The 285,311-nt window shown below is 32.2% G+C and overlaps 33 protein-coding genes, 5 long non-coding RNA genes, 2 other non-coding genes and 5 pseudogenes across 60 annotated transcripts; 20 read left to right on the top strand and 25 right to left on the bottom strand.

The window, feature by feature from the left end:
- Positions 1-6,528: 6,528 nt before the first annotated feature.
- LOC107931515 (acyl-CoA-binding domain-containing protein 6) lies at positions 6,529-11,425 on the top strand. 4 transcript variants are annotated; one of them, XM_016863424.2, is made up of 16 exons: positions 6,529-6,696; positions 6,971-7,051; positions 7,193-7,274; positions 7,355-7,495; positions 7,585-7,767; positions 7,981-8,047; positions 8,141-8,205; positions 8,281-8,420; positions 8,514-8,640; positions 8,725-8,839; positions 9,266-9,354; positions 9,512-9,595; positions 9,673-9,993; positions 10,453-10,968; positions 11,038-11,097; positions 11,184-11,425. In XM_016863424.2, the coding sequence occupies exons 5-16, from the start codon at positions 7,612-7,614 to the stop codon at positions 11,262-11,264; spliced, it is 1,821 nt and encodes a 606-aa protein (XP_016718913.2). In that variant the 5' UTR covers positions 6,529-6,696; positions 6,971-7,051; positions 7,193-7,274; positions 7,355-7,495; positions 7,585-7,611; the 3' UTR covers positions 11,265-11,425. The 4 variants fall into 4 exon arrangements, with proteins under 4 accessions (XP_016718913.2, XP_040957380.1, XP_016718914.2 ...); XM_041101446.1 differs by having other exon boundaries at positions 6,532-6,696; positions 8,144-8,205; XM_016863425.2 differs by having other exon boundaries at positions 6,682-6,819.
- Positions 11,426-12,004: 579 nt separating this feature from the next.
- On the bottom strand, positions 12,005-12,116 carry LOC121221559 (small nucleolar RNA snoR104). Its single transcript, XR_005918949.1, has one exon. It is a non-coding gene; the product is annotated as a small nucleolar RNA snoR104 (small nucleolar RNA).
- LOC121221056 (uncharacterized) lies at positions 12,063-13,174 on the bottom strand. The gene is made up of 2 exons (XR_005918345.1): positions 12,912-13,174; positions 12,063-12,349 (listed from the first exon to the last, which is right to left on the bottom strand). It is a non-coding gene; the product is annotated as an uncharacterized lncRNA (long non-coding RNA).
- A 4,730-nt stretch (positions 13,175-17,904) lies between these two features.
- On the top strand, positions 17,905-20,412 carry LOC107931381 (serine/threonine-protein kinase-like protein ACR4). 4 transcript variants are annotated; one of them, XM_016863259.2, is made up of 7 exons: positions 18,035-18,517; positions 18,660-18,816; positions 18,887-19,119; positions 19,203-19,329; positions 19,405-19,660; positions 19,738-19,873; positions 19,963-20,412. In XM_016863259.2, exons 2-7 carry the CDS (start codon positions 18,669-18,671, stop codon positions 20,212-20,214), a joined length of 1,152 nt encoding a protein of 383 aa, XP_016718748.1. In that variant the 5' UTR covers positions 18,035-18,517; positions 18,660-18,668; the 3' UTR covers positions 20,215-20,412. The 4 variants fall into 4 exon arrangements, with proteins under 4 accessions (XP_040957378.1, XP_040957379.1, XP_040957377.1 ...); XM_041101444.1 differs by lacking the exon at positions 18,035-18,517 and adding an exon at positions 17,905-17,923 and having other exon boundaries at positions 19,203-19,660; XM_041101445.1 differs by having other exon boundaries at positions 17,957-18,816.
- Positions 20,413-31,108: 10,696 nt separating this feature from the next.
- Positions 31,109-31,970, top strand: LOC107931416 (ethylene-responsive transcription factor ERF086). The gene has a single exon (XM_016863295.2). It carries the CDS (start codon positions 31,146-31,148, stop codon positions 31,968-31,970), a length of 825 nt encoding a protein of 274 aa, XP_016718784.2. The 5' UTR covers positions 31,109-31,145.
- Positions 31,971-34,062: 2,092 nt separating this feature from the next.
- Positions 34,063-35,806, bottom strand: LOC107931417 (uncharacterized). Its single transcript, XM_041101442.1, has one exon. The coding sequence runs from the start codon at positions 35,559-35,561 to the stop codon at positions 34,848-34,850; it is 714 nt and encodes a 237-aa protein (XP_040957376.1). The 5' UTR covers positions 35,562-35,806; the 3' UTR covers positions 34,063-34,847.
- Positions 35,807-36,467: 661 nt separating this feature from the next.
- LOC107931373 (sucrose nonfermenting 4-like protein) lies at positions 36,468-40,276 on the bottom strand. 5 transcript variants are annotated; one of them, XM_016863252.2, is made up of 14 exons: positions 39,633-40,236; positions 39,438-39,525; positions 39,184-39,354; positions 38,968-39,102; positions 38,818-38,877; positions 38,591-38,695; positions 38,345-38,479; positions 38,099-38,237; positions 38,008-38,017; positions 37,844-37,926; positions 37,681-37,744; positions 37,515-37,581; positions 36,869-36,983; positions 36,468-36,761 (listed from the first exon to the last, which is right to left on the bottom strand). In XM_016863252.2, exons 1-14 carry the CDS (start codon positions 39,761-39,763, stop codon positions 36,670-36,672), a joined length of 1,395 nt encoding a protein of 464 aa, XP_016718741.1. In that variant the 5' UTR covers positions 39,764-40,236; the 3' UTR covers positions 36,468-36,669. The 5 variants fall into 5 exon arrangements, with proteins under 5 accessions (XP_016718741.1, XP_016718740.1, XP_016718739.1 ...); XM_016863251.2 differs by having other exon boundaries at positions 37,844-38,017; positions 38,591-38,680; positions 39,633-40,276; XM_016863250.2 differs by having other exon boundaries at positions 37,844-38,017; positions 39,633-40,234.
- A 3,044-nt stretch (positions 40,277-43,320) lies between these two features.
- On the top strand, positions 43,321-44,844 carry LOC107931420 (protein SRG1-like; annotated as a pseudogene).
- Positions 44,845-49,476: 4,632 nt separating this feature from the next.
- LOC107931421 (nuclear transcription factor Y subunit B-4) lies at positions 49,477-50,277 on the bottom strand. Its single transcript, XM_041100269.1, has 2 exons — positions 50,234-50,277; positions 49,477-50,125 (listed from the first exon to the last, which is right to left on the bottom strand). Exons 1-2 carry the CDS (start codon positions 50,275-50,277, stop codon positions 49,648-49,650), a joined length of 522 nt encoding a protein of 173 aa, XP_040956203.1. The 3' UTR covers positions 49,477-49,647.
- A 17,196-nt stretch (positions 50,278-67,473) lies between these two features.
- Positions 67,474-68,654, top strand: LOC107931422 (protein SRC2). Its single transcript, XM_016863300.2, has one exon. The coding sequence runs from the start codon at positions 67,495-67,497 to the stop codon at positions 68,518-68,520; it is 1,026 nt and encodes a 341-aa protein (XP_016718789.2). The 5' UTR covers positions 67,474-67,494; the 3' UTR covers positions 68,521-68,654.
- A 652-nt stretch (positions 68,655-69,306) lies between these two features.
- On the top strand, positions 69,307-70,779 carry LOC107931436 (cytosolic sulfotransferase 17). Its single transcript, XM_016863311.2, has 2 exons — positions 69,307-69,852; positions 70,018-70,779. The coding sequence occupies exons 1-2, from the start codon at positions 69,684-69,686 to the stop codon at positions 70,215-70,217; spliced, it is 369 nt and encodes a 122-aa protein (XP_016718800.1). The 5' UTR covers positions 69,307-69,683; the 3' UTR covers positions 70,218-70,779.
- Positions 70,780-70,908: 129 nt separating this feature from the next.
- Positions 70,909-70,979, bottom strand: TRNAG-CCC (transfer RNA glycine (anticodon CCC)). Its single transcript has one exon. It is a non-coding gene; the product is annotated as a tRNA-Gly (tRNA).
- A 9,393-nt stretch (positions 70,980-80,372) lies between these two features.
- On the top strand, positions 80,373-80,972 carry LOC107931434 (flowering-promoting factor 1-like protein 3). Its single transcript, XM_016863308.2, has one exon. The coding sequence runs from the start codon at positions 80,413-80,415 to the stop codon at positions 80,830-80,832; it is 420 nt and encodes a 139-aa protein (XP_016718797.1). The 5' UTR covers positions 80,373-80,412; the 3' UTR covers positions 80,833-80,972.
- A 2,013-nt stretch (positions 80,973-82,985) lies between these two features.
- Positions 82,986-85,447, bottom strand: LOC107931392 (vesicle-associated membrane protein 724). The gene is made up of 5 exons (XM_016863271.2): positions 85,066-85,447; positions 83,940-84,081; positions 83,721-83,841; positions 83,425-83,487; positions 82,986-83,348 (listed from the first exon to the last, which is right to left on the bottom strand). Exons 1-5 carry the CDS (start codon positions 85,253-85,255, stop codon positions 83,199-83,201), a joined length of 666 nt encoding a protein of 221 aa, XP_016718760.1. The 5' UTR covers positions 85,256-85,447; the 3' UTR covers positions 82,986-83,198.
- A 1,622-nt stretch (positions 85,448-87,069) lies between these two features.
- On the top strand, positions 87,070-89,080 carry LOC107931398 (uncharacterized). 2 transcript variants are annotated; one of them, XM_016863276.2, is made up of 7 exons: positions 87,070-87,313; positions 87,450-87,488; positions 87,609-87,662; positions 87,768-87,821; positions 88,402-88,455; positions 88,638-88,709; positions 88,843-89,080. In XM_016863276.2, the coding sequence occupies exons 1-7, from the start codon at positions 87,260-87,262 to the stop codon at positions 88,957-88,959; spliced, it is 444 nt and encodes a 147-aa protein (XP_016718765.1). In that variant the 5' UTR covers positions 87,070-87,259; the 3' UTR covers positions 88,960-89,080. The 2 variants fall into 2 exon arrangements, with proteins under 2 accessions (XP_016718765.1, XP_016718766.1); XM_016863277.2 differs by having other exon boundaries at positions 87,116-87,313; positions 88,833-89,080.
- A 714-nt stretch (positions 89,081-89,794) lies between these two features.
- Positions 89,795-92,744, bottom strand: LOC107931492 (probable protein phosphatase 2C 40). 3 transcript variants are annotated; one of them, XM_016863395.2, is made up of 5 exons: positions 92,374-92,744; positions 92,120-92,169; positions 90,512-91,608; positions 90,174-90,438; positions 89,795-90,111 (listed from the first exon to the last, which is right to left on the bottom strand). In XM_016863395.2, exons 3-5 carry the CDS (start codon positions 91,598-91,600, stop codon positions 89,984-89,986), a joined length of 1,482 nt encoding a protein of 493 aa, XP_016718884.1. In that variant the 5' UTR covers positions 91,601-91,608; positions 92,120-92,169; positions 92,374-92,744; the 3' UTR covers positions 89,795-89,983. The 3 variants fall into 3 exon arrangements, with proteins under 3 accessions (XP_016718884.1, XP_016718883.1, XP_016718882.1); XM_016863394.2 differs by having other exon boundaries at positions 92,120-92,166; XM_016863393.2 differs by lacking the exon at positions 92,120-92,169 and having other exon boundaries at positions 92,374-92,741.
- A 640-nt stretch (positions 92,745-93,384) lies between these two features.
- Positions 93,385-96,324, bottom strand: LOC107931493 (alanine--tRNA ligase). 6 transcript variants are annotated; one of them, XM_041101437.1, is made up of 8 exons: positions 95,709-96,324; positions 95,451-95,597; positions 95,259-95,371; positions 94,565-94,771; positions 94,313-94,415; positions 94,154-94,228; positions 93,923-94,018; positions 93,385-93,721 (listed from the first exon to the last, which is right to left on the bottom strand). In XM_041101437.1, the coding sequence occupies exons 1-8, from the start codon at positions 95,793-95,795 to the stop codon at positions 93,656-93,658; spliced, it is 894 nt and encodes a 297-aa protein (XP_040957371.1). In that variant the 5' UTR covers positions 95,796-96,324; the 3' UTR covers positions 93,385-93,655. The 6 variants fall into 6 exon arrangements, with proteins under 6 accessions (XP_040957371.1, XP_040957372.1, XP_016718885.2 ...); XM_041101438.1 differs by having other exon boundaries at positions 93,385-93,715; XM_016863396.2 differs by having other exon boundaries at positions 94,565-94,657.
- On the bottom strand, positions 96,198-98,803 carry LOC107931424 (aldehyde oxidase GLOX-like; annotated as a pseudogene).
- Positions 98,804-101,627: 2,824 nt separating this feature from the next.
- On the top strand, positions 101,628-103,506 carry LOC107931429 (aldehyde oxidase GLOX). The gene has a single exon (XM_016863305.1). It carries the CDS (start codon positions 101,662-101,664, stop codon positions 103,306-103,308), a length of 1,647 nt encoding a protein of 548 aa, XP_016718794.1. The 5' UTR covers positions 101,628-101,661; the 3' UTR covers positions 103,309-103,506.
- A 1,826-nt stretch (positions 103,507-105,332) lies between these two features.
- LOC107931425 (aldehyde oxidase GLOX-like) lies at positions 105,333-106,985 on the top strand (annotated as a pseudogene).
- A 645-nt stretch (positions 106,986-107,630) lies between these two features.
- On the bottom strand, positions 107,631-109,214 carry LOC107931387 (uncharacterized). Its single transcript, XR_001693222.2, has 2 exons — positions 108,144-109,214; positions 107,631-107,898 (listed from the first exon to the last, which is right to left on the bottom strand). It is a non-coding gene; the product is annotated as an uncharacterized lncRNA (long non-coding RNA).
- Positions 109,215-112,038: 2,824 nt separating this feature from the next.
- LOC107931474 (probable histone-arginine methyltransferase 1.3) lies at positions 112,039-115,886 on the top strand. The gene is made up of 13 exons (XM_016863360.2): positions 112,039-112,388; positions 112,561-112,623; positions 112,890-112,992; positions 113,081-113,224; positions 113,329-113,432; positions 113,540-113,638; positions 113,737-113,806; positions 113,890-113,986; positions 114,220-114,274; positions 114,845-114,928; positions 115,157-115,234; positions 115,326-115,429; positions 115,512-115,886. Exons 1-13 carry the CDS (start codon positions 112,188-112,190, stop codon positions 115,693-115,695), a joined length of 1,386 nt encoding a protein of 461 aa, XP_016718849.2. The 5' UTR covers positions 112,039-112,187; the 3' UTR covers positions 115,696-115,886.
- Positions 115,887-116,214: 328 nt separating this feature from the next.
- Positions 116,215-120,104, bottom strand: LOC107931426 (translocase of chloroplast 159, chloroplastic). The gene has a single exon (XM_041101435.1). The coding sequence runs from the start codon at positions 119,859-119,861 to the stop codon at positions 116,394-116,396; it is 3,468 nt and encodes a 1,155-aa protein (XP_040957369.1). The 5' UTR covers positions 119,862-120,104; the 3' UTR covers positions 116,215-116,393.
- Positions 120,105-122,268: 2,164 nt separating this feature from the next.
- Positions 122,269-124,859, top strand: LOC107931513 (uncharacterized). The gene is made up of 4 exons (XM_016863422.2): positions 122,269-123,402; positions 123,664-123,919; positions 124,075-124,284; positions 124,371-124,859. The coding sequence occupies exons 1-4, from the start codon at positions 122,363-122,365 to the stop codon at positions 124,527-124,529; spliced, it is 1,665 nt and encodes a 554-aa protein (XP_016718911.1). The 5' UTR covers positions 122,269-122,362; the 3' UTR covers positions 124,530-124,859.
- Positions 124,860-124,925: 66 nt separating this feature from the next.
- On the bottom strand, positions 124,926-126,511 carry LOC107931389 (TOG array regulator of axonemal microtubules protein 1). The gene is made up of 5 exons (XM_016863269.2): positions 126,141-126,511; positions 125,955-126,061; positions 125,722-125,869; positions 125,447-125,641; positions 124,926-125,358 (listed from the first exon to the last, which is right to left on the bottom strand). Exons 1-5 carry the CDS (start codon positions 126,369-126,371, stop codon positions 125,122-125,124), a joined length of 918 nt encoding a protein of 305 aa, XP_016718758.2. The 5' UTR covers positions 126,372-126,511; the 3' UTR covers positions 124,926-125,121.
- Positions 126,512-127,527: 1,016 nt separating this feature from the next.
- On the bottom strand, positions 127,528-131,063 carry LOC107931379 (pentatricopeptide repeat-containing protein At3g06920). The gene is made up of 2 exons (XM_016863257.2): positions 130,855-131,063; positions 127,528-130,681 (listed from the first exon to the last, which is right to left on the bottom strand). The coding sequence occupies exons 1-2, from the start codon at positions 130,877-130,879 to the stop codon at positions 128,019-128,021; spliced, it is 2,688 nt and encodes an 895-aa protein (XP_016718746.1). The 5' UTR covers positions 130,880-131,063; the 3' UTR covers positions 127,528-128,018.
- A 595-nt stretch (positions 131,064-131,658) lies between these two features.
- On the bottom strand, positions 131,659-137,411 carry LOC107931479 (kinesin-like protein KIN-13A). The gene is made up of 14 exons (XM_016863369.2): positions 137,140-137,411; positions 136,961-137,049; positions 136,600-136,869; positions 136,103-136,324; positions 135,680-135,874; positions 135,449-135,550; positions 135,238-135,315; positions 135,017-135,098; positions 134,099-134,261; positions 133,514-133,843; positions 133,177-133,395; positions 132,478-133,069; positions 132,332-132,397; positions 131,659-132,199 (listed from the first exon to the last, which is right to left on the bottom strand). Exons 3-14 carry the CDS (start codon positions 136,801-136,803, stop codon positions 132,017-132,019), a joined length of 2,436 nt encoding a protein of 811 aa, XP_016718858.1. The 5' UTR covers positions 136,804-136,869; positions 136,961-137,049; positions 137,140-137,411; the 3' UTR covers positions 131,659-132,016.
- A 4,211-nt stretch (positions 137,412-141,622) lies between these two features.
- Positions 141,623-143,679, top strand: LOC107931438 (universal stress protein PHOS34). Its single transcript, XM_016863313.2, has 4 exons — positions 141,623-141,874; positions 143,073-143,167; positions 143,256-143,377; positions 143,458-143,679. Exons 1-4 carry the CDS (start codon positions 141,700-141,702, stop codon positions 143,543-143,545), a joined length of 480 nt encoding a protein of 159 aa, XP_016718802.1. The 5' UTR covers positions 141,623-141,699; the 3' UTR covers positions 143,546-143,679.
- A 746-nt stretch (positions 143,680-144,425) lies between these two features.
- On the bottom strand, positions 144,426-145,303 carry LOC107931385 (uncharacterized). Its single transcript, XM_016863266.2, has one exon. It carries the CDS (start codon positions 145,133-145,135, stop codon positions 144,773-144,775), a length of 363 nt encoding a protein of 120 aa, XP_016718755.1. The 5' UTR covers positions 145,136-145,303; the 3' UTR covers positions 144,426-144,772.
- A 5,439-nt stretch (positions 145,304-150,742) lies between these two features.
- LOC107931484 (putative E3 ubiquitin-protein ligase LIN-1) lies at positions 150,743-158,304 on the top strand. The gene is made up of 16 exons (XM_016863383.2): positions 150,743-151,571; positions 151,798-151,870; positions 151,943-152,268; positions 152,374-153,471; positions 153,545-153,683; positions 153,755-154,000; positions 154,072-154,366; positions 154,526-154,647; positions 154,882-155,001; positions 155,095-155,226; positions 155,337-155,459; positions 155,945-156,055; positions 156,147-156,293; positions 156,827-156,952; positions 157,526-157,642; positions 158,059-158,304. Exons 1-16 carry the CDS (start codon positions 150,892-150,894, stop codon positions 158,074-158,076), a joined length of 3,873 nt encoding a protein of 1,290 aa, XP_016718872.2. The 5' UTR covers positions 150,743-150,891; the 3' UTR covers positions 158,077-158,304.
- Positions 158,305-159,494: 1,190 nt separating this feature from the next.
- Positions 159,495-163,832, top strand: LOC107931376 (protein pleiotropic regulatory locus 1-like; annotated as a pseudogene).
- Positions 163,833-166,112: 2,280 nt separating this feature from the next.
- Positions 166,113-168,165, bottom strand: LOC107931396 (uncharacterized protein DDB_G0271670). Its single transcript, XM_016863275.2, has one exon. It carries the CDS (start codon positions 167,993-167,995, stop codon positions 166,958-166,960), a length of 1,038 nt encoding a protein of 345 aa, XP_016718764.2. The 5' UTR covers positions 167,996-168,165; the 3' UTR covers positions 166,113-166,957.
- Positions 168,166-171,448: 3,283 nt separating this feature from the next.
- Positions 171,449-173,228, top strand: LOC107931390 (uncharacterized). Its single transcript, XR_001693223.2, has 3 exons — positions 171,449-171,752; positions 171,894-172,882; positions 172,971-173,228. It is a non-coding gene; the product is annotated as an uncharacterized lncRNA (long non-coding RNA).
- Positions 173,229-175,673: 2,445 nt separating this feature from the next.
- On the bottom strand, positions 175,674-176,496 carry LOC107931430 (FCS-Like Zinc finger 15). Its single transcript, XM_016863306.2, has 2 exons — positions 176,193-176,496; positions 175,674-176,117 (listed from the first exon to the last, which is right to left on the bottom strand). The coding sequence occupies exons 1-2, from the start codon at positions 176,387-176,389 to the stop codon at positions 175,928-175,930; spliced, it is 387 nt and encodes a 128-aa protein (XP_016718795.1). The 5' UTR covers positions 176,390-176,496; the 3' UTR covers positions 175,674-175,927.
- Positions 176,497-181,948: 5,452 nt separating this feature from the next.
- Positions 181,949-184,707, top strand: LOC107931504 (lipoamide acyltransferase component of branched-chain alpha-keto acid dehydrogenase complex, mitochondrial). The gene is made up of 8 exons (XM_016863409.2): positions 181,949-182,220; positions 182,366-182,512; positions 182,642-182,767; positions 183,031-183,404; positions 183,498-183,745; positions 183,834-183,922; positions 184,004-184,231; positions 184,322-184,707. The coding sequence occupies exons 1-8, from the start codon at positions 182,056-182,058 to the stop codon at positions 184,433-184,435; spliced, it is 1,491 nt and encodes a 496-aa protein (XP_016718898.1). The 5' UTR covers positions 181,949-182,055; the 3' UTR covers positions 184,436-184,707.
- Positions 184,708-188,077: 3,370 nt separating this feature from the next.
- On the bottom strand, positions 188,078-189,076 carry LOC107931399 (uncharacterized; annotated as a pseudogene).
- Positions 189,077-191,545: 2,469 nt separating this feature from the next.
- LOC107931498 (RING-H2 finger protein ATL2) lies at positions 191,546-193,038 on the top strand. Its single transcript, XM_016863403.2, has one exon. The coding sequence runs from the start codon at positions 191,934-191,936 to the stop codon at positions 192,801-192,803; it is 870 nt and encodes a 289-aa protein (XP_016718892.1). The 5' UTR covers positions 191,546-191,933; the 3' UTR covers positions 192,804-193,038.
- A 9,422-nt stretch (positions 193,039-202,460) lies between these two features.
- Positions 202,461-202,910, bottom strand: LOC107931427 (uncharacterized). The gene has a single exon (XM_016863303.1). It carries the CDS (start codon positions 202,908-202,910, stop codon positions 202,461-202,463), a length of 450 nt encoding a protein of 149 aa, XP_016718792.1.
- Positions 202,911-205,401: 2,491 nt separating this feature from the next.
- LOC107931402 (pectinesterase) lies at positions 205,402-207,421 on the bottom strand. The gene is made up of 2 exons (XM_016863282.2): positions 206,291-207,421; positions 205,402-206,200 (listed from the first exon to the last, which is right to left on the bottom strand). Exons 1-2 carry the CDS (start codon positions 207,273-207,275, stop codon positions 205,500-205,502), a joined length of 1,686 nt encoding a protein of 561 aa, XP_016718771.2. The 5' UTR covers positions 207,276-207,421; the 3' UTR covers positions 205,402-205,499.
- Positions 207,422-212,421: 5,000 nt separating this feature from the next.
- Positions 212,422-240,398, bottom strand: LOC107926402 (pectinesterase). Of its 3 annotated transcripts, none has more exons than XM_041101433.1 (3): positions 239,268-240,398; positions 238,894-239,177; positions 212,422-212,850 (listed from the first exon to the last, which is right to left on the bottom strand). In XM_041101433.1, exons 1-3 carry the CDS (start codon positions 240,250-240,252, stop codon positions 212,434-212,436), a joined length of 1,686 nt encoding a protein of 561 aa, XP_040957367.1. In that variant the 5' UTR covers positions 240,253-240,398; the 3' UTR covers positions 212,422-212,433. The 3 variants fall into 3 exon arrangements, with proteins under 3 accessions (XP_040957367.1, XP_040957366.1, XP_016712739.2); XM_041101432.1 differs by having other exon boundaries at positions 212,422-212,864; positions 238,908-239,177; XM_016857250.2 differs by lacking the exon at positions 212,422-212,850 and having other exon boundaries at positions 238,372-239,177.
- LOC121221055 (uncharacterized) lies at positions 220,066-226,052 on the top strand. Its single transcript, XR_005918344.1, has 3 exons — positions 220,066-220,153; positions 220,597-220,669; positions 225,625-226,052. It is a non-coding gene; the product is annotated as an uncharacterized lncRNA (long non-coding RNA).
- Positions 230,474-232,500, bottom strand: LOC107926401 (pectinesterase). The gene is made up of 2 exons (XM_016857249.2): positions 231,363-232,500; positions 230,474-231,272 (listed from the first exon to the last, which is right to left on the bottom strand). Exons 1-2 carry the CDS (start codon positions 232,345-232,347, stop codon positions 230,572-230,574), a joined length of 1,686 nt encoding a protein of 561 aa, XP_016712738.2. The 5' UTR covers positions 232,348-232,500; the 3' UTR covers positions 230,474-230,571.
- Positions 240,399-248,293: 7,895 nt separating the features above from the next.
- Positions 248,294-250,347, bottom strand: LOC107926417 (pectinesterase). The gene is made up of 2 exons (XM_016857269.2): positions 249,206-250,347; positions 248,294-249,125 (listed from the first exon to the last, which is right to left on the bottom strand). The coding sequence occupies exons 1-2, from the start codon at positions 250,191-250,193 to the stop codon at positions 248,419-248,421; spliced, it is 1,695 nt and encodes a 564-aa protein (XP_016712758.2). The 5' UTR covers positions 250,194-250,347; the 3' UTR covers positions 248,294-248,418.
- Positions 250,348-258,216: 7,869 nt separating this feature from the next.
- On the top strand, positions 258,217-260,887 carry LOC121221054 (uncharacterized). Its single transcript, XR_005918343.1, has 3 exons — positions 258,217-258,358; positions 258,633-258,765; positions 260,727-260,887. It is a non-coding gene; the product is annotated as an uncharacterized lncRNA (long non-coding RNA).
- A 1,340-nt stretch (positions 260,888-262,227) lies between these two features.
- LOC107926457 (pectinesterase) lies at positions 262,228-263,991 on the bottom strand. The gene is made up of 2 exons (XM_041101431.1): positions 263,038-263,991; positions 262,228-262,957 (listed from the first exon to the last, which is right to left on the bottom strand). The coding sequence occupies exons 1-2, from the start codon at positions 263,144-263,146 to the stop codon at positions 262,251-262,253; spliced, it is 816 nt and encodes a 271-aa protein (XP_040957365.1). The 5' UTR covers positions 263,147-263,991; the 3' UTR covers positions 262,228-262,250.
- Between the last annotated feature and the right edge of the window lie 21,320 nt (positions 263,992-285,311).

Below are 285,311 nucleotides of genomic sequence, written 5' to 3'. Positions count from 1 at the left end.
TCCACTTTAATATCTATATATTTTTGTGTCTACTTTGGTATTTGAATTTGGATTCTATCAAGATTTGATGAACTAACACTTTAAAATTATGTCATGTCATTAAATTTTTACATTTACCAATTTTAATAACTCTAAACCCCAAAAAAATTACAAATACTAAAATAAACTTTTTTTTCTTTATAATAATTGGAGACTAGAGATGAAATTGCTTGGAATTGAATCCAAATTCTCCGCACTTATTACTAAAATAGACCTAATTGACAAATTTAGGAATAAAAGTTAATTTAACCCCTCTCTCTATCCATATAAGCCATTGCATGGTGGAAAATGATAGGGTATATGGCAAGCAATGAGAATTGATATGTGACTAACATTTTTCTCTTGTACGGTCCATGCTGTCATTTTTTTTTAGAAAGAAAATTCCCCATTGGTTTTTCATGTGACTGTGGGGTTGGGGAGGTGGGGAATGTCAACTTTGGATAGGATAGTGACACACACATACATATATAGATGCCGATGATATATATAGACACAGACATCTAGGAAAATTTGCATTAGAATTAAGTTATTTTCGTTATAAAATCCGAACAACAGCTCAATTGAATCATATAATTGCTTTTAAAGATGTGACATTTAAATTTTCTTTGATAAATGTTCATATCCGAGCATCTATGACTCGTTTTCTTATCTTGATAGTGAAAGTAGCATATAAATTTTGACTTGTTAAATTCTATGTTCTAAATTTATTCATTTGGAGATATGACCGAAAAAAGATTAAGATAAAACTCAGGCTTTAACATGAGTAAGTCTAACAGGTACATAATTTATTAGAAGCTAACAATTTTTAAAGGTTTTGTATTTTTGGAGGTTGGAAAATACTTTTGAGTCTTAAAATAACAAGTTTCAATTAAGTCCTCTTATAAATAGATAAATTAATATATAGCGAAAGAAATATTTTTAATTCAATCCTCTTATAACTAAAGAAAATATAAATTAATATATAGTAAAATTATATTTTAACTCCTAAAAATAAAAAAAAATATATTAATCCTTACAAAATGATAAAATTATAAATTAATACACAATAACTTATATTTTAATCTATAAAACCCTGGCTAAAAAAATTTGTAGATTCACCACAATACTAAAAATCACTTTAGAATATAATTAACAGTCCAATCATCTTATATTATGTAAATGCTATATATCTTTATTCCCAAAGCTTTATCAAATTGTTGGAGATGAAACGATGTCACTAGAGCCTACAAAGTGCAAAAGGACACATTAATTAGCTCTTTTGTCCTTTGTTCCAACTCAAACAATTTACTACACTAAACCACATTATTAATTTAAATTTAAATAAACTCAACTCTAAAATTATAAAAATATTAAAAAACTCAATAAGTTAAAAAGTACTTACTTCAATGTGACATTGAAAATACACCAAAAAATACTCAAAAATTCATTCCCACAAATATTTATAATTTACTCCCTCTTTTTTCTTTTTTCTTTTAATTTCGTCCCTATCTTTAACATTCTAAATAAGATGTTAAAAGAATAACTAATATAATTTTGAGAATCATATAACCAATCTTAAAAGGAAAATATTTTTGGAATAAATTTACAACGAATAAAGCACGTGAAGATTTTGCAACTCTAAAGGATATATTGATACTCCTACCTAATATTATATATTATATATTATTGTTTGTTTGTTTGGTAATAAATTGAAAGGCCTCAAACAAATTTGGTAGAATATTTTCTTTCTTTCTTTTTCCTACTTTTGGGGTTTTGGATGGAGAAGTATTCCTTATCTATAAAAAATAATTAGCATGATAAAAAAATTTATAAACAAATAATAAAAATTAAAATCAAATCATCATATGTATTATGCTAGTAAGAAAATGTAGTTGATAATACGATTACTAATTAAAATAATAATAAAATAAACATCATATACAATTTTATATATCTAATTGTTTGAGTTTTTGACTAAGTTCATCGTCATTTGAATTTGAATCTGTATCATTAAGATTATCAAAATCTCTTTCTTCCATATACTCTTCAACTTATGGATCATCTCAAATCCACGTACGAATGAATATGAATCTATGAAATATGTAACATGTTAGTATGATCGATCTAACATTGCCTTTTTATACTATACTAAGGTGATATAATTAATATGAGAAATATTTATTTAGAATAACAAAACAAATGCCTTCTCAACCACATTTTCGAAGTCTTGAATGTCTCAAATTAAAAGAGTTCATGAGTTGCCTCTGATGCTTGTGTTTAGCTCTATTCGCTTAAATGGTATCATTCCCCACAATAAGATGTAAGAAAACATTTTGTTTTTGTATAATTAACATCTACCATATAATATTTGGGTTCACAAATAAACTTGATTTAGAGAAATAATTATTTTAGGTTATATGTAAATTAAGTCAAAATAATATAAAATTTATAATATATAACCTGTATGAATAAGTTTTTATAAATTGTCTAATAACATTCCTAACATTTCTTATAAATAATATAAATTTTTTTGTCATAACTTTAGAAAGTTGTGTGTGTGTTTTACAAACGAGTTATGATAAAAAAACTATAACATTTTTTTTTACAAATAAGCATATTATTATTTTTAGTATATAGCATAGACACATAAATAGTTTATACCATGCTTATTGACCATAACTTTTTATAAATAAATATATTATAACACTTTTATAATGTGTAAATCACTATAAACTTTTTTACCATAAATTTTAAAAAATAAGATTTAAATAATATTTTTGTTGTTATAACGTTATAGAATACACATAAGTTATTTTTATAAGATGATTTTTTAAGATTTATAATATAATAAATCATTGGTCATAACCATCCCAAACATTCATATGTGTTCATGCTTATGATATAAAATTTTATAGCTTAAACTTGTATAAAAAATAAATATTTAAAATTAAATTTAGGTGTAATTCCCCATGTAATTCCTCCAATTCTCGCTTCCCTTTAAGTATTAAAAAAGATTAGAGTGCTCTAATTACACACAATTTAGTGAGATCCACTAATTATAATGGTTGCCTAAACACGTCACCATATTCTTTCTTTTGTCCCGTAAAGTTTGACATTATTTTGCCGTACTTGTCTTTTTAGCTATGTATGCACATTTATGAAAATATTCTCCATACATACACTTGCATAGCATACATACATACAACTTATTTGGTACCATATATGCTAAGTTACGTATGAGGGAGGGTATATATATAGGTAAAGTAAACAGAACGACCCTACAAAAAAAGCAAATGGCTCTTGGCTTTCCTATTGAGTCGATTACGAGATTGGATTCATAAATTTGAGATATATGTCGGATTTAAAAAATATTTAGGGTTTTAAATTAATTTTTTTGATATTTAAGAAAATAGGTCGATTTTAGAGAGAGAAATAAAAAACATATTCTACTGAATATGTTTTTAGTTGAAATGATTGAAAGTGCACTCTATAGGACGCGTTTTCAGTTCTCTCTCTAAAATCAACTTATTTCCCTAAATATCGAAAATATCAACCTAGAATCCTATTTTTTTTAAATTCGAGATATAAATATTAAATTTACCCTTCTCTCAATCTTCTAGGGTTTGCTATTTATTTATTTGGTTTTAAGTTATAGTATTAATCTATGACATGAAAATAACATGTCGTAACTCATAAAAGTGTCTACATATTTATTATAATAAATAATTATAATTGAGTTGGTATCATCTAGACTTGTTCATGGGTCAAATAGTCCACTCGATTCAATAAGTTAAGTCAGACTTGAATTGAGTTTGGACAAGTATTTTTATTTATTGGGTTGGCTTGTCTCATCCTGAATTCAATTTAAAAAATCAAAAATATTTTTTAAATTTAATTATAAAAATATGCAAAATATTAATATGAAAATTAATTTTAATATTTTATTAATTTTTAAACTGTAAAACGAGGTTTTTGGGTGGTTAAAAATGAACCTAGACTTAGAATTTTTTTCTAGAAACAGGTCGTGGCCTGACTTGACTCAACCCCAAACAAGTCTAGTGCCATCAATCAATTGAATCCAAATTTAATTAAAAAATTGTATTTTTTTAGAAAGTAAGTTAAATTATTATGAATTTTTTTCCCTTTTTATATTTTATAGATAAAGAAAGATTTGAACAAAAAACACCATTCATATTAAAACTTTAATTTTACCATTACAACCAAAGCATCAGTTGCATTTTATATGAAATTGTAACAAATATATTTGTTATTTTTATACCCTTCTACCAAGAAGAACACGTGGCAAGCCCAAAATATATCGTTGACGTTGTATTGACCCTTTAAGCACAACCATCCGATCCACTTCAAGTAGAACCCACCGCCATGTGTTTAACGGTGAACGCTATCTTAATGTAAACACACTTCTAAGACAATAAGGAGTCTATTTAAGCATAATTATCTCCTAATGATAGAATTTCATAATATGTGTTCATGATTATCCATTACATTTAACATGATTAAACGCTTATCTAGCCAATATCATACCGGTAGACAATAGGACTTTTCTTATAAATATTTTGGAAAACTATGGACAAGGGATTTACCCTTGAGCACCCTAAAGTTACTCTAAACATTTATCTTTTTCATCTACATATTCTCTTGTTTTTATTTTAATGAATCGAATTTTGTTACATCACCTTATTCTCCTCCCTTTATCAACAATTATATACATATATTTCACTCATGCTATGAATGTACTATAAATATAATATGGTATAAAACTGGTTTTGCATCATATCATCAGATTCTGTGTTAATAAATAATTTACAACATTTCCTTTTTCGAAAGCCACTAAATTTAACGGTAAACTATTACACATGATAAGAAAGAGTTTAATCAATAATTTTCTAAATTAAAAACTCAATTGAATCTAAAACAAATAGAGAATAGGTTGAAAATAACTTAATTTTTTTAAAATTATGAGTTTAAAATGGGTTTATTATTATTATTTCAGATGGGCTCAAAATTCACATGAGAAAAAGAAAAGCAAGAAGAGTGGGATTAGGGGATATAAAGGCTCAGGTACGACGCTTGGCCCAATAGGTCAAGTCTGAGTTGGATTGGACTTAAATAAGTATTTTCATATTGAATCGATTTTGACTTACTTTTAATTTAATTTAAATAATAAAAAATATTTTAAATTTAATTTTAAAATATTATTTGTATAAAAATATATTTAATATTTTATTAACTTGATCCAACTTAGCCTATCAATCAAATCCTAAATTCAGTTGAAAATTTATCAAAAAAAGTAATCTTTTAGAGGAAACAAAACATATTATTTATAATAAAATTTGAATTAACAATATAATGTATATCAAACTTTTAATTTTACCAAATTTTGTATGAAATTTTAATAAATATATTTATATATATTTTCATTCCCCATTATAAATCCAATATCGTATCATATATTAATAAATAATTTACAGCATGTTTTTCAGGATTTAAGTTTAATCAATTGAATAAGAAAAAGACACGTGTGGTGGGAGAAATTCGGATCCACTGTTACATGCAGCCGCAAGTTCCGAGACAAAGCCAGTCCTTGTAATGAATTCCACTTACGACACACAAAATTAGGGCTAATTGTAGAAACGTCCTCAAATTATAATCTATATTCCAAACTGGTCCCGAACCTCAAATTCTCTAATTAAGCACTCCAAGTATTAGAATTGTACCCATCAAATCTTTCTGTTACCCTAACTATTAACTTGAGCATTAAATATCAACTCAAATTTAACATAGAATATATTAAAAATACATAAATCAAATTATAAATAAGTGTGTATTTATTGCACAAACATCTTGAATCTAACATAACAAAAAACAAAATAAAGAAGGTATCAATGTGCATATTATTTTTGTTCTAATGCTGAAACATACCATAATCATTATGTTTTGATGTACCATTTTTTGATTAATTGATTTTTTAAATATTTTCACACATATTTTTATAATCTAATTTTTAGTTTTTTAATAATACTATATTATATATACATATAAATATATCATAATTGCATCTATACAAATAAACATGTGAATATATACAAATATATCACAGTTATATCTATATAAATATGTGTGTAAATATAAGCTTGTTTTTAGCAAATCTTATTCGAGCTGTCTATACAGTAATTGCACATGTGTTTTAATTACACCCGAAACACCTAAATTCATGATCAAGCATGACTGATATGGTACAAGCATTTTATCTATAAAAAATACATTTTAAAAATTTAAAGACTAATTTGAAAATTCAACAATAGTTTAAGGCTATCTAATGAAATTAAACCCATAAAATTATATGTGGCAAAGGAAGAAGGGGTCAACTTTTCCATGATATTTCTCACTCTTCTTCTGTCACTCTCAAGTGTCAAAAAACCAGTCTACTGTGCCATAGTTTACAAATTCACCACACTTTTCCATTCCATTTGAAGCTAAAAAAATCTATAACTCAATCCATTTAAATTTATCTATAGAAAATAAGCCATATACATGTTAATTAAAAAAAAACCCAAATGTTTAACAAATTATTTAGTTTAATCAGTATTAAAGATTCTCTTTGTTTATTTTCATAGTTTACAATCTCTTTCTCTTTCATCACACTACTTGCAGAAGGTACAGCTCATCTCCTCAAAAAACCCAGTTCCATAATTGAAAACCTTCAAAACTAATATTTTAAAATTTTTCTTTTTTTCCTCTGTTTTCTCAACTACCCCATCTCAAAGTTCATTGTTAAAGGTCAAACCTTTTGGTTTCAGTTGTCAATCCTTTGGTTTCAGTTTAAGCTTTAAATCCATGGCTCTGGCTATTAGGCTTTTTTGGGGTTTATTTTTCAGCTGTTTTATTTGATGATAATGTAGCTTCATTTGTTTCTGTGTGGACATTTTAGGGTTAAAGTGATCTCCTTTTAAAAAGGGTCTGCTCAAATGAAAATGTTTAGCTTTTCTCGTAGACGTATGAAGCTTAACAGGTCAGTTTCTTCTTCTTCTTCTTCTTCTTCTTCTTTACGTCAATGAAGAAAAATGTAAGAAATTGAGGGACTTGGTATATAAATATGCAAACTTTGCTTTATATTTCTATACCTTATGTGGTGCATTGATGTGTTTTTTAGAGTGAAAAAGGTATAACTTTCAGAATCTGTTCATGGAACTAGAAGCCCTATAAGACCATCCAAAAGAAACAACAATACAATTGTAAGGCATTTTTTTATTTGATACTTGGTTTTGTTTTTAATGGGAAATTTGTTAAATTAAACCCTTCAAACTTGTTTCAGGTGGAATCAGCTTTGCCTGCTGGTACTAGTCATTGTAATGATTTTGATCCTTCGACTGCCCCCGAGATTAATTCGTCGGGGAATTCCGAGAACTGGATGGTGTTATCGGTTGCTGGCTAAAAACCCGTGCCACGGTTTAATGTAATACATTGTTGCTTTTTTCGGTTTTTCTGATTGCTTTGTATGTTAGGTGTTATGATTGACAAGTCAAAAACTTGTTCTTTGTGTAGCACGCAGCCGCTGTAGTCGGGAATAGGATGATAGTGGTCGGGGGTGAATCCGGGAATGGATTGTTAGATGATGTGCAGGTTCTTAATTTCGATAATTTTTCTTGGACCTCAGCATCATCGAAGCTTTACTTGTCACCGAGCAGTTTTCCATTGAAGATTCCTTCGTGCAAAGGCCATTGTCTGGTACAATATTATTTGTGATGTAGTCCATTTTTTCCCGATATCGTGTATGTATATTGTGTACATTGGATTAGGCATGTCTAGGATGAGGTCAATAGCATTCTCATGCCAATGCCGTGTTTCCCAACTGGACTAAGTATTTTCCGTTTGATTTCGATGAATTTTTTTGTGTTACTTTATCTTATCATCAGGCTGGTTTCTTGTTTCGTTACGCAGGTTTCGTGGGGGAAAAAGGCCCTTCTTGTTGGAGGCCGAACCGACCCCGGGAACGACCGAGTTTCAGGTTCGAAATTATATTCTTTTTTGGTCTGCTATTATCGTTTTTTTTTGGGGGTACATGATGCAATATGTTTTCTGTTCATAATTTATGGTTTAGCAGTATGGGCATTTGATACAGAGACGGAATGTTGGTCGGTTATGGAAGCTAAAGGAGAAATTCCGGTACTTTTTGTTGACTCGTCAAATGCCAAATTATCTGTAAAGTAGCACTCTAATAAACATATTTGTTGCTTCCAGGTTGCACGAAGTGGTCACACTGTGGTCAAGACAAACTCAGTTTTAATCCTTTTTGGGGGTGAAACTGCTAAAAAGAAGAAACTTAATGACCTACATATGTTTGATTTGAAGTCCTTGACGTGGCTCACTCTTCAATGCACGTGCGTAGCAGCTCTAAGATTTTCCGATATTGTTTTCTAATTATAAACCCCTCCGAACTTGATGTCAGAGAAATATGGATCTTATCTATGCAGGGGAACAAGACCGTCTCCGAGATCCAATCATGTGGCAACTCTTTATGATGATAAAACTCTTTTCATATTTGGTGGAGCATCGAAGTCGAGGACACTGAATGACATGTACTCGCTTGACTTTGAAACGGTTTGTAAAAGCTTTTATAGCTTTCTTGCCATGTTTTATGGTCTGATTGTGATGCTTACTATTGTTGTTCTTCGTAATTTTTAGATGGTTTGGTCGAGAATAAAGGTACGTGGTTTTCATCTGTCACCGCGAGCTGGTTGCTGTGGAGTTCTGTGTGGAACAAAATGGTACATAGCTGGGGGCGGAAGTAGGAAAAAAAGTATGCCTCGTACAGGAAAGCATGGAATTATAAACTTCGATGAAAAAAAGCATCATACACGGATTTGGCGACCTATTTTTATAGTATATTTTGAAATGGTTTGAACTATTATTGTTTCGTATTAGGGGAGAGTAATCGGCCTGTTCAGTCAGTACAGTATAAAGAACCAAAAAGCTGGCTTTAACCAACCAACCCATACTTTAGCCGAACAGATGACTGAAGGCTATTAATTAAGCCGGTCGGAAACCGACTTTTATTCACCCTTATTTTGCATTAAAGCTAATTATTACCATCTTCCTGTTCCCTTTTTACATGCTGAGCATATGCCTCATACCGTGTACAAATCTAGCAATTCATTTTATTGTTTTACGTGTTGCTCTCTGCATTCATTTTAACTTCTCTTATTTGATTCTGAAATGTTTACAGGACATACAGAGACCTTCATCTACGATATTTTGAAGTCTGAGTGGTCCATGGCCATTGCATCACTTCCATCTTCGATCACCACTAACAAGGTCAACAACATGCTTAATTATACATGATGTAAATTATACATATAGCCGGAAAGTTTGCAAACTTGACCAGTAGAGACTATCATCCGGTTTTTCCGGTTGGTCATCGATTTAAGCTGTGTTGAATTTTTGTTTGAGCACAACGGGGTTGTTCTTGCAGGGGTTTAACCTAGTACTTATGCAGCACAAGGATAAGGATTTTCTTGTTGTGTTCGCTGGATGCCGGAAAGAGCCATCTAATCAGGTTGAAGTTTGAATTTGTATGCTCAGGATGATTAGATAGTGTTCAAATTGTAATCCCTTCATTGTTTTTTTACACAGGTTGAAGTGCTGATCATAGAGAAAAACGAATCATCCATGGGTCGGCAATATAATCCTGGTAAATGTGCCGGAAAACGTTCAGCTAGCCAACCTGTTATTAATGCTTTGTCGCACCATTCAGTTGATTCTGCTGTTAGACAAAATCTAGCCTCTGTAATTGACCATGGTTCTGGTAGAAGATCATTGTCGGATTTGTCACTTGCGGATCAAAATCCTCTTTCCGGAAATGTCTCATTACGAAAACAATTTCATAACAAGGAAGAATACAACACGAGTGTTAGAATAACAAAGAGTTCAGAGGACTTAAGTTCCATTCTGCAGGTAATTATAAAAGTTTCACTTAGTTAATTATTGCCTTCAATAGGTAAAAGTACCATGGAGGTTTCTGCACTATGAGTTAGATTGCATTTTGTCCTCTCTATCAAAAAATGGCCAAATTAGTCATTGTACATTAGATCTAAGAACAAATTGATCATTCTGTTAAAAATTTCGTTCATTTTTACTGTTAAAAACTAAACTTTGTATGTCAACATGTGGTATACGTGGCGCGCCACGTGTCATGGTCTTGTTATTCCACCAGTCACGTCAATTTTTAATAGTACAAATAGATGAAAGTTTTAACAAAAAGGATGAATCTGCTCTTTGATCCAAGGTATAGGAACTAATTTACCTATTTTTTTGTGTAGAGGAGACAATACAATCTGATTCCTAGTAGAGGGACCTCCATGATACTTTTACCGCTTTTAATATGATTAACATTTGCGGTTTTGTGGGTTTTAGGCAACAGAACAAAAAACAAATCAAACTGATACAGGAGTTGAGGTTAATGCTCCAGGGACCAAAATCCGTTCAGATGAATCATTCCTATATGAATGTGAAAATTCAAACCCTCGGGTCGAAGGGATCACAAGCATTCCTGTTGGTAACGATAATTTTGTATTTCCGGAAGTGGAAGGTAAAGCAGGAGCGCTATCAGCTCCTTCAAGCATATACTACGAGATGAGAATGGCTGCCCTAAGTAGAAGAAACGGAATTTTGGAAGTACAATTGGGAGCTGCAATGGCAAGCCGAGACACCATTGAGAGAAATTTAGCTTCGGCTTTGAAGAGCAAAGAGGAGATGGAGAAAAGACTAGCAGACACAGTGAAAGAGATGGATTTGCTAAAAGAAAAACTAGCTGGTATAGAACTTGCACAAGAAGAGGCCAACAACATATCTAACATAGTTCACTCGGATAATGTAAGACTCGAACATGACGTGGCTTTCCTTAAAGCAGTTCTAGATGATACTCAAAAGGTAATTATCAATTCTTCGTAAAAACTGAAAGTGTTTTCGAAGAGTACCTGATTTGAAACTTTGTTATAGGAGCTGCACTCGACTAGAGGAGTCCTTGCAGGGGAGAGGGCCAGAGCATTCCAACTACAGGTATGTATGGCTTGTGTTGCTTTGGAGATAACTGTATGTCGAATTCTAATGAATAGCTTTCTTCATTAACGACTCAATTGTTGTAGGTAGAAGTTTTCCACCTCAAGCAAAGACTGCAATCTATGGAGAACCGAGCACCAACTCCAAGGAAACCGTTCAATGTATAGTGTTAGACTGAAACCGAATAGTTACAGCCATCTCATATGCAAGATGTGTATATATGGTAGGAGGAACAGTTCGAATAAACAACTGCTTAGTGCTAGGATGCAGTCGGAAGAAATGCTTTTGTGATGAATTCCATTACTTCAATTTTATTTTTAAAAATCTATCTACGTTGTTTTTGTCTAAAGGTGATTTTGGTAAAAATATAAAGGACGTCTCAGTACTAGGTGTAAAATAGTATTTTGCTCCTAGTTTAAAAATGAATAAATTAATCTTTGTATATTATATCTAAAAGCAAATTAGCCCTTTATGTTATAATTTATTTCTATAATTAAAAATTGGCATGGTTGATAGAATAATTAAACAGTGATAAGTAATGTGTTATGTGATGTGTATCTTATGTTGATATACATGGACCAATTTTTTAACAAAATGATCAATTTATTCTTTAATTTAATGTATATGGATTAATTTGTCTATTTTTTGAGTAGAGGGAATAAAATGCAATTTAACTTTTAATATAAAGGTCTCTATGATACTTTTACCGATTATCCTTCTTGGATAAGATTTTCCTTGGCCACAGTGGGGCCGTGTTTACAAGCCAGGAAGTTGGCCGGTTTAATCCTCACCATATCCCATATTTCGTCCCTCACGTCCTCGATGCACATGCCATAGTCGCGGCCTCGGTGATGGATTCTTTTATAAATAAATCAGTAATCCGAGTCGTAAAACTATGGTTCATCATTCATGTCTCTGGAGATGTGAGACCTGCAGAAACTTGCTCTCAAGTACTACAAGCAGGAAACATTAGAATTTTCTATAGGAAGATTATTTAAACGTCATATCTTTTTGATGCTTCCCTTCTTAGCTTCCGTGTTTCGATATACGTTCGATAACTCGAGGAAGGAAAAAGAACTCAACTCTTAGCAACAGGTCGAAGCACATAATAAACAAAAACCAGGGACCATAATAATAAAAATAAAACATCAATTTGATGACTATATGAAAAAGGATGGTATCTCTTGAAGATGTATTCATCAATAATGCACCTTAAGTAGTTTCCATTAATCCCTGGAGACAGTTGCTTTTCCTGCAGGGAATACTATCACTAACAACATATCGGAAATACCACCATAACTGGTTACCATTGATATCATAACAACTCTATGATGGTAAAATAAAATTTATTATTACATCATCATTTCAACCAAAAATGCAAATGCAAACAAGTCTTGGAAGGTAAACTTAAATGGAAACTTTTAAAGAGTTCCATAATCATTTTGTAATTTTTTGAAATTTAATGACTTAATCTAAACTTTTTAATAACCTTGGGTGTAATTTAGATAAGCATGAACCAAGAATTTATAACTCAAATAAAGATCTAATGCATTCTTAATCTCTGCTAATCGAATTCATAATCTCAGCTTTAACCAAAAAGCTTCCACGTCCAAATGAAATTTTAAGCATCAATTAAACATGTTTCAGTAAGAAAGACCCACAATTTATCAAAATTAACAAAAAAAGTTTAAACACAATAAGCTTACATTTTCAGTGAAATAGAGAAACTTTGAATGCATTGATAAAAATTATAAAAAGGATAGAATTGTGGAAGTGTTATAAGGCAATGAAGATCAGAGGGGCGAGAAAAGTACTCATTAGAGCTTCGGATCCAAGTCCGGCACCGGTTCCAATGTACCGAGGAAGGTTCTGGGGCCCAAAGCATCGACGAAGCTGGCGGGATCTTCCGTTGAGTGGCGGCCTTATGGCCATCGCCGTCACTGGATCCACCGTACATGGCCGAGTTACACCGAGTCAACTCACACCGGTTCGATTTTCAATCTAATTGTCCAACTCCACGGTTTTTCTGATATCTGAAAAAACAAATTACTTTGAAAGCTAAAAAAAAAAAGGTAAACTACAAAAATAGTCACTTTTGTTTGACTTAGATTACATATTAGTCACTTATATTTGAAATGTTACGTTTTAGTCACTTACGTTATTGTTTTGTTACGAAATGGTCACTCCACTGTTAAGCTTTATTACCTCCCTAACAGTGATCCTACGTGGCAGTCCAAATGGGTTTTAAATGCCAAATTGGATTTCCTACGTGGTAGTCCAAATTAAATTTATTTAATTAAAAACCTATTTTTATCCTAGCAACTAGACATCTAAGTTGGCATTTAAAACCCATTTAGACTACCATGTAGGACTGTCGTTAAGGAGGTAACGGAGTTTAACGGTAGAGTGACCACTTCGTAACAAAATAATAACATAAGTGACTAAAACATAACATTTCAAATATAAGTGACTAATATGTAATTTAAGGCAAACAAAAGTGACCATTTTTGTAGTTTACCAAAAAAAAAAACAAAACGCTTCCCTCCTTTTTTTAGGGTTAATTTAACAAATATCCCCCAAACTATTGTCATATTTTAAATTATTTTATGTGAGCTCCTAAAATATCAGTATTATATCAAGCTGGTCTTACTCTAGCTTACCCGTAAATTTAAACATCAAATATCACTTTGTTTCTATATGAAGTATTTTTAAAACACGTGGATCAAATTGATAGTTTAGATCTGACATGTTAAAAAAAACAATTTCATTAATTTAAGAGAGTTGTTCAATGTTTTAAAAATCGAATCAATGGTCAAATTGATCAGACCACTGATTCTTGGCTCGATCATCAGTCCAACAACAATTAATTAATTAATTAAAAAGTTCATAAAAATTAATAACAAATTAAAAAAAAACTATAAACCAGTTTAATCGTTGTTTTTTGTCCCAAATTTTAGTTTTTTACTAGTTCCAAACGTTCACTTAGAGGTCGGTTCAATCCCTTGTCCAAATCAGTATATTGACCAGTTCTCGATCCAACCGAATGATCATATTAGGTTCCAAAACACTAGTGTTATTGTTTTTTTTCTTTGATAAGATTTTTTAATATGTCATATTCAAACAATTCATATAGCGTGCAGGCTTTAATGCTCCAAATTCATAATAAAATTGATAAAAAAAAATTCAATTATTATAATTGTTGGGATCGACCCGATTAAGCAATAAGTAAAAAAAAATAGCGGAATAAATTGAGAAATTGAACACACAAATTTAACGTGGAAAAATCCCTCCAAAGAGAATAAAAAAACTACGGGCAAATATAATTTTACTATAATGGCAAAAGAATGAAGAGTACAAAATATGGCGATAAAAATTAAACCCAAAAAATTCGAAAACAAAGAATCCTCAAAACGTAAACACAAAATTTTCTAAATGTGTTATGAGTTCTAATATCTAATGTGTGTATTTTCTAATGTTGTAAAAGAGCCTATTTATAGGCTAAAATTCATAGGTCAAACAATAATAAAATAATCTAGATTGAAACAAATAAACAGAGTTTAACTAAAAGATTATTTCTCAAATTTGACTGAAATATGAGTCGTACTCAACAAATCTCCACCTTGACTCATATTTCCACAATGTCATCTTTGCCAAAGCCCACCACGGGCCTATCTTGAACCATGCAGGGAATTAATTGAATCGAATTTGTGTTTAGAAACTAGAAGACTTCTAGCCTTCGACTTGTACACTGCCAAATTAAAACTAACCCGAATCTGATTTTCATGAACACAGTGCCTTAACTTTTCAAAACCTGCATCCAAAAGAGAATCTCTCTTCAACGAAACTGTCATACCTTCTTCTCTCCTATGACCAAGTTGCCTCCATTCCAAACAAGTTGACTTCGACTCCATAACGGACGAGGGACGTCCGATTTCACCGGTCACTGTAGAACTTTCCAGAATATAAAGACTGCTGGTTCTTTTACTTTTTAACAAAACGAGAGCTCCACGAGATACTTTAATGTCACTCGACTCGATGTTAATTCTGCATCCTTTCAAGTTTAAAATACTAAAGGAGATGAAATTCTTTCGTAAATCAAGTACGTACCTGACATCTGAGAGTGTCCTAATCGTCCCATCGTGTATCCTAATTTTAACAGTACCAATATCAATTACTTTACTAGATGAATCGTTTCTCATGCGCATAACTCTACCTTCAACCGAACTGTATGTGAAGAACCATTCTCTATTGGGACATATGTGGAAAGAACATCCCGAATCTAGGATCCACTTGAGCATGAGCTTGGAGTTATCGCTCGTTGACACTAACAAGAAATCATCACCGCTTTCATCGGTCAAATTAGCACCAGCTACATCTTCCTCGTTACTCTCAGCAGCTCTTTTATTTCACAATTTATAACAATCTACTTTGACGTGACCTAACTTTTTACAATAGTGACACATTTTGTCTCGTTTCTTTGATGCTACCAAAACAGAAGCTTGCCTATCTGCCTTACTATCCAAATCAAACTCATTGTCAAGTTTGTCTCTACTCAACAAATGACCCTTCACATCTTCGAACGAGAGTTTGTCTCTACCATAAATCAAGGTCTCCCTGAAAGACTTGTATGAAGGGGGTAAAAAGCACAATAACGGCATAGTCTGATCTTCATCGTTAATATGAACCTCAATGTTCTTTAAATCATTTAAAAGAGTAATAAATTGACTGATGTGATCTCTAATAAGCTCACATTTGTTCATGCGAAACGTAAATAGACGTTGTTTCAACACTAAACGGTTAGCTAAAGACTTAGTCGCATAAAGAGTTTCTAACCTTTTCCACAATGCGGATGAGGTCTTTTCCATCAATACCTCCTGCAATACCGTATTCGCGAGGTACGATTAGATTGCAGACAAGGCCTTTTCATCAAGCTCTTCCCATTCTATTTGATTTAGATTCTCAGGCTTTTTCTCGGTAACAACCTTTTTCAAGCCGGTTTGAACTAGAATTGTCATAATCCGAACTTGTCACAAATTGAAATTTGTCTCACCATCGAACTTCTCAATTTCAAACCTTGTTGCTACCATCTCTGAATAGGCTGATCTATGAAAATTAAATTAGCTCTGATACCACTTGTTGGGATCGACCCGATTAGGCAACAAGTAAAAAAAATAGCAAAATAAATTGAGAAATTGAACATACAAATTTAATGTGAAAAAGCCCCTCCAAAGAGAATAAAAATTCACGGGCAAAGATAATTTTAATATAATGGCAAAAGAACGAATAATACAAAAGATAAAGATAAAAACTAAACCCTAAAAACCCGAAAATAAAGAACCTTCAAAATGTAAATACAAAATTCTCTAAATGTATTATGAGTTTTAATCTCTAATGGGCGTATTTTCTAAGATTCTAAAAGAACTTATTTATAGGCTAAATTCATAAGTCAAATAATAATAATATAATCTAGATTGAAACAAATAAACATAATTTAACTAAAAAATTATTTTTCAAATTTGACGAAAATAGGAGTCATACTCAACAATAATATTAATATTTTAAAAATATTAAAATTAAAAAATTTAAACTATAATTTTAAATATTCAATTAAATATTTTTTTCGGTTGAATATTGACAATGGTATTATTGGTAAATCCTATTGAGATGAAATGATATGATGTACCATTTTTACATGAAACAAAACTGGATGGCAAAGATATTTTTCAAGCTGAGGTGGATTGAAAGCTCCATTTTCTTCTTCCATTTTTTTATTATTATGAATTCGATTCACTGTTTTTTTTTTAATTTTTTAAATATTTTTGTTATAAGTTTTGCTTATATCAAGTCTCTTTTTCACACAAGTTCTAAAATTATCTATAGTCCATCCCCAACTTATAAATAGGAAGATAAAACGTTTCAGCGTAATCGAACTCACATTCTCCTACATTAGTAATAATGCCCATGTTAATTGAGTTAAAACTCAATTGGTGATTTCACTGGTGATTTCACTGTTAAAAATTATGTGAAAATTTAATTAGTTATATTTAATTAATATTAAATTTATAATAAATTAAATGTTTAGCATTTTTTTTAAATTCACATATTTAATAATAAATAATAATGTTATCAATTTAGACTAATTTTGAAAAAAAGAATCAATTAAATTTATTAACAATATTATAAAAGAAAAATTTGCTAAATTAAAATAAAACTTAAATTAGGCATTTTGAAAATACTAATAACAAAATTCATATAATTGAGGTTGGGTCAATTGAATTAAAAGAAAAATGATTTAACTAATTAACTTGATAATTTAATTTATTAGTTTATTGATTATTTAACATTGATTAATTTAATTAGTTAAATTCATTGACCATTCCAGATAGACCTATAATGATAAACACATGACATCTCCCAACTAAAACACTTCTCCCTCTTTACTTACCTTGTTCGACTTTCACTCAACACTCTTTCGTCTCTGTTCATCTTAGGTCACCTAGCTTAGTGGCTCTCTGCCTTGTACTAAATGAGTTGAGCCATCCATCCTCACCGTCTATTTTGCCTTGTCTCAAAATACCATCAACAATGTGGATATATAATTAATGTGTCTTTCATAAATGTTAAAATTTCTTTCAGAATCATCCTTATATCTTCTGATACCCCAATGTTGAAGAAATTAAAAGGAAAAGAAAAGAGAATGTACTGGCATGGAAACTGAGGAACCTGTAATACTTGCAGTGGCAAACTGGCATTTGTCTTGTTTTTTTTCCCGCAGCTGTCAATGACCACATTTTTGCAGTATAGTCCCATCCCCACTCTATATTAGGTACCCCCTCTTCCCTTTCCACATCATAAAAAAGCAAAATGGAAACTTAAGAGCTAATTCAGGAAATAAAAAAGCACTTCATTTTTTGATTCCCTGATCATTACCTTTTCTTTTTCATCCCTTCAATAATTATGTCTTCACCAGTATCCCTCAAATTAAAAACCCATTTTTTACACGATACATGTTCATGTATGTATTCATGTCGTGTTCAGTCCGTATTATGTTTGTACACACCCCTCCCATGCGAGGCATTAATAATTTTTCTTTTAACTTCCTTGATGAGTTCCAAAGCTTTATTATCACCATTTCTTTTTCATGAAATGGAAGTTCTAGGCATAGACCAGATATTCTTGTTTCAGCTATTTGCAATTTATTTATACATATATATACCTATATATATAGGGTTTATTTCTATTTCCTTTGTCACTATGATGAGATGCTTAAAAACATCATTGGACAAATATTTGGATTATATTTCAGATTTTTTCAGTTTCTCCCTCAACCAGTTTGGCTTCTGAATGTTGTTTTGTTTATACTAAAAGTACACTATATAATATAGTCACAAGGACCACCTTCATGTCTGGTTCTTTACAGGTAATAAAAAAATGTTTTTAAAAACTAGTCCTTCAACTTCACAATTCTATGATTTGGATTTATTCGGCATCTTGTTGTACACATTTTGGTGAACTATGTATTAGTTAAATGCTTCCATTGATGGTTCAATGATCAAGTCCAGTGACAGAACATGGTGAAGGTTGCAACTATTGTTGGTGGAGCTGCAGGAACACTTGCTTTAATGGCTGTAATAATGGGATTCTTTTGGTTTTTCAAGTCATGTAAGAGTTTTTCGAATAGAGCTTCGGAGACCGGCTCGTCGGATCCTTCGGCATTAAGTAAGATTCTTTCACTGAAACAGAGAAGTTTTTATAGTACTTCATGGTTTACTAACTATGAATGTTGCAGCGGAGTGGAATCGAGGAGTTGGACCGAGTTCATCGGCCGGTCCGTCTTTATATGGACCACAAGGAGCAAGGGAGTTCATGTTGGAAGAGCTAGAGCAAGCTACCAAACAATTTGCTGAGAGTAGTCTCATTGGATACGGAAGTTTCGGCTTGGTTTATAAAGGTTTGCTTCGTGACGTTGTCGTTGCTATCAAAAGACATCCCGGTATTCCCCGACCAGAATTCGTTGCAGGGGTATTATAATTTTATAACATGTTCTGATCACTTTATATATAGTTCATGTGCATTATGTTTCTAATAGCTCGGAACTCGAACAGGTAATGTATTTGTCCGAGATTCAACACCGAAACTTGGTTACTCTTTTAGGCTATTGTCAAGAAGGTGGTTCCCAAATGTTGGTATATGAATATTTACCCAATGGTAGCATGTGCAATCACCTATATGGTAATGGTTCATTAAACAAAATAGATTCATTGCATGACACCATGGCATTAACTTTTCGTGTTTTTGTTTCGGCAGATACCGGACGAGAGGCTCCGACTCGTCTTGAGTTCAAGGAGAGGTTATCGATTGCTCTAGGGGCAGCTAGAGGTTTATGCCATTTACATGGCCTGAAACCCCCTTTGATACACAAGAATTTCAAAACGGGTAACGTGTTGGTCGACGAGGACTTCATAGCTAAAGTTGCAGATGCGGGGGTATCGATGTTACTCGAAAAGATAGAAGAAGCCAGTCCATCTTACACGTCTAGTGTAAATGTTTTCCAAGATCCAGAGTAATCCCGAACTCTTATCGATACTCATTTTCATTTTAAAAGAAACAACCTTAAACTGATGCTTGGGTTTTTGTCAGGGTGGAAGTATTAGGGAGTTTCACCGAAACTAGCGATGTGTATAGCTTCGGGGCGTTTCTTTTAGAGCTTATAACCGGACAGGATGAGGCAATGCATATCAATTACATGGGATCCAATGAGAGCTTAATTCAATGGGTAAGTACATGAACTATAAGATTACCATACCCGTATCAAACATACACCTGGCACGCTCGATGTAACATAGTTGAACTGTTCTTTTTAAGGTACAATCAAGGCTGAGTTGCAATGACTTTGTGGACCATAGACTAGTTGGAAGCTTCACCATGGCTGGTATTAAGGATATGATCAAGTTGGCATTGAAATGCATGAGTTTTCCCGGGGAAAGGCGGCCAGATATGAACACCGTTTCGATTGAACTCGAACGGATCCGTGAAAACGAGATGGAAATGACAACAGTAAAAGGTGAAGGTACTGCAAAAATCGCTCTAGGTAGTGAGCTATTTGCTTCAAAATAAGGATCCATCCCAATGTAGTTTTATTAAAGCTTGGGGCCAAAGCTTAGGATAAAAAATGAAGTGTTTATAAAGTAGGGGTAGTGAAGCTGCTATCATAAATTAATGGAAATGTGTATATTTATTTTATGGGATTTTATTGATAAATATTAATGTATCATACAGCTTATTAACAGCCATGCAGATTAGAAGATTTTCGGAGATTGGCATGTGTACTCTGTGTATAAAAAAGTATTATAGACATATTTATACTAAAAATCATATTGCATTTTATTTTTTCTATTCAAAAAATTGGTAAATTAATCCCTATACGTTAGATGAATGACCAAACCGGCTCTTCTGTTAAAAATTTCATCTATTTTTACTATTAAAACCTGGTCTTTGCACATCAACATGAGATATACTTGACATACTATGTGTCATTATTTGGTTATTTTATCAGTCATGTCAATTTTTAACAGTACAAATGAATGAAATTTTAACAAAAACGATCAATTTACTCTTTGATCTAATGTATAATGACTAATTTATCTATTTTTTAACTAAAATGAATAAAATGTAATTTAATTCCTAATACAATGTTTCTACTATGCTTTTACGCACTTTCATCACATCTACTAAGCCTCTGGGTCCTCTAAAATGAAAAATTACTCTTTAAACCTCTCTATAATTTATAAAACTATAAATTAATACATAGTAAAATTATAGTTTAACCCTTAAAAATATATATTTTTTAATTTAATCCTTTTTTTTTTTTGTAAAAGTTACTACAATGTACCTTTTAAATCTTGCAAACAGATGGCTGGCAAAAGGTATAGAAACTGTGTTCGGGAGAAACCATTTCCCTTCTCCAAAACCTTTTCCGACAGCGACCATCACATCAACCATCATCGATGGTGACGAGGGAGGACAACGATAATGACAAGCCCTTCCCAACCACCCACCCACACATATCATTTCATTCTTTAAGCAAATGAGGGACCGTTCAGATCCTTCAAATCCGTTTTCAGGCCATGATTTTGAAGTGACTCTACGCCTGAATCCATAGGGTGAAATCCTTGCAGCCTACATTACATTATTTATCAATTAATTCACTACATTCCTCTACGTCTGTTTGATTGAAGGAATTGATTTTCCGGAAAATTATTTCCAACTTTTCTAGCGTTTGATTGGCGAAAAACATTTTCCATTTGGAAAATGAACACCAAAACAAGGGAAAATGGGTTACATTTTAGGGAAAATATCTTATCCTTCCAATTTCCATAAGACATTTTCCGTGCTCTCTTCTCTATCGCCTCCTTCATTCCTTCCTTCGTTTCTGGTAGAAAATTGCTTCTGTTTATCGATTTTCCAGTAACTTGTTTTTTTAATTATTCAATACTTATTTTTTTAACACAATTACAAATAATTTATTTGATATTAATTTTTTTCAATTTATAACGATTAATTTTGTAGCTTAATAATTGAGTATTATTATAAATAAATCATTGCAATATATGTAAAAATAATTTAAAATATAAAAATTTATTAATATATATCAATATATGTAAAAACAATTTTTTCGAAAAATATTTCTAGGAAATCTGCCAAACAGCCGAAAATATTTTACACAGATTCAATCAAACAGTAGAAAATATTTTCCAGTAAATCATTTTACAGAAAAGTAAAACATTTTCCCGAAATCATTTTACGGAAAATATTTTACTGGCAATCAAACAGACCCTTAATGTTCAACTTGATCATCAAATCAAATGGTGTTATGTAACTCGATGAATATTTGATATGTATGCTCTAGTAAGAAAACATAAGTACTTAATTGGGAAAAGAAAAACCTTAAATACTAAATTGAACATTAAAATTAAACTCAAGTGAATAAAAAAACTCAAATATCAAATTATACATTAAATTCAAAGTTAGGTATTAAAAATGTATTAACCCTTAAATGAAAGGGGCAAAGATGTTTTTTTCTTTTTTCTGGGGGGTGGGGTTCTATTAAGTGAAAGAAAAAGGATAAATGAGCAGAATATTCTGTGTAATCACATGATTTCCTAAGCTAAATCATCGATCAATTACTGTTGATTCTGCATCTTAGACCATATACCAAGTAATCACATTATGGAAGGTCAAATTATGGTTTTCATGCTTTACTATGCTCAACTTTAAAATTCAGTCCCTATATTTTAATTTGGCATTAGTTTATCGAAATATCACGTTATTGATTTCAGTTTGTTATACCCTCCTCCCGGCACGACGCGTGGCACCATGAGAAGACACTGCATTTTAACATAAATATTTCGAGTGTATTTAGACACTGCAAATTAATTGCATGAATATGTAGTTACTAAGATAATAATCACAATCTCTTTGTAATTTGCAAGGACTTTTGGTTCTCTATACATGTTCGGCTTACATGGTGTAATTGCATCTATTTGGTATTTATTTCTTGGGTAAATTACACTGCAGGTCACTTTAAAATGGTGTCGTTCTTGTTTTACTCATTCTAAATTTTTTTGGTCAATTTAGTCACTCTAATTAAGATAATTGCTCAAATTAATTACTGTTGTTAAAAATTTCGTTAATCCACTAACGGAATCGTTGACATGACATTTTTTTATTTGCGATGTAGTTTACCCTTATTCCTTTATGAATAAAAAATAAATAAATAAAGTTTAAAGTCATTAGGACTAATTACCCTAATTGTTGAAATAAGTGAGACCTATTAATTACAATAGCCGTCAATGCATGCTGCTTGTACAATTACAAATAACTACAATCAAATCTAATTATCGAGTGACTTTTGAAGCACAATATTAAACTAAATTAATGAAATTATAAAAATGGATATAGAATTACACCAAATTAAAATACATGAACTAAATTTTAATTTTGATCATAATAGAAGGAGCAAAACAAGAATTTGAGCAAACAAACATAACAGCGAATGATATGTAGGCATAGCTAGTTTGGCCCACAATATAGCTTGTCCCCACTTTGTCCAACGAATCTTCCGCGACAATTCAGGGCTAAAAGGGTCCACAAAACATTTTACATGGGGCCCACAAAAATCCCTTTCTTTTTTCGTCACTTGTTAAGTTATAGTTAAATAAAAAAACCCAAGTAATTTAAAAAATATAAATTCGATATTAGAAGTTTAAATTTAAATTTCGAATAATTAAAACCCAAAGTAATTTAAATTTAAATTTAAATTTAACCCGAAATTTTTAAATACAATTTGATTTGACTTAAAACCAATTCTACTAAAAACCAACTCTTGGGGTTTTTTACTAGTTATCATTGGTCTGCTTCAAACTGTTATTTATAGCAAATTTGTTTTTATTTAAATTTAATTAAAAATTACATATTAGTTTGAAAATTCTATAATTATAAAGTAATACAATAGTAAAATTATATTTTAGTCCTCCAAAATGATAAAATTTCGGTTTACCCATTTCATTGAGAACAATAATGAAATATTCACTTGAAAAATAAGTATCACCATTTTCATTTTTTTAGGAGTATGAAGTGAAATTCAAAGTAAAGAAAAATGGGTGCTTTGCTTTAAAAAAACAGATTTAGTTGTTGATTAAGTCTTAGTTTGATTGATATAGGCATTGTTGCCAATACAGAAGGATTTGAGTTCAAGTGCGTTGAAAGGCATTATCTTTCTATTTATGAGTTAGTGAGGGATTTTGAGCAATTCTATGTATTCTGTCAAAAAGAACAAATATAATAAAAAATATATAATTAAATTGTAAAAAAAGCTTATTAAATAAAAAGCCCAAAATAAAATTATTCAACTTGGATGAAGTGGGCTTAACCCATTAATCAAATGTCCCAAATGGAAATAACCCATTAGTCAAATGGCCCAACTGAAAATAACAATATAAATATTTTTTTTCAAAAATATTATTTTTTTCCCCTAGAAGCTACTATCAAACTTATTAAAAACCTTCCAACCATGGATGTAAAAGATTCTAGTATTCATATAATTATCTCTATGGAATGACATTATATAATGTATCATTGGTTAGCTTTTTTAAACATGGAATTATGCATATTTCTTAAGAAATTTAAAAAACAATTTACATATGATAGTGTTGTAAATTATATATAGTGATATGAATACTTAAAAGATGTTTATCCTATTATGCTGTATATAATAAGAAGCAATTAGTCTTTTTTTTTCTTTTAGTTTTAATGTCAAAATATTAAATATTATTAAAAGGAAGATATAAAAAATAAAAAATAATAAAAATTTCCAAAATTGAACTTTTTTTTCCAGATTGAAAAATTACAAAACAAATCTAAAATTTTCGTTAATTTTTTTTAAAAAGTCCCATTTTTTAAATTTAAAAAATTCAAAAGTAAAAGAAAATAGAATTTACAATAGTATCGTAAAGAGTGATAAAAAGTAATTTTAAAATTGTTAAATATTTTTATATTTTTTATAATATTATATAATGTTTTAGAAAATTTTGGAATATTTAAATTTATTAATTTTTCAAAATTTTACAAATCCTATTTACTTTTTATGCATTCTCATCAGAATAAAAAGAACTCCACAAGATTTAAAATGCTATTATGTTTTTTTGTGTGTACTTTTATATTTTTGGAAAATTATATTCAATATCATTAAATTATTTCTTTTAATCACTTTAATTTAAAAATTATAAATTTATTTTTACTCATCAAACAACTTTAAAAAAATTAAGAATAAAAAATTAAACAAATATTTTGTTTGATGTCTACCACTAATCATAAAATTTGCTTGACCTAAGAAATTTGCAACTTGCACACGGGAGCAAATCTCGTGGTCTGTGGCCTAAATCGAGGACAAAGGACAGTGTCAGTATCAGCCGTCCAATCTCAATCAAACCGTTCTCCATGAATCTTTGACCAACCTCCACCTCTCCTTTTTCTTCCCCTAGATTCGCTTTCACTGTATCCTCATCATTCCCCAATCAATCCTCACCGTCCATCTAACCTCGTATCCATCACGTGCTGTTCCCTCCGTGATTTACTTCTCACCCAACCATTTTTCGACACGCGGCCATCCTCCCTTCCCGAAAGAAAACGTCATCCCGTTCATCATTCCGCTGTAAGGAACGGCCCTATTTACGCTCGAACACGTTATCTCACTTACCGGGATGACGTGGCAACAGTATCCACGTGTCAAATCATGCGAACCTACGCAGTGGTCAGATTCAGAGTTTTGATGGCTTACGAGGTTACGTGGCATGACATTATTGGTTCAAGTTAAAGGTTGGAGCGTGGAATCCGCTTTTCTCTTGCGTTATCAATTTCCAATTTTCAGTCCCTGTATTATGTTGAAATTTCAAATTTCATCCTTATAATATTATTACTAAATCCAATTTGATAATACCCTTAGTTGCTTCCATGAAAGTGATGGATTGAATTTTTTTGGATAAATTATAAAATAGTCACCTAATTATTAACATATTTCTATTTTGGTCATCTAAGTTTAATTTTTTTTATTTTAGTTACTAATGCTATCAAAATTTTGATATTTACTTACCAAAATATTAAATTTTGAAAAAATTTTAAACTTGAATAAAAAAATAAAAAAACACCAATAGTTAAATAACTATTTTTATAATTTATCTAATATTTTAGTCACATAATTAGGGTCACAAGGAAATTTAGTTAACCATATTAAAACAATAATAAATGTACATAGCTCGAATGTCTAAGACAAATTTCATGTCATCATTTAATGGTAATAAATAACTATGTCATCAATTAATTCAAATAGTTAATACCATTAATTATTACGAATTTTTAAAGACACTATTTCTCATTCATCGGCAAACTATTGTTTTTTGAAAAATGTTTTTTTAAATTAAAAAACCACAATTGAAACAAAATAGTTAACGAAGTGAATAGTTAAAATAAAAAAAAACAATGAGAATATTTATCAAATATTTTCATTTTGTTTCTCGAAAGAAAATAATATTCATTTTATAAAACCTAAGAGGGTGTCTTAGATTTCTTTAGGGACTAAAATAATAAAAGTAAAAATGATTGATTTAGTGGCAGGCCACGAGTGTATGTGTTGACTGCTTGACTAAGCCAAAAAGGGGCCCTAAAACAAAACCAAAATGGTATTCGAAAATAAATTAAAATCACACCAAAAATAGGAGAATTTGACGATAAAAACAAAACTCTGGGTATTATTTTTTATTTTTATATTTTGATAAAATTTTAATTTTGAAGTCAAAGTCCAAAGTTCTAAGAAAGACACTCATCTTTTTCCCCTAAATCCGGGTTACCTTTAATACTAAAAAAATAATTAAAAAATTGGGTTTTTTTGGAGATTGTGCATAATTCTCCATCTGATTTAAAAAACCAAGAAAAATTGTTCAAAAAATAAATAATAAATATTGATTTAAATAGAATAACACCCTTCAAAGAACAGGGAAATCAACATCAAAGAAAGTGTGAGGCCCCTACATACCTAAGAACAAATTGCGAAAAAAAATGAAAAAAAAAATTCTTTATGCAATAATTTTGGACTTAAAATAAAAGTTCAGTTAGGTATAAAATAGTTTTTTTATAAAATAATAATTCGAAGTTTTGGATTCAAGTTTTAAGTGAGGAATCGATTCATTAATAATTAAATAATAAAATAAAAAATTATAAATTAGTTCAACAATATTTTTTTATCTCAAGATATGGATTTTTGTTGGTTTACATGATTGTTTCTATACCTAATTTTATGTCACAAGTAAAACGGTCGGTTCAATTCATTAACTTGATCTAATTTTAATATTATTGGCCGAAAGCACATACCTTATTATTTAAGAATTTGATTTGATTTTAAATAATGATTTATTTTATATTTAATTTTATGTCATCAATCAATTCGATGATGCATCAATTTTTAATTTAATTGTTGAGTCGAGGTGAAATTGTATCATCACTTACTCGGAAAATTTGTCCTACTATTTAAGTACATGATCTGATTCAATATCAAATTTAATGGAAGCATGCTAACTGTCAAATCCTAACCCATTTCTCCTAGCATAGTCCAACTGAACAAGCACCTTTTCAGAAAAGAGGCTTGACTGAGCTGTCTTCTCTTTAAAATGGTAATCTTCCTTAAGTAACCATTAAAGCGAAGTAAAGCTTCATTTTTGTAGAGAAAATTAAATAAAAACAAAAGAAAGCATGCTTTTTCAATGTCCTTTTTTGCATGTGCCATGTTCATGGGAGAAGAAAAAAAAAAGCCTTTTCCTGGTCTAACCAGAATATGAGGAAAAAAAGAGACGTTTTCCTTAGACCAATATTTCAATGTTTTTATTTTATTTTATGTTTCTTTTAATTTGTTGAATTTTACGCGAATTGTCAAGTTAATGTCATTAAAATTTATGTTCCCATCAATTTCGCAATTTAATTAATTTTTGAATGTTAGGGTTAAAATTATTCTTTTAAAATACAAAAATTAAGACTAAAGTAATAAAAATAATAAATGTTAGGGACTAAATTAATCATTATGTTTATGTATAGAGTAAAAACATTACTATAACTTTAATTTTATGATCTCATGTTTCTTTTTTCTTTTAAAATTTGCAATTACAGTTAATATATATTTGAATCAAAATCAAACCTTATATGATATAAAATAAAAGTTGTTAAAATTCTAAAATTTTAACATTTATCAACAATACCAAAATCTCCTTAACATCATACTTATTTAAGATTTTTCTTTTTTCAAATCTTTAGTGGAGGAGTCAAAAGTCAAAGATTCTAATTCTCTATGTATATATGAACATTCTTAAGAGAAATGAAAAATGATTAATTTAAATATATTAGTATAACTTTGTGATTTGTCATTCTCTCATCCCTTATTTTAGTTCCATCATTTTAAAATTTTCTTTTAATTGATACATTATTCAATTAGGTTTAGGGTACAATAATAATTAATAGTGGCAAAGGAAAAAGGAGGGGGTGGGGATTTGACCCATTTGATTATGATTATATCTTTTTGGCCATTCCCAAAACATGTAAAACCCAATTTTTATTAGACTTTTTCCCCTGTTGGAACTGCTAAATGGCTTTTGGTTAGGCAAATTAATACACTTTTGCTTTTTTTATAATTTGATCTTTAAAAGCCTTAATTTGATTACCCTTTTGACTAAGTTATTTTGTGTTCTTGCTTCTTTGGAAAAAGATGAAAGACAAGTATGAAAAGTTTTCCTCAAGACCAGATTTTTGCTGAATTTTTAGTTGAAAAAGACAATGTAAAAAAAAAGGAAATTGTTTTCAACAAAGCTTGAAAAATTTTTGTCTGGAATTGATGACCCACCATCTTTATTTGTCCCATTCTCTCCAATTCTACGTGTTTGTGTTAGCATTAATGTGAACACCATTTTTGAGCCATGAGACCAAGGTCCACCTTTAAAATAAATAGACTAATATATTAGAAAATAAAATTTTAAATTATTTTTATAGTTAAATAGGTCTCTTCTTATTCTGTGATTTTTTTTCTCATAAAAGAATGATTAAGTGTATTATATATATAAGCACTTTCAAAAAAATATAAGATATTAATTTATGTAATATAATTTCAAATTATATAAGCTCTCCATTAAATTCACAAATATTTGTACATTAGTATTAAATTAAATCACTTTTATAAATAAATATGATAGGTTAAGGGCTTATTTAACTATAAAAATAACAAAAGACCTACTTAAACAAGGTATAATAATTCAAGAGTGAAAACCCAAAATTTTGAAAGATATATATATATATATATGATGACCTACAAGTGTTGGTATAATAATAGGACACATTATATTCTCTACTTTAAATAAGAAGATAATATTATTAAAAGAGTTAATCACAAACCCCGAAAAATATTTTTAATAAACCATAAAATAGATACACAGAAATACATTAATTCAAAAAATTAACAGGCTATATAAAATGACAAATAGAAAGAAATGAAAGGGTTTTTGACTTTTACGAGACATTGGTTTCCATGATACACACATATGGCAATTAAATTTTGGTGCGTAGTTATTAAGAGATGTGATTATCTTTTAACCACTCCCTTTGAAAATACATGAAAGCTGACAAATTGAAGAATACCATTTTTCTAATTAATTTCTCTAATGATTGATTAATTTTTTTTCTCGAAATGCGGATTCACATGTGTGTATCCAGCAACTTTATTTGTTTCTTTTTTCATATAATAATATAACCATTTATTTTCTACACATTATTAGTATTAATTTATAAATTCTTTAGTACAAGTGATTATGCGTAATATTATTGTTTATTTAGGGTACGTAAATTTTGAGTGTTGATGATATATCAAATATTCATCATTAGAATAATATTTGATGCATTATTAATGTATGAGTTTCATGCAACTATATCAATGAACAACACAATCCCTCATAAATAATTATGATTATTATATTTTTTTGAGTTTTGAATTAAAATTTAAGGTTTATTTGATATTTTAGGTTAGGGTTTATTTAATACAACCGTTAAACTTATGGATTTATTTGATCATGGGGCGATAATTTATTACTTTTTCTTAATTGAACTAACTAACCCTAGTAGCTTACATTTGAATGATATCATTCAGAACTATAAAATATTCATATATGGTAAAGTTTTCGTGTTTTCGGTGCTAGAAACAAGTTATATTAGATACGAATTTAATATTATTTCTAATGTTAGGGTTGGTGTTTTTATTATGTTAAAATTACGGATTTATTTTTTTATATTTATAATATTAATAATAATATGTTGGAATTTATAACAGTTTAAGTGAGAATATGTGTTTTTTTACTGTTCTTTCATCACTTTAACTGTAGTAACTAGCGGTATTATTAATTTGGATTAATAATAATAATATTATAATGACTAAAACCACATTATAAGGACATAATAAAAATAAAGATGATATTATATCAGATTAAAGTAAAAAACAAGTTGTAACATAGTGTAAGGACTAAGACCATTAATTTAAGAAGATTTTAGAACATTAAATTTAGCATAGGCTTATTCCACACACGTTCATGGGATAATCTTTAAAGAAAATTCCCACATTAATAAACATGTATCCTATCTATATTCACCAGTCTCTCTATCTATTATATATTTGGAAAATAGGTAGCTAAGAGTCCGTGATTCTATTTCGGAAACATGGCCAAGTCTTAGCCTTTAATTTTAATCTCTTTTTTCTTTTTCTTTTTTTTTTCTTTTTAAGATTTAAATTTGAAATAATATTTGATTTATCATCGGTGCATACTTCTCATGCACCATTAGTAAATAATATTATAAATACATATTAATAACTCTCGAATTTAAAATCTTGAGTTTAAGGGTTTAGTATCTAGGATTTTGGTTTTAGGATTTTTAACATTTATTTATAATTAACTATTATTTGATTATGTTTATGTAAAGTTATCGATATTTATTTACAAGTCACTCACTATTTCTTTTTGTTTTATTTAATGATGAAGTGTCATATTGTTTATCAATGATACATGAGACATTGTGCACAATGCATTAAATATTCACCTTTTAAATTTTAAGGTTTCAAGTTTCGGTTTCGAGGTTGAGGATTTTGGATGAGATTCACTTAAAATTATATTTATACTAATTCTTAGTGACTAAATTTTTGGAGGATGAATGATTCTTTCAATAGCTATGTACATATAAAAATATAGAAGTAGGTAGAAAGAGGTAAGCTGGTCTTCCATGGAATGACAACAAGAAGCAATGGCCCTCTTTTAGAAGACTTCCCCCCTATATACATATATTCACCACTTCCACCCAAAACACCATCATCTCCCCCCTTTTTTTTCTCTTATATAACTCAGCTGTGCCCTATATTACTCTCCTTATACCACCTTCATTGTCCTTTAATTCTCCAACAATCTATATATATAGTGATGTCCACATCAAAAACTTATGAAGCTATTGAAACCCAAGCTGGTTTTGCTTTGCTTCAAAGAAACACTACCCCTCCATCTCATGAAAGGAGGGGTAGAAGAAAACAAGCCGAGCCAGGTCGGTTCCTTGGCGTAAGACGACGTCCTTGGGGTCGATATGCAGCCGAAATCCGTGATCCGACGACGAAAGAAAGACATTGGCTTGGCACATTCGATACGGCACAAGAAGCAGCTCTTGCGTATGATAGAGCAGCACTTTCCATGAAAGGAACACAAGCAAGAACAAACTTCATATACTCTAACAACAACAACAACAATAACAATGGTGATAATAATTTCCTTTCTGTTTTGTCCCCTCAATTTGATGTTTCACATCATCATCAATTTCAAGTTCAACCAAACAATGTTCCCAACAGTGAGATTGGAGGCAGTACCACATACGGTTCGGTCGATGATGGTTACTTGGCTTGCATTGTCCCTCGTGACTGCTTGAAACCTCCTTCAAATCCAACCAGTTCATCATCCTTCATGAACCAAAACTTTAATACTTATACTTCCCCTCAAAATCAAGGTTTTGGTGAGCCAAATCAGGGTTTCATTTGGGGTGACAACATGCAGCAAGCATGGGATATGAACAATGATGAACTGTTGGCTATAATCAACAACGTACCGACTCCATTAATGGTTGAAGATGGGTGCATGGGGGGTTTTTACGGTACTAACTATGTCGACGACAATACAAGCAGCTATGAGAACAGCATGGTCATACCACAAACCACTTCAATGGCTACTTTCAGTACTGATGTTGTCGACTTCGGGTATTAACTGTTTTGAGTTTTGTTTTGAAGTTCTGCAACTCAATCATCTAAGAGAGTTTCGTTTTTTTTTTCGGTTGTTATTGTAAATTAAACTTTTTTTCCCCATCATTTGAGGTGGAGAATTAAGAGAGTTTCGAGGAAAATGTTTCACCTTTAACTTTTGCTAAATCAAATGGAAGTTCTATATTTTCTTGTTCTTAACGCAAAAAAAAAAAAATGCATGTATACACTTCCAAGATGGATTAATGGATAGCTGTTACCTTAACTATTACATTATGATTTTAATGGTTCAATAGAGCTGTCAGATTATGTTGCATTTTCCGGAATTTTCTAGAGTTTCAAATTGAATTATAAATTATGTAATATAGTTTTATTTTGTATTAATTTATAATTTCGTCAATTTTAAGGGATTAAATAAATTTTTCATTTTTAAAGATCAGAATATAATTTTATCGTATATTAATTTTTAATTTTATTATTTATAGAAGGGTTAAAAGATATATATTTTTTCCAATTTGTAATGGCCAAAGGCCACACACCCAACATTATGGGATCTTTGGGGGATGGTTTAGAACTTCAGATATTCTAAGTTAATTAAGTATAATATTTCTGAACATAGAACTATTATTATTTGAATATAAAGAAAAGCACATATTCAAATGTTCAACACCTTTTTCTGTGGAAAAAATATGTAGAAACATTTTAGGGGTTGAAATTTAAATTATTAAAATTTGAAAGGTCAAAGTGTAATTTTATTATTTTGAAGGAATTAAAGGAAAACTTTTCCTTTTTTGGAGAACCAAAGTATAATTTACCGTATATTAACTTCTAATATCAAGGGCTACAAAATAATTTTACCATGCATCATCTTTGCATGTTAGCGTTGACAAGAAAATCTGATAACAAAGCTGTGTACTAAAGAGGAATTATAAATACTATATCAGCTGTGTACCGGTGAGGAACCGACCTTTTTTCCCGCTTCGGGAAAGATTGGATCACAAACAAACAAAACCCGACTCCGAAAAAGATTTGGACGGGTTGACCATGGTTCTCGACTGTAGGTCCTTCAATGGTTATTCAAAAAGCAAGGTGAACATTTTACAGTCGACCATGTCATTTTATTCAAGACGAAAGAGATGCTTGATAACTCTAATATCTTAAGAGTTATTTGTTTCTTATTTTAGAAGGATTTTTAATTATTTTTATTAGTTAATTTTGTTAGATTTTAGGAATTTTATTCCATTGATGTTTATAGTGTTAAATTGGACTAATTTTTGGAGCTGCTGCGTGCTTGACCTGAATTGCAACCACGGTAACAAAGAGATGAAGCCCCTCCTATTTTTTAAGACTTGCACAAAAAGTAATGTTTTTGGTTCATGATATCTTTTAGCTCGAAGTGCACGTCTCACAACTGTCGCAGGGTTGTTGCTGGACACCAAAAGGGGTTCCGGACGTTAAAACATCGAAAGCAGCAAAAATAACAATAGTGAATCTATTGTACACCATGCACGGTTAAAGCATAAAAAAGATAAAGTTACGATTTTTCAGAGAAACAATGACTACAACAGCAAAAACAACGATTGCAGACAGTAAGGGCAGGAACAACTGCAGAAGCAGCTGCGGCAACATCACAGCGACTCTACCAAGTCGAATACTCACCTCTTGTAGACCAAATACCTTCTTGAGACACATATACGGAACAAAGTAGTTCACAGACCTTTTGAATTGCTAAAAACTGCCCCCAAAATGGACCACAACACCGAGCATGTAGGTTTTATAGCATCCTACCACCATACGGTACAGTTCTCATCAATGAAGCAAATAAATCGATTCAAATGACAGAAATTAATGGAATTTTGGTTTCAAAAGCCTGTATAGCAACAAAAAGAACACAAAAACAAAACCAACATATGTCATGTACTATTATTACCCCGCCCAACACCTAAATGTAGGCATAATCATAAGTTAGTACAGAACACGGCACCGAGCATGTAGTCTTTATAGCATCCTACCGCAATACGGTGCAGTTCTCATCAATGAAGCAAAGAAATCGATTCAAATGACAGAACAAAAAAATGTATAGCAACAAAAAGACCATAAAAACGAAACCAACATATGTCATGTACTATTATTACTCTATCCGACCCTTAAATGTCGGAACATTACCAGTTTTCTTGCATAATAAGCTATCTAGTAGTAACTTAACCAACCCTAAACACACTCCTAGCAAAGACAGGGCATGATCGTACATAATAGCACATCAAATCATTAGAGCAAGAGCCAACTTCAAGCATTCTTAACCGAAATTCAAGCACGAACTTAGCTTAAAGAATTGAGCTCGATCAAAGAAAACAAAAGTTAAAATTCAAGAACCCATGTGAATGGTCAAGGGTATTCACCGCCCCAGGTGTGGCCTAGATTCGAGTGCCCAATTCACAAAAAAAAAAAAAAAGTTAAAATTCAAACCCTTCGAACGCCAATATCCTATAAATGCTGCAGCTTGTAACCATCCATTCTCAAGTTTTTCGAAAGATCCAACTTTTCATGATATAGCTTCAACATCCGGGATGCTTCTTCTGGTTTATAACAGTTAACAAACTTCTCGATAAACAAATGTTCTGACGTCTCCAACAAGGCATGCAAGTTAATGTTCTTGATAACACCTTTAGACAACAAATCCCAAGCAAACAGAAACCTTGAAACAATCTTTTTCTCCATGCTCATTAGCAACAACCGGGGTCGTTTAGCAATAAAACTAGGCGAACACCCCATTTTATTCACTAGGAAATCCATAGTCACCATCAAATTATCCACGGACAACCTAATGAATGACGGATACCTCCGGAAAGGTTCAGAAATCTCTTCATCGGACCAAGTGAATTTCTTAAAAGCTTCGAATTTTCTCTATTGCTACCATAAGCATTCCTTTACAAGGATCAAACCCCATTTCTTTTGCTTCTTGCACCACGGATTTAAACTTAATTGGACTTACAGTCAATGTTGATGGCTTTGAACAAAGTGTTGAAGCGATATGACATTCATTAACTCCATTATCAACCAAAATATTGATATTAACCAACAAAACATCATTAGGATTGTAATTCAAAAGGCGTGGATGACGTTTCAAAGCACTGATAATCTTCTCATTGGATTTAAGCACATTACTAAGCAAATCAAATGATGGGATTAATTGATTTTCTAAGCTTGATGATAAAATAGTTGGGTTGCTAGATAAGATTTGAGCAAGGTCAGGGTTTGAAATACCTTTAGATCGGAAAAATTCGATTCTAGGCAAAAGGGTTTTTTCAACATCGGTGGTTAACACCATTGGGCGTCTCTTAACGAGGCGAGCTAATTGGGGTTTGGTAAAGCCATGGCGGTTGAAAAAGGCGATGACGGCGTTGGGTTTTTCTGGGGTTTCGAAATGAACGTATTTGGAGGCTGTTAAAGCTGATTCTGAGGATAACCCACATTTGTTTTTAAGGAATGAAACTGTGAATGATTGATGTTTGATGAACAGGATATGAATTTGAGGATTAGAGATTGTGATGATGATAAAAGTTTGTGGCTTTGGGGGGTGTAACAAGGTTCCTCCCATGGAAAATTGATTTGCAGAGAAAGTAAAACATGGGGAATTGTAATTTAAGTTGAAAAAGACAAGGGATTTACTTACCTGTTTGTTTTGAAGGAAAAAATAATGGATCTTTTTTCACTGGTATTTGAATGAATTTACTTGTCAGGTCTCTCAATATAATGGCGAGATCAGATGATTCAGATTAGTCCTCTCAATTATTAGATCAATTTGATCCTCACTTTTAGAAAGGAATCAAATAAGCTCAACATTTACCAATAAAAATATCATCTACTACATGGTTTTAAAAAATGAATAGATGTTCAAACTAATCCAATCACCCACCTCCACTTGATTAGGAGTCCGATTTCAATTAAATAAATTACTAAAAATAATTAAAAATTATAAAAACTGATAAAAATTTAATTTCGAATCAATGCACTGACCAATTTCTATTGGATCGACTGCAACCATGATTTACAATTTGCAAAGTTAATATTTTAAAAACTTTTTATAATATTATTTAAACACCAAACAAAAAAATTTCCCATCATTCTTTTATAGTAAATATTAATTATTTTACAATTCGACTTTCTTTAATTTTTTTAATAATACATGAATAAATCCATACATAATATGGCTGATTTGATTCACTTAACAATTACTTTATTGAACTTCTAAGTTCTAAGATATATATATAATTATTCATATAGACACTAGACAGCCACATATATGTTCTGGAGAAGGCAGGTATAGTTAATTTTTCTTCTTTCTTTTTTTTAATGTGTTGCCTCAAATTGAAAAGTTTGATTTCCATGTAATAAAAAGAATTTTTTGTATTAATTTTTCAATGGAGGGGTTTGCATAGTAAATAATCCATATTCACAACCTGTTAAGATCTTATAAAAAACATGGTGAAGAACATCATGGAACTGTTAATAACTTTGAAAGGCAAATTAAAAAAAAAAACCAATTAGAGGTGAAATAATGGCTGGCAATGGCATCTACAATCATGGAACAAATCTTTTAAATTACATGCCTCTTTTTTAGAGGGACCTAAAAATAAACACAGGCTAGAAAAAAAGAAGCAGCAAAGAGGCCAAAATCAATGGTTAAGATCACCCGGTGCCGATCCCTAACCGAGTAAGAACCTGAAAATGTCGGTGAGTGAGGTGATGCCTTCTACGCGGTTACTTCCGGCTTCCACGATAACAAGCCGTCTAACACCTGAAAAATCGGTTTTTTTTTTCAAGTTTATAGTAAATGATTTATCCCAAAATATCGAAATCTAATGGAGTTTTTGAAGTGAAAGAAAGAAAGAGAGAGCAAGTCACCAGGGTTTGCTAATTGTTCCATCACTTTAAGCAACGTATCGGTACGCAAACACATCTGACATCTTTGACTTCTTGTCCCGTAAGGAGGGTTCGAGTCCAGTCCCAATTGCAATGCCTGAAACAAGTAAAAATCGAGGGGCAAACAAAAAGATTAGGAAACAAGTTGATGCAAAGTACATTTAATCGGAGAAACATTTAATGTCGGTCGAGCTATCCATCATGTTCACAATTCGAAACCAAGATTCTTCAATGAGATTGTACTAATCATTCAACCTGTGGGCTTCGAAAACATTGAACAGGTATGAAAGGCAACATCACGTGTTGCTTGTGTCACGAACAGGGGTGAAGCCAAAAAATTGCTTTAAGGGGGCCAAAGACGAATCACAAAATTTTGGGAAAGGCCAAAAGTGCAAATTTACCATTATACAAATTTGTAATTTTTAAAATGTTGAACGGGCTACAAGGCAATTTTACATTTGGGGGGGGGACCCCACTGCCTGGCCCCACCTACACCCCTGGTCACGGGCCAGGACTCACCGTGACACTTGCAATGTACTAGTCATTACAAGCAATTACACTGCAGAACCTTGATCGAGACTACCGATAAAAATTACGGAAAAAGAATCTTAAAAGTTATAATGATTACCTGATGAACAGTCATTTCATTTAGATTATGCGTATAAGCTCTGCCTTTAGCCAAAGCCATAATATCGCTGAAACAAAGACAGCGAATTAACGAATAACTATCACCCTCGATAGAAGCTGACAATAAGTTTCGCATTCTCGGAAGATACTCAAGAATGTAACCTTACCTCCGACAATATACATCCACTAATGAGTCATTATCATCAACTATAGGTATTGAACTTACATGAGCTGTGAATACAAAGAGCAAAACCATATCATACTGATATACAACACACAAATATACGAATATCTCGAATATAAAACTGCTTAACAGAACAGGAAACGTACCTTCAACTAGCATATCTAATGCAGAACTAAGAGAGGCAGTAAGTCTCAGCATTGCAAACGGCCGACTGCTGGATTCTCCGATTCTTGGAACCCATGTACCAAGAGGGATTGCATATATCGGTAATTGCAATATAGGCAACGAGGAAGGACAATGTTTAACATACCTGCATATGCCTAGAAAACCGGACTCCATTTAGGAAGCCACGTATTTCGAACAAAATATAGTTAATTTCACGAAACTATCTAAGGGCTTACATTTTAGTATTCCGGCAAGAGAAGCGAGATGTAATAGCTGGGGAAACAAACCATCTTCCAAATGAATTATAGGAACTATAGCTACTCCACTTTGCAAAATTTTTAAAGCAACATCCTTCAAATTCTCGGATGGGCTAGCCTGCATAATCAACGAGAGGGGTCAATAACATCACTTGTGTATGCAAGTACAAAATGCACATGCACGTGCATGAAAGTAACGTGCAGATCACTATATTGAACACTAACATAGATAAGTTCTTTTGGAATCGGTCTCCCGTGCCCATCAACTTGTCCTTTCAAGTAAGCCTTTCCTTCTTTCCAGGCAGCGATACTGTGTGTTTCGAGCTCTTCCTCCGTCAAATTTGATCGATTATTTACAAGCTGCAAAACAAAAAACGAGCATGCATTTAAAGAAATACACTAAAAACAAGCTCCATCTATCAGAAAACTATCTCGGAACTGGAAAACTCAATTCTTCATTTATGAACATACCTCTCTCAGAATCAATATAAAATCTGAAGCAGTAATAACTCCAACAAACTTTCCTCTACGGAAATCCCAAAGAGGAGCCAAAGGGATGCCCTGAAAACAGCATGACTCAATAAACATAAGAATCCAAGATCCTTATTAGCAACTATGGTGACAGATTATGTGGCTAACGAGAAACGTATATGAAAATAACAAGATTGCCTAACATTCGAAGGCAGTAACATTGATACCTGCTCAGACAGAATATGAAATGCTTGTTGTACGGGCAAAGCAACATCCAAGGCAACAACCTGTTAAGACATGTCTGTCTAAATTAGCAAAATAGAACTGGTCAGAGTTGAATATATCAAGAAGAAAGACCGATAGGAATGCATCCAAACCTTGCCTGACTCAGGTAGTAACTCGTAAGCAGTATGCGCTTGTAAGTACACAGCAATGCGATGACGAGAGGCCGTTACATCCTCTTCCGAAATCCTAGGCATTGCTTGATTCAACGTAACGGCAGAAACCCGATGCTGCATTGCAAAAAACGTAGCAAAATCCGATTACAGACTACACTGAGCTAAACTAGGCCCCGAACTATAGCTAATTCTTACCATGAGACCATTATCCACTTCCATGTTATTCAATATTTCCGAACGAGGATGGACTAAAGGGACCTCAGCAGGTATAGGCATAGCGTCAAAAGTGTTAACTATACCATATTCGACAGTTTTGTGAGGTTGTCGTTCATCATGTCGCCATTCGCCATCGACGAAGAACTTGTACTGCATGTAAGAACCAACACAAGTGAGCAAATTTAACACAAAAAATCGACATGTTCAGGAAGTGCTTAAAAGACCATTCTAACCTCATGACAACCAAGCGGTACAGCATAAACAGCTTGAAACACGTTAGGGCAACCTTCAACCTGTGACATTGGCACCAGCTCCGTCCACCTTTAATTATATTCAAACAATTTAACCATTAATATAAATAGACTAATTATAAGCCTGAGCATCATAAATTTCATATATAATAAATAATTAATTAATTAAAGTGTTACCTATTGAAAGAACCAGATAAGAAAACACTTCTCCCGCCATGAGGCCATGTAAATTGAATTGGAAATAGTACCGCGCCGGCGGTGGTTACTCTGCCGGCATCTCTCGCCGGATTCATATCGGAAGCAAACATTTGGAAAAAACAACTTTTTCAACAGAATTAATTGTTCGAAAACACAAAAAAAAAACTTTTCTAACAAAAAAATATTTTTTTAACAATTTTCCCTTTTCCCTTTCAATCACTATTATGATTATACCATCAAACACTCGACTTTTTTTTACGTGATTGTACGGACGGGGAAAAAAGAAGAGAATTTGAAACTCACCAAACAATGGAGGCAAAAAGGGTATCTTCAAATTTAGGGGAAAATGGGAAAAATTGAAACCCTAAAAAGTAATTGGAAAAAAGGGGGAAAAGGAAACACCAAAATTTTTGTAAATAATTGAATGTGAAAGACAGAAATGTGAGTGAAGATCTGTTTTTTTTTTTTGCGCGATATAATCGAATCTGAATATTTGATTTTTTTATAATAATTTTATTTTCTTCTCTTTTTTTGGATTTCCTTTTTTTCTTTTCTCAATCTTTTCTAACTGTGGTGTTTTAACCGACAAAAACTTGCGGCTTGTTTGGTTCGGTGTTTTTCCCACTGTTTGTTTGGTTTGATTTGGGATTTGTGTGCTGCTAAACACGTGCGGTTTGTTTGGTGGGACTAATAAAAAATTGTTAACTTTATTATTATGATTATATATGTTTTTAATTTTATTTTTTTATTAATTGTTTATGTGGAATTAAGAGTGAGTAAAATCCGATTCGATTCGAAAAATTAGATAAAAAATTTAAATTTTGAATTAAATAGTTCGAGTTATTTGAGTTAATCAAGCTATTCGGATCAACTCGAATAAAAAAGTAAGTTTTTTGGTTTAATTCGAATATGAATTACACAATTCGAGTTATTCGAAAACCTGAATAAGAAAAAGCAAAACAACGTCGTTTTGATAAAAGTTTTTTTTTAAGTTAAAAGTCAAAACTATTAAGTTAAAAGACAAAATTACATTGTTTTTATAAATATTTACTTGTTAAATTAAAAGGTAAAACAATTATATTGTTTATGTAGTTAAATAATCTTGTACTTCGTCTACTAGTTAAATAATCGGTTCATATAAACGCAACATTGAGTATAAATAATATGATTCGTTAACTCGATTTGACTTAACTCGAAATTTTTTCACTCGATTCGATTCGATTCGAAAAAATTTTAAATTGAGTTCGGTTGCTAAAATATGATTTGTCAACTCAACTAACTCGAATTTTTTTTACTCGACTCGGTCGAATACTCACCCCTACGTGAACCTTATTTGTTTTATTTTGTGAAGTCTTATAAAAAAAAGATAATCTATATTCCATATATAGAACGCCCTAACATTTGTCCATTTTTTTATTATTATAAGATGCTTATAATGTGGTATGAGATTGGGTTTTTATATTTTTTATATTTTAACTTTTATTATTTTAGTTAAAATATTGATGTGAATTTATTTTAAAAATAATTTTTTAACAAATAAAATTAATACATTTCGATGTGATCAGTTAAAACGAATATTTTTAAGAAAAGATATGTCTTTAGCATTTTAATTCAAATAATTAAGAGTGTCAACTATTTAAACTAACTAATAATATTATTAAAACACAACAACTAAATTATATAAATCTTAAATCTTAAATTTAAAGATATTAGAGGGAGCATAATCACAATTTGACCTAAATTTTCAAGGTTTTTTTTTTTATGAAAATAGTTTGCACATATGATTAAAATAAAATATTTTAATTCCTTTTTATTTTCTTTAACTTTTGTAGGAAGAAAAAGAAGAAGAACCAATATAGGAAAATATGAAAAACATAATAAATAAATAAATAAATAATACCTAACACTCAAACTAGATTGGGCCTTAATTAATTGAGTCCAAAATTAATTCAGAATTTAACCCATGGGTCCAAAATCCAATCCAATTTTCAAATCCAACAAATACACCAATGGCCCAAATAAAATTAATCCTTAAATTGTTCCCAAAATTGAGTGAAGATACCATTCAAATTCCAGTCCGACTTAAAAGATAGTAGCTTATGTCAAATTTTACTACTAGTTTTGTAGTATGTTTTTGTTATGGATTTAGTGTTTGTTTTCTAATTTTATTATTTTTAGTTTTTTTTTTAATTTTGAAATTTTAGACTCAACTTAAATGATATCCGTTAAATTCATTAGCTAACATGATGTAGCATTTTTACGAGTATTATGTGAAAATAGTAAAGTAATATGATATATTACACATGAGATAATATATTTGTAACATAAAATTTTGAAAATATAATGAATTTAACGATTTCGATTGAGTTAAGACTGAAATTTAGAAAATCGAAAATACAATAATTAAAAATAATCGAATTAGAATATAAGAACTAGATTTACAACTTAAGCATTGCATAAGTATTAGTAGCAAAATTTGACTTAAAAGATTTTAAAATGGCCAATTCTAAAATAATTCTCAAGTTGAAGCTGAAATTTGGCCCAATTTATTTCACTATTATTAATATAAAAGGTTTTTTTTTTAATTTGAATTTGATTTTAACTGGTCAAAATGCAAAATTCTTTGTTTAAGCTCATGCCAGTCGCGCCACCCGACTGTTGAGATATCCGGAAAGCGGGTGGGACAAAGGGCAAATTGAGAACCAACATCACTAGATTTGGTCTGCATAAATGGTGACATGTTTACTTCAGCACCGTTGAAATATTGGCCCCTACTTACCACTAATATTGCCACTCAAAAACTTGCAATAACTTCAATTGCAGACCATGTTTCATTCATATGCATATGATGATAATCTAATATGCAAACAAATCATCAAGTTTTCATGGTTGGATCCATTGGTCCAATAGTCGATCCACTGCGACTGATTTTCACAATCCATTGTCTCATATTCTTGAATTTGGTATACACCTACTTGCATGTTTTAGATTGAAAGTGTTACTGATACAAAAAAGAAAAAAAAATTATATTAAAAAAAAAATTACGTCACATCTATTTGATGACCTCATTATAATGGTATACCGTGAGATTTTTTTAGATCAACGATTGAAATAAAAAGGGAGAAAAATAAATGTTTATTCACTATGGATCATGATGTGTAAGATTTGTATTAAAAAATGTGAGTTTACATTTTAATTAATTCAATAAATTTAAACACTAAATGAGATAAACTGATTTTTAGAGAAAAATTAACCGATTTAACAATTCTAAGTGACGAACACAATATTTTAATTATTGACGTGGTTTGATCAAATGGTTACAATCTCCTCATTTCTATCTTTTAACCAGAATTGATGATTTAAAAAAATCCAATGAATCCCACTATAATAAAAACTTAATTAAATGTTCGAGTTTATTTGTACACCGTATTTCTTTATATTCATAAAAGGAAGATTTAATCCTACTCGTTCAAAGAAAAATAAATTATATGCACCTATACGTGAATCAAATATTTGAGTTCATTAAAATTATAAAAGTGCATAAAAATTGACCCCACGTACCCCATATTTAACAGTGCAATAATTTGGTACGAAAGTTTGCCTAAAGAGCAGAGCTTCCAATTGTAAAACCTCATTACACATTATCAATTTCTCAGTGCTGCAAATCATGGATCCGGTGCCTAGTTTTCTGGTTGAGGTTGGGCATATCGCCGACGTTCAAGAACTTAGCAAGTCCGAGCCAACCGTAATCACTGGAAGATTCGTCCTAGACATGGCCGAGAGACCAAAGCTTGCTGCAATTGTTTCATCACCTAATGACATTCCCATTATTGATCTTTCAAAGCTCATGTCAAGTGACGAACATGTACTAGACATCATGAAACTCAAAGTTGCATGTCAAGGATGGGGATTTTTCCAGGTAAAATTAAATACATAATTTTTTGGTCTAATTGTGGTTTTAGTCCCTTTTACTATGCTGAAATTTGAGATTTAATTATTTTACTTTTAATTTGTTATAATTTGGTCCCTATCCTTTTTTTTATACAATATTAGAGGTGGGAGATGGGAGTAACACAGTTTGAACCCGTGCCAAACGGGTGTTTAACAAGAGTTTTAACCACTACTCCATACAAGTTAATACTTGATCACTATACTTTTATAATGCTATTACCATGTCTAAATTAAAAATACTGTTAAGTGGTGTCGTTAAAGTCATTGTTATTAAGTCACACAATCAGGGGCATGTAAAAATCCAATTGGCCTAGTCAAACCAATAATAAATTCACAAGTAGGGGTGGTGCTAGGGCCCCAACCCCCCTAAAATGGAAAATCTCATTTTTGGCCCTTTTAAATTTATGAAATTTTAAGTTAGTATATAGTAAAATTGTACTTTGATCCAAAAAATGATAAAATTTTGATTTAATCTTTTAAAAATTAAAAAGATATTATTAAAATGGTAAATTTAATTTTTAGCTCTCATAAAAATATACAATTTATTTCCGACTCCCTTAAAAAAAATTTCTAACTTCACCCCTATTCACATGTTAACTGAATTCTTAAGGTTGATCAAATTAAATCCCAAATTTCGGCATTGTGGAGGGATTAAAACCACAATTGGACCTAAATTTTATCATGTACTGCTCATCTGTCTGAAAATCAACTATGAAGCTTTTTCTTTTTTCTTTTTTTTCAGGTTTTGAATCATGGGATTGATTTGAAATTACTTGAAAACATTGAAAAATAGCCAAAGATTTTTTGATGTTACCATTAGAGGAAAAACAAAAGTAACCGATGGCACGAGGGACAGTTCAAGGCTATGGTCAAGCTTTTGTTTTCTCAGAGAACCAAAAGCTAGATTGGTGCAACATGTTTGCTCTTGGTGTTGAGCCACCTTGTATAGGGAACCCAAACCTCTGGCCATTGAAACCGGCTCGACTCCGGTACTTAACAATAATACCGTAAGGGAATTCCCAAACCTCGAATTCACTAATTGGTAACTAACTTATCTTCATTTTCTTGTGGCAGAAGTTTATTCAAGGGAAATTAGGAAAGTTTGTAAAGATCTTTTGAAGTATATAGCAATTAAGAGCTTAGGCTGAAAAGGGATGTTTTCGAAGAAATGTTGGGGACCGCGGTTCAAGCAGTGAGGATGAACTATTATCCGCAATTGAGTATAACATTTAAACTTTAGTTAGATTGCTAGCATGAAAATCAACAAATCAACCATTTACGTACAAAGCATATTTTCTCATACTCTACAATACGAGGGAATTTGGAAGGAGGGCCATCAAAAATATAATTTAATTTAAGGAGTTATTGGTGTCAAAAGTCAATCACACATAAATTTAATTGGGAAATAATTTAAAAATCATTCATTTTACAAAGTTATATTATAAATTAATAAAAAACTTGCACATGATGAGATGTAAACTTAAAATATTAAAATTTTTAACTTTTTTTTTGTCAAAATCAAAGTTTTCATCGTCAATAGTAGTGATTAATCCTTTCTTCACAGGTACTTTCCAAAGAGATAAATAGCTTATCATGCAATGTTATATATCCATTCTAATGGGTAGGGATCGAACCCCGACCTTATAGTTAAGGGATGAGGTGAACAACTATCACACCACATCTCATGGTTAAAAATTTAAACCTTTTAACATTAACATTTCAATCAAAACTCTATTTAATTTTTATTTAAATTTTAATAAATATATTTATTGCATTTTTTAAACAATAAAGAATAATTTTATTCCAATTTAACTTTATTTGAATCTTTTTAATAATACATGAACTAAGTTAATCCATTTAATAGTAAAAGAACTAATTTAACCAGATTTCTATAACATTTACAATAGATTCACCTATGTAAAGAGTTTATGAAGTTTACATGAGATCAAAGTGAATATGGGCCTAAAAAGACAATTGCTCGATTGCTTTATTACTTTATTACCCAATACCTTTTATGGTATTGGTGTCTTTATTATAGTAAATTGTGGGTTTAGTCACTTTTTTTTAATTTGATTAATTTTAGTTGTTATACTTTTTGAATTTTAAAATTTTAATGTTAACCTAAACAGTAGTAGTTAAGTTCATAATTTAGTCCAGGTTTTTCAACTTGATTATTTTTAATCTTTATACTTTTCGAATTTTGAAATTTCAATATTGAACGCAAACGGCAACCACTAAATCCATTAACTATTTTTTGTGCAAGTAATATGTGAAAATTGCAAGCTAACATGATATTATACATGTGATAAAATAATTACCATATAAAATCCTAGAAATAGAAAATTTAATCAATTAACAACTACAGTTTAATCGAGACAAAATTTTAAAATTATAGAGAATTAAAAATGAGTAAAATAAAGTATAAAAATTAAATTTATATTAGTGAATGGATAGAGTTTATTTCTTAAGGTGAAATTAGGGTGTTACAAAAATCAAATATGTTGTTCCATGTATACTCTATTTGAGATTTTATTATCACCAAACGTCTTCCTACAACCGTTATTGTATGTCTTAATTTGTTTAGCCTGAATTTGATGCAGGACATAAATGTTCATCTGGATAATGTTTGTTGTTGCTGTCTGCAGTTTTTTTCATTGGCTAGTGGCCTCTGATGCCCAACTTATCATTCATATAACTAGTTTATCGTATAGGTGACTAATTTATACATTAATATAATCAATTAAAGGTTCATTCTACAGGGTTGAATTTTAAATTGGTTTTTAAATTTTAAAATGTTTGTAATTGAGTTTTTAAAATATTAATTTTATATTATTAGGTCATTTCGTTGATTTAACCATAAACTTAAACGTTAAATATTAATTTAAATCTAACATGAATAGCTTGACATTTTAAATCTAAATTGATTTATGTGTTTTTAAATATATTACATGTAAATTTCAGATACCGTTACTTCGAGAACCTGATTAAAATAAAATTTTGAATGATAATTTGAAGACGTTTTGTAAAATTAACCCATCAAATTATATCTGAATTAATTCTCTAATTAATGTTTGTTGATGATAGTTAAAAATGGGAACACACATAAGTAGGGTTTCACACCTCTAATACATGTTGTCGATGGCTCTCTTTTACTTCAAAAATATTGCATAAAAAGTAGAAAATTCTCTGGCCTTTGCACATGAAACACTTCATTATAGCATGGGGGGACACCATACATCACATGGTGCCAGTTACACCCTTCTTGTATATATTTTTGGGCAAACTGTATTAAATGTCACTAAACTATTAGTAAGTTTATGTTTTGATCACTTAACTTAAAAAAGATACAAAATGATCATTGAACTATTCGGAAGTTTTTATTTAAGTTACTAAGTTGTTAAAATCGTTAATGTATGGCTTCCTCATCATCTGCACCAATCAAAAACTCGTCTTTCTCTTCTTTTTTATAGTTCATTTTTTTTGTGAAACAACTTTGAACATCATGATTCTGGAAACCAAAATCCAAAGGGTTCTCCTTTTCAATATTCGACACCGACTGTTATATCAGCTTGGATCTAGGGTATGCTCTTATACTCTTCAATGGGTACTAATCTACCGAACCGATCATTGAATCACCTCTTAGAGCTCACTGGCCAAGCTTTAAACAAAAAAACTTAACAACTTAGTGACTTAAATAAGAACATCCGAATCATTCAATGACTTCAATAAAAACTTTCGAATACTTCAGTGACCACTTTATAACGTTTTGAAATTGAGTGATCAAAACGTAAACTTACTAAAAATTTAGTGACCTTACGTATAATTTACCCTTTTAAATTTAAGCTAAAAATTTAATCAAATTGAGATAACATTATTAAAAAAAGTAACACATGAAAATATAAAATTATATGTAATTTATAATTTAATGGATACAAGATACAAAAACAATAGGATGGGCATATGCACTTACAACCGACTGTTTGATATTTGAATGGCAAGGGGGCATGGCAATAATTTTTATTTTTATTTTTAAATATAAAAAGATTCTGCTTTTTTTTTCAGTTTTGGGTATTGGGGATTCCTTGAATATTCAATCAAACATTATAATATTGATGATGAATTAGTGTGCTCTTTAAAAGTTTGCTATATGGGACAAATTCTATTTTTAGTCTTTCTTTTTTTTAATTTTGAAATTTCAATCCTAATCAAATGATGTTTGTTAATAAATTCGTTAAGTTAAATTTTGTTATTTCTGAACTGTTATGCGGTAAACATATTATTACATCTGCAATGACATATCAGCTTATTATTTTCACATAATACTCATAAAAAAAGCTAAGTTGTTTTAGTTAATAGATTTTGACGCTGAAAGTTTAAATTCAAAAAGTATAGAAATTAAAAATAATCAAAATAGAGAATATGGACAAAATCCCTCACACATATACAAGATTAATTCCAAAATTTGACTTTATGAATTTAATTGTTATCATTTCAGTCATGATTGAAATTTCAAAAATAAAAATACAATGATTAAAATTAATCAAATTAGAGTATAGAAATTAAATCTGTAACTCAAGAATAATACAGGGACTAACAGCACAATTTGACCTAATATATTTTTTGTCAGCCTCCCATCATGTTACATTTCTGTTCTAGTGAAACCTTAAAATATGTGTGTATATATGCCTCCAAATTTAAAGCCCGTCATTATGTGTAAAAACAATAGAAAACCCTAAATCAGTTTCATCCTGAAACGAGGCAAAGACTTAAAAAGAAAAAGGTCAATGGCAACAACAATAAAATAAGAGAAACCCCAAAATGAGACCCTGTTTTCATTTTCAATTAAATGATATCAATGTGGTTAGTTGGTCCAGCACTTGGTTTTTTTTTTTTGGTTAATTTCAATGCTATCTTCGTCAAGTAATGGCCCCTCCTAGCTAGCTCTCCTAGGAAGAACCCTAAGCCCAAAATAGTTTAGGTTGAAGGGATTTTGATAGAGAAGAATTCTGTGAAGCGTGATCCATTAAGGGTGACAATATTAACTAAAAATTGTGGGTTTATTAGCTTGAAAGATTGCATAAAAGAAAATTTGGACGTAGGCTAAAATTTGACTTCACTTGTAGAAGTAACATAAAACCCTTTATATTAGGAGTTAGATTTTATTTTAGTTCCTTACAATAAAAAAAATTAACAAATTAATTCATGTATGTTAAATAAAAGAACAAATTATTAATCTTTTCAGATAAAAATTTCATCAATTTCTACTATTAAAACTGGTGTAGCCGACGAAATAACTAGACATATACATATGACATGTCATATGTATCTCATGTCAACGTACAGAGACTAATTTTTAACCGTAGAAATGTATGAAACTTATAACAAAATGATTAGTTGCTCTTCGATTTAACGTATAGAGACTAATTTACATATTTTTATGTAAAGACAACAAAATACAATCTTATTCCTAGTACAAATATTTTTATAGTACTTTTACCCTTCATTTATGATCCATGTGTGTGTATACGGGGTAATTGAAGAAACTAGCTTTCAAAGTAATTATCTGAAGCTGAAACCCCAGATTCAATATGATATATATACATGTAGATGTGTGCGTATATACATGTGCTTAAAACTATGATGGGAGGCCGAAGAGTACATCATACAAGTAAGGTATTATTTCAGGTTCTAACTTTATCTCCTTCCTTTGCTCAAAGATTTCACGATTCAACCTTTAGGGCTATGAGCTCTTGGCAGAGCTGAAGCACATCAACAATTTAAAAATTCAATCATAAAATTATTCTACTAGCTAAAAGAATCAACATTAAACCAAAGAATATAAATTTAGTTTCCTCTCCTGATTCCCAAAAGCTGTAAGATATATGTTCAACTAATTGAAAGAAAGAAATAAAACTCCATACATGAAATTAAAGCAAAACTCAACAAATGAAAGTCTAAAATCAAATACCCAAAATCTAAATAAATAAATAAATAAACGCTATTTCGTTTTAAGTAAACCCCTATATCCGCCCTATATGAACCTTCAAATCAATGGCCCCATATTATCACCATCTTCAACGTTGCAATTATCAACAATGGCGACCTTATCATGATTTGCTGCTGGTTTATGTTCACCTTCAAGCTCTCTATACCTAAGCAAGTATCTTTTCAACGGCACAGCGTAATCGTCCAAGCCTAGTGTAGCTAAAGCCCAACAAATGTCGTCTCCGTTGACGGTCTTCCGCCGTTCTTTCTTGCACTTTTCCGATGTTTCGCCGGTGACGAAGCTAATGAACTCCGAAGCACATTCTTGCATAGTTTCTTTGGCTTCTTTCGAGATTTTTGCATTTGGGGGGAGGATTTGTTTCATTATACGACCGACGTTAGCTATGGGAAGTAACTGGTCTTGTTCTTTGAAGCCGACACTGTTGCCGTTGTTTGAAGTAGTACCACTGTTCCAGCATTTTCGGCCATTGTTGAAAACCTTAAACACTTGTTGGTCCCCTAAAGGGTTATAAATACTTCAAAGCTCTATATAAATACACACACAACAAATATATAATTATATATATGTATGTGTGTGTGTATACATACATATGTAAGTATGTCTTCCTCAATATCGATGTTACATGTGCTGACACTGACCCAGTTGGACATCAATGTTTGGGGCCATGTTTTCTGGCCGAAACGATTTTTAATATATATATATATAGGTCTAATTCTGGTTTTAGTTCCTCTACTATTTCTGTTTTAATTTGTAATGGTTTGGTGGTCTCTATGTTATTACAATGTTATCTATTAGGATCTATCAATAACATTAAAAATGTAAAAAGACCAAATTATGCTGAAATTTGAGATTTAATATTTCTGTTTTGAATTGGTATCGTTTGGTCTCTATGTTATTACAATGGTATCGGTTAGAACCTATTAATAACGTTAAAGACGTAGAAAAACCAAATTATGTCAAAATTTAGAATTTAATCCATTTAATTTAACATAGTTTGACATTTTTTCAATTTTATTGAATAGATTAAAAATTACAAATTGAGGCCGTTAAAGTGATAATGTGGATTTTTGCTCTAAAAATTTTATCTCTGCTATTTTTTATTGTAAGAAAGTAATTATCAACCAAAAAAACTCACATCATCATTTTAACGAAAGCCATTACAGTGTCATTAATTTGAACTTTTTAATAAGATTACAAAAATAAAAGAAGCAATTTATGTCAAACTAAAGTAAAGGGATTTATAAGCAGCTCCTTTGGGAAAAGTCTTCAAACTGTCATTCATCAGATAGCCAATTGAACCCTTACAACGTAGGTATCGTCCCATGTTAACGTTTTGTCTCCCTCTTCCACCAAATGCTCTAAATGGTTCATGAAGGGAGAGTACCTCAATTGGTAAAAATACAACCTGCAAAGCTCACAAAAGAAATGACCATATGGTGTGTAACATTAATTATGTAAACCATCTATGAAGGACTAAAAATAGAATTACACCTTACATAGATAATATGTTAGTTGTTTAAGTTGACTAAGTGCACCATGTGTTGTTGACAACCAAGCATGGTTATAAACTTTTTCCATGTAAAGCCAGTAGGGTTTATTGGAATGCAACATTAATATTGGATGCTGAGAGGGCCAATGAGGCAATTTCAAATAAACAAAGCTCATACAATTCATAATGTGGTACAAAATTAACCACCTTTCTCAATTGTTAAGCTTTAATTTTATATTTCAACCAATGAGATATGGGGTTAGCATATGGTTAGCAAAAAAATAAATGTAGGCAATTTTATACTAGTTGTATTATGGTCCTAGTGGATTCAACGAAAATATTTTATTGGAAAAGGAATAGAAAAAAACTTATTAAAAAAGGTTTCTTTGAATCCAAACGAAAAAAGAAAAGCGATTAAATTTCTTAATTTTATGAATAGTGGTATATCAAGGGTCAACAATAGTCTTAGCCTTAGAATATACTGAATATATGGAATTTACTTGATTCATTTTAAATTTATTTTTTAGATTTGAAGATGTAAGTTCACTTGTTCAGATTGTTAGATTTTTTTTTGTTAAATTCAAGTTTATTAAAGTGTCATTTTTTCGTTACATGGTTATTAAATGTATTTCTTCAAATTTAAAACATCACACCGACGAGTTTAACAAAAAAAATTAATCATATTAATAATTGAACTTGAAAAATAAATGGGCTAAATTTTTGAAAAATAAAAATAAAAAAACTAAATTTAATGCACTAAGAATATAAAAATGTAGAGCATATTTTAATTAAAAATATTCATGTAATTAAGTTATTTTAACACCTTAATTAAATAAAAATAATTTCATTATTATAATTTTAGATTGGCAGCTTTTGATAGGGTTGTTGAAGTGTTGAAATTGGTAAAAAAAGTGACAAGACAGAAGCATGATCTCGTTATGGTCCATAAAATGAAGAAGGATGATGAAAATGTGGAAACTGAATTAAAAACAACTTATATAACAAAATGGGGTTGCCATCTGGTTAAGTATTTGCTTTCTTTAGCCAATAAAAGAAAGTTTGGATAAGTTCACCACATTTTCTATGTATCTCCGTTTTTCAGAGACAATCTCTCGGAAAAGGTTATTAAACTACTCTTCGGAAAACTCCTTTAAAGACCATTTTCCGACCAAACTCTGTTAGAGTATTCAAATGAATGTGACTAAAAGCACGTGTTAAATAGTTGTTAAGTAGTTAAGTAGTTAGTCAGTTTTGATGACAGTTACAGCTCATGCTACACTGCTACGTGTTTGTATAAATACCTAGCAAATCTGCATGGCTAAAAAGTGATATATGAAAAGAATTATCTTTCTTATCTTTACTGTTCTTTGTATAAGTCTAATATGGTATCAGTTGTAAGTTCTTTCCTGGCATTTTTTTCTTGTTAACCGCTGTGTAGATTTCTTGGTTGATATGGCCTCCAGCTACTCTGATGGACTTCTTGACAGCAGGTTCTTCTCTACAAAGAAGATTAGCATTCTTCTTGATGATAATACGTATTTGTTATGGAAACAGCAGGTTCTATTGGCGGTAAAGGCGCATAAGCTTCAGCGTTTCCTGGATATTCAACAGACTCTTCCTCCACAGTTTATTTCTGATGACAGTGGCGGTCAACATGAAAACCCAGAATTTGATCGTTTTGAGCAGCAGGACAGTGCCCTTGCGTCATGGTTATTGTCTTCCATTAGCCAGGCAGTTCTTCCGCATCTGATAGGTATGGACACTAGCGCCAAAATCTGGAATGCTGTAGTAACTTTGTTTGGTAGTAAAACCACCTCTAAACTGATGTTTTATCGACGAAACTTGCACTCTCAACGAAAAGGAGATTTGAACATGAAAGAGTTTTTGATGAAAATTAAAAGTTGTTGTGATAACCTTGCTAGTTGCGGTGAAGTCATTAGTGAGCATGAACATGTGACGACAATTCTTAATGGTCTCCCTCCCGAATACGAATCTGTTATCTCTATCGTCACAGCCAGTCAAGTGCCCTACACAGTACAATGAGTGGTGTCAATGCTTCTTGATGCTGAAACTCGGCAACAGGTGATCAGTAGTGATATCTCTGGTTCTGCGAATCTTGTGTCTCATCAATCTTCTGAACCTGTTAATTCTAATGATTCTATGCCTGCTTATCGACCCTCAAATACAACTCGGGGGCGTGGTCGAGGACGTTATTCTAACTCAAAAATTCAGTGTCAACTATGCGGAAAGCCTGGTCACCTTGTTGATCGGTGTTATCATCGGTTTGATTCAACTTACAAGAGCAATAATTACGGGCCTCTCCCACAAGTTAATATGTGCGTGGTCAGTCCTCCTGTGACAACATGGCCTCCCTCCTCGCAAAATGCACAATGGAGTACACCAGGTTGGTGTTTTTCTACTCCGCTCCCATCTTGGTCTAACCTATTTGTTGGAAATGTTTCACAACAGGTCAGCACGCCAGTCCCTGGTGCAACACAGCCTCAAGCGTATTTGGCAACTCCAGAAACAGTAGCCGACAACTCTTGGTATCCAGATTCTGGTGCCACCCATCATCTCACAAATTCGGTTACTTCCATTGGAGACAGTGGTGCATACAAAGGGCCAGGTAAGGTGTTTGTAGGCAATGGTTCAGCCCTCCCTGTTATGTCTACTGGGCAATCATCCTTACTTACTCGATCTAGACCATTGATCATGAGGTCTTTGTTGCTAGTACCTGAAATTACTAAGAACCTTTTATCAGTGTCCAAGTTTGCCAAAGACAATCAAGTGATGTTTGAGTTTTTCCCTACTCAGTGTCTGGTGCATGATCTGCGGACTAGAGAAGTTCTTCTTCGGGGCTCAGAGCATCAGGGGTTATATCGGCTTCATCTTAACAAGTCTACAGCAGCTCCTGTTTCCTCCACATCTGCTCAATGTTTTGCAACTACTATGAAACTTCCTCTTAGTGTTTGGCACTCTAGGCTAGGACATCCATGTCAAGCTGTTCTTACTAAGGCTCTTGCATGTTGTAATATACAAGCTACCGATATTAATAAAATGGTTGATTGTATTGTTTGTCATCTGGGTAAGGAGCGTAAACTTCCGTTTGTCAAGTCCAGCACTGTTTATACTGCTCCACTACAATTGGTTGTTGCAGATGTTTGGGGGCCAGCTCCGGTTGTGTCTAATGGATTTCGCTATTATGTTGCATTTACTGATGCTTACTCACGCTATACATGGCTCTATTTCTTGAAAAACAAATCTGATGTTGCTGGTGTCTTTCCACAGTTCCATCGCCAAGCTGAGAGAGTGCTAGGTCTAAAACTCAAAGTCCTGCAAACAGATGGGGGAGGGGAGTTTCAGGTGTTGAAAAACTATTTAGTTCAGCAAGGAATTCTGCATCGCTTCATTTGTCCATACACGTCTGCTCAAAATGGACTTGTTGAACGCAAGCATCGACGGGTGGTTGAAACAGGCCTGTCTATGTTCGCTCATGCCACCATGCCATTAACCTTTTGGAATGAAGCCTTCTGTAGTGCTGTCTTTCTGGTCAACCGATTACCGTCTTAACCTCTAGGTAATATATCCCCATATGAACAATTGTTTAAAACAAAACCTGATTATTCTTTTCTTCGAACTTTTGGCTGCTTGTGCTTTCCAAATCTTAGACCCTTCACAAAAACAAGGCTGTAATTTCGGTCAACACCTTGTGTATTTCTTGGCTACTCATCTGCGTACAAAGGTTACAAGTGTCGCGACTCCACTGGTAAAGTTTACATCACTCGTCATGTCACTTTTAATGAAAACAAATTTCCTTACAAAACATTGTGTTCAAAAGCAACCACATCTCCCTCGGTCCCACAAGCTACCAAACTTCTTGTTCTACATCCTAGACCTGTCTCTTGCATCAACACCTTACCTACTGTAATGCCTAGCAGTACCTCTCTTACGCCTAGATCATCTCCTAGTAGTCCCACTCATACACCTAGGCCACCTACTAAACCCGTCACACCCACTATGACTCCTACACCAATTAGTTCCCATGACACATATCCCACGATACCACAAGCCCTACCTACTTCACCTTTAACTTCCAGGTCGTCTCCATCCTCCCAGTTACAACCCATTCCTGCACCCTTAAACACTCATTCCATGGTTACTAGAAGCAAGGTCGGGGTTTTCAAGCCAAAGGTTTATCTCAGTATGGCATCATCTTCTTCTAATGAAGTCCCCTCTGACGTACATGCTGCAATGCAATGTGTGAGTTGGCAGACAGCAATTTATAGTGAATTACAGGACTTGGTCCGCAATAACACCTGGACTCTTTGCCCATTGCCTGAAAATAGAAGAGCAGTCGGGTGTAAATGGCTATTTAAAGTAAAACGGAAGGCCGATGGTTCTATCGACCGGTACAAGGCACGTTTAGTGTCAAAGGGCTTCTCACAACATGCAGGACTTGATTTTCATGATACTTTCAGTCCAGTTGTTCGAGCCTCTACCATTCGCACCATCCTTGCACTTGCTGTTATGCAAAAGTGGGCATTACGACAAGTAGATATCAACAATGCTTTTCTTAATGGCGAGCTTACTGAAGAAATATACATGGAGCAGCCTCCTGGGTTTGAAGTGTCGGGTGCAGGTGGTCAGCAGCTTGTGTGCAAGCTGAATAAAGCCCTCTATGGCTTGCGACAAGCCCCTCGCGTGTGGTTCCATACGCTCAAGAAGTATCTGGTCACTCAGCTTGACTTCAATGCATCAAAAGCTGACTTGTCGTTGTTTATCCGACAGTCTACTGGAAACTATCTTCTGCTCATGGTGTATGTTGACGACATTGCGATTACTGGCAGTCGAGTGCAAGATATAGATGATGTGGTGTGTCGTCTTGATAACAAATTTGCACTTAAGGACATGGGAGACCTCAGTTTTTTCTTGGGCATTGATGTTCAACGTACACCTCATGGCATGTACCTTAGTCAGAAAAAGTATGTCATGGAGCTCCTTCAAAGGGCCGAAATGACCGGGGCAACGCCTACACCAACACTCATAGTGAGTGCTCCCAAGCTGGTTATCTCAAATGGAAGTTCCCCGTTCCCTGATGTTCATTTATATAGAAGTATAGTAGGTATGCTTCAATATGTTTGCATTACTCACCCTGATCTGTCCTTCTATGTCAACAAACTAAGTCAGTATATGAGTTCCCCAAGTGACACCCATTGGAAAGCCATCAAACGGGTCTTGCGATGATACAACTCGTTTTGTGATTGATTCGAGTCGTTAGTGTTTGCTCGATCGTGAATTTGAGTAAGGCTAAGTTTGTTTCAAAATAGAAGAAAGGCTACAAACAAACGTTTAAAAGGGAAATAGGTTTAACAACGAATGGAAAAATTTGGCTAAGGGCAGAGAATGAACCACCAATAGAGGTTGTTGACCCGAGACTCAAAGTAGCTCTTAGGTGAATGATAGTATAGGAAAACAACAAAGAAAAGACATCGACCCACTATCAAGAATGACAGGAACCTTGGTATATGATGAACGCCACACTATGAAAGTGATAAGTTCAAAAACAAGAAATGGATAGACGCCACAAGCTAAGCTTGATAAGTCAAATCAATTCCGTAAGAACAAAGAGAATTGGATAGCTCACAATTCAAATATTTCTTCTATATTCATCCAAAAGTTCTTTCTCTCTATGGCTGATTACATCTATTTATAATGTTAAAACAAGGTAACCGAATGGTCAAAAACATCCACTTAATGTGCCATAAAAACTGATGTCTTTTCTTATTCTTTGAACCAAATAACTCCTTCCATAAAATCACTTTAATTCAGCTGATTTGAATGTCTTTAATGGCTTAGAAAATGACTCTTGAGTTGTCCTTGGCTAGTTGAATAGACACCATCTCTTAACCAGCTCCTTAATGATATTCAAAGGCTTGATTAATTTCTCTTGAAAGCTCTGAAAACGGCTGGAAGTGGAAGAGTTGCTGCTGAATTTTAAAGGGCATAAAATGCTCTTTAAAAACTCCTTTTAATGATCTTTAAGCTCCTTTTTTTAACAGCCCCTTTAATTGTAACTCAAAAGAACTTGAACAGCCACTTATTAAATATGTAACAGCCTTGAATTGTAACCACTATAAGCTAAAAAGTCACCTGCAATAAACACATTAAAATGAGTTTATTAAACACATTAAAACACTTATTAATCATAACACATATTAAACTTACTTAAATAAATGAACTAAAACATATATGCAATAATTATTCCAGCAACTAGTTTAATTAAAGAAGCATAATTAAATGAACTTAACTCATGCATCAATAAATAATCCTAGGAACTAGATTAATTAAGAACAACACTTATTAAATAAAGTTCAACAAAAACACTTATTAATTAAAACTAAGATGAGTTGAATAAATGTCCAGCAACTCATTTATTAAACTAAGATACTTAAATGCATGGTTTTGAAATGCAAATTTAACTAACATGAAAGTTACATAATTAAACTAACTTGACTTAATTTAATGATGCAAACTTAACTAACGTGAAAGTTACATAATGCATGACTTTATTAAATGCAGAACACATATTAATGATGTGCAAACTATGACATAATTAAAAACACAAACTAAAATAACTAAAAATTAATGAATCAAAGTCATTATTTTCCAGCAGCCAAATTGACAAACTAAAATTAAAAACTTCATTTTGCACTTGGATCCCTCGAGTTTGGACCAATCTCAGTAGCGTCGAGTTGTGTCGTAACATGATGCGACCGGGATCGCATCATACCCTCCCTCTTAAAAATGATTTGTCCTCAAATCGGGCCACTTGCTCGAGAAAAAGTTTTCAAGATCATGACCCCCTTTGTTCATGATCCGGACAGAATTATTTTCAAAATTTTGAGAACCACAAATGGCTCGGCTAGAAAGAAGGTCATTTGCATGCCATCCCTCTTTAGGAGGGTACCACCTAACATCGTCACCTACAAAATAATAAAACAAATTAGTAACACAATGAAGGTTAAACACAAAAGAACTTTCCAGGATTTTAGTCACAACTTGAACAAATAAACTCAAAAGAACAACACATGAATCAATACCGGGATCAAAAATAGAAATTGGTTTTACCTTTTTCTTCGATGGAAACAAACCTGATTCACAAGGTATTTGAAGATTATAGTTTTGAAAATTAGAATTCCATGGTCCAAATCCCTTGAACAATGATATGGAACAGCATTCACCGGGATCAAAGACAAAGTTTTTGTTCACCATTTCAATTTGACCAGAAAATTTGTGGCTAGTAACTTATGAAGAACTTGAAACACATTAAAGTTAAAATCATGCATCACATGTTTGAATCCATTAAGCAACAATATACAACAACCTCCAGAATCAAAAATTTGATTTTGACTTGGCAAGCCAACGAAATTCATATGTTTGGTTTTCGAACTAAATAAAGATAAAACTTGAAGCAAATAGAAGGGGTCAACACATTGATTCAAAATACAATTTTGATACTCACCTTCGCTTGACGTCAACTTAGGAATACAGGCTCCGGGTTTAAAAACATGGTTTTGATCGGTCGTTCCGTAACGTAACAAAAACTTCACTTTCACCAAGACATCACACATGCCAAATAAAGAAGATGTAGGCAAAAATAAATTCAAACAATCAAATCTCTCAAATCTCATGCAAATATATGAAGATCTCACACTAAGAGTTAAAAAATTTTTATTACCATCACGATCAAACAGATTGAGCGTTTCACATGAAAACTCTTTATCAAACATGATCAGATTTTGTATTTGTGGATTTAATCGAACAACATCAAAAGATTTTTCAACACAAAACTTATTAAGTGAACAACTCTTCATGCCTCCATTTAAAACGAATTTATCAACCACAAATAGCGAGTAACAATTAACCAAATCAAAATAAGGAGATCTTTTTAAAACTAAGTTATCGGAAATTTTATCAACAACTTTCAAACCTGATTGCCATGATTCATTGACTAAAAACTTCTTACCTTGCTTACCTTTAAGCGCTTGAACCTTACCTTTTTCGATCAAATGGAATCGTCTCTCATCAGGAAGGTAATGAAGTTGAAACTTGTCATTTGAATCTCTAGAAACCTGGAAAGAAGAAACAATATGAGGACAACTTGTAGATTGGTTAGTAAAAACATTCCTCGCTTTTTCTTGTTGACTTTCATCTTTTCCACTCGTTTCTTTTTCAACTTCTCTTTCTTTTTCCACAATCTCTTTGTTTGTTGAAAACTCACTTTCACTCATCAATTCTCTTTCATTTTCAACAACACTTGTTTCTTGCACTCTTTCTTTTCTTTCTCCAATCTTTTTCTCTTTTTCAATTTTCGTTTCTTTTTCGGTTTCTTTTTCTCTCGTCTCTCTTTTTCTTCTCTCAACTTTATTACAAAATGGAGATAATACAAAAGAATCAGAACAATAGACTTTTCGTTGGAAAGAAATGGAAGAATCTTCATAAGAGTCACGATCAACTCTTCGTGAATAAACCTCCATGGATGAGTTCTTATACGAAACACATTCACTTCTTCGTAAGGATTTTTCCGTAGATGAATACTTTGTTGCATACGAAGAATGACTTGTGCTTTCTCGTTCGTTACCTTGATAGGCTTCAAACTTGTAGCTGGATTTATTTCGGCCTAAATTCCTTGAAGAATAGGAATCTGGATAAGAGTCTCTTTTCACATATTCGTCGAATGTTCGTCTCCTTGATGATCTCATTTCCGTCCTTTTATTTGAATAAATTTGCTCCCGTTGGGTTCTTGCTCGATGACTCCGCTCTTCGACACGATCCAATCGTTTCTTGATGGGTTTGAGTTTTCGATCAAATAGATGCTCCATTTCATACGTAAAGGCTTGGAGTGTAAAATCTGGCACACTTCCTCCAACAATCTTACAGGACGGAATCCAACTCCCTTGTCTAAATTTTTTTCTAGACTTCGTGACATTTTTTTAAGAACTCACAACAAAGAATCTCACTATCCACTCACAAAGAAATCTCACACACTTGTTTTTTTTTCTCTCGAATAAACTCACTACTCTCTTGTCTCTTTCCACTCACTCCTACTCTCTAAGTTCTTAGGAATTATTTAAACTTAAAAAGCAATTGTTGTGGGTCGGCTTACAAACTTGATGTTTGGGCTTGGTAAGATTATTGTAGGACAAAGGAAGATAGGCTTGAAACAAAGAAATGAAAAGGTTGGGTGTGGCGAAATAGTAGAAGGTAATAATGACTAAAATTTGGGCAGCAAACAAAAACTAAATTTCAAAACTAGCTCTTTTTTTTTCACAATTTTTTTTTCAAATTTTTTTTACAACTTGATATCCAATCTTTTAAGTTTGAATGGAAACTAGTTTTTTTTTCAATTTTATTTTTTGAATTTTTTTTCGAGTTTTTTTCGAGAAACTACTATACCGTAATGCCGACAACGTCGATTCTTACTCCAAATTCGCTAGCTCTGATACCAATTTGATACAACTTGTTTTGTGATTGATTCGAGTCGTTAGTGTTTGCTCGATCGTGAATTTGAGTAAGGCTAAGTTTGTTTCAAAATAGAAGAAAGGTTACAAACAAACGTTTAAAAGGGAAATGGGTTTAACAACGAATGGAAAAATTTGGCTAAGGGCAGAGAATGAACCAACAATAGAGGTTGTTGACCCGAGACTCAAAGTAGCTCTTAGGTGAATGACAGTATAGGAAAACAACAAAGAAAAGACATCGACCCACTATAAAGAATGACAGGAACCTTGGTATATGATGAACGCCACACTATGAAAGTGATAAGTTCAAAAACAAGAAATGGATAGACGCCACAAGCTAAGCTTGATAAGTCAAATCAATTCCGTAAGAACAAAGAGAATTGGATAGCTCACAATTCAAATATTTCTTCTATATTCATCCAAAAGTTCTTTCTCTCTATGGCTGATTACATCTATTTATAATGCTAAAACAAGGTAACCGAATGGTCAAAAACATCCACTTAATGTGCCATAAAAACTGATGTCTTTTCTTATTCTTTGAACCAAATAACTCCTTCCATAAAATCACTTTAATTCAGCTGATTTGAATGTCTTTAATGGCTTAGAAATTGACTCTTGAGTTGTCCTTGGCTAGTTGAATAGACACCATCTCTTAACCAGCTCCTTAATGACATTCAAAGGCTTGATTAATTTCTCTTGAAAGCTCCAAAAACGGCTGGAAGTGGAAGAGTTGCTGCTGAATTTTAAAGGGCATAAAATGCTCTTTAAAACTCCTTTTAATGATCTTTAAGCTCCTTTTTTTAACAGCCCCTTTAATTGTAACTCAAAAGAACTTGAACAGCCACTTATTAAATGTGTAACAGCCTTGAATTGTAACCACTATAAGCTAAAAAGTCACCTGCAATAAACACATTAAAATGAGTTTATTAAACACATTAAAACACTTATTAATCATAACACATATTAAACTTACTTAAATAAATGAACTAAAACATATATGCAATAATTATTCCAGCAACTAGTTTAATTAAAGAAGCATAATTAAATGAACTTAACTCATGCATCAATAAATAATCCTAGGAACTAGATTAATTAAGAACAACACTTATTAAATAAAGTTCAACAAAAACACTTATTAATTAAAACTAAGATGAGTTGAATAAATGTCCAGCAACTCATTTATTAAACTAAGATGCTTAAATGCATGGTTTTGAAATGCAAATTTAACTAACATGAAAGTTACATAATTAAACTAACTTGACTTAATTTAATGATGCAAACTTAACTAACATGAAATTTACATAATGCATGACTTTATTAAATGCAGAACACATATTAATGATTTGCAAACTATGACATAATTAAAAACACAAACTGAAATAACTAAAAATTAATGAATCAAAGTCCTTATTTTCCAGCAGCCAAATTGACAAACTAAAATTAAAAACTTCATTTTGCACTTGGGCCCCTCGAGTTTGGACCAATCTCGGTAGCGTCGAGTTGTGTCGTAACATGATGCGACCGGGATCGCATCATACAATGTCTGGTCGGCACCATAGACTATGGTTTGTGTTTTACAGCAAGCTCATTAGATCTTGTGTGCTATGCCGATACCGATTGGGCCTCCTCTGTGGATGACAGACGATCCAAGTCCGGATATGTGGTATACTTAGGCGCCAACCCTATTGTGTGGTGCTCAAAGAAGCAGTCGATGGTATCACGATCATCTGCTGAAGCAGAGTATCGTAGCTTAGCCAATTGTGTGTCCGAACTACTGTGGATACAACAACTGCTCAATGAAGTGGGCATACCTCAGTCTAAAATACCCATTGTCTGGTGCGATAATTCATCTGCCGTTGCAGTTGCTGAAAATCCCACACATCATGCTAAGATGAAGCATGTTGAAATAGACCATCACTTTGTTCGTGAAAAGGTTGTTGCTGGGCTGCTCCAAGTTCGCTATGTTCCTTCCGATCAGCAGATTGTTGATGTCCTCACAAAACCAGTCACCCCCAAACAGTTTCCATTCTTTCGACGTGCTCTTCAAGTGTTGTCTTTTGATGAGTTTAGTGTTCAGAAATCAAACAAGTTAGGGGAATGTTAGAGTATTCAAATGAATGTGACTAAAAGCACGTGTTAAATAGTTGTTAAGTAATTAAGCAGTTAGTCAGTTTTGATGACAGTTACAGCTCATGCTACACTGCTACGTGTTTGTATAAATACCTAGCAAATCTGCATGGCTAAAAAGTGATATATGAAAAGAATTATCTTTCTTATCTTTACTGTTCTTTGTATAAGTCTAATAAACTCCATGATTTTGAGTTAGATGTTTTTTTTTTTAATTCTTGAATCATTTTGAGCTTGAATTATTTCGGATGTTTAACTTTTTTTGGTCGGGTCAATATGAGTTCGGATCAATATTATAAGAATCGAACTGATGGTTAAATCAATTAAACAGTCGATTCAATCCTTGATTCAACCATTACAAAATAAAAATAAGGAAATAATTAATAGTAATAATAATGGAAACATTCATTTTACAAAATTATAACAAGAAGATTAAATATTTGAGTTAATTTAAACCCGATTCAAGCATATTTTTCACCCTCTTTTTACCAATTGAGCCTTTTTTTACTAGTTCAATCGGTTTTGCACATATTCAATCCTTCTCCAAATTTATGATACAATTTGGATCTTTAATCTTTGGTTTAACCAGTTAATCGGATCCGATTTTAACAACAACGGTTCCAATTATTGTCATTTCATGTTTAAGTCATTTTGAATTGCTTATTCGAATTATTTCAAATTAGATTAAATTCAGCATTAAGTCCAACAAATTCAAATAATTGAGTTTTAATTACTAGGGCCCCTTCGGATGAATGATGCATTTAACTGCGATTAGTATAAAAACAATAATTATGGTGAAACTAGATACAATAACGTTGCTATAACGTGAAACAAAAAAATTAAATACACCACACTAAAAATAAACACCCATCTAAAAAGACCTTAAATCGAGTACAGCCACGAAAAAGTTCAACCATTTTAAAGTTTTGCTGAGATGATGCAAATTTGTGTTAATTATCATTTATTGAAATACAACTATTAGCAAAATAGTGGATCTTCAAAACTAGTGGAACTCATAAATTTATAAACTTTTTTCTGCTTGCAATTGCAAATGGTGGTCCAAATTGGTGTTCATATCACATTGTCAATTTTTCTGGCATACCTAGGGAAGATCAATTAAAGGGTTGACTTTTTATGTTTTAAATGTTTTGCTGCTACTGGTTATTAATTTTAAATTTTATTAATAAATTCTATCAAACATTTTTTATGTTTATTTTATAGTTCGTGTATAGAGTGTGTGGCTATTCTTTTTAATAATATCATCTCCATTTACAAGTTTTTTTTTAAATTTAAAGTGATGTGTAAATTAATTATAGTTTTAGGATAAATTATAAAAATAGTCAACTTTTGTTTGACTCAGATTACATTTTAGTCATTTATGTTTGAAATATTACGTTTTAGTCACTTACATTATAGTTTTTTTACGAAATGATCACTCTATCGTTAAGCTCTGTTACCTCCCTAATGGCAGTCCTACGTGGTAGTCCAAATGGATTTTAAATGCCAACTTGGGTGTCCTACGTGGCAGTCCAAATTAAATTTATTTAATTAAAAACTTATTTTCATCCTAGCAACTGAACATTCAAGTTAGCATTTAAAACCCATTTTGACTGCCACATAGGACTGTCATTAGGGAAGTAACGGAGTTTAATGGTAGAGTGACCACTTTGTAATAAAATAATAACATAAGTGACTAAAACGTAATATTTTAAATATAAGTGACTAAAATGTAATATGAGGCAAACAAAATTGACTATTTTTCTAGTTTACTCATAATTTTATCTTAGTTTACCTAAAAAAATACAATATCAACCAATGAAAACTTGACATTTGGTATAATTTTTATTTAATGTAGTATACCATTAAAGATAAAATAATAGTTTTTAATACAATACCTAGAACTATCTACGAATATAAATTCAGAAAAGTTTTTAGTGGGGCTGGAATTAAGTTAATTTTTTTTGTGAGGTACCATTTATTAATTTATCATTTCTAAAGGGATTATACATGTTTTTTCATTTTTTTGAAGGGGTCAAAATGTAAATTTACCATATATTAACGTAAAATTTCATTATTTAAGAAGGGACTACAATTGAATATTTTTCATTTTGGCACGTGACTAAGGCCCCTGCTTGCCCTCCTTCCATTATTTAAGAAGGGACTAATTCACCTCTGGTTATCTATAACCCATTTTCAACCCATAAATAAGAAGATAAAATATGTTTGAGCACAATTAAACACACATCCTTCTAGACTAACAATAATGCATATGCCAATCAAGTTAAAACTCGACCGACAAGAGATAAAATAATAGTTTAATTATCACTTTTTGGTTAAAAAAGTGAGTAGTAATATGAAAATTAGGATAAAATTTAAAAGTGAATTTACTATTAAAACTCTAATTGAACGAAATTTTAAAGTAGATATTAGAAATTGAAAAATAGGAGGCTAATAACAAAGTTTGAACCTTGATGTTTTAACTAAGGATGAAAGTGAAGGCAAACCAAACTTGGGTTTGAGTTTAGTTTGATAAAAATACATTTGAAGGATAGTTTACTTTTGAAGATTTTGATTGAATGAATTTTATCACTTTGTTTTTTTGCTTTTCATAAACAGTTTGATTCTATTTATTAGTTTGCTTTAAATAAATGAATAAAAATCTAATCGTCGAAGCTCTATTGGATGATTCAATCTTGTAATGTTGTGAACGTGACAGCCTAAGAACTGAAATTTTTTGTTCTACTTGCATAAGAATCTTAGATTAAATCAACATGCAAAATTTGACCAACTAATATTATTCCAAGTCAATCATCCTCTATTCCGGCAAAGGAAAAACAAAAGGGTCTATTTTTGGTTATAGTCCCTCTCTATTATGTTGAAATTAAAATTTAATTTATTTTTATAATGTTATTGGTTGGTGTTAATGTGTTAACAGTATTATTTTAACGAAAATAGCTAACAATGATATAAAATTGGATATTATAATAATATTATAAGAGTAGATGGATTAAATTATGTTAAGTTAAAGTTGAGAGGTTAAATCTTAAATTTCAGCATAGCTGAGAGAATATAACCATAAGTAATATTGTTACACTTTAACGACAATAGATAATGGTATTATCAATTTAAACCTACTAATAACATTATAAAGTAGAGAGATTCGATTACAAGACAAATTAAATATATTAAGTTTCAACAAAATAGAAAGATTAAAATCTGAATTAATACTATTAACACTTTAACAACATTATCAATTTAGATCTACTAATAATATTAAAAACATCAGAATGACCAATTTATGTCCATTTAAAGTAAAAAGATTAAGAGTGAGTTTGGATGGGTGGTGCGTTTACCTGCAGTTAGTGTAAAAATAGCGGTGGCGGTGAGATTAGATACTGTAGCGATACTCTAGCGTGAGACAAAAAGTAAGCTAAACACACCGCATCGCACCCAATCGTCCATCCAAACCCACCCTAAATTTTGAATTTTAACATACTCCGCTTTTCCTAAAACACTCGTCATATTTTGACTTTTAATGTTAAATATTTTCAACTTTGACTTCTTATTGTTTTAGTATTTTTCTAAAATAAAATAAATATGTAGTGTCATATTTAAAATGCATTAATCGTCTTTCACTTAATCACGTTGATAAATTTTGATGTTGTAAAAAATCAAATCGATAATTCATTCATTTTTAAGTGAATAGGTCTATAGTACAACCATTACAAAATAAATAAAAAAATTAAATAATCATAAAATAATTATAAGTGGCCAAAAAAAAAAGAAGGGAAAAAGTTCATAAACATAAATAATTAATAAGAGTTAATTGCACTAGACATCCTCAAGCTATGACACTCATTTTAAATTGATCCTTAAATTTTAAAATGTTTCAATTACATCCTTAAACTATCGATGTTATATCAATCATGTCCTTTCGATATTAAAATTGTTAATTTGAACATTAGATGACACACCAAATCTTATGTAGCTAAATTTAAAATGAAAATTTTAAAGAAATAGAACATTTTCGCATAACTTTTAAAAGTAAAAATTAAAAATAAAGTAAAACTAAAAAAAAAGTAAATGATAAAGTTTTTGTAAAAACTTCAAAAACCTCAAAACAAATATTTTTAAAACATTCATTTTTACCATATTCATTTTAAATCATGTCACATAAAACCAGACATGTAATGAATTTAGTAACAGGAGGATTTAATTGATATAGTCTTAATAGTTTGATGATATAATTAGAATAATTTAAAATTTGAGAATCAATTTAAAATAAGGCTTATGGTTTAGGGATGTTTGGTGCAATGAGTACTCATTTAATAAACATAAAAAACCTTTAAGAAATTATAACTACATAAAAGTCAATGTTATAATTTTGATTCTTAATTCAATCAATGTTTTTTGAACCGATCAGACCATCAAATTCATGATTCGATTCGACTAATCATTAAAAAATAAAAAACATTAAAAATGAGAGAAAGTTAGTTCAATCGATTAACAAATCAATAAATATGACTCCTTATTCCAAAATGACACATTCGTTAATTTTCAATCCAACCAATCGGATCCATCAATTTAACTGATCTACATTCTTTTTTAGATCAATATCTCAACTCTCGATCCAATTTTATTCTCAAAACAATGGATTCAACCAACCGATATATTCCCAATGAAGAACTATTCCACAAAAGATTCCTTGAAAGTCACATACATAAACCATGGTTACTTAACCATGCCATGGTTACCTTCTCTTTCTTCTCCAATGCTCTTCCATTTAGCGTTGACGCAAAGCTATCCTTTTCCCTTGTTAGAGAAAACAAAGATCTTCATTTCCTTTTCCACTTTCCCCACTTTTTCAACAACAACAAAAAAAAGAACCCTTCCTTTCTCATAGCTATGGCGTTTAGAACCTTGGATATCAACGTTATCTCTGCAAAAGGCTTGAAAAACGTCAACCTCATCGATAAAATGGACGTTTACGCCGTCGTTTCACTCAAGGGTGATTCATCGAAGCAAAAATTGAAGACGCCGGTGCATAAAGATTGTGGCAAAACCCCGAATTGGAATTTTCCGGTCAAGTTCACCGTCGATGAATCATTGGCTAAAAACAATAAGCTTAGCATCAAGTTCAAGGTCATGTGTGAACGTATATTGGGTGATAAAGAACTTGGTGTAGTCAACGTTCCGGTCAAAGAGCTTTTGGATTCGCCGGGCGATGGTGGGTCAATGAAATTCGTTAGTTTTCAGGTGAGGAAACCGTCAGGGAAACCTGAAGGGACACTTGACTTTTCTTACAAGTTTGGGGACAAAGTTTCGGAGCCCGTCGGAAAGAATAAGGGTGACGATCATCCTCATCATCAGCCTGTTACTGCGTATCCAGCGGCGCATGTGGCGGCTGGATCGAGTTCTGCTGTTCCGTATGGTGGTCCGGGGGCTTATCCACCACCACCACAAGGTGCTGGGTACGGATACCCTCCTCCGCCGCCGCATGCAGTGGCGGGTTATGGTGGGTATCCACCGCAGGGACCGCCTCCGCCTGGATATGGATATCCACCTCCACCACCGGGGTATGCGTATCCTCCTCCACCACCAGGGGCTTATGGGTACCCACCGGTGCAACAGCCACCGAAGAAGAATAGCAAGTTTGGATTGGGATTGGGTGCCGGGTTGGTTGGAGGAGCGATTGGTGGGATGTTGATCGGAGATATGGTGTCCGATGCGGCGGATTATGATGGCGGCTTCGACGGCGGCTTTGATTTTTGATATTTTTTGATATATTTTTTTATGTATTTTATTTGGGCCTTTTTTGGTTTTGTATTACAAAGAAACTGATAAAAGAATGTATTTTATTTCCTTGTTTTAATATAAAGCAAAAGTATAATAAGGTTTTAACTTGATTTGGATTTTAGACCTTTATCTTTTATAATTATTATTAGATCTTGTTAAAGAATCAGAGGTGTTTTTTTTTTTTTCAAAGTAAATAAATATAATAAATCATAATAAAAATAAAAAATAGTTATTAAATTAATGTAAAAAAAAAGGCTATTTTCATGTTGGGATATTCAATCTTTTTTTATCCCATTAGAGCTTACTTTCACTTTTTATATATGAACCCATCAACTTCATTTTTTTCTTCTTAAAGGAGGTGTTTGAAAATTCAGCCCGTTACCAAATTTAGGCTAGGCGGTCCCCCTGTTATAGTTAAATTCATATTGTAAAATTAACTACTTCAATTTTCGACAAAATATTCTTTTCATTTTTAATATATGCTTTTAATATTTTATCTCTAAGTATTATCCTTAATATATAAACTCAAATTCAATTTTGAGTCTAAATATGTACAGATACAAATCTCTTAAAATAAAATATTATTATTTAACCCTTTTAAGAATTTTTAAAGTTTTAATTTATTCTTTTAAAAATCAAATAATTCCGGTACATGAACTTAAAAATAAATGGAATTTAAATATTTAATCTCACCGATATTCAATCACGAACCCACTTGACTACGCCATTTAAATGCTATAAGGTAATTAATAAATCGTGGAACATCATTTTGTTCATGCATTTAATGGCTTGAAGATAACCGAAAGTCTATGGAATTAGCCAAAAAAAAAAACAAATAATAATAATAATGTGCAACAAATATCACAACCACAAAAGCTCTCAACTCCCCCCTAGCAATGAGCTCAGAAATGGAGTTCTCCACCACCTCGAAACCGATTCCAGCATCCGGTATCTCGCCAGAATCCCTGCAAAAATACGTTGAATAAATATCGCAACTCCCCAAGGAAAAAGGATGGAGAGGCTTGCAGGGACTTTTCTTGTACAAAAACTTTTGGTTCTACCCTGCCTTCTTGAAAGGCGCCCTGCATGCACGAGATCACTTCCAAGCACAGCCCACTGATATTTTCTTATGCAGCTCGATGAAAACCGGCACCACTTGGCTCAAGGCCTTGAGTTTCACGATCGCAACCAGGGGTCATCGTCCGAGTGACGATGGCTCCGACATGACGACGGTCTCCCTTCGAACGGCGGTGCCTCACGATTGCATTCCTTTCTTGGAATTCCATGAGTACTCAACTGCGGTCACAGGTATTAATAGTTTGCAATGTAGATATGTGCATTCGCATGATATACACTTGTGTTATTTTGTCAGTCATATCATTTTTAATAATAAAAATAACTGAATATTTTTTTCAAAAAGAATCTATTTGTTTCCGAATCTCTAAAATTGACTTGTTTTCAATATTTTTGCAGGGTCCGAAATCCCACTTTTTGCATCACACCTTCCATATACATGCTTGCCCAAATCCGTAATCCATTCAGATTGTAAAATCGTATACATTTGCAGAGACCCCAAAGACACATTCGTCTCCATGTGGTTCTTCCTCCGTAAGTTCGTCGCTGGCAAAAACTCGACCGACGTAAAGCTTCGCCTCCATAGACGAAGGTTTTGAGTTGTTCTGCAAAGGCTTAACTTGTCTTCCCACGGACCTTATTGGGAACACATATTGGGGTATTGGGAAGCAAGCATTCGACGTCCCGAGAAGATTCTGTTCTTGAAATATGAAGACTTGGTGGAGGATACTCAGTTGTGGGTGAAGAAACTGGCGGAGTTCTTCGGTTGCCCGTTCTCGGCGGGAGGGGAGAGGGAAGGGGTGGTGAAGGAATGTAGCTTTGAGAGTTTGAGGGATTTGGAGGTGAATAAGAGCGGGAAACATGAGAAGCGTGGGAGGGTGATTGAGAATAGTGCGTATTTTAGGAAAGGTGTGGTTGGGGACTGGCGAAATTATTTGAGTGATGAGATGGGGAAGAAGATTGATGTGATCATGGAGGAGAAGTTGATGGGTCCTGGATTTACATTCTGAGAAACCATTTTAAGATTTATATTTGGTTGCGTTTTCTCAATAATTACATAAGAAAGGGACCAAAATCATATTTCACCAAAATATTTCCATTAGTAAGGATTTAAATCACTAGAAATATAAAGGGAATTTATAATTATTGTTGTTTTCTCAACTTTTGGTTAACTATGTTGGTGTCCATCAAATCATGTTTCTTTGTAACATATCTGTTCAAATTCAAAATATATAACGTTTTTGTAAAAAAGATAATCATGATTCAAGCAACCAATTTTAATTTCTTTGCTGCGCATCCGGGGAATTGAACCCCGGTCAGTACCGTGGGAGGGTACTATGATACCACTACACTAGATGCGCCTCTTGTTTTCGAACCTACCAAATTTAAGACTAAAATACCATTTCAAAAATCTCAAAACTATAGATAATTTTTGGTCTAAAGTGCAATGTGTACAATAAAAAAATTGATTTTAATTTAGTTTTATTTATCAAATTCTTCGTACCCGTTTCACAGTCCATGTTCGAAGTTCGTGGTTGTCCCTTTCAATAATATCATCTCTAATATTTGAACTTGTCTTTTCCCTTAAAAGTGTAATGTGCCTTACCGTTATACCAAACTATCCATAAACTTTGATCTCAATAATATTATGTATGAACTTTGATTTGATTGATTATATAAATTAAAATTTCATTTTCATAACATAATTAGTAATTTGTAAAAACGAAACTAAAAATTAATAAGCGTTGGGTACAATGGTAAAAGAAATTAAACTCTTAAGGGAGAACACATGTTTTGAATTTTAAAAACGACATTATTAAAAAACAACAATCACACACTCTAAATATAAACAATAAAATTTAGCTGAGAAATACCAAAATAAAAAATTAGAGTACAAAACACATATGCTTTGAAGTTTGGTCATATAAATTATAGGTGTTGGGCTTGCTTTGGGAAATGGTCCATTAAAACCCAATTTGACTTTGATAGAAAACTTGGGTTTATACTTTCTTAGGTAAACGGAGGGAAGTAGGGCAGTGACATGGTTAGGGGTATGCATAACTCTATTTTAATCGGTTTAATCCATCTATTCGGTTGAATCGATTTTGGCTTTATATAATTTTAATCATTAAATTGATTGTTATTGAATTAATTGGTTTAGCTAACTTAATATTTATTTTTTTAAAATTATTTTAATTAATTTATATATATTATATAAGTTGATTAAATCAGTTTAAAATATTTATATTTTTATTATTTTATAATATGTTTAGTCTATTAACCGACCTAATCAATTGAGGTTAAGTCGACTTGATTAAATCGTTTTATGTGTTAAAAATTAATTGAGTTGATTATTTTAAGCTATGATTGATTCAGTTAGACAAACTAATCGAAATATCGTATGCTCACCCTCTAGCCATGGAGCTTCAACTGTGCAAAGGGATTTGGATCGTATTGATGTTGGATTATTTTGAGTTTTAATATTTATAAGGTTAAAATATGTTGTTATGTTCTTCATAGATTTAGGGTAGGTTTGGATGGGTAGTGTGTTTACTTGCGGTTAGTGTAAAAACAGCGGTGACGGTGAGATTAGATACTGTAGCGATACTGTAGTGTGAGACAAAAAGTAAGCTAAACGCACCGTACCGCATCCAATCGCCCATCCAAACCCACCCTTAGATTTCAAATTTTAAGTTCAATTGTTAACGCCGTTAAATTGGTTGATGTGATATTTTGAAATTAAAAAAAAATTACTTGGTAGTAATGTAACTAAAAAAGTAGCGTTGTAATGAACTTGAATTTAATAAAAATAATTTTTAATAGTTGGATCTAAAATTTGACAAATTCCTAGAAATAAAACCATAAGGATCAAATTCCAAATTTATGAAAAGTAAGATATTTTAACCTATATAAGACAACATGGCATTTTTGATTTGATTGTGTCATGGAATAATTGCAGAGGAAGTAACTTTTATGAATTGGTTGATCCGTTCATTCTAGATTAAAATCATGATGGAATATGATGAAACCCTAATTTTGTTATTATACATGGATTAGGAATTGATCCTAGCATTCCAAGATCTTTAGTACTTTATTCTCAAAATAAACATATATGTAATATTGGCCTAATTCTATTCTTATTTTAATCAAAGTTGACATAATCCTAACAGTAGTATATCATACTTAATAACCAAACCTTTCTAGATCTTTACCTTTTTTTTTCTTTTGGATCTAATTACCCTTTACTATGTTAAAATCTTAGATTTAATACCTCAAGTTTGAGTTGGCACAATTTGGTCCCTTTAATTTTATAAGTTATTAACGGCACAGTTAGTTGTTGAATGATGTGGAAGTTCTTTTTTCTAAAACAATTACCTCAAGCAGTCGACCGATTGTGAAACCATAGAATTTTTGTTGGGTGACTAAGATAATCTTTTTAAAAAGAAAAATTGGAGGGCCAAAAAAAAAAAGTATTAAAATGATATAAATTAAATTGTTAATCTTTGGGAGGGGCGAAAAAAGCAATTGTTTTATTTAATTAAGCAGCTAAAATGGATTAAATTGAAATGTTAAATTTAAGAGGAGCTAATAAGAGAGTTATACCATGTAACTAAAAAGGGTGCCTCCATTACTTTAAAAGTAGAAAGACGGAATTTTACGAAATCAAAGTAAAGGGATTAAAACATATAAATTCCGAATTTGAAGAGTAAAAGCAGAATTAGACCCTTTTTATTTGATTCCCCCAGCAAAAAATTCTCTCTCAAGAACAAAATATTCCAATTTACATCTCCACACAATCGCCATTGAAATAGACTTTGATACGCCCAATGAATTTAATCTCTTAGTTATTCAAGTAATCAAGGATTGTGGGGGGAATAAGTTCATTTGTCATAAGAGGGTCCATCAATATTTAATTTAATTTGAAGATTCTCTTTATATATATAGTAGGATAATAGTAAAAATAAAATAAAATTAAGGTGGATTAATTGCGTGTTTGAGAAATTCTCCCTTTTAAAAAGACAGAATTTTCCTTTTGGTACCTAAACAATGATAGGCAAGTATGGAATTAGCTCAAATTAAGTATCTTTTTATATATAAAAGTTTTGCATAAACACCCCTTTTTGATTCTTTTCTTATTTTATTGGAAAACTAAGTTATTGACTTTGGTTTTTTAGTGGGATCTAGCTCATAACATTTTCATGCATCTAATCCATAATTATATTTGATTCATAATCATATATATATTTTTCATTCAGATTAAATTAACCTCTAAATTCTAGTGTGTCAAGTGTAGAAGGACTCTTTGAAAAGCCTTTTGCATTAAAATCTTTATTTTATACTTTTTCAATTAACGTAAAGCTATTTTTAACTTTAAAATTACATATGCCATTATGTATAATTCCTAAATTAAGCATTATTGAACGCAACTAAATTAACATCTGAGGTGAAACCAAATTTTAAAAAAAAAAAAAAACTTAACCATCTCAAATTTAAACCAAAGTAAATTTAGAAACAACTCGTATATATTTTACGAATGCGAGAGTCAAAATCTAAACCTTCTCCACTAGTACCAAGGTCTGATTAATGTACCGCTAATTTATACGTGCTAAAATCACTTTTTTGTATATAATAATGTATCAAATAAATTCAACCGTAAACGGTTTATATTTGGACCTACGGAAGGTTTGAGTTACTCATGCAAGTGTTTCACAATCCACTTAATATTTAGAGAGGGTTTGGGCAAAAAAATAAATCTTGAAAAAATATGGGTTAAACTATTTTAAGGTTTGAGCTTGAACCAGGCCAACTCTACTCATTTTCTCTATTTTATAATATGTTATGTAATTTATATCATATTAAAAATTAAATGTATAATACTATGATGTAAATATTAAAAAAAAACCTTCATTTACTTTATATAGATAACTTGAGTTCGAATTACTATTGTACCAAAAAAACAAAGTTTCAAATGTTTAAAATGTAATAAAAGAGAAAGTATATAAAATTAATAAAAAAAAAGTATGATAGGCTTTTAACAAGTTTAAATTAACTATTTATTAATACGAACGAGCTTGAATTGTATAAGCTTATACATTGCCATTGAATCATACGATATCGTATTATTCAGAAATAAATATAAAATTGTCCAATTTCATTTATTAAACTTAATATTTTTATCTTTTAAAATTTTAAAATTTCTTATAATAAAATTCAAAATTTAAACCAATTTGATGGATATAGTATTAAACTTATAAAACAAACACACAAATTGATATTGTGAATGTTGGTGATGTAAGAGGAAACCCCATGATAAGTGACATTAATGAATAAGATGGATGCATGCATTGCTTTTTACATAAAAGGAAAAAAAAAAGAAGAGGTTATTATGAAAAGGCATATGCACACACACATATATATGTATAGAAAACAGGGACATTAATTGAGGTATATTGTTTGGTTAAATAAATGTAACTTTGGCAAAATCTTGGCTTTGTCTTATGGGACAATCACATGGGCTTGTAATAAGGTGATGATTGAGATTTGAGAGAGAGGAACTTAAGCTCTCTTTTTTTCATGTTGTGGTTGAATTTTTGGGTCTAAAAAGAAATGTTTTTCTCTTTCAATATCATTTTTTATTTTAGCGTAGAAATAATAATAATGTGATAAATTTACAGATGTACCCATGTAAATTTCGTGTTTGAGATCTCTTCTATTTATGTCGAGAGGTTAATATATTGTATTGTATTCGTTTACTGATGTTTGTATTACAATTTCATATTATGTTATATTTTAATTATTTTTCATCTTATTTTCGTATCATATATTTATATTATTTAATCTAATTTATTTTTTATGGAGAATTATATATGAATTAGATTTATCCATGAATCGATTAACTTGTTTAGCTTAAGTTTAGGTAGGGCATTTTTTAATCTTGAATCGGTTTGATTAAATTGAAATTTAACTTAAATAATAAAATATTTTAAATTTGAATTGAATTATAAAATATAAAATATAATTTTTTATTAATATATGAACAATGAAATGATCTGTGATATTGAATCGAGTCAGTTTTAAAAATAAATCGTGATTAGCCAGACTCGAACCAACCTAACCCGACGCTCATCTCATTATTTTTCCATAAAGCTACGTTTGAAGGAAATTTATTCCTTATTCTTTACGTGAGCAATTGCAACATGTACAATTTATCTTGAAAGACTTAGTATATATCAACAACAATTCCAAAATATAATTTAATTTGTTTAATAGTCACATCCTTGACATTTGGAAACCATAACATTTGAGAGAGTTCAGTGAAAAAGACTTACATTCAACTTCTCATTTGATTCATGACTAATGGGTTTAAATTGATTATTTGAATTTTAAAAGAGATTTTAATATCTCTGTCCTTAATTATATTTGTGTTTAGATGGGTTTGTAATTCTAACCACTATTTAAAAAATAATTTTTATTTTAAAAATAATAATTCGAAGCACTAGTGGGCCAACAAGTATACCTACAACTAGGTTAATATGGTAAATTCTTGAAGGAAAATAGGTGGAGAAAATTGGATGGTGGTCCAATAAAAAGATGAATTTCTTTAAGGAAAATGACAAATAAATTATATATATAAATAAATAAATAAACCAAAAGAAAAGAACGAGAGAGAAGGGAAAAAAATGTAGGGTTAGGAGGAGATCTTGGATCATGTGAAGTGTGAAGGCCAATGCTCGCTTTAGGCTACAAATGCTGTAAGTTTTTACAGTACTTCGGAATTTAATTTATATGTTTTAATTTTTAGGAATTTAAAATTTAAATTTAATTTAATATTAATTTGTTAAATTCAGGTTCATTACAACGTCATTTCTTTTAGTTATATTGTTAAAGTGAGTATTTTTTTAATTTCAAAATGTCATACCAATAAGTTTAATAAAAAAATAATAATATTAACAATTGAATTTAAATTTTAAAATCTGAAAAATAAAAAGACTAAACTTTTAGAAATAAAATTATAGAAACTAAATTTTAAAATTACAAAGAGTATAAAAATGTATAATATATTTTAACTTTTATTTATAGGACCATGTGTCACGAGGAGGAGGGTGTTTGCAGACACTGTATGTAGACCAATGGTGTGACCATGATGCTGGATTAAAGCAAAATTTTTGTGCCCAAAAGGCTTACACTCCCATGCCTCATGGTTTGTGGGTTTGGTTGGGGTGAATTGATTGTTAAAATCTTTTCATTTTATTTATTTATTTTAATTAATGTATTTTTCTGTATTCATATTATAATTTATGAGTATTATTTTTTCGAGATTTATGGAGTTGGTGATTATTATTTTCAACAATGTTATTTTTATTATTTGAATATGAATATTTTTTTTTATTAAAAATGTGTTTAATTGATATTTAATTATTTATTTTTACGTGCTTTCAATGTTGTTCTTCATCGACAGTCCTCCGGATTTCTGCTTTGTGTAGGAACCATAAAACCAGGTACTTTAATTTTTTATTCATTTTAGTTTTGCAAATTAAAAAGAAAAAGAAAAGCTTAAAGTTGCACTTTTTGTGGTTGAATGATGGGGAAGAAACGAAACTTTGAGAATGTGAGGAAATGTTCATGTCACACATGATTCAATATGGCCAATTGGGATATATGATAATCGCTTGAAATAATTTTATTTAAATTCCGATCACTTCTTCTAACTCTCTTTATAATATTATTCAACATGAGTCCATTTTTATTACGCAAGGATGAAGTTACCATTTTTATTTGGAGGGGTTGAGATAAAATTATAAAATTGTGGAGAGGTTAAGGTTGAAAATTTGGTGTTTAAATACTTAAATGAAAGGGGTCAAAAATATAAAATTTTCATTTGCTTCAAAAACTAAAGGAATGGTTTATCTAAATGGATGTTATTCAATTTAATCAAACATGGCCCAGGCTCCTGCAACCATGCATGATGACTATGTGTGATTCCCTAATACTAATCTTTGTGTCATGGGTGAGTTTTGTTTAATTCAATTCTTTCATTATGATTTTTTATTAATTTAAATTTACATTATAATTATTTACGAATAAATTGATTGTAATAGTAAAATATATATGAATCCCATCAAATCAACATTGCTAATACCTTTTTTTAATAAACCTAATATAATTATTTTTTTTCTATGAAATTGATGTTAAAGTAGTGCAACCTTAAAAAGAATTGTACTCACCAAATTTGGGTTCTGATTCTAAGTTTATTATTTGAAGAAGTAAAATTATAAAACTGTTTTAAAAAATAAATAAGATATATAATAATAGTTTAAGGAATAATCATTAATGCATCGTCTATGTATAAGTCTAATGCACCATGAGTAAACAATGACATGACTAATCATCTTTAAATTAAACAAAAATAAGGACTTATAAATAACTACTAATAATTTTATTTAAACATGATTAAATATTAATCATAACTATTATAAATAAATCTTAATAACTCCAGATTTAAGATCTTGGGGTTAAGGGTTTAGATTTCAGGGTTTTAACATTTATTATTTGATTATGTTTAAATAAAGTTATTACTATTTATTTATAAGCCCTCCATTATTATTTTTAATTCTATTTACTGATGATATGTTATGTTATTATTCACTAATGATGCATGAGATTTATGTACCAATAGTTGCATCATATATATATATATTAGTCTAGCTTACAAAATTAAAATAAATAAATAAATAAATATGAGAACCCCACAAGATAAAAGTCCCAACGCAAAAGAACTCTCCAATCCCCAACAAAACTAGAGAAAAATATTGAGAGAATCTTCCAATTTGGTCCCACCCCCTAAACATTATTCATCATTGTATTAATACAAACCATTCACAAATTTTGGAAAAGGACATCAATCCTTTAATTACAAAACATATTTCATACCCTTACCATCTCCCTTATTGGAAATTCCATTCCATAAATAACATTACTTGATTCATAAATATTAATATTTGTTTTCATTATTGTAACCAAAATTCTGTATAATTCTTGAAATAAAAAGAGAATATTAATACTGCAAGGAGAAAATGATATAATTAAGTGCCATATATATTCATATTCCTAATACATGCTAACAATATTGTTAAAGAAAGTGAATAATAAATATTACTCAAAATACTGATTTTTATAGGGTCGAGTGATAAGGAGTTTAATGTCTTTTAAGTAATGTTTTAGGTTTGAATTTCGGTGTTAGAAAAAAAAAACAGCATGGATAGAGTTTTGCACCCAATCTAGGGGTAGCACTGGGGCAAGTAAGGGCCTCAGCCCCCTAAAAGGGGAAGTTTTATTTTTGGCCCTTCAAAATTTATGAACTTCTAGTATATGATAAGATTATAATTTGATCTTAAAAATGATAAAATTTTAATTTAATTCTGTAAAATTTTAATTTTTTTAAAAAATAATGAAATTCTCAACCTCCCTAGAAAAATATTTTGGCTTTGCATCTAAGTTGGATTCTACGTGAATCCAAATTTATTCAAAAACCTCATGTGATTACCAAATATTACATAATCTCGGGGAAAAAAAATTGTTGTGCATATGATATTGGCATTGAAAATTCAATTGATAATGGAAAGTAGCTTTCTTTCTTTTTAATGTAATAGATTTAAGGGGAGAAAATAATTATCCGAATAATTAAAAGAGATAAAATTGATGCAAAAACCTAAAAAGATACCCTAAACTCTATATAATATTAAAGAAAAGAAATTTCATATGCCTACATACATTTATAATAGGCTATTAGTATATATTTTTTTATTTTAAATTTAGTTTTAAAATTTTGATACGTGTTTTTTTAAAAAATATTTTTTAATATTTTACTATATTCTTATGAATATTTGTCAACTTTTAATTTTATTTGTAAAATTTAAAATTTCAACTATCGAAATTTTGTTTCAAAGGAAAAACCAATATTCCATCAGACTTTCAATGGTGAGACAGCATTTATTCATGTGGCATATACATACATATTTTTATATATAAACCATCGGTGACTTTGCATAATATAATAAACCTTGGGTTCTTTCTTTTTCAATTATTACAAATAGAATTTATATTGTATATACACAGTATGTATATAATATATAAAGATTAAGGTTTTTGGATTTATAATTGTCTTTCTCAATAATATCATTTTTAAAGTTTGAATCCGAATTTTTTATTTGAGAGTACAATCCAATGTGAAGTTAAAAATCTATTTATGAGAGCTAAAATATGATTTTGCTATTGTATTAACTTATATTTTTACTATTTTTAGGACTAAATCTAAATTTTATTATTTTTAAGATCAAACCATAACTTTATCATGTATTAATATATAAATTTATAAAATTTAGGAAATTAAAATATAAATTTTCAATTTTGGAGAGGAAACCCCTACCTGTCACTATGTAACTCGATAATCCGTGTATATATATATATATAAAAGTATGTTACATACAAGTACAAATTCATTTTCGTTTAAGTTTCTCTAGAACCAGTCTCACTCTCACTTACTTACAATACGTTTTTATTTTTTAGAAAAAAAAAAGAAGAAGACAAAAACAAAGACAAAGATTCCCATGGTGGGGTTTGATTTAAAAGACAAAACAAAAAAAAGAAACAGGGATTCCCTTCAATCTTGTTATGCCCACATCCATGGTACAATATTTTGTGTGTCCTTGTCCCTTGCAACCCTAACCTTAATTTAATAGCCTTTTTTTTTCTTCTATTTCTCTCTCAAGGCCTCGTTTCAACTCACCTACACATATGTGTGTATATATACCTTACAATCCCATCCACCTCCCATGTATCACTTCCTTAAGAGCCTTTGTTAAAAAAATAAGAATGTCGGGTGTTTGGGTTTTCAAGAACGGTGTGGTTCGTCTGGTCGAGAACCCTGGAGCGGAGCCATTGGATGGTAACCGTCAAGGTTCGAGTAGTGCACGTCGCAAGGTGCTCGTACATGTTCCTTCCAACGAAGTGATCACTTGCTATGAAGATCTCGAGTCTAAGCTATTGTCTCTTGGGTGGGAGAGGTACTATGATGACCCTGATCTTCTTCAGTTTCACAAACGGTCCACCGTCCATCTGATCTCGCTCCCTAGAGATTTCAACAAGTTCAAGTCCATTCACATGTACGATATCGTCGTAAAAAATCGGAACATGTTTGAAGTTAGGGATATGTAAAAATGAAGTGTGTGCTTGTAATAGTGCACTCTACTTTGTCTTAAAATTCATCTTATCTTTACTTGTTTGGTATCTTTTATGTCATGCATTTGTTTTTAAGATTATAGTATTGTGATATATGAGTTTTAGTTTTCAAAATAGATCAATATATATAATTGTTGTCGCTATCGCATTTATTGCAGTTATATTGACGATGAAGAGAAACAAAACAATAAAATAACCATCGTAACATCGTACTGCAAAAGCGGTTTAAGGTTAAAAGAAGTTAATGTACTTAAAAATGGTTTGCTTGGTGTGACTTTGCTTTGTGTTATGCTTCTATATAAATTATTGTAATGTGGATGCGAATCGGTGTTCTCCTTATGTGTTATAAATAAATGTTGTTTACCATAGTTTTCTTTAGGCACTTTGATAAATTCTTGGATCGAGAATTATGAGAGTTAATAGATCTTACATTAATTCAAATGATACAATTAATGTACCTAAGTTTAATTTCAATATATTTGTTTTGTGTGCGATAGTAAAATATATTTTTAATTATTTTATAGTTTACTTAAAATTATGAATATCAATTCAACCGAGTTAATACTCAATTAACATTTATGGCATTCTAATAAGGCTAGTGTCACGATCTAACACTTGATATATACTCGTTTTCCAATTTTGATATCTAAATATTTTTTTCTCCCATTTTAATATATGAACTATTATTTTCATTCTGATTTACCTTAAAAAAAATGTTGATAAGAACATAACATCTGAGTACTTGATGCATTCTTATAAAATGTTGATAGTTTTTGAAAAAAAAAATGACAAAAACGATAATTCAAATATTAAAATGAAACTAAGAAAAGTTTAAATACCAAAATGTAAAAAATAAATATAATTGAAGGACGAAATCATACTTCTAATATCAACAATGTAAACCACAATATTGTGAAATGGATAGAGACCCCATCTATGAGCTAAAATTCTAAACCAGAGAATATATATATACACATATATATAGCAAATTCAAGTTAAGAATTTATGAACCACAATTGTTGAAGCAAGGGAGCATTTGTGTTACCATTTTGACAAACAAATGAGACATGCATGCACATGTCTGAAAATATATATATATATATATAATATGTATATGAGAAATTGGTCTAAATTCAATCTTGTTTTATTCAAGTGGACCAATGGCAACGTTTCTTTTTATTTCTTCCCCGAGTTATTTGTTAGGGCCCCCTCCTAGGTTCCCAATTTGCATGCCAAGTGTACACATGCTAACAAAACATTTTCCAAGCTTAAATTCCATTATTAGTTTCTATACTTCAATTCGATTGTGTAATTTTCAAAATTTCAAATTTCTATTCTGACAAAATCGTAGGTTTTTGTTTTAAATTTGATATAGTAAACATATTATCACATGCGTAATACAACTTCAACTTGTTACTTTCATATATTATTCATGAAAAGGTTAATTCACGGATTTAATGGCGATTAATTGTGTCAAGATTGAAATTTAGAAATTCAAAAAGTATAACTACTAAGAATGATTCACATGAAAAACACTGACTAAATTTATAACTTTGCACATGATACAAGACTAATAGTAGAACCTAACCAAATAGAATTAACTACTACCATTTAGGTCAATACTAAAATTTTAAATTTAGAAAAAGTAGATAAACTAAAACTGACCAGATTAAATTATAGAGATTAATACAACTTATGCAGTGTATAAAGGACTAATAGCAGAATTTGACCTAGATTAAATAATCTAATTTCACTTTTAGCCCCCTCTGAAACTTAAAAAAATTCAATTTGATCTTTTAGCACTTTGTTAAATGAATATGTATATAAGGCTTTTATGCAAAAATAAATAATTCATTTTAAACTGACCCCCGAAATATTTTTAATTTATTCCGACCCCAATAATAATTCCTAACTTCACCCATCTCTGCCCGTGTGGCAAAATAGCAGAGTGAATAAGAGGGGAAATTGAATAAAACCCCTCAAAAAGAAAAAAAACCTTAAAACAACCTTAAGAACATTCTTTTTTAAATTCTCAACCTAACAGTTTAAGAATGAAGCAAATGTGAAATCTAATTCTCATCTGTTTGCTAAGTTAAAATCCAGGTCCCTTAAAAGATGGTATCTAAATGTTCCTTTTTAAGAGCCAAATATTATATTGCATAAAGATTTTCAACTCTATAAGCAGGCCTAATGATAGTGCATTTTTTGTGTCGTACATTCATCATTGCACTTTCCTGTTCCAGTTTTTGGTGTTTCAGAAAACATGGTAAGAAATAAAACACAATCGATGAATGGCTCATTTGGTATATATATGCGTGTCACAAGCTTTACTTTGGATGTCGCTAGTCGCTGCAATCGAATCCGTGACAAACCGAAACCCAGATTACGAGTACTAGAAGTAGCAAGATTCCGAGAACTACCATCTTTATCTTCATGTTTTGATACCACATTTTACGATGGATTTTCGTCCCTTGGTTCTTGTAAGCTTGGGCCTGAAGAAAGGACACGATAATATGAAATCTAATGCATATAAAAAATTTCTCGATAGAGCTCGAAAATGGGGTTTACCTGATCATGTAGATTCTCAGTTTTGTCAGCCAGAGTTGTTAGGCTTTCTCCTCTATCGATTGCCTGAGATGTAGAATTGAAAGTCATGGAAACGCAGCAGGTAACCAATGGTGCTCGATAAGTTAAAACCATAGTTCAAGTATCATTTCAGGCACCCTTTTGTTCAAAGACCATCTTTTATCTGATTATATGATCATAGAAATTCCAGTATTCCAGTTATGTTACAATCATGTTTCGGAACATCCAAAGGGAAAAGAATGCGAATTCACCCGAGACAGAACAGTAAAAGTACTTACCTTGTCAATATTCTCCAACATTATACTTTTAACTTCTGAAACTTGAGCCTTCACCTTTAATAGCTTCTCAATCTCTTCAGCATGTTCAATGATATATTTCTTGTGTTCCTTCAAAACCGGCCTGAGAATTGTAATGTTTCGTTTCAACAAAATAAGAATATATATTTATGTAAACTAATTAAAAGATTACCAATTCATCAGTTGGATGGATGAACAAACCCGAACTCCTTATTGAGACTTTTGGCCATAGCTGTATCGGCTTTTCCACCCCCGTATCGTTTCTTGAAGTCCACTTTCATTCGTTCGAGAAATGCTATAGAGATTTGCTTTCCAACAGAATCTTTTGCAACAACACAATACACTGCATACAATGAAAGGCATGTACTTAAGGCCTCGAGGGTTACCGATCGAGGAAGCAATAAGAAAAGCGCCTCATTAGCTTTGGTGTCGGCTAAGAACTGGTATATGATACTTGAGCATACAACAGTGGTAACTTTATTAGCATCACTGATAGTTATAGCATTTGGAGTAACCTTAATGTTCGGAATAGGCTTCGGTTAACACAAGTGAGTGCAACTTCGCTCGGAAACAGTCGTGCTGTTTGGATATCGGAAGCTCCCCTCCTCCCCATACCCTTTCATTATAGATACCAAATTGAAAAACTTGCAACATGAGCTCCCAAAATTTTAATCTTCTAGAGGGTAAAAGTAGCATGGAGGCCTTTATATTAGGAGTCAGATTATATTTTGCCCCTCTATTAAAAAAGGTTCAAATTAATCCCTCTATGTTAGATCAAAAAACAAACGTGCCATTCTGTTAAAAATTTCATCTAGTTCTACTATTAAAAACTGGCCCTTGTACATCAGTTGCGCCTGTTTTTACAGCAAAATGAATGGAGTTTTTAATTCATGTTAATTTTTTCTAATCAACACATCTTTGTTAATGAAATGGCATATAACAAACATCCAAAAGGGCATGCAAACTAATGAAATCCATTAAAACATAATATAGATGCATATATATATTTATGAATTGTTGATTATATATTCTCCAATTCAATCTCAATTGAGTCAATTTTTATTGATACACATATTTATATGCACACCACCATTTTCTTCAGTTTTCTCACCAACCAAACAGAATAAAACGAATCCATACAATAAAAAGAAGCTAACTTTCTAGTGTTTTAACAAAAACCCAGCAAATCCCACATCCCATTTTATAATAATTTTGCTAGATCTACCAACTTTAACTTCCAAATTCAGCTTTACCTTCCACAATCCTGTTTGTTTCTCGAGAAAAAAAACAGAGAAATAAAGAAAAAGATCAAAGTTCTGGGAATTACCATAACCATCTTCAACAAGAAAATTAAAGGTATGGTGATCACAGTTGTAAGTAAACTTGTTGTTGGAAGAAGTGAGTTTCTGCAAACACTGAGCTGCGATTGCTGGGAAATTTCCAGTGAACTCAGTGTACTCGGCCAAGATCGTTGTTCCTCGAGCAACGAAGCTGTAAATAAACGCTTCCTGACTCATTGTTTTTCTCTCTTGAGCTAAACTGAGTTAGCTCACAAGTTAATCACAGAGACAAAACAGAGAAAGACAAGGAGGCTTTGCTTGTTCTGCTACAACGTTAATGTTCCCTTTTTCATATTTTTAAGACCGAGTCTGCCATTTCTTTGCTCTGCATTTTGTGTGAGTTTAATCCTTTTTTGTAATTTATTAATTCCTATTCTTTATGTATTTTCAATCCCAATTTAGCTATTTCGAAGAGGACATGTGGGGGTCATGACTCCTTAAAATAATAAATTGTTACTTTAGACCCTCAAAATTTAAAAAATTTTAAATTAATATATAATAAAATTATGTTTGATCTCTCAAAAATAATAGTATTTTAATTTAATCTTTTTAAAAATTATAAAATATGATTATATTTTAACTCTCATAAAAATATATAATTTAATCTTGAATTCTTAAAATTTCATTTTTGTGATCATATTATTACATGTTTAAAAATAAGTGATGTAAAATTACATATTAACAAAAAAAACTGGCATTAAATTTAAAAATACATATTTAAAAATAATAAAAATTAAAAACAATGGAATTGAAATTAGATTAATGGAAATTATGAAATCAAAATGGGATTATTCTAGTTAATTTAACTAAAGAAAAGGGAAAGATTTATTAAAGTGGGAAAATGATTGAGACTAGAGAAATAGTATTTTGTCTTGTTGATTATTTTATTTTTGTTACTTTAAAAAATAAATAAATAAAAAAGAAAGAGGAATATTAAATAATTACACAAAGAAAAGCATGCAAAAGCAATGATTTTGTTTGTAGCTTGTGAATGAGTAATAGAACTTTCTAGATTCTTGTTTTTTTAATTATTTTTGTAATTTATTTCTAAAATAAAACTTAAAAATATATTTTTAAAGGTAGGGATCCATTTACATAGTGTAAAAATTAATGTTGATATTTTAAATTTATTTTTAATTTTTAAAATATTTTAATTGAATTCTTAAATTCTTAATATTGTATTAATTAAATTAATTAACTTTTTTTGCCAATTTGACCATAAACATTAAATGTTAGTTCAAACTTGATATTAAACATGTTTAAAACATATGCATTGTTTTTTAAGCACATTGTATATGTAATAAATATAACTGTTTATAATTTGATTTACATATTTTATAAATACTACATTTTAGATTTAAATTGATATTTGACATTTAATCGGATGATTAGGCTGATGAAATGCACGCTTGATACTTTAAAGATTTAATTAGAATGTTTTAAAATTTAATGATCAATTTAAAATTTGAATGATAGTTTGGATAATGACGGTGAGATAAATGTTCGATTTTACTATCTTAAAAAGGGTTAAAGTAACATTGTTGCTCTGAAATTTTTAAAATTTTTATAAAATTTTAAAAACTACACAAGAAATATAAAAAAGTTTGGATAAGTTACACTAATAGTTATTAATTATTTTGGTTACTTAATTATAAAAAGTTACAAAATGATCAACTAGTTATTAGTAAATTTAATTTTTGGTCACCAAACTATTTTGATTTTTGGGTGATTTCATTTGTATGTTAGTCCGCTGGTGACAAAAAAATTGAATTGTTGGGTGACCAAAATAGAAAATTATTAATAGTTAATTGATTGTTTTGTAACTTTTCATAATTAAGTGACCAAAATATACTAATAGTTAAGTGACTATTAATGTAATTTATCCTAAAAATTTTAGATGTGGCATTCGAGTTTAGGACCTAAATAAAAAAATATTTAAATAATTAAGGTGAAAATCCCTTAAAGAAACCCTTTCATAAATTTCCCCGCCCAAACACTCCCCTATTTATCAATTTCAAATTTCAGTTCAAATAAAATAAAATCAAAATCCATTTCTTTAACATAAAGAACAGAAAAAAAGGAAGTTTTTTCTTTCCCATCTCCACACATAAAAAAGAAAAAAAAAACGAAGCTTGAATTCAAATCAATCAAATAACAATCTCTGTTTCTAAATTGTTGCAAATGGCATCATCTGATTCAACTCCTGCTGTTCCCATCTCTGCACCTCTAGCTCCCGTACTTTCTTCAATTTCATTTTTTTTTAAAAAAATTTGTAGTTGAAGTCTTAAAGTTCTGTTTTCTTTTTAGGTTTCTGCAAAGTTTGGATTTTGTTTAGAAATGTTAACCAAATATTTGTTTACCCATTTCACAGAAGAAGGAGAACAACACTCCCGTCGGCTCAAAAATTGCTGTAAGTTTTAGATTTTTAATTTGTTTTCTGTATTTAATTATTATTTGTTTCTTTTTTTCAAGAAAAAATAGTTTGATTCGATTCATTTAGGTTCTAATTGTAATTTTTGGTGACTTTTAGGAATTGAATGAATCAAGGGCTGAGCTACTCAGTAGAATTCAAGGATTGAAAATGGTAATTACGCAAAATATATCCCCTTTTTTTTTACAATTTTTTGGTTTATATATTTTTTTCAATTTCGAGTAGAAAAGAGCTGTTTATCTTAATTTTTATCGCTAGGATCTGCAAAATTGGAGATCAAAATTGGATACCCAAGTTAAAATTTACCGCGATGTAAGTACATTTTTGCTTTAAGTTTCTTGTTTTCTTTTCAATGGATTCTCTACATTGCTTTTTATTTTGTTTATCCTTTTTGGGATTATATCATAGCGTGATAGAAAAGGGTTTAGAGTTGGAAAGGAAATCTGTTGGGTTTTCTGATTCATTTCAAGCTAATTAGGTAATTTAATGGATCTTTTACCATGAAATGACATATCAAAGTGTGGGGAAACTTCGGACTCTTTCATTTTTCTTTTAAGTACTCGTGTCCGACATTTACTTCTAACACGCTAACCTCGATTGCCGAAGAGATAGCTTTGAAACCTGGTTTGAAATCTGTACAGTTAAAAATTAATGTGACGTCACGCGTACCCTAATGCACAGGGATCAGTTTTTAGTCAACAGAAGAACTGGATTGTTCTTTGATCTAATATATAAAAATTAATTTATTCATTTTTGAAAAAAAGGAAACTGTAATCTCACTCCTAACATGGGAGCTGCAATTGAATTAAGAAATGCAGTTGAGGTTTACTTTTAATAAATGCCTGCCTTATTTGCTGTTTATTTCATAAGCTGATATGCATGCCTCTTGCAGGAGCTTACAGACCTGAAGAAAACACTTAATGTTGAAGTTGATCAACTCCGTACGGTGAGTGTTTGCTTCCTTTGTTTACTTGGACTTAGACGCGAGTGTCGGATACAGTTACGTGCCCGACATGGGTATCTGTTGTCTGAATATGTTTCAGACATCATGTTATATAGTTGCTTCTTGTATTTCATTCTGAATGAGGAAGATAACTTACCTAGAATGTTTTCATTTTGTGAAATAAGGAATTTCAAGATCTAAGGAACACACTCCACCAGCAACATGAAGATGTTACTGCAAGCTTGAGAAATTTGGGGGTAAGTTAACTAACAACCTTTGTTTTGCATTCCATGTTTCACTCGGACTTGGGATACGAGCGTCATATACAAATACATGTCTGGTACTGCTATTATCAAGTTCTTTCAAATATCAAAAAGTAGTGTTTTGCAGCTGCAGGATGTTTCAGAAGGTGTTAAAGATGGTGAAGAACAACCCAAGGTTGAAGCAAAAGACGAGGAAATGCAAACACCAGCCATAAAGGAAAATGGCAAGGAAATGGAGAACTAGGTTGGTTATGAATGAAAATGACCATTCTTGTGTTTTGAACTATATTATCATGTTTCTTAGGTTACAAATTCCAAGTCTTTCATATGTTCCAATTGATATATGGTATTGACAATTTAATTTACATTGCATTTTTTGGAGCATTGGGTATTTTTGGTAGAAGTATCATTGTACTAGGAGTCACATTGTATTTTGACCTCTTCACTCAAAACATGAGTAAATTAGTCACTCAACGTTAAATTAAAAAGTAAATTATTGGTCCTTATACGGTAGTAAGAGACATATGGAGCTCACCACATATAACTCTTTGGTTATTGTCACTCATGTCAGTTTTTAACAGTGTAAATAGATAATTGTTTTAACATATAAGGTCTAATTTGCTCATTTTTTGAGTAAAGGAAGTAAAATATATTTTGACTCCTAATATAGGGCCTCCACGGTAATTTTACTTTTTTTATTACGTGGGAAAATTGGGATTATAAGAAGTTAGATTTCAAATTAGAGGCTCCAAGCTCTGTTCGGGTCTGTGAGTTTTAAACGAAAATGAAAATGGCAGGGTTGTTTGAACTAGACTAGATTGAAAATCGACCAAGAGATCAGTTTGAAAAGTGACTTTTAACTGGTTAGATCGATAACCGGTTGAATTGACTAAAAATTTGGTTGAATTGGCTATAATTTAATTGAATCGATGGTTGAATCAAAATTTTTTAATTGGACTGGCGAATTGATGATTTGATTAATTCGATTATCAAATCAATTTTAAAAAAATTGAAAACTGGTATCGGAGGAAGAGGAGATGGGAATGTAAAGAATGGATGAAATTCATAATTAGATCATATAATCAAATCCAAGTAAATTAAATTACGAGCATAGCTGTATCACTTGCACTGTTGTAAACATACACCGAAGACTAATGCATGATTTTAAGTGACACAAAATTTGTTTTACAACAAATCAAGATGAAAATTATCTGAATTCAAGCTTATATATACAATGATTTAGGGTTGTTGAATGAAATACATAAGATTCAAATACAGGTTGATGCTTTTGAAGTTCGATGATTCGTTCCGAGAATAATCACGATAACAGTAACATCATCGTGGTATTTCCTCCTCCTACCAGCCGGAATGTTCAACAATTCTCCCTTACTGAAACCTGTGAATGGAAATGTTCAAAAAACGAACGGAAGACGTCAAAGAAGAAAAGATAATAATTACCTGCAGAATGAGCCGCTTTTATTACAAGCTGTTCCACGAGAAATTTTGCAGGATCTCCAGAAGGATTGCTCGAGATGTAAGAATGGACGAGCTTCACTGCTTCTTCGTTGCTTAAGAAGTCGAATAAACCATCGCTGCCAATTATTACGAAGTGGTCAGATTTCGATATTTCGTGCACGTTTAGTGATGGTTCGGTGGAGATATATGGGGGGCTAATGAGGTTTCGAACTCGAAGAATTCCCATCAATGCATCATTCAGTTTCTTCTGCAATGAATAACAAAGATGTTATAATTTTCATTAAATACCCGTATTTGGCATATATTCAAACCGTGCTGACCTTTTTCAAGTAACCGACTCCGAAAGCACGAGTGACCTTCAATTTTCCTTTCACTTTTCCAGCAATTACGGGCATCGAGTCATCAGGATGCTCACTCAAGAGTCTAGTTCTTTCAAGTTCGTTATCGACGGTATGACTATCAGTGAGCTGAATAGCTTTTAATCTTCCAGACTGATCCATGTCGTTTCCTTCATCAAATGTTGCCAATACAGCTCGACTGTCACCTAAATTGAGCGTGTACAAATTATTTCCATGAAGAAGCATAACCAAAACACAAGATCCTACTGAAACTAAATCGGGACGGTCTTCCATTTCCTGTTCTACCATGTACAAGAAATCATTCTCGGCTTGACTTAAAGCTCGATGAAGGATATCAAGTACTCCATTCCTAAATGAACGAGAAGACACTTCCATTTCCGAATACGAGCTTTCATCACTTGCAGAGTCGATACTGGGAACATACTGCTTTGATTCTGAGTCGAGTAAATTGAAGTTAAACATTATGGTCTCGTATAACGTCCCAGCGAGAAAATCAGCAGCATCCCTCCCGTTGAAGCCATCATAGATAGCACAAAAAAGCCATTCGTTCTCTTTGGAACAAACAGCTTGAACCCGATCTTCACCTGCAGCTCCACCCGCCACTTGAACTTCAACAGCATTAAGGAAACTATCACTTCTAGTGGGAACACTCATGGTTTTCAACATATACGAATCAGTTTCGTATGAACCGACCGGACTCGGTGGACTACAACTTAAATTCGACATACTGCTTTGTAGGGAAGATGACAATATATCCAATCTCGAAAGAGATGGAGAAGACAGAACCCTACGAAATGAGTTAGGGGAATCTAGACTAGGAAGAATATCAGATCCTATTAGACCATTGCAGATATTTGTGTTGGCCAATGTAGCATTGGCACTTAAGGCAGCACCAGATAAACACGAGAAACTACCGTTCCTCGGTATGTCACTTCTGGACTCGACCCCTTTCACAGCCCCACTTGGAATACCATCTCCGCCACCGTTGCATTGATAGCCGAAACTCACCTTAATCTCCCCTTCAGAATCATTAATGTCTTCACCCAGCATTATATAGGCTGAAACATACGAAAAATAACCATTAAAATCTTCATTATGTTAAGTTTCATATAAAAGAAAAAAGAGCATAGCCTTGTAATAACAAGATAAAGTCCGTTTAAGGGGTCGGCTCGCTTTTAGGTGTTTGAAGTTTAGTTCCCCAAGCAGGCCATCGGATCCTCAAACATTAGAGGCATTGTGTTCGAGGTGTTTACGCTCGATTTTATTCTCGGATTTTGTCTCCTTAATTTAACCAAGTATTAGTATTCTTACCCACTAATGCCATATAGAGGCATGAGGTAAAATGCTAAATATCTACTTGGTGATTCCCCCAAACTCCACGAAATCATTGGGAGATAAAACCTTCGGATAAAACCTAGTGTAGAGTCTCTGGACACAATATGATCGACTGCTCGGCGGAAAAAGGGCTGACCCCTCAACAAAGTCCAAACAAAAAACTAAAGTATCCGTATCCAATATCTGTGATGGTTCAAATATATTAAAAAACTTCAAAAATAAATTTAATCGTACCCGGATAAATACCCGTATTTAGACTCTTACACCCAAGTTGGAATAGGCTGCTAAACATATAATATTAGACCTCCAATTCAGCAATAAAATAGCAGAAACAGATAAATAAAAAGGCTTACTTCAATCGAAATGAAACATAATGTATTGACAATAAATCAACAAGAAGGGTATGAGGAAAACATAATCATAAGCATTGAAATGGTGATAGAAATCAAAACTTTGAAGGAAACAGAGTAAAAGAAGAAAAAACCCACCTCAGTTTTATGATCTAAAAGAGAAGAAGAAGTTCACAAAACCCAGAAAAAAGACCATAAGTATCAACAGGGGCAGTGAACAAAGGTGTGAACTTTGGGGAAAGCAAGGCAAAAAGAAGGAGCTTTAATGGAGAATCTGAAACAATTGGATGGTTAAGAAAGAACGGGTGTCTGCTAAATTTTGGAGGAATCTGGTTTTAGCCTTTCATTTTTTTCCCGTGTCAGATTCACTATTTACCGTGTCGTTTTTCAGAGTCCCATTTGAGCTCCATTGCCGTCATTTTCTTTGGGTTTGTATATATGTATGTATATAAATAGCCACTTGTTTACTAGCATTCAAAATCATTCTATAGTTGACCATGTTCTGAGATATAATTCATTTTGCTTAGTTGACAAAAGATTTTCTCAGTAAATTTATCTCTAAAAAAAAAACCTGAATATTCGGCCAATCCCCTCTTACTCTTACTGCTTGATCATTTTATACTAGAAATGAATGAATTCATTTGTTATCTCTTCATCATTTCGGAAAATTCCCATTTTTATTGTAATTGAATTTACATAATTTCATAACTCAAAGCACTAGTACAAATAATATTCAAATACCAAATTCGTAGCAAAAAGACCTCTTGGGAAGATCAAACTTTCACTGTCTCTTTGAGTCATTGGAGAGACAGGCAACTTGCTAGCTCACGTCGACACAAACAGATATAAAATAACATTTTAATTTTTGTTTTGTTTAAATTAGTTTTAAAATTAGACAAGTTTCGAGACTAAAAACCAAATATTCAAAGATTAAATTTAAAACTTTATCTACTTTTGATTTATTCATTTTCATTGTTAGGTAATTTCTTTTACTTTCTTTTGTAATTTATATTTTCTTTATTTTTCAAAGGATTCAATTAAAAACCGAAAATCCAACCGAGGGTTAGCCCTATATTGAACATTTCAATTTAGCCTTACGGTTGCAGAGAAATAAAGAGAATGGACCAAGACATTTTTCCAACTTTAATATTCAGAAACAAGCAGCCTATTAGTGACATGATTGAATTAATTTTTCCAACTTCATGGTAGGGATATACATCATTTGATATATGCAATAATACTTTTATCAATAAAAGCAGTAAAAATACCATAAGAACTTTTGTACTAGGAGTCAAATTGCATATTGTATAAAGAATAATTTATCCATTTATTGAATAAAGATGGCAAAATGCAATCTGACTCTTCGTATAAGAGCCTCCATGATACTTTTACCCAACAAAAGCATTTCATGCCGTTTATGTCAGGTGCCGATGGTGTAGAACACCTTTGTCATTCCCTTCTTAGTGCGAATTTGAGAGACCTGCAGCTTAAATCAAACATATCAATGGAATTGAGCACTCGTATCTAACGGATATTCGGATATGGGTACGAGAGGGCATGATTCTCCAAACATATGAAAAAACCGAGCATACAAGTGCCTGACACATACCTATATCTGACACTCACTAACATGGGGATCATTAATCAAATTATCATTTTCTAAGTGAAGCAAATTGATGATGTATACCTTCATACTTAAGATCTCTGAAACATCGGAAACATGGGTGCCACCACAAGGGCAACCGGGGTTGTCCCCTAATTTTATGATACGAGGATTGCTTCCCTGGACGGGATGAGAAAATAAGGCTACCGTTAGCAAACGAAAAGAATCCGATTCCGAATTTCCATGGGATTTCCAGTCATTGCCGGTGTTTGACACAAATGCAGTCCAAAAGTAAGCTTTATAACCGCCACTTACCGGGTGAATGTAATCAGGAAGAGAACCACCACATAGCTCAGCAGCTTCTCGATATGGTAGTACCGTGGCGTTAACCTGAAAGAAATGGGGACGAGCTTACAAAACGCTCTGCATTGTAACTAAAATTCACAAAGCAGATCTAATCTAAACGATACTTACTTTCCCTCCCTTCGATATCAAGGCATTAACTTCTATCTCTATTTCCCTTTGCTTGTTTTGCAATTCGTTCAGTGGAACAGTACCCTTATATTCCACAAAGGGCCTGGAAAAAGAAATAAAAACAAACTTCATGAATGCTAGTTCTAAGCACCCGTTTTCGCTTATGAACATCAAAATGGAAGATTCAGCAGAAAGATGCTCATAGCAGTTCTGCTATTAATTAATTTGCAAATGCTGGTACGAAATGCATACCCATCCGGAAAGTGATAGCCTTTCCCAGGCTCCAAATGCGCAAAACCAACATTTCTCATGCAAACATCAAGCAAATGCCCAGCAGAGTGCAGCCTGCTCAACAACAACAGTAGTTTATGCCCTCCCAAAATGAACTTGAACCAGCAAATCTCAAGAAATGAATAATATTTTATGAACTTGTATACCGAAAATACAACTTCCCGAAATCTGTTACAGACAACCATGTAGCTCGGACTTAGGGGTAATGTGTTGGATATGAATGCATGTTTAACAAAGGTATGCTCAATGTTTCTCTACGTTTTTTCATATATTTGAAGGATCTTACTCCTACGCCTAAGCATGTTTCGGTACCTCAAGGAAAAATAACGAGTTAAGCCAGTGCCACTACATAATCTAGTTGTTTGATTTCTAATTAATAGTAAAAATATGAAACACAGGAAGCTCATGCTGTGGTCGTGCAGTTTGATTCGAGGAGGCGCTCCCACTTTGTTAACCCTGCCATTGACTCGGGCTCTCAACAGAATAGGGAGACAAAATCCCAAATCGACCAGGAACAATATTGGCCCGTTGAAGGGTCCATAAAATTATCCCGAAATAGTCGAAAATCCCTCAACGAAAACCGTAACTCATAGCAAGTTTGAAATTATATACACAAAGCAACCTTCAAAATCACATAAATTTGAATACCAAATACCTAGAATTCAGCCTCCGCCGTGACTCGTCCACTTGCAAAATCACTTCTTTTCCTTTTCCTTGCTCTAATTCATTTTCCATACTAGAATCCTCAGCAACTCCATAATGGAACACCTGTAAAAAAAACCAAAAATTTATTCTTTAAAAAACAGGAAAAAAATTAATGTTGCAAACTTTATACAAGTAAACTTACCACTCCGTCTTTTGATCGAACATCTTGAACGCAAAATCTAAGGTTCGAATCAGTAACACAAATGAAACCAGTATCAGAAGGTTGACCACCACCTTGTGGATGGAAAATTGTGTTATCTAAAATCAAAGCTTTCCTTCCATCATCGCCCTGAAAAAAACCACCACCCCATAATCAAAAAAGAGGGAAATAATCGATTCTCATCAATGAATGGGGAAAAAATAAAAAAACCCCAGAGTGGAAATCGGGTAAAGAAGTGACCTTGAAGTAATGAACGAGTATGGCTTTGGATTGAAGCTTCAACATTTGATCATAGAATTCGAGCTTTGTTGGTGTCGTGAGTTCCATGGCAGCCCACCTTCACTGTGTTCCTTCCCGCTGAGTCAACCTCGTTTAAAATTCTTGGTCTCCCAAAACGAAGGAGCTAAAGTTTTATAATTTGATCGACGGCCTCACCGGTACTATAATGTTTCCAGTCAATTTGTTCATTGGTCATCGATGATCGAACCACACTGTCTTTTGAAAATTCAATATTGGTGGTGGCTCCGTTGGTCATTTGCTCGTTGTTTTTGGCTGCTACTGTATTAAAAAAAGAGGTGAAAGTGCATACCACGTGTACATTATAGGGATCTGATTCAGCACTCTAATATTTACCCAATTTTTAATTAAATTAATAACAACAAAATCCTCTTTTTATTGAACCATCTTTATATTTTGAAGAATAATACAAAAAATTTACATATTGATTACATCATCAAATCCTTTAAATACATACAAAGCACCAACATTCTTTTTTTCTGGTCTTACAAGTGAACTTGGATCAATCAGCCCCTCTAGCACAAATCATAGACCTTACTTTTGGAAATTTTAATGAATGTTTGTAATTTTTTTTCATGTTTCGTTTAGTTTTAATGCAACCTGACCCAAATGCCTTGACTTGGAATACCTTTATGAACCACAAACAATAGATAAAATCTTGACGGAGCTACATTCCCTGACCGCGGCGTCGTTGCTTCGACATTGTACGTCGAGTTACCCACCGCTGTCACTTTTTCGTTCCCTAGAACAAGCAACCTTTGATTCATGGAGAACAAATGCGTGTTGAAAGCTGGTGCAAACATTACCACCAACACCGAGCTTTCATCCACTTTGTCGCTATTAATCACCACTTGGATCGTATATTTCTTCCAGTATCGGATCCCTGACATCGACTTAGGAGCAATGATAGTTGGTCGCAGGTTGTCGAATTTAGCGTCCAAGTACACTGGCGAGAATGCCTCTAAGCTTAGTTCGGTCGGAAAAACTACGCCGGTGAAATTGTAAAACGCGTGGGGATTGCTTCCACCGACTAAAACTCTTCCATCACGAAGTAAAGCCACCATGGAATGGTACATACGAGGGATGGTGGTCGGGTTTTAGACCTCGAACCGTGAGCCGATATTGTTATCAGGTTGGTACAAGACTGGACTCAAAACTGGGTGATGCGGAAACCCGGATCTAGACACAAGAGAAACACAAATTAGAAATAAAACGAGAATAAATAAAATTAGTTAAATAATAAATAAATAAATAAAAAGGATAGATTTGCCCTATGGAACCCTTGGTTAACTTGTAACCAAAAACGCCAATGATTGAGCGGCTCCCTACGAAACCCCTAGAAGAAGAACCTCTAGAAACACCGATTAACGGAAAAGAAATTTGAATATTTGCAACTCCGAAATACCCTCGAAAAGTAACAAATTGCCTCACACAAATTTGAAAGAAAACAAATACTCTTCTTTTTTTATTCCCCTCAATGTGTAGAAAACAAGCCTATTTATAGGCAAATTACAAGAGTAATTGAATCCTAATAAAACTCTTTCAAGAGTAATTGAATCCTAATAAAAACTCTTTAAAGAGAAATTGAATCCTAATAAAACTCTTTAAAATTATCTAAGAAAATAAAGAAATAATAACCTAACCAATAAAATTACTTAACTCATAAATGATGTGTCCCAACCAATGAGAATTAAGTAAATAATAATAATAATAAGATACATAAAAAATTAATCCACCAATTTATGGGCTTTTACTATTCCAAGATTGGTCCAGTGAATTGCATTCCCGTATTTATCAATGTCACGAACATGATGAATTAAATTTGTTGCAACAAAGTCTTGGACAAAAGCATTCATCTTTGATTTTAATTGTCGTGCCTTGCTTCGAGTGATTGGACCACTAGGAAAGACAACCCTTTGAGTGTCACCTCCTTGGCTCGTATCACTGGGTCCCGACACTGTTCCTATCCTGCTGTCCCAGAACCGGCACCGTTGATGAGTAGAACGTTTTCCATTTGGAAGCAATATCATGTCAGCCATGACTCTAGCTAAAGGCATAGTCTCCATGATCCATTCTGGATTCGGGTCGGTTATTTTAATCCGAGCGCATGTATTCAAGGCAGCCATGAAAGTACCTTTTAAAGATTGAAGGTAGGATCCTTTAGGAGCACCACCGCATACTAGAACTTCAGCTTCAATGGCTGCAGCTTTCAAGTTCTTTAATGGAAGCAAAACGGCAGAACCAGTGCTCGGATAGCTTCGAGGTTCACCGCCGGGGATCATAGGATACTTTTTGACAACAATGTTGTTCACATAATCGAACAAAATAGCACGATTGTTGGCGAAAATAAACAAGTTTCCATCAACGTTGAGGAAAACGAAGGGGTAAAGATTGTTCTCGATTCCTTTGTCGTTAGTTTTCGATAAGAAAGGCAAGTTGATCTTATTAGCGACGATGTTTTTAGGGATGAACTCGTAATTAAATTGTCCTCGACCACCAACGATGATTTGTCTCCCATCGGGCAATATATGGTTACTTGCATACCACCTTTTAGCCGTCAATCCATTTGGTATTTCATTCCAATCGCACATCCTGCATGGGCTAAAAACCCTGACTCGACATTCACCGTCGTTGAAACCGCCGGTTTGGAACAAATTACCATCGGGCATGATGGCACCCGAAGAGCACCAAACATCGGTTTGGACAGTGAGAGCACGGAATTTATTGGCGAAAACATCGTACTCGACTGAATGAGCTGTGCAATCCACTTGGAGAGCCGTGTCAGTCGGGTCATTGCGACATTTCCCTGTTGGTAGTGGCAAATTAGATGGTCCAAAATCGGTTCTATCAAACATAATCACGCGGTCGTTCCTAAGGAGTTGCATGTGCATGGCGGAGATTCCGATGCTTTTTTGCAAGAGTTGCCAACTACCGTCAGCGGCGGAAGTGAGGGTGCGATGGTGGGGCAGGGATGCAAAGAGAAGCTGAAGAAGAAGAAGGATAGAAAAGATGAATGAAGGAGCTGCCATTTTTGCTTTGATGGGGAATTGCAAGTTTTTGGCTGATGATGAAATGTATTTCAATCTGTTCCTATGTATAAGTGCTTTGTGAAGGTAGGAAAGCCAGTTTGAAAAATTTTAATGTAAGTTTTTATGTTTGGCATTATGACATGTTAGATTCCTTTCATATAATTAATCATTAATTTTAATTAACATGTCCGTTATTTTTTGGATTATTAAACTAAATTATCATAATCTTGTGTTATATGAGTTGGTCAGTGCATAAATCCAAAATCTTGGGATCCTTTGCGTAATCCACACTATATTATAAAATATATAATGTAATGTATTTATGAAATAAAATCATGAAAATTATAATTAAATTATGCTGACGGATAATCACTCAATTTTATCAAAAAATATTAAGGAATTTGTTAAGAAATTGGGTCAATGGCTTTTTTTTTGGATTGAAGTTCAATGTTTTGTCGATGGTTTTTGTCATAAATAATTGCAATCGACACGTTGTTGACAAAATCATAAAAATAAACAAACGACGTGCCAAGGAAAAAAAAAGTATTATTGGTTACTCCATATTCTTTGGTATTTTCTTGTTCTAAGTTATCGGGACAACAAATATATAAGTGTCCCATGCAAGGTATATATATATATAATTTTTTATATTTAAATTTAAAATTTAAGATTTATATTATCATAATTTTACTTTATATCAAACATGGTTAATTATATGTTGGGGTTAAAATATTAATCTGGAATTTTTTAAATACACTTATTATGTTAATCTAGATTTTATTCCAAGATAAATTTAAATATATTTTAGTTTTCAATACGTTAAATTTCAATACATCAAACACGAATTATTTATAATTTGTATTGGAATTATATTTGTAATATTGTACTTTAAAAATATTAAATATTAAATATAATGTTAGTGAAACAAAATAAGAGATTACAACATTCCAAGATTCTATGCATTGAATGAGATAAGAGTTTCTCACCAAACATTCTTTTGTTTCCCTCTCCATTTTTCTCACGTACATGATTAGGGATTAATTATTTTTGTCAACCCAAATATTTAAAACATAGAATTTTTAGTTGATAAACCAACCAAATAAATATTCCATGAAGATATTAAGATGAATTGAGTAGATGTACCCATTTTTTTTTTTAAAATTAAATAATTTTTTGAGTTTAAATCTCGCAATTTTTTTAGTGTAAGTTCCTCTATTATATTTCTTTAAAACCTTAAATTTCAGTCTTAATATAAAAATAATTTTCAAGTTCAAACCTTAATATAGGAATAATTGACAATTTTAGAGACTAACTTGTAGGGGTGTGCAAAAAAAAAATTCTAAATCGAAGTGAACCCAACTGAAAAACTGAATTTTTATTTATTTATTCAGTTTTTAAGTTTAATCTATTTTTATATTTAATTTAATTGGTTTATTTAGCGTTTTAACATTTTAAGGCTAAAAGCCTATAGCACATCTCATTAGAATTTGACTTATATACAATTTTAAAAGTTTAAATCCAGTTCGTATTCAACTACTTAATCTCTTTAAGAATATTTTTGTTTTGGTTGGTTTATCTTTTTAATATTTCGGTTGACAAAAATAATTAATTTTAAATTATTCATCACAAAACATGAATATATATATATTGAAACATGATCACTAGAGTATTTAAATTTCACTTTTAAAACTCACATATATTCCATTCTAGTCCCATTTGGTTTATAGATAAGATTCTAATAAATTTTACTTACAATATATAAATATTGAGATTTGTTATTATAATGTTATGCTTAATTTAATTGTCATCAATTGCGAAATTGATAAGAAATTAAATTGTTGCGAATTTTTTTAGACAAACCAATTGATGCAATTTCAAAATGAATAAGAAGGACCGGAGAGATATTTTTAACATTCTGCATTCTAGAAACCCAAACTTGTGGGAGACAACCAACGTGAGGAAAACAAATAAACAAAAGAATGTTTGGTCAGAACTACAAAGTCAAACCCTTATCTCATTCAATTTAAAGAATCTTGGAATGTCCTTAACTCTTATTTTGTTTCATTAATATCATGAATTAGGTAAAAAGGACAAAAACGAAGTTTTAAAATAGAAAAGGGTTAAAATATATTATTATTTATAAATTTAAAATTTAGTTCTTATTATTATTATTTCTTAAAATTAAAATCTTTTAATTCGATCAAGAATAAACAGATGGGAGAAAGGGAAATAAATATTGTTAGTCCGAATATTTTAAACAAGAAATATATAAGAGAATATTGAGTACCAAACATTTTAAGTATTCATGAACCACGAAAACTGTAGTTTTCTTTATCATTTTCATTTGCACGTCTTTTATTTATTTATATAAATTGTGAGGGCAATTATTTATGAGAAACTAAGAATTGAGAAGGTTCATGTCCCAAATCCCTAATATATTTGATCCACAATAAGAATTTAAATCGCATAAATTTATTATATAATAATTATCATAATTTTATTTATTTATTTTTCGACAATTATGTTTAAATTGAAAAATAAATTGGACAAAAAAATCATACTATGAATTGCACATCAAAAATATTATTATAATCTAAAAAATAAAAAAAAATTTATGTTTTATACCATATTAAAAATAAAATTTAACCACCAACTCATTCAAATTGCTACATAAAAAAGTGTTACTCAAAATTATTGTTTTTTTATATGAAAAGAATCTAATCATATCATAATGTCAAACATAAATCTTTAATTAATTAATTTTTTTAAAATTGTATTCCCTCCTTCACAAAGCACTTATAAATAGAACCAAATTGAAACACAATTCATCATCAGCCAAAAAATTACAATACCCCATCAAAGCAAAAATGGCATCTCCTTCATTTATTTTCTCAATCCTTCTTCTTCACTTTCTCTTTGCATCATTGCCCAGCCACCGTACCCTCACTTTCGCCGCTGATGGTAGTTGGCAACTCTTGCAAAAAAGTGTCGGAATCTCCGCCATGCACATGCAACTCCTTAGGAACGACCGTGTGATAATGTTCGATAGAACCGATTTTGGACCGTCGAATCTATTGTTACCGAATGGGAAATGCCGCAATGACCCAACTGACACGGCTCTCCAAGTGGATTGCACTGCTCATTCAGTAGAGTATGATGTTTTTGCCAATAAATTCCGAGCTCTCACAGTCCAAACCGATGTTTGGTGCTCTTCAGGTGCCATCATGCCTGATGGTAACTTGTTTCAAACCGGCGGTTTCAACGACGGCGAACGTCGGGTCAGGGTTTTCAGCCCATGCAGGACATGTGATTGGAATGAAATACCAAATGGATTGACGGCCAAAAGATGGTATGCAAGTAACCATATATTGCCCGATGGGAGACAAATCATCGTTGGTGGTCGAGGACAGTTTAACTACGAGTTTATCCCTAAAAACATCGTCTCTAATAAGATCAACTTGCCTTTCTTATCGGAAACTAACGACAAAGGAATCGAGAACAATCTTTACCCCTTTGTTTTCCTCAACGTCGATGGAAACTTGTTTATTTTCGCCAACAATCGGGCTATTTTGTTCGATTATTTGAACAACATAGTTGTCAAAAAGTATCCAATGATCCCCGGTGGTGAACCTCGAAGCTATCCGAGCACTGGTTCAGCCGTTTTGCTTCCGTTGAAGAACTTGAAAGCTACAGCCATTGAAGCTGAAGTTCTAGTATGTGGTGGTGCTCCTAAAGGATCCTACCTTCAATCTTTAAAAGGTACTTTCATGGCTGCCTTGAATACATGCGCTCGGATTAAAATAACTGACCCGAATCCAGAATGGGTCATGGAGACTATGCCTTTAGCTAGAGTCATGGGTGACATGATATTGCTTCCAAACGGCAACGTCTTGCTCATCAACGGCGCCGGTTCCGGGACGGCGGGATGGGAACAGGGTCGGGACCCAGTTTTGAGTCCGGTCTTGTACCAACCTGATAACAATATTGGCTCACGGTTCGAGGTTCAAAACCCGACCACCATCCCTCGTATGTACCATTCCACAGCGGCTTTACTTCGTGACGGAAGAGTTTTAGTCGGCGGAAGCAATCCCCACGCGTTTTACAACTTCACCGGTGTACTTTTCCCGACCGAACTAAGCTTAGAGGCATTCTCGCCGGCGTACTTGGACGCTAAATTCGACAAGATGCGACCAACTATCATTGCTCCTAAGTCGATGTCAGGGATTCGATACCGGAAGAAATATACGATCCAAGTGGTGATTAATAGCGACAAAGTGGATGAAAGCTCGGTGTCGGTGACAATGTTTGCACCAGCTTTCAACACGCATTCGTTCTCCATGAATCAAAGGTTGCTTGTTCTCGGAAACGAAAAAGTGACAGCGGTGGGTAACTCGATATACAACATTGAAGCAACGACGCCAAAGTCGGGGAATGTAGCGCCGTCAGGATTTTATCTATTGTTTGTGGTTCATCAAGGCATTCCAAGTCAAGGCATTTGGGTCAGGTTGCATTAAGACTAAACAAAACATGAAAAAAAATACAAACATTCATTAAATCTGCAAAAATAAGGTTAGTGATTTGTGCTTAAAAGGGATATTTGATCCAAGTTCACTTGTAAGCCCAAAACACATGGTGCTTTGTATGTATCTAAAAGATTTGATGATCTTAAGGTGGTTCAATAAAGAAGGATTTTGTTGTCTTTAATTATTTTAGTCGGTTTGCTATTATAAACAAATCAAACAAAACCGGATGAATTAATTTTTTTAAAATAGTTTAAAATTATAAATAAAAATATTTAAAAATCCAAAAAAAATGAAAGATATATTTAAAAAAATCATGAAAATAAACCGAAACATAATGAGAAATTAATTTCTTTTCAATTCACAATTTTATATTAATTGAACATATACTCGATTGAAAAGAAGAAGATAAATAAGCTAAATTTATAAAACAATATTAGTATACTATTAGGGTTATATTAATAATTTAATTTTTTTAAAGAATAAAATAAAAAAGAATCACCCTCTTTATGGGACTCAGATTTGCGTATTTAAGGTTGAAAGATAACTTTATTTATGTAATCTCAAAATTTTAACCAATAATTATAATTATTTCTAAATATATAATTATCATAATTTCTATTATACTTCAATGTAAATTTAATAATATGATAGAAAATAAAAAAAAATATGTTCGTCAGTTCAAACTCGTGTTTATGTATATAAGATTACAAATGATTGTAAAGATAATTGCATTTTGACCTTCAAACACTTAAAAATTTATTGGGTTGGTATATCAAGTAAAAATTCTCTGTTTTAAATATTTAGGTTGAGAAATAGAATCTCTTATTTCCTTTCATTAACATGAGTAATCTATTGAAAGAGATTTATAAAACATGCATTTGCGATTAATATTTTTTTTATTTATATTGCATCATCAACAAAATACTAAAATGCACACCTTGTTAGTAGATGAGATATGTCGGAATATTTTAAAACAAGAAAATACAAAAGAATATTCCCAAACATTTTAGTTGTCGATGAACCACAATTTCCACGTCCTTTATTTTTCTTTATATATATAATTTTGTCAACTATGTGTCGATGGCAACAAACTATGAACATAAAAATGATGGAATTAGCTTTTAAATATTTGAGGTTGACAAGCATAAATATTAATCCCTCGTGTATGTAGAAACGTGAGGGAAAGCGATTGATGAGAAATATAGAGTCTTATTCAATGGATAGAATCTTGGAATGTTCATTATTTTTTTTAACTCAATACCACGGATTGAAAACATGAATTAATATATCTAATCCAATAAAATTTATGTTAATTTTTATTTTATTTTTAAAAATTTTAGATCAATATTTTAATTCCAATATATAGCTATCTTGAATCTTGATTAAATAATTATATCATAAAAGTAAATTAGTATAAGAATTAAATCTTATATATTTGTCGTCCAAATATTTTTAAAAGACGAAAATACAAAAGCATATTGAGTAACCAATATTCATGAACCATTTTATTTTTCATTTGCACGTCCTTTATTTATTTATATGATTTTGTTTACAATGTGTCGATTGCAATTATGTATGACAAACTATCAACAAAACATTGAACTTCCATCCCAAAAAAAAGCCATCGACCCAATTTCTTATCAAATTCTTTAATATTCTTAACCCTTTTTAATTTTTTTTGATAATTTTCATGATTTCATTTCATAAATACATTACAGTATTAATTACGAAAAGATGTCAAGATTTTGGATGCACCAAGTAACCAGTCCACTTATATAATAAACAATGGACGACAAAATGAGGGGTTACAAAACATGAGATAGAATTCCCTCAAAATAAAACAAAAAGCCAATCCCAATTGCGGGAAATGTTATTTCAATTTTTTTATACATCTAATCATATCATAATGGTAAACATAAGAACCTTAATTAAAAAATAAAATTGGGCTTCCCTCCTTCACAAAGCACTTCATCATCACCCAAAGTAAATCAATACAATAACCCATCAAAGCAAAAATGGGAGCTCCTTCATTTATGTTCTCTACCCTTCTTCTTCTTCTTCAGCTTCTCTTTGCATCATTGCCCCACCACTGCACCCTCACCTACACCGCCGGCGGTACTTGGCAGCTCCTGCAAAAAAGTATAGGAATCTCTGCCATGCACATGCAACTTCTTAGGAATGACCGTGTCATTATGTTCGATAGGATAGATTTCGGGCCGTCGAATTTGTCATTACCGAACAGAAAATGCCGAAATGACCCAACCGACACGGTGCTCCGAGTGGATTGCACAGCTCATTCAGTGGAGTACGATGTTTTTGCCAATAAATCCCGGGCTCTCATGGTCCAAACCGATGTTTGGTGCTCTTCAGGCGTCATCATGCCCAACGGTAACTTGTTCCAAACTGCGATTTTAACAACGGCAAACGTCGGGTCAGGGTTTTCAGCCCATGCAGGACGTGTGATTTGAATGAAATACCAAATGGGTTGACAGTAAAAAGATGGTATGCAAGCAACCATATCTTGCCAGATGGGAGGCAAATCATCGTCAGCGGTCGAGGGCAGTTTAACTATGAGTTCATCCCTAAAAACATCGCCGCTAATAAGATCAACTTGCCTTTCTTGTTAGAAACTAACGACAAAGGAATCGAGAACAATCTTTACCCATTTGTTTTCCTCAACTTTGATGGAAACTTATTCATTTTCGCCAACAATCAAGCTACTTTGTTCGATTATGAGAAAAACATTGTTGTCAATCTGATGATCCCCGACGGTGAACCTCGAAGTTATCTGAGCATTGGTTCGGCCGTTTTGCTTTCGTTGAAGAACTTGAAAGCTTCTGCCATTGAAGCTGAAGTTCTAGTATGTCGTGGTGCTCTTAAAGGATCCTACCTTCAATCTTTAAAAGGTACTTTCTTGGCTGTCTTGGATACATGTGCTCGGATCAAAATAATCGACTCGAATCTAGAATGGGTCATGGAGACTATGCCTTTTAGCTAGAGTCATGGGTGGCATGACATTGTTTCCAAACGGCAACGTCTTGCTTATCAACGGCACAGGACCTGAGACGACAGGATGGGAACAGGGTCGGGACCCAATTATGAGTTCGATCTTGTACCGACCCGAAAATGATATTAGCTCATGGTTCGAGGTTCAAAACCCAACCACCATCCCTCGTATGTACCATTCAACGGTGGCATTACTTCGTGACGGAAGAGTTTTAGTCAGCAGAAGCAATCCCCATACATTTTACAACTTTACCGGTGTGTTTTTTCCGACCAAACTAAGCTTAGAGACATTCTCACCGGCGTACTTAGATGCTAAATTTGACAACCTACGACCTACCATCATTGCTCCTAAGTCGATGTTAGGGATTTGATACTGGAAAAAATATACAATCCAAGTGGCGATTAACAACGACAAAGTGGATGAAAGCTCGGTGTCGGTAACAATGTTTGCACTAGCTTTCAACACGCATTTGTTCTCCATGAATCAAAGGTTGCTTGTTCTCGAGAATGATAAAGTGACAACAGTGGGTAACTCGACGTACAATGTTGAAGCAACAATGCCGCGGTCATGGAATGTAGCACCATCGGGATTTTATCTATTGTTCGTGGTTCATCAAGGCATTCCTAGTCAAGGCATTTGGGTCAGGTTGCGCCAATACTAAAAGAAACAAAGAACATAGTGAAAAATATTCATTCAAATTGATGATAGTAAGGTATGTGATTAGTGCTTAAAAGGGTTGATTCATCAAAATTCACTTGTTAAACCAGGAAATAAAGTTTGTGCTTTTAATTATTTGTAAAGATTTGATGATTTAATGTGTAAATTTCTTTCGATTATCAATAAAAAATTATTTTATTTTCGTTAATAGTTGAGTTAATTTTAGTTAGAGATACATCTATAGTCAGGTCAGTTTGAATTCATCAAGACTCATGTATGATAGTAATTTCAAATGGTAAATCGAAAAGTTCATGAGATAGTTATGAAATTAGCATATAGAGTTATTAAACAATTCACTAAAATATTCAGTGAAAAAAATAGTACACGGACTAAATTAAATAGTGACTAAAAAGAAATTATTTGATTTGAATTTTTGACATGTCCTTGAATTTTGACTAAAAACAATTTAGTCTCTCTACTAAGTTAAATTTTGAGATTTGTTCCTTAGTTTATACTTTAATTTAATGCAATTTGGTCCATCTAAGTTCAAATGGTTAACAACTTTGGTTAAAGTAATAAATTAATTTTTTTTATCATTCGATCAAATGGTTGATGTTGTAATGGGCCTATTTTGCCCGGGCCCAAGACAAATAAAATCCAAAAATATATAAATTAAAAGTCCAAATTACAAAACAAAACATCTGGCCCAAGACTAATATGGCCCAAAACAACCAAAAAACCCTAGCCCACAACACATAAACAAAATTTTCAAAGAAAAAAAACCCTATTTGCAGCTGCGCCACTGCTCTCGTGCCACGTCAGCGAGCCTTGTCCCGAGGCCTGACACTCCTCCTCTGTCAGCCTTGCACCAAAATGGCAAGGGTCAGCCTTTCAATGTTCGTTGACTTCGCCAATGACTGCAAAAAAGATAAAGAAAGGAAAACATGATAGAAACAACAGCAGAAACAGTAATAAACCAAAAGCAAAACAGTGTATCAGTGGCTATAAAGGCCACGAAAACATATTGTAATGGACACGAAGATTTACAAAAAAAAGCAATAAAAAAACAGAATATCAAACTTCAAAAGGTGATTTTTTAGACTTTCATTTTTTATTTATTTTAGAAATATACAAATCAAATAAAAAAACACAAATTTTTTACCTTGATCGTCGTCACTTCACCCTCTGTTCTAGAATATCGAAGGACCCTTGAGGGTTCACGTAATGGTCGCAACGGAAGTGGGTAGAAACAAGGGGTTCTTTTGTTTCTTTTTGAATTTTGGGCATTTCAAAACCAGATCTGGGTTCTACTAAAAAAAGGGACAAAAACGAGGTCTTGGCATTTTCTTGCCACCGTGGACGGTGGAGCCGTCGCCGGTGACCGGCGACCGGTGCGGCAGTGGTTCGCCGGAGCTATGGCCGGCAGAAGGGATTTTGAGAAAAAAAGAGGATGTAAGATGGGCGGTTGGTCAGATCTAGTATGGATTGTACATGGACGGTAGTTGGAGTTGACGGCTCCCCTAGGTTCCCCCATCTGGGATCCTTGGGGAAGAGGATTAAGTTGGCCCTTGCGAACAACTTGTTGCACTATTTCCCTTCAACCCTTTGAGCGAAATGTGACAAAAAGGAAGGAAAATCCATGGACAAACCCCATCGTCTCCACCCCATAGGAACTTCGAGATCACGCCAATGACACCTTCGGTATCCAAGGGTCGCGGACCAACCATAGAACCCTATTCAATAAGTGGAATGCATTACGATAGCAGAAACAGTAATAAACCAAAAGCAAAACAATGTATCAGTGGCTACAAAGCCACAAAAATATATTGTAATGGACACGAAGATTTACAAAAAAAGAGCAATAAAAAACAGAATATCAAACTTCAAGAGGTGATTTTTTAGACTTTTATTTTTTATTTATTTTGGGCATTTCCCAGATTTGGTTTCTACTCGAAAAAAGGGACAAAAATAGGGTCTTGGAGTTTTTCGACAAATGTAAACGGCGGAGACGTCGCCCGTGATAGGCGGCAAGTGCGGCGGCGGTTCGCCGGAGCTATGGCCGGCCAAAAGGGATTTTGAGAAAAAAAGAGAAAGTTTTCTTCTTTTTTTTTTAAAGCAAATGGCTGAAATGATTTTTTTTTAAATAACTTATATAACCATAGTGAAACGGCTGAGTGAACCAAACGCTCAAAACTATGTCAATTTGGGGAGCCAACCCGAAATCTGACCCGCGTGTTTTAAATAGAAATGGGCTATTTTCTGCTTCAATCCTTCCACCTTTTTTACACTTTTCAATCTAGCCCTATCCATGTTTTATATATTTAAAATATTTCCGCATAATTTTATTTTCGTTTCATTTCGGTCCATTACGAAACGACTCACTCTAAGGACTGGGAATACTTTCCCATTTAGTCCTCGTCCCTTTGCGCGCATTTTATTTAGGCCCTAATTCCTTTTTTTTTCTTTTTAGATTTGGCCATTCAATTTTATTTCATTTTTAATTTGATCCCTCGACTCGCCAAAGGAAACAACAACCATAAGGACAAGGGATATTTTCCCTTTCAGTCCCCATTCGTTTTAGCGCGTTGTATTTTGATCTTTGTTAGCCTTTTTTATTTACAGTTTGTACCCTTTAATTTCACTTAAATTCCAATTAAATCCTTTATTTATATAATTTCACCTTGTACTAATTTTTTTATTATTTGTTTATTTACCTATTTATTATTATTGCCTTGTTTTTATTTAAAATTCAAATTATCCCTATTTGTTTTATATATATTCATTTATTTATTATTCTTTACTTTTTAAATACCTAAATTTAATCTTATTTATATTAGCTTTATCTATTTATCTATTTACTTATTATTCTATTACCTTTTAAATACTTAAATTGAATGTTATTTATATGTGTTTTATCTATTTATTTGTTTTTTCTTTTACTTTTTAAACGTTTAAATTTGATGTTATTTATTATTTATTTTATCTATTTATTTACTATTCTTTTACTTCTTTTTTATATTTTATTTGAATACTATTTATACTCCATTTTCATTAAGCACCTTTCATTTTCATTTTTTATTTTTTATTTTGAGCCACTTTATTTATTTTGTTGTTAATGCCACAAATTAATTTTTTTATTATTGCCATGTTCATATTATTATTATCATAGTATTTATCCATTTATTTGTTATTTATCATTCTAATATAATTGCTACCCATATAATCATTTTAAACTACCTCATTATTGTTACATCATACATTAGGCTTAAGTACCTATTCATTTGTATATTATGCCCGAATAAGCTAAAATGCTCGTCTCTATAAGTATCATGTTTGTTTTTTGCATGATGGATAAGAAGGAAAATTTTTAAACCGAAACGACATTCATTATTTTTGGAATTAAAAAAGTCGTGTTCCCAACTTACGGAATATGCTTTTTTCTAAAATTGAGATAATCGAATATATTTTAAAATTGAGATAATCGTTGGCATACTTGGATGCTAAATTCGACAACCTGCAACCGACCATTATTGCTCCTAAGTCAATGTCGGGGATTCGATACCGGAAGAAATATACGATCCAAGTGGCGATGAACAGCAACAAAGTGGATGAAAGCTCGATGCCGGTAACAATGTTTGCACCAGCTTTCAACACGCATTCGTTCTCCATGAATCAAAGGTTGCTTATTCTCGGGAATGATAAAGTGACAGCAGTGGATAACTCGACGTACAATGTTGAAGCAACAACGCCGCGACCGGGGACTGTAGCGCCTTCGGGATTTTATCTATTGTTTGTGGTTCATCAAGGCATTCCAAGTCAAGGTATTTGGGTCAAATTGTACTAATACGAAATGAAACGAAGAACACAATAAAAAAAATTCTTTCAAATTCATGAAATAAGGTTTATGATTTGTGATTATAAGGGTGGATTGATCAAAGTTCATTTGTTAGACCAGGAAAACAAGTTCCTGTTTTTAATTATTTGTAAAGATTTTATCTTTAATGTGTAAACTTCTTTTAATTATAAAAAAAATTGTTTTCCTTAATAGTATTTGTTTTAGTTAGAGATAAAATTATATAATTTATAAATATTGAGAATTAATTTTTCTTAGGATTAAGATTAAAATGATATAATTTATAAATATTGAGAGTTAAAGTTTTTATCATGCCAATTTTAAATTTTGTCGTTAATTGGTGTAAAAAAAAAAGATAAAATTGAATAGTTAAATAATCATTTTGTAAATTTTCATAATCGGGTGCAATAAGAAAATGTACTTATAGTTGGGTTATTTTTTAACACGTTAGGTTGAAACTGTTTTTGTATTGGTGTGAAACTAGTACTTTAAAATTTTAATTAACCATTTTTTAAAATTGAACCATTTTTAAAATGTCTAATAGAATTAACCCTAAAATTTTTATTACTGAAACATCACTTCCAAAACCCAATTAAAGCAAAAGAGAGTTAATTGCACCATTAAATTAGAAATGGAGGGTTAATTGCACTCAACATCACCGAAGTATTATAATGTTATAATTTAATTTTGAGGGGAAAAATTGAACTTTAAATGAAAACTCGAATTATGTTTAGCATATTTAAGTTACATGAATCAAAATTGTTTCACAAGTGTGCACTTGATGTATTAGCCACTTGGATATGAGGTGTCAGCAAAAATAGATGGTGGCATTAAAAATCACGTAAATTTTATTTTTAATTATTGAACTATGAAAAACTATAAAATAATTACTCGATTATTTAATTTTGTCTTTATTGGTCACTAATAGAGTAACTTTTAAAATTGATATAATATCAATTTTAACTCTTAACATTTATATATTGTGCCAATTTAATCTTAATTTTAAAAAAATTAAACCTCAATGTTTACATTTTATATTATTTAATAACTAGACCGTCAAAAAGACTTGATTAATATAATACTGATACTTTGAGAACTCAATTAAAACCTTTTGAAATTATAATACAGGGACTTCTCACGAAATTAACCCTTAAAACAGCTTTTATTCTGTCTCCTCAATAAATCAGCTTAAAGCTACTGTTTTTGTTCTTTCTCTCACTAGGTGGCGGCTCCCTCTCTCTCTCTCTCTCTAAATTTGTTTCCTTTATTTGACAAAAACCCTAATTTGGAATATATTTTGACAGGTTTCTATTTCTCTTTCTTTGTTTTTGTACATTAATAACAATAATAATAATGGAGGTTTTAGCTGGGCAAAAACACAAACACTTGGAGTTCACTTTAGTGGCAGTTTCTGAACTGTCTTCTTCATCGGTTCCTCCTTTGTCTACGCCAGTGATTGCTCGGTTCAGTGTTGATAGTGGAGTAGCGGAGCTTCGATTTCGCCAAGATTCAGGATTTATCGATGGCTTCAACGTCAATCTGGGAACCGGTCAGGTAAGAAATAGAGGGTTGTTTGGTTCTTGAGGAAAAAAATGAAAATGGAAAGCCACTGCTAAGGTAAAGAAAGGGGTAATAAATATTGGGTAGATTCCTCTTTTTTTGCTTTGGCATTGAAGTGGTGTGTGTAGTATGGTTGAGGTTCATCTTTTTTTTATTGTTTTTTCAGCTCTTCAAGTTGGGACCTCTTAAATCGCTTTGCATTTCAGGAAGTTCTGATAGTAACAAAGAGGTATTAATTATCATTTCAACTGTTGCATTGTATTTATGAAAAATTGAAATCAATAGAAAGAATGCTTATGATTTCATTATTTTAATTTCTTGCACTTTTTATACTGTTTTTGGGGTTCTTGGTGAAATGCTGGTTACTGGCTACATGTAGCTGCTTCTTTCTGCTTATTGCTGGATTTTTGCATTTGGGATTTTGCATGTATATATGTTTGTGTGTGTGTACATGTGTATATATGTATGTTTATTTATGTATTTCTTTTGAATCAGAAATCATATGCACGGGGAGTAACAATCCTGTTTAGAAATGAGGAAGAGAGCAGGGACTTCCATTCTGCATTTGAGCAATGGCAGAATGAAGATGTTACTCAAGGTTCTAATTTTTGAAACGGATCATGCTGAAAATTTGATTGCTGTATAGGCTTTCGTTTGATCCTTATTTTCTTTTCATCATGATACAGGAACGCATTTACCAAACGGAGCCATTTCTGATGTTAAGAGCAAGTTTGATAATAAAATCGAATCATCTTCTGCTAAAATGTATTTCCATTATTACGGACAGTTGCTACATCAGCAAAATATGTTACAGGATTATGTGAGGACAGGTTATATCACGGAGCTGAATTTCATTGTTTCCTTTGATTTTATGTTACAGATTCACTTGCAATTTTTATTCCTTTGATTATTATTTAACTTTTTTTTTCTCTAGGAACCTATTATGCTGCTGTAATTGAGAACCGTGCAGATTTTACGGGTAGGGTGGTGGTTGACGTTGGTGCCGGTAGTGGTATTTTATCGTTATTTGCTGCACAGGTATTCTTAACCATTTGGTCTGTTTCGACTTTTGACAGCATATTTGCTATTACTTTTCCTGTGATTTGTAGATTGATGCCCAAATTCCTTATCTTTTTCCCTGTTAGGCTGGTGCAAAGCATGTTTATGCTGTTGAAGCTTCTGAAATGGCAGAATATGCTCGCAAACTTATTGCTGGGAACCCCTCATTAGGGCAGCGGATTACTGTATGTGTTTGTCCTGTCACGTTATCACTATGTTCTGTTATCTCCTTACTGATCTGGTCTCTTATTTGTTCGGTTATAAAATGACATGTGAATTATAGGTAATAAGAGGTAAAGTTGAGGAAGTTGAGTTGCCCGAGAAAGCGGATATTCTGATCTCTGAACCAATGGGTATGTTAATGTGCAAGGCTTTGAAGCTACTTGGTTTTCATTGATGCAAAGATTCTTTGATTATATTTTTTTTTCACTTGCAGGCACCTTATTAGTTAATGAGAGAATGTTGGAATCTTACATAATTGCAAGAGATCGGTTTCTTGTGCCTAAAGGGAAAATGTTTCCTTCAGTAGGAAGGTAAAAGTCACTCCTTTGAATCTTTTTTGTTTCCCAAGTAATCGGGAAAATGTTCTTTTATCTGTGGATAATAATATCCCTATGGTTTTAGGACTTTCACTTTACTAGTTTTTTTTGCCTTATGGATTTCTTGTTTTCTTGTTAATTTCGTTGATTTGTGTTTTGATCATCAAGCTGTAAAATGCTTAAGGTCTATATCCTCTGGTTAGCCTCATGCTATCTTAATCTTGTAGGATACATATGGCCCCTTTCAGTGATGAATATTTATTTGTTGAAATTGCAAATAAGGTATGTATTTGACAATGTCTTATTGAAGTGATATCTGCATCTTGGTAAAAGTACCATGGAGGCCCTTGTACTAGGAGTTGGATTGCATTTTGTCCCTCTACTCAAAAAATGGACAAATTGGTCCTTGTACATTAAATCAAAGAGCAAATTAGTCTTTCTATTGAAAATTTCATCCATATCTATTGTTAAAAACTGGCTTATGTCCGTTTGAATGAGGTAACTGCCTGGTTATTTTGTCATCTATGTTGGTTTTTAACGGTAGAAATGGATGAAGATTTTAACAAAAAAATGACTAATTTGCTCTTTGATTAACATATAGGGACTAATTTGCCCATTTTTTGAGTAAAGGGGGCAAAACACAATCTGACTCCTAATATAGAAGCCTCCATGGTACTTTTACCCTGCATCTTTAATATATTCCTATGTATTTTATAAAACATGCAACTCATGGTGTTCCAAATCCGTTCTGCATTCTTATATTTGCCATCAATTTTCCCGTACTGTTCCGTTTAATTTTGTATTATATCTATGTTTTTCTGCTCCTCCCTGCTAACCCTGAAAAACTTGCAGGCTCTTTTTTGGCAGCAACAAAACTATTATGGTGTAGATCTCACAGCGTTACACGGGTCTGCATTCCAGGGATACTTCTCTCAGGTTTGTTTTATACACTATCACATGCATCTGTAGACTGAAAATGTGACACTTACAGAGAACCGCCAGTAGAATGCAATGTTTACATTGGTTTTTGTCTCAATACTTGTCTATAAAATTTCTTCGGCAGTTGTCATACTGGTCTTCTTTTGATTTTTTTTTGGTTGCTCCATTGATGTTGCATTCTGTTTTGACCAAATTGTAATGAAATGCCTTTTGCTTTCATATCAGCCTGTGGTAGATGCTTTTGATCCTAGATTATTGGTGTCTCCTCCAATGTCCCATGTAATTGACTTCAATGAAGCAAAGGTATTAGCAAGCCATTGACTAGTGCCTCTCTCTTCTAGTAAATTTCGTGGCATATTCCTTGAATCAAAGTTTTGTTTCGTTTTTTTGGCAGGAAGAGGACTTGTATGAAATAGACATTCCATTGAAATTCTTAGCATCTGTTGGGACTAGAGTGCATGGATTGGCCTGTTGGTTTGATGTCCTGTTTAATGGAAGGTAAATATTTTCAAATTTTTGCATTTTCATCGGTTTTTTGTTTACATTCAATCTTACCGCCATTGAAATGCTTTACCAATAGCACCGTGCAAAGATGGCTTACAACCGCCCCTGGTGCTCCTACAACCCACTGGTACCAGATACGATGTGTTCTTTCTCAGCCAATTTATGTAATGGCTGGGCAAGAAATTACTGGCCGACTTCACATGGTTGCCCATAACGCTCAAAGTTATACCATATATCTAACATTGTCAGGTTGGTTTTGAGTTTGTTTTCGTGTTTCTAATTTGTGGTTGTGCTTCTAATGTGGAAATGAATCCATTCCTCTGCAAAAGGAGGAATTATTCAGTCCTCATCATGCAAACTCGATCTCAAGGAACCTTATTACAGAATGTCACAGCCTCAACCCTACACAACTGCACAAGACCAACAACCGCACCAGCTACTGCAGCCTCAGGTATCCGCTTATTATCGTCACATGCCATCTTGAACATTGCTATTCAGAAACAAATCAAATGGTAATTATCGGTTTGTGTTTTAATAGGATATACCGATCCACACCGATGACTTAGAGGAACCCAAGTTGCTGCAGCAGCCATTAGAAAATTCGGGAGCTCAGCTCCAGTAAGTGATTTGAATTTCAGAGACAACAATGATTCTAACATAAAATTTTGCTTTCGATCCCTGTAAAGTAGAATCAACATTATTCATTATTATTGAGTGGCTATTTGGGATCTTTTAGACAGTTTATTTTTTAGACAAAATAATGTTCATTTTTTAGACAGTTTCGAGGAATTCGAACTTTATCTTATTAGAATTCAAACCTTAAAAGCTTGAGCCTGAACTCGGCTAGATAAATTAAGAACACCCTGCCAAGTTGCTAAAACAAATTAAAACTGCTAAATTCTAATCAAAATTTAGCACCATTGAAGTTCGGAGTGGAAGAACCCCTATTATGAAAATGCTAATATGCAGAACTTTTAGAATCAGAGCCGGGATAGACCATTCTAAAAATGGAGGCTGCAATTGGAAGAAAAGAAACCAGTGCTATATGTAATTGATCTGAGCTGCTTGTTTTGATATTGATTTGTCCGCTCTGCTTGTTGTTCAATCCGACACGAACAGTCATTGAAGACCTATGTCCGATAGGGAATTGAGACTGCAAGTTAGCCATTAGACCCAGGTCTCGCCTCCATTTCACCAAAGACAGTCCGAATGTGGTCTGGTTTTGCTCAACAGGAAAGTCCTTATCCTTTAGCCGGAATTCAATGTTAGCTCCATATGCTGTATCACCTTGGCATCTCATAGCCCCAGCAGTTCCAGCCAAAAGCAAGCGTTTGCTTACTGCAATCTGATCTTCAATCTTGAGTCCGGTAGCCACATTTTCACCTAGGAAAGTAACCAATAAACCAGCAGTTGTTCGGTTTATTTCAAAATTTCTAAATTTCGTTTCGCCCCTGAAGATGTAAGCAAGCTGTTTTCCGACAGTTTGGACGTCGAGTCCTGCCATGGTAGATACATTCTCTCCATGTTTAGTACAGACTGAAGAATCCAAATGGATATTGAATTCTCTTTTATCCTTTGTGATTTGAACAGCAAATGCCCCCGGATAATAACCCGCTATAGCAAGACTTCTTTCGAGGCTAACACCGTCATACCCGATATCATGATCCCAAGGCTGTGAGTCCAAAACAGGTCTACTGAGAAGCTGTGAAGCAGAATCCAGAAACCGGTACCGATAAGTAGGGTTGTCTCCATCGAACGAAGGAGGGAGGACCATGTCAGGCAAAGGGACCGGTATAGTAGCTGGATCGCCTTCTTCCTCATTTCCATCATCTCCGATATAACCATTATTATCATCACCATCTTTCCCTTTCTTCTTGATTTCCCTCATTCTTTTTACCTCCTCTTTCCATTGTTTCTTTTGCAGTAGCTTAACACGATAATAATACTCCTCGTAGTAAGCTTTTCTCTCTTCTTTGCTAAGTTTATCAACCTCAGATCTCTTTAGAGGCTTGAATGGTGGAAGCTGGTCATATTCATCATTATCTTCTTCATCGGAATATGTCCAGCCTCCCAACTCAGTATCCAAGTCAACATCCTCACTGCCTTCAGTGTTAGGTAGTTTCAGGTGAGATCGGGATTGCAACAGAGAAGACAGCAAATAAGCTAGAGGTGGGGAACGAAGTCGGAAGCCAAAAAGCTTCTGGTGATCAAATTGTTCTCGTGGTTTCGACAATGAACTTGCTTCAGATAAGATCTTCACCGAATAGCACAAGAGTAGCAACTGTGACATCCAACTTTGCCCATTCGGAAGCAAAATTTCTCCATTTCCGTCTCTAGGACATGATGGATGGTTCTCAACGAGAGCCACAGGATGCATCATACTCGGATTCATTAGACGCAGATCGCCAACTGCTTGGCTGATAGCTCGATGAATCACATGAGACCGTTGAGCAACAAAGACCTCAAAACTTAGGGGTTCCCCCATCGGCCCCTCTGGGGAAGCAGATGCAGCATGAGTAAGAGTCACAAAGGCATTTTGCCATATTGATGAACCGAGAGAATCCGTGAGAGACTTCAATAATAGAAAATCAGTATGATCTTTGTCATGCGCGTCTAAACGATCAACATAAAGAACAACATCGGGTGGGAACTTCCTTATGAACCTCTTTATCGAGGCTAATACTTTGCGATTAGTACCTTCGTCCGTCACGGGAGATTGAAGACCAGGTGTATCCAAGATTCTCATCTTAACTCCATAAACTGTTCCAACAATCTCCTTCACAGAGGTTGTGGCCGGTTGAAAAGCATCTATTCTCAATTTTTGCTCGCACAAAATGGAATTAATGCTTGCACTCTTTCCCACTCCAGTTTTGCCAAGAACCACAATGTTCAAAGAAAAGTCCAAGTCATCTTTGCCTTCTGCTTCAAGCTGCGTTGCAGCTCTCTTGGCTGATTCAAGGGTGAATTCTCGACTGAAAAGACTACCTGCAGCAATGGCCAGTCGGTACAGCACCTGCGCCACCATTGGATCAGCGTGAGAATGACCTAGTCTCTGTACAAGTCTCAAGAACTTCACTCTTAGTCGTTGCAACTTTTCAAATCTATGCTTATCTTCATGACTTAAATTTCCCTTCGATGCATTGTCAACCACATTTGATGGTGGAATAACTTTCGAAGATTGCAACAAGGAACCTGAATGAGCAGACCCGTCGAGAGGGAATACCTTAGAGCCATCTGGGGAAGTGATTGTGAGGCCAGCACCACCTGATTCAGCACCTGCTGCAGCTTTCAAAAGAGCAGCCAATGTAGCAGAACTGAGTAGCTCTTTTGCTTCTTCATATTCACTCTCAGCTTCCTCTTCTTCATCCGAATCTACGACAATCTGTTGACTCACCGTCTCTAACCGAGCCTCCGAATCTACCTCATTTGCTACTTGTTCGGTCATTTCAGAGCTCCCGAAAATCAGTTGCACAAGATCATCATCCGAAAGGAAACCTTTCTCACCAACACCCTTAGCTATATCTTCTACTCCTGGTTGAACATTGTGGTCTACAATCGACATAGGAGCCAAGACTTCAACCAAGTCGGTATCACTTGATTCTTTCATATCAGACACAACAACCTCGTCACTGGTTTCCACCACAGGTTGAGAATCACTAATCGTAACCGAACCAGTCTCTTCTATCTCATCACTGTTTCTGTGCACCGATTCGACCCTCTCCTTACCCAGAGTTTCCATTGGAATGCTTTTATCAACAGAAGGCTCACCATCCTCATCATCTTTTTGGCTCTCTTCTAAACTAAGCCCCTTATCTTCACCTACAAAATCTTCCAAACCACCATTCTCAACCTCTGAATTAACCAATGGCTGTTCTTCATCTTCATCTTCTTCACCTTCAACCCCTGTAGCCATGTTCACTCTAGGTGAACTTTCAACACTACCAGGAACCTTAACCACCCCAGAAAACCCAGCATCTTCATCACTAGGCATTTCATCAAACACTTCATCATCCATTGACACCTGAGCAACAGGAACAGCAACACCACCGCTCTCTTCCTCATCCGCCATTGAAGTCTCCAAGCTATCCAAATCATCATCATCTTTGTTAGCTACATAAATTTTGTACCTTTCACTAACCCCACCATTATTTTCACCACCCAATTCAATTCCCTCATCTGGGTCTCCATCTAAAGGCCTATCCTTCTCTGAACCAGTCTCGAACTCCTCATTACCACTCAAAAAACCCTCTTCAGAACCCCCTAACTCACTGTTATTCTCATAACTATTGACACTACTCCCGCCAACAGTACTTGCAGTTTCAAGTTCATATTCAGAATCAGAATCAAGAGTTAAAGGAGCTCGAATAAGTAAAGAACCTGTTGAAGATGATGGGGTCTCTGTTTCTGGCATTGTTGTTGAGTCCATGGCTGCTAAAAGAGATAATGAAGCGAAAAACAAAGGAGCCTTTTAAATTAGTTTATTGCTTGTGTCTTGGGGTGTGGGCACTGATGATGAATATGATTAGACAATGGATTTTGAGACAGACTTTTAGGGTTATATGTTTTTTGTTTTGTTCTGTAACGATGATGTTTATGTTTTTGTGTTTTAGTTGGAAACTGGTAGGGTTTTAGGTTTGAATTATTATCTGTGTGGCGTGGAAACTGCCCAACCGTGTTAGAACAGACAAAATATTTATGAATATATGGTATATGGATAATATAAGAAATAATGGTTGATATAATTTCTAATTTCATTCTATACTTAAAAAACAATAATTGGTTCTTTTAAATAACATATTTGAGTATAATAGATGGAAATAGGGGTGAAGTCAAAAATTTTATATTTGAAATTTTGTAGGAGCCAATATAAAAATTTTACCATAGATTTATAAAATTTAAGATAAAAACATATCAAAATTCAAATCAAAAGGGAGAAAGAGCTTTGTGATTATTAAATATTAGAGGGTTTTATATAATTACAAAATAGTTATATTAAAATTAAAACAAAATTTGAATGCTTAATTATGATTTTAGCCTATTTTTATAATATTATTATTAGGTCTAAATTGATAGTTATTAAGATGATAACATAGATTTAAATGAAATTTTAAACATTTTGTTAAGATTTTTAAATTTATTATTGGTTAACCATTATTAATTGAAATTTGATTGTACAATCTAATAATAATATTAGAGCTTCAAGTTATAGCCTATCGGTTAAATAGCTTGTCTTCAAATCATCGTTGTGCAAAAAAATATATATTTAAGCTTAATATATTATTTTTCCAATTAAATCTCAACTCGATTGACATAATCATTGTTGACAATGCATGAGGAAATTTGAGTCTCAGCTTGGTTGACATTGAAATTGTTGTATGTACAATGGAATGTGGGTTCGAGCGTGCTTGGTTGCATCTTATTTTCCTATTCAATGATTGGAGAGGGGTTATGGGTAATTATTGGTATTGGCATTGTTGCCTCAGGAGGACTATTGAATTTTAATTTGGTCGACATTGGCATTGTTATCAATGCAGAATGATATGAATTCAACATTTTATCCTCCTATTTAAGGACTGGGGAGGGAATATGAGTAATTACATTTACACTCTTATGAGTAATTATAGGCACTGTATAAAAAAATAACTAATAATAATATGAAATTTTAGTATAATAGAGGGACTAAATCGAAATTAAACCAATAATGATATAAAACGGAGATGATGCGATGAAAGAGGAGAGCCATGCGGGTGGGGGAAGTGCGGATTGAAACAAACTGTTGTGTACATTTGTGTCACCTCATTATATATATTGATAATATTACCCCACGTTATCACCATCTTGTCCCCAAAAAATTTAACATATACTAAAATGTGTGGTCTTATTTTAAGATAAAGAGTTTGAGATTTTAGAATTTTCCCCAATAAATATATTAGAGATTTTAGATATTCCAATTTTAATTTTAAATTTATTGAAGTTTAGCAATTGATTGCCCATCACTACTCTATACAATTTCAATATTCATTTAAATAGGTGGATATATATCTTAATTCACTAAGAAAATAAATTTTTTCATATTTGAGTTATATCCCGAGTAAATATAACTTTTTCATAAAAGTTATTGTCCAACTTTGAACTCAAATAATTTAAATTCGAAATGTCTCAAAATTGAAATAATCAAAAGTGTTAATATACATGGAGGTACTTGATCTTGATAATTTATACCTATTTGGTATTTAAATTTTTTTTTGGATGTAATTGGTATCTAAAATACATTAATGTGGCATTGACAATCAATAGAATGGTGACACGTGGATAATTTTTAATTTTTTTAAAAATTGAATTTATAAAAAAAATTATATTTTTATTGTCACGCGTGACTATTACTAGTGCCACATCAACTTATTTTAGCAATGTTAGTTAGGTACTTAAAAAAGTATCAAATTGACTTAAGGTTTGCAAGTTTAAGTACTAATTAGGTCAAAAAAAAATGAGACCAAGTAAGTATAAGTTTTAAGTTCAAGCGTCCCGTATATAGAACTCTATCTGAAACCTAAAATGACTCGACTTGAAAATTAAAATGTCCTGAACTCAAAACATCCTTTTAACTTAACTTACGGGTTTGATCTTTTGGATCAAAATCTAAATACAAAACCCAAAAAGTCCCCATAAAGCTTTCATCTTTTTAAGCATTTGAATTGGGCCAAGTTACGAAGGGAAAAAAAAGGAACCAGCTTTAATGGTACACCTTGTTTAGGCCGATTAATCTCAAAACTGAAAAACCAAAGCTTTTTTTGGGCTTCAAAGGCGGCCTGAGAAGGGTAAAACTCTGATAACCATGAAAAAGAAAAAAAATAGTAAAGAACCCAACTTTCTTCAGCTGTTTTCTATGTCCGTCACTCACCTTGTTCGAGCTCCACTGTCAAATCCATGGCGGGGACGGTCTTCCTCACACTCTCCTCCGTTCCCAAGTATTCACTAAAGCCACTCTTATTTTCCCGTCTTTCCACTCCATTTCCTTCAAAACACACCAAGCGTAAAAACTATTTGCGCCCCAAAATCCTGAAAACCCTCACTAAACCTTTCCCTTCTTCCACTCCTATCAATCCCATAACCCCCATAGAATCCCAACCTGAAACTAAACCTCTCGACGTCGTCGTTTTCGAGCCGCCTTCTGATGAAACCGATAAAGTTGAAGAATTTCGGGTTTCAGAGACACCGGGTGTTCTTAATGGAGAAAACAGTGGCGGTTTTGGTAAATTTTCTCCTTATTCAGTAATGAAATTTGGATTTTATTTTGTTGGGATTTTTTTGTTTCAGACTTTAATTGCTGTTTGGGTGATGGGAAATTGGGATTCTGAGGGTAAAGATAGGAACTTGAGGAAAAATAGAAGTAAAAATGGTGAATTTCTTAATAATGGGAAAGTGGGATTGAATTCTAGAACTATGGTTTATTGTGATGAATCTGAATTAGAACAAAAAGTTGAAGAAATTAGAGCTATGGCTAGGGAAGCTCGAAAAATTGAGAAAAAAGAACCGAAAAATGGGGATGAAGAAGATGAAACTTTGAATTCTAGGGCAAGAATTGGGATTGAAAAGGAAATTGGGACTAGATTGAGTAAGTTAGAGAAGAAACTGAACTCAAAGAAAGATACATTTCCGGGGTCGTATTCAAGTTTCTTGGACGAGTTAAATGATGGTGATGATGAAAAAGAGGTGAACAAAAGGTTGTTTGTAAAGAAGAAGTTTAAATTCCGTGGACCTGAAAAGAGTTTGAGAAGTGGCGTGAAGGGTTTTTCCGGTTTAAAAGACGGTAGCAAATTGAGCAATAAGAATGGTGTAGCTGCTAATGCTTCTAGGTTTGAGGAAGTGGATGATGGAACGGCAGTAGTGAGTCAAGACTTGGTTTCCTTGCCGAGTAATAGAGAGAAGATCGAGGAGGAATTAGGATCTTTGCACGATAATACGAGGTTCGATTGTTTTTGAAAATCTTTGCAATTGTTGACTTATTTGTAGTTATGTTCATGTAGTTGTGTAGTTATCTAGATTTCAGAATTAGCCTTGTCTGAAATTCAAAACCGAACAGAAAAAATACGACCTTTTCTCGTTTCAACTTTCAAGCTATTTATTTATAATTTTCTCTAAATTTGTTAAGTTTTATGAGCGGTTGGATTTGAGTTTATAGTTCTATTGAGTTCTTTGCATTCCTTGATTATTTGTTGAATTTCTAGTGCTGGTCCAGAGAGCAGTGAAGAAAGGTTGTCTAATGAAGCTATAAAATCAATGAACTCGAGAGATTTGGATACCCTGAAGTCGAAGATTTCTACAAATGAGAATCCGAAAGCTAAAACCAAATCCGATAAGGTTGCTTTATTGCGTACTTCAAAAAGAATAGATGTTAGCAACAAGCCACCGGTCGATAAAGTCAAGGGCAACCAATTGGGCATCAAAACTGATCCATGGTGGCTGAATCTTCCATATGTCCTTGTACGTAAATGCAGCTAAAGCTTATGCCCGGATTATTATCATTTGATTAATTCCCTTCAATTAGTTGCATATTTCATTCTTCTTGGTTTTCCATGTCTCTCACTATTATAATGCCCCATTGTACCTTTTTGGGGTGCACTTGCAACTATTTCCAGGTTATTCTCATGCAACGAGGTGATGATCTAGAAGGACTGGAAGGGCTTTTTACCATACAATTATCATCCGAGGGTCAGGAACAGAGCAAAACTTCTTGTGTTGTTGCATTTGAGGACCGCAGCGATGCCAGTAACTTCTGTTATCTTCTTGACTGTTTTTTTGAAGATCTAGGTGATTTCAGTGCTGACGTCATTCCTATGTCCGTGAAAGTAAGAACCATGATTGAGAATGCATTCATTTTCTTAATCTGTTTCTCATATGACTAATGCTAGACCGGAACCGGTGAATTCTGCAGGAACTTAATGAAGCCGTAAAATCTCATGCTAAGGAAGTAATTGTTGTTCAGAAGGGGCAGCTTAAGCTTTATGCAGGTCAACCATTTGCTGAGGTTGAGATGGCTTTGCAGTCTTTGATTGAAAATAACCAAAATGCCTCCATTGCAAACTCAGAATAAGCTATGGAAGGGATTCAATCACAGAGACTGTAAAAAAGTTGAAGAGGATTACATGCTTCCTGGAGTTGAAGAGTGAAGTTATGAACATCTTAATGAGTGCTCTCGGATCAGAGTAATCGAATCACTCCGATCGGAATGTTGTCTCAAAAATTTTGTTGCCTTTTTTTTTTTGATTAAATGTTATTTTTTTTCATGTTGGTGCCATTGCAACTCGCGGTTGTTGGCCATTGTATCAAATTGAATTATTATATTACTCCTGTTTTTCATTTTCTATATGTTGGTTTTTAACTGTTCAAATGAATAAAATTTTAACAGAAAAGATTTATTTTTCCTTTCTATTTATAGAAATTAATTTGTCAATTTGTCAAATTTGTCAATTTGAGTACTTTCTTTAAATAAAAATAAAACTAGGTCAACTTCCATTTAACGTTAAAGAATATAACAGCAAATGTGTTATTCGAACATTACAAAATGGGGGTGAACAGGAAAAAAGTGGATGAAAACAAAGTTATTTTTCGCCACCAAAATCATGTAAAAAACAGCATTTACATGAAAAAAGTTAGAGAAACCCTAAAAACTTTTACCATAAACCCTACTGTGAACCTACAGCTTTGATAATGGACTGAGCTTGAATAGGTGACAAGCTTGATTGGCAAAAGCTTTGCCAAGCCTCCCCTGGATTCTCATCTTCATTTTCAGTAAATGCCTTGTATACTGAAAACACAATGCTTCTTGCTGCTTCTCTGGCCTCCGGCAATCTATCATTCAACGAACCCGTGGCCATTTGTAGCAGTTTAACCAACCCGAATTCTTTAATTTCATCCACACCCTGCAGCATTGGTAAAATATATACCATAGTTGATTATGTTGCTCAATGAGTAAGACGATGTTCAAAAACAGTATATAAAAATGTTTACCATTTTGGAAACCGAGTTTGAAATGGAAACAGCAGCTTTGGCTCTGACTCTAAGGTTGCCATGGTTAACATATCCACTAAGCTTATTAAGCAGAGGCAAAGGAGCAATGGTGTTAACCATTGATTTTAATGACTTGTCTGCTTCTTCACATACAAATTTCTTATCCTGAGAAGCTTTTAGTAACAGTTGCAGCAACTGTAAAAGTGCAAAACCAAACATAAATTGAAAAGCCTCAAAAGAGATTTAGGGTAAAAGCAAGCCAACTGGGTACTTACCAACCGATCAAATGCACCAGAATCAGTGAAATCAAGCAGTTTTTCACCAAATGCGTTGAAGATATCTGAAGCAGCCATAATCGAGGTCTTGCAAAGGGCACTTCTTGGGTTGTTCATTGCCTTCACCAGTATCAACATCACCTTCTCTCTGGCATAATCACAAACATTTTATCAGCGCAAAAATCCCACCACCAAAACAGCAATTAAAAAAAATAAAAAATAAAGAAACCTACAAGATTGGAAGCAATGCGGTGGAGTGATGTAAAGAGAACCGCCTAACATCATTCAATGACTCGCAAACCTTAACCCAATCCTTTGACTCTAACCCTTCAACCAATCCCTGAAAAATTCATACAAAAATCAGAACCATGAATCTGCAAACAGGGTTTACTTTTAATATAGAGAAAATCAAGAATTACTTGGATTTTGGACTCTGGGTCTTCAAAGGGCTTGAGCTTCTCGGAAGAAACGTAATCAACGGAGGCATCTGCAGGTGGTGGTGGTGGTGGTAAAGGAGAAGCCTTCTTCTCTTCATTGACACCAAAATCTGATGGTTTCTTCTGGGTTTGGATCGGAATCGACAATTTGGCTTGTTTTTTGGGTCTTTCTGGTGTAGTAGGGAGTGCATTATCGATGGGTCTCAACGCCATTTTTTTTTCTTTTGCTATGAAATCTGAAAACAGTGAGTCGATTTTTGGCTGTGAAATTGAAGCAAATTTAAAAAAGGACTGAAATTGAAAGGAGTATAAAAAAAAGTTATTGCAATTTAAAAATTTGAGAAAAGTGGGGAAAGAGACGTTGGACTGCCCTTTTTTAAGTTCTTCTAACGGTCGAAATCTATAAAGTGGTAATTATCTGCTATACTCGGTTGTATTGTATTGTGTTGTTAACAATATCTGATAGGACACGCGGCATGATGCTAATACAAACATTTTCTTTATGAGAAGCAAGGGGAAAGGGGTTATGAGGGTTTCAACACCACATCTGATATCAATCAGAAATTAGAGTTAACTGCATTAAAGTATAATTCTCATTTTAATTCAGTCATATTCTAATCACGTCCTTCAACAATAGATGCTATATTAGGTAGATTTACCTGTTACTAAAATTGTTAATTTAATCATTAAATAAGACATTAGATCTCATGTAACATAGTTTAAAACAAAAAATATAAAAATATTCACTCTCTTTTCTTTTTCTATTTTACTTATGTTGATATGATTAAATTGTTAATTTATATTACATGCCATTTAATGATTTGAAAACCTAATTAGAATGTTTTAAATTTTGAAACGAGGATTATAATTTAGAGATGTTTTGTCACTTAACTCTTAAACTAATAATAGATTTCATTATAGCTAAGAGTTTACATTGATGTCAAAAGTATTGTATTAATCAAAATTTTCCATCAACATAAACATCAATAAAAGTGTTAAAAAAATTAGCTCGATTTTAACTTGGAGAATATAGCCAATCAATGGTAAACTTATCTGAGTTCCAAATTAATTGGCATAAAATTCACGGTTTGATTCTTGGGTTTGTGAATCCTTTTCCCACTGTGCTTACATAGAAAATCTGCACTTTTTTAACGCATAAGATACAAACTACACATTCACTAAGGTACCTAGTCATCAATTCGTGCATTATACATGAATAGATGCGGTAGAAGAAGAATATTTCTAAAATTTAATTATATTTAAGCTATTCATGTAAATACACATATTCAAATTTTGGTCCTCTTTTTTAAATATGATTCACTGTCATGACATTTAACGCTTCATGTCAAGACATTTATCCCCCAAATTAATGATTAAACTAACGGAAATTGAATCAAAGTTGCAAATGATAATACATGGTATTACAGAAGTCAGTACAACAAAATTTCCTTTGAATTTAATTGGTATGAAGGGTTTACTTTCACATTTGAAAGAGATATATATATAATTAAACAAAACAAAACAAAACTATTAAAAGATCAAAATATAGAAGTGGCCTTTCTTCTAAGTGGCTGCTGTCTTTGTTTATTTGCTGATGGCATCTGTCTTCTTAATCATCCATGATGCATTAGCAATGGCTTCAGTGACAAGAGCACCTATACATTGATACGATGTCACCAACATGTATGTATGCACCCATGCATGCATGCATAGGTAACCATATGGAAACATTTCATCAGATGGGGAAATACCCTTGCTTAAAGTTCATCTATAGAAGTGTTATTGCTCCACCAGAAACATCGAGAAACATCTTCTCATCATGCATTAATCGATCTCTCTTCAACACCGAACCAAAATATGTTACCAATATTTCGAAGCATGTTGAGACTTCGCTGTTTCTTTCAAGACAGCCCCTACAATAGCTGCTTGCTCAAGACATTCAGCTTTATGCAGTGCATCTAGAAGAACAACACAGGTTTTGGTATGAATGTTAAAACCTTTCCGTCGAGTTTCTTCAAAAAGTTTATATGCATCCGTTGCCCTATTGGCGTTGCTTAACCCCTCGATGATGGCATTATAGCATGCAGAATCAGGTATACCCCCATTAGCCTTAAACCTCTCAAAAAGTCCATGAGCTTCAGCAACATTACCAGCCTTCGCGAGTCCGGAAATCATAGTGGTGTACGTGATGGTATTCGGTTTTAACCATTGCTTTTCCATTTCTTGCCAAAGCACAAAGGCCTTATTGAATTTTCTAATCTTGCAAAGACCATTTATGAGAATGCTATACGTGATATGGTTCGGGGGACAATTCATGTCTTTCATAGACTTGAAACAAACAAGGGCTTCATCGACCTCTTCGGCTTTCACCAAAGCATCAAGCAAGCAATTCCATGTGTATGTGTTCGGTGTCAAACCCTTTTGCATTAACTCTTCCAATATTAGATATGCTTCATCTATTCTCCCGACTTTTCCGAACCCATCAATAAGACTACTATAGATAACTAAATTCAACTCTATGCCCTGCGATTTTGCTTCTTCGAGGAGCATGTATGCTTCATCAAGCCTATCAATCTTAGAAAGACCATCAATGACGGAACCATAGGTAACAACAGTCGGTTGGTGACCTTTTGATTTCATTTCCTCTAGAAGCTGATAAGCTTTGTTAACCTTACCCGACTTGCAAAATCCATCAATCACGGTGTTATAAGCACGGGTGTCCAAAATGCAACCTTGCTCCTTCATTGCATGAAACAACTGATAGGTTTCATGCGCAAAACCTGCTTTCACGAGACAATGTATCAGAATCGAATAGCTTTGAACATCTGGAATGAATCCTTGAGCCTTTATTTCCTCGAACAAAGCCCGACCCTTCTCGATTTCCCCAGCTTTAAACACACAATCCATGTAGGTATTGAGGAGCATAAGATCAGGTGCGCAGCCCCTTCGCAGCATTTCTTTGTATATCTTATGACCATCCTCCTTCCTCCCGCACTTGAAGAAGTTCCGAATGAGGGATGTATATACAACAGCATTCGGGATCTTATCGGAATCCAGCATCTTCTCGTAAAGTCTATAGGCATCATTTACTCTACCATGTTTTCCCAAGCCATCTATAAGGGAGCAAAATGTAACCTCGTTAGGACAGCAAACTTTGTGATCCATTCCTTCGAATATAGAAACAGCCTCATCGAGTTTTTGTGCTTTACACAGTCTATCAATCATTATGTTTATGGTTATAACATTCGGGTATAAGCCAGCTTCTTTCATGGCACCCTGAATCCTCAAAGCATCCTCGAGATTACCATCCTTACAAAGCATGTCTATGAGAATGTTATAAGTTGGAAGGTTGGGCACAGCATCTTTCTTCATATCCTCGAAGATCCTCAATGCCTCTTGCACTTTCCCCTTCTTCCCAAGGCAAGTGAGAATGCAGTTATACGATATCACACTTGGAATTGATCCCTTTGCTTTCTGTCTTTCTAATAAACCGTACGCTTCATCAAACTTTCCCGCTGAGCCATATCCCATTATCATGGTGTTATAAGCATAAGCACAAGGGACCTTTCTATCCTGCTCCATCAACTCAAATAACTCTATAGCTTCTTGCAACCGATTCGATTTGCATAAAACACCAATCATGCTCGTGAAAGTCACGTCATCGGGCACTAGACCTTGTGCTTTCATCTCATGAAAGAATTTCCATGCCATATCGACCTTCCCTACCTTACCGAAACAGTCTATACAAACATTATAAAGCACAACATCAGCTTCAAAACAGTTGCTCCTCATCTCATCTAAAAGATTAAGAGCTGCATCAACCCGTCCTTCCTTAGCAAACACACGAATAAGTGTAGTAAACAAATGGACACTAACTTCATAACCTAGCTCCTGCATCTGATGAAACAGAGTAAGCATAAGATCTGATTCAAACACAGCGGACAAAGCACCGATAAGAGTGGTGTAAGCCGAAAAAGCCGGTCGAAACTTGAACTTCCTCATCATCTGTATAATATCGAAAGCTTCCCTTAACTTTTGGGATTTGACACAACTAACAACCAACTCGATGCAAGCGTTACTAGATGGGCCGAATCCCACCATGCTCATCTCTTCAAGAACCTGTTCGAGACAATCGAACTTCTTATTCCGAGCCATCAATATGAGAAGCGAATTATATGCTTCCGGACAATGCGCTTGGTCGGTTTTCTTCTCGGTCCATCGGAAATAGTTTATTGCTAGGTTAACATCTTTCAACTTCCTCAAAACCCCAATGATTAACCCGGGTTGAGGCTTCTCATTGAGTGAAGACAAAGCGTTTTCAATGGCGGATCCCCAAGGACCACTCTCTAAAATACAACACACATCTTCAACTTCTTTCCTCACCCCTTCAATACTATTAATTTTTCCCTCAAAAATGGCAGATTTCTTATACAATTCAGACGAAGACCCATCGGATAATGAAGACAGGGACTTACAAGTATTGAAAATTTGACAACAGGTTGTACGGATACAAAGGCTTATCCCTGCAACAAAAAAAAAGGGATAAAAATTTAGCAAATTTGGGAAATGAAAACACATGATAATGGCTGAATTTTTAAAAAAAACCAATATAGGAAAATCATTGATTTTTACACTGTAAAACGCAAAAATCCAAATTTTCAATTAATATGATAATTTCAGAGGTTAAATAATGTACCTGGATTTCTGAAGGTAGTCTTCATGTTTCATGTACACATTATTTGTAATCAATCTCAGATCAAATTTTTAATCAAAAGAACTCAGAAAATAAATTAAAAATTTTCAAACCAAGAAATAAAATCAAAAGAAATTGGAAGAATTTAGGGTTTATGAAGGGTTTATACGAAGAAGAAGGCAATGTAATCCGACCCGTTTTGCTTTACTGTCGATACGCAGCGCTTCATTAAGTTGCTTTGAATCAAATAGGTCAAATAAGTATAGGTAATATTAATTTTTTAGTATTTAATTTAAGTTTTAAAATTAATTTGATAAAAATTAAATGTTAATAATTTTATGATTAAATTTCACATGATTTTATTAATAGAATAAATTTAATTTTAATTATAAATTTATTTAATTTTATATTTAATTATTAAATATAATTCGATAAAAATAATTTAATTCAATTTTTTGAATTGATTAGATGAAAGTAAGTTACTCATATTTAGCTAATTATAAATTTTTATCGACCCAGATTAAATACTAAAAAATTAATAATGTTATTTTAACTACCACAATGTATATTTTTTTGTCAAATATAAATATCATATTGGATAAAATGACACATTATGCATAAAAAATTCAACTTCGTTCAAATTATTTATGATTTGAGTCACGAATTGACAATTAATTCTTTTATTGAGTAAATGCAAATTGAAAAAAAAAACCACTACTTTACTCTTTTTTTCCTCTCCTTCCAATAGAAATGATTTTTTTTTTTTTTTAAAACATTTCCTTCGTCACCATTAAACAACAAAGCATGTCAATCTAAACAATGATACATCAGATTCATCTAAACAATAAATGTTTGACAATTTCAGTTGGCCCCTCTTATTACCGGGACATATATGAGGCATTTACATCGAAACATCAATACCTGCAAGACACGGTGGAGTTTTTATGCAATGCCAAATTTCCTTTCTCCGAGAACTCGAAATGGCTCCATGCATTGACCGCCAGAACCAAGTAGAGATTCCATTTGAGATAAAAGCTTTATATATTTGTTTATATCAAAATATTTAAGCGTCAATGTCCATCGAGAAATATAACTATAACAATCTAAGCGAGGTTATGAGACAGGTTCTGATGCGGTAATGCAAGCAGGGAACAAACTGCTTGCCTTAACGAGGAACTCTCTTCCGACTCAGTATCTCCTGCTCTTTCAATCGATGCTGGAACCTGGCAAGGCGAGCTTGAAGGCCAACCAGACCAGCAGCCTTGCGTGAAAGCACAAAGCTTAGTTGGGTCACATAATTGTCGATGAGGCTGCCTGGTTGGTCCACCTCTGCCAAAAGCTTCATTTCCTGTTAATATTCGAGCAGAACAAGATGAACAGTGGTATAAATTTTAATTGGTGCATGAATGTTTGAGAAGCGGAACAATAAGTACTAGAAATCGAAAAGATTTGACCACTAATCCAGGGCTAGTTTACTTACTTCACGAACAATTTCCATTGTATCCTCAATTTCTTTTCTGTGAGCAGCAATTAAAGCCTCTTCCTCCTGCCACAAACCAAAAGCATACACAGAATGAAGTAAAATCGAAAAGCATACATATAATGACAACCATATCAACGGCCTACCTCAAGTATTGCATTGATATTCTCATCAGGAGGCTCGGGATCATATTGTCTATGTCCAACATTATTTGCATTGCTATAACTAACAGCATTTGACTGCCTAGACTTTGTAGTGGACAAATCAGATCCTCCCCCGTCTTTCTTAGCTACGATCCCGGTCATCTTATCTGACTTTTCTTCTCTAGTCACTTTTCTAGGAGGTGGTGACACCTTCTGCAGTTTCTCTTCTGTATCAGCTGAGTTTTGAGAATTTGATGAGTAAACTCTTTTTGTTGAGCTGCCGTAGGAGTTATTCACTTCAAATCTCTCCCGACCTGTTGGCCCAGAAGTCAATCCACTTTCCTCTCTCCTGTTGAAAGAGTAACCTGACGGAAACTTTGACAGCTGTTTATCAAAGTCAACAGTATAAACATCTTTTTCTACAACCCTTTGACTTGTATCAACAACTTTGGCTTCCTGTTGTTGTTCATATACGACTTCTATATCTGCGGGAGCTGGCAGAGAAGATGCTGAAGAAGCATCCGTATTACCTGGTGGTAAAGAAGTTACAGCCTGGTCCTTTTTGGGATTACCACTTTTGGAAAGACTTTTAACCCTGTTCATTTGGATAACAATAATCTTTATTTAATCAACAAGTAGAAAAATACAATGTAATGCAACAAAGGAAGTTCATGTAGTGTCTCGTTATAGAAACAAGCATACCTATCAGCATATCTCAGAGTATTGAGAGTGTGCTCACATGAACCTGCATTTGGAGAAATACACGAGATCATAACAGTCCTTGAGTTGCCAACGAAAGAGTCACGGAGCACTTCAGTGAGTTTGCTCCCACGGAATGGTATATGGATCTGATCATTGTCCAGGGCACGAATACACTCCTTGAGAGCCAAAAGGCTCTTATTAATTTCTGCACCCTCAATCCTGGCAAGAATCGGAACCAGTGATATTAGAACAAACCAAAAAGAAACCAGGTGAGGAGAAAAAAGATTAATGTTAGTTTCTCCCCTCTTTTTGTCCTTGCATAAAAATTCAAATCTACCTAGTTTGTCGGTCATTGTCGGTGGTGTCTGCACCTCTTTCACTGCCAGCAAGATCAATAAAAGAAATCTTTCCCACAACCTTCCCACTTTTAGATTCATTCCCATCATTGTTCCGTTTCGACTCCTTTATCTCAGGGTGTTTCTTGATGGCAAGTTGTAAAATAGCATGTGACCTTGAAGACTCCTCATTTGCACCAGTAGATCCAGTGCTTCTTGCAGCATTTCCCCTCTCAATGTATTCCTTGACAACTTGCACATCTAACACCTCAAATTCTTGCAGTCCAACAATACAGACTTGTTGTCTCCCATCTTCTCTCATACAAAGTTTCCTATGAAGAAACTTAAATTATTCAGTGATCTAATAGTTATTAATATGTATGTGCATGCACATTTATACCAGAATACATACTGAAAGAGAGAATGTGTGAAGGGCAAATGGTTTGATACATAATAGAAGGTCAAACCAGAAGATAATTAAAAGTTATTACACATCATAATCAATCAAGTGCTTTTAAGAAAAAAATTGATTTATAACACACATGGACATGCATAAATAAATAAGCAAGGAAAGAAAAGGGAATTACTTTCTATCACTCAAAAGGTCAAAGAGTTTTCCACCATATATCTCAAAATAGCTAAGCCACAATTTAAATCTCTGACTGTGATAAACTGGCTGATGCAAGAATCTAATGAGGTCTTGTGCAGCTCTGAGAGGTAATGGCTGCATTGTGAACGTCTTACCACTACCTGAAATAAAAAATATATTCCGTGAACTGGAAATTAGCAACAATACCACAGAACCATGAACTGCAAAAACAAGGAGATGTGAAACAAAAGACTATAAACCAAGGAAAATAAGAAAATGACTATCATGTCTTAGGCTAATGTGATTTCTTTAGTTTACAACAGAGCTTTCTTCTCTTTTACAGAAACTAGTTCTTTTAGCACTAATTCTCTCATCAGTCTCGAAATTCTGAAACCCAATCATATGCATCAATTTTCTACTAATAATTCTAAATCTTCCAAATAGTTTCCTCCATTCTGTTTAAAATATCATGTACATCAATTTACAAAAAACTATGGTTCCAACTAGAATCTAATTTCTTCATGACTCTTTGAATTTGGGGTCTGGCAATGTTTCTAAACCAAAGCAACCATTCCTGGTAAGGCATAAGGGCGCAAGAGTAAATGTAAATTGATGGAATATAAAATAAGATTGACGCTAAAAGGAAGTTTACAAATTTAACAGCCAAAACTAATTCACTATGAAGTTCTGAGGATTTACAATGATTCAAAAACTACCACTTTAATATTCACGAAAAAGCTATATTTAGAAGAAACTGAAAGGAATAGATGGCTATACACCATCCAAGATGCATGTAAGCTTTGAGATTCAAAAATATTTCCTTCTAACATTAATAGTGCTTCAAGCATACAAAAGCAGAAAATAACATATATAGCACACATGACATTCAGGAAGAAAAGTCTGAAACTGTACGAACCTGTTTGCCCATATGCAAAACAAGTGGCTTTTGTTCGCTGAAAAATTATGGGAATAATTGGCTCAACAGTAACACGATAAACCTGTTGAAGTGAACAAGAGGGGGAAAAATCAATCTTTGGCTCTAGCAAAACACTAAACAAATTGGTCATAATCTACTCAATGCTATTCAGGAACTATGTTTAGATGGCAACAAGGCATTAATTTTTAACCAAGCATTACCTCATCATTAGTAACATGCTCATCCAGAACAGCATCAAAACAGAATTCATGCTTCTCTACGTATGCTGTCAAGTCCACCTTTCATATAACAACCAAAGCAGATATAAGCATGAGAAGAGATGACATATCAAACAAGCACCAATAATTCTAAAAATTCATCTCAATAACCACATAGTAACCTCACATTAACTTTTGTGAATAAGGGACAAACCTTTAGCTTGGGTTCATGGACCGTTAAAGCATTCTCACCTACAGTTACTATATCATCCTCCTTCCGAGAAATTTCTTTCTTGTTTAATGGTCTTTTACGTACCTTGTACCATGTGCAAGAAAAAAATTAAGCTTCATAGGAAACTTGAAAATTAAGGCATAGAAGACTGTGCTACTAGCACGCATCAATTGTTCCAGCCCAGATAATATAAAACACACTGACAGAACATACCACAACTTTAATCTTAGCAACATTATTTTCCCTTGTACTGATCTCTTTTTCATTGGCAATGAATGACGAAGCAGAGGCATCTGCATTACTTTGCTCTTTTTGCTGCCGGCTAGATGTCGCATTAAATTCGTTTTCAAATGATCTGTTCACACCTGGCATGAATGGTGATGGCTCAAAAGGTTCTGAGATAACATGCTGCCAATAAATCAAATCAACATTTATTTTCACAGGGAAAATTTTGTTACTAAATTGAGAAAAATATAAAACGGAATAACAAGAAGAAACAAGAAACATGTCAACATTTTTCCACAAAAATGAAATAAAAATAGTAGAACTGCATGATGTAAACAATATAAACTTTAAGCAATCAACCAATGTGGAATTCTCTGGCTAAGTTATGTTCCGTGCATAATATAACCATACCTCAGAAAGAAGCTCTGTATCATCAATAGCATGAAGATCCAAAAGGCCAGCTCCAAAATCCCCCTTGAACTCTGGAGAATGGAACCCATCAGATGTAGCCTGCCCTCCAGAACTTTGGGCAGTTGGTGTGTATGGCTCCAAACCAAATTCACCATTAAATTTGAGGTTCCTCATTAGTTTGAATAGCCGCTGCTTCTCTTCAGCAGATTCTGCCCCATACCCCTACATGTATGTAATAGTAACTTCCTCATTACCTTGTCAATACTAAAATGATTTTTCCCACCAACTTCATGCAAAAAAAGGGAAGAAATTATGCATTCATAAACTCAGAATTGAATATAAATCGCGAAAAAGGAATAGAACATTTCCCTTGATTAAAAGGTGATGGCAGCAATTAAAAGTACATTAACCTAAATCAAATTGCATAGAATCATAGAAACAATAGAAACATAAACAAATAAAATACATGTGGTAAATTAAAAGCGGAACAACAGTACCTGCATGAGTAGATTGGGAAGGAGGCGTTGGTCGATGCCTGTAGAAGTCAAGGGAGAGGCCAGATGCTGCAATCCAGCAGATTGCAACCACCGTGCCATAACAGCATCACCAGCATCTCCGCCGGCGGGACCAGCATTGTTGAAGGACCCGCCGCCTCCAGCGTGATCGTAAAACGCCGTCGCAGCAGCATTGCTTTGCTGCATCTGGCCACCGGCGTGGCGCTGCGATCGCCTTTGCGGAGCCAAATTTTTAAAATTTGTTTATCAACGCTACCATAAGAAAAGAGATCAAATTTCAGAAATAATAATAACAAGAACAGCAATACAAAGAAAATAAGAATATAACTAAAAAATTACTTACGAGGTGGAGAAAATCCAAAAACTCGAAGAAGATGTAAATGTATTTCTTCGAAAATGCAATTTCCAATAATTCGTGCAAATTTCTTAAACCTATCCAAGAAAAAAAATTACTCAAATTCACGCATTAAAATTATATAAAAATAATATTAAAAAAACAGTAGAAAAAACAAATAAAATTACCAGATAATGTTCAAAAAAAAAAGACAAAAGGAAGACGGCAATTGAAGATCTACGAACAGATCTGAGAGAGAAATCAAATTATAAAAGCAGAAAATAGTGTTTGATTTTATTTAATTTATTTCCTTTTTCTCTCGAGAAATTAAAAAAAAAATCGATGAGAACTGAAATCAAATAGAGGGAAAAATTAAGCGCTTTTACGAAATGAAATACAATTATATTTTTTTATATTGGGTTAATTCCACTAAATAACCCAAAACTATGGAAAATATTTCAAATTGGTGTCTTAAACTTTAAAATATTTTAATTGAATTGTCAAAGTATCGGTATCATATCAATTTAAGCATTAGATGTTTATTTGGATCAGGAAGCATATTTAAAACATATTAATCAAATTATAAATGTGCGTTTACTTACCATATATACAATTTAGATATGATATGTTGAAAAAAGACACTTTCAATAAAATATATATTGCTTTTTTGTAATATGTTAATTCAAAAATTTTCATTTAGTAGATATACACATTTAAAAATTTATCTACTATGCTTCGCATCATATTTGAATAGACATAAAAGTATAATTGCAAATAAGGTGTCAAAAAAATTTCCTAAAAAGATCAAAAGTAAGTTATAAATTTCGGGGACAAAATAAAAATTTACCATTATTCAAATTCATATTCTTACAATTTCTAAAGAGGCTCTAACGTAATTCTACCACTAATAAATCCCATAATAATTAATTTAATAGAAGATGGATTCCAACCTAAAATCTTATATATTACATAATTTATTATCTATTTAGGTATCTACTTTTCGAAAAATAGAAATTTAGTCTTTCTACTATCTATATTTTAAAATTCAGGTCTAATTAATTACAATGTCATTTTTTTAAATTACATGACTATCAAATAAATTTTTTTTTTAATTTCAAAATGTTACAACAACAAATTTAACAAAAAAAATAGTGTTAATAGTTGGACTTGAATTTTAAAAATTGAAAAGTAAAAGGATTAAATTTCATAAAATAAAAATACTAATTTTTAAAAGTAGAGAGATTTATTGCATATTTTAAGTTTATTTATATTGGATAACGTAAAATATTAAATTATTATATAAGATGGTTGGTTGGATCTTAAGGTGGACCCAACTAAAAACAATATCTTTATTCAATGCACTACTTTTGAAGTAAAGCTTCGCTTTAACTTAAAACTTAAAAGCATGTCTAATTATTTTTATTAAAGCCTTATTTTAATTTGAGAGTTTTAATATTTATTTATATTCCTTAATTTATTTTAGTTTAAATCGAAATATATTTCTATTATGATTTTATTTACAAATGTGATTATGAATTTATTTTATATATAAGGAAGTTGGAAACACTTTTGTATGGCAGCATGTCATTAATCAAATCTATTAATAATTGATGTGTTTCTTTGCTTTAATCCACATTATTATCACCTTGTATCTTGTTTTGTTTGACTTCTTTTAGGTAATTAGGGCAATTTCACAAATCACCACACCCAACGCTAGATGTGTTTATTGCTTTAAAGGGAGAGGAAAGAAAGATATTTTTTAATTGGTTTAAATTAAAATTGGGCCCTTAAATCATATAGTTTTTATAATCAGGTACATAAAGTTTTTATTTTGTTAAAACTTGTACCTAAACTGTAAATTTCATTTCATTTTTGCTCCCAAAACATGATATTAACCAATAAAAAACATAACAAGTGGCACATTTCTTATTGGAGTTGTACACTTTTTGGATAAATTTGATTATTTAGTTACTACTTTTGACCAAAAAATTAGATACCTAGTGACAAAAGAATATATTTTGAGGGCTAATTTTGTAATTAAGTTTTTTTAATTCCATAAGTATAATTTAAAAAAAAAACTACAAGTGCCCTAAATAAATGATGTTTGAATCAAACCGGTTGGACCAAGAATCAACTAGGATATTGATATGAAAAGTGATATTGAATCAGATGGATTGAAAATTTGCACAAACCGATTGAATAAGCTAAAAAACCAATTGAACTGAACGAATTTTTTATTTTTAATATTTTAATACTTTTTAATTAAATGTTTAATTGAACCGATCAAATCAATAAGAAGATCGATTTAACCATCGGTCCAATTTAACTATTACTCTTAATTAGTATTTTAAAAATTAATGATTAAATAAAGAGAAAATATATAAAATTTCTAATTATTAAAACTTAATATTTGTTGAGATAAATTACACTACGGATTAATCTAAAATAATGTATTATTATTATTATTTTGATCACTTTGATTTTTTTTCGATTTAATTATTAACCGATAGAAAATTTGTTAAATATGGTCGCTCATTAAACTCTTAAACTTGACCTGCCATGTGGCCATTTTTTTCCACTAATTTAAATAAAAGAATAAAATACCCTATCCTTCATGAAACCCCACCGTTTTGAGGATGATGACCCGCCGATTTTACAACCGCCGGCGGTGAGGGGGCATCAGCAGTTGCAAAGGCGGCAACTGACACACAGACCGTTGCTGAGTCACCAGCAAAAAAGGGTGAAGAAGAAAAGGATGGCTCTGCATTGAAACATTTGAAAGCTCAGCTTCCTCTTCAACTTTTTGCAACAGAGTCTTGACTTGATCTCTTAACAAAGCCTCACCAGAACCAGGAGTCATCATCATGCTCTTGGCTCTACTACTCCGCTGCTTACCTATAGCAGATGACGGTGTTTCCATTGCAAGCCCAACAATAGGTGAGTAGTCATTTGTTATATCAACAAGAGCAGACCTTTCTTGTGGATGTTTCCCATTTACCAAAAAACAGTGAAGAAGAATACCATCACCTGAAAGGTCCTTATCTTAAATATACATACAACGGTCAACGTTAGCACAAAAATCAATGAATAGAAAAAAATCTATTGCAACTGCAACTGCTGAACTCGCCTCACCGCCAGCGGGTTGTAGAACCGGTCCCTCGTCTGAGTTCAGGCTACCGTATACCCGCCCGAGTTTGGCATTCCACTGCTACGGAAAACGTTAATAATCTTTTCGAGAATCCCGAAACCTCCTCCTCCTTTCCAATCTTTGGAAGGTGGTGATGATGATGATGATGATGACATGGAAGAAGCTATCCGGATTCCGTTGAGAGATCTTCTAATTGGCGACGGAGATATTCCGTTTTCTTAGTCATCATCTTCGTCAGAGGCGGATGAGCTTGAAGGATTACCAACCGATACATACTGCGTTTCGAACCGAAACAATCGCCGGAATCATCGTCGAACAGGGGTAAGAAGAGTAAATCGGCGAGATCATCATCCTCAATTAGGATATATATGTTATATATATATATATATATATGTTTAACATACTAAAAATCGGAAAGGGATAAATCAATAATTAGTTTTAGATGAATAATATATCAGAATCTACGAGTAGGGTCGAAAATAGATCTAAACAACAACAATAAAAAGTCAATGTCAACTGGATTTATCAATTCTAATATGAAGTTAATCAATCCCGAAATTTAATATTGCTTCAACGATTAGATTGGCCAATCAGACTAATTGAATTGAGAATCAATTAAGATATTAGTTTAAAAGGGGATTTTGAATTGATTGACTCATGAATCGATATGAACCGATTAGATTCATGTTCTCTTGTATTAGCAATAATACCTATATTAATTAAGTCAAGACTCAATCAACATCAATACTTATGTTTTTTTATTAAAATACTTATGTATTTTTTATAATCAAATTAAAATAAATTGTTTTTTACTTACTTATTTTGAATTTAGATCAAATCGAGTTAATCTAAAATACAAAATTTTGTTCAAGCCCAAATTATGCCATCTAATCCACAAACAAGTCCATTTTGCAAGATCTTGTATATGAATATATCTACTTTTTTGCACATAGGGGAGTAAAAGAAGACACCAATGCTGGTGAGTGATTTGAGTTCGATTAGAAAGAAACTCAAACTTGCTTTGGTAATTATCGAGCCAACCTCGAATAATTAGAATTATAAAGCAAGCACAAAAATATTCAATTCAAATGGTTCATGATCCTCATCAAGCTTTTCATTTTAATATATATTAACTATTTGAAAATAATACTTTTACTCTATTTATATAGAAAGAACTTAATTATAAATAAGTTCGAATTTGAATACTAATAAGCTTAATCAAGTTTGAATTTGAATTATGAAAATTGATAAATGAATCAATCTCAGATTGAATATTGAGCCCAAATTTCAAATTTACCATTATTCAATCTCAATTCAGTTCAATTACACTCACTACACACAAAAATAGCAATTGAAATGAAAGAAAAGAAAAACTTGATTAGCCTAAATTAAGACTAGAGAAAAGGTCTCTTTTTCTTTTAACTGTCTGGTAATCAGAAAACCGAGTCCATGGCCGCAACAACCTCATTCAAAAAAATAATAATAAGCATCATCTTCAACATGGTTAAAAACCCTAGTGTAACTCGTTCAACTCCATTTATTTGAAAAAAGAGGGTTTTATTTTTCGAAAGTTGTAATAAGAAAGAAAGAGAGAAAAGAGATGTCAATGAAACAAATCATGGTGATAGCGGTGGACGATAGTGCGCCTAGTATGTACGCATTAGAATGGACACTGGATCATTTCTTTACACCATTCGGATCCCTCCAACCTTTTCAACTCATTGCTGTTCATGCCCGACCCGTACCCATTTCTGTTATCCAACTTGCCGGTCCAGGTATTTCACATCAAGCTGTTTCATGAGTTGACTCAGGTCGGGTTTAAAAAAAATGATTTGAATTCAATTTTATTGAGTTAATCAGTTTCATTATTTATGTATTTGAAGGGTTGTCTGAAGTTGACGGACTCTTTAATACATTATATATTATTCTAAGTTGAGATTTTTTTTTTTTACTATCAAAATTGTATGAAGTTGATAAAGTGGAAATAACTTGTTTGATCAGACCTTGCCTTGCGTGATGCAATATCATTAAGGGTTTAAACCCTTACCCCTTACATGGCATCAAAGGGCATATAAAACTCCAACTTAAGATAGTACTAGATGTGTTAAGGGGTTTGTCGACTCCAAATAGATAAAAATTTCAAGACTTTTTCAAAAAAGTCAAAAAAAACTTTCTAACAAGTAATATTTTTAAATCTTTCAAAGGTTGATTTTAAATTTTTATTATTATTTAAACCATATTTTAGTCTAATCGGGTTGACTCGAGATACAAAATCTTTTGTAAAAACTCAACTTGAACTAGGCTTATTAAGCAATGTGGACCACTCATTCTAATAAATAAGTAATTATTTTGGGTTCAAATCATTGAGATTCAGGTATTTTGGATTCAAGCAATTTTGAATTTGGATAATTTAAGTTTACCCATTAAAATTTTCAAATCAAATTATATCTCGATAATTTCTAGACAAGATCAAGTTGTTACCTTCTTATAATCAAATAAGATTGACTTGATTTGACAAAAGAAGAAGAAGAAGATTGGTTTTAGTTCAAATCAAAATTAACTAGATTAAATCATTGAGTTATAAAGTCAAATTTAATGAGTCTAATTTCGGTAAAAGTACTATTGAGACTTCTGAATTAGGAGTCAAATTGTGTTTTGTTTCATTTACTCAAAAAATTAATAAATTAATCTATATATATTAGATTAAAAAGTAATCTATTTTCTGTGTTAAAAATTTCAATTTATTTTTACTATTAAAAGTTAGTATTACTAAAGAAATAACTAAGCAATTATGCCACGTACCTCATACTCATGTGCATAAATCAATTTTTTATTAATAAAAAAAAAAGTTTACTCTTTAAACCCAGCCACTCCATAATACTTTCACCGTCTAATTCCACGTGTATTCCCGGATTAAGAAAATAAAAGAGGTTGGAATCTCCTTGCGGTTTAAATGAAATTCTATAAACGCAGCAACTGCGGAGATTATACCCATGATGGAGATCGATTTAAAGAAGGCAGCCGGAAGGATCACAGAGAAAGTCAAGGAATTATGCAAGAAAAAATCAGTAAATTTCTTTTATATATCATATAAAATGTTTTCCTTTTTTATTAAATACACTAAAACAATTATAATATATATGTATATATTTAAAGGTGAATGAAGTGAATGTGGAAGTAATGGAAGGTGATCCAAGGGATGTGTTATGTGAAGCTGTTGACAAGCACCATGCAACTATTCTGGTACTAGGAAGCCATGGTTATGGCATTGTGAAGAGGTAAATTTTTATCTTTATTTTTAAAACGTGAACAAATAGATTAGATTTTTTAAAAATTTGTCTGAAAATGGAACATGCAGGGCTGTTTTGGGAAGCGTAAGTGATTACTGTGCTCACCATGCTCATTGTTCTGTAATGATTGTGAAGAAGCCTAAGAACAAGGAGTGATCAGCTGGTTTTTGTCATCAGTATAAGGCCAGTGATTTTGATGGGGGTTTTACACCTTTTTTATATTTTCATTTTAGATTTTGGAACATTGTTCAAAATAATTATTTATTATTATTTACTTTTTTTTTGAGTAATTCAACAATTTTATGAATTTAACAAAAGTTTTTATCTTTTTTTAATTTTCACTGTTCTGATGTGACATTTTAAAATTTACCTCATCATTTGAAAATTAAAAAAACTATATCACATCTAAAAAATATAAAAAATTATAAAAAATTCAAGTGATAACATGACACAATCACATAATGCCATATCATCATATTTTAATAGAAGCGATCAAAAGCAGTCAAATTTTGGGACTAATGTGGACAAAAACTATAGGGACCAAGATGGAAAAATTACTAAGTTTATGGACTAAATGTTAGTTTATTCCTTCGTGAAAATTGCAAACGAAAGCGAGCACGTGACTCTGTAAAGAAGTCGGTATCCAGAGGGAGTAAAAATTAAATATTGGAACAGAGACTATCAGTTCAAAAGGAGCCTCGATAAAATGACAATAAAAAGAGTTGAGACTGAGCTATCACTGCTCCACCGTACTACCTCCGGGACAACCACCTCAACTACCGTTGTTATTTAACTGTCGGTAAAAAATAGTCTAATTGTGTTTTAGTCCGTCTATTTAGAATTTGATGTAATTTGATCAGCTATTTTTATAATATTATTAGTAATTCAGATTGATAGCACTCACCGATACTATCGCTAACTGAATTTTCATGTGGCCTGGACTATGTGATCAAAAAATAGTAAAAGAAATCTATGTAACTAAAGCAATTGTATCAATTACGACCAATAACATTACGAAAGTAGAGATAAAATAATGTCAAATAAAAGGGATTAATTCTTAAATTTCAGCATTTTAGAGGTATTAAAACTGTAAATAGACGAGAAAAAGCAACAACGTATAACTAAACAGTGAAACAAGGTTGCCATATGCAAATGACAACAATGCCCTCGATTGCTCATGATACGGGCCCTTTGATCGCTTGGGTATTCAGGTAAAATCACAAAAAGAACACAAACAAAAAATTCTACGTGCGATTATACTGTGCCTCATCGGATGCAAACTATTAATCACCGGCGACGGAACTTACGGTCATCGGAATCCAATCCTCAACGATGCTGAAACGAATGAAGACATAACAAAAACAGGGCTGCGACGTTAAATCGTCAATCATCGGAATCATCGCCACCGCCGAAGATGGAAACACGATTGTAAAGCAAGAACAAGACGAGGAGAAGAAAGAGGGCAACGCCGACGGGGGAGCCACTTAGACCGTAAATGGTGTCGGGTTCACCGGTGGAGAACACGCCGGAGACAAAGGAGCCACGATCGGAGGAAAGGAACTGGATTGCGAGGAGGAGGAAGATGGGCAAGAGGAGGAGACCGAGTGGAGTCAATAGCTCGGAAATGGCTTCAGTGATAGCTTCACCTTGGTCACCGTATAAGAACGGAGCTAATACCACGATAAATACGACCACTGCTAGTATTACGCCGTGGGGTGGACCATCGCCGTGTCTTTCTTGCAACATTGTCGTTGTTGTAAGGTTTTGGCGAAGGACTAAAATGTAAGGATTGGAGAGAGAGAAGATCGTGTAATTACCATATACCAAATTGCGTTTTGCTTTTTAACTTAGATTGTAAGTTGGGGTTGTTCAACTGTTCGTAACTATTATATATATATATATGCAAATTTTTAAACATGACTTCAGCCGATTAAATCATGGATTTTTGGTCTTTAATAAATTATTAGAGTCAATCATTTTTTTCCTTTGTTCTGGTTTCATGTATTGGTTATCGGTACAATCTACAAGAGCGAAGTCATAATTTTTTTTAGGAGGGGTTGAGATTAAGATACATATCTTTATGGGAGGCAAAATACAGTTTTACCTTAACATTGATTTATATTTTCATGATTTTTGAAGATATTAAATTAAAATTCTAACATTTTTAGGACTTAATTTTAATTTTACCATACATTAATAACTTAAAATTTTATAAACTTTTAGGGCCTAAAATAATAATTTCTTAATTTAGGGGTGGCTAAGCCCTTGCTTACCCCTCCCTTCACCCTTACCAACCGGCCCGATCGAGTCCAATTTCAGCAACCTCATTAAACAGTGACTTTTGATATGAAATGAGAGTGTTTTAACAATATCATTTAACTCTCTTACATTACATACTCCACCGTATTACTCAATTGAGTTAAAATAAAATTATAAATTTCAGAAGTAAAATAAAGTAAATAGAATTATTTATTTCGAGGAGACAAAATTCTCATATTTCAACAGATGATTTGCAACGACTCGATAGTCACGGGTATCGGAAAGTATATTTTTGGGACTCTGTTTTCATAAAACGGAAATATTTATTTAAAATATTTACGAAGTTAGTTGTGAAGTTAATTAGGTTTTGGTTGGGTGAAATTGCTTGAATTAAGAGTAATTAAGTAAAAATACTAAATTATATAAAGGGTGAAAGTTGAATTATGGATTAAAGAAAATTAAAAAGACCAAATAAGCAATTATGTCAATGGTCATAATTGAGGCAGTACAAGTGTATATATTATGAATTTTTAAAGTTAATATAATATAATATAATATTATATTATATTATATTATAATAATTAAATAAAAGAAAGAGCATAGAAACGAAACAGAAGAGAAAAATGAAAAAAAAGGAGGATTAGGATTTCAAGGTTCAAAGCTCAATTTGGTTAGTCAATTTAGTCTATTTTCTTATAATTTTTATATTTTTAGAATTTCGGTATTAAATACTAACTGACATATGCTAAAATTTTAGAAATTATTGAGTTTTTAAATATTGTTTATGTTGAATAATTAGAGTATTAGGGACTAATTTGATAGGTTTTTAAGTTTGAAGTGAAAAAGGATTGAATTGTAGAATAAATTGTAAATATTGAGTAATAGGGACTAAATTATTAAAAATTAAAAATTTAGGGATTTAAGTAAAATTAGAGAGTTAAATCTAGATTAAAGTGAAAATTGAATGAAAATATAGAATTGATTGTGAAGAAATAAAATTAGTCTCGGTTTAGGGACTAAATTGGAATTTAGACAAATGTTGAGTAAAAATTGAAATATGCAATATGAAATTGAATTGTATTGTATTGATGAATTTTAATTGTTTTAATTCCGTAGCTAACGTCGTACCGGAATCTTCGACTAAAAAGGGGAAAGATAAATTCGACGAGGAATAGCTCAGAATTTTTAGTTTGTATTTCTATAATCTAAAACTAGTTATTAATTGTTGTAATTGTTGGTTAAGTAAGAGTGCAAGTTTTCCACAAATGATTAATTGCATCAAACTTTGCTCGAATTTTAAATTTATTTTTTTGATCTTTAATTCAATTTTAAAAACATTGATATTGTATTAATCAAATCTTTAAATACATGTGGACATTAAATTTGAGATGCTAATTGCTATTTAGTGCTGAAGCTAATGATTTGATTTAATTGTACGATATTAATATTTTGAAAATTCGATTAAAACATTGTAAAATTTGAGAATATCTTATGCAATTAATATTCTAAAAATTGTAATTGATCTTTATGAGTTCCCTTAACACAAAAGAAGTTACAATTTTACCGATTAATATCCAATAAAATTAAATTCAAATTTCAATATTTACAACTTTTTTTAAAACCAAAAAATAGCAAATGAACAATTTAGTACACAAAGGGCGTCCCTAGGGTTTGTAGAGTAAATAAATAAATGTTTTTGCAGTTTGATTGGATCCCACAACACCACATGCTGCAAACGAAAACCCTATTCTTTTTTTTTCTCTGATTCTTATGCATTGGTTTTATATAATAAATTGGAAAAAAGAAAAAGTTTTAATCAAATTTATAGTTATCTCATGATTACATTAATATTAATTTTTAAATTTAAAATGCACCCAATGGACTGACATTGACCCTTGAATCCGAGACACAATCCTTAAGTATCTTGTAATAATATGTGGATAAATGCTAATAATGACTGTCAGCAAGTGGCACAATTACTCATTGGATCTAACAGGCAATTATAAAATTCATTAAAATTTTGGCTACATGTTTATTTGAGTATAATGAAAGCAAATAGGACTGAATTCAGAAATTTATCTTATGAGGATATTAATTTCTATATATATTTTTTTTTACTTTTAAGAGCCAATGTTACTATCTACCTCTCCTTTCGCCTGCACACCTGATAAATTATAATATTTCTGGATTTGAAGGATACGTTGTTAAACAATAAAGAAAATGCAAATTTACGCCTAAACTATATATAATCAAAATGTAAGGTGTTGAGCAAGAACCCTCCATAATAGCACCTACCCACACAACAAGCAAGTTTCGTAATAGAGCACAAAAATGTAAATTTTACCCATAAATTTGCTTTTTTTTAGTTTTTTAAATGTAAGGGCCACAAAAATTATTTTTATTTTTAAATTAAATTACACAATATAAAAATATTAATAATTAAACTTTTTAGAATCAAAATTAAATTAATTTAATATACAAATACTGAGAATTAAAATTATTATTATACCCATTTTAAAACGTTCCATTTGGATGATATCTTTTCCTAATGAGAAAAGCATGTGGGCTTTAACAAGAAAACAAAATAGTCTAGCTAAGGCCTGAAATAGTGACCCAATCATGGTTCCATTCCATACCTTAAAAAGAAAAAGATGTAAAATGTTGAAAAAAATTTCAAAATTAAGTACTCACATTGATTGACATATATTTGGAAATAAATAGTAAAGAATAACTTTTTTAGCAAAAAATATATTAATATTAAATACATGTTATTTTGACAATAATTTGTGTATTATGCATCCTATTTACTTTTTCTTTTTCTTTTTATGTATATTTTCAAATAGAAGTGTTAATGAGAAATCGGTTTATTTGAGTTTATATTTTTCAACGTCAAATTAGTTTGATGAGATTTGTCTTATTTTTTAATATTAATAAAAGGCTAGTATATTAAAAAAGTCTTTAAATTATTGCACTTTGTTTAAACAAGTCCCTAAACTATTTTTGTAGTTAAATAAGTTCCTAACATATGATTTTTACTCATAAAATCTCTTTATTTTAATAATAAAGTAAATTATTTTTTGAATTTTATGCTTTTATCTTAATTTATTGTTGACGTAATAAAAATTATATACACTTTAATATAAACATAAAATTTAAAAGAATAATTAAGTAAAACACTTTTAAGAAATTTTAAAAATTTATTTTTATTTAATAAATTATTCTAGTCAAATTCACATTAGCATGAAATGAAAGTTAGTTTAAGTTTTTAAATATTTTTTACTTTCATATTAAAATCAAGAACTTTCATAAACAAGGGCGAAGTCAAAAAAATCTTTAGGGGAGGCAAATTAAATTATATTTTTTACAATAATAAAAATGCAACATCACCATTTTAATAGCTTATATCTTTATAAATTTTAAAGGATTAAATCAAAATTTTATCATTTTTAGGAGGATAAAATACAATTTTATCTTTACTAATTTAAAATTTTAAAAGCTTAAATTTTAGGAGAATTAGGACCCTGCCAACCCCGTGTTTATTTAACTACAAATATAATTTAAAAACTTATTTCTAACAAAATAAAATAGTTTAAGAATTTAGACCACCATAATAAAATTTTAAAAATAGTTCTAATCATTTTTAGATGAATTTAAAAAAATCAAACTCAAAATTCAAGTTTAAAATTTTATTTAATCCTATAAACACTTACCCGAAAGAAAAGGTATGTGCCTAATTTTCCGAGTTAAAACAAAACGATAAGAAACATCAAGAATTATACTCGTGATATTGATCCAATGTGGAAAATGTACTTTCCTTTCTAGTAACTCAACACCATATTCCAGCCCGTGACAGACAATGGTCCAATCCATCTGTAACGTGGGTTCCACTTTTGATACCATTACACACTATTCATTTTAACTCATTGTATTTTATCATATGTAATTGTATGTGTAAGTTACGTGGGTTTCGATTGTATATTCAACTCGAAATCCGTCAAGTTTAGTTTTTTATTATCTTTAATTATTTACTTTCAACTCAAATCTAAACTCGATTCAACTCAATTTAATTTTTTTATAGTCAACAACTTGATAATTTTAAAACTTAAATAATTTAAAATTCTGAAATTGAACCAAACTGAAATGACTCAAAAAATAAAAATAAAACATGAATCCATCCAACCCGACCTACTCTTATCAATATCTAAGCTAAAATTATTGTATCCAACAATTTTTACTCGAAAGAGCTCGAATCAGTTTCAAGCTTCCCTTAATTTTGACCATTGTTAAACCCGAATAATTTATCAATTTTCCTTTTAATCAATTCGAATGATGTGATATTAGTTTTTTAAAGTAACGAGTGATGGTCATTGTTTCAATGTCACATTGACATATAGGGTTCTATCTTTTTTTTTTTTGTGTGTTTTATAAGTTGTCACTCTCATGACAGCTTCATAAAATGTTATCCGAATTGGCTTTCATCAAACCAAACAAAACTTGGGATAATGCTGCGTAACAAAATTGGGGAAATTTCAACTTAGGAAAGAAAATTATATGAATGGTTAATTTTTTTTCTTTTTTTACATTAAATAGCTAAAATTTTATTATTACCAGACCAAGAAACAAAAAACTTTGACTTATCAGAGTTGGGGATGGATAGTTCCAATGTTTTGCAATGAAAAATCTTCTGAGCAGTCAATATCTGCAAAATGATGTATATATTTTTTTAATTTTTCGAGTTTTCGATCTATGAAAAATAATTTATCCGAGTCTAAATAACATAATATCGGGATTATATTAGTGGTGAAAAAACAAAATAGAATGTTGTTAATATCTGAAAGGTCCTAAGTGAAGTAATTTAAAATATGCTTAAAAAACATTAAAAACTACGAACTTATTGATAATCACATGATGCAAGAAGAATCTTCTCCCGTGAGAACAGATATACATACATATATAAAACATGGTTCATTTATGGTACAATAATAATGCTAATCGAGGAAAAGGTACAATCAAATTTAGGGTGTTTTTTATTTTATTTTATTTTATTTTATTTTAGTTTTTCGTTAATAATTTTTGGTCTGTATATCAGCAATGGAGGGACCATGACTGTATTTGGAATTTGGTTAAAAATCATTCACGGGATTTCATTAGAGAAAAAAACCTTCAACAATATGTAATTCTTGCGCATCATATTTCTTCATTGTCCCCCATCTTCTTCCTACTACCATATACCTTACAATTTCATGGCTCCTCCTCCTTCACCTTCTTTCTCCGTACCGGCGGATAAATTGGACGTTGAATCGATGAGGCTGGTTGTTAATTCGATCAACCGGTACATTTCCAGGTTAGTATCTGACGAAGAGGAGTGGGATTCCATAAGGTTGAAATGCAGCTCCAGGTTGAATTTTCAGCAACAAGAGTTTTTTGAGTTTTCCGAACAGGCAGTACTTTCAAATCTTTATTGGGGTATCAATGGTATCGAGGTTGCGTTGCGAGCGTGTTCGGAGGAATATAAGGGTTGCCAACTGAAGAATTCGGAGAAAATGCTTCAAGTCCCGGCGTTGCTTGACGAACAAGGAACTACTTCCGGGATACCTAATGAGTATTTAGTTTCTTGTTCTTATTTTTACCTTTCGGTTATAAAGAATCTGCAGAACGATCGATTGCAAGCCGCTTTGCATTTTTTACAAGCGTTGCTTGTCTCGCCAATGCTTGTTCGAACCGAGTTTGCGTCGGAAGAACTATGTGGAAGCCTTTTTGAGTCTGCTACACAAGAAATAGTTGGAACTCAGAGGTTGAATTCGGTTTCTAGTAACTGTTCTGCTCGGGACAACCTTGCTGAATCGACAAGGCAGATGGCGAGGAGATACAAGCATTGGTTAATTTATTACCAGGTCATGTTATATGAATCGACGAATTTCAGGTACATTATCTTCCGATATACAATATAACCCCAGACGTAGTCCGGGTTCAATCAACAAATAAAGGACTTAATTTTGTACTAGTTAGCCTAGAAACAGAGCATGATATAATATGAACATATACCAATTAGTTTTTTTTCGATTTAAGAGTCGAAAACATAGTATTGGATTATGTTTGAACAATAATGTTCTGTTTATCTTATTGGTATTCTGTTAATGCATGAACAGTCACAAGATTGCCGACAGCACGGATTCCTCAAAGCCATCTGAGCACTGGAACAGACCACAGGCTAATTATAAGGTATGCTACTGTCTCTTAGTTTTGTACATCGGTGTAACCTTAGGATGTCACTAAATTTTGTTTGCTTTACAGTTCGATAAAGTGTATCCACTCGATCACCAAGAAGATATCATCGAGACCATGGCATATGGAACTCAATCATCTGTAAACAATAAAGAAGATCAAGTCCGTAGTAAAGCTATAGAGGACTGGGACCACATTCGAAGGTTACAACTTCGGAGAATGGAGCTAAACCAGAACGAAAGTATCAAATGCCTGCAGGATGTCTTGGACGAATCCCAATCTGACACACCGAATTTCGAGGATGAATGCAATTCGGAGAGCACGGAGGATAGTACTGGCTTGTTTAACTCGGAAAGAATATATTTGGATGGCCAAAAACGAGCGAGCTATGATCAGTTCGGTAGACATATATAGCTGTATCACATTAATTTTCAATGCAAAGCTTGAAACAAATGAACATTTTTCTGATCTCTATCATTCAATTATGCTTACATATACAGGATGTTGCATTGTCATAATGGTACATCGGGCCAAGAATACGAAGCAATTGTGTTTCCTCCAGTTCCTGAGCATCAAACAAACAGAGATGTCATCGACGAAGCGAACATCGATAAGTATTTCCCGGACAGATTGTTCAGAACTGTCAGTGATTTAAGTTTATCTATGTTAGAGACCGAAGACACAAGCCGGTTAGAACTACAACAAGTCCAGCTCTTTGAACACATAGCACCGAACTATAGAAGGAGTAAAAGCTCAACTCGTATGAAGCAAGAAAGGACTGCTAGAAGGGAAAAACTGGACTCACATTGCAAGGGTGAGTTAATGGGAATAATTCAGAATGCGGTTTCGAAACTCTGTTTCTCGGACGGATTAGAGATGTCTGGGAAAGATTATGCAGTCGAAATCACTGCAATTTACCGAATGTTAAACAATAAACATGGTGTGAAGTACACAATGTTGAAAGATGTGATTCTGGAGCAGTTGTTGATAGCTGTTTCGACTTCCGAAGAGGAAATGGTAATACGAGCATCAGTTACTGTCTTAACGACTATCGTTTCAACAAATATATCGGTAGTAGACGATATAAAAAAAAAAGGTTTACGACTAACCGATCTAGCACGCGCCCTAAAATGTAACGTGCACGAGGCAGCTACTCTTATATACTTAATAAAACCATCTGCTGCTGAAATAAAAACTTTAGAGCTCTTACCAACACTCGTGGAAGTCATTTGTACCTCTAACAGTTCGAGATGTAGGCCATCTAAATCGGTTACGGTAACACCACCCGCGGCATCGTTGATGATTATCGAAGTATTGGTAACTGCATTTGATAATGCTACGAATAACATGCACTTAGCAGCAATCAATTCGCCTCGTGTTTTATCCGGACTTCTAGATGTTGCAAAGAATCATAGCTTGGAAGAACATATTTCTTTGGCCACAATTCTTGTGAAGTGTATGCAATTTGATGGACAATGTAGAAAATATATATCACAAGCTATTGCAATGGCTCCATTTATACATTTGTTACAAAGTAACGAGAAACGGGCCGTGTTCGTTGCGCTCGAGTTTTTTCACGAAGTTCTTCGAATTCCACGGTATGAATGAATTACTTTGGTACTTACGTTTAACCCAAAAAAACGTATGTTAAACTGAATTTATGTTGTTCAGGTCATCAGCCATTAGCCTATTGCAGCAGATAGTGAAAGGATGTATCGATATTATGGACATACTAATCGTTTGCGTTCGCGGTTTCCGAGCCGAGTACCAAATTTTAGCAGCAAATTTATTGCTTCAATTAGACACCCTGGTAAGTTCGATCATGTACCGATAAGTGACCTCACTCAAAACCTCTTAAATTATATGTACTGTTACGTGCAGGAAAACCCGAAAGGTAAAAGCTTATTTCGAGAGGAAGCAATGCAAGTCCTTTTTCAGTCAATTGTATTGGAAGAAAGCTCGACTGCACAGCTATTATCGGCATTCATTCTATCGAATATCGGTGGGACTTATTCATGGACAGGGGAACCATATACCATAGCATGGCTGGTGAAAAAAGCCGGTTTAACCTCTTTGAATCATCGGAACATGATAAGAAACTTCGATTGGTTAGATCCGAGCTTGCAGGTAAGATGCATAAACGGGTGATGCAATTTAGTTTTTTGATTGTTTGATTTTGATGCATAACTTTCTTGCAGGATATGGTAACCGATTTGTGGTGCAGCAAGATTGCAAGAAGCATTAACGAGTTCGGGAAACCGGCATTCGTTGCTTTACGAAAGGGTTTAAAGAGTCAGATAAAAAGGGTTGCACGAGAGTCTTTAACGACCATCGCGTGGCTCGGTTGCGAAATCTCAAAAAGTTCGAATAGCCTTCGATATTCAGCTTGTGGGATCTTACTAGGTGAAGTTGAGAAATTTTTACATCCAGGAATGGACCTTGAAGAAAGGCTTTTAGCATGCCTATGCATATATAACTATGCTTCGGGAAAAGGTAATGTATACACAAAAACTTGGATGAACATTTTGAGCAAACTTAGCTTAAATAAACAATCACAACAACAGCAACAACCCTTTTTAAGTACCCTGAAGTTCGTTCATCGAGATATTAATATGTCTGATTGTCACTGAAATCCTTTTTATCAATATGTAGGGATGAAGAAACTGATTCATTTCTCGGAAGGTGTACGAGAATCGCTTCGGAGATTTTCAAATGTAATCTGGATGGCTGATGAACTACATAGAGTAGCTGATTTCTACTTGCCTAATAAATCGGTTAGTGTTTGTATATAGAAGTAATACCGTAATGATCGAGATTCGGACATCTCTTCCGCATCGCCGTTTAGGCAAAACTAAAGATGACCAAATGTCGATATATACAGTAATGCAGACATTAATGGTGTATATCTAACACGAGTGTTGGATAATAAATTTATAGCTTAACCCTTTTAAAAATATTAAAATTTTAAATTAATACAATTGGGAGATTGTATTTTGGTCTTTGAACAGCGTATTTCTTGCGTTCATACACAAATAGTAGAAGTGAGTCACAAATACAGTGGAGCTGTAAATGCCTTAATTTACTACAAAGGAATGCTTTATAGTGGATACTCCGATGGTTCAATCAAGGTACAGTTCGAACTCTAATCACTTGACACGAAATTTATTCAAATCGTTTTAGATTGACTAAACCTGAAACCAATCCGACTAATTCAATTGTAGGTATGGGACATCAAAAGGCAATCAGCCACACTTTTATGGGACATTAAGGAGCATAAAGACTCAGTGACATGCTTTTCACTCTTTGAACCAGGAGAGACCCTTTTAAGTGGTTCTATTGATAAGACCATTAGAGTAAGTTAGACCCTTCTCCAGTTTAACACAGTATGTTACTCGGATTTAACTGTAAATGCTGTAATACGGACACATATCCGAATACAGGTTCTAATTTCTTGTATTTTCAGGTGTGGCAAATGGTTCATAACAAATTGGAATGCATTGAAGTTATAGCCACAAAAGAACCAGTTCAAAAGCTAGACACATATGGTCAAATGATATTTATGATCACCCATGCCCACCATCTTAAGGTAACCATTTGACATATGAAATAGGTTAAGTTTTGTCATTAGTCCCTATACTTTATGAAAGTTGTCAATTTAGTTATTTTTAGTCTTTATTCTTTTTCAAATTTAAAATTTTCAGTCCTCACTAAACAATAACTGTTAACTTTATTAAGTTCCACTATTTCCAAAATATAATGTAGCAAATATATTATCATATGTGTAATGACATATCAGCTTGTTATTTTCATATATTACTCACTAAAAGTTCAATTAATAGATTAAGGATCATCATTTATGTCAAGATTGAAATTTTAAAATTAAAAAAGGATTCAATTGGAGAATATGGACTAAATCTTTACAACTGAATGTATAATACAGAGCTAGTAATTGAATTTAACCAAACAGATTTAACTGTTACTATTTGGGTCAAGATTAAAATTTTAAATTTCTAAAAATATAGGGACTAAATTGTAAAATGCATAAGATATATAATTTTCTTCTTATTGCAGGTTATTGATTCATTAAGAACAACCAACAGCATATGCAAAACCAAGAGTGTGAAATGCATGAAGATGGTTCAAGGAAGGATTTATGCAGGCTGTACCGATTCAAGTATTCAGGTTCGATGATAAAAAAAACCCGATCTTTGAACTCAATTTGAAATTTGATTGAAAACCCGAAGTTACATACGTGATATATGATTGTTTCCAGGAGGTTTCTTTATCCAGCAACCATCAAAGAGAGATCAAAGCAGCTGTTAAGAAATGGAGAATGCAAAGCAAACCCATCAATTCAATCACCATGTATAGGGACTGGCTTTATTGTGCAAGTTCAATGGTTGAAGGTTCTAACGTTAGGGTAACTACAGTTTTTTAACAGTAAAAGACCTCTTTAGTCCCTCTCAATTTTGAAATTGAGTTCTATCTTAAAAAAAATCAGAGTAATTTAATCCTTGTCTAAGGACAATTGATCACACATTAATGTTTTCCATCAATTGTACATGATTTTGATTGGTTTAATAACAAATTTAATCGTCAAAGTTCACAAATTCTATTAATTCGGTCCTGATTTAACAAGTTTATCCTGCAACATTTGTGTAAATGTATAAATGTTGAGGTTGAACTTGTTAATTTTTTAGAATTAAGGCCAAAATGACAAATATGTAAGCATTGAATGCTAAATTTGTTATTATACCAATCAAAATTATGTACAATTGACGATGGAAGACAATAAGATTATGATTAATTGTCTTTAATTGCTCACTTTTGAATTTGATAAGAATTAAATTGCTCCATTTTTCTGTGAATGACCAATCTACTCAATTTCAAAATTGAAAAGGATTGAAGTAGATTTTCGATTTTTTTTATCAACCCTAATTTTATGGTTCATAGGAATGGAGGAGAAACTCTGATCCCAAAATGTCATTGAGAACAGAGAAAAGAGCAAGTGTTTTAGCAATGGAAGTAGTGGAAGACTTCATATACTTAAATTGCAGCTCATCAGCTAATAGTCTTCAGGTATATTTAACTCTCTTTTTTTAATGTTATTCGGATTCATGAAGTAGTAGTCGTTGTTATTTGTGTTTGAATTCATTAACTATATTGATAATCTTTGAAAGAAAATTTGAGATATTCTTCATTTTCTTTAAAATATTTATTCGGATTTTAATTTTTGTAATATGCTCAAATATCAAAATCATGAGTTAGAAAGTAGTGGTTTTAAGATAACTTCATGTTAGTCATTTAATCGAATTTTTGAATTAATTAATGATAATATAAAATTAGGACTTTATTTTTAATTTGAGCATAATAGGGGGATTGTAATTTTCACCTATACATAAATCATATTCAAACATAGGTGTGAAGATGTGATCCTATGAAATATTTTAGAAATAATTTGACCGATATCTTACACTCAAATTCGAGACAGTGTAAAATAGGTTGAATACTAGTTTTTAAGTTATAGTCTTCTACATTAGTTGTAGCTAAAAATGTACATAGAGACATAATCATCCAAACATAACAAAAAAATTTAAAATTCTTTCAAAGATATCTGATACTTAAATTTGAATCGAGTTTATTTTTGAGCAGATATGGTTGAGAGGAACACAACAGAAAGTGGGGAGAATATCAACTGGCAGCAAAATAACAAGCCTTATAACTGCAAATGACGTCGTTCTCTGCGGGACAGAGTCTGGGTTAATCAAGGTTTGGGATCTTAAGATATATTCAATTAAGTTAAAACATGCCATAAGTCCTTATACTCTTAGTAAATTTAGAATTTAGTCTTTATATATTTATTTTTAGGAATTTAATCCCTCTACTTTTTAGATTTTTAAAATCCAGGTCCAAGTGCTAACACTGTTAAGTTTATTTTGTTAAATTCAAATTCATTACAAAGCTATTTTTTAGTTACATTAGCACTAAGTGAGCTTTTTTCTATTTTAAAATATTACACTAACGAATTTAATAAAAAAATTAACTATGTTAACAATTAAACCCAATTTTTAAAATATAAAATATAAAAGAATTAAATTCGTAAAAATAAAAAATATATAGAATAAATTTTAAACTTTATTTTTTAAAATAAAAATTCAATCTAATGATTTCCCTTGGATTTGCAGGCATGGATCCCCCTTTAAAAGACCTCAAAAGCAAAGTATATAATATACAAACAAAAATGGAAACAATTGAAGATAGTTTTTGAATGCTTCTAAAATAATGCATTATGTGTACAGTTGCTATATTGTATAATTATTAATTACAAGTGTTAACACAAATAAAGCCATTGTTGATAGTTCAAATTTTGTTATTATCCTTTGTATTATGTATAAGTTGCGTATTTAATTCATGTGCTTTGATTTAGTTAATTTTAATTCTTATTTTTTTTTAATTTTAAAAATTTATTTTTGACTCAAATGGTAGCAATTAAATTTATTAGATTAAATTTGTTATTGATGTCGTAAATTGTGAATTTAGTCATATTATCAAATTACGTAATATAGATGAATTTAACAGTTGAATCGCTAAAATATTAATGGTACAAAAATATTATTAGTTAAATCTTATATCTGTCAAACTGGTTAAATTGGTTTTGGATTGGATCAATCTATATTAGTTAATTTGGGTATTAAAAATCTTTGGAGCTCACACAATTTTTTGTTCAAATTGTTTTAGGTTGAAGACATTTTAGATTCTAGTAATTTAGATTTAAAGCTAAGACATTTCGATCTAATTCATTACGAGTTTGGATTATTTCAGATTATGATTATTTCAAATTCAGATTATTTTGGGTTTAAACTAAATTCAAGTTCGAGTTGTAAATTTCAAGTCGTCTTAAATTGAATTTGAATCCAAGTGAATTAGAAAATTAAATTATAAAAATGTTATTCGTAATTAAAAAAGAGTTAAATTGTTAGAAAGTATTTTAGTATTTTTATTTTAACAAAAATCAATTATAATATGCAAATGGTCGGATTTAAACCTGCTCCAATAGGATTATTAAAACCTTAAATTTACTACTAAATCAAAGTTTCATATGCCATTAAACTATATAGAAGGTAGGGAAAATTATTAAAGGCCATTAAACTATTAGTAAATTGACGTTTTGATCAAATAAATTCAAAAAGTTACAAAATAGTAATTGACCTATTCAAAAGTTTTCATTTAAGGCATTCTATTGTTACAATCGTTGTTGTATTCTACATCTCAATTTTTTCATGAAACTTTGAATGCCACGAATCACCAACCAAAATCCAAATAACTTTCTTCTCCAATCTCCGACACTAATCGTCAGATCGACTTGGATCTAAGGTATGTTCTTCTACTTTTCAATGTGTACTTTCCGTTGAATCATCACTTGGAGCTCGCTAGCTGAACTTAAAAAAAAAAATTAACAATCAGTGACTTAAATGAAAACTTTCAAATAGTTCAATGACTATCTTGAAACTTTTTGAAGTTGAATGACCAAAACATAAGCTTACTAATAATTTAGTGGCCTTCTGTGTAATTTACCCTAAAAGGTATTTCAATGTACATCGGGCTTTGGAGGTTAAAGTCGGTAGCTTCTTCTGCTTTACTCGTCGCCGGCCACATTCTCTCTCTGATTTTTAATAAAGCGAATTAGGGTTTATAAGCTTCACCATTCCGTTTCAAGCCGACCCTAAAACCCTCATCTCCAAATCGGAAGGAAATGCCAGGGCCACCGCTAGAAATGGAGCCAGTGGAGCCGCAGTCATTGAAGAAGCTCAGCCTTAAATCCCTAAAGCGTGCTCTCGATCTCTTTAGCCCTAGCCATGGCCAATTCGCTGCTCCTGACTCTGAAAGGTTTCATCTTTATCTTCAGTAAAAAAAAAATCTTTTATTTATTTGTCTATTTACTCAAATTTCATTAAACTCTATTTGTAAACTAAAGCTTTTGTTTTTCAATGGAATGTACCAAAAAAATTCGCTTGAGCCACAAGGTTAGTCGAATTTGCTTGAATTTTTAGGCTTTTTTAGTGGTATTTATTATAATGGGGATTGTTTATTTGATTGGAAATTGATGGTTGATTTTGATTTAAATTTGTTAGATAAATGTTGAGTATAATGGAATAAAAACTGCCCCGGGTCAACCTTTGAAGCAAGTTAATTCCAGTGTTGCCGATGATAAGTGTCGAGGTTCGGCCCCTTCGAATGCCCTTGCTCTTACAGGTAATATTCTTATTTGATTTAATAAAGGGTTTTAGCTTGATAATTCATTCAATCAAGCTTCTTGGTTTGTGTTAGAGACTGCGATTTTGTGGTAAAAGTATCGTAGAGGCTCTTGTACTAGAAGTCAAATTGCATTTTACTCAAAAAATGAGTAAATTAGTCCCTATATGCTAGATCAAAGAGCATAGTAGTCCTTCATGTTAAAATTTTTATCCGTTTCTATTATTAAAAACTGATGTGGCTGACAATCATGTATATCTCATGCTGAGGTACATGGACTAGTTTTTAACAAAAGAAATGGATGAAACTTGTAACAGAAGGATTAATTGATTCTTTGATCTAATGTATAGGGACTAATTTGCTCATTTTTTTAGTAGAGATAGCAAAATGCAATCTGACTCCTAGTACAAGGGCTTTCATGGTACTTTTTACTGCGATTTTGTATATTTTAGTGAATTGATATCTATGCTGAGATTTGTGTAACTTCAACTATGAATGTTTATGAATAAGGGCCTGCAGATTCTTGCGATTCACAAAAAGAAGGGACTCAAAATGCTTTACTTGTTGGTCCATCTTTGCAACCAAAGACGCAGTAAGTTCTCTTGCTCCGAGTTTTCTATGTGCTAATTTGGATCGATCCTAAGACATATAGGTCTATGCCTTGTTCTCTTGGAATCCATTTTTATGCTACGTAGAAGAAACCGTGTTGCTACGTGGTGTTGCTGATTTTTTTTCTCTATTTTTCTCAGAAACAATGTTGGTACTTCCGGCAAAGGCACCGCCATGGTTTCGGCTTCCGCACCCTTTTCTGAAAGGTTTTGTATCTCTCTCCTTGTTATTCTGATTCCTTGATAATTTCATTAGTTGTTCAATCATGTAATCGTTGTTTTGCATTAGTACATTTTTTTTGCCATGGTGGGTTTGTTTTTCTTTGCTCACATGCTCTCGTATGTGAAAATTGAGCATCTCATCCAATTAAACCTATTGTTCCATCCTGTTCTGGCATGCCGCTTGTATCCTGCATATATAGGATGTGTAGCTTGTAGGTTTATGAGTTTTTTCGTGTGACAGGCTAACAACATCTGCAATAATAGAAAGAATCCCAAGCAAGTGGCCACGTCCTGTATGGCATCGTCCTTGGAAGAACTACAGGGTGAGAAACTCTGTAACACTAAAAGTTGATGAAATGTCCGTGATTGTTGTTTGTGATTTCATGGTCATCTGCCATAGAAGAGAATGTTGTATTTTTCTTGTCTATCTTGCTGACATATCGGTCCTATTTCATCAATGAATATGTCTGTTCGTTCACATTCCGGTTCCTGGAAATTTACGGATATCTATAAATGGGTGATTAATGTAGGTTATTAGTGGCCATTTGGGATGGGTGAGATCGGTAGCTTTTGATCCAAGTAACAACTGGTTTTGTACTGGTTCTGCAGACCGTACAATCAAGGTCTGTATTGGCTCTATAAAACGGATATTGATTTGAAATTTTGGTGTTGTTGAAAAATGACACTTATTTTGCATTGGTTTTGACATGCTAGATATGGGATGTAGCAAGTGGAAGGCTAAAGCTCACACTAACCGGACACATTGAACAGATACGAGGCTAGTGGTTTTTTTTTTTGGCTAAATATCCTATGGATTTAGGATAATTGAGAAATATATATTTTATTCACAGGCCTCGCTGTCAGTAGCAAACACACATATATGTTTTCAGCTGGTGATGATAAGCAAGTTAAATGCTGGGACCTTGAACAGAACAAGGTATGAACTCCATACACATTGCTCGGGAATTGGGATCTGTACTGCACAGAGACTTATCTTGTGTTTATCGGGTATAGGTTATTCGATCTTATCATGGTTACTTAAGTGGTGTTTATTGCTTGGCTCTTCATCCTACTATAGACATTCTGTTAACTGGGGGACGTGATTCTGTTTGCCGGGTATGAAACTTATCTACATAAAAACTACTTGGGAATAATTTCTTTCCATACATGTTAATTGGGTTTTTTATTTTAGATATCTGATGGCCAACAATCTTCAGGTATGGGATATTCGCGCCAAGATGCAAATTTTTGCATTGTCGGGGCATGATAACACTGTTTGCTCGGTTTTTACTCGACCAACAGTACGAAGCTCTTGCTCTCTCCTTGCTATACTTTAAAAGGGAGAAATTGGGTAAAAGTACCGTAAAGGTCCCTGTGTTAATAGTCAGATTGCATTTTTCTCCCTCTACTTAAAAAATAGGTAATTTGGTCTTTATACGTTAGATCAAAGAGTAAACTAATCATTTCTGTTAAAAATCGTATCCATTTCTATTGTTAAAAATTGGCGTGACTGGTGGAATAATCAGATAGTGACACGTGGCGTGACGTGGCATATGTACCTCATTCTGACGTACATGGATCAGTTTTTAATGGTCAAAATGAATGAAATTTTTAACAGAAAGATCAGTTTGCTCTTTGATCTAACGTATAAGGACTAATTTACTCATTTTTTTAGTTAAGGGGGCAGAATGCAATCTAACTCTTACTATAAGGGCCTCCATGATACTTTTACCGATAATTTGTTAAATTTCCTCCTTACAATATTATTTATTCACCTGTATCATGTTTATATCAAACTATGCATCACATTTTACAGGATCCAGAAGTTGTCACTGGCTCCCACGATACAACGATAAAATTCTGGGACCTTAGATACGGTAAATTGAACTTACCTTACGTTTCTTCTTTGTTTAGTTTCATTTGTAACATATTGGTTGTTCAATGTCCCAGGAAAAACGATGTCAACTCTAACGCATCATAAGAAGTCTGTATGAGCAATGGCGCCACATCCTAAAGAGTATGTGCCCCTCTATCCTATTACGCAAAAATGCAGCCATGGCTGATTTTATATCAGGTCCTAATGTTTTCTCGACCTTTCTGTATCAGGCATTCTTTTGCATCTGCATCAGCTGACAACATAAAGAAATTCAGTCTTTCAAAGGGAGAATTCTTACACAATATGCTGTAAGTAAAAGCCGTTTTACTTCATATGTGTATCCATTTGTCGTTTTTATGAACTAACATGGTGGTGTTGTTTGTGTTTCCGGAGCAGCTCTCAGCAAAAGACTATAATTAACACCATGGCTGTTAATGAGGACGGTGTAATGGCTACCGGAGGTGACAACGGGAGTTTGTGGTTCTGGGATTGGAGAAGCGGTCACAATTTCCAGCAAGCTCATACAATCGTGCAGCCCGGTATGTTTTTCTAGATCGTTTTTCAGCTAATTTTTGTTGATTGTGTACCATTTGGAAGATGATCAACACAATGTTGTGTGCTGTATTCCAGGCTCGTTGGATAGTGAAGCTGGTATATACGCTCTCTCATACGATGTAACTGGTACAAGATTGGTTAGCTGTGAAGCTGACAAGACGATTAAAATGTGGAAAGAAGATGAAACCGCAACCGAACAAACTCATCCTCTCAACTTCAAACCACCCAAAGATATCCGCCGGTTCTAGCCACGCCTTCGTTTTTGCTCAGTTACCTATCCCGAGTCTTGTACAATGCTTTTAAGATATGTAAGGCAAAAAAATTTTGTTGCTTAGTCTGGATACCAACTATAACTGAACTGAGCTCAAGCTCGAGTTCGATTGAGTTTTATTTTTTAAAACTCGAGATTTATTTGAGGTAAAAACCAAACTAATATTAAATGAAATTATAGCTTATTGGGTACCGAGAAAATCAAAACAAAAGACCAAAACCTTTTTAATTTGGGATTAAATGTCCCAAATTGAAACCATTATATTGTTAAGGAAAAAAATTTATATGAACCCTACGAAGCAGCTTTTGTCATGTCGTTATGCATGTGTACTTCATCATCCAAAAGCTCCTCTTGTCTCCTCCATCTACTTTCCTTTCGCTATTTTGAAACCAGTTGTTATAACCATTGTCACATTATCATTATTTGCAGAGCAATCAATTATTGAATTTCAGGGTTTGGGGTCTCAAGTCTCAACATTGCTGGCTTTTGGTATACAAAAATGATAGAATTCTGCCAATGAAGGAACATGGATGAAGACAGACATGGCCCCAATTTTAAATCAAATTATTTAATTTCTTTACCCCCACTTATTGTTTATTACAATGAAATCCATCAAACGATTGGCACAAAACCGGCAAGGGATCGTAGTTTCCGGATCAAATTGTACACTTTATATACCCGATAAAAGTTGTATTATCTCATATATGATATCATAATAGTTTGGGTTTTGTTCATGTTATTTTTGTTTTTTAGGGGTAGTGCAATATTTAATTTTTGAATTTAGAATTTTTTTTTCATTTTGGTTTCTAAGTTATTTTGATCTAGATTAGTTTTGAAATTTGGCAGTTTTTTCAATTTGATCCTTAAACTTGGATTTTGTTGAAGTGTGATAAATTGTCATCACAAAAATATTTTTTTGTGTATTTTTTAGATTTTGTAATAATGGAACCTAAATTCAAGGACCAAATTAAAAAAAATACTAAATTTCAAAACTAATATGGACAAAAAAATTCAAGGACCAAGTAAAGAAAAACTTTCAAATTCAGGAACTAAAGTTCAATTATCATATTATCACGTAATAAAATGCTCCCGTTTTTGTGAAGTAAAAAGAATGAAGTTCAATAATTAAATGTAGCTTTATCCCTAAAGCGATATTCCTCCATTCGACTTGTTCTAACAACTTGAATGTTATGAATCTATGAATTAAAATATAAATATTGTTTTTTGATCTTTGACGCTAACAGCTGGATCAAGTTGGATTTAAAATGTGTTCTTCTACTTGTTGATGGGTACTAATCCACTACATCGATAGTCAAATCATTACTTCGAGCTCACTAGTTAGACTTTTGTTAAAAAAAAAGAGAGTAATAATTTAGTGACTTATATAAAAAAAATTAATAGTTAAGTAACTTAAATGAAAATTTTCGAATAATTCAGTGGCTATTATGTGACATTGACTAATCAAAATATAAGTTTACTAATAAATTAGTGGTATTGGGCAATATTTTATTTTATTTTACAATTTGGTCCACAAAATTAATGTTGTGATCTAATAACAGTGTCCCAATAGGCAGCGGCAGTTCTTCCCATGTCTCCTTGCAATCATGCTCCTTCAACAATCGAAAATTTCGGTGGAAATTGAAAATGGGTTTCAAATAGTAATCATTTAAAATTGAATTAAAATTAAATTTTATTTAGATTAATTTGTAATTCTTAAATTTGGGATTTAGTCATGTATTTTAATTTAATATAATTTTATCTTTTTACGTTTATAAAATGATTAATAATAGTAAGTATTTCGAGCAAAATGTTAACAAGTATTTAGAAAAACTCATCTTTTTCTTATAAAAGTTCAAAATTATAAAAGTGAATTAACTAATAATATTATAAAAGTGAATGCTTAAATTGTGCAAAATCATACCCATGGATTACAAAATGATTTTATAAACATGATAAAAATTTTAGTGAATTTAAAGTGGGATTTTGTGGATCCGAAAAATGATTGAAATTTTTAAAATTTTCTTTTACATATTAAAAAATTCTTCAAAAAGTAATATTTAATTCAAATTTTAATAATAATATTTAAATAAAATTTATTAATTCCAATAATTTAAAAATTGGAAATATCTAACCCACCTTTATTTTTAAAGAGATGAATTAAATCCTAAATATAAACATAATAAAACAACCAAAACTGTAATTTAACCTCTATTTAACTTCTAATTTTTATAATATAAAAAATAAATATTTTAATTTTTTTAACGTTATAAATATTTAACAACCAGGCAATAAATATGTTTTGTAATAGGTGTGTGTCTAAGTTCAACAAACATGTGTTTGCATGTGATGATTTCACGAAGAAAATGTTCTTACACAACATTATAAAAATTAAAATTAAATACTAAAAAAACACATTTCTTTGCCATAAAAAGCATTAATTAAAATGTACACAACTTACAATAATAAAAAAACACTACATACATCATTAAATAATACAAATTAATAATAATACATACTGGTCAAACAAATCCCTTTTATAATAAGAACATGATTCCAGGAGGACCAGACAGCAAACTATCTATAACTTAATTATTTGCACATATTTAAAAATACCCACAAAGAAAAGTGTAAGAAAAGTTCATAAAACCAAATCTAATGTGTATCAAGAGAGTCAAATTACTATTTTGGTCTCTCTATTATGCTTAAATTTGAAATTTAGTCCCTATACTTTAGTTTTACATAATTTGGGATCTCTATACTTTTATAATGTCATTAGTTAGTTGATAAAAGCCATTGTACTAAGAGTCGGATTGAATTTTTCCCTTTTACTAGAAAATTGACAAATTAGCCCCTGTATATTAGATCAAAGAATAGATTGATTTTTTTTGTTAAAAATTTCATCTATTTGTACTATTAAAAATTGGCATGGCTGATGAGATAACCAGACAATGGCACATGGCATACCACGTGTACCTCATGCTAATATACATGGATCAATTTTTAACAGTAGAAAAGGATGAATTTTTTAACAGAAAGATCAATTTGCTCTTTGATCTAACTTATAAAGATTAATTTACCAATTTTTTGAATAGAAACGGAAAAAATACTATTTGACTCTTAGTACAAAGCCTTCACGAAACTTTCACCTTATTTAGCCTAAATAGTTAACTATTCCAGTTAACTATTTGGACTAACAAATGATGTTATAAAAGTAAAGGGATTGAATTATGTTAAATTAAAGTAAAAGGACTAAATTATAAATTTAAACATAGTAAATGAACAAAACCATAATTTTACCTTTAGCTTGTAACAGCTAACAATGAAGGAATTGCAGACAGATTTGGTGTTGTTTTCGTCGTTGTGTTATCGTTGTTTGTTGATTCTTTAACAATGGAACTGTGTTTCTTACCAGAAGAAGGAGGCTTACTGGCGGTGAAAGCTCTAATGGGACTTGCAAAAGCCCAACCCCAACTCTTATTATTGTTTCTGCCATTGATGTGATCTTCATTATTAGTTGCAGAAGAAACCCAGTATGAAGATGATGATGATGAAGAAGATGATGATGATGATGTCATGATCCTGAATCCACTAAATATACCGCCACATTTAACCCTTTCTTTCATTCCAGATGATGATGATGATGATGGGGCATGGCCATGATGATGAGTAGGTTTTGATTTGCCCTCTCTTTGTGATTCTACTCTTCTAAGAGTACAATCACCAAAACCAGTTGAGATCCTTTCGAAAAAATCACCGGAAAAGCTCCGGCTTCCACAGCCGACGGATCTGGACCTTGAAACCTTCCTTTCAAATGATGGTGCATGATCATCATCCATTGATAATGATGATGATCCCTTCTTTGCTAGCTTCATACCAATGGAAGCTGGTTTTTTGGCACTATGGGTCTTTGAAGAAACATAAAGAAAAGACCAGAAACCACTTCTTTTTCTAAACTCATCGCCGCCTTCTACGAACCGGCCGCCCCTAGGTGTTACGGTGGACTTGCTCCTCTTCAAACCACCACCACCATCTGATGATGCTGCCCTCCTTGTATGACGATAATGACCATTATCACTACCAACAACGCCGCCATTACCACCACCACCACCGGCGGCAGATATTAAAGGAGGAGGAGAAGGAGATGATGATGATGATGAGCCATGAATAGGTAAAGGAGAAGATGAAGAAACCAATTTCCCAAGCTTTTCTTGAAGACAAAAAGCACAGATCCCACCTGGGTTTTTCCCATAAGGATGATTGATACAGTGTTGTATATTATTATTGTCTCTTATATCTTCACCTTCACCAACTTTTCCACCATTGATGATACCTTCCATTGTACTACAATCTTTGATTTTTTTTTCTTCTTACAAACAGAGAGACAATGAACGAAGATATATGCAAACAAAAAACAAGTGGAGCAGAGAGGTTCAGAGACACTGTAATTGAATGAGAAAATAATATTAATAATATGGTAACGAAAGTAATGGAGGTAAGGGATAAGGGAGCACGTGCACTGGTATGCAAGAAAACTCACCTTACCAATAATATTAAGTGTACTATCTTGCAATGATCTTTCCAAACATATGGTCAATATTATGTTTCGGGTTAATATAAGTTTTAGTCCTGAATTTAGCAATTAGGTCTATTTGGTCATTGAATTTAGATTCCGTCAAAATTTAATGATATGACATTATACTATTGTGTCACATTATCACCTAAAATTTGAAAAAAAAAATGTTCAAGTAATGATGTGGCATGATCTCAAAGTTACATGTCATCAAACTATTATATTTGTCATGTTTAGAACCAAAATAGTTCTAGATGTCAAGTTTAGGTATTAAGTTGAACCGAAAAAAACAAATACTAAAATAGATGTACTTGACAAGTTCATGGATTAAAAGTTATATTAACTCTAATGTTTAGGGCTAATTCCATTATATGTCCTAAAACTATAGCTCAAATTTTAAAATGGTCTTCAAATTTCTAAACGTTTTAATTGAACCCTTAATATTTTGGTGTCGTATCAATTTGGTCCTTCCGTCGACCTTAGCTATTAGCTTGGGCATTAAACGCCAACTCAAATTTGAAGTGGAATGTATTTAAAACTTGTGGATCAAATCGTAAACATATGTATACTTATTGCATAGACAATTTGAATATGAGTATTGTATAAAAGTTTAAATTTTATTGACATTGTTTGTTTATTTATTTTTCAACATGTTAAATCTAAGTTGTTTATGCAGTAGAGATATACATATTTACAATTTGATCAATGTGTTTTAATTAATTATGCTTCATGTCAAATCTGAATTGGCACTTAACACATAAATTTAGGATTAGGGTATCGAAAGGAATCTAATTGACACAATGATGATACTTTAAGGTCTTAATTAGAACATTTTGAAGTTTACAACCAAATTAAAATTTAGACAATAGTTTAGGGATGCTTGGTGTAATTAACCCTAATGTTTTTATATTACTTTCGTCCCAAATACATATCCATGCTCAATTTAAATCCAAGTAACATAGTCTATTGGAGGTTTAATTATGGTTTGAGCCCCTCTATTTTGTTGAAATTTGAAATTGAATTCCTCTACAATAAATTGGTCTTCCATTTTTGTAATATTATAACAATTTCAAATTGGTAAAAAAAAATGTTAGCTACTGCTGTTACAGTGATAATATGAGTTATATTTGTTGCACAATTAGAATCATGCGAAAATCTAATCCGAAACGTTTACCCAATAATGAATTTATATATGAGTATTTTAATTAGAAGAAAAATAACAACAACTAGTAACATAATCTAAAATTTCAACATAGTAAAAAGGACTAAAACCAAAATTAAACCTTTATATGAATCCAATCATGTTATGAAAGGAGAAAGTCTTATGAGAGTGCATGCATGATCATAAAATGCAAAAGTTATTATCGATCACCTCTACAATGATAAATTCAAATCTATGGTTCAAGTTTATCCAATATTAACGAAGATGATGATAATATGTAGTGAATTATTAGGCCCACATGAGAGACAATTATGTCTTAGCTTCAAACTTGTTTGGAAAGTGAAAAGTTTTAATGAACATTTTAGTTGAGGATGTTTGAAAATTAGAGGGGTCTAAAAGAAAAAGCCCCCACAATGAGCCCCCCATTGCCCTTGAAATTTTGAAAGCTGAATGTGACCAAACCGTCGGTTTCTTCTTCTTATTCTTCAATAACTCCATTCAGGTTTTCAAGATTGTGCACTCAATTTCCTTGGTGGGGCTCCAAATCTATAAAACTATGCTGCCTTTATTATGAGGTTTTGAGATCAAATGGGTGGGTCGGGATTTTTTTAATTTCCGGATCGATTTAGACTATTTTAAGTTTGAATTAATGATTCGAAATTGAGTTTTAGGGGGTTTTGGGTTGGATCATTTTATGTTGGTGTTACTTGGTTAAGTTATTGTGGGTTTAATTAAGGGCAGTAGAATAAAAGTAAAAGTTTTGTTGGGGGAGAGGTAAGAGCATGGATTTTGTATTAAAAAAAAAACAATTAAAATTGAAGTATATAGATTGCGGAAGGTCAGTTTTTGCATTTGAAGTTTATATGATTGATAATATTTAAATCAAAATTGAATTAGAGGTGAAATTAGGAATGAAAAAGCAAAGGATTAGAGGTTGCCCATTTGAAACATCCCATGTTTTCTTTTTTGGATTTGTCCCAAAACATCAAATAACTAAGTTTAGAGTTACCAGCTCGACTTATAATTATAAACAAGACCCTTATCCCTTCCCCTTTGGACCATTACAATATCTCTAAACTCATTTAATCACAATCACAAAATTTAAATGATTGCATATTGATGCTAATTATATGCTCCATCTTACTCTATCATTATTGATTATATGTGATTGATTTCTAGTGTCTCCATTAAATCACTTCAATGTTTCTAATCTATCAATATAATCTAACTCGAAATTCAAATTCACCACCCATATGAAGCAAAAGAAAAAAAAAACTTAATTCAAAATTCGAAGGGTAACATAATGGCCAAATTGAAGCATTAAAAAATAAAGAATATTTTGGAGGAATCTATAATTTACTACCAACTTCAACATCACTATGCAATGAAGCATGAAATTGAGACAACAAGTTAATAAAATAAGGGAAGTGAACCCAATAAAACAAAACTATTGAATCTTTGATTAATCAACCAATTCAATTTAGGGTATCCTTTTTATGATCAGATCTGAATATTTATTTATTTACTTGTGGTTTGTTCTGATTAGGGTTTTAGATGTAGATAATGACACCCATAAATATTAGGGTTAATTAGTTGTAATTATATTTAGGGCAGATCATTTAATCAATGCAATTTATTTATTTGAATGGACAGGTTAGCAAGGACAGCAAAGCACTGCAAATTTCTCCATTTGTAGTCATAGATATTCTAATGGATCCCAAATAGAAAAAGTATGTTATGAAATTTCATGATTAATTTGTATTTTTTTTTCTAAATAACCTCCTTAAATTTGAGCCCAATGGCTAAATAGATTTTATTTTATTTCTTGACTAACATGTTAATCTAAAGCCCAATGATTTGGTTAATTTGCATTGGATTGAAAATTTTCAATTTTAGCCAACTTCACCCAAATTTGAATTATGCATGGTTTTTCGTCAATATTTTTATCAAATTAACAACAACAAGGCTTATAATAATTTAACCCAATCTATTTAATCATGGTAATAATCCAAATATGTTTAATTTATAATTGGATTTAGCTCCACACAAATTAAAGTCGAAATAACTCAACTCAAAATATCTTTAATAATCAATTCCAACTACAAAATAGAACATAAAACGATTCAGCTGAGAATCACCATAGCAAACATGCAAGAGAGATACGACTCATTTATCACAAAAAGAAATGAGCTCTGAAGAAGCAAAGTGAAGCATCAATGGAGCTCTGATGGCCATGAAACCGTAAACCGACGACCCGAAGCTTTCTCCCGAGTCCATCACTTCACCACCCAAGAAAGTCATCATCAAAAGCGCCGACATGAAGGAAGAACAGCAAAAAGAAGCTGTCAATATAGCCATCTCCGTTACTTCTCTTTTCTCTTCCTTCCCCCAAATCTTCCATTTTTCTGCCCCTTTTCGATTTGATTTCGTTCCTGGGTTTTGTTCATTATTGCAAATTTATTAACTTGGAGTGTTCGTTTTTTTTTCTGGGTTCTCGAATTAGGCATTTGAGAAGAACAATGTTGAGAAAGATGTAGCAGAGCGCATAAAGAAGGAATTCGATAAGAGACATGGACCTACTTGGCATTGCATCATTGGTCGCAATTTTGGTAACCCAATTTTCAATTTGATCTACAAATTTCAATTTCAATATTAAGTGTTTTCTGCAATTTAATTTCTTTTTAAGTGATTTTGAATGTACACTAGCTTTCATAGATGTTGGTTACTTAGTCGGAATTGGATTGTAATGTTGTTCTAGCTTTTTCATGGAATTTCTGGGTTAAGATCATCAAGTATTTTTGGTTAGATTGATTGCTTTTAGATGAAAGGCTCAAACTTTATCCGGTTTTTCGATGAAGGATTAGTAACTTTATAGGTTCGATCAAGCGTTTTCAGCTTTACTGATGACACTTTAAACAATTTCTTAATGTTAATCCGTACGCAGTTCATGCCGTTTTTGTAGTTTGTGATTGTATTTCAGTAGAAGGAGTTTCGTATCAGTGTGAGTATGTCCGTTAGCTGTGCTTGGATGTCTTTAGATAGGCTATTTGATACCTCCAACGGTCGTGTGATGACAGGATTAGACTTCAATTTCCGATTGCATATCCGATGGGATATATGTTTTTCTATTGAATAAGAAAGTTGTTAGAGCTTGGAACTTTCAGGTTTTAGAAGTCTCGAGCTCAAAACTTCGGGTTTGAGAAACGGAGGTGAAATGCATATTGCATGCGTATGAAGCATATAATAATACACTATTAGAGAATTTCAAGAACTTTGCTCATTTGATGTCAATATGATTTATATCGGCATTCACTCTCTTTATTGTATACTTTTATTACCTCTTGATATCGACTATCGTTGTTCGCTAAGGCCTTGGGGTTTGTTGGTAGTTTAACCGAGATATTCTCTCTTGAGCATGACCCTCTAGCATACATGAGACAATTGTAGTCTGCAATGCCAGTTGGTGAACTCGTGAACTGCCGATACTATAAGGTATAAAGTGCATGCAGTTTTAGTGTTCTTTATACAAGATTAAGATTACATTTTGTTAATATTTGTTTCTCTTTGATTTTGGGTGCAGGTTCATTCGTAACTCATGAGACGAACCACTTTGTTTATTTCTACTTAGATCAGAAAGCAGTTTTGCTCTTCAAATCTGGTTAAATCATGCTGTTATGTTGACGAAAGAGTGGCATTGGTCGTATAATCGCTAGATGAAAAGCCTTTTACTTATCCTGGTTACGGTTTTAGCAACTGTAGCCTAACTTGTATATTTCATTACATCTAAGTCGGGTTTGAATCATTGTTCTCAAATCTAGTATTTCGCTTACTGGTTTCATCGACTACGTTCCATTATAGTTTCCTTGTTACAAAAGAGATTTGATTCCGCATGTTCGACTAAGCTCAATTCATTTCGAACTGCAAAACTGGAAAAAAGTTTGAAACATGAACACATTGTCTTAGCATGGTAGGTTTAAGGCTGCATGTCTCTAATTCTAATGGCCTGTTTATCCGGCCGGTGGTAGAGATTTTCATCGATCAATCGTCAGATAAAGCCGGAAAAATCCTGGCACGATCTCTCTTGCCCGGCATTTCATTGCTTTTATTGCAGACAAGAGGGTTACTGTTGATGCCCAACTTCATGCATGTACTAAACAAAACCATTTTGTGTAATTTGGGTTAAATTATGCTTTTGGTCCCTTTAATTTAGCATAATTAAATAATTGGAATTTTTTGTACAAAATATTGGGGTGGGAAAGAACAAAAGGAAAATATCTAAGGACCTAAGAGTCCCTTTCTAAGTGAAAATTTAGTGGACTGTAGTAGGGAGCATAAAGACAAGTATGTTGAGAACCCTAAATATTTACTCCAAATTATTACCCTTTTTCTTTTTCTTTTCTCGTATGGTTCCATTTGCTTTTTAAAAAATTAATCAGAACTGTCCAAGGGACAGTGGCACATAGAAAAGTACAAGATTCTATGGACTATGGTACAATTTTTTTACTTTTTCTTTCTTTTCTTTATAGTTTGCGATTTTATGGTGGTATGAAGAGTCAAGGGACCTTGGCCCTTGGAAAATTTTGAAAATTTATTATTAGGTCCTTCAAAAATTTAAAAGTTGTACTTAGCTCCCCAAAGTTGTCAATATTTTAATTGATCACTACAAAAGTTTTGAAAATTTTACTTTAACTCACTAAATTTTCAAAAGTTCTCATTATTTTTTCCAAAATTTTTAAAAATTTTAATTACACCCTCTAATTTTTGTTTTGAAAATTCTCATAAAAATCTTTTTCTTTGAAATTTTAGTTAATCTCCCAAATTTTTTGAAAATTTTAATTAGACCTTCAAAACTTAATTTCATGTTCCGCCATGATACTAACTAAATTTAAATTTGAGTCTAATCAAACCCTAAATAAGAGTTAAATTCTCTATCTACAAGACTCGAACCTAAGACTTTATTTAAGGGATATCAGTTCCTACACCTAATTTAACAAATTTTACCCTAAACCCAAAAATTGCTTAAATCTAGTTGGTACTTATCATGAAAAAGAAAAAGTTCGATTTAACCTTAATTTTTTTTCACATTTAGTATTGTTTCACTAAATCAATATCAATTTTTATTTAAGTCCTAAATTTTGATTTTTCTAGAAAACTCATGAGTTAAAACGAAAACCCTTCAAAACTCGAATGTTTTAATTAATACGAAAAATAAATATTTTTTTAATAAGCCAAAAAAAGAAGAAGAATAAACGGGGAACATAAAGTACCATTGTTTCACTAAAAGCTACTAATTCTTCATTCTCTTCACAACCTTAAAATATATCATAAGTCTTTATACCTTTTATAAATTTAGAATTTAATCTTTGTACTTTTATTTCTAAGAATTTAATCCCTCCCCTTTTCAGATTTCAAATTTTGGGTTCAATTGTGAATACATTTCAAATTATTTTATTAAATTTAGGTTCATTATAGTGTCATTTTCTTAGTTACATTGTTGCAAAGTGAGTATTTTTTAATTCCAAAATATTACACCAACAAATTTAACAAAAAAAAATAGTGTTAACAATTGGATTTGAATATTGAAATCTGAAATGTAGAGGGACTAAATTCTTGAAAATTAAAGTATAAGGATTAAATTCTAAATTTATGAAGAGCAGAGGGACCTAATCAAATTTTAACCAAAAAACAAAGAACTAGAATGCAGTATCAGATGAAACAGTATTAATGAAACATTGTCGTTTTGGAACAAAACAAACTTACACCACTTTATTGTCCCGATAAAAAACAACAACTTTAATTAGCATTTTTTAATTATTACTATTATTTGCTTAATATGAGATTAAATTTAATTAGATGAATGGAGTCAATTATACACAACCAATCCCATTAATTTCAACTTAAATTTACTTTGATTTTATCATAAAAAGTTAATAATTTAAACTCGAATTGATCCAAATGTAAACTAATGATATGTAAACTCGAAATGACTTAGATCTTAAACTAATAAAAATCGAAATGATCTAAACCTATAATGACATGATAAAAAAAGACCAAACATCAAACTCAAAATAACACGAACTCAAAACAACCAAAACTCTAAATGATTTGAGTAAATACGGGTTAAAACCCGAAGTGATTTAATTTTTTAATAATACAACTCATAAAAACCTGAACTTTAAACTCGAATAATTTGATCAAATAATAACAACAAGCATGAAAATTGAACCTGAAATTAACTTAAACACAAAAAAAAAAATCTCAAAACTTTAAAAACTCAATTTACTATCCCAACCCAATCCAACTTACATGTAAATATTAAATATAATCACTTTTAAAAATGATATCGAAAAATATTCACAAATCTGTAACAAAATTCCGCTAACCATCACAACATCCCACTAACCAAGAAGCAAAAACGATCGGATTGTCATTAAAAAGAACCAGCTAGATCATTTACTCCTTAAAAAACCTTAAACAAAAATCAATAATAATAACTTATACAAATAAAAAATAAAAAAACCCTTTTCTTTTTTTGAGTCAATAAGCAAAGCCACCGGCACGGTTTCTCTCAGGCTTCCGGTGGTGACGAGCGGCTGAGGTAGAAGACGAAGTTGAAGAAGGTTTAACAATGGCATCCAAAGAACAATTATCTTTCTTTAAACTCTCTTCTTCATCCATGAAAATTTGCTTGCACCTACACTCCACACTGCAAAAACCCTTATCCCCTCTTCACAAAAAAGAACCCAAAAAAAATCAGTCACTTGAAAACATAAAGAAAAAAAACTCCATTGAAAGAACTTACTTGTACATATAAATATCTTTCCCGGGTAACAATCTCCTTTTGCAAAGAAAGCATTGCTCTAAAAAAGCAGGAAGTGGGGAAGATGAAGATGAACAAAACATGGTTGCTTTATTAATAACTTGTGGAGATTTTTCATTGATTATCATATCATTATCGTTGATCCTTTGATTCTCTAAAACTACACTTAAGCCCACCATTTTTTGAAGAAATGGAGAGAGGAAAGGGTTTGTTTTTGTTTAAAGAGAAGGGGACCCTTTTACAGCTATAAGGAGAGAGTTGGCGCTGCAGTTGCAATTGTAAATGAAAACCAAAGAAACGATTTAACGTAAGGCCAATGGATTTGGATTTCTCTATTCCTAACGAACTGCCACGTATCCTTTTTTATTTATTAAGTAATAATTTATTCTCTTTCTTTTAAAATGAATTTCATGTTGTTTTGTTTTTTTCTGGTTATTTGTCGGTTATTGCTTCAATACATTTCACGCCAAATGGAATATATATTTTAATTTTCGGATCTTAATTCTAAATTTGATGTTAATTATATTATATTATTTTTTATTATAGAAAGGGTAAAAGTATAATGTATACGTTAAATTTAAAAACTTATAGTTAAAAATGGATGAAATAATCAGATAATAGGATATTGATTTAGAGTTATTAGTTTTTGTAATCATAGAAATAAATGGAATTGTAACAAAATAATCTATTTACCATTTTGATTTTTTATTAGGAAGGGCTAAATGGAATCCAACTTTTAATGTAAAGACTTCCATAATAAATTTATCATGTGTGATTGTAAAGTGAAAATTAAAAGAAAAAAAAAGGAGTTTAAGTGGGAGCGGATGAAAAACCAACTTGTTGTATAATAGAATGTCTAAAGAAAAACTTATTTGGTATATAATCAATCTTGTAAAAATTCAACTTGTACCAACGGTCGAATCAGTTAGGCTATTAATTTTCGATTTAACCCTTATAAAATAAACAATTGTACCAATAGATCTAAATTTATTAAAATAATTTTAACAATGTTACCCGTTACACTTATATTTTAGCCTAAAAATATTAAATATGTATGAATGATATTAGACTTCACAAATAGGGTCAGAAGGTTGATAAATGTTTTATAGGGTATAGTAAAATATTAAAAAAGAGGCATGTCCACTTTTAATAATGTTTGTGGAATAAAAGAAATACTTTGCCAATGTATCAAATACTAACTCATATATATATAATCAAATTTCTGTTAATGTATATTTTTTTTATAAATAATAGTATTGCATGAATATATCCATAAAGTTGGTAATCTTCTATTCTTTCTCACCCCCACTTTATTTTTGGTGGAAAAGGGTAAATAAAATATGTAATGAGGGATTAATTAATTGATTAATTAATTATTGATAAAAGATAATCTAATAATATACAATAAAATCCTGCACCAATGGTAGCATCAATCTCAAATGAATTCCATTCAAATTTCTCAAATTTATTTATAAGCCCTAAACCTATCATGATTCAACACATTAAGTTACAATTTCCCACAAGAAAACTCATTTGTCATGCTTTCATTTTCATATGCTTATCAAATAATTTATTTATATTATCCTAAATTTTGGATGATATGTTAATGAGAAAAGCTACAAGATTTTGATTTATTTGTTTGTTTTGAATTAAATTGGATTATATATAGAGAGAATTTTCTCAATAATTAATACTTATATTATTTTATTAGGAATTTTGAGTGTTTAGATTCAAATTTACTCCTATAAAAATTATATTTGAATTAATTAATTAATTAAATAATGGAGTTGAATTTAAGTAATTAATCAGATAAATTTAAATGATTGGATCCTGTGCTTATAATGATAAATTCTGAATGAAACTGATGCTATTCCATTCCATTACCCTTGTGATTTTAAGCATGAATTGATCATCTGCAAAGTCAACAAAATATTTCATCATTCCATAAAAAAAATAAGAATCATTTATATTGAAGAATAATTTATGGTGCAATAAAAGAAAATTGGAAGTATGATTTACTGTTCTTAATTAAGCCTTTAATTGTCTTTACAATACAAGTCTTGAAACAGCAAATATAGAATAATAAAAATGACATTACTGAGTTTTATATATAGACACGTGTAGTATATAACATGTACTGTCTTGAAACAGTAAATATAGAATAATAAAAATCGCATTATTGTGTTTTATATATAGGCACGTAGTATATAACTTATGGTAGTGAAGTTATGTCTACTCGAATATAATAATTCAATACAAATAAAAAAATTTATTATAATTAAATTAAAGCTAGAGTGCCCATCTTTTGAGTTTTAAAATATTTAAACAAAGCTTAATAGGTAAATCCACTTATCCAATTGGCTAAGCACCCAACACAATTACTTAAGTTACAAAAAAATGTATGTTTATATTCTTTTATACTTGATATGTGTTAGTAATACGAGATTACTTGCAAATTACTAACAATTTAAATCTAAATTGTTTTCCTAAAAACATAATGTATCTTATCATTGCATCTATTAATATTCTTATAAAATATTAATCAAATCACAATCTTCAATGGTATAAAAATTAAAATATTATGTATCTTCTTAGTTTTAAATAATAAACTTTTCCATAACTATTTTATGTGATTAAATAGGAAAAATCTTTTATCTTTTAAAATTATAAGTAGTTGTAAGTAAATAATTTAACTAACCAAATAAATAAACTTGTATTATAATTACATATTTAATTCATGATAAAAGCACAGATATATAATTTTTAGTGTTGTTGGAATTATGATTATTAGATTAAGAATCAATCGATATGTCAGTTTAAATAAAGGGATTGAACTAATCTACGAATAAACTGTTTAGAATTAATTAAAATTCGAAAATCAACATAAACACTTATGGTTGATAATTTCATCAAGTAAAATGACAATACTTCTCAAGTCTATTTTATAATACATGTTTAAGGTTGATGACTGTCTCCCCCAATAATAAGTTGAATTATCTCTCAAGAATGCAACCTTAGTTGCCAACTTATCGGTAATAAAATGGCAATATAATAATGAAAAAGAAACAAGGTGAGTTGGGGGCCATGCTTGATCGGCAATTTTGGTGGAGGCATTGAATGATGAAGGGCTTTTGGGCCACGTTTGCTTGTTTGAGAATGATGGAAAGTGGGGCTCTCTCCCATGGTCGAATTTGAGGTTGACATGACATTGATATGTCTTGTTTGGTGATGCGAGTTTCGACCAATTTATTTCATTCTTTTCAAAGAATAATTTTGGGTTTAGCTGTTTGATTTGATAAATCTAAGGTTAATTCTAATGAAAAGTATTCGAATTCAAATTTATTTAAATTTAATTTGGTTATAAAAAGTTGATTAATTTAAACTCGAAATAAATTAAATGGGTCATTTAAAATGTTTTAAAATTAAAGTGATTAAAACTTAAAATTATTCGAAAAATTCTAACCCAAAATGGAACAAGCTTAGAATGACCTGCTAAAAATTAAAACTTAAATTAACTCCAACATAATTTATTTAACTAGATAATTAACCATATAAATTGAACCGAAACCAAATTCATTTTAATAAAAACCGCAATTTAAAGAAAATGATGATAGATGTTACGATTGCAACACTAAATTTACTAATTTTTTGTTTAAATGATTGCACTTTGTGTAAATTATTTCTATCCATCAAACCCTAGGAAAATAGTGTGGAAGGAAGCAAAAAACAAACAAGCCCTTGAGTGATGGAGACTTGGCAAGATGCTTACGTTGGGACTAAAAGGTGGAGATTTTGAAAGTAACTTGAAAAAAAGTGATTGAGATAAATAATTGGGTTGTTGAGTGCAATCAAGTAGCATTATTAATCAAGAAGGTGTCTTGTGTCTTTAAAATAAGAAGAGCTCATGCACAAATAATGAGATAGGTTTTGGTGTTTACAATAATCAAATTTAGTATTGTTAGGATCAAAATTTTAGAGTGTGAATATAATAAGATATAATTTGAGATTTACATCAACAAAATTTGCTTTGATTTGTTTTTTGAAATTAATTATTTACTTTTTTTTAACTGTAATTTCATTAGGATAAAGAAATTATCAACACAATTTAAGTCAAAAAATCAAAATATTATCATCAATTACTCTCTACTAATGTAGAGTTTGAGTCGGGCTCCTATACCATATAAAGTTGTTCAAGCTTCATCCTACCTAAATTATATACCTTAAAATTTGCCTAAATCTACCCATATTTATAAATAGTTAATCTAAAATCATTTAAGTACACTAATATTATTATTTCACTTTTTATAAATATATATATTTATTTAATATTTATAACCATTACATTTTTGTTTTTTATTAAAAAATTGAACATGAATAAATTAAATAGCATATAAAATAAATTATTATAAACTCGAAAATGAATTTTAAATATTGGAGCTCGATACGTATTTTAAGTCAAGCTCAATAATGCATTAGGATTCCTTTCGGCCTAGAAGCTACCTTATAAAAAATCACCTGGTCCAACCTACATAAGTTCTCTCTATGTTTTGGGTGCTTTAAAATTTTTTTAATATTTTGATTTAGAGTTTAAAATTTAAACTTATTTTTCACACCAAATTTAAATTAAATAATATTATCCAATCCGTTAAATATTAAAATTTTAAAAAGTTGAATACTAATGATGTAAGAAGTTCAAATTTAGGGTTTGCTTTTTCGACAACAGTGGCAAAAGATGAATACGATAGATGATTTGGTGTGATTGGGAGGAATATTACTAGATGTAGTGTTGAGCAAGCTAAGTTATGAGCAATTTATGATGAACTCTTCTTGACTTTGAGATGTAAAATTGTGCCTTAGCAATTGAAGCCATTCATGTAGTTGTCGAGGACATTTGAATAGAGACTTGGTTTTAAAAAATTGTAAAACTTTATAGACAAAAGTGACATGTAAACATATAACAAATCTGAAAGGAAGTAAATATGACTGCTCACGCACAGGCTAGGCTAATGAAGGGACTCCCTTTCGATTCCTAAATTTTTCAAGATATCCTTGCAACGATGGTTGATTAAGGGTGAGTTTGGATGAGCGGTGTGTTTACCTGCGGTTAGTGTAAAAACAGCGGTGGCGATGAGATTAGATACTGCAGCGTGAGACAAAAAGTAAGCTAAACGCACTGCACCGCACTCAATCGCCCATCCAAACCCACCCTAAGTATATATAGATAAGCAATTTTATCGTCTCGTTAATCTTTTTCTAAAAAAAAAAAGAAAAAGAAAAAGAAAAGTAAATTTATGATAGAAATAAGAGAATAATAAATTGAAGTTTAAAAAAAGTTGATATTTGGATTAGGGGTAAACGTAATCAACGTTGCCAGCGCATCAATGAGTGTTTGACCTTATCTTCGTCGGATTAATAATTTCAATTATAAAGGAATTTCTGTTAATTTGTAATATTATAAATTACTGAATTGTTAATTGTTATTGATTGTTTATATATAAATTATTAAATTGATGATTTTTTATATAATAATTTATCAATTTTAACTAACTAATTTACTTTTTATTTTTCATAAAGTAAAATAATGATTTTTTAATTTCCACAATTCTTTTTTAATTTTAAGTTTCGAATTAGATTAAAATACTAATTAATTTCATGTTAGGACACGTATTTTTTCTGTAAAAAGGAAGACACGTGTTTCATTACAAGACGTAATCTGTTTAGCCACTATTATTTGTCTGAATTTCAACTCATAAACTAAAACATCCAAAACTGAAATAAAAACATAATCTTTTCAAAGTTCCTTTTTTTCCCTTTTTTTTTTCATAAAAATTAACGCCGGAGAATTATGATCTGCCGGAGAATTTTACTAAAAAGAGTTTGGAACAACGGTCGCCGATGGCTTGTTCCTTCCTCATCTCTGTCGCCGGTTCCGACGACGGCGGACTACAAACTTCACTTCTCCACCCACATTATGGCGGCGTTTTCGTTTCCCCAAAATAACCAATTCACTGTGAGCTATTATTTTCATAGATTCAATTTCACTTCAAATTAAAAAAAAACACTAATTTGATAGTTTTTCATTAAATTCGCAATTTGGGTTATTGTTATTAATTGATAAATAATTCGATTACCTTTTTATTTTATTTTAATTTCAGCTGAAAATTCCATATATGGAAAATATATGTAAGTTTTCAAGTAATGCTGTGGCTGATCTTCATACTAATGGAATAGTTGATGTCCCATTGGCTCAAACTGGTGAAGGTATTGCTGAATGTGAGCTTCTTAAATGGTTCATTCAAGAGGTGAGTTAGTTAGGGTTTAAAATTTTTGTGCTTAATTTGATTAAGTTCGTGGTGCCCTGTTTTATATTCAAATGAATCCCATTGAAATTTGTTTAATGTTTGATGATTCTTTTTTATTGTTTTGTTTAGGGTGATGAAGTTGAAGAGTTTCAACCCCTTTGTGAAGTTCAAAGCGACAAAGCGACGATCGAAATCACAAGTCGTTACAAAGGGAGAGTTGCTCAAGTTCTTCATGTTCCCGGAAGTATTGTAAAGGTGAGAACCGCCTGCCTGTTTGTGCTCAAATGTTTAGTATTTATGTTGATTATGATGGTAGTTTGTTATTTGATTCATTCGGTTCTTGAATTGCCGAATCACTTAGTTTCAAGCTTTTTTGTTGAATATCTACAATGGTAGTTTGTTATATGATTCGCTCGGTTTTTGAAGAATCGAAAACATTGTTGAATATGAAAGGTTGCTAGCAAGTGTGTATATATGGTTTTGAGGGACTGTTTTGAAACGAAAGACTTGAATTTCAGGTTGGGGAAACTCTTCTTAAGATGGCTGTCGAGGACACTCAGGTTCCACTGGTGACACTCAGTAATTTGGAAAACGAAAAACAACCTGATACTAAATCAAACAAAGACTTTACCGGTGGAGTAATATCCACACCTGCTGTTCGAAATCTTGCAAAAGAACATGGTATAAACATTAATGATGTCCAAGGAAGCGGAAAAGATGGTCGGGTATTAAAAGAAGATGTACTTAAATATGCTACTCAAGAAGGTATCATCAAAGATACATTGGTTACTGCTACTGCTGATCTTGGACAACTGTTACATCGAGAAAAGAGTTCTTTGCTCGAATCAGCTCAAGTTTCAGGGCACTATGAAGATACGATTGTTCCCTTGAGGTATACCGAGCTAGAGTTACTATGATATTGCCGATGATGGTCTTATGAAGTTCTTTTTCAGGGTATAAATGGTAAATGATGTTTTTTCTTCAGGGGATTTCAGCGGACAATGGTTAAAACGATGTCCATGGCTGCTAAGGTTCCGCATTTTCATTACGTGGAAGAGATTGATTGCGATGCACTTCGAGAGCTTAAAGCGTCTTTTCAAACCAACAATTTGGAACCCGGTATAAAGTTCACGTTCCTTCCGGTACTGATAAAATCACTTTCAATGGCGTTGAGCAAATACCCCATGGTGAATAGTTGCTTCAACGAAGAGTCAGTTGAAGTCATCCTTAGAGGTTTGTAACTTTATTCCAATGTTTATTTGGCTCTCGTTTTTTTAACTTTATGACATGTATCATTGATATTCTCGTCGGTTATTTTTAGGTTCCCATAACATCGGAATTGCCATGGCTACTCCAAACGGTTTAGTGGTGCCAAACATAAAGAACGTTCAGTCTCTTTCGATCTTGGAGGTTTGTTATTTTTTGACTTTACGTCATCCCCTTTCATATTGTCCGTAATTCTTAATGTTTAGTCTTGTACCATACATCTAGATTAGGAAGGAGCTTTCACGGTTACAACAATTGTCACTGGACAATAAGCTCAGTCCGGCTGATATATCCGGTGGAACAATAACACTAAGCAATATTGGAGCTATCGGTGGAAAATTCGGTGCCCCCATTGTTAACTTGCCAGAAGTAGCTATCATTGCAATGGGTAGAATACAGAAACTTCCACGAGTGGCTGATGATGGAGATGTTTATTCCGCCTCCATCATGACTGTAAGTTACAGTGATACCATACCAGTTTCCATAAGCTTTATCTTCGGCAGAACACGATAATCCAATGATTTTGTTTCTTTAAATTCTCAGGTTAACATAGGTGCGGATCACAGAGTTTTGGACGGAGCAACTGTTGCGAGATTTTGCAATGAGTGGAAACGGTTTATCGAGAAACCTGAGCTCCTCATGTTGCATATGAAATGAATGGGTAGGGGCTTTGTGACAATGAATAAGCCTCCAGAGCCAATAAAATAGTTTTACTGGAAGCAGAGACAGATGTAGGTAGTAGTGATCTTGGGGTTTAAAAGAGGTCCGTAGGCTGTGATTGGGAGAAGAGTTGCGAAAGGGTTGAAATTTGAATCTCGGTAGTTATTGGGTACAATCTTCATATATACATCTTTGCAAAAGGAGAAAATGGATTCCAATACATATCATTTGCAATCAAAACAGTAAAAGTATAAAGATTAGTTTTTATACACCTTACTTTTTATGGTTGAAAAATTTACTTCAAATTTGATCAATATAACAAGATTATTAAAATTATTTTATTTTTACACTTGACTTTTCTATATATATCGCCATAAAGTATACCAATTTTCTTTTCTTGATTCTTGAATTCTTTTAGTTGCTATTATTTCATAATTTTTTTCCAATTTTAGTTTTTGTAACGATGTGGTACTTTAAGATTATGTTATATCATCATTTAAAAAATTATATGGCGTAATTTTGAAAAAAAAAATCAAATTTAGGGCCTAAATATAATATAAAATGTCAATTCGTTTTCTAGGCAGTCAATTTTCCCATGTGCAAGGTGCGAGTTATGTAACCATCACAGAAAAGCAGGCGGGCCTCAATACTGTTTTTTTTTTCCCGGTGGATTATAACACATGGTAAAGTCCGAACAATAAACGCGATTAGCACGATCCCAACTTAGGTCAACTTGAGACAATGAGCACCCTTAACCATTAGGCCACCACATAAGATTCACCGGACCCAATACTTTTATTATCTCAAAAATTACTGTTCAATATTTAAAAAAAATTATAGACTAATTATTTGATAAGATTTGTTTTTTAATTTTATAAAGTAAAATTAAGAAATTACCATGGGTTTTAATGGATTTTTAAAAAAACAATTGTAATACTGAACAAATGAGATACATAATGAGTTTTTAACCTTGCTTGAAGAAAACGAGAATATATGAATCCATGTGTTGATATGATGATTTGGGTATTCATCATCTCATGTGTGGTCTGGATTCGAGTCGCGTTACTGTCAGGGATTTGTCCTACTCTTGTAATTCACCAAAAAAAATAAGAATATATTTAGACGGTTAATTAAAGGTCTAAGAAACTTATTACTTAAATAACGTAGTAATTGCTTCTCCTAATATCATTTACATTGTTGGAACTTAAATTCTCTTCTTGAAAGTATTTAATGACATCATCTATGGTCCCCTTTTTAATTATTTATTTTACCTTGAACTATGAACTCAGAATCTTAAACTCTAAATCTCAAACTCTAAACTCAAACATTAAACTCTAAAATGTCATTAAATAATTAAAAAGGGGTCATAGATGATGTGGTGGAAAGGATTCATAAAATAATATCTCAAGATTAAGGGGTTGACAAATATCCTGTAGGGGTATGGTAAAATATTAAAAAATAAACTATTGAAAAATAGATACAAATGAAGTGGCGTCTTTGGTTCATACAATCCATTCTCCAGTATATATATTAATTATCTTAAATCAAAATGAAAAGATTGTATTTAAGGGTGGCATAATAACAAATTTAATCCTTATTATTTACATCTTTTGTTAATTTGGTCGTTTTTTAAGCTAAATTTCTTTATCAACCTTTTAAAAAGAGTTAAATTTGGTTATCAACCTTTTAATGAAAATATTGACTAAAATGTTAGATTTTTAAACATGATAACATGTATGGCAATCCATATATACTTTACGTTACCTGTTTTTTAAAAAAATTATGAAGTTTTTTATTTAATATATTATTTATATATTTTTAAAGTATTTGTTGATGTGACATATAAGACAAATAGTGTCATGCTAGCACGAAGTACACATAGACTACTACGTGACTAACATCGTTAAAACATTAATGTTTTAATTAGTATTTTTATAAAAAAATATTTGACTCTTTTTAAAAAGTTAATAACTAAATTTAGCTCAAAAAATAAAAATAAAAATAAAAATAGTAAAATTATATAATCATTGAAGACTAAATTTAACATTATACCAGTTAAGGATGGTTGGTTTTCTATTGTTAAATCCTAAAATGGGTAGTTTGGTTTCACTTTCCATTCACATTTATCGTGGTATCTCAAAATATTTTGACATAAATTCAGAACTCATGATTAAAGAAATTCAAAATTTATTAGAAATAACCTAATTTCATAATTATTAGATTTGAAAATTTTAAATTTAAAATCCAAATACAAATAGCACAATGTAAACCAAAAAATTTAAATATTTAAATTAGCTCAACTTAAAATCATTCGCATCCGAATACAAGAAAATTTTATTTGAATATCACATTTTAAGTTGAAAATGACATTAGCCATCAGATTCAGTGAAGGCTGCCAATGCCCCAAATACTATGCCGCCGCTCACTTTGGACTCTCTCGCACTTTCGATCTAATTCGAATAAATGAATATAAAATTAATTTAAACTCAAAAAATGTCTTAATTCATATTTACTAGCTCAATGTTGGATCTCTTGTAGCTTTAAATTTGTTAATGGAAAATAAATAATTTAAAATAACTTCAAAAAATGTAATTAAAATCTAAAATCAATCCCAACCATTACTTGTCGGTTGAACCTCACTCTTTAATTAAAATAACAATGTGACCCCATAATTTACCGCCAGATCTGATCTACATGCCTTATCACCCAATTCTTCAAATCTCACCCACCCGTTGGACCTTTCTGGACTCACCATCATTATTGGATATATAAGAAAATACTTCAACGCCTGAGAAATTAAGCTATTTTTTTTTAATTTGATACCTAGATTTTGATTTTAATGTTTCATTTGGTATCTAGACCAAATGGTATCATATGATCTGATAAATATTTGACATGCATACTTTAATAAAAAAAACATATGTATTTAATCGAGATAAAAAAACTCGAGTACCTAATTGAATATTAAAATTAAATTCAAGTGCTTAATCACAACCAAAAAAAGCCCCCCCTCAAGTATCAATTCAAAATACATACATAAATTTAACTCTTAATGTTTACTTCTTTTTTTGTCAATTTGACTCTTATTCTTTTTTTTAAAACTAAATTTGACCTTCAATCTTTTAAAAGAAAATTGAATATTAAAATACATACCAAACATTAAATTTTTAAACATGACAATTCATGTGTACTTTATACCTTTATTTTTTAATTTTTTTTATAATTTTCTTATTTTTAAACATTTTTAAATTATTTATTGACCTAACATATAAGACACGTAATGTCATATTAATATGAAGTACACAAATAACTACACTAATATTATTAAAAATTTAATATATTAGTTAATATTTTCTGTAAAGAAAATGACTTGTCACTTTTTGAAAGGTTATAAATAGATTAATTTTTTTTTTAAAATAATAATAAAATTAATAAAAGAATAAACATAAAAAACTAAATTTAGAAAAAAAATTCAAACATCAATAATATATTTTTTAAAAATCTGAAGTAAAAAACTATGAAGAGATATTTTAGATATAAAAATATAACCCATCAAAAGTAAGAACGAAGAAACCATTGATTTTTGTGCAGAAAAGTAATGAGAAAAGAGAGAGTAATAAACTAATAGCACTTCAATCAAAACCAGGAAAAAAGCTGTAGAATTTTAATAGTCAAGGCACGAGATTCTTTGCAGAAATCAATAAAGCAAAAGCATTGCAACGACAATAAAAAATGGAGACAAAAACCCCTGTTTCCTCCATTAAAAACAAGATGGGTTCTTTAATTTGATTCTCAAGTAACCAAATAAATAGGCATAGCAGAGGTAGAAGAAGAAGAAACCCTTTGCTGATACTCCATATTAAGCTCCCTTAAACTTAGATATGGAGTCAGTGGACCTGAAGAAGATGGTCTTCGTCGACAACTCACGCTGGTTCTATAAGGTGTGGTCGAACCGCTTCTACTCTCTGTTATATAAACAGGTCCAGACATTGAAGCAGCCATGAAAGCTCGAGCCCTGGCTCGATGAACATCTGGTTCAATATCAAGTTCAAGATCTAATCCGCCGCCGGTGGTGGTGGTGGTGCTTTTAAAACCACCCCATTTTTTTCCATTTGAAGAAAAACAGAGCATTCTTCCACCACCAATAGCGTTTCTTCTTCTTGTAACCCAACTTGTGTTGGGTTTTTTTGGTGAATTGTTCGTCTTTTGAAATGGGTTTCTGGAGCTTGAAATGTAGTGAATCTATGGACCTTGGTGTTTCCTTTCTGTGCTTCTTTGCTTCTTCTAAAACCTGTAAAAAAGGGGGGGTTAGTGAAGAACATAACAGAGGTTAAAAATGGGAACTTCAAAATATAAGGGGACCTGAAAATAATCGATTTGGGGATCGAAGCCATAGTCACTGAAATGTTGGGGTTCATGAATTGGGAAGATTGGGGACTTGTTTGACATTGGTTTTTTCGTTAAGAAAAAGGTGCGAAATTTGGCGACGAAAATGGGATCTTTCTTATGGTTGGTAAAAGAGAAAATAGAAAAGGGCGCTTTGGGGGTTGAAGAATGAAGATAGAAATTTTGGCCGTTGGAAAGTGGTGAAACTGAATCCTTTGGATTTGCAATGGCCCTACTCGCTTATTTTAAACTATGAATTTATTGAACTTTGTGACTTTGTCTTAAATATATATCATTTTCCTTTTGTTCTGTTCATATATTAGAAGAAAAGTGAGATTTCTTTTATTTAGAGACATTTAAATATTTTTTATTATAAGTACAATATCTACGACTAGCTATAATCTCTTCCAATTTTTAAATAAAAAAATAATGCGCTTAGCGTACTCGAACCTACATACTTCTACACTTGCAATAATATCGATGCCAATCGGCACATTTAAATATATTTTAAATTTTAGAGTCATTTTTGAGAAAGTTTTATTTAAATATTATTTTGAGTTGAACAAGATTAGGCTCATATTGTAATGCATACATGTGGTTATACTAATATAATATTAGTAGTCATCCAATTATGGAATTTTTTTATTTATTATCTAACTATGAAAAATTATAAATTGTCACTCAACTATTTAATTGTCTTTTTTGGTCACTCAATTATAGCGAGTTTTTAAGTGTTCTAATTTTTATGTTAGCCAATTGATCATCAAATAATACAAAATAGAATAATTGGGTGACCGATTTGTAATTTTTCATAGGTGAGTAATAAAAATTGAGTTAACAATAAGATTGAGGTTAATATAAGTTTCTCAAACATTGATAGAATGTTAAATTTTAAGCATAAACCATGTGTTGTTGGATTTGTGCATATTTAATATTTAAAATTCGCGTTTAAGTTAACTTTTTGTATGACCTTATTTATAAATTGAACGTTATTGGACCCGTTATCTTCACCAAGTGGTCCAATATTTGGATCACCATCCATCCATCTCTTGTAGATCCCTTCTTCTTGCCTCTTGCTTTTGGTGTGGCTTGTAGGCTGAATCATCCCTACTTGATGTAGCAGGAACTCAAATAAAAATTTAAAATCCGACCCAATTGAAAGGGAAATGGTTAGTTTGGGGGGCAGTCCCAATTCTGTGACTGCTTTAAATAACATAAAATTGCAAGTGAATATTCTTTTTGACCAACTTTATTACAAACAAAGCATGATGTGTGAATTGAATTGACTTCCAATGGACACATCACGTGAATCCAGCCTTAATTTAGGTTTTAACTCCACACATTCATTATCTAATGAATACTAATATTTATTTATAAACTTATACACTTCAATTGAAGAATTTAAAGTACGAAATTTAACCACATTAACAACAACAATTCCCTTCCTATCTCATCATGTCAATACCAATATGCCATTTTTTTTATTATCCATTTAATTTCTATAATTTAAAACTATACAACTATTTTTATTTAGCTAAGTAAAAATTGGAGAAAGACATGACTTCAATCAAACTTGGATTAGTAATAAAAACTGGATGCCTAAATTAAAATGATTTTGGTTCTTCTTTATAACTATACATTGCACGGCTATTCTATTAAATTACTAAATATCATAAATAATATATTTTAAGGAATACTCAACCCAAATGAAAGTGATTCATTCATTGGAATGTAGATATGTTAAGGAACTTTTGTATATTTTATTTTTAAAAAGATTTATCACATTATTAAAAATACATTAATATTAATATATTATATTAAAATATAAAATCATCATTCGGGAATACAAACTAGTTCCTTACATTAAATTTATAAAAAATAAATATGATTATGATTTTCTAGATTTATGAAGATAAATATATTCATTATTTTATGAAATGAATGGGAATCGTGCGTATATGTAAGGTCAATTAGAGCCCAAGATCCAAAAATGGGCTACACTAACGTCCACCAAGAAAAGTGTTTGTGAGACTGGCTCTATTTATATTTACTTCTTATTTTGTTAATCCCATTCATATTTCTGCACTACCTTGATATGGCACTGTTACCTAATCAATTTTTATTAATTTATATATTTTTTAGTTGTCATCCCCATTGGGTAGTAGTGCCATATCATCTTTTCTTTTAAATTATAATTTCTATTATTACTACTATTTAATAACATTAAAATACAAGTTTATTATCACTCCATCTATATCCATTATAATTTTAATATATTAATTTTAAATATGTATATATATAATATTTTAAAATATACTATTACTTATTTAAATATAAAAGTTTAAAACTACTAATATATTAAATAAACATATAAATTTGGATAAAATAATTACGAATTTAAAGAGGTCTTATATTAGATCTCAAATTATATTTTGCCTTCTTTATTTAAAAATAACTGGTGTCTGTTAGATTAAAGAGTAAAGTAGTCATTTTTGTTTAAAAAAATCATTTATTTCTATTGTTAAAAACTAATATGATTGACGGAATAACCAAATAATTACACATGTATTTCATCTTAGGGTTCAAAGACAAATTTTTAACAATAAAAATGAATGAAATTTTTAATATAATAATTAATTTACTCTTTAATCTAACATATAAAGACTAAACAAAAATTAATCTAATTTCTAATAAAATCAAATAGGAAAGTAATAATCAAATTACAACCAAACCCTTTTATCTGCTAATATAGTAGGCTCTGTTCCTATAAAAATTATATACGCAACAAAACCGAATTGAGTAACACCGAACCCAATTACAATCACTAACCTGCTACACTAAACTGAAAAGGGTATTTAAGTAAATGAACAGAATTCCGCGTCAAAGCTGACGTCTGGTGGACTGAAAATAGCAGGTGCAAGGAAACTCAAAGCTCTTTACTTAAGAAACCCTCAAGAACTTTCCTTTCCCTCCCCAATTCCTTTCCCTTTTTTCCTTTTAATTTCCAAACAGCAAAAAAATTAAAAAAATAATATATATCGGGGCTTGACCCAAAGCTCCATACCCTCAAAGAAGAAGAAAACTTCGAAGAAAAAAGAGAGAGAGAGCCATGAGTGGAAACGACGATAGATTAACCCATGTCAACATCCCTCCCGGTGATGGTAGTAGCTACGCTTTGAGTGGCAAAATCATGCTCAGTGCCATCGTGGTTTTGTTCTTCGTAGTGGTACTTATGTTTGGTCTCCACCTTTACGCACGTTGGTACCTCCTCCGTGCTCGCCGTCGTCATTCACGTAACCGACGTCGTCATCACCGTCGATCGCAGCTGATTTTTTACGTAGACCCCGACGTTAATGGTCCTCCCGCCGTGGCTTCACGTGGACTAGACCCGCAGGTTCTCAAGTCGTTACCGGTTTTCACTTTCTCCTCCAAGACACACCCGGAATCTGCCATCGAATGTGCTGTTTGTCTGTCGGAATTTGAAGAAAACGAATCGGGTCGGGTATTACCCAAATGTAAACATAGTTTTCATTCAGAGTGTATCGATATGTGGTTTCATTCTCACTCCACGTGTCCTCTTTGTCGAACCTCCGTTGAAGGATCCGTACCCGTTTCTGATAACGCGGGAGATTTGGTTATTACGATTAATGAACCGTCGGGTGGAGAGTCCGGATCCAATCAAGAACCCGATTCGTGTCAGCACGGGGATGGTCGGGCCGGTTTGTCGGCGGGGAGGAAGTTGTCGATCGAGGTTCCTATAAGGAATATTGAAGGCTTCGTAGGTGAGTCGAGTGAGTGTGAGTCGGGACCGAGTCAATCCTATAAATCACCGATGAGTCGAATTTTGTCGTTTAAGAGGATACTGAGTAGAGATTGGCGAGGGAGTGGGACGAGTTCTTGTCCTTCGCCAATAAACGCGGCTGTATCTGAGTCGGATTTGGAGCGAGGTGTGGACTATACTCGGCAAACTCAGAGCTGACTCGGGGATTGACTCAGATACGTTTAGCCATGTGGCTGAGTTTTACCTTATCGAAGTAAAAGATGATAGTCCACTCGAGGACTTTGAGGGACATAATCCACAAGGCTCTAGGTTATCAGATTGCTTTGGATGTACACGTGGCATGTTTTGGATCGTTGATTGCCGGAAATATTTTGATTGTAAAATATTGTGTTTGTGTATAAATTTGATCAAATTAAATTAGTTTTTTTATTTATATTTTTGGTTTTATAGTAATTCTTAATTAAATTATTCATTTAATTTTTGACACTAATTTATGCTGAATCTCGCAAATAAAATAAGCATAATGATAAAATTAGTATTTAATATTATTTTTAATTTAGGAGGACATGAATTCGGTTGTACTGAAGTGTATTATAATCTTATTTATGGGTTGAGGAGAGACTATAGATAATTGAAGATATGTCAAAAAGAACAAATATAATTAAAACTTATAATGAGATTATTTTAAAAAAAGCACTTACTAATTTATTGCTTTAGTTTTTTTATTTTTATTTTTTGGGTTATTTTAACTTTAACTTTAAAAAAAATTATTAATTTACCTTTTATTGCACATAAAAGTTGATTAAATTATTAAAATTTTAATGACAATAAAATGATAACTCATCTATCAATCCATGTATACTTCATAAAAATTTTTAAAAATAAATTTAAAAATATTCATAATATATTTTAAAATAATTAATTACGTCATTATTGAAGTATACACAGTCTTCCAAACAAACTGTTATGGGAATGTGATTAAAATTTTAATAATTGGGTGAAGTTTTTTATTAAACAAAAAGCAATACGACAAAAGTCTAAAAATTATAAGAAAAAAGTTAAAAGTCAAAATAACAAAATAAATAAATTCCTTGAAATTTGTTGGTTAAGCATAATTTCCCTTTGATTTATAATTTTTAAGTTCAAATAAGTCAAAGGATTCAAATTACGTGAGAATTTGATGCAACTAAATAAAACTGTTAGCCATTACACGCAATTTTTATCATCTTTATCAAATTGTTTTAATAATCCAACTAATCATCATCGATTGTTTTAAAATATAAATTAATTTAACTATCGATTTAATTTTTATTTATTTACCAATTTCAAGTGATTTATTCGAATTAATATATTAATTGGTCTATTTGTATATACATTACCTCTCTTTTTTCTTTTTTTTTTTATCTCGAAATAAATTGAATTTATAATAATAAAACTCGACAATTTGATAGGAAACCGATTTTTTACTTAATATATATAATTATAAAAATTAATTAAAAATAAAAAAAATATGATATGTTATAGATAGCCTTATGGTGGTGGTGCAGCTAAGGCTGTCTCCAATTCAACCAACCTAACTTCATTCTCCAACTCACGTTTACATATCATTATAATTTTTTATTACAAACCTAACACACCAATCTCTTTAAAAATTACATATAATAAACATGATTTAAAATTATTTAATAATAACGTTATTAAAATAAAAAAGAAATAGACTACATTGTTTATTATGGTGTTTTCATCAATCTTGAGTTAGTGTCGAGTTAACATGTGACACACCAACTCAATTAAATACATACATTATTAAACTCAAAATTCTATCACATACATATGCGTGTGGAAACCACAAATTTAAAACATAAATATTTATTTAAAAATCACATACAATAAATAATAAAATATGTGATTTGAAACTAATTAATAACATATTAAATATGTACGTTATTAAAATGAAAATTTTAGACTAAATTGTTTATTATTGTGTTGTCATGAATCTTGAGTCAATGTTGAGTTCGCTTGTGGCACAAACTCAATCAAATACATTATTAATGCTAGAAATCCTATTAGTGTATACATGTGGAAATTACAAATTTAGAACACAAATGTCTGTTTACAAATAACATACAATAAATAATGGAATGTATGATTTATAACTAATTAATAATAACAAATAAAATACATGTACATTATTAAAATGAAAAACTATCAACAACTCAGTCAAATTCATTATTAATATAAACAACTGATGGAGGTAATATTAAAACAAAATTTTAGCTGAGTGGTAAATTAAAGGTTTTATTAATGTAATTGGAATGAGTTCAAATATCATCATATGTATATTTTCATTTGCTTTAAGTAAAAAGACTAAAATACCCTTGAAAAATGTTACTTGTTTTAATTATGAAAGAGCATCCCCATGATTTTCTAATTGAGTTAAAAATTAAAGAAACTCAGCTTGTTTTTAAAAAATAAAATAAAATCATATAACAAATACAATTTAGTAAAATGTATTTTTATGTAGTCTTACATTTTGTCAATCAAATAATTAAATCATGCATTCCTTTTTTGGTAATAACTAAATCATACATTCCAACCAAATAAAAAAAAGCCGTAATCTTATAAGCTAAATCATAAGTTAAAACCATAATTTGACCCTTCTTTTGATCTAAACTTGTTCTATAAATTTAATATTGTATTCAAATCCTTTTAAGTATTTAATAAAATTTTAGATACAAATCAGTAATCTGATTGTGAACAAGTCAAGTTAAAATTAAATAACTTAAAAATGATTATATGTATGGATAAACTACCCTCAAGATTCTTAAAATATTAATAAGTTTATATTCCAGTAAATCAAATTCAAAAAGTTAAGAAAATAATTGTTGAACTATTCAAAAGATTTCATCTAAGTTATTGGGTTGTTAAAAACACTACTGTATGGCTTTCTCTATTCGCATTGCCTGTACCAATTAAAATCTTTCTTTTCCCATTTCTTGTACTATTTATTTATTTTTCATAAAACAACTTTGAATTTAATGAATCTGCGAACTAAAATTCAAACAACTTTCTTCTCTGATTTCTGGCATTGGTTATCAGATCAACTTAGATCTAAGCTATGTTCTTTTACTCATCAATAGATATTAATTTGCCATATCAGTCGTCTAATTATCACTTGGAGCTCGCTAGTTAGATTTAAAAAAAAAAACTTAATAGTCCAATGACTTAAATAAAACTTTCAAATAGTTCAGTGATCATTTTATAACTTTTTAAAATTGAATTACCAAAACTTAAACTTACTAATAGCATAGTAATCTTAAATGTAATTTACCCTATTATATATATATATATGATAAACGCGTTTAGCAAACGCGGTTTTGTACTATGAAAATTGGAATACACAAATTTCTTAACATCATAATTTGTCTATTGAAAGCCAATCAAAAGAATTCAAATTGATAATAAATCAATTAAAGCCTAAATTATTGCACACACAAAAGAAGAACAAAAAAACAAATAAGGAACACAAAGGTCTTTTGCTTGAGACAGCTTACGTGGGTTTTGGTTTTTTTTCTTTTGACTTTTTGAGAGCTGACTTACTGTTTGAAATTTCGAGTTTTTGGACAATCATTTTCATGCGATTAAATTATAATTCACGTCTTTATAATTTATTTAATTTTAAATTCTAGCATTGATAAAGTCTTATTTTTAAATTTATTTTTGATTTAAATTCAATTATATTTTAATTATTAATTCAATAAATTATTACAATGTTTTGTTTGATCCGAATTATATTGTTTGTAAATGTAACTTCCTTCGAAAGAAATTAATTTGATATTCTAACTATTACTATTAATTTTTTATTTAGACAAAGTATTAATATTTTAAAAAAATTCGTTAGTCAATTGTTATCAAATTTTTATAAAGAAATACAATCATCAAGAATACTATTTAATTGCCGGTTGAGTTTTAGTTCGATTGGTATAAATATTGTTGTCAATGCAGGAGAATGTGTGTTCGAGTGTGCTGGAATGCATTATACTTCTATTTATGGGTTGGGAGGGGCTATGATTAGTTCAGACATTGTGTCAAAAAGAACAAGATTATTAAGAAAAATACCATTTAATTAATACATTTTATTCAAGTAAATCTTTATGCATTTTAAGTTAGGAACGAATACATAACCTCCTGGGCAGTGCCCCTGCAATTTCTTTTTGGGTGTTTTGAGCCATTTGAAGCTTGGAATTTTTTTTATTTATAATTTTTAATATATATTTTTTATTAAATATGGATGTCAATCATAATTTTTAATTGGATTAAAGTGTTATGTGGCACATTGTAATTGGGCAACATTTCAATCAATTTTTTTAACAGTAGTGGATTGAATTGGCAACAACATGTAACTTTAGGTACCAATCTGAACAAAAAAAACTTAAGTACTGAAGTGAGAAAAATAATATACTTTAAGAGTCAAATGATGCTTTAAGCCTACTATAAATATGAACTTGAAATGTGGGAATATACGTAAGTGGTCACGAAAATGTAAATTTTGCTATAAATATATATGAGGTCATGACGATCCCCTGTTTGGATTTAACTATGTTGCAACCATAAAATAAAAAATCATCATGTTTATAAAGACTATATTAATATATGGATTTGAATGTATATGTGAAACTAGACAAAGAATTTTCTAAATATACTCTGAATTTTATGAACTTTGAATTTATCTTTAAATGAATGACATGAACAAGTAAATGGACTTAATTATTAGAAACTAATTGTGATAAGTGAAATGTCCTAGTAAACTTAGTGATTAGTGATGGTAGAATTGGTGTAATAGCTCGATTTTGATCCTAATTGGAACGGTGGTTTCGGGACCACGAATCCGAGTAAAAAAAAATATTTTAAAATTATTTTTGGTGTTTATAATGTGTGAATTAGTATGTGCTAAAATTTCGTTTAAAAATTTTATCATTTAGATGTCCGATTTAATAAAAGGGCTTAATCGCGTAAAATGAAAATTTGGTGGTTTAATGTGCAAGGACCGAATTGCATTTGTCTTTTTAACATGGAGTGTTTAAGTTGAAAATTGGCCATAATTTAAGTTAGTGGACGGTTTTGACTTATTTATATAAAATTTTTATATTTATTATTAAAGGTTAATTAAGTAAATGATTTAATATATATTATATGTTATAATATAATAAAATGAAAGTAGTCATTCATTTTGTCCATTAACTAGCCGAAAATACTAAGAAAAAAAAATAAGAAGAAGAGGTTCATACATTCGGCCATTGTTGGAGCTAATTCAAGGTTAGTTTTGTTTTTGTTTTTGATAATTTTTACGTTTTTGAGATCGTTGCTTCGAATACTACCCGACCCATGCTTCAATTTCTGATTTTGATGAATATTTTGAGTTATGCCATTGATGAATAATTGTGTTTTGTGATGTTTGATGATGAATTATTGAAGATATGTTTTGGGTTAGTATGTTTTGTATTGGAAATTTTGATGAATTTGAGTAATTAGGGCTAAATTACAAAAATAATAAATTGAGGGACTAAAATGTGAAATAAATGAATTTTGTGGGCTTCTATGGGCATAATGAATATTCGGCCAAAGCTTGGTATGTGTAAATTTTGTATGTTTTGTGTTTTATGCAAATTGGACTAAATTGTAAAAAGTATAAAATGTCAGGAGTAAAATAGTAATTTGATAATTTATGTGTTTTTGGATTAAATTGAATGAAATTGTGTTTAAATGAGATTAATTTGAAATTGTATAGATCAAGAACAAAAGAAATCAGACTTGGATCGGGGAAAAAAATAGTAGTTGAATAGTCGTTCTATATACCCGTCGATATCCGAGGTAAGTCTATAAGCAAATATATATTGTTTATTTTAATTAAATATGAATTTTATATGCTGAAAGGAAATATGTGAAATTATACATGTGTTAACCAAATGAAAATAAGCTTGGAAGCTATGTTTATGAATTCGTTTCGACTGAGTTACGACGTCCAAAAACCCCGTACGAACCTTAGGAATAGCTAGGCTACATATGTCATGAAATAAGATTTTCGATATGTGTTCTCGTGTAAGACCACGTCTGGGACGATGGCATCGATATATGTGATTACGTGTAAGACCATGTCTAGGACATTGGCATCGTATTTGATTCGTGTAAGACCCTGTCCGGGACAGTGGCATCGATATGAGATAGCATGTAAGACCACATCTGGGACGTTGGCATTGTTCGATATATGTGATTATCCGAGTATCCTATTAAATTCCGAATGGTTCAACGGGTAATGATAAGTTGTGATCGAAGGTGTAAAATGAGCTAAAACGATCAGGTATGAGTTACTTGACTACCTATTTAAAAATAAGGTAAGTTGGCCAGTTGGTTTGTGATACAAATTATATAAGTTACTAATGTGAACATATGTACATTGGTTAAGCATATTCGGCCATGTGTTATGTATATGCATATGATGTTATATTTTGATTCAAAATTATATGTATATGTGTGTAAATATATATTCGGATATATAATGATATTATGTCTTTGAATTGAATGACACTTTGAATATATATATTTATATATTCGGTTAAGATAAGATTTACTTAAGAAAACACATGTTTTATATGAAACGTTAAGCTTGAGGTTAAATGTGATTATACTAGTATAATTTAATTTGGTTAAAAATGAGTTGATAATGTAGTTTATATTCGGTCAAAATTGATATGTAATAATGAGGTTAAAAATGAGAACTGCACATGTGAATGACATTATATATATATTCGGTCAAATGTTAAACTTATGTGTATTCGGTTAAATATGGATTTGATGTATAGTATGTGTTTGATAAATGTATTTTTCGATTATGGAAATGGATATGAATATTGAAAACATTATTTGATTTTGTTGTAACTAATTAAATGTTGTTAAGTTATTTAATTGCTCATGACTTACTAAGCTGTAATAGCTTACTCTGTGTGTTTTTCCTATATTTTTAGAGCTCCAAATACTTGCTCGGGTTGGAAGTCGTTGGAGTCATCATCACACTATCCGGTTATCGCTTCGGTAAATTATAACTTTGAGTTTTTGGTTATGTGGCATGTATAGGCTAGTTTTAATTTAGTTGTTGTATATATATTCAGCCATGCGAAAATGGCTTGATCTAATGCTAATGATCCAAGGTTTAAGTAATTTTGGTCATAATAAAGGCGTGGGGTATGCTTGGTATATGAATTTGGTAAGACATAATGATATATATATATGGTTTATAATTATTTTATTTTGGTAAGCTTGATATGGATGAGAGATGTGTTATGGTTGTGGTTTGTTAATGATGCTAATGATAGTGATTTTCATCATGTATTAGCTTAATTTGTAAGTATGAATTATGGTCTAATTTGTGTGATGGAATGGTATTGAGATTTGACTTGATTAAATAGGTAAATTACGATATATATTGAAGATGAAATAATGGTTATTTATATTTATGTGATGTAAATATAGGTGATGGTCATAATCTAGTTTGTGATTCGGCATTGGTGATCAAATCATGTAGTTAAGTACTTCGTTATATGTTAATTTTGAATTTGGTTGTAGTCATTATGTGTGGACTATGTTATGCTATGAATATTTGGTAAATTGAAATGGTTAATTTGAGTAAATTTGTAATGGCATGAGTACATTGGTGAAATGGATTGAAAATGGAAATTGATATATTATTATATATATTTGGTTGATGAAATGTAAACAAATGTATATATGTCTTTGATAAGCTATTTGATAATTCGGTATGTAAAGGACTAATGGTTTTAATGTTTGAATTAAAAAAAAGAAGTGCTATATGTATACATAGTGATATGACCGATTATGGTAATTGACTTATTATTGTAAGTATAAAATATTTGCATTGTATGTGTTCTTTTAAGTTTATGAAATGTTTATGTCATTATTATGATTTGCCTATTTAGGCTTAATATAGGATGGCAAAGGTTGTATGTGATTTAAATATTATATAGAAGTTAATTTGCATGACCAGATATATATATATATATATATATAAAATAAATTGATTTGGGTGTGTATATGAAATTTTGACATGATTTATACTGTATGGAATTGGCACGTTTTGAATCGGCTAAAGCACTTGGAAAATGGCTAATGTTAGTCAAGTGAGTAAAGTATGAATTGGTTTTATATGTATTTTAGGCTTAATAATTAACATGCGAATTGGGTGTAAATTGTATGGTTAGTTTGCTAGCCGAATAGAAGATAAGATGAATGGCAAAGCATACATATGTTTTGTACTAAGATGAATGGCAAAGCATACACATGTTTTGTACTTAAATGGGAAGTTAAGCATGTATGTCTTATTAGTTGAGTTAAAAAAAAAAGGTGCCTATTTGATAAGGTTAAATGCATTTGTGGCTAAGACGTTTATATGCTAAACTTGACTATTTGGTGAAATTGATTATGCTGCATTTTCTAATGGACAATAAGCCGAGCGATATAGATTGTTTGGTTTTATGCACATGAATAGAAGTATGAATTAATATGTTTGATATTTAGCTTAAGAAGTAAAAAAAAAAAAATGCTTGGATGTCTTAATGTATGCGCATGGAATTTGTAATGTGATGAGTCATCTTATAATTTGATTTTTGAATTATAGGAGTAAGAAGTATATATGTTTCGAATGGTGGGATTTTAAAGCATGTGTAATATGCCTATTTTGAGCCGTGTTTTATATGGTAATGCCTTATAACCCTATTCCGGCAACGGATACGGGTTATGGGTGTTACAATTGGCATGTCATAAGAATTAGTGTGTATGCTGTATGAACGAAGATATGTTTATAAACGGAGATATAGTACTTTGCACCATGACACTTTGGGTTTTTCTGTTATGTGTTTGGTTTCTACGGTGTATTTTTGGCTGTTGTTATATTAAAATTTGTTAAGGGTGAAATGAGTTAAAATTTGAGTGTGAATGTAATTTGGTACAGGAAAAATAAAAAAAAAGGGTACAAGCAAAATAAATGAACAGAAATTGAACTAATGAATGTGGTTGGATGAAATAGAAAATGTGTGAAGCTAATTACGATAAAAGATTTAGTGCTTAGCATTAAAGGAAAAACTATGGCTCAATTCATAAGCGAAAGAAAGATGTGAGAATAAAATTTCCAAAATCGTATACTCGATTAAAAAAGGTTTAAGAGCCATACATCTAAATTCGGAAATGTGGTTGCTTAATGAATAACAATGGGGAAAGTTGAGCCCTTATAATTTGATAATGAGAAATAATTTGGGTCGCATCAATGAATTAGGAATATGATTTATAAGCTTATCACATAGTACTTACTGAGCTCACGCGTTAAGAGAGTTGAATGGGGAATGGGGAATGTTGAATGGGGCAGGAAAGGGGTGAATCGTAGAAAGGAGGGTGCAAGCAGTAAGGCAAGGAAGGATATGTTATAGTGTCAATCCAACTTAAACAAGTTACAGTGGCTGTGCTGTTGGCTGTGTTAGTGATTTTTCAGTTTTAACCGGGAATAGGACAAAGCACCAGCATACAACAAGAGTAAAAGCTAACGCAAAAATACATGAGAAATCGCACCAGCATGGAAAACATAAACAACACCAATCCATTAAACAACCACAACATAACCCCAATTCAACTCATACATTTTAATCTTAGGCGCATACTGGATGATAACAAAAACACTATTATTATTATTATTATTCGGATTTGGCGTCAGGTTTGAAGGTAAGAAGCATTATTGCCAGCCGACAGAAATCGTTGTTCTCCTTTGCAATTGGCGATACTGTCTTTTTGCCCTCATTGAACACACATCTTCACAAGTGACCGAACTAGTAACCAGCCGCTAGCACCAGTCTTAGCCGAAAAATAATCTTTAGCCTTTAAGTACCCATTAATTCTCTGGACATCGGAGTCCGCAAGCGAGTAAAGTTGAGCGCAAACTTCCAAGCCGGCTCTTGTATGAATGCCCACATTTTTGGTCTTCATCATCTTGGAAATGATGAAGCTTACATGTTTGGCTGCTGATTTCATTATGTGAAGCGTGATAGGAGCCAAATCATCATAGCTTCTGGCCGTTTCGCCCTTGGGATGCTTCTGTAGACTCCCAACACAGAAGTTGAAGGTTTCTTTGGGTTGGGAATCACTCTTTACAGCTTTGTTACAAGCTTCTTGGATAATGTTATTGCAGCTTACAGAGACAAGCAAGATAAAGAAGAAAGCGAGAAAACAAGTGTAGGAATTCATCATCTTTGAATTTGATTTGTTGGAGTTGCTAGTGGTAATAGTAATGGTTTTTGTTGAGAATATTTTCATGCTTGAAATGGACCCTTTTTATAATGAGAAAATGAAATGGTTTTTCTAGGGAATTCCCCTACGACTACCAAATTATCTAACATAAATACCATTATTTAGCATGAGAGATGAGACTCTAAGGATGCTTGTAGAAAAGTCAGACATCCCATAATCACACAATATATCATATTAACTCTAAAATTAACCCTTTCTTTATAAAATTCTGAACATTAATGGTTACCAAGTTTACATCAAGGTTGTGAGTCTTAAAGACTTCAAATCAAAATTTCAAATATGCATTTTAATAGTATTTCTTGCCCAATTATTATTATTCTTTATCAATAACTTTTATTTTTAATTAATTCTAATCTGATTTTTTCCCTATATACTTTATAACTGTTTATGAAAATCAATCTTAGAAAGCATGAGATTATGAAGGGAATACCAATCAATTCTAATTTTCCCATCTTCATAACATTCTCTTTTTCTATTGATTTTTATAGAATTTTTTTTATTGGTGTAAATGAGTTCGTTGTTAAAGAGAACCAAACTCTTGTCTAAGGCACATGTGCATGCCACTTCCACCTTTCTCTGATTTTTTTTTAAGGTAAACTATATTCAAATTATGATTATTTGTAGATTTTTGGGTGTTTAGTTGAGTAATTATTTTATAATTTTTTGATTAAAATAATATTAATAGTTAATTAACTATTTTGTTGAGCGATTAAAAAAAAAGAAAAAAAAATACCCCTACAAACTTTTAATCGTGTTTTTATTTTTTAATTTTTTTTCTTCTTAGAGCCCAAATTCACCTAAGAAAAAAACAAATCTTCCACAAACCTTTATCATAAATGGGAGAGGAAGAGGGTGTTCAAAAATAATAGTGACATTGACATGAGATGTTAAAGTGAAAATATCTAACTTCACCTATCTTGAATATAAAACATATCATATTATGCCAATTCAAAGTGTACCAAAATATTTATTAAATCAAAGAATTGAAAGTACAACACAAAATTGGTAGACCAATTGGGATGATTAAATAAAAAAAACAAAGGATTAAAATTTAAATAATACAAATACATATTTATCTAACTCAACTAATAAAAATTATAAAAATCCACTTTTGGATTCCTTATTAAATTAACCTCTTTAACTTAAGCATGTATCTAACTATTCTTTTAAAGGTGTAGGATCTAATTAAAGGGAAAAGATAAACTCAAAATTATATAGGATTTTTCTAGTAATTTTTACTACCTTTTTACTTAAAAAGATTATTAATCTTGAATATTTGTTAATTAATTAAGTGAATTTTGCTTTAAATGTTAATAATGGACATGAATTTATAAAGTATGTAAAATTGTGCTTTTTTATATGATTTTTGTGCATAAAATAAAATTATTTCAATATGATATCCTGAAATTATCAATGGGAAGATACTCATCGGTTTCAGCCCTAGATTTCAACCGCGGTAGGCAAAACGTCCACCAATTGAGGTTTGGCGATAACCTAGAATATAAGCCCCCGACACGACACGCAGTTAGTGGTTTTGTTTTCAAATTTATTCAGTCGATGTTTAGAGCCGGGAACACTTACAGTGGTGTATGCACAACATAACATACATAAGACTTCATATTGTTGAAATATAATGAACCTTTCTCATGTCCACTCCTTTTTCCATTGTCTTGGGACAATCCTCTAAAGAAAGGTGAAATCTCAATATTAGAAGGTTGATTACCCTTTTTCGTATAAGTTATAGCTTAGCTATCCAATATCTTGTCTATGTATGAATCTTGCAATAGTGCTATCACTTTGTTCTTTCGATCCCTTAGGATTCGAATGCCTAGAATAAAATTAGCTTCTCCCAAGTCTTTCATCCTAAACTGTTGGGTTAACCATAGTTTAAATGATGACAATATCCCTACATCATTCTCAACTAGTAGAATTTCACCCGACATATGGAATGAGAAAGACCACCTTTTCATCCCCTAAATGTTTATAAACACAATGTTCTTTTATGTTTTGCTCAAATTCAAAAATCTTGACCGCTTGAACAAATCTTTGATTCCATGCACGGGATACTTGCTTAAGTCCATATATAAAAAAAGTATATATAAAAAATAAGATTAATTTTTTTATAATATAATTGTTTTTATTAATTTTTAATATTATATTAGTAATTGTCACTTCATAAACTATTTTTTATTAAATCTTATAATTAAGTTTGATAATAATCATTTTATTAAATCTATTTAAAGTAAGGTGTCTACATCAGGGAAACAACATTATCAATCCAAATAATCCTTAAAAAATTGTATTAAATTAAGTTCAATAATATTTAAACGTTGACTTAATTTTTGGGTTTTGCAAACATCATTAATAAGTGAATGGAAACAACAATCGGGAAACCAAAGAATTCAACATATATACATAGATAGATAAAAGATTAAAAAAACTGTTTAATTAATTAGTAAAAAATGACATAATTAGAACAATGGTATGATAATAAGCATACTAATGGCGTTGGTATCGATAATAAGCTGTTTAGACTCCAGGGACCATGTCGGGACTATAGGGAACGCCGGAACTTGGGATCCAAGTCTCGGATTCGAGAAAGACGCGAGGAGTCCATTTGTTGGCTTCATTTATATCTATCTTTTTGATACCTTTCCATGCTACCCTATGGCTGGTATCGGCACCGGGTCCCCTGTTTCCAAACTCGGCAATGAAAGAAGTGTCTATTCCTATGGTGCCTGTCATTGGGGCATAACCCTCTGGTTGAATGATGTCGTCGATCCTAGATTGCATTATGATGGACCTAGCGAATTGTTTCCAAGGACGCCCCAAGTACGCCTTGTTCGTATCCTTCACTGGGATGTAATCAGGGGCGCCCGAGATGGTGCAGTTTTGAAGCACAATGGCTGAGTTTGTTCCAAGATCATTCCTTCCTTGTGCAGTAACCATGCAGTTTTGGCCTGGCCCTGGCTTCCTCACGACGAGCATACAGTTCTGGAAAATGCTCGCCGCATCCCCGAAGATGAAATCCACCGTTCCGGTGATGAGACAGTTGCCATATAATTGTCTCTCTCTGTGAGCGTAAAGAGTGTCTTGGTACCCAGTGAAATGGCAGTTGAACATGATGACCCTATCAGCAGTGGCCCTAAAGGCAACTGCTTGATGACCTTCGGGTCCTGCTGAGTTATCGAATCCAATGTCCTTGGCCATGAAACCAGCCCCATCCGCAGCTAAAATATTTCACAAACATACATACATATATACTAGTTAGCCACCACACTTTACCACCAAAACTTATATATGTATATAATACTACTTACCAACAGTTGCAGTGCGGTATGTTCTAACCGGTGGATTCTTAGCAACGCTAATGTCATTTGTGATGATGGTCTTGGTTGGGCCATCACCGATGAATACAACATTAGTCATCTGCTTGGTCACGTTGATTTGCTCTTTGTAAGTACCAGCCTTAATGTGAATAACAAATCGATCGGGACTTTTCACGGGGACTTCAGCCAAGGCCTTGTTAATAGTATCATATTTCCCGCTACCATCTTTAGCAACCACAACGTTAGGCTTCAAATCCATTGGTTTTGCTTGAAGGAGTTTTCGGTCAGCTTGACTAATCCACTCAGGCATATCCTCAGCCGACAAAAGCTTACGATTGACCTCCGTGGTGTCGATGTTGCCGACGTTTGGAATGTTAAGTTCCTTCACGATGGTGGATAACCCATTAAGCATCGCTAAAGCATTGCTAGTAATCTCCATGCTAGTCTTCAAGATTGATTGCATCTTCTGCGATGATTCGTTACTTGATTCCGCGAATGAGTCTATACATGTCTGTTGACTCGTGAATGCACCGCTTAGCCAGGTCTTTAGTTCCAAAAGGTATTTTCCGATCTTGCTCATTTCGTATTCCCCTAGCATGTCGAATGACTTTTGAAAGTCATCAATGGCTAAGTCCAACACCTCTTGGCAAACACCAAGTGCCGCTTTGTTGTTCTCATCCTTAATCAACTCTTGGACTGTTACTGAATGGGCCAACACGTTTTTTATCTCAACTAGCCCGGCTTGGAAACCTGTCCTTATCAGCTCCTTAACGTCGCTAGAATTTGACGACGCCAAGCTTTTTTGGCACGTCTCTTTATAATTTGTGGGTTGACATAGAGCTTGCACAGCTTTGTTCGAACTCGATATCTCTTCACCATCACTCTTAGTTTTTATGTGCGTAACACCCACCACCACAGCTACCACCAAGGCTACCAAAAACACCGCACAAATACCAATAATAGCATTATTCGCCATTTTTAAACAACTTTTTTTGTTTCAAAAAAATATCTTCTTCCCTCTTTCTTTCCCTTGAAGAAAAGAAAGCAAGAAAGAAGAAAACCTTATTTGAAGTTGTGGGGCTGCTTATTGCATATCACTTATGGCCCCTCGAGCACAGGCTTGAATAATATGTTATTGAAGTTCCATATTTATATTAAAAAATGAATCAGTTAAAACCCTAAAAATGGCCATATTTAGTTTAAAATGTTTAATGGTGGAGAGTGTCCTACGGATGTGAGAATTTGTTTAAATTTCAAGGATATTAATCGCTCTATAAAATTATGGTGTTTTAATCTTCTTTTTCTTATTCTTTTAAAATCTCGCTTTGAAATTGTTCAAAACAAGGCTAATGCTAGGATGTAATTTATATAATTATATATAATTATATTATATATATATATGGTTGGGTAAAATATTTTTTAGATAAACTAATATTTTAAGTATCGAAATAATTAATATATAAATTTAATTTAAATGCTAAATTGTAAATTAAATATTATTTTTTAAAATCTTTTCACATTCCACAAAGGATTAGCTTTCATATTTTAAGATTTTTTTTGACACTTATAAATTACAGCTTTGTGGATTAAATGATAACTAACGTTGTTTGAAACATTTGTAAGAAATCATATCATATCATATCATAAATAATATAATATAATAAGGTGTATATATTCATTCTTTGTGGCATTCTTTTTTTTTTCAAAATTATTTTTTAATTAAAATATTATTATTTAAGATGATTTAAAAATAATATTATAAACTAATATTATAAAATGAATTATTATTTATTTATTTTATCTAATATGTTTAAAATTTAACTTTTATTATGCGTTCTTTATAGTGAAAGCAAACTTGTGCATGAGTAGCAATTGTAATAATAAAAATTATAATCATAATATTACCATGTAAAATTATGCGGTACAATAATATTACATATATATAATTCAAATAATTTCGTATTATTAAATACTATTTTTTATATTTAATATTTCTTATCAAATTTTTAATATTTTTATGTGCATAGGATGGTCACTTACTCACTTTCCATCTTCAATTTATTTAATATTTTTTTATGTATTTGCTCTCCATTATTTTCACCTCAATTTAAATTTTTTTTTATCATACTGAAAGTTTGGGATGAAAATAATGGAACTTTGGACAAAGAGAAACAAGACATATGAGAAAACTCGAAATAAATGATCCAAAAGAATTCCTTGTTTCCTTTTAGACTTAGCATGTAAGATACTGTTATCAGTGTTTAAAAAACCCAGATGCAGAAACCGTATAGAGCCTTGAGATGGGGAGAAGTTTCAAACACCCTGGTTTCATCTGTCTGTCAAACTTTGGTAATGAATCCCAAGAGCATCCAAACTCGAGAGAAGGTCTTATTTTGGAGAAACATAAGATAGTTTGCATGCTAGCGCCGGGGATTCATGGGAAACATTAGGAAAGGTTCAGAGAAGAAAGTTCGAGGGAACTGACTGGTACACCAAAGAAAAAAACAAAATCAAACTTCAACATTCTTTGAACTTCAAAACTTCATCCTTATCTCCACCAACTTGTAATTCCGCAATCTTACCCAACTTCAACGCGTTCTTCCTATTTTTGAAGTCGGAATGTGTGCACCACTGGCCGTTAGTTTCTTCTTTCTCAATTTTCTTAACTTTGTTGCCTCCTTTGACTATATAGTCCTCTACAATATCCTATTTGTAATTTCAACCAATTCCTTGTCTGTAGTCATATTATCTCTGCCCATCACCTCAGTTGTTTCAACGAAACCTTGATTCCTATTTGATTGGCTGAACGCTAGTGTCCGATCCATCTCTAAATTGGACTTGCACACTCACATTCTTTGCCCCGGTTGCTTACTTCCACTTCATCTGTCTCGTTTACACCCATGTTATCAATACTATGCAACGTCACCCCTTTCATGTCACCTTCAATATTTGACTTTCTTTCGTGTTATCAACACTTCCACTTAATTGCTTTTTGGTTTGTCGATTTGCTTTTCATAACTCCTTTTCTTGTTTCGCATTGGAAAAATTGAAACCATCAGTTTTTACTTTAAACCTTATTTAGTATGATGTTAAACAGATTTATTAGGTCTGTTCAGTTTAATGAAATTGAATGCATGCAGAAATTCAAAGTTACAAAGAAACCATGCCACAACCCAAAATTAACAAAATTACAATCCCAAAAACCATAACAAAATAAAGTAAAATTTAAATTGCTTTATTAAATAAAACTGAGACGAAACCTCCGAATGTCATGTCCAAACCTAACCTCAAGGATTATCTATAAGGATAAAATTATGGGGGTGAGCTACAAAAAGCTCAATGCGAGTCTGAAACATAGTAAACATTGTATATACATGTAGACATTCAAACTACAGTAAAGCGTATAGCCAACAACATTTCTTAGATCATAGTAGAGCACGACATCATAAAAATATAGTATATATATATATATATATGGGCATGCTTTTATGAAAACATTGTATATTTTCTACCCATCGATCTATTATACACCATGATTTCTCAGAGCTCATCATTCTAACACCAAAACAGGAAGAGCCACCGGTAACAATTTTTTCAATTAGACTTCCAATAATTTGTGGATAAACCCCCAGTACTCCGAACCTTACTTTAGGGTTGCAAATTAATTTCTAGTATAATATTACAGATAAACTGCTGGTACTCCACAAAACTCCTCTGTCACCAATCAATCCCAATCCCCATGCAATGCATTATGACATACCGATAGTGTAGCATATCATGCTTGTCAATAATAATTTCAATAATGGTGGCATGCTTAACATGCATTCGATAAAAAAAATCAATCAGAGAATTTTTTTTTACATGTAATCCATTTATGTAGTAACAATCAGCATGGTTAACAATACAAGGCATGTAATAACATGCATTAAGCTGATCAACACTTATAGCATACATCCGGTTAACACCTATAGCATTACACACTTGGTTATTTACACTTTAAGGCCCTAAAACATTCGACCAATGCCAATAAAATACATACAACCTTTCAACAATCACCAAACATACAAAGTTAGGACCCATACCTGAATAACACAAATCCGAAACACTAATAGTAGTCTACAGCTCCTATGCTTCAGATATGATTAAATCTGGTTTAGATATGTACCTAACACAAAGAAACAATTGTTAGAAATCAACCACTAATCTCCTTATAAGGTTCGGCCAAATCGGAGAAAATAATGGCTATTCAAATCTGATTTTCGGAATCACCACATACACTGTTTTGGCTTAAGACAGAGATGCGAATAACCTCTGATGTCAACAGTGATTCGAGCGATTCAGATTTTAACCTTCAATAAAAAAACACAAATAGAACACATGTGAGAATTGACCATGGACTTTTGATAGAATCGATCATTATAGAAAAGAAAACTGTATTCATCTATTAAAAGAAAATTGAGCTTAGATAACAAATACACTAAGTACATTAGGAAGTACTTGCTATAGTCAAAATTGCATGAGTAATTAGAAATTTTTATTTTTAGAGCAACATTTTCTGCACTTATTTTGCTAAACAAGCTTATGAAACTTGGGCAAATTTTTAGAAACAAAATATTGCTGAGAACTGAAGTATAAAATATGTTTACATGGTTTGGCATTACAAAAGGTAATTATGTTGTTGTGGTAATTCATTCATGCATATTTTGCTTAAGGACAAGCAATAACTTAGGTTTGGGGGTGTGATAACTCTTGAAAAGAGTTATATTTCAAGCTTATAGACTTGGTTAATTATTCATACTTGAGTAAATTTAGTTGTATTTTAGGAAATTATAGTAGTATTTTTATAACATTGCATCATGAAGCTTGGATTTTGCTTTCAATGTCACTATATGTTACTTTTACTCGTGGGAGGAAAGAAATTGCTTGTTGTTTATAGCAGGTGTAGAAAGGAGGAAAATAAGTGAATGAGTGAAGTTTTGTCATGTCAAAACGTTGGATAGATTGCCAATACAAATGCCATGGCAATTTCAGGAAGATGCTAACTCAACTGTTAATTCGTTGCGCTCTCAGCCAGTTGACTTGTACTAGAAATATCCACCTAAAAAAGGAGAAAAGAGTTGTGTTGAGAGGGGGACTTACCCTATAAAAAGAAGGAGGAAGAGAGGAGAGAGAGCGATTTTTCCTCTCACATAATTTCTCGTGAGAGATCTAGAGACGTAAGGAAAGAGGGTAGCAACTAAGGAATAGAGTAGCAATGCAAGGAAGAAGGAAAAGCATTCAATCCTGGGCTTCGTAAGATATTGCAGCACTGGAGTTGGTGCTAAATTGGTGAAAGCTTCTTGAAGTTCTTCCTTCACTATCTTAATTGATTTCTATGAATTTTAACTGTGAAAATATGTTATTGAATGATACTTTCATTTTGGATTTTAGTTTCCAACTCATGAGCTAATCTCATCGGGTTGGGATTACTGGATGGATCTTTAGTTTCTTTAATGACCAAGGTATTATCCTGATTAGATTTACTATTTCATTTGATTTGGGCTATTTTAAAATGTATGCAGTCTCTAGAAATAGATAAATGTATGGTATGTCCATAAACTTGATTTAATTCTGAAAAGGTTAGATAAGTTGGATTGTGATCAAATGATACAAGGGAGTACTCGATAGAATACTCATAGCACTCTAGACATAGAGTTGCACTCTTTATAGAGAAATGAAGTAATAGTACTGGGTATCCTTTTTTAGGCTTGTAAACATGCAAAGCCTTAGGTAGGGTAGCTTGAAGTCTGACTCTCAAAAGAAGCAAACTATCTTAGATTTAATCTGAATTAAATCTTGCAATTAAGTTTGATAATAATCATTTTATTAAATCTATTTAATCAATCCAAATAATCCTTAAAAAATATATTAAATTAAGTTCAATAATATTTAAACGTTGACTTAATTATTGGGTCTTGCAAACATCATTAATAAGTGAATGGAAACAACAATCGAGAAACCAAAGAATTCAACATATATACATAGATAGATAAAAGATTAAAAAACTGTTTAATTAATTAGTAAAAAAATGACATAATTAGAAAAATGATATGATAATAAGCATATTAATGGCGTTGGTATCGATAATAAGATGTTTAGACTCCAGGGACCATGTCGGGACTATAGGGAACGCCGGAACTCAGAATCCAAGTCTCGGATTCGAGAAAGACGCGAGGAGTCCATTTGTTGGCTTCATTTATATCTATCTTTTTGATACCTTTCCATGCTACCCTACGGCTGGTATCGGCACCGGGTCCCCTGTTTCCAAACTCGGCAATGAAAGAAGTGTCTATTCCTATGGTGCCTGTCATGGGGGCATAACCCTCTGGTTGAATGATGTCGTCGATCCTAGATTGCATTATGATGGACCTAGCAAATTGTTTCCAAGGACGCCCCAAGTACGCCTTGTTCGTATCCTTCACTGGGATGTAATCAGGGGCGCCCGAGATGGTGCAGTTTTGAAGCACAATGGCTGAGTTTGTTCCAAGATCATTCCTTCCTTGTGCAGTAACCATGCAGTTTTGGCCTGGCCCTGGCTTCCTCACGACGAGCATATAGTTGCTGATTGATTATCATCCGGGAAAAGCCAATATAGTTGCTGATGCTTTGAGCAGAAAATCTCTCTTTGCTTTGAGAGCTTTGAATACGAGATTAACATTGATGCAGAGTTAAAAGCTAGACCATTGTTTCTTCAAGAAATTTGTGAGGCTTAGAAAGTGGATAATGAATTGCAAAGAAAAAAGACTCAGTGTGCAATGGATGATAATTCTGATTTTCGGATTGATTCAGATGGATGTTTAATATTTCGTGACAGAATATGTGTTCCGAAAAATGTTGATTTAATTCAGAAAATTTTGCAAGAAGCACATGATAGTCGTTTGGCAGTTCACCCCGGTAGTGTAATAATGTACAATGATTTGAAGAAATTATATTGGTGGCTGGGTATGAAACGGGATATCTCCGAGTATGTGACAAAGTGTTTAGTGTGCCACCAAGTAAAAGCTGAACACCAAGTACCTTCAGGATTACTTCAACCTATTATGGTGCCCGAGTGGAAGTGGGATAGAATTACTATAGATTTTGTTTCTGGATTGCCATTGTCACCGAAAAAGAAAGACTCAATTTGAGTTATAGTTGATCGATTGACTAAGTCGGCTCATTTCATTCCTGTGTGAATGAGTTTTTCACTTGACAAGTTAGCTGAATTGTATATTGCTGAGATAGTTCGATTACATGGTGTGCCTATGTCTATTATATCTGATAGAGATCCACGATTTACTTCAAGGTTTTGGAAGAAATTACAAGAGGCATTGAGTACTAAATTGAATTTTAGTACGGCATTCCACCCTCAAACCGATGAACAGTCTGAAAAAGTAATTCAAATACTCGAAGATAAGTTGAGATGTTGTGTGTTGGAATTTGAAGGTAATTGGGAAAGATATTTACCTTTGGTGGAATTTGCATATAATAATAGTTATCAATCGAGCATAAAAATGACACCTTATGAAGCGTTGTATGGACGAAAGTGTCGGACTCCATTATATTGGACTGAACTTAATGAAAATCAGTTACATGGAGTTGATTTGGTAAAAGAAACCGAAGAAAAAGTGAAGATAATCCGTGATTGTTTGAAAGCTACATCGGATCGACAAAAGTCGTATGCGAATTTGAAAAGAAAAGAGATTGAGTTTCAAGTGGGTGATAAAGTATTTTTGAAAGTGTCTCCATGGAAGAAAATTCTGAGATTTGGCCATAAAGGTAAATTAAGTCCAAGATTTATTGGTCCGTATGAAGTGGTAGAAAGAATTGGTCCAGTGGCTTATCGATTGTCTTTACCATCGGAATTGGAAAGATTTCATAATGTGTTTCATGTTTCTATGTTGAGGCGATATCGATCGGACCCATCGCATGTGATTTCACCGACTAAAGTGGAAATTCGATCGGATATGACATACGAAGAAGAGCCGATTCGAATCTTAGCACGAGAAGTAAAACAGTTAAGAAACAAAGAAATTGCTTTAGTGAAAGTGTTATGGCAACGGCATGGAGTGGAAGAGGCAACATGGGAAACCGAGGAGGCTATGAGGAAACAGTATCCCAACTTATTCACTGGTAAGATTTTCGGGGACGAAAATCCCTAAGGGGGGAGAATTGTGATAGCCCGAAATAGGGCCTAATCGGAATAGTGGTTTCGTAACCACAAATTCGAAGTGAAATATTTTAATTTTATAAATTTTTATTAGTTACTGATTGATTGAAATATTGTGTGAAAATATGGATAGGAAATTTTAATGATTTAGTGCCTAATTGAATTTTTAGGACTAAATTGAGAAAAATGCAAAGTGTGTCTAATTAGTGATTAAATGACTTAATTGAATTATTGCATGAAATTGGAAGTGTTTATGTGGCAATTAGACCATAAATTAGTGATATGGACACAAAAGGGTAATTCTAGAAAAATATCTAAGTAATGGGTCAAGGGCATTTTTGTCAAAAGTGAATAAAAGACAAAATAAAGTGAAAATAAGTGTCCATCTTCTTCAAAATCAGACGTTTGCTGCCAAAAAAATTCATGTCACCATAGCTAGGGTTCTTGAACTTCCTAAGCTCAATTGTAAGTGATTTCTTGCCCCGTTTTTAATTATTTTCGTATTTTTTTGCTTATTGAAGCTTGAATTTCATGTTTCTACCATTTAATTTAAATGAAATTAAAGTTTAAAAATTGACCCATTCATGATATAATTGTAAATTGATTAGTGATGTTAGATAATGAATGTTTGAAGTGTTAATTACAAGTTTTACTAGATGAATTTTGATGAAAATGTTGAAAAAGGGCTAAATTGTGAAAGATGGTAAAGTGTGCATAAAGTTGTGATTTTGTGAAATTGAGGGCTGTTATGAGCATGAAATATGATTTAGTGAAGTTTGAAATTTAAAAATTTAGTGAATTTTATTTTTACGAGCTTAGGGACAAAAGTGGAATTTTGAAAAGTTATGGGGAAAAATGTAAATGTGCCAAAATGTTGTGTATGAATTGTATTTGAATGGAATATTGATAAAATGTATTAAATTGTGTTAATATAGATCAAGAAAGAAGAAATAGTGGAAGTGATCGGGGAAAAGAGAAAGTTATCGACTAAATTACAAAAATAGTCGTTTTGCATCCGAGGTAAGTTACGTGTAAATAACAGTTATATTTTTTATAAATTGTGAATTATATTTGATATGTGAATTAATATTGAATGTGGAAGGAAAATTGTTCATGAATTATTCAAGTGTTAAAGTGTTAAAAAATAAAGTGTTAAGTGTAAATTCCCGGTTGAACTTAGGAATAGAAGTGGATACAAGTGACATGTCACTAGAGATCAGTGTTACAGTGAGTCCCGGGTGCTGGGTGATCTAGCATGTGTTGCAGACACCTGACAGCTTGTGTGAGCAGGCCCGTGGACATTTCCAGTGTTATTGATCAGTGGTAGCTTCGGCTACATTCAGTGGTAGCTTCGGCTACATATCAGTGTGGCACTATTGTGCTAAATCTCTACGTATCTGTGTATATTCCGAGTGTTCAATGGGATTAATAATGAGTTAAAATGAATATGAAATGAAGTGTGTATGCAGGTACAAATGAAAGAATGAGCATATGTGATAAATGTTAAGTGTGAAAATGTATATGCAAGTGAATTGGTAAGATTGTGCATGTGTAAGTGATTGAAATTGCTAAGAAATATTTTGATTAGTTATATATTAAAAGTGTTAATTATTAAATGAGTACCTATTGTTTACATGTAACTTACTAAGCTATTAGTAGCTTACACCTTTCTTCTTTTCCTTTGTTTTATAGTGATTTGAACTTGATCGAATTGTGGATCGTCGAAGCTTGTATCACACTATCATAATCATCTCGGTATTATGTGCTTTTCAAAATGTTTAAACTATGGCATGTATAGAGTCTTAATCATTTTGAGCACGTTCAAATGATATGGCTAAGATTAGCTATTGAAATAGTTAGTAAAAATTATGTTTTGGGTGTTATGTATGTTAAATAGTAACTAATTCAAAGAAGCAGTTTCTTTGACAGCAGCAGTGACGTGAATGTTAAAATTTACCATAAATAGTAGAAATGGAATTAGAGAGTGAATTATATATGGAATTAAATCTTATCAAGTCTATTTTTATATGAAAGAAACGGTGTAGGCAAAGGAATTCTTTATTTTGAGATATTTGAATTTTAGTGAGACAGGGTCAGAATGGTTTTTGTAGTCCCCTGTTCTAACTTTAGAAAATCATTATAAATTGTACAGAGATAATTATAAGCTAAAATTTATATGTATAGATTCCTTAGTGAGTTTATTTTCAAAAGAAATAAATTATAACCTTATATGAATTCTGTACAATGAGATAATTGATTTTTAGTGTTAAGAGGTCAGAACTGTTAAGTAGTGAAACAGGGGAGACTTCAATGAATAAACTGCACTAATTGGTTAAACCAAAAATTCTAAAAATTTTATGGTAAGTAAGAATATGAGTCTAGTTTCAGGGAAAATTTACGGATTTAAATTTCGAGTTCTGTAACTCGAGCTATAATTAAATTAGTGACAGTCACGCAGGTGGACAGTTTTGTTGTGAACAGTGAATTTAATTTAAAAGTAAATTTTTATGCTCCGAATTGGTAAGTTAAATTGGATGACATCTCGTACTCGATTCCAGCGACAGTCTCGGGAAAGAGGTGTTACACGATATTTGGAATCCTCGAGAGAATTGAGCCCTAACGTATTGGGTTTTAATTTTTCTCGTTGAATCTAAATAATCAAATTTTCTTTAATCAAAACACATAAATAAAAGCTCATTCTCGGGAATTCAATATGTTGTGTCCTAATGCATTGGATATGACATGTTATTTTCTCGAGACGAGGATTCTTCTAAAAATAAAGGCAATATGCGGTATTTAGGAATTTTGGGAAATTGAACCCTAACTTACTGGGTTTTGATTTTTTCATTTGACCCAAATAACCAAATATCCTTCTCAACATGCATGGGTTTTAAAAGTAAAAAGATAAACTTAATTTTGGAAGATTAAAAATGTTGCGCCTTAACTCACTGGGTGTGACATTCTATTTCTTTGAAATAAGAGTATTTTATTATTCAATTTATTCAAGTTAAAAGGATCGTATTTTAAAATATTTTCAAATTTTGACATTAATACATTAAACAATCAATTCAGTACCAATTTTGGGCGTCACGAGGGTGCTAACCCTTCCTCGTACGTAACTGACTCCCGAACCCGTTTTCTCAAAATTCGCAGACCTAAAATTATTTCTAAGGTGATCCGATCACACCTCAATAAAAGATCGGTGGCGACTCCCCGTTTTCATTTTAAAAGTCGATCCCTATTTTTTCTAAATTTAAAAATGATTTCGACATCATGTCACAGTAGTCGGCCCCGATTTTTTTCATTTCAGTTTTTTCAAGGGTATTACACTTCCATACTTTGATATCGTGATACCCACTTGTAGGTGATATTTTCTTCCTGTTCAGGCCACCGCCGACTCCCTACATCACTTAATCAACTTGTTAGGTTTCCCATGCCACAATAGAGCTGTCCATGGGCCGGGCCGGGCCCGGAAAAAAATTTCGGCCCGACTCTTAGGCCCGGGCCCGGCCCGGGCCCGGCCCGGCCCGAAATATGGACCTAAAATTTTGCTCAGGCCCGGCCCGGAAAAAAGAGTAAGCCCGAGCCCGGCCCGGCCCGGCCCGATTTTTAATAAACACAAAAAAAATATTTTAAAAATAAAAAAAATAAAAAAAAATATTTTTAAAGTATTTTAAAATTAAAAAATAAAAATAAAAAATATATTTATTATATTCGGGCCGGGCCGGGCCAAAAAAGTTGAGCCCTAGCCCGGCCCATTTTTTAAACGAGCCTCGTTTTTTTGCCCAAGCCCATATTTCGGGCCTATATTTTTACCCGAACCCTCCCATATTTCGGGCGGGCCGTCGAGCCGGGCCGCCCGGCCCATGGACAGTTCTATGCCACAATTGGCCAATTTGGGTATCAGAAATGACTTGAAACTAATAAAAAAATTATTAAAAATAAAAAACATATAAAAGACACTAAAATTGTTTAAAGATAAGCTCCTTAAGTGTATTTGAGAGTTTAATTTGACGTATCAACTTACAATAGATCACCTAGGACAACAACACAACCTGCTATTGATTTCCTCGAATCTCGACACGTTTGGAAGTCAAATACCATTTCAGGCCGTGTGGACCCAAAATGAACCTTAAAACACAATATTACCATTTCAAGTTTGCTTGGACCTTAAGAAACTCAAATACCAATCAAAATACCAAATCAAAATGACTTTAATTGAGCCAAAAACACACCAAAACCAACCTATTAAGTGCCTAACCAATGTACTCTCATTGGTACCACAAGTATATATAATTATACATCAAAATAATTATCAATTCAACTCATCAATTCATTCAAGCAATACCTATCTGAAATACCTATCAAAGGTATCTCAATCATAACATTTCTTTCATACATATCATTCACATTATCATAGAAACTATACCTCATTCTCATATATTATATAAGTTGACCATTTAAACAAAAAATCATCCATAGTTTTTATATAAACCAAAACATTAACGATAATCACACAAGAGCCTATACATGCCATATAATATAAATTAAACGTTCCAAAAACTATCGAATTGAGCTGGATAGTGTGACTTGAGTGCCGATCCGATCGTCCAACCTTTCGAGAATCTATAATGACATTAAACAATACAAGTAAGCTTAATGAAGCTTAGTAAGTTCGACACATTAAACGATAAATCTTACCGAAGCAAATACAACAATTCAAACAATAATAATCAACCATGAGAATTCCCTATCATCCACAATTTCAATCGATGAATTCATCTATGTTCAGATTAATATTCAATAAATAATAAATCTTTCAAATTCATTAAACAGATTACCTTACCGAGATTTTTCATTTGAAGAATGAATTACGGATAAGAGTACATCATCAAATCAACCGAACACACCAGACATAAGCTCATAAGAGCTAATCCAACTGAAACACGCCGGATGGAAGCTCATAAGAGCTAATCCAACCGAAACACACCAGACATAGAGTATAACACGAGAGTTCACAACAAATGCTGAACATCAATTTACTCGGGTAATATACAGACATCTCCCTCCAATATCATCTCCACTCTATACCCCTAAAATGTAATGACCCAAAAATTCATGGGCATCGAAAAAATATAATATCGGGCCTCCGTCTTAGTAAATTGAGTTCGAAAATAATTATTAGAAGTAATTATGAGTTTAGTTTAGTGCTTAATTAGGTGAATTTAGTCTAATTAAGAGTAGTTAGTAAAAAGGATTAAATTACAATAAAAGTGAAAGTTTAATTATAGATTAAAATAAAATAAATGGGATTAAATAGGCAATTATGCCAATTGCCAAATTTGAGGCGGCACAAGCATAAAAATTTAATATTTTTATGTGTTAAAATATATTATTAAATTATTATTATTATTATTATATTGTGAGATAAATAAGATTAGGACAAATGTATAGTTATGAATATGACATGTGTGGTAAAAGATATTTATATTAATTATTATATATTATATTATTATAAAAAAAGTAAAAGAAAACAAATGAAATAAAAGAATAGAAAAAGAGAAGAAGAACAGAAAAGAAACAGAGAAAGAGTCGAAAACATGGGAAGAAAAAGGGAAAGAAAAGAAAGGGGGAAAATTGAGATTTTGAAGCTTGAAGTTTAATAGGTAAGCTAAATCAAGTCATTTTCTCATAAATTTGATGTTTTTGGAATCCTAGAGTGAAATACTCTTGGATTTAAGTTGAAAAATTGAAAGTTAATAGATTTTTGAGTAGGGTTTATGTTGAATAAATGATGGAATTGAGGATTTATTTGATAGAAAATTTATTTGGAATTGAATAAAGGATTGAATTGTAAACTAAACTATAAGTTTTGAATTTTAGGGATTAAATTGAGGAAAATTCGAAATTAGTGAAAAATTCTGAAAAATTAGTAGATAAATTTGAGTTTAGAAGAAATTTGAATAGAAATAGAGTGTGAATTAAATTAGAAAAGTAGATAAATCTAGTTAGGATTAAATTGGAATTAAAGTATAAAATTTGATAGAAATTTTATTTTTATTGTAAAATTTGTGCTGTAATTAATTATTTAATTATTTAATTTTCATAGCAAGTAAAGAATTCGAGGTATCAGCACAAAAAGGGGAGGAGAAGGTCGTTGAGGAATAATCGAGCAAATTCGGGTTTGTATTACTATAATTCAAATCTATTTATTATTAATTGTTATATTTTAATTAAAATGCATGGTAAGTAAAATTAGGTAAGCAATTGAAATGATAATAGTGATTTGAATTGAATCAAATCAAATTGAATGAAGGAAATATGTGAGTATTTGAAATGTATATTGATTAAAAAGTAATTAGTGATTTGAATTTGATTGAAAAATGAATTTAAAATATGAATTAAATAAAGTGAATTAATTTATGAATATGTGTGAATATGTGAATTGTGTAATGATTGAAAAGTGGTTTGAATTGAATGTGATTATTTGAAATATGTATTGGTATTAAATTGTTAATTGATTAGAAAGTGGAAAAGTGATCTTGAATTGAAAATGAAAGAGAATTGAGAATTTGAATACCCTATTAACTAGTTGGGCTAAGTCGGATATAGTTGGCATGCAATAGGATTTGGAAGAGCACGGGATTTATCGGCTTTGCCGATCAGGCACTTTATGTGTCGTATCTCAGGCACTTTATGTGTCGTATCAGGCACCTCGTGTGTCATTTCAGGCACTTATGTGTCGTATACTGATCAGGTACTATGTACCGTTTTAGGCACAATGTGCCGTATTGGCGTGTTTGGGTTGGAATCCGTGTATCCGTCAAAGTTCAAATTGTTAATAGGGTGAATAATTGAAATGAGAAAATCAAATGAATTTGATCGATTGTGGTATTGAATATGAGAAAATTAAAAATTTGTAGATTGAAATTGATATTGAAAATAAAAGGCATGAATTTAATGTTTATGTAGTGATTGAAATTGCTACATGTGATATGTGATTGAGATTGAAGATAGCTAAAAAATTGTATTGTTATTGTTAAATAATGAAAGTTTATGAATTAATTGATATTAAGAAATCGGATAGTTACATGCTTCGTAATTATAATTCTTTATTGTTATTATAATTTGAATTATGGTAATACCACTGAGTATAAAATACTCAGCGTACGGTTGTTTCCGTGCGCATGTTGAAAAGGGGTCAGAGTCTCAGTTCAGCATCCAGGACAATCCCTGTAATAGCCCGATTTTGGGCCTAGTCGGAACAGTGGTTTCGGGACCATAAATTCGACAAGGAAAAATTTTTTTCTTATATTTTTATGGTCTACGATTTCACGGAATGATTTTGTGAAAATTTCGTTCGAAAATTTCGACGTTTGGGCACTCAATTTAGTCAAAATGACTAAATTGTAAAAAGTGCAAAAGTTGAGTTCTACAAGTTAGAGGTGTCTAATTATTATGAAATTTTAAATTGGAGGTCCTTAAATGGTAATTCAACCATTGGTTATTTATGGACAAAAATAGACATGGTTAGTAAGTAAGCTATTTAAGGGCATTTTGGTAAAATAACTTAATTAATGAATAAAGACAAAATAACATGAAATAAATTATCATCTTCTTCAATTCTTTCCTCCATGGCCGTATGTAGCAAGGGAACACCATGGCTAGGGTTTTTTCATCTTCCAAGCTTCATGGTAAGTCCGTTCTAGCCCCGTTTTTCTTGTTCTTTGTATTTTTCGAATCCTGATAACTTGCTTAAGCTATTTCTACCATTAATTCGAGCTAGAATTTATGTTTGAAAAATTACCCATAGATGAAAAGTGTGAATTTTGATGTTTCATGATAGAATATGAAGCTTAGAATTATGTTAAACGATTTTTGCTAAGCGATTTTCAGCGAAAACGAGTAAAACGACTTAATCGGTAAAAATACCTAATGTTCATAAGTGCACTTTAGAGCAACAATTTGATGTTTCTGTAGAAGGGAAAAATGTTCATCATGTTATATTACATAAGAAAAATAAATAAAGTTTAATTTCCGAGCCTAGGGACAAAATCGTAATTTTGTGAAACATTAGGGGCAAAAATGTAATTTTTCCAAAATATGATTTTTGGACTGGATTGAATAATTTGAATGTAATATAAGCTAAATATGTTATTATAAGTTAAGAAAGACAAGGAATTGACTTTGATTAGTAAAAAAAAATGAGAAAAAGTGAGAAATTTCCCGATTGAACATTCGGAATAAAAATGGGTGTTTTGAATGAAGTGACAGAAATGATTACATATGTGGTATGGACTGTGTGTAGGCCACTATGTGAAAATGAAAGTAATGGTTGAAGTGATTCAAATCAAATTATTAAATTGGTTATGGAGTTGAGTGGAAAGATTGGTATTATAATGTGTTATGGAGAAATTGTAAATTATTGGGAAGTAAGAATCTTTGTGGAACTGTCGGAACGGTAAAAATTTGAGTAAGGTATCGATGAACACGTGTGTAGTACTGTGTGAAGGCTACTACGTGTATCGATAAATAATGGTCATATGTGTAGTACTAAGTGAAGGCTACAATGTGTACCGAGAAGCTTTGGTCACTTGTGTAGTACTGTGTGAAGGCTACTACGTGTATCGATAAATAATGGTCACATGTGTAGTACTAAGTGAAGGCTACTAGGTGTACCGAAAAGCTTTGATCACGTGTGTAGTACTATGTGAAGGCTACTTTGTGAACCGTAAAACTTGATCACGTGTGTAGTACTATGTGTAGGCTACTACGTGTATCAGAATGATAGGTCGCATGTGTAGTACTATGTGCAGGCTACTATGTGTACCGGATAGCTTCGATCACGTGTGTAGTACTATGTGAAGGCTACTACGTGTATCAGATAGTGATGTTCACCTGTGTAGTACTATGTGCATGCTACTATGTGAACCAGCATAATTGATTACAAAGAGTGGTTGCTGCGTGCTGAATCCACTGTGTATCTGTTATTATTCCGAAGTGTTCATCGGGAAATTGACTAAGTGTAATTGGTTAATGAATATAGGTGTGGAATTGAATTGAATATCGACTTAGAAATGGAAAAGTGAATTTTGAATTGAATTGTGATTGAAAGTGAAAAAGTGAAATTATGAAAGTGTACATTTAGCAACAAAACAGTTTAGACAGCAATAGTTGTGTGATTTTGAAAAATCACCAAAAATGGTGGAAATTGAATTAGAGACTGAATAATATATGAAATTGAAGCTGAATGAGTATATTTTCACGTAAAAGAAATAGAGCAAGAAAATGAGTTTTATATTATGAGATATTTGAATTTTAGTGAGACAGAGCTAGAATGATTTTGGAATCCACTGTTCTGACTTTTAAAAATCACTAAAAATTGTACAAAAATAATTATGGCTTTTAATTTACATTCTTGAATTCCTAATTGAGTCTATTTTCAAGAGAAACAAACGAGAACATCATTTGAATTCTGTACAAAGAGATAAACAATTTTTAGTGAAGAGGAGTTAGAGCTGTTAAGCAGTGAAACAGGGGAGAGTTTAAAGAAGAAACTGTACTAATTAGCTAAACCAAAAATTCTGAAAATTTTATGGAAAGAAGATATGTGAGTCTAGTTTCAGGAAAAATTAGCGGAACTTAATTCGGAGCTCTGTAGCTCCAGATAAAAATAATTTGGTGACTGTAACTCGATTAGACAGCTTTAAATCTAAATATAAGTGGAAAGTGAAATTATGTATAATACTATTTAAGCATGTTTTATACATAAAGGATGTGGAATGGAGAGGAGGAGGAGGACAATAAAATGTATGAAAGAATTGTGTATAATGGTCATAAGGCCGATTATAATCGGTAAATGTTAAATTGAATGGTAAATACGTATTGGTACTGAAGGAACTATTGCGGTATTGAAAAACAATTGATCAAATGTTTAAGAAATTTAGTCATGACATATATATATATATATATGTGTGTGTGATGATAATGATATATGGATGATTATATCATTGAGTTGCATTGATTAATTCGGTTTATGTGATGAAAATGTCAAGAACATTTGTCTTTGATATGTGATGATCATGGTTTAAGCTCATATGGGAAAATAAAGTTTCATAGTATGAGAGTGTGGTATTGAAATATATATGTATTGGATTGAGAAATTGATTTGAATTGTGAATGTAACAACCCGGTTTTGACTCTAATCGGATATAGTGGTTTCGGGACCACAAGTCTGAGTCAAAAAAATATTTTAATATTATTTTGTGTGTTTATTATGTGTGAATTTAATTGTGTGAAATTTTCGTGTTCTAATTTTCTCATTTGAGTGTCCGATTAAATAAAAGGATTAAATCGCTTAAAATAAAAATTTAGGGGTTAAATCTAAAAGTACCTAATTGTTGTTGTCTTTTTAAAATGGGGGATTAATGATGCAATTAGACTAAAACATAGATAGTGGGTGGCAAAGGACTAATATAACCTTATTATATATGTTTTGTTTATTAATTATTAAAGGTTAAATAAGTAAATTAATAAATAATGTATAGTATAATAAAACAAAACATAAAACAAGCCATTATCATCTCTTTTGTTGGCCGAATGTTGCAAAGAAAGAAAACATCCATGGCATTTAGGGTTTCGGCACTTTACTAGCTTGATTAAGGTATGAAATTGTTTCGGTTTTTGATAATTTTTACGTTTTTGAGATCGATGCTTTGAATACTTCAAAACCCATGTATTAATTTTGTGAATTGTTGATGATTTTGAAATGTGCCATTGATGAATGTTTGAGTTTTGTCATGTTAGTTGATGAAATATGAAATATATGTGTTAGATTAACATGTTTTGTCTTTAAATTTTTAGTGAATTTGTGTAATTAGAGTTAAATTGTGAAAATAAATTTTTGAAGGACTAAAATATGAAATAAATGCAATGTGTGGACATGTATGAGAACCATGAATATTCGGCTCTTGTGTGGTATGGGCAAATTTTGTGTATTTTGTGTTTTGTGCAAAAAGGACTAAATTGCAAAAAGTGCAAAATGTTAGGGGCAAAATGGTAATTTTCCCATTTATGTATTTTTGAACTTAATTGAATGTTTTGATGAATAAAAAAAGTTAAATTTGATTATGTTTAGATCAAGAAACGAAGAAAACGAATTTGGATCGGGGAAAAACGAAAGTAATCGAATAGTCGATCGTGTCCGCTGATATCCGAGGTAAGTCTATTAGCAATTAAAATTTATTATGTTAATATTTATTCATGTATACTAATTGTATTTGGAGTTGAGCTATAATTAAAAGTATATTGATTGAGTAAATTTTTAAGTATGGATGATATTTATATATATAGAATGTTCGAATATAAAAGTATAATCTTGTATAGATTTATGGGTTGAAATAAAGGTAAGAAATGTATGAGAGTATAGTTGATATTCGAATAAGCATGTATATATAAAAGTTATTGAAATTAGTTAAAGTATGAATATTGCATAGGTATAAATTCTTGATTTTAATTAAAGAATTGTATAATATATATGTGTATAAACTCATGGATTTATTTGAAGTTATGTAACCCATAATTGTAAGAGAAGTTTTTAATAGATATGTACATGTGAATTATAATTTATATATATATGCTATATTTGAATAAGCATGCTTACATATATGTATATGTTCTTATAATGAATTTTAAGCATGAGTGTTATATATATACATATGCATAAATTAAGTTCGAATATGTATATATATATAAATATAAATGTACATCTATTATATATTTGATGAGCTAAAAATTTAAAAGTATATGTATTGAAATTAGGTATGGAATTATATATTGATATACATGGTTGATTGTATATATATATAGGTTTAAGATTTGCATTGAATTAAAAGTATAAATTTTAAATGCTTGCATGATTCAAACATGGACTACCAATTTTCTTGAGATAGAGTTGAGATTGTGAATTATATATAAATGTTATGAATGTATGTTGTTATTAAGAAATATACGAGAAATCATCCTTGTATCTGTGAAATTGAGATTTTCAGGCTAAGCGCCTAGCAGGCTACGTGCCGGTGATTTGAATCGGGTTATAAACCTAGCAGGCTATGTGCCGGTGATTTGAATCGGGTTATAAACCTAGCAGGCTACGTGCCGGTGATTTGAATCGGGTTATAAACCTAGCAGGCTACGTGCCGGTGATTTGAATCAGGTTATAAACCTAGCAGGCTACGTGCCGGTGATCTGAATCAAGCTATAAGTCTAGCAGTCTATGTGCCGTTGAATCTGTTTTAATTAAGTGATTGTATACATTGAATATATATATGTATATGATTTGGTTATTTATATAGGATTAATATATGAACATCTGTTGCTATGTTTTTGAAGAGCATTTAAAAGCTCGAATCTTTGTGTCTGGTAAGTATATATATATCTATGCGTTCGGCATATGTGAACTAAAGTATATATACATATATGTGTGCATTCGGCACGTGTGGCCGATAAGTATATTTGGAATATATATATGCAATTAATGATGATGTATATAACTTAAATTTTTTTATGTATATAATGATAATACAAGTGATCGTTAATATGTATTTTGATATGCTATGAACTTACTGAGTTTTAGAAGCTTACTTTGATTGTTTTTGTTTATTTGTTTATAGATTATGGAGACGCGTTACGAGTTCGGGGATCGTCAGCTTAGTCTATCACACTATCGACCGTTCTTGGTATTTTGTATATTTTGAACTCGAACCTATGGCATGTATAGTCTAATTAATATGTTTAAATTATTTTTTGATATGTAAATATGAGCCATGCGAAAATGGCTTGTCTCTTTTCGTTTTTGAATTTGGTATTAAAGAATATGTTTTAATAGTCTAATTCTTATGCTTAATTTCGGTTTAGTTAAAAATGGCTTGATCATTATGTTTAAACTTAGTTTTTTTATATATTCTAGGTTGAATGTTCAATGTGATTGATTTAAATGATTCAACTATGGCATAGGTCTATTTATATAAATGATAATTAGTATGATTGATAGCTTGATTATATTTCTTGATTGGTTGTGTTTGCTCGGTAATGCCTTGTAATTCTAATACAGCAACGTATACGGGTTAGGGGTGTTACAGTGAACATGAAAGATTGCGAATTGAATAAAATGGAAATGGAGCTTTGAATTACATGAGTAAGTATCAGGTCTCGTAGGCCCTACTTGTTATGAATATAATATTTTGAGGATATGTTGTAAAGAATTATAAAAGCATGTTAAAAATTTGAAGAGTTTAAATTTGAATGAAATTTTGTAACTCGGTTTAATACGTTTACATGTGTAAGTGTTCTAGTAATGCCTCTTGCCCTATTCCAGAGTTGAATACGGGTAAGGGGTGTTACAATCCCGACTCCTGCATAGAGTTTTCAGTGATGTTTTCTTCCTTAAATGAAAGTGGCATGTACATAAGAATTATAATAGTTATTTTGGTATGTTATATAGTTTTGTTGTAAAGTAAGATATTATGTGTTTTGATGATTATATTAGTAAAATGGTAGAAGTCATTTATGGCATTGGTATCGAATTGAAATTACTTGATTAGTTTTATGAGTTAATTAGAAATGATAGTAGGATTTTTATTAATTAAGTTGTTACGTCAATATGTCAAGTAAGATAAGTATATAAATGCCTTGATTGAAATACTAGAATTGGGTTGGTTATGTTTTGAAATTTTGCAGGGGGTTTTATGTAAAAATAAGCAGAAATGCTATCGAAATTTTTATAAAAGAAAAAAAAATGAATGGAATCAATTAGTGAAATTTATATGTATTTATGAATTATTTTAATATGTTGGTTTTTTATTTAAGAATTATTTGTAAATTGTTTGACATGTCCGGTAATGCCTCGTAACCTTGTTCTGGCGACAGTTTGGGGTTAGGGGGTGTTACATAAAACACACAAAATCACGATTGTACTCTATCCCGCATTCAATCCAAACCGAGCATCAAATTTAATATTATATCTCAAACTACCATTAATTATCAACAATTAAAAATAAATATATAAGTTGTACCATGTTAATCTACTCAACAATTCATATTAATGTTAAATGCTAACCGTACATACTAACAAAGCTAAATTGCAGAAATGTCAAAGTATATGTGCATTTTGGTAATTTTCTATTCTTCTCGATTTTTCACTCGATCTTGATCTAAATTAATAATTTCATTCAATTTACTACTATAGATTAGTAAAAAAAATTATTTTATGCAATTTAGTCATTTTTGACATTTTTACAAAATTGTCCCTAACATTTTATTTTTATTCAATTTAGTCCCTGAGCCTAAAACATGTAGATTAACCATTTTTACCCAAATTTGATCTTAGACGAGTGTTTATAGCTCCCAATACAGCCCATATTTATAAAATTTTCACATCAAATCCTTATATTTTATTATTTTAACAATTTAGTCCCTAATCGGGAAATTCCTCAAATTCATTTAACAAAATACTTTTAAATACTAAACAACACCTCAAATTTATCATTTAATATCTAAATTCATAATATTCATCAATGGAAAAATTCAATACCTTTAACAATTTCAAAATCGAATGTACGAGCTAGCTAGACCTAGTTTCAACGATCTCAAAAACATAAAAATTAAGAGAAATGGGTGAAAATAGCTTACCAAGCACCCCAAAATAAATTGGCCGAATGGTTTTCCTTCACCCACCATAGCCATTCGGTTAAAGAAATTAAAGAAGGAAAAGGATGATAATTTTAGGTTAAGTTATTTTAGTTTATATTAATTAATTACTATTATAACCTTTAAAATTTACAAGATTTACCATGCAACCTTCCTATGAATATCCACTCACATTAAATATGGCATAATTACCATCCAAGTCCAAGAATTTACCTTTCCATATATATTAGATCCATTTAAGTAATAGCATTCAACTTTTGCACATTTTTCAATTTAGACCTTTATACCTAATTATCCTTTTAAACATTAAAATTTCTTAATGAAACTTTAATACAACCTTAATAACACTCCGTAAATATTTATAAAAATGTTTATGACTCGATATATAGAAACGAGGTACCGATACCTCATTTTCTAAAACCACTTGACTTTAGGGTCTTACAACTTCAACTTAATTTATCATTTATATAACATAAATTACCAAATCGAAAACCTTTTTAAAACTTTATTTGACTCGTAAATATTAAATAATAATATTTACAAACTTAATCATCAGATTTGTGGCCCCAAAACCACTATTTTCGATACCATTGAAAAACGAGTTGTTACATCTTGTCTATGTATGAATCTTACGATAGTGCTATCACTTTGTTCATTCGATCCATTATGATTCAAATGCCCAGAACAAAATAAGCTTCTCCCAAGTCCTTCACCCTAAACTGTTGGGTTAACCATAGTTTAAACGATAACAATATCCCTACATCATTCTCAACTATTAGAATTTCACCCGACATATAGAACGAGAATGACCACCTTTTCATCCCCTAAATATTTATAAACACAATGTTTTTCTATGTTTTGCTCAAATTCAACAATCTTGACCGCTTGATCAAATCTATGATTTCATGAGCGGGATGCTTGCTTAAGTCCATATATAAAAAATATATATAAAAAAGAAGATTGATTTTTTTATAATATATTTGTTTTTATTAATTTTTAATATTATATTAGTAATTGTTACTTAATAAACTATTTTTTATTAAATCTTGTAATTAAGTTTGATAATAATAATTTTATTAAATCTATTTAAAGTAAACTGTCTACATTAGGGAAACAACATTATCAATCCAAATAATCCTTAAAAAATTATATTAAATTAAGTTCAATAATATTTGAAAGTTGACTTAATTTTTGGGTTTTGCAAACATCATTAATAAGTGAATGGAAACAACAATCGGGAAACCAAAGAATTCAACATATATATAGAGATAGATAAAAGATTAAAAAAACTGTTTAATTAATTAGTAAACAATGACATAATTAGAACAATGATATGATAATAAGCATACTAATGGCGTTGGTATTGATAATAAGCTGCTTAGACTCCAGAGACCATGTCGGGACTATAGGGAACGCCGGAACTTGGAATCCAAGTCTCAGATTCGAGAAAGACGCGAGGAGTCCATTTGTTGGCTTCATTTATATCTATCTTTTTGATACCTTTCCATGCTACCCTACGGCTGGTATCGGCACCGGGTCCCCTGTTTCCAAACTCGGCAATGAAAGAAGTGTCTATTCCTATGGTGCCTGTCATGGGGGCATAACCCTCTGGTTGAATGATGTCGTCGATCCTAGATTGCATTATGATGGACCTAGCGAATTGTTTCCAAGGACGCCCCAAGTATGCCTTGTTCGTATCCTTCACTGGGATGTAATCAGGGGCGCCCGAGATGGTGCAGTTTTGAAGCACAATTGCTGAGTTTGTTCCAAGATCATTCCTTCCTTGTGCAGTAACCATGCAGTTTTGTCCTGGCCCTGGCTTCCTCACGACGAGCATACAGTTCTGGAAAATGCTCGCCGCATCCCCGAAGATGAAATCTACCGTTCCGGTGATGAGACAGTTGCTATATAACTGTCTCTCTCTGTGAGCGTAGAGAGTGTCTTGGTACCCAGTGAAATGGCAGTTGAACATGATGACCCTATCAGCAGTGGCCCTAAAGGCCACTGCTTGATGACCTTCGGGTCCTGCTGAGTTATCGAATCCAATGTCCTTGGCCATGAAACCAGCCCCATCCGCAGCTAAAATATTTCACAAACATACATACATATATACTAGTTAGCCACCACACTTCACCACCAAAACTTATATATGTATATAATACTACTTACCAACAGTTGCAGTGCGATATGTTTTAACCGGTGGATTCTTAGCGACACTAATGTCATTTGTGATAATGGTCTTGGTTGGGCCATCACCAATGAATACAACATTAGTCATCTGCTTGGTCACGTTGATTTGCTCCTTGTAAGTACCAGCCTTAATGTGAATAACAAATCGATCGGGACTTTTCACGGGGACTTCAGCCAATGCCTTGTTAATAGTATCATATTTCCCGCTACCATCTTTAGCAACCACAACGTTAGGTTTCAAATCCATTGGTTTTGCTTGAAGGAGTTTTCGGTCAGCTTGACTAATCCACTCAGGCATATCCTCAGCCGACAAAAGCTTACGATTGACCCCCGTGGTGTCGATGTTGCCGACGTTTGGAATGTTAAGTTCCTTCACGATGGTGGATAACCCATTAAGCATGGCTAAAGCATTGCTAGTAATCTCCATGCTAGTCTTCAAGATTGATTGCATCTTCTGCGATGATTCGTTACTTGATTCCGCGAATGAGTCTATACATGTTTGTTGACTCGTGAATGCACCGCTTAGCCAGGTCTTCAGTTCCAAAAGGTATTTTCCGATCTTGCTCATGTCGTATTCCCCTAGCATGTCGAATGACTTTTGAAAGTCATCAATGGCTAAGTCCAACACCTCTTGGCAGACACCAAGTGCCGCTTTGTTGTTCTCATCCTTGATCAACTCTTGGACCGTCACTGAATGGGCTAACACGTTCTTTATCTCGACTAGCCCGGATTGGAAACCTGTCCTTATCAGCTCCTTAACGTCGCTAGAATTTGACGACGCCAAGCTTTTCTGGCACGTCTCTTTATAATTCGTGGGTTGACATAGGGCTTGCACGGCTTTGTTCGAACTCGATATCTCTTCACCATCGCTCTTATTTTTTATGTGCGTAACACCCACCACCACGGCTACCACCAAGGCCACCAAGAACACCGCACAAATACCAATAATAGCATTATTCGCCATTTTTAAACAACTTTTTTTTTGTTTCAAAAAAAGTATCTTCTTCTCTCTTTCTTTCCCCCTGAAGAAAAGAAAAGAAAGCAAGAAAGAAGAAAACCTTATTTGAAGTTGTGGGGCTTCTTATTGTTTATCACTTATGGCCCCTTGAGCAGAAGCTTGAATAATATGCTATTGAAGTTCCATATTTATATTAAAAAATGAATTAGTTAAAACCGAAAAAAATGGCCATATTTAGTTTAAAATGTTTCATGGTGGAGAGTGCCCTGCGGGAATTTGTTTAAATTTTATGGATATTAATGGCTCTATAAAACTATGGTGTTTTAATCTTCTATTTCTTATTCTTCTAAAATCTCGGGCTTTGAAATTGTTCAAAAAAAAGGCTAATGTTAAGATGTAGTTGATATACTTTTTTTATTTATATATGTTTGAGTAAAATATTTTTGAAATAAATTGATATTGTAAGTATCGAAATAATTAATATATAAATTTAATTTAAATGCTAAATTGTAAATTAAATATTACTTTTTTAAATCTTTTGTGTTTTAGGATTTTTCTTTGACACTTATAAATTAAAGCTTTGTGGATTAAATGGTAACTAATGTTGTTCGAAACATTTGTAAGATATCATATCATAAATAATATAATATAATAATGTATATATTTATTCTCAAATTTATATTTAATTAAATTATTATTATTTAAAATGATTTAAAAATAATTTTAAAAAATAATATTATAAAATGCATTATTATTTATTTTTATTTAATATGTTTAAAATTTGACTATTAATATGGATTCTTTATTGTTAAAGCAAACCTGTGCATGAGTAGAAATTGAAATAATAATTATTATAATCATAATATTATGATGTAAAATAATGCGGTACACTAATATTAAACATATATTTAATTCAAATCATATTATTAAATAAGTTTGTTGCCTCCTTCAAGGCGGTAGATGTGGTGATGTCTAAAGGGGCTAGAGATTGCGCAATTGGGTTGCACGTATTCACACAACTACTTTTAATGGTGCAGGACATTTTGTTATCAGATCAACGTTAAATAATGTAATTGAATTTTTGGTCGAGGCTTAAACTCGTAACTAAAAAAACTTTACTGTCTCCTTTGGCTATATACTCCTATTCAATTTCCTCTTCGTAATTTCAACCAATTCCTTGCCTGCAGTTATATTATCTCATTCTCCACCCATCACCTCAGCTATTTCAACGTAACCTTATTCCCATCTAAATAGCCCAACGCTAGTGTCCGATCCATCTTGAAATTGGACTTGCCAACACTTACTTTCCTTGCCCCAGTTATTTACTCCCACTTCAATTTTACACCTATGTTATCAGTACTAAGCAACGTCACCCCTTTCATGTCACCTTCAATATTTGACTTTCTACCATCACCACCCCATAATTCAACATTTTCACTCACATCCGACAAAACTTGCTTGTCAATAGTAATTTTTTCCAATTTCCCGCCGTTAGCATTAATTGTCTCTAGCCATCTTCTCTCGTGAGCACCTGTTCAACTCCATCTTTTTCCAATTGCTTGAAATTTTCAGCCGTAACTGTAACTTCCCTAGACCCAAACCAGGCATTATAATTGGATCTTGAAAGTTACATTGGCCACCGAAATGGCCTAGTAGAACAGTTCAGTTCTCGTAACTTTTATTTTTCTGATTTTTAGAAAATTTAGGTAGTAGTCATATATTTATCAAAAACATAAGATTTTACATTGAGTTAAACTTAAAAGTCCAAATTTAATATGTGTTGTGACATTTTTGGGTAAACTTAGTTGATTTTTGTTTAGGTGAAACCATCATTTTTTACTCTAAACCATATTTTATATGATGTTAAGAAGATTAATTTGGTTTGTTCAATTTAATGAAATTGAATGCATGCAAAAATCCAAACTTAAAAAGAACACATGCCATAACCCAAAATTAAAAAATATTATAGTCCCAAAAACCATAATAAAATAAATTTAAATTTAAATTGTTTCATCAAATATGTGGGAGAATGCCTCTATTCGGCCCAAACAGATAGTCTTGTCCGAATGAGAAACGAAAGCTCTTCCTGACAACGCGAATGTCTTGACGTTCCGACGAGTAGAGTGTTGGGAAATGTGCCCATATTGTGGTGAACATGTAATTATTTTCTATTTATTTGAATGATGAATAAATAAATAAAGTTAATTTCACATCTCACTATTATGTCTTTTATATTTTGCATGCATAACTGATCTACCATAATTTGGTGTAGCATATCAAACTAGTTTTCGTATTTGAAGAGTTTGAATACAAGCACTTTCGTTACGTTTTAGTTAAGTTTTCTTAGTTTTATTTGCATTTAATAAAATGTGCAAATTGAGTCTTTTATTAGCCTTATGGGTTGAATAAGGCCTAAAGGAGAGCTAACGCACTTGGTGAGTGTGTAGGAGACTTTTAGAAGGCATACTAAACTGATACTGGTCACTATGTTGCAACATGCGATGCTTGATGTCGCAACATAATGAGCAGAATGAAGAAAGTTCAAGACTACCATCAATTTCGCGACACAGACTGAGGATGTCGAGGCACAGACTAAAGATAGTTGCAAAGGAGTATACTGGTTGCTATGTCGCGACACAGTTCCTGGTGTGTCACGACATCGACTCTGTGATGAAATCAAAACACAAAGTAAGAGCATTTTGGTCTGCACAATCAAACTTTCAAGTTTAGAAACGTCGGCTAACCTAAGGTTAAGGACGATGGCCACCTGAAAGCTATAAATAGACTCATTTGTCACTTGTTATGGACATCAATCCTTTAGCCTAAGTTCTCTTTGTAAAATTCAGTTTAAATTTCTTTCGTTATTAGGTTTTAGATTTCTTTTAGTTGTTCTTGTTGATTTCAAGAAATATGAATTGTGGAAGCATTCAAACATTGGGGATTCACAATTAACATAAATACAACCAGACTCTTTCATTTACTTTATCTTGTCGTTTTAATTAGCATGTTTTCTCTTTATATTTATTTTATATTGTCTATGAAAGCTATGAGGAACTAGTCCCTGTATGGGGGATTAGCGAGTGGATGTACGATCTATATAACTATTTTGTAGGATTACTCAAGGGATCAACTATTTGGAAAAGGAAGAACATAAAACAAAACCTAGGTTTGACAACCCCGAAAAGTCATCTAAGTGGGAATTAATCCAAAATTGGCACTTCCCATTCGTGAACACCTTTACCCCAAACTAGTTTGAACTGTGAGGTCAGAAGATAAGTAGTTCTTGCTGACTTGTTATGTTAGTGGAAGATCAGAAGATCCTGCTAGGGTAGTGACTAGTTGATTGACAAGGAACCCGAAGTGACAGTTGATGAGGATTACTAAAGCGAGCTAATCACCCATAATCAAGATTTAATTTACTCTACTCTTCTATCTATTTAGTTTTATTTCATTTATGTTATTTGATTTTATTATTATTAAAAACCTTTAAAAACCCTTTTTATATACTTTCGTAGTATAATTTATTTAAAGTACTAATTAGATCTTTTAATGTTTAGGTTAGAATTAATCTAACACTTGCTTCCCCTAGGTACGATCCTCGGAGTACTCACCTACTTCTTTGTAAAAACTATATTACAACTCGACCTATACACTTATGGATACCATCTCGTAATTATCCATTTTATTGCAGTATTCACACGCTGGGCGTTAGTACGTCCGAAGGCGGTCAAGTTGTTGGAGCCATTGTTGGGGAGGTAACGTCACTAGATTGATTTTGATTTTTTTCATTTTAAAAGAATAATTAGGAAATTTGTGGTTTATAGTTACAACTTTCAAATTATTTTGTTAATTAAAATTTTTAACATTTCTTTATTCTTAGGAATCCTAGGCACAAAATAATCAGTCAGCACAAAGTCACGAATGATTTCTATTATATGTGGTCTGACGAAGACTTTGATTATGATCAAAATACTTATGAAGAAGGATTGTATGAAGATCTTTCCAAAGATAATAACAACCACAATGATATACCATCAAAAAGGTACCATGATGTGCTAAGTCCGGAGTTGAGCAAAGAAGAGAATGAAATTATAGACGCTTGTGAAGAAGTAGAAATCCTAGGCTATTAGTCATCTCAGCAGACAAAATAGTATCCAGACGAGTTAAACGCCACTGCAGAAGGGGAAGATATAGAGCTAGTGGGGAAAATGGCTAGCAAGCCAAAGAATTAGACCATCATGAAACTCATTGTCCTAAAACCCTTTGATTCTACCAATAAAGTTGAAATATAATAGTAGCATAATGCAGATCAACCAATAGAAACATTGGTAATTAAGGTCGAGCTAGTAGAAGAGTGTCTGTTGATACATGAATTTTCAAGGAAAAATAGAAAAAAAATTAATAGACATAGTTGATAAACTTAAATTGATTAGCCATTGCATACCTTTAGACCTTAACCATGAACCTTGGAGATTTGAAGGCCTAGGAATTTTTCGGATGTTGAACAAAATTGGAAAAATATATATAGATAGAACCTATGCTCATATAGCCAGACTCAATCAAGTTGGGCAGTTAATAAGTATAGATGAGCGATAAGCATCATGGAGTGCACTGACATTGCAAGAGACATGTCGTCAACGAATAAAGCAATATAGTAAACCAAAAATAGAATAACTTAAAAATTTGTAGATCTGAGATTTAGGAAGTTTAGTACAAATTCACTTGCTAATTCATTCAGCAACACCCGTGCCAACCATTACCTTAAGTATATCTGAAAAGCTACTTTGGAGCAATGACACAAGCAGAGACATGATAAGTGACAAGTTTAAACCATACTTTGCACCCTTATTACGAGGCAAAAATGCTAAGTGCAGGCTACGGTGGTTGTGTAATCATGTGGCATTGCAAATCATCAATCTTTGTGACCTATAGAAAGAGTTGTCGGTCATTAAAGCAAGCTGAAAAGGTAAATTCAGAGAAAGAAACAATCCAAGATAGATAGAATGACATGATGGGTGTTGGACTAATACAGATAGAAATGAACTACAAGGAGCCCATCAATGCATCTTAACTAAGCTGAAAGACGAGTCCTACAAAAAATCCTAACATTTTCTATTCATTGATCATTATTAATTGTACTAATTGTTTGTCAGTGTCTTAGTCTTGGATTCACCTGATATCGACTCACCAAACCTACTGCAAAATAGATATTTGGTTGCATGCACAACATAGCATACATGAGACTTCCTATTGCTGAAGCATAATGAATCTTTCTGATGTTCTCATTTTCTTCCAGTGTCTTAGGACAATCCTCCAAAGAAAGGTGAATTCTCGATATTAGAAGATTGATTACCCTTCTTCGAATCACTTATAACATAGTGCTACAATATCTTGTCTATGTATGAATCTTGCGATAGTGCTATCACTTTGTTCTTTCGAATACCCAGAACAGAATTAGCTTCTCTCAGGTCCTTCATATTAAATTGTTGGGTTAACCATAGTTTAAACGATGACAATATCCCTACATCATTCTCAACTAGTAGAATTTCACCCGACATGTAGAAAGAGAAAGACCACCTTTCATCCCCTAAATGTTTATAAACACAATGTTCTTCTCTGTTCTGCTCAAATTCAAAAATCTTTACCGCTTGATCAAATCTTTGATTCCACGAGTGGGATGCTTGCTTAAGTCCATATAAAAAATAAATAAAAAATAAGATTGATTTTTTATAATATAATTGTTTTTATTAATTTTTAATATTATATTAGTAATTATTATAAATAAACTAATTTTTATTAAATCTTGTAATTAAGTTTGATAATAATAATTTTATTAAATCTATTTAAAGAATGTATCTACATTAGGGAAACAACATTATCAATCCAAATAATCCTTAAAAAAATTATATTAAATTAAGTTCAATAATATTTAAACGTTGACTTAATTTTTGGGTTTTGCAAGCATCATTAATAAGTGAATGGAAACAACAATTGGGAAACCAAAGAATTCAACATATATACATAGATAGATAAAAGATAAAAAAAACTGTTTAATTAATTAGTAAAAAACGACATAATTAGAACAATGATATGATAATAAGCAAACTAATGGCGTTGGTATTGATAATAAGCTGCTTAGACTCCAGAGACCATGTCGGGACTATAGGGAACGCTGGAACTCGGAATCCAAGTCTCGGATTCGAGAAAGATGCGAGGAGTCCATTTGTTAGCTTCATTTATATCTATCTTTTTGATACCTTTCCATGCTACCCTACGGCTGGTATCGGCACCGGGTCCCCTGTTTCCAAACTCGGCAATGAAAGAAGTGTCTATTCCTATGGTGCCTGTCATGGGGGCATAACCCTCTGGTTGAATGATGTCGTCGATCCTAGATTGCATTATGATGGACCTAGCGAATTGTTTCCAAGGACGCCCCAAGTACGCCTTGTTCTTATCCTTCACTGGGATGTAATCAGGGGCCCCCGAGATGGTGCAGTTTTGAAGCACAATGGCTGAGTTTGTTCCAAGATCATTCCTTCCTTGTGCAGTAACCATGCAGTTTTGGCCTGGCCCTGGCTTCCTCACGATGAGCATACAGTTTTGGAAAATGCTCGCCGCATCCCCGAAGATGAAATCCACCGTTCCGGTGATGAGACAGTTGCTATATAACTGTCTCTCTCTGTGAGCGTAAAGAGTGTCTTGGTACCCAGTGAAATGGCAGTTGAACATGATGACCCTATCAGCAGTGGCCCTAAAGGCAACTGCTTGATGACCTTCGGGTCCTGCTGAGTTATCGAATCCAATGTCCTTGGCCATGAAACCAGCCCCACCCACACCTAAAATATTTCACAAACATGCATACATATATGCTAGTTAGCCACCTTACCTCACCACCAAAACTTATATATGTATATAATACTACTTACCAACAGTTGCAGTGCGGTATGTTCTAACCGGTGGATTCTTAGCGACGCTAATGTCATTTGTGATGATTGTCTTGGTTGGTCCATCACCAATGAATACAACATTAGTCATCTGCTTAGTCACGTTGATTTGTTCCTTGTAAGTACCAGCCTTAATGTGAATAACAAATCGATTGGGACTTTTCACGGGGACTTCAGCCAAGGCCTTGTTAATAGTATCATATTTCCCGCTACCATCTTTAGCAACCACAACGTTAGGCTTCAAATCCATTGGTTTTGCTTGAAGGAGTTTTCGGTCAGCTTGACTAATCCACTCAAGCATATCCTCAGCCGACAAAAGCTTACGATTGACCCCTGTGGTGTCGATGTTGCCGACATTTGGAATGTTAAGTTCATTCACGATGGTGGATAACCCATTAAGCATCGCTAAAGCATTGCTAGTAATCTCCATGCTAGTCTTCAAGATTGATTGCATCTTCTGCGATGATTCGTTACTTGATTCCGCGAATGAGTCTATACATGTCTGTTGACTCGTGAATGCACCGCTTAGCCAGGTCTTCAGTTCCAAAAGGTATTTTCCGATCTTGCTCATGTCGTATTCCCCTAGCATGTCGAATGACTTTTGAAAGTCATCAATGGCTAAGTCCAACACCTCTTGGCAGACACCAAGTGCCGCTTTGTTGTTCTCATCCTTGATCAACTCTTGGACCGTCACTGAATGGGCTAACACGTTCTTTATCTCGACTAGCCCGGCTTGGAAACCTGTCCTTATCAGCTCCTTAACGTCGCTAGAATTTGACGACGCCAAGCTTTTCTGGCACGTCTCTTTATAATTCGTGGGTTGACATAGGGCTTGCACAGCTTTGTTCGAACTTGATATCTCTTCACCATCGCTCTTGTTTTTTATGTGCGTAACACCCACCACCACGGCTACCACCAAGGCCACCAGGAACACCGCACAAATACCAATAATAGCAGTATTCGCCATTTTTAAACAACTTTTTTTGTTTTAAAAAAAAGTTTCTTCTTCTCTCTTTCTTTCCCCTGAAGAAAAGAAAGCAAGAAAGAAGAAAACCTTTTTTGAAGTTCTGGAGTTGCTTATTGCTTATCACTTATGGCCCCTTGAGCAGAAGCTTGAATAATATGCTATTGAAGTTCCATATTTATATTAAAAAATGAATCAGTTAAAACCCAAAAAATGGCTATATTTAGTTTGATATGTTTCATGGTGGAGAGTGCGCTACGGATGTGAGAATTTGTTTAAATTTCAAGGATATTAATCGCTCTATAAAATTATGGTTTTTTAATCTTCTTTTTCTTATTCTTCTAAAATAACGAGCTTTGAAATTCTTCTAAAATATTTTTTAGATAAACTGATATTTTAAGTACCGAAATAATTATATATAAATATAATTTAAATGCTAAATTGTAAATTAAGTATTTGTTTTTTTAATCTTTTCACATTCCACAAAAAAATTAACTTTCATGTTTTAGGTTTTTTCTTTGACACTTAAAAATTAAAACTTTGTGGATTAAATGGCAACTAATGTTGTTTGAAACATTTATAAGAAATCATATCATATCATAAATAATATAATATAATATAATATAATATAATATAATATAATATGGTATATATTCATTCTTTGTGGCATGCTGTTTTTTTTTTCAAAATTATTTTTTAATTAAAATTTTATTATTTAAAATTAGCTACAAATAATTTAAAAAAATAATATTATAAAATGCATTATAATTATTTATTTTAATCTAATAGGTTTAAATTTTGACTATTATTATACATTTTTTTACAGTGAAAGCGAATCCTGTGCATGAGCAGCAATTATAATAATAATTATTATAATCATAATATTATCATGTAAAATTATGGGGTACAATAATATTACATATATTTAATTCAAATAACTTCATATTAATGAATTCTATTTTTTTTTATCAAATTTTTAATATTTCGAACACCGCGGTTTCATCTGTCTGTAAGACTTTGGCAAAGAACCCAAAGAGCATTCAAAATCAAGAGAGTATCTTATTTTAGAGAAGAAAGTTTGAGGGTACTGACTGGTACACCAAAGGAAAAACAAAATCAAACTTTCTACAAAGCTAACTCAATTGCTGCCAAATCTCTCAAAACGCCATCCTTATCTCCATCAACTTGTAGTCCCACAATCTTACCCAACTTCAACGCCTTCCTCCTATTTTTGAAGTCGGAATGCGTTCACCACTGGCCGTAAGTTTCTTCTTTCTCAATTTTCTAAACTTTTACTGCCTCCTTTGGCTATGTACTCCTCTTCAATATCCTCTTCGTAATTTCAACCAATTCCTTGCCTGCAGTCGTATTATCTCTACCCATCACCTCAGCTGTTTCATCGGAACCTTCATTCCCATCTAAATGGCCCAACGATAGTGTCCGATCCATCTTGAAATTGGACTTGCCAACACTCACCTTCCTTATCCCGGTTACTTACTTCCACTTCAACTGTCTCGTTTACACCCATGTTATCAATACTAAGCAACGTCACCCTTTTCATGTCACCTTCAATATTTGACTTTCTACCATCATCACCCCATAATTCAACAGATTCTCTCACATCCGACAAAACTTGCCTGTCAATAGTAATATTTTCCAATTACCCGCCGTTAGCATTAATTGTCTCTAGCCATCTTCTCTCATGAGCACCTGTTCAACATTTATTTTTCCAATTGCTTGAAATTTTCTGTCGTAACTTTAGATTTGTTGTTAGTATTCCCAATGAAATTGTCGACTTCATGCCCCGAACCCTCCAGCTCATCGTCGTCAACCTTTGTTCGCGACCCTTCATCTTCACTTGAAGCATTCTGCGGAAAATCATTAGCCATGTTTGTTTTGGATGGATCTTCATTTATATCATGGCTTCTCGACTCGACATCATCACCTCATTCCTACAGCAATAAAATCTATCAAGAATTACTGCTTGATCAATGTAATGGCCTAAATTCAAGGTTATCGGAACAGTGGTTTCGGGATCACAAATCCGATGAGGAAAATTTTATTTTTCTTATATTTTTATGGTTAATAATTTCAAAAAAATGATTTTGTAAAAATTTCGTTCGAAAATTTTGACGCTTGGGCACTCAATTTAGTCAAAAGGACTAAATTGTAAAAAGTGTAAAAGTTGAGTTCTACATGTTAGAGGTGTCCAATTGTTATGAAACTTTAAATTGGAGGTCCCTATATGATAATTAGACCATTGGTTAAGTTGGTAGACAAAAATGGATATGAGATAAGTGAAATAGGAAATTTTTATGTTAGGGGCGGTAATCTAGTAATTAAAATGAATTAAAAGGGAAAAAGATGGCAAATTGTGCTCATCTTCTTCATTTGGAAGAAATCAGAAAGGGGGGAAGCCATAGTTAGGGTTTTCAAGCTTCCAAGCTCCATAGTAAGTGATCTCAAGCCCCGTTTTTAATGTTCTTTACGTTTTTGGAGTCTCGATAGCTTAATTTAGCTTATTCTAGCAATAATTTAACCTAGGGTTTATATTTGGAAAAAATACTCATAGGTGAAAAGTGTTTATTTTGATATTTTATGATAGAGTACAAAGCTAGAAATTATGTTAAACAACTTTTGCTAGCCGATTTTAAGCGAAAACGAGTAAGTTGACATAATCGGTAAAAATCCCTAATGTACATAAGTAAGTGTTAGAGTGAGAATTTGTTGTTATCATAGAAGAGAAAAATGTCCAGCATGTCATAAAACAAAATAATATGATATGAAGTTTAATTTTAGGGCCTTGGGGAAAAATGTAATTATGAAAAAGTTTAGGGGTAAAATTGTAATTTTGATAAAGTTAGAGTCTAGGGCTGTTTTGATAAATGTGAGTATTAAATAAGTTAAATTTTCTATTTTAGATCAAGAAGAACGAAACTCGAGGTTAGACAAAGGGAAGAATAAAGTTGAAGACTAAGTTGGTGAATTGGGCTATATTTGGTACTGAGGTAAGTTTACGGTAAATAAATGCAATATTTCAATAATTATTATTAATGCTGCTATTTTCCAGCAACTATGAATTTATTTCATGAATTTATTTGATGATGATCCAAGCATGAAATGATAGAGAATTAAAATTAAAAAGTCCCGTTGATACATAAGGATGGTACTGGATACGAATGTCATGACATTTGGGTAAAGAGGTCTCATGTAAGACCATGTTTGGGACATGGCATTGGCACCGAGACGAGAGGTCTCATGTAAGACCATGTCTGGGACATGGCATTGGCACCGAGATGAGAGGTCCCCCGTAAGACCATGACTGGGACATGGCATGGGCACCGACATGAGAACATCTCATGTAAGACCATGTCTGGGACATGGCTTTGGCATGTTATTATCAAAAGAGACCCGAGTATCCTTATTGTTCCAATGTAGCTCAACGGGCTAATAAACGAATCATGTTCAAGAAAGTTTAGTTAAAAACATAAATGGCAAGCTCAGGTAAGTTATAAGAGTTAAGAACTTATTATATTATCAATTGATATTCAACGATGCAGCAAGAGAAGGGTAAGTTATGCACCCAAGTATACTAAGTAAATAAGCAAGAGAACTAGAATGAGATTAACTAAAGAGTAAACTAGAGATATAGACTCTTGAGTTTAATTATTTGTGTTTAATGTTGTTATTTATTTGCTAGTAAACTTACTAAGCTTTATGCTTACTTCTTTTATTTCTCTTTCTCTTATAGTATTGCAAAGCTACTTCAAGGATCCTAAAGAAGTCGGAGATCGTCCACACTATCAACCACAATTGCTCGGTATTTTATGATAAAACACGTTTGAGTTATGGCATGTATAGGGATTTAGTTATTTTGCATGTTTGTAATTATGATTTTGCTAACGAATGATGTGTAAGAATTTTATGATGTATGGTCATTAAAATGGTTAAGTATGAAGGTGTTTGTTGTTATGAAAGTCTAGGTGATAAATTATGCATGGAAATCATGAAAGGATAAAATTTTGCAAAGAAACAGAATTCAGGCAGCACAGTGACGTGACTTTGAAAAATTACCTAGGATGGTATAAAATGAATTAGAGGGTGAATGATATATGGAATTAAATCTTGTTGAGTAAAATAACGGTGTAGCAAAAGGAAATTTCTATTTTAAGGTATGTGAATTTTAGTGAGACAAGGTCAGAGCTGTTTTTGGAGTCCCCTATTCTGAGTTTAGAAAATCATTAAAAATTTTATAAAAATGGTTATGAGTTATAGTTTATATTTATAGATTCCTTATTGAGTCTATTTTCTGTAAAAACAAGTAAGAACTTCATATAAAAATCCTACAGTGAGAAAATCTATTTTTAGTGGCAAGAGGTCAGGACAGTTAAGTGGTGAAACAGGGGAGACTTTAACTAATAAACTGTACTAATTGGCTAATTCAAAAATTCTAAAACTTTTATGGTAAATAGATATATGAGTCTAGTTTCAGGAAAAATTTACGGAGTTAAATTTTGAGTTCCGTAGCTCGATTTATAATTAATTTAGTAACTTCTGCGTGATTGGACAGATTGCTGTAAATAGTGAAATTAATTTTCAAAACAAGTTTTTATGCTTCGAATTAGTAATATAAGCTAAGTAATGCCTCGTGCTCGACTCCGGCAACGGTCTCGGGTAAGGGGTGTTACAATCTATCTCAGCTACTCTTACAAAGTGCTCTTTATTTCGCACCTTCAATTTTATCAGCTATAAAGAACACATTACATGAAATCCACCTATCTTCGGTGTTTCTCTATCTTCTTTTGAATTTCGTGAAATGTTGACTTGTTTTACCAGGTAAACTTTTTTCTAGTGTAGATTTTCATTACTTACTTCTAGGCCGGTTCTGAGGTGGTCTGGAAGTATGGCCGCTCAAGGCCTAAGACTGAAAAATTTTAAAATATTATTTTTCGGTTGTTAAGAGGCTTAAAGAAACATTTATAATTTTTAAAAGTTAAGAAAATTCTTTTACTAATTTTTAATGGGTCTAAACAGCTTTTTTTTTACTTTTAAGAGGCCCAAAAATTATTTTATTAACTTTTAAGGTATCTAAAAAAAATTTCTACCATTTTTAATAAACCTAAAACCTTATTTTATTGTTTTGTTGGGGCCTAAAAATATCAAGAACGGCCTACTTCCTTCATCATCGCATCTTTTTCCTTCTTTCCTGATTCATCCACCAAACGTTTCTCGTTCTTCTCCTTATCACTTTCAGATTTTGCTTCCTCCATTGCTCGTTATCATCAGTACTTGGTACTTGGGCAGCTATCTTCTTTTAACCCACTTTGGTTCAGTTTTACATGTTTCCCAGCATCATGGCCAAATCGATCTTGTGCCGTTTTCCTTCTTCAGTACGTATTTCTTGGTTGAAACCTTGCCAACTTAACTTCACCATTCAACCTCGAAACTACACCCATTGCTTCATCGAGATTATAGAATCTTACAAACCCAAAATTTGATCCATTTACACTTGTTTTTGTAGGGATTAAAGCATCCGCCACATCACCATACTTGCCATCTCCACTTTACCTTCGATGGAATGTTGTTGTACACTGTCGAGACTTGCTGCAGATACTTGCCTCCAGTTTGTTTGTGGGGATGTTTTTTTCTCTTTCTTCTATTTGAGCAAGCGAGTCTAAAAAACTTATTATTTACTAAAATTTCATTATATATGTATTTTAATAACATTATAATTTGTTTTGTATTTATTATACATTTTAAACCACATATTAATTCAATCCAAATACAGCATTAATGTTATTGACAAAATAAACAATTTAAATATTATTTATTAGGTTAACTTTAGTATTAAAAAAAAGTCCAAAGCACTTTATTTTAAATTTCATACTTATCCCTCTAATTAAAAGCATAATTTTTTTCAATAACTAATTCTTAACATTGATTTTTATCCAAAATAATTCATGGCTATTAATTAGGGCAAAATAAGTCCAAAAGTCCGTTTTTTAATTAATTAGATTTTTAAGGCCGATTTTAAAATTAATTAAGGAAATAAGTCGGATTGAATAGAAAGCATGTTCAGTCGGGTAAGCTTTTTGTACAGGTGTCAGGAAAGCGCGCCTAGCTGTACGTGCTTTCTGGCAAGCTCGTTTAGCTGGACCAACTTTTCAGCAATAGCTTTTTGTATGTTGCCGCGCCAACAGTAAAAAAAAAATTAAATATACCAATGGTTATTTTTTTACCCTATAAATATCCCTAAATTTTATTTTTATTCATTCACATCATTCTCTCAACTCTCTCGTTTTAAATTTTTTGATATTTTCATTTAAAAATAATATTTTTTAATTATCTCCTTTTTATTCTTTAAAATCAATTTTTTACGAATAGTCGCATCTCTAATTCGCTTCGACGACAAGTATATTTTCGCCACCCAAGTAGCAATGGTAAGCCAAAAATTTAAATTTCGTTAATTTCAATAATGTTAAACTTAATTATTTTTTAATTTCAAAATGTTTTTGTTGTATAAATAGGTGGATGATCATATTCTGTAGGGCTTCATTCATAATATGGGAAACACTGCGATCCTTGAAATTCGTGGCCACTTGCAAGCGGCTGGATTCTTACATACGTCTCGAATGTTCAGGGGCTGCAAACTCGATTTGGCACTAATCAATGCATTGGTGGAAAGATAGATGCCTGAAAGACACACTTTCCACATTCTAAGCGGCAAGTGTACAATACACTCGACGATGTAACGCTGCAACTCGGTTTGCCAGTGGATAGGTCAATCACCACTGGATTAACGGTCGTTCTGAGCAAAGTGGGTCTCTGCCAATCACTATTGTGGAAGGTTCCAGACAAGTTCGAAAGTGGTTAGATGTCAATGAACTAGTTAAAGGCTAATTTCGACGAGCTTCCTGAAGACCTTGTAGATCGAACGGATGACGTCATAGAACAATACGCCGAGCATACATCATGAGGTTAATCGGGGCATTTTAATACCCGTCAAATTTTGAAATTTGTTGCACGTAAGGTTGCTACTACATTTAGTGGACTTCAATGAGTGCGGGAAATTAAATTGGGAATCTGTCGTATTGTCCATGTTATACCGGGAGACGTGTTGGGCCACGATACTGAGTGCGGCATCGATTGGTGGTTGTCTATTCCTACTGTAGTCGTGGTCCTGGTAGCGACTATTATTTTACATCCTAATGTGACCGGCCCAAATATGCTCTCGTTGGTGATAAGGTAAATATCATTTATTAACAAATACGTACTCAATACAATAATTTTTTTATTATACGTTTCGACTAACATATCGCTTGTACTGGTGGAACCATGGGTCGAGCTACGTGGAACTACCCGAGGAGTTGAAACATATTAGGTTGTTGTTAGGTTAAAGCTCATAGGCTAATGCTAGAAACTTGTTCTTTCAAACCTATATTAATTACGTAATGATTCGTAAAAAAATTTCATACATAATGATATTTACAATTTTATTTTTCAATTTGGATGAATGTCGTACACCGACACGGATGTCATATATTGCATTCCGCTAGAAGTGTTAAAAATCAGCAGATTAGGACTCCAAGTTGTCGTTGTTAGTATACTCAACAATAGAAAGGCACGAATCGAACCGGGTGTTGCGTCAGTTTTTTTCACTCGCTAGATCATATATAATTTTGAAATATAATATTTATATTAAACATTACGTTAAATAGCATATTATAAATTACATTTATAAATTAAAATAATAAAAGTATTGAAATTATATCTATGTTAAATAGTTTATTATACATTAAAATAACATTTATGTTAAATGATAACTACAAATTATTAAATTATATATACTAAAAAAATATTTTTTTAAAAATTATTATATAAATTAATAAAATATATTAACATGTACTATTTTAATTAATGAAATACATAGCAAACTTAATAATATTGTTTTTTTTGTTTAATAGCATATTAGACTTTATATCTATCTCTAACATTTTTTTATATAGTTGGGGAATAAGAAAATAATTTTAGTTTGCACCTTCCATAATAAAGAATATCTTATTAATATAAATAAAACATAGGAAAAAATTGTTTAACTTAATCAATAATTGACAACATGATTACTAATAATGATAATAAAAGAATACTAATGGCGATGGTTTTGGAAGTTTACACTCCAGGGACCATGTCAGGATAACAAGGAGTGCCGGTTTGCGAAATCCATTTGTCAGTTTCAGTTTCAAGAAAGACGCCAGGAGTCCATTTCTTGGCTTCATTTATATCGATTGTCTTGATAGCTGGCCATTTGACCCTGCCTTCGGTTTTAGCCCCTGGTCCCCTATTTTGGAACTCTACAAAGTAACCGGTGTCTAGTCCTACGGTTCCTTCCATGGGGGAGTAACCCTCTGGTGTAATGATGTCATCAATATTGCTTTGCATTATGATGGTCCTCGCCAAAGCTTTCCAAGGACGACCAAGATACGTCTTGCTCTTGTCCTTCACCGGGAGGTAGTCAGGGGCGCCTGAGATGGTACAATTTTGAAGCACAATAGCTGAGTGAGTGTATGGGAATTTCCTTCCGTGGGCCGTAATCATGTTGTTCTGGTTTTCACCTGGCTTCCTCGCAATGATCAGACAATTTTGGAACACACTCGCCGCATCCCCGAAAATGAAATCCACTGTCCCGCTGATGAGACAATCCCTATAAAATTGTTTCTGTTTGTGAGCATAAAGGGTGTCTTGGTATCCATTGAAATGACAATTGAACATGATGACCATATCACATGTTGCCCTAAAAGCTACTGCTTGATGACCAGGAGGTCCTGCTGTGTTCTCGAATCCAATGTCCCTGGCCATGAAACCAGCCCCATCCACACCTGCAATATTTCACAAACATACATACTAATTAGTCACCTCACCTCACCACCAAAACTTATATGTATATAATACTACTTACCAACCGTTGCAGTGCCGAATGTTTTAAGCGGATGATCCCTAATGCAGTTAAGGTCATTGGTGATGATGGTCTTAGTTGGACCATCACCGATGAACATAACATTAGTCATCTCCTTAGGTAAAAGGACTTGTTCCTTGTAAGTACCAGCCTTAATGTGAATAATAAATCGATTGGGGCTTTTTTGAGGGACTTCAGCCAAGGCCTTGGTGATGGTATCATATTTCCCACTACCATCCTTAGCAACCACAACGTTAGGCTTCAAATCTGTTGGTTTTGCTTGAAGTAGTCTCCTCTCAGCGTGGCCCATCCACTCAGGTCCATCGTTAGACAGGAGCTTACGTTCAAACCCAGTTGTGTCGATATTGATGCCTGGAATGTTAAGGTCATTCAAGATGGTGGATAACTTAGTCACCATGGTTAAAGAATTTTGGGTAAGCTCCATTGAAGTCTTCAAAATTGAATTCATCTTTTCCGCTTGTTCTTTATTTACCTCCGCGTATGAGTCTACACATGTTTGTAAGGTAGTTAAGGCACCGCTTAACCACACCCTCAGGTTTAGTAAGTAATCACCGATCTTACTCATCTCGTATCCCCCCAGCTTATCAAATGAAAGTTGCAGGTCAGCAATTGATAAATCCAATACTTCTTTACAAACCTTAAGGGCTGCTTTGTTGTTGTCATCTTTATTCAAGTCTTGTATCATCGCTGAATTCGCCAACACTTTCCTTATTTCCTCTATCGCTGCTTGGAAACTCGTCCTTATCAGCTCCTTAGGGTCGGTGGAATTAGATGACTCCAGGCTCTTCTCGCATGCCTCTTTGAACTGTGTGGGTTGACAAACAGTTTGCACCGCTTTCGTCGAACTCGATATTTCACCGCTTTTCGAATCACCATTGTTTTTTAAATGCGTAACACCCACCACTGCTGCCACCACTGCTGCCACCAAGAACACCGAACAGATACCAATAACAGCAACATTGTTCGCCATTGTTTTCTATTTATTCTTAGCAAACCCTCAAAAAATCATAAAATTTTCCTTCTTCTTCCCTTGAAACAGATTTCAAATAGAGATAGGAAAAGAAAGAAAAAAAACTTTTTGAAGTTGTGGGGCTGCTTATTGCTTATTACTTATTGCCCCTTGGCTTGAATAATACATCATTGAAATGCCTTATTTATACTACCAAAGAAACCCTTTCTTAGCAAATTAATGGTTATTTTTAGTTTTTTATTAGCATGGTGGGGAGTGCTTCACGGATATATTATCACCCCAATTTGTTACAACTTTTCAATTATATATATAAAACGCATTCATAGGGAAAGTTTTACCTTTAAATTTATAGGTAAATTATATTATTAGTCACATAATTATTAGTAAAAAAAAATTTCAATCACTCAATTATTGTTAGGTTTCTTTTTTGGTCATCCAAGTATGAAAGGTTACAATATGGTTATCCAATTATTTAATTTTATCTTTTTCAGTCACCAGCTGGTTAACGTTAAAAAAAAAACACTCCCAAAAATCCAAGATAGTTGAGTAACTTTTCAATCCTTAATATAACTCTTATTTTATTAATTATTATAAAATGCATTCATTAGAAAAAGTTTTACCTTTAAATTTTAGGGTAAACTATAGTACTGGTCACCTAATTATTAGTAATTTTGTTCTTTGGCTACTCAACTATCTTTGATTTTTCGGTTTTTTCTTTCTTTACATTTTCCAGCCGGTGACAAAAAAGAAAAAATGAATAATTAGATGATTATTTTGTAACTTTTTATAACTGAGTAACTATAAATTAATTGTACTATAATTAAGTAATTAATAATATAATTTACTCTAATTTTTTAACCGGTATGATTTGGTAACTAAAGTTACATTTAGGTTGATGGTAATTTACATGTATGCCAGCGGGTTGGACTTTTTAATTTTTTATAATTAAATTTGATATCTAATCATCTATAATATATATATATGAGTTGAACAACTTTTGAACTGATAAAGAATATTTTTTTCTAACATCTTATTAAATTGATATTTAAAAATATTTAAAAATTAATTTTTAATTCTTAGTTCTAACTGTCACGCCTTGAAATATAGGAGGTTAATTGAAATAATTAAACAGAAATTAACCTAGGCTTCATGGTTAAGTAATTAGTGTACCTTTTAGAGGTCTTAGGTTCTATTCACTCCTTTCTCATTTATTTTCTTTTTATTTTTAGCAACTTAGGATGAAAGTACATTAAAACATATATAATTTAGAATAAAAACTTAACAAATTATGGGCAACAACTCAATGGTTAAGTCTTTACACTTTTCCCTTGCATGCTCAAGATCAAGCCTTGCCACTCTCCTTCATATTACCCTTTTATTTTCGGCGGCAAGGATAAATTGCCATCCAACCCCCTAAAAGTTTGAAACCCCTAAATATTTAATCTTTTTCCTAATTGCATTTGAACACTGTTCCCTTTTCCAAACCAAACAGAAATTTTTTAATTCTTTTTCCCTGCTTCTCTCTTTTCTTTCTTAGCTTCTTCTTTGCAAGATATTTTCTCTCCATTGCTGAATTTATTATTTCTTCCCGAATCAAAATCTATTCTCAATTCAAGACTTTTTTCAATCAGTTTTATAGTCACCATTAGAAATGTTCTTAATCCTTGCTAAGAATTGTTGGTAAGTTCAATTCAATTCTGATAACTAATCCCAAAATCTCGTAGTATTTGCATCTGATTCTAATCTTTCATTTGAATTGATGAATATTTTACTAATCTTGCCGAAATTCCCGGTAATCTTGATAGATCTTGAAAACAATCATTAACCCGTGTATAAATGTTGTTTGAAGGACCTGTTACAGGTGCAGCAGACCAGATTTGATTGTGAGGGACGTCATTTGAGATTCTGATGGAATGTGCGAGTTATTTTACAAGCGAAACGGGGTAAATCATGCCTCGAAATAGGGTCACATGGCCAGCCACACTGGCATGTGGGCTACACGTGTGGGCCATATGACCCCTCACACAACCATGTCCCCCTAAAACCCTAAGATATTCGATTCTCACACGGCCTGCCACACAACTATGTCTCTTTTGTACCTTGATTTTGCAAATTCCACATAGCAACAATCTATCACATGGCCTAGCCATGTAACACCCCCAACCCGTATCCCTCGGCGGAACCGGGTTACGGAGCATTACCGGAGTTCACAGATCAAACAGACATAAATTTCAAACATTTCATATCATCAAAACAAGTCATCAAAGCATCATTTTAATCCAAATTTTAAACATATCAAATCCAAATCAATTTGCCTAGTTCATGAGCACTTAAACATAGAATTAAATTCACATGCACCTATCTAGATTTAGTTCAATTTACCATGTCATAATATAACTTCAAAAACAAACACATATTTATACATATAAAACCAACCAAAATTAAACTTATAACCTCATTTACAATCAAACCACAAAATAACTATTATTTAGACACCCTAGGTACATGTTGAAACAAAGGATAAACATCACCACATTTGAGTTTGGGATCGTTGTTGGATGCTGAATCGGCGATCAAAAGTTAAGTACCTAACCCGCGCATCGGAAACAAAACCATACGTTGAGTAAAACTCAGTGGTATTTCTATAATCCGAATATGTAAAGATAAAAAATTACAAATATACAATTGAAATGTAAACATATATTAATATTTAAATATTACAACAACCATATCATTTTTCATTTGTTTCACAAATATCTCAATTATCATACTTGCTATATAAATAGCTTTTCACAATTTAACTCACATTTCATTTATACAATTGCTTTATTCATTCCATACTCAATTCACTATTTCATTTCCATTTCTCATACCATACAATTTCAATATCAATTATAGAACTTATTTATTCATTTACCCCTATTAACAAGACTCAGACGGATACACGGAATCCAATCAACACACCAGTTTGGCACCTAGTGCCTCATCGGATAATTCGAAGTAATAATTTGACACACAGTGTCCCATCAGCTAAAGTGAAGTAAATTGGCACACAGTGCCTCATCAAATTAATCCGAAGTAGTAAATTGACACCCAGTGTCTCATCAGATAATTCGAGGTAATAATTTGACACCCAGTGTCTCATCGGCTAAATCGAAGTAAATTGGCACCCAGTGTCTCATCGAATTAATCCAAAGTAGTAAATTGACACCCAGTGTCTCATCGACTCGAAGTCGAAGAAATCCCTGAACTCTTTCAATCTTATGGCATGCCATCTATATTTGACTCAACCCGATACAGTTAATAGGGTTTAATTTCACTTTCTAAATACAACCAATATTCAATTATCATATTTGCACACATATATATTCATTTCAATTCAAATAATCAATTCAATCCATTCAATCAACTTTTAATTCAATTCAATGTCAAAGTGCCAAATACTCACCTTAACTACTTACCATAAGCATTAAATCAAAATACAACAATTCATAACTAGATTCGGATTATAGAAATACAAACCAAGAATTCCAACCTATTCGACGTCGACTTTATCTTTCTCCTTTTTAGTCAAGGATTCTAATACGATGTTAGCTACGAAATTAAAATAATTAAAATTCATCAATACAACATAATTCAATCTCATATTTAATATTTCAATTTTTACTCAATATTTGCCTAAATTCTAATTTAGTCCCTAAACCGAGATTATCTTTATTTCTTTACATTTAATTCCTTATTTTCATAAAAATTCCACTTTAGACTAAATTTAACTCCCTATTTTCACTTAAATCCCTAAATTTTTATTTTTTCACAATTTAATCCCTATTACTCAAAATTTACAATTTATTCTACAATTCAATCTTTTTTTCATTTCTAGCTTAAAAATCTATCAATTTAATCCCTAATACTAAAATTATTCAACATTAACAACATCTAAAAACTCAATAGTTTCTAAAATTTTGACATGGGTCGGATAGTATTTAATACCGGGATTCCAAAAACATAAAAATTACAAGAAAAAGGAACTAAATTGACTAACCAATTGAACTTTGAACCAAGAAGTCCCTAGCCTTGTGTCTTTCTTTCACTTTTTCTTTTTTCTTTCTTTCTTTTCTGTTTTCGTTTGACTTTGGCTTTCTTTTATTTCTTTTTCTTTTCTTTTATTATTATTATAATATAATATATATACTTATTAATTAAGTAAACATATTTTATTATAATATATATTAAATTTATAAATATCTTACCTTATGTCGCCTCATTAAAGAACAATGACATAATTGCTTCTTTAGTCCCTTTAAGTTTTATTAAATCTATAATTCAACTTTCACCTTATATGCAATTTAGTCCTTATACCTAATTACTTTTAATTTAAGCAAATTCACTTAACCGAAACCTAATTAACTACACAACTAGCTTCGTAAATATTTATTAAAAATATTTATGAGTCCGATTAATGAGAAAGGAGTCCTGGGAATGCATTTTTTTAATTTGGTCTTTTTTTGTAATGGCCCGTTTTTAGTGAAATCGGTTCAATGGTTTTGGGACCACAAATCAGAGGTCATAAAATTTATTTTAATATTATTTTGAGGTCTACAGCTTAATAATATGATAGTATAAAAATTTCGTTAATTAATTTTATAGTCTGTAGGCTCAATTTGTGAAAAAAAACTAAATCGCGTAAAGTGTGAAAGTTGTGTTCTATTAGATAAAAGTGTTAAATAGCTATAGAACTTTAAAGTGGAGGTCCTTTTGTGGTAATTAGACCATTAAAGGTGATATTGGATGTGCATGGCTTGGAAATTGAGTAATTTTTAAAGTTAGGTAAGGGTAAAATGGTAATTAAGTAATTAAAGGTTAAATTAATAAAATAAAAGTTATCATCTTCCCCATTTTTCTTCACCATAGCCGAATTTTTCTAGGAGAAGAAGAAGAGAAATTTTTCTTCAAGCTCTTCCCTTGCATGTAAGTGCTATCTCATCTCGTTTTTGTTGATTTTTATGTTTTCGGGACCACTGTAGCTTAATCTAGCTAATTAGGGGACTAAATTGCAATATGGTTGAAAGCCTAGGGATTTTCTATGAGAGAAATTTAGTTTCTTTTGAATTTTAATGGAAGAATATGAGTCTTTTTTGTTAACTAAACAACTTTTATTAAGTGGGTTTTGTTGAAATTGTCAAATAGAGATTAAATTGAGATATGTGAAAATTATGTGCTAAATGTGTGAAATTGTGGAATATATGGGCTTTTATGAGCACCTATAAAATTTGGCTAGGCTTGGGTGTAGAAAAATTGGCATGAATTTTATTTTACGAGCCTAAGGACTAAATTGTAAAAAGGTCAAATGTTTAGGGGCAAAATGGTACTTTTTTCATAGCATGAAATTTTGATTGAATTGAATAGAATAAATATTAAATTAGTTAAATTTGATATATAGATCAAGAAAAGCCACGTTCGGAATTAGATCGAGGCAAAGATAAAGTAGTGGATTGATCGGTTGATTGTCTCCGTGTAAATTTGAGGTAAGTTTGTATGTTTAATAAGCATTAAATTATATGTGTTTAAATGCTTAATTAATATAATTGTGATGACACGACACCACAGAAATTCTCGACGAGGTCGACAATGTATGGATCCCGGTTGAACCTTAGGAATAGATGGATACAAATGACATGTCATTAAGGGTTAACGTATTTTTGGTGCTGGTCTCGTACGTCCTACCGGTGGCTGAGTTTCTGGCATGTGTTGCGGTTACTTTACAATTTGTGTGAGCAGCACTGTGTAGCTACGTCTTGACTAATAGCTTGTGTGAGCAGACCCAGTGTAGCTCGAAAATGAGCATCTATATGAGATATGAGACAGAGGTGGTTTTGACCACGTATTAGCACTTAGTGTGCGAGATACTCGAGTATCTGATAGTATTCCAAATGGTTCAACGGGCACAGATGATGATACAAGGTTGTAAGAGTTGATACGAACTAGTATAGGTATTTGTCTGAAATACAGAAAGTAATTCATAGTTGATGTATTCATATATGGCTAACATGATTGTGAATATGTGTTAGGCTTTGGGCCAATTGATTATGCTTATCTAAATTGTTAGGTACAAAATTAAAACAATTAAAATTCATCAATACAACACAATTTAATCTCATATTTAATATTTCAATTTTTACTCAATATTTACCTAAATTCCAATTTAGTCCCTAAACCGAGACTGTCTTTATTTCTTTACATTTAATTCTTTATTTTCATACAAAATCCACTTTAGACTAAATTTAACTCCCTATTTTCACTTAAATCCCTAAATTTCAAATTTTCACAATTTAGTCCTTATTACTCAAAATTTACAATTTATTCTACAATTCAATCTTTTTTCATTTCTAGCTTAAAAAACTATCAATTTAATCCCTGATACTAAAATTATTCAACATTAACAACATCTAAAAACTCAATTGTCGAAACCATTTTTTGAAAACACAAAAATTTAATTGTCGACTTTAAAAACAAAAATTGGAGTCGCCACCGATCATTTATTAAGGTGTGATCGGCTCACAAAAAAAAATAATTCTGGTCTGCAAAATTTAAGAAAACAGGTTCGGGAGTCAGTTACGCACGAGGAAGGGTCAGCACCCTCGTGACGCCCAAAAATCGGTACCAAATTTGATTATTTTATGTCTTGATGTCGAAAATTTGAAAAGATTTTAAATAGAAATTTTTAACCTGTGAATGGATCTAAAATGATAAAACATTCTCATTTCAAAGAAATAAAACACCACACCCAATAAGTTAGGGCACAATATTTTATATCTTCAAAATACCGAATATTGCTTTTTGTTTTAGAAGCTCTTATTTCGAGATAACGAAATGTCACGACCAGTAAGTTAGGACCCGACATTTTGAATTCCCGAGAATAAGGTTTTATTTGAAAATTGTGAATTTATTGTAAAGTAAATACTTAGCTTTCTAAATTCATCGAAAAATGATCACTATCCAGTAAGTTAGGACACGATCTTTCTCGAGAATCATGATTGCCAAATATTTATTTTTTTTTTAAATGTTGATTTAAGTATTTTGACCAAAATCAAAATATATTTTTCTTTAAAAGTATGACAAGATGTTGATGCATGTATATATATGTATATATATGTATATAAAAATAATATAATCAAAAAAAATTATATAAAGTTTACATAAAAATAAAAATGTAAGCATAATATATTAATAAATTATGATTATATATACATGCAAGAAACATGCGGAAAATACATTTAATGATTTTGAATAGTGTATATATATACATATATGTAAAAAAAATATTTGAATTTCTTTTTAAAAAAAATGAAAAACGATGTGAAAATCACAAAATGTAGGTATATATACGTATGCCTATAAAACTAAGAAAAATAAAGTAATAATGAAATATATGATTTGTACATATTATAAAAAATGTATAAACATATGAATTATAAACATGAAAACATAAATAATTATAAAAAAAATATGAATTATATAATATATATATAAACTATATATATAAAAAATATGGTAATAAAATATATACGCACTATATATATATTTAAAACATTTAGAAATAAAAATATACACATATATTATAAAGTACACATGCATGTATATATGTAAGTATAATAATAATAATAATAATAATAATAACTATATTAATAAAATAAACTAAAAACTTAAAATGAAAGATTATGGATTAAATTGAAAATAATTGAAGTTTCAGGGGAAAATCTGAAATAAACAAAACACCAATGGATCAAATGGAACATGCAGTTAACAGTGGAGGACCGAAAGTGAAATTAATCCCTCCGTCCAAAACTCCACGCAGCAATGTATTAAAATAAAACAAATTCAACATTTCATGGCAAAATTTGAAAACAAACCATAATGATTTTGAACTGATGGGATAAAATGAAGGATTAAAACGCAAATAACCCATCAGTGTTTAAAACCCTTTTCATCTCCAATTAAAAGCCTACTCTGCAGCAGCAATAGGCGCAAAATTGCTTCATCTTCCTTTTTTTCTTTTTTGTTTTAAAACAATAGAGGGAAGAAAGAGGGATCTGTTAGGCCTTCTTTAAAGCCCTAACTACCGCCACGCCACCGTCGTTCAAGCTTCGCCGCCTACTCCGATTCAGGTAAGTTTCGCCCTTTTCTTTTTGCTTTTTCTTTTGCACCAAAAACAGAGAAGCAAAGAAAAAAAAATAAAACACAAAGAAAATTACCTTCAAAAATTGTTTTTGATTCTTTGTTTGTATTTCAGTATTTTTCCAATATAAGATTTTTCTCTTTTTAATACAAAATTTTTCTCCCAGTTACAGAAAATCATTGGCCTTTATATAGCCCTCCCTAAATCTTTTTACAACTGTTTTGCTGTGTGTATATCCTATTAGTGTTGTATGTGGCTTGCAGATGTGTGAGCGTTGTGCGAGTGGACGTGCCAGCGAAGATGTGGGACAGTTTGGGAGGCTGCCGAACGTGGGGCGTGCACGCACTGGAGGTTACTGCGACGTGGGACAATGGTGGCGTGGATCTGCTGCTGACTGTTAGTGTTTCTGCTGTTTGTTTTCTTGGTGTAAGGGGCTTAGGTTCAGGGCCTAGTGTATTAGGCCAAGGGTATTTGGGCAATGTTATGATTTTGGGTTGGTTTAATTTTGAATGGGCCGGGCAAAAATGGGCTATTACATCAATAATTTCTAAAATTTTAGCATGGATCGAATAGTATTTAATACCGGGATTTCAAAAATATAAAAATTACAAGAAAAATGAACTAAATTGACTAACCAATTGAACTTTAAACCCAAAAAGTCCCTAGCCTTGCGTCTTTCTTTCACTCTCTCTTTTTTTTCTTTCTTTCCTTTCTATTTTCGTTTGGCTTTGGCTTTCTTTTCTTTCTTTCTTTTTTTATTTGTTTTATTATAATATAATATATACTTATTAATTAAGTAAACATATTTTATTATAACATATATTAAATTTATAAACATATTATCTTATGCCGCCTCATTAAAGAACAATGGCATAATTACTTCTTTAGTCCCTTTAATTTTTCTTTAATCTATAATTCAACTTTCACCCTATATGCAATTTAGTACTTATACCTAATTACTTTTAATTCAAGTAAATTCACTTAACCAAAACTTAATTAACTATACAACTAGCTTCGTAAATATTTATTAAAAATATTTACGAGTCTGATTGATGGGAACAGAGCACCGGGAATGCACTTTTTTTTTAAATTTGGTCATTTTTAATTAATTATCGAAACGTTAAAATTTCTTAACGAAACTTTAATACCACCTTAATAACACTTCGTAAATATTTATAAAAATATTTACGGCTCAGTTTATAAAAATAAGGTCTCGATACCTCATCTTTTAAAACCACTTGAACTTAATAAATTACTTATATAACATAAATTATCAAATAAAAAACTTTTTTTAAAAATCACATTTGACTCATAAATATTAAATAATAATATTTACGAACTTACTCGTTAGATTTGGTGGCCCCGAAACTACTGTTTCTGACACCACTGAAAAACGGGCTGTTACAAGTCATATGACCGTGTAACCCCTCCACACGGCCATGTGCCCCTATTTTACAATTTTGCCCAAAATTTTTGTAAAATTTTCAATTTAGTCCTTGCATGATCATTGAATTGTTTTTAGTACTTTATCTCTTTTAATTAAGTCTCTGATATTATGAATAATATGGAATCAATTATTTGATTTATTAGATTATTACTATATGTGCATGATATGTGACGAATACATGTCTTCTATGACTAAATTACTGATTAATTGTTATTTTTACTAGTATCACTGAATTATTAATTGCGTGAATAGCCATGCTTACTATATTGATATACCAAATCCAGGACAATCATGTCTACTACTATTGTTGATCTAGATACATGCTAAACATGTCTACTGTTTCTGTACTGTATTGATGCTTACATGTCATACTGCATTGCATGGGGCAGGATGTTTTTTTAGGGGGAAGTACTGGCAATTTTAACTGCAAAATACTGGTGGTTTATCCACAAATTAATGATAGTTTTTATCTGCAAACCCGTGTATTCACAACCATTGGCAGCGTATTAACCTACAAATACTAGTGGTTTATCCACATCTTTTACTAGCAACTTCTATCTGCAAACCCATTGTGTATTCACAACTATTGGTAGCATATTAACTTGCAACTCTTGTGGTTCATCCACAAACTAGAGTGTCCGAGATATAAGATTTCTAGGGAACTCTTACTGTAGAGTGTAGCGGTGGGGTAGGACCTATCTTTATTGATAAACTTAACTTGTATAGCATTGCATCGACACGCATAAGTATGAGAATTGAACTGCCAAAAATACTATTATATCATATGATTATTACCGTACTAAAAATTGTTATTATGTATACTTAGTTTATTAATTTGCACTGATTTTCTTGTGATAGAACTCCCACTGAGTGTTATAGCTCACTCCCCCTTAAATTTTCATCCTTACAGATAACCCACCAGGTTAGGACGCGAACACAGCATCCGGAGAGTCTCAACTCGTTATTTATTTTATTATTTGAGGAATATAATATTTTATTTTGAATTGTTACATGGAACTTAAGATTTGGTTTTATTTTATAGCCTGCATGACATTTAATTTGATTTTAGGATTTTGAAATATGAATATTAATTAATTATGCATGAACATTGGTTTTTATTAAAAATACAAACTATTATTACTTTTATGCTACTAAATTATAAATAAGAATTTTGAATAGTAAATAAATCGGTAATTATCTAAGTTTTCTTGTAAAATAATCAAATGTTTTGAAATGACTATTTTCAAAAATTCTGATAACTTACAGGGTCATTTCGGTGACTAATATAATCTTTCGAATTCAGATCTAATGTTTATGCCGAGTTGGGAAGGTTACTATAACTCTATTTATTAACTCTATAATAGAATTATAACTTGAATAAAAGTTTAAACATACTCATTACCATTAAGTTAAAATAACTAATAATTAAGATTAAAATATTTTTTTTATTATTTTTATTTTTTATAAGTACAATTTTGTACTCTCAAATTTATTAATGTAATAAAATAAAGGAATAACTTTAATAAAATTCTAACTATATAAATAGAGATTACCTTTATTATCACGTCCCAAAATATAGAAGATTAATTGTAATGAACAATCAAGAAATAAGTTTTGGATTTGATGATTAGTGACAAACTCCACTCCTCTTATTTCCTTTTTTTTTCTTTTCAGCAACCTAGAAATTAGTGACATTGATTGAATCTTAACTCAATTAATATTGACATTATTGTCAGTACAGAAGGTCGTGAGTTTGAGTGTGCTAAACCCATTTCTTCTATTATTTAAGGGTTGAAAGGGGTTATGGGTAGTTTAGAAGATCATTTAAACCTAAAATAAACAAAAACATTATAAACATATAAATTATAGACTACAAGTACCACAAGGAAATAGCTGTACATTTATAATAAAAATAAGAATTATAGAAAGTATATAATTTTGAAATATAATATTTATATTAAAGGTTACGTTAAATAGTATATTATAAATTAAATTTACAAATTAAAATAATAAAAGTATTGAAATTATATCAATATTAAATAGTATATTATAAATTAAAATAATATTTATGTTAAATGATAATTACAAATTAGTAAAATTATATATACTAAAAAAATATTTTTTTAATTTATTATATTAATAAATAAATTATATTAAGATGTACTATTTTAATTAATGAAATACATAGCAAAATTAATAATATTGTTTTTTTTTGTTTAATAGGATATTAGACTTTATATCTATCTCTAACAGTTTCATTTTTTTTTATAATTGGGGAATAAGAAAACAATTTTAGTTTGCACCTTGCATAAAAATGAATATATTATTAATATAAATAAAACATAGGAAAAATTTGTTTAACTTAATCAATAATCGACAACATGATTACAAATAATGATAATAAAAGAGTACTAATGGCGATGGTTTTGGAAGTTCACACTCCAGGGACCATGTCAGGATAACAAGGAGTGCCGGTTTGCAAAATCCATTTATCAGTTTCAGTTTCAAGAAAGACGCCAGGAGTCCATTTCTTGGCTTCATTTATATCGATTGTCTTGATAGCTGGCCATTTGACCCTGCCTTCAGTTTTGGCACCGGGTCCCCTGTTTTGGAACTCTACAAAGTAACCGGTGTCTACTCTTACGGTGCCTACCATGGGGGAGTAACCCTCTGGTGTAATAATGTCATCAATATTGCTTTGCATTATGATGGTCCTCGCCAAAGCTTTCCAAGGACGACCAAGGTACGTCTTGCTCTTGTCCTTCACTGGTAGGTAGTCAAGGGCTCCCGAGATGGTACAATTTTGAAGCACAATGGCTGAGTGAGTGTATGGGAATTTCCTTCCGTGGGCTGTAATCATGTTGTTCTGGTTTTCACCTGGCTTCCTCGTGATGATCAGACAATTTTGGAACACGCTCGCCGCATCCCCGAATATGAAGTCCACCGTCCCACTGATGAGACAATCTCTATAAAATTGTTTCTGTTTGTGAGCATAAAGGGTGTCTTGGTACCCATTGAAATGACAATTGAACATGATGACCATATCACATGTCGCCCTAAAAGCTACTGCTTGATGACCAGGGGGTCCTGCTGTGTTCTCGAATCCAATGTCCCTAGCCATGAAACCAGCCCCATCCACACCTTCAATATTTCACAAACATACATACTAGTTAGTCACCTCACCTCACCACCAAAACTTATATGTATATAATATTACTTACCAACCGTTGCAGTGCCGAATGTTTTAAGCGGATGATCCCTAATGCAGTTAAGGTCATTGGTGATGATGGTCTTAGTTGGACCATCACCGATGAACATAACATTAGTCATCTCCTTAAAAGGACTTGTTCCTTGTAAGTACCAGCCTTAATGTGAATAATAAATCGATTGGGGCTTTTTGGAAGGACTTCAGCCAAGGCCTTGGTGATGGTATCATATTTCCCACTACCATCCTTAGCAACCACAACGTTAGGCTTCAAATCTGTTGGTTTTGCTTGAAGTAGTCTCCTCTCAGCGAGGCCCATCCACTCAGGTCCATCGTTAGACAGGAGCTTACGTTCGAACCCAGTCGTGTCGATATTGAGGCCTGGAATGTTAAGGCTATTCAAGATGGTGGATAACTTAGTCACCATGGTTAAAGAATTTTGGGTAAGCTCCATTGAAGTCTTCAAAATTGAATTCATCTTTTCCGCTTGTTCTTTATTTACCTCCGCATATGAGTCACACATGTTTGTAGGGTAGTTAAGGCACCGCTTAACCACACCCTCAGGTTTAGTAAGTAGTCACCGATCTTACTCATCTCGTATCCCCCCAGCTTATCAAATGAAAGTTGCAGGTCAGAAATTGATAAATCCAATACTTCTTTACAAACCTTAAGGGCTGCTTTGTTGTTGTCATCTTTATTCAAGTCTTGTATCGTCGCTGAATTCGCCAACACTTTCCTTATTTCCTCTATCGCTGCTTGGAAACTCGTCCTTATCAGCTCCTTAGGGTCGGTGGAATTAGATGACTCCAGGCTCTTCTCGCATGCCTCTTTGAACTGTGTGGGTTGACAAACAGTTTGCACCGCTTTCGTCGAACTCGATATTTCACCGCTTTTTGAATCACCATTGTTTTTTAAATGCGTAACACCCACCACTGCTGCCACCACTGCTGCCACCAAGAACACCGAAAAGATACCAATTGTACAGACCAATTTTAGCCCGGGCTTAAGGCCCAACTACCCACCAAACAACCCAATAGCCCAGACTAAAAACCTAAGCCCAAAAACCATCCCAATGAGCCCAATACCCAAACCAGAACCCATCTTCAGCAGAAAACAACAATCCTAACCCTAGGTGCGCCGCACCTAGGGTATCCACTTGCTTCTGCCGCACACCCACTTGCCCTGCCACAACTGCCACCGCCGCACCGTCCCATCACCCTGTTCTCACCATCAATTGCTTGCAACAAGGAAGCAAACAGGAAGCAAGCAAAAACAGTAGCAAAAATAGGCTATAAAAGCCATTCAAAGAATGTAACACAGGGGGGGCTTCGATTTTTTTGTAAAAAAAACACATCAGAAATAAAAAAGGAACAAAAAGGTTGCTGTTTTCTTCTTTTTTTTCGATTCATTCATGTATTTTTTTTTTTTACAAATCCGTTCTAAAAACTATTAATAAAAGAAAATAAAAAGAGAAGGGAGAAGAAGTATACCTGGTCACCTTGCGAGCCCAGCGTCGGGGGTCTCTTCGCCGTAGTCGGAGGCCGCGCGACGGCGGGTTAAGGGGGCACCGAAATCGGAGAAGAGGGGGGCTGAAGGGGTTCCAAGGTTTTTTTTTCTTTTCTTTTCTTTTTCTTTGTAATAGAGGCAAATGAGGGTTTCAGAAATTTTTTTGGGTTTTAATAATAAAACGAAACGGCGCCGTTTTGAGACTCATTGACCCGCGCGGTGACCCGACCCGAAGGGGAGGATCCGCGTGTTTTCTTTTAATGGATTAATTGCGCGCGCAGTCCCCCTGATTTTGCAATGTATTATAATTTGATCCTTTTTCGTTGTTTTCTCTTATTTTTAATTTAGCCCTGCAATTTTATTTTTGTTTCGAGTTGGTCCACTGCTGCGCTGTGTTTTGGGGGCTTTGGGTTATTTACTATTTTGATCCCCCTCTTTCGGCGCGTCACAATTTAATCCTCTTTACTCTTTTTTTTATTTCGATTTTGCCCAATACTTTTGTTTTTTATTGCTATTTAGTCCATCTGTTTTATTTTTGTATCTTATTTTTTACTCATCTATTCATTATTATATTTCTATATTATATTATTATTTTTGTATTATTATTATTATCATTATTATAGTTGCTCTTATATATACACGTATATTTCTTTTATATATAAATATATTTTTCTATATATTTACATGCATACTTTTTGTACTATATATATACATATACACTTATTTTTATACTTTATTTGTGCATGCATATATGTTCATAATAATCGTACATATTTCTAATCTTCGTAAATAGTACATATTTTTTACATATATATATTTGTATTACTTCTATTTTCATAATTTTTATGTATATCTATACACATATATATTTTTATGAATATATACACATACTTATGTGTCCCCTTTTTTATATATATGTAAATCTCCATATATTTTACATATGCATATAAATTCATATTTTTATATATTTTATAATACATACACGTACGTATACTTTCATATTTTATAATTCTCGCATACATACATACCTATATCTATAAATATTATAATGTTATTCATTAATCATTGTTTCATTTGATGGTAATTTATTCATTTATTTACATGCTCTTTATTATTTTACATAAGTGCTTTATTTATTTTATTTTATTTTATTTTATATTGTTTCACATGTTATTGATTTGTTTTTTTATTTATTTTATTTAGTTGTTATGGCCTGTATTATTTTTATATACATTTTCGTATCTATCATGGTATTACCACGCATATCGATAATGGAATTAGTTTCCATCCCTTTTTTATAACGACTATATATGTTGTTTTGCTCGGTATGACAAAATTTGTTTTTTTAAAGATGGCATTTCGTGTTTAGATTCGTGAGGATCGTACCCTAACTTACTGGGTTTCAATTTTCACGATAAATCTAGATGCACGAATCCTTTTAAACTCAAATTTTAAATGATCTCGGGATTAAAAAAAATCGCGTCCTAACTTACTGGTCGTGATCTCGTTTTTTAAAATCCGAGATGGCTAAATTTTTTTTAAATAAGTATTTTTCATTCGCGTATCGGGAATTCGAGACATTGTGTCCTAACTTACTGGATATGATTCTCTTTCTCGAATAGCGTGAAATATGCCCCATTTTTCTTAAAATTTTTAACGCATAGCAAAAGGATCGTATCTTCAAAAGTTTTCAATGTTCGACACTAAGACATCAGGTAATCGGCTAGGTACCAATTTTGGGCGTTACGGGGGTGCTAATCCTTCCCCGTACGTAACCGACTCCCGAACCCGTTTTCTAAATTTCGCAGACCAAAATTGTTGTTTTAATAAAATCCACTCGTTTATTAAAAGCAACTACTTTTCAAGGTGATCCAATCACACCTTAATAAAAGATTGGTGGCGACTCCCGTTTTCATTTTCAAAATCCAAGTCGACCCCGTTTTCATCAAAAATGGTGTCAACAGCTTGGCGACTCCACTGGGGACAAGCACAAGAGTCAAGCCATGAGTTGATTACTTTTTGTCTTTTTGTCAAAAATCAAAAACCTAGTTTAAATATACGATCCTTTCATTGTATTTTTATTTATCTTTATTATGATCTTCGTCATTGTGATTCATAATTGCTGTGTTTAAGTTCAGATGTATTTTTGCACATTGCATTGCATGACCGTTGGTCATACCCTTTTAAGTGGGAGTGAGAAGCTACGCCTTCGTGAGGTTTTCACCTCCGCATGGGATAGTGAATCGCTTTCGGGATACATCCGTACCTATGTCTTCGTGAGATTTTCATCTCCGCATGGCCATAGGGAAATGTATTCCCCTGAACTGAACTCAGTCCGTATGAGCCTATAATGGGTGAGGATCGAGGAATCTGCTGGTTCGGGTACCCTTACTTTAGAACCAACCCTCATATAGTAGACTTAGGAACTTAACCTAGGTAGAGCCACTCCAAACCCCTAGTATCTACCCGATTAGGTACTTTTTGTTTTCTGTGCTTGCTTATGTTTTGTACTAACCCTTCTTGTTGTGTTTTGATTATGATTGCATTACATTGCATTTGCATCTTAGGAAAGAGATATGGATTCAAATCCAATTACTAAATTAGAAAGCTTGTCATGGAATACGAATTCCTTGATAAAGTGGAAAACAATACGACTTCCCAAACATATTCTGAGAAACACAAGAATGGCGATGGAAGAGTTCGTGACCTTGCTTTGTGGCTTGGGGATTCGAGACGATTGTCCAAAAGCCTTCAACAAGCTGACGAGCCTTATGAAGATGGGCAGATGATGGATCGCGACCAAGATCAAGAAAATGAGCTAGCAATGGCATCTATTGGTGAGATTACCTCAAACATGCGGATGAAGAAAAAATCGATGTTGTTTCTTGGAATATGAAGGTAAGGTCGTACATGTATCCGTTTTATGTAAGGAAATTTGCTTTCTAGAAAAGTTTCCTAAATGTAATTGAATCAGAATCAACGTCCCTTTAAGGCATTCATTTCATGCATCTGCATTACATTGCATCATATGCATTAGATTTTCACGAAGTGACCCTAATTATGTAAAATTATTTCAGCTAATCTGGAAAACCAATCAACCAAACATCCTTACGGTACTCGTCGCAAAGCCAAAGAAATGGATCAAAGATTAGAGAAACTGGAGCAAACGCAAAAAGAGATGCAAGACCAGTTACAGGTGCAAATGAAAGAACATATGGAAAAGATCCAGAAAGACATGGCACAAAAGATGAAGGAGTCTCAGGATGAACTAATGACTAAATTGACGCAATTAATAACCAAGGGAGTGGATAAAAGGAAAAATCCTGTGGTTTGCGATGAAGAAGGAAACAATGATGAGCCACTTTATCCTCCAGGTTTCACGCCTCCGCATGCGCAAGTACAGATTGAACCACATCCACGAAGATCTTCTGTTTCGATTAGGCCTCAGCACTTTCAAGGTGACGCTTCAATACCGAAGAACCTTCAGGGCAGATCTGGTTCTAGTCCTGACGATAATCTGGTTGTCCCAGACTTCGATGAAGTAGCGGAGAAAGACAAGATGAAGGAGGAGTTACCAAAGCAGTTTGAGGAGAAATGGAAATGGATTGAAGAGAAGTTTAGGGCGATAGAAAGTATCGACGGCTATTGTGGAATAGATGCGAAAGATCTGAGTTTAGTTCCGGATTTGGTGCTTCCTTACAAATTTAAGATGCCGGAATTCGAGAAATATAATGGGACCAGCTGCCCAGAAGCTCATATTACTATGTTCTGTAGGCGTATGGCTGGATACGTCAACAACGACCAACTGCTCATACACTGCTTTCAAGATAGCCTCACAGGGGCAGCGTCTAAGTGGTACAATCAATTGACACGTATCCAGATTAGTTCTTGGAGGGATTTAGCACAAGCCTTTATGAAACAATACAGTCATGTAGCTGATATGGTCCTTGACAGAATTACCCTTCAAAATATGGAGAAAAAGCCTAATGAAAGTTTTAGGCAATACGCACAAAGGTGGAGGGAGGTCGCTATTCAAGTTCAGCCGCCACTCCTGGAGAAAGAAATGACGATGCTCTTCATCCACACATTGAAGGCCCCGTTCATCACTCACATGTTGGGAAATGCTTCGATGAGTTTTTTAGACATAGTCATGAGCGGTGAAATGATTGAAAGTGCCGTGAGAAGTGGAAAGATTGATGCTGGGGAGAATAATAGAAGGTCAGACTTAAAGAAGAAGGAAAATGATGTGAGCAATGTGAACACCTACAACAAATCGATTACACAGCCAAGAAAGGTGATTACTAGTCAGCAAGGTTCATCTAGACAAGAATCGTATGTGAAGCAAGGCACTGAGAACCTTCAATTCACGCCAATTCCGATGTCATATAAGGAGTTGTATCAAAGCTTATTCAACGCACGTATTGTCGCCCCTCTCTACACGAAACCTCCACAGCCTCCGTACCCCAAATGGCACGATGCGAATGCACAATGCGAGTATCATGCGAGAAATACGGGGCATTCCATAGAAAACTGCATTGCCTTTAAGAAACTGGTTGAAAGGCTTATCAGTATGGGTATCGTTAAATTTGATGATTCCTCCACTGCGGAAAATCCATTACCCAATCATAATTGACGAGTGGAGTGAATGCAATGCACAAGCAACTGAAGAAGGGATCTTATTAGATGTTCGCCCTTATAAACCTGAGAGTGTTCTAAAGAAACCTTTGTAGTATTTAGAGCTTACTCAGAGTAATATTCAAAACACACTTGTTGCTTTCAGCCTAGAGCAACAAGAAGTCTTTTGTGAAAAAGGCTTATGTCTGAACGTCATTATTTTAATGGAATGCATCTTTGCGATCTTTTGAACTAATATTTTTTCATTGATTATACTTTTATTCTTCCATCCAAATCATTCTTTCATTCATTCATAATCATACTGTGCAGATAATTATTCTTAAATTCATACATTCTTCATATATTATTTTGTACCTACAATAGGTCCCTGGATATCAACGACATGAATGACACTGCTACAGACTTAGAATCTCCTTTTGAGCGAGACATGTATTTAGAGGGATCTCACGACTTTGAAGATGACACAGATCGTAGCTTATCTCCAAACTTATTGAGGATGGTAGAACAAAAGGATAAACAGATCCTACCTCTTAGTGAATCATTAGAAATTGTGAGCTTGATGAAGACTAGAATTGACCTGCCTACAGAGACGAAAAATTCAAAGATGACTTTGTATGATCATACCAGGGTATGCCTCGATTCTTATAATAAAACCTGCACAACAGCACGATGTCAGAAATTTACAGTGCGAACGATGCAATTCTTTGCCGGGGCAATACCGTTCTCGTCAATTCAGCATAGTTTTGCCCGTTTGAAGTCGAGTTTCTATTCCTTCAAGATGTTGCTGGATTTTATCCCGATGGAAGAAGAAGATCAAAAGTTTCCAATTGTAGTTTTGCCCTAAAAGGCTCTATAAAGGAAATTCGGTATCAGAGAAGATCCTTTGAAGGGGATAACAAGGACTTGTCTAATCCCAAGAGTTTAGATCCGATTCAAAAAAAAACAAGGGAAAAGGAAAAGAAAAAAACAAAATCAAAATCAAAAATAAAAAATAAAAAGAAAAAGAGAAATCAATCAAAGTCAAAATAAAAATATGAAAAGCAAAGAAAAGAAAAGAAGAGGCCAAGGCAAAAAGCCAAAAAGGGCGCTTTGTGACCAAAAGTGGTTTTGGGTTGAAAACCGAAAAAGGACGACTCAAATTTTGAGCACAATGGGGCATGGACATCACCATTATCGAAGACTTCTAATGGGCATTGCTTCACAATTGAGATCATTAATTACTTCATCAAATGGATAAAGGCTACAGCATGCGTCAATGTCATCATATGCCAATATAGAATTCCAGAGACGATGGTATGGGAAAATGTATTGAACTGGAATGACAACATGATAGTTGAGGGCTGTAATCGGTTCAAAATCAGACATCATAGTTTGTTACAGTATTGTAAGACAATGAAGTTCAAAAAAAAAAGATGAATAATGAAAATGGAAAATGAAAAGAGTAAAAATGGAGAGGCTAAGGGGAAAACCCGCAAAGGGCACCTTAGGCCAAAGGGGATTTGAGTTGAAAACCCGAAAGGGGCGGCTCAAATATTGATCAGAATGGGGCATGAAGTGATCAGATTGGGGCATGTGGTGATCCTGCTATACCTGGAAGAGTAGGGCGACATCTTGGGGCATCGACAAAGTCCTGTAGATCTCCTAAACACATGTCAAACTCAGGAAAGTCTTCAGAAAGTTTGTACAGAGAAGTTCAAGCTGCGATATCTGGGGCACCTAACCTTCATACTATTTATATAATGAATTTGTTGTTGTTCTTGGAATGCTTCATTCTTTTTCAATATACGTGTTCCAATCAATTCCTCTTTTATTACCCTTGATAATTCATTCATTTCGAGCTTGCTCTCAAATCAATTCTATTTCATCCATTGTTATATTCTTTTTGCAAGTATGTTGCATTGGAATGATGATACTTTCACAATGAAAGTTTTGCATATTACTCTAGAAGTTTCTAAATAATATAGGAACCTGAAACAGGACTATCGTTTAGAACGCACCAAGTTTAAAGGGTGAAATATCTAAGAAGGAATAGTTTAAGTTAAAGGCTATCTTTTCAGATTTTGTTTGAGCAAAATGACAAGATGTCGTGTTGGTGGCAAAGCTTCAATGAGCCAACAAGCGATGTTTACCAGGCAATAGGAAGAGGTTACCTCGGAGAAGAGAGCCTTCATTTGTGCATGAGTCTTTGAAACGACACCCTGGAAATGGTGTAAGGGGGACCAGAAAGATTAAGATCCTATATCCTTGAATTGCGATAGGAGAAGATTGAAAAAGCCATATCTTTCTACCCTTGGATTGTAGTGGGAGAATGATGGTACAAATTTTGTGCCCTAATAGATTAAACTTTAAGGTTTACAGTGGGGGGCAACCAGATTAAGTGTTTCTTTGGATATACCAGACGAGCAAAAAGGCGTTGTAGTATGTCAGTGATAAAACCCTAATAAGTTTTTACGTGATGTTAACCTAAGCATTAAGGAATCATCTTCATGACATTTTGCATTCATTCAAATGTCATTCATACATATCTAGTTAGGAGCATTTGATTTATTCTGATTATGTCATCCTAATCACTAGGCACAATTAGGTTCATAAAATAGAACATACAGGTCATGTTCCCTAAGGGACAGATCAATGAAGTTACAGATCTTGCCTTCCTGCATTGACAGCGAAGCAGATCGAAGACACAAACCTTGCCTCTTTCGGTTGTGATAGAGCTGGTTGAAGATAAAAGATCTTGCCTTCCCGCATTGACAGCGAAGCAGGTCAAAGACACAGACCTTGCCTCTTTCGGTTGTGATAGAGCTGGTTGAAGACAAAAGATCTTGCCTTCCCGCATTGACAGCGAAGCAGGTCGAAGACAAACCTTGCCTCTTTCGGTTGTGATGGAGCTGGTTGAAGACAAAAGATCTTGCCTTTCTGCATTGACAGCGAAGCAGATCGAAGACACAAACCTTGCCTCTTTCGGTTGTGATAGAGCTGGTTGAAGACAAAAGATCTTGCCTTCCTGCATTGACAGTGAAGCAGGTCGAAGACACAAACCTTGCCTCTTTTGGTTGTGATAGAGCTGGTTGAAGACAAAAGATCTTGCTTTTCTGCATTGACAGCGAAGCAGATCAAAGACACAAACCTTGCCTCTTTCGGTTGTGATAGAGCTGGTTGAAGACAAAAGATCTTGCCTTCCTGCATTGACAGTGAAGCAGGTCGAAGACACAAACCTTGCCTCTCTCGGTTGTAGCGGAGCTGGTTAAAGAAGCAGATCTTGCCTTCTTACATTAACAGCGAAGCAGATCGAAAACAAAGCCTTGCATCCATCGATTGTAGTGGAGCGGGTTAAAGAAGCAGATCTTGCCTTCTTACATTAACAGTGAAGCAGATCGAAAACAAAGCCTTGTATCCATCGATTGCAGTGGAGCTAGTTAAAGAAGCAGATCTTGCCTTCCTGCATTAACAGCAAAGCAGATCAAAAACAAAGCCTTACCTCCATCGGTTGCATTGGAGCTGGTTAAAGGTTACAGATTTTGTCTCCCTAAGCCGTAGCGGAGCAGATCAAAGACAGCAAATCTTATCTTCAAGTGTAAGGAAGCGGATTCAAACCACAAGTCCTATATCCCTGACCTGTAGTGGAATAGGTTGGAAATTACAGATCTTGTCCCCCTGAAGTCACAGTGGGGCAAACTAAAGCCAGAAATCTTATCTCCCTGAGATTACAGCGGAGCAAATTGAAGCCGATAATTCTATCTCCCTGATTGGCAGTGGAATAGATTGAAGATCATAGATGGCAGATTTTACCTCCCTGTGACTACAGTAGAGTACATTGAAGCCGATAATTCTATCTCCCTGGTTGGCAGTGGAATAGATTGAAGATCATAGATGGCAGATTCTACCTCCCTGTGACTACAGTGGAGTACATTGAAGACGATAATTCTATCTCCCTAGTTGGCAGTGGAATAGATTGAAGATTTCAGATCTTGCCTTCCTAAACAGTAGTGAAGTAGATCAAGTAATGGCAAATTCTACCTCCTTGTGACTACAGTGGAGTACATTGAAGTCGATAATTCTATCTCCCTAGTTGGCAGTGGAATAGATTGAAGATTTCAGATCTTGCCTTCCTAAACAGTAGTGAAGTAGATCAAGTAATGGCAAATTTTACCCCCTTGTGACTACAGTGGAGTACATTGAAGTCGATAATTCTATCTCCCTAGTTGGCAGTGGAATAGATTAAAGATTTCAGATCTTGCCTTCCTAAACAGTAGTGAAGTAGATCAAGTAATGGCAAATTTTACCTCCTTGTGACTACAGTGGAGTACATTGAAGCCGATAATTCTATCTCCCTGGTTAACAATGGAATAGGTTGAAGATTTCAGATCTTACCTCTCTAAAGTTGCAGTAGAGCAGATCGCATCTAGTCTTATCTTCCTGATATTGCAGTGGAGCAGACTAAAGCAACGAATCTCACCCCCTAAAGTCGCGGCAAAGTGGATTGAAGCTACAAGTCGTATCTTTCTGAAGTGTAGTGGAATGGATCGACACGACAAGCCACAGTGGATTGAAATAAAGCTCCTTGAAGTGAGGCGTTAGAGAAGTCAAGACTCAGCGAGACCGGGCAAAATTGGTCTTTCTTAGTCTTTGCTCTGTTTTCGTTACACGACAACGAGCAAAGAGGGGCAGCTGTACAGACCAATTTTAGCCCGGGCTTAAGGCCCAACTACCCACCAAACAACCCAATAGCCCAGACTAAAAACCTAAGCCCAAAAACCATCCCAATGAGCCCAATACCCAAACCAGAACCCATCTTCAGCAGAAAACAACAATCCTAACCCTAGGTGCGCCGCACCTAGGGTATCCACTTGCTTCTGCCGCACACCCACTTGCCTTGCCACAACTGCCACCGCCGCACCGTCCCATCACCCTGTTCTCACCATCAATTGCCTGCAACAAGGAAGCAAACAGGAAGCAAGCAAAAACAGTAGCAAAAATAGGCTATAAAAGCCATTCAAAGAATGTAACACAGGGGGGGCTTCGATTTTTTTGTAAAAAAAACACATCAGAAATAAAAAAGGAACAAAAAGGTTGCTGTTTTCTTCTTTTTTTCGATTCATTCATGTATTTTATTTATTTTTTTACAAATCCGTTCTAAAAACTATTAATAAAAGAAAATAAAAAGAGAAGGGAGAAGAAGTATACCTGGTCACCTTGCGAGCCCAGCGTCGGGGGTCTCTTCGCCGTAGTCGGAGGCCGCGCGACGGCGGGTTAAGGGGGCACCGAAATCGGAGAAGAGGGGGGCTGAAGGGGTTCCAAGGTTTTTTTTTCTTTTCTTTTCTTTTTCTTTGTAATAGGGGCAAATGAGGGTTTCAGAAATTTTTTGGGTTTTAATAATAAAACGAAACGGCGCCGTTTTGAGACTCATTGACCCGCGCGGTGACCCGACCCGAAGGGGAGGATCCGCGTGTTTTCTTTTAATGGATTAATTGCGCGCGCAGTCCCCCTGATTTTGCAATGTATTATAATTTGATCCTTTTTCGTTGTTTTCTCTTATTTTTAATTTAGCCCTGCAATTTTATTTTTGTTTCGAGTTGGTCCACTGCTGCGCTGTGTTTTGGGGGCTTTGGGTTATTTACTATTTTGATCCCCCTCTTTCGGCGCGTCACAATTTAATCCTCTTTACTCTTTTTTTATTTCGATTTTGCCCAATACTTTTGTTTTTTATTGCTATTTAGTCCATCTGTTTTATTTTTGTATCTTATTTTTACTCATCTATTCATTATTATATTTCTATATTATATTATTATTTTTGTATTATTATTATTATCATTATTATAGTTGCTCTTATATATACACGTATATTTCTTTATATATAAATATATTTTTCTATATATTTACATGCATACTTTTTGTACTATATATATACATATACACTTATTTTTATACTTTATTTGTGCATGCATATATGTTCATAATAATCGTACATATTTCTAATCTTCGTAAATAGTACATATTTTTTACATATATATATTTGTATTACTTCTATTTTCATAATTTTTATGTATATCTATACACATATATATTTTTATGAATATATACACATACTTATGTGTCCCCTTTTTTATATATATGTAAATCTCCATATATTTTACATATGCATATAAATTCATATTTTATATATTTTATAATACATACACGTACGTATACTTTCATATTTTATAATTCTCGCATACATACATACCTATATCTATAAATATTATAATGTTATTCATTAATCATTGTTTCATTTGATGGTAATTTATTCATTTATTTACATGCTCTTTATTATTTTACATAAGTGCTTTATTTATTTTATTTTATTTTATTTTATATTGTTTCACATGTTATTGATTTGTTTTTTTATTTATTTTATTTAGTTGTTATGGCCTGTATTATTTTATATACATTTTCGTATCTATCATGGTATTACCACGCATATCGATAATGGAATTAGTTTCCATCCCTTTTTTATAACGACTATATATGTTGTTTTGCTCGGTATGACAAAATTTGTTTTTTTAAAGATGGCATTTCGTGTTTAGATTCGTGAGGATCGTACCCTAACTTACTGGGTTTCAATTTTCACGATAAATCTAGATGCACGAATCCTTTTAAACTCAAATTTTAAATGATCTCGGGATTAAAAAAAATCGCGTCCTAACTTACTGGTCGTGATCTCGTTTTTTAAAATCCGAGATGGCTAAATTTTTTTAAATAAGTATTTTTCATTCGCGTATCGGGAATTCGAGACATTGTGTCCTAACTTACTGGATATGATTCTCTTTCTCGAATAGCGTGAAATATGCCCCATTTTTCTTAAAATTTTTAACGCATAGCAAAAGGATCGTATCTTCAAAAGTTTTCAATGTTCGACACTAAGACATCAGGTAATCGGCTAGGTACCAATTTTGGGCGTTACGGGGGTGCTAATCCTTCCCCGTACGTAACCGACTCCCGAACCCGTTTTCTAAATTTCGCAGACCAAAATTGTTGTTTTAATAAAATCCACTCGTTTATTAAAAGCAACTACTTTTCAAGGTGATCCAATCACACCTTAATAAAAGATTGGTGGCGACTCCCGTTTTCATTTTCAAAATCCAAGTCGACCCCGTTTTCATCAAAAATGGTATCAACACCAATAACAGCAACATTGTTCGCCATTGTTTTCTATTTATTCTTAACAAGCCCTCAAAAAATCATAAAATTTTCCTTCTTCTTCCCTTAAAACAGATTTCAAATAGAGATAGGAAAAGAAAGAAAAAAAAAACTTTTTGAAGTTGTGGGGCTGCTTATTGCTTATTACTTATTGCCCCTTGGCTTGAATAATACATCATTGAAATGCCCTATTTATACCACCAAAGTAACCCCTTCTGAGCAATTTAATGGCTATTTTTAGTTTATTATTAGCATTATTATTTCACCGAAGTTGTAAACGAATGAGAGAAATATTGAAAAAGTAAACGGAGTTATCATATAAAATTTTAATAATTATTTTTAATCATCATTATTAAATATGTAAATCTCTTTCATATTTAATTAATTTAATGTAAATATTTTTCGTAGTTATGATGAATTATTATTGATGCATGCTTATATTATTTCCAATAAAACTATTAATTAAAAAATTAGAAGAAAATAATCTATACATAGTAAAAAAAACATATATTTTTGTAGGTTTATTATCATTCATAATAAACTTGAATTCTATGGTTACAAAAACAACTTCTACAATTTACAAATGTGTTTATTTTTTGATGATTTGAGAGAGCCAGAGAATAAACAAATAATTATAACTTTATTATTAACTACTATTTATTATTTTTTTTTACTTTTGTATTAATTTTTTGGTATAATATACAATATTTTATTTCTATTTAGTATTCTATTTTATTATTAACTTAAATTATGATGCCAACTTTTTTTAATTATTATTTAATTTTTTATTATAATATTTGAGTTAATAAACTAATTGTTAAAATATTTTAATTATATTTAACAATTTAAATAAGAAATATTTTTTAGGCTAATTACTAGAATTAAAATTATAATATTTAAAAAACTAATTAAATATTAAGTGTAAGTATAAATTACGGTTTAAACGTTAAAGTGCAGCGGAAAATATAGAACATAAATACCTCCGACCATTGCATGAACCAAATGTAAAATCCTGGCGTTGTAACACCACTATTGAGCGTGTCAAGCAACCGAAAAGGTCGTCAAATTTAGCTATATGAAAATACGAAAATCGCCAAAGTCTTCTAAGCACTCAAAAACCTCACTAGATGAAATTTTTTTTTATGCTTAGGGACCTTATGCTTGAGAGTATTTATAGCGGTGGTTCCCTATCAAAAACCGCTAAAACATGTCCCACTACCACACATACAAAGTGAAAGTGGATGAAAATGTTGCAATGGAAGCAAACATGTGGCTATTCCCACAAACCATAAAACACATCCAACTTTCTCCCACTTGGTTCAAATTGTCCATAAATACTAGTAACAATAGCAATTAATCAGTAATTAAGTGATACTAGTGACAACATGATCTTTAAATTTGTGTGGTGGCATGCCTTTAGTCAAAGGATTAGCTAACATTTGCTCAGTGTTAATGTGTTCAATGACCATTTTCTTTTCTTTAACATGTCCCCTTATGGCTAAATACTTAATGTCGATATGTTTACTTTGACTTTCACTTTTGTTGTTCTTAACCATAAAGACAACAGTTGAATTGTCACAATATATCATCAACAATATAGAAGTTGAATCCTAAAATCTAAACCCAGGTATGAAACTCTTCAATCATACTCCATGTGAGGTAGCCTCAAAACATGAAACGAACCAGCCTCTATAATGGAAGGAACAGTTAAGGACTGTTTGATGCTCTTCCAAGAATAATTTCATATTTATCTCTAATAATTTCAAGAATAATTTCATAGCTTAAGAGCATATTAGACTTGATATCTATCTCTAATAATTTCATACGGTACTTTTAGAATAATTTATTTTAGGATCATTCTAAGATATATAGTTTTAGTCACTAATGAAATAGTGTCACTTTATCAATTTTTAAAAACATATAAGTATTATTGAATGCCTATTCATATATGATTTTTTTAACTTTAATTAAAATATTTAAAATAATTAATTTTTTATTAAATAAACAAAAATACATTTTTTTATCTTATAATATTTTAATCATTTTTAGTCTTTTTTTTTAAATTTAATTGTCAATTTTTTTCATTTTTAATTTTCTATTTCAACTTTTAATTAAATACCAAAATTTGATACCGTCACCAATTATGGTTATAAGTTTTCAAATTTTAAATTTTTACCAAAGTTTTTCTTAATTTTTAGTTGTTGATTTCAATTTTTTACATTAAATTTTCACCCCCTTTTTTTTATCTATTGATTTCATCATTTTTAATTTCCAATTGTTTTGTTTATGTTTTCTTTGTTGCATATAATTAGTTTTAATGTGTTTTTTTGTTTTTTTATAAAAAAATTTAATTAATTTTAAGTAACTCAATTAAAGTTATTTGATAAAAAGGTAACTTAAGAAAGATATCATATATGAATGTGTATAATAATATTTGTACATCCTCAAAAGTTGATGAGGTGACACGAGTAATTGATACTTATAAATTATATATTTTACTATCATCTTAATATAAATTATTCTCTATTTTTTTATTAGGGGAATAAGAAAATAATTTAATATTCGACCATACATAATAATTATGATTCCCTTTTTACCTTAGATAGGGGTAGAATATTATTATAAATAAAAAATAGAAAAATTTTGTTTAAATTAATCAATAATTGACAACATGATTACAAATAATGATAATAAAATAATACTAATGGTGATGGTTTTGGAAGTTTACACTCCACGGACCATGTCAAGATAACAAGGAGTGCCGGTTTGCGAAATCTATTTGTCAGTTTCAATTTCAAGAAAGATGCCAGGAGTCCATTTCTTGGCTTCATTCATATCGATTTTCTTGATAGCTGGCCATTCGACCTTGCCTTTGGTTTTGGCACCGGGTCCACTGTTTTGGAACTCTACAAAGTAATTGGTACCTTCCATGTGGAAGTAACCCTCTGGTGTAATGATGTCATCAATATTGCTTTGCATTATGATGGTCCTCGCCAAAGCTTTCTAGGGACGACCAAGGTACATCTTGCTCTTGTCCTTCACCAGGAGGTCGTTAGGGGCACCCGAGATGGTACAATTTTGAAGCACAATAGTTGAGTGAGTGTATGGGAATTTCCTTCCGTGGGCTGTAATCATGTTCTTCTGGTTTTCACCTGGCTTCCTCGCGATGATCAAATAGTTCTGGAACACACTCGCCGCATCCCCGAAGATAAAGTCCACCGTCCCACTGATGAGACAATCCCTATAAAAATATTTCTAATTGTGAGCATAAAGGGTGTCTTGGTATCCATTGAAATGACAATTGAACATGATGACCATATCATATGTTGCCCTAAAAGCCACTGCTTGATGATCAGTGGCTCCTATTGTGTTCTCAAATCCAATGTCCTTGGCCATGAAACCTGTAATACCCCGAAAATTTCTACAGTAAGGAAAGTAAAATAATATCTCTGATATAGTAAAATAAGGAAATAAAGTGCTAAAAAGGGTAATTTTGAGTTATGGCAACATTGAGAAGTATATTATGACATATTAATTCAAGAAAGGATTAAATCGCAAAAGTAAGAAAAGTTTTGTTACTCAAGAGTAAATACTCAAAAGTTGGGGGGTTAAAGTGTAAATATGAAAAATTTGAAGGACCAATAGTGTAAATATTTTAAGGGTGGAATAATCTAGAAACTAAGGAAAATGGATGGATTGGGACCAAATTGAATAGATGAATAATTATGAGGGACTAAATTATAATTTTATCAAATTAAGTGATGACTCAAGGATGGAATTTTAAAAGATCTAAAGGGCAAAATGGTCAATTTGAAGAAAGAGAAATCTAGAAAATAATGATGATGTTGGAGATATTTAGAATAAATAAATAAATAAATATTAGTTTATTAATATTTTAATTGGATTTTTAAATGATATTTATTATTTTATTATTATTGTCATTATTAATATTATTGTTATTATATTATGAAATAAATTAAAATATGACAAATGGATGGTAATGATAAAACAAATGTGTAATAATATGTAAATGTACAAATGTAATATTTATATTGTTTATTAAATAGCTATTTATTATTATTAACTATATATATATAAGATATAAAGTAAAAAAAAAGAGAGAGAAAGGGGGAAGAAAGTTACAGAGAAGAAACAACGAAAATAAGGGAAAGAAAAGAACAAGGGGGAAATTAGAGAATTGAAGCTTGGAGCTTATTTTGGTAAGTCAATCAAGTCCTTTTCTTTTAATTTTGATATTTTAGAAGCTTTAGAATAAGGTTTTGATGAAACTAAGTTAACATATTGAAAGTTTATGAGTTCTCAAGTATAGTTTATGTTGAACAAAAACATGAATTAGGGACTTAATTGAATGAATTTCAAGCTAGAATTGATAAAAGGATTAAATTGAAAAATAAGCTATAAATTTTATGTTGTAGGGACTAAATTGAGGAAAATTCGAAGTTAGGAAAATTTTCTGACAATTTAATAGTTAAATTTGAGTTTGGATGGAATTTGAATAGAAAAGAAGTATGAATTGAGTTAGGAAAGTAAGTAAACTTAGTTAGAATTAAATTGTAAAATAAGTTATAAGAAATAGTTTTGGACAGCAGCAGTGATCTAACTTTGAAAAATCACCAAAAATTGTGGGAATTGAATTAGAAGATGAATAAAATATGAAATTAAATCTTATTGAGTCTAGTTTCTCATAGAAGAAATGGTGTAAGCAATGGAATTGAAAATCATGAGATATAATTAATTTTGTGAGACAAGGTCAGAATGATTTCGAGTTCCCCTGTTCTGACTTTGGAAAATAATTAAAAATTGTAAAAACATAATTATGGGATAAAATTATATGTTTAGAATATTGAATGAGTCTATTTTCAAAAGAAACAAACGAGAACATTATTCGAATTCCGTACAATGAGATAATTAATTTTTAGTGAAGATGGGTCAAAACTGTCGAGCAGTAAAATAGGGGAAACTTTAAAGAATAAACTGTACTATTTGGCTGAACCAAAAATTCTGAAAATTTTATTGCAAGAAGATATGTGAGTCTCGTTTCATGAAAAATTAACGGATCTTAATTTAGAGCTCTGTAGCTGGAGATATAAATAAATTAGTGACTCTGACTCAGACGGATAGCTTGAATTTACATACAAGAAAATAGTGGTAGTATGGATAATGTTGTTTAAATGTGTTATACACATTAAGGATGTGGAATGGAGAGGAGGAGGAGGAAAAATTGGAAAATATATGAATGATTTGTGTATATTGGTAATACGCTCGATTATAATTGATAGACGATGAAATAGAAATGATGCATATATTTTGTGCAATATTGGTCATGGTTTGAGCTCAGGTGGGAAAATAAAGTTTCATAGTACGTACGTATGATATACTTAGCACGTGATTTGGCATGAAGTAATGTTATGAATGGTTTATAAATGAACTCATGTTGGTAAGTTACGTGTAAATAATATAGTAATATATTTTATAATTGTTAGTGATATGATTTGAATTGTGAATATGAGAAATTGTGATTTGAATGAAATGAGAATAAAGCATTAAATTGCATGAGTATGTATCGGGTATCGTAGGCCCTAATTATTATGATCGTAATATTTTGAGGATATAATTGTGAAAATATAAATGTTTGAATAAAATATTTAATTTAGATGAAGTTTTATAACTCGGTAAAATACGTTTACAAGTGTATGTGTTCTGGTAATGCCTCGTACCCTATTCCGGTGTTGGATACGGGTAAGGGGTGTTACAAAACCAACCCCATCCACACCTTCAATATTTCACAAACATACATACTAGTTAGTCATCTCACCTCACCACCAAAACTTATATGTATATAATACTACTTACCAATAGTTACAGTGCTGAATGTTTTACGCAAATGATCCCTAATACAATTAAGGTCATTGGTGATGATGGTCTTGGTTGGGCCATCACAATATCCTTGGTCAAAATGACTTGTTTCTTGTAAGCACCAGCCTTAACGTAAATAATAAATCGATGGGGACTTCAACCAACAAACATAAAAAAAATTTAATAAAATTATTAAAGCTTAAAATTAATGATCTACAAACTAATTAAATTTATTAAAAGCAATTTTGATTATATTCAAGATCATTATTATACAAGTATAACTTAATTTTGAGTAATTAGTAATTACATCAATTATAATTAATAAATTTGAGTAATTAGTAATCACATCAATTATAATTAAAAATACAAACTTTTGTGATAAAAATTACAAGATTATATTTGTAGCCACATTTTCATATAACATGATTTTTTTTACGTTAGTATGCACTATTTCATACATTTTATTTATATTTTAATTAAATAGTATAATTATTTTGATTAATTTACCTCAATGGTTTGTGTAATAACCCAAATTTGCTCGGCCCAAATAATAAACACAAATTAAAAAACCAAATAAAATTTAAAAGTCCATTTTTAAGGTCCATTTACATCCAGCCCAATAACAACTAACCCGTTTAACCCAAAACCCAACTACAAAATAGCCCAAACCCGAATACCCAACCTAATCAGCCCAATTACCCCAAAACTGCCCAAAGTTAACCCCAATTACAGACTCAGGCCCAAAAAAACCTAAAACCCTAAACAATTCCTGAAGCAAGCCTCTGCCGCCGCAGCTGAACTAGGCCTCCTCCTTGCGCGTGCTGCGCCTACGCGCATGTGCGCATTCGTTCATCCCTCGTACGACTGTACCTGCGCAACAAACAAACAAACAACCACGCAGAAGAAAGAAAAGGACAGCAAAAAAAATCGAATAACAAAGAGCAGAGAAAATAGGTGTGATTTTTATTTCTTTTTTCCGATTCGGCTATAAAAAGCCAAATACTACAATGTAAAAGGGGCTTCCTTTTTGACGGATATTGAATACAAGAAACAGAAAAATATTCAGAGAAAAGAGAGAATCAAAAGGAATAAGAGTTTTGCTTTGCTTTTCTGAGTTTTTTTCTTTCTTTGGTTTCTTTTCTTACTCTTTTGTTTATCATTTGGGGGACGATGCTAAAAATATAAAAATATTAGGGTGCGCAGAGGTTACCTGGAGATCGGATCTTTGTTCCCTCCGTCGTAATCGGAGTCGAGCGAAGGTTTGGGGGGCTGATGAACAGCCGTAATGCGGAGCGGCGTAAGGAGCCCAGTTTCCTTTAGTTTTTTTTCTTTCTTCCCTTTGAAAATGACCGAAGGTTTTATGCTTTAGGGTTTGGTCCAAAAGCAGTGAAAGAAACGTCGCCATTTGATACCAATCTGATGGTTTCGAAACGGCGTCGTTTCGAAGCTAGACCCGCGCGGTGACCCGACCCGGGGAAGGATCCGCGTGTCCCGTCTTTCTGGTTTATTTGCGCAACCAATCCTCCTTTGTTTTATATCGTTCTAATCTGACTTTCTATAGTTTTCGATTTATACTATATAGTTTATTCTGGTTTCAATTTGGTTCATGGTCAAACGGCGACGTTTTCGATTTGAATTCTTGAAATTATGCGTTTAATTGTTGCTTTAGTCCTCAGGCTTTCGATTGATTGTAAATTTAATCTTTTAAATGCTATAATTTCGATTTAATTATTTCTTTTTTAAAATTTTTATTCTTATTAATCATAATATTCTGTTTAATTTTATAAATATGATTTGTTGGTTTAAAATTAGCTTAGTATCTATTTTAATATGTTTATTTATGGTAAATTTTAAATATTAGGATTAACATTGTTTTCAAATTTATTATTTAATATAATTTTAAGATGCAACATATTGTTATTTCAAATTATTATTAACATGTTTTGAGTTTATCATACATTGTTTTAAAATTTATCATTTTTATTTTCAAACTCTATATCATTATATGTTTCATCATCTATATATCTATAAAAATGCTTTCATAATAATTTGATATACTTTGTACATATTTTAATAATTTATTTTGTGCTATAACTTAATTTTTTATATATATAACATTTTTAAATGCCATTATATGTATTATTAAATTATTTTAAAAAATATTTTTTTTTGTTTTGATGTTTGAATATTAATATGATTATAAATTTCAAGTATTTTTATATCTATATATGTATGTTAAGTCGATTTCATTCATAATTTACTTCTTTCAAAACCTATTTAGGTGATTACTTATTTTAAATTATATATGTATTGAGACTTTTACATGGTTATTTTATAGGCATTATTTAGGGTAAATTAATAAATATATTATTTGTTTCAAATCCATTTTAAATACTATTATCCAATGTTGTATCATATTGTTTCACGCCTATTTTGAGTTCATGTATGAATATTTTAGCTTATAAACGTTGTTATTAATAAATGTTGTGGTATTTAATTCATTTGATATTTGGCAATTAGGACTGATATTTGCATAACATGATAAGAATTGTCGTAGCCATTTTTGTTTGAATTCATCCATTGTTTATTATCTCAGTTTGTATTTAGATTACGAATTGTATCTTTTGCATTATATATTGTTATTCAATCATGTTTCCTTTGTAAGAGTTGTATTTTATTAAAGCACTATGATCATTTTATTTCATAATTCCTAAAAAGGCTTGGTGTTCATAAGTTCTTGAGAGAATTGTGCCCTAACTTACTGGGTTTTAATTCTTCTCGATGAATTTAGGTAATCATGTGTTCATTTTATCGAAATCATACCATTTTTAAGATTTCAAAATGTTGGATCCTAACTTACACGATATAACATTTTGTATCTCGATTTTTAAAAAATAATAATAATAAAGGTAATATTTGGTGTTTAGGAATTTCGAGGAAATCGAACCCTAACTTACTGGGTTTTGATTTTCTCATTTGATCCAAATAATCAAATATCCTTCTCAAAATGCATAGTTTTTAAAAGTCAAAAGATAAACTTAATTTTGAGGATTTGAAATGTTGCACTCTAACTTATTGAGTCTGACAATTTATTCC

Source organism: Gossypium hirsutum, chromosome D09 (assembly GCF_007990345.1).
Source record: "Gossypium hirsutum isolate 1008001.06 chromosome D09, Gossypium_hirsutum_v2.1, whole genome shotgun sequence".
NCBI lineage: Eukaryota > Viridiplantae > Streptophyta > Magnoliopsida > Malvales > Malvaceae > Gossypium > Gossypium hirsutum.
This window is presented reverse-complemented; position numbering and strand designations above follow the sequence as displayed.

Excerpts from the sequence above, each read along its gene's own strand:
- LOC107931515 (XM_016863424.2), top strand. The coding sequence starts at position 7,612 with ATGATAGTGGTCGGGGGTGAATCCGGGAATGGATTGTTAGATGATGTG. Across the intron at positions 8,421-8,513 it reads TGGCTCACTCTTCAATGCAC|GGGAACAAGACCGTCTCCGA; the intron begins GTGCGTAGCAGC and ends TTATCTATGCAG. Across the intron at positions 11,098-11,183 it reads CCAGAGCATTCCAACTACAG|GTAGAAGTTTTCCACCTCAA; the intron begins GTATGTATGGCT and ends CAATTGTTGTAG.
- LOC107931381 (XM_041101444.1), top strand. The coding sequence starts at position 18,669 with ATGGTGAAGGTTGCAACTATTGTTGGTGGAGCTGCAGGAACACTTGCT. Across the intron at positions 19,120-19,202 it reads GACCAGAATTCGTTGCAGGG|GTAATGTATTTGTCCGAGAT; the intron begins GTATTATAATTT and ends GAACTCGAACAG. Across the intron at positions 19,874-19,962 it reads ATGAGAGCTTAATTCAATGG|GTACAATCAAGGCTGAGTTG; the intron begins GTAAGTACATGA and ends GTTCTTTTTAAG.
- LOC107931416 (XM_016863295.2), top strand. The coding sequence starts at position 31,146 with ATGTCCACATCAAAAACTTATGAAGCTATTGAAACCCAAGCTGGTTTT.
- LOC107931417 (XM_041101442.1), bottom strand. The coding sequence starts at position 35,561 with ATGGGAGGAACCTTGTTACACCCCCCAAAGCCACAAACTTTTATCATC.
- LOC107931373 (XM_016863250.2), bottom strand. The coding sequence starts at position 39,763 with ATGTTTGCTTCCGATATGAATCCGGCGAGAGATGCCGGCAGAGTAACC. Across the intron at positions 39,526-39,632 it reads TTATCTGGTTCTTTCAATAG|GTGGACGGAGCTGGTGCCAA; the intron begins GTAACACTTTAA and ends ATATAATTAAAG. Across the intron at positions 38,878-38,967 it reads TACTACCTGAGTCAGGCAAG|GTTGTTGCCTTGGATGTTGC; the intron begins GTTTGGATGCAT and ends ATGTCTTAACAG.
- LOC107931421 (XM_041100269.1), bottom strand. The coding sequence starts at position 50,277 with ATGGCCCCAAACATTGATGTCCAACTGGGTCAGTGTCAGCACAT. Across the intron at positions 50,126-50,233 it reads CTGGGTCAGTGTCAGCACAT|TATTTATAACCCTTTAGGGG; the intron begins GTAACATCGATA and ends AGAGCTTTGAAG.
- LOC107931422 (XM_016863300.2), top strand. The coding sequence starts at position 67,495 with ATGGTTACCTTCTCTTTCTTCTCCAATGCTCTTCCATTTAGCGTTGAC.
- LOC107931436 (XM_016863311.2), top strand. The coding sequence starts at position 69,684 with ATGAAAACCGGCACCACTTGGCTCAAGGCCTTGAGTTTCACGATCGCA. Across the intron at positions 69,853-70,017 it reads GTACTCAACTGCGGTCACAG|GGTCCGAAATCCCACTTTTT; the intron begins GTATTAATAGTT and ends ATATTTTTGCAG.
- LOC107931434 (XM_016863308.2), top strand. The coding sequence starts at position 80,413 with ATGTGTGTATATATACCTTACAATCCCATCCACCTCCCATGTATCACT.
- LOC107931392 (XM_016863271.2), bottom strand. The coding sequence starts at position 85,255 with ATGAGTCAGGAAGCGTTTATTTACAGCTTCGTTGCTCGAGGAACAACG. Across the intron at positions 84,082-85,065 it reads TCTTGTTGAAGATGGTTATG|TGTATTGTGTTGTTGCAAAA; the intron begins GTAATTCCCAGA and ends CATTGTATGCAG. Across the intron at positions 83,349-83,424 it reads CTGAGAATCTACATGATCAG|GCCCAAGCTTACAAGAACCA; the intron begins GTAAACCCCATT and ends TCCTTTCTTCAG.
- LOC107931398 (XM_016863276.2), top strand. The coding sequence starts at position 87,260 with ATGGCATCATCTGATTCAACTCCTGCTGTTCCCATCTCTGCACCTCTA. Across the intron at positions 87,489-87,608 it reads CCGTCGGCTCAAAAATTGCT|GAATTGAATGAATCAAGGGC; the intron begins GTAAGTTTTAGA and ends GGTGACTTTTAG. Across the intron at positions 88,710-88,842 it reads CAAGCTTGAGAAATTTGGGG|CTGCAGGATGTTTCAGAAGG; the intron begins GTAAGTTAACTA and ends AGTGTTTTGCAG.
- LOC107931492 (XM_016863395.2), bottom strand. The coding sequence starts at position 91,600 with ATGCTGGGTGAAGACATTAATGATTCTGAAGGGGAGATTAAGGTGAGT. Across the intron at positions 90,439-90,511 it reads GAGTCGGTTACTTGAAAAAG|AAGAAACTGAATGATGCATT; the intron begins GTCAGCACGGTT and ends TATTCATTGCAG. Across the intron at positions 90,112-90,173 it reads AAAAGCGGCTCATTCTGCAG|GTTTCAGTAAGGGAGAATTG; the intron begins GTAATTATTATC and ends TTCCATTCACAG.
- LOC107931493 (XM_041101436.1), bottom strand. The coding sequence starts at position 95,795 with ATGGAACTCACGACACCAACAAAGCTCGAATTCTATGATCAAATGTTG. Across the intron at positions 95,598-95,708 it reads TACTCGTTCATTACTTCAAG|GGCGATGATGGAAGGAAAGC; the intron begins GTCACTTCTTTA and ends GGTTTTTTTCAG. Across the intron at positions 94,772-95,258 it reads CGGCGGAGGCTGAATTCTAG|ATTTCGGGAAGTTGTATTTT; the intron begins GTATTTGGTATT and ends TGTCTGTAACAG.
- LOC107931429 (XM_016863305.1), top strand. The coding sequence starts at position 101,662 with ATGGCATCTCCTTCATTTATTTTCTCAATCCTTCTTCTTCACTTTCTC.
- LOC107931474 (XM_016863360.2), top strand. The coding sequence starts at position 112,188 with ATGGAGGTTTTAGCTGGGCAAAAACACAAACACTTGGAGTTCACTTTA. Across the intron at positions 112,993-113,080 it reads GAATGAAGATGTTACTCAAG|GAACGCATTTACCAAACGGA; the intron begins GTTCTAATTTTT and ends ATCATGATACAG. Across the intron at positions 115,430-115,511 it reads GATGTCCTGTTTAATGGAAG|CACCGTGCAAAGATGGCTTA; the intron begins GTAAATATTTTC and ends CTTTACCAATAG.
- LOC107931426 (XM_041101435.1), bottom strand. The coding sequence starts at position 119,861 with ATGGACTCAACAACAATGCCAGAAACAGAGACCCCATCATCTTCAACA.
- LOC107931513 (XM_016863422.2), top strand. The coding sequence starts at position 122,363 with ATGGCGGGGACGGTCTTCCTCACACTCTCCTCCGTTCCCAAGTATTCA. Across the intron at positions 123,403-123,663 it reads TCTTTGCACGATAATACGAG|TGCTGGTCCAGAGAGCAGTG; the intron begins GTTCGATTGTTT and ends TTGAATTTCTAG. Across the intron at positions 124,285-124,370 it reads TCATTCCTATGTCCGTGAAA|GAACTTAATGAAGCCGTAAA; the intron begins GTAAGAACCATG and ends TGAATTCTGCAG.
- LOC107931389 (XM_016863269.2), bottom strand. The coding sequence starts at position 126,371 with ATGGCGTTGAGACCCATCGATAATGCACTCCCTACTACACCAGAAAGA. Across the intron at positions 126,062-126,140 it reads ACCCAGAGTCCAAAATCCAA|GGATTGGTTGAAGGGTTAGA; the intron begins GTAATTCTTGAT and ends TGAATTTTTCAG. Across the intron at positions 125,359-125,446 it reads CAAACTCGGTTTCCAAAATG|GGTGTGGATGAAATTAAAGA; the intron begins GTAAACATTTTT and ends CCAATGCTGCAG.
- LOC107931379 (XM_016863257.2), bottom strand. The coding sequence starts at position 130,879 with ATGAAGACTACCTTCAGAAATCCAG. Across the intron at positions 130,682-130,854 it reads GACTACCTTCAGAAATCCAG|GGATAAGCCTTTGTATCCGT; the intron begins GTACATTATTTA and ends TTTTTGTTGCAG.
- LOC107931479 (XM_016863369.2), bottom strand. The coding sequence starts at position 136,803 with ATGCAGCAAAGCAATGCTGCTGCGACGGCGTTTTACGATCACGCTGGA. Across the intron at positions 135,316-135,448 it reads TCCATGAACCCAAGCTAAAG|GTGGACTTGACAGCATACGT; the intron begins GTTTGTCCCTTA and ends GTTATATGAAAG. Across the intron at positions 133,396-133,513 it reads GACAATGACCGACAAACTAG|GATTGAGGGTGCAGAAATTA; the intron begins GTAGATTTGAAT and ends GATTCTTGCCAG.
- LOC107931438 (XM_016863313.2), top strand. The coding sequence starts at position 141,700 with ATGTCAATGAAACAAATCATGGTGATAGCGGTGGACGATAGTGCGCCT. Across the intron at positions 141,875-143,072 it reads TATCCAACTTGCCGGTCCAG|CAACTGCGGAGATTATACCC; the intron begins GTATTTCACATC and ends CTATAAACGCAG. Across the intron at positions 143,168-143,255 it reads AATTATGCAAGAAAAAATCA|GTGAATGAAGTGAATGTGGA; the intron begins GTAAATTTCTTT and ends ATATATTTAAAG.
- LOC107931385 (XM_016863266.2), bottom strand. The coding sequence starts at position 145,135 with ATGTTGCAAGAAAGACACGGCGATGGTCCACCCCACGGCGTAATACTA.
- LOC107931484 (XM_016863383.2), top strand. The coding sequence starts at position 150,892 with ATGGCTCCTCCTCCTTCACCTTCTTTCTCCGTACCGGCGGATAAATTG. Across the intron at positions 154,001-154,071 it reads GGTTAGATCCGAGCTTGCAG|GATATGGTAACCGATTTGTG; the intron begins GTAAGATGCATA and ends ACTTTCTTGCAG. Across the intron at positions 154,367-154,525 it reads TAACTATGCTTCGGGAAAAG|GGATGAAGAAACTGATTCAT; the intron begins GTAATGTATACA and ends ATCAATATGTAG.
- LOC107931396 (XM_016863275.2), bottom strand. The coding sequence starts at position 167,995 with ATGGAAGGTATCATCAATGGTGGAAAAGTTGGTGAAGGTGAAGATATA.
- LOC107931430 (XM_016863306.2), bottom strand. The coding sequence starts at position 176,389 with ATGGTGGGCTTAAGTGTAGTTTTAGAGAATCAAAGGATCAACGATAAT. Across the intron at positions 176,118-176,192 it reads AAAGATATTTATATGTACAA|AGGGGATAAGGGTTTTTGCA; the intron begins GTAAGTTCTTTC and ends TTTTTTGTGAAG.
- LOC107931504 (XM_016863409.2), top strand. The coding sequence starts at position 182,056 with ATGATCTGCCGGAGAATTTTACTAAAAAGAGTTTGGAACAACGGTCGC. Across the intron at positions 182,221-182,365 it reads CCCAAAATAACCAATTCACT|CTGAAAATTCCATATATGGA; the intron begins GTGAGCTATTAT and ends TTTTAATTTCAG. Across the intron at positions 184,232-184,321 it reads ATTCCGCCTCCATCATGACT|GTTAACATAGGTGCGGATCA; the intron begins GTAAGTTACAGT and ends TTAAATTCTCAG.
- LOC107931498 (XM_016863403.2), top strand. The coding sequence starts at position 191,934 with ATGAGTGGAAACGACGATAGATTAACCCATGTCAACATCCCTCCCGGT.
- LOC107931427 (XM_016863303.1), bottom strand. The coding sequence starts at position 202,910 with ATGATGAATTCCTACACTTGTTTTCTCGCTTTCTTCTTTATCTTGCTT.
- LOC107931402 (XM_016863282.2), bottom strand. The coding sequence starts at position 207,275 with ATGGCGAATAATGCTATTATTGGTATTTGTGCGGTGTTTTTGGTAGCC. Across the intron at positions 206,201-206,290 it reads ATACCGCACTGCAACTGTTG|CTGCGGATGGGGCTGGTTTC; the intron begins GTAAGTAGTATT and ends GAAATATTTTAG.
- LOC107926401 (XM_016857249.2), bottom strand. The coding sequence starts at position 232,347 with ATGGCGAATAATGCTATTATTGGTATTTGTGCGGTGTTCTTGGTGGCC. Across the intron at positions 231,273-231,362 it reads ATATCGCACTGCAACTGTTG|CTGCGGATGGGGCTGGTTTC; the intron begins GTAAGTAGTATT and ends GAAATATTTTAG.
- LOC107926402 (XM_041101433.1), bottom strand. The coding sequence starts at position 240,252 with ATGGCGAATACTGCTATTATTGGTATTTGTGCGGTGTTCCTGGTGGCC. Across the intron at positions 239,178-239,267 it reads ATACCGCACTGCAACTGTTG|GTGTGGGTGGGGCTGGTTTC; the intron begins GTAAGTAGTATT and ends GAAATATTTTAG. Across the intron at positions 212,851-238,893 it reads GGCCAGGCCAAAACTGCATG|GTTACTGCACAAGGAAGGAA; the intron begins GTTACTGCACAA and ends CAAAACTGCATG.
- LOC107926417 (XM_016857269.2), bottom strand. The coding sequence starts at position 250,193 with ATGGCGAACAATGTTGCTGTTATTGGTATCTGTTCGGTGTTCTTGGTG. Across the intron at positions 249,126-249,205 it reads ATTCGGCACTGCAACGGTTG|GTGTGGATGGGGCTGGTTTC; the intron begins GTAAGTAGTATT and ends GAAATATTGCAG.
- LOC107926457 (XM_041101431.1), bottom strand. The coding sequence starts at position 263,146 with ATGACTAATGTTATGTTCATCGGTGATGGTCCAACTAAGACCATCATC. Across the intron at positions 262,958-263,037 it reads ATTCGGCACTGCAACGGTTG|GTGTGGATGGGGCTGGTTTC; the intron begins GTAAGTAATATT and ends GAAATATTGAAG.